At 39.9% G+C, this 287,016-nt stretch overlaps 2 protein-coding genes, 1 long non-coding RNA gene, 1 other non-coding gene and 3 pseudogenes across 13 annotated transcripts; 5 read left to right on the top strand and 2 right to left on the bottom strand.

The window, feature by feature from the left end:
• Positions 1 to 264: 264 nt before the first annotated feature.
• LOC119062566 (uncharacterized) lies at positions 265 to 378 on the top strand (annotated as a pseudogene).
• Positions 379 to 49,134: 48,756 nt separating this feature from the next.
• On the bottom strand, positions 49,135 to 89,660 carry LOC128628364 (uncharacterized). Its single transcript, XR_008392749.1, has 3 exons — positions 89,443 to 89,660; positions 88,983 to 89,031; positions 49,135 to 49,940 (listed from the first exon to the last, which is right to left on the bottom strand). It is a non-coding gene; the product is annotated as an uncharacterized LOC128628364 (long non-coding RNA).
• Positions 56,852 to 56,979, top strand: LOC119062567 (small nucleolar RNA SNORA44). Its single transcript, XR_005085000.2, has one exon. It is a non-coding gene; the product is annotated as a small nucleolar RNA SNORA44 (small nucleolar RNA).
• Positions 89,661 to 89,749: 89 nt separating the features above from the next.
• ATIC (5-aminoimidazole-4-carboxamide ribonucleotide formyltransferase/IMP cyclohydrolase) lies at positions 89,750 to 113,675 on the top strand. The gene is made up of 16 exons (XM_037163571.2): positions 89,750 to 89,834; positions 90,163 to 90,289; positions 92,404 to 92,480; positions 93,274 to 93,340; positions 95,889 to 95,977; positions 96,283 to 96,434; positions 96,764 to 96,920; positions 100,282 to 100,407; positions 101,281 to 101,388; positions 102,424 to 102,509; positions 103,578 to 103,667; positions 105,889 to 106,017; positions 110,295 to 110,387; positions 111,526 to 111,708; positions 112,999 to 113,154; positions 113,450 to 113,675. The coding sequence occupies exons 1-16, from the start codon at positions 89,816 to 89,818 to the stop codon at positions 113,567 to 113,569; spliced, it is 1,779 nt and encodes a 592-aa protein (XP_037019466.2). The 5' UTR covers positions 89,750 to 89,815; the 3' UTR covers positions 113,570 to 113,675.
• Positions 113,676 to 121,613: 7,938 nt separating this feature from the next.
• On the bottom strand, positions 121,614 to 188,286 carry FN1 (fibronectin 1). Of its 10 annotated transcripts, XM_037163563.2 has the most exons (46): positions 187,872 to 188,286; positions 186,765 to 186,893; positions 185,706 to 185,843; positions 184,221 to 184,352; positions 182,890 to 183,027; positions 180,497 to 180,655; positions 178,175 to 178,366; positions 177,247 to 177,426; positions 176,482 to 176,658; positions 175,299 to 175,451; positions 173,644 to 173,772; positions 172,502 to 172,645; positions 167,411 to 167,532; positions 164,673 to 164,850; positions 164,301 to 164,477; positions 162,901 to 163,029; positions 162,698 to 162,787; positions 161,708 to 161,902; positions 160,240 to 160,512; positions 158,650 to 158,916; positions 154,800 to 154,894; positions 153,294 to 153,462; positions 152,697 to 152,783; positions 149,852 to 150,043; positions 148,286 to 148,558; positions 146,665 to 146,847; positions 144,569 to 144,658; positions 143,081 to 143,350; positions 142,214 to 142,330; positions 141,151 to 141,315; positions 140,479 to 140,634; positions 139,599 to 139,712; positions 138,494 to 138,763; positions 137,159 to 137,346; positions 135,997 to 136,084; positions 134,940 to 135,116; positions 134,000 to 134,089; positions 133,587 to 133,766; positions 132,393 to 132,482; positions 131,021 to 131,466; positions 129,888 to 130,026; positions 127,562 to 127,717; positions 125,949 to 126,074; positions 125,333 to 125,439; positions 122,695 to 122,808; positions 121,614 to 122,368 (listed from the first exon to the last, which is right to left on the bottom strand). In XM_037163563.2, exons 1-46 carry the CDS (start codon positions 188,011 to 188,013, stop codon positions 122,297 to 122,299), a joined length of 7,398 nt encoding a protein of 2,465 aa, XP_037019458.2. In that variant the 5' UTR covers positions 188,014 to 188,286; the 3' UTR covers positions 121,614 to 122,296. The 10 variants fall into 10 exon arrangements, with proteins under 10 accessions (XP_037019458.2, XP_037019462.2, XP_037019463.2 ...); XM_037163567.2 differs by lacking the exon at positions 138,494 to 138,763; XM_037163568.2 differs by lacking the exon at positions 138,494 to 138,763 and having other exon boundaries at positions 131,021 to 131,391.
• LOC119062565 (uncharacterized) lies at positions 134,322 to 134,444 on the top strand (annotated as a pseudogene).
• Positions 188,287 to 258,512: 70,226 nt separating the features above from the next.
• LOC119062559 (zinc finger and SCAN domain-containing protein 4-like) lies at positions 258,513 to 259,761 on the top strand (annotated as a pseudogene).
• Positions 259,762 to 287,016: the final 27,255 nt, after the last annotated feature.

The raw sequence follows: 287,016 nt of genomic DNA, 5'->3' as shown, positions 1-287,016 counted from the left end.
AATTTACATTTTTTGTGCAGTTATTTTGCTGCTGTCTGTACCCCTCACTGGATTGTACACACATCAGGATCTTTGACCTGCTGACATCATGTTGTGACCCAGGGCCCACACTGTGCCTGACTCAAAAGGAGGCTGTCAGTATATTTTCATCGAACAAATAACATTTACTTAAATCATTGCTGTTTTCCATTTACCTGAAGGCAGTCATGGGAAGAAGCTCCCTTTTGTATCACCTCCATACACGTCACAGATAACCAAAGCAATGTGCTCACTTCAACGGCACATAGACTAAAATTGGAATGATACAGAGAAGATTAGCAAGGTCCCTTGCTCAAAAATGACATGTGGTAATGATGCCAATAGCTCTTCGAGATTTTTCTTTTAATAAGTTATCTTTTTTAAAAAAAAATCTTCTTTTTGAGCCCGGCCTCTTGATCGAGAACACAAGATGCCCTTGACCCTTGAAGGAATGGAAATGTAGTGAGGATCAGCAGCCACTGTGGAAAAGCACGAGTAGGTCTCAGAGTTCAACCCCCAAGGACAACAGGCCAGCATTGCTGAAAGTTCTATCCTAGTCTCCCATCATTTTATATTACATTCTAATGCTTTCCCCTACCCTCTTGATTCTCCCGTGTGGCAACACTAATCTCTCTAGCTTCCTATTTGCTAAAGTCCTCTGGTTGCCTTGTTTCTCGAAGGACACTTAGGTTGTTCCCTTCATGGCTATTGTGAATAATGCTGCAAAGAACTGGGGATGCAGATATCTCTTTGAAATGGTGATTACATTCTCTTTGGATAAACACCCAGAAATGGGATTGCTGAATCATATGGTTGTTCTATTTTTAATTTTTTTGAGGAACCTCTATACTGTTTTTGAAGGTGGCTGTACCACCAACGAAATACAAGTTCCCATTTCTCCACATCCTCATCAACTCAAGTTATCCTTTATCTTTTTGGTAATAACCATTCTAAATGGTATGAGGTGATAACTCACAGAGGCTTTAATTTGCATTTCCCTGGTGATAAGTGACACTGAGCATCCTTTTATGTATTTATTAGGCATCTGTATATCTTCTTTGGAAAACTGTCTATCCAGTTCTTCGGCCCATTTTTTAAATTGAATGGCTTTTTAAAAAATTTTTTGCCAATTTTTTTGGCAAAAAAAATTTGGGGGGTTCTTAGGGGGGTTTTCCTATTGAGTTTTATGAAGTCCTTATATGTTATGGACATTCGCCCCTTACCAGATAGATAGTTGCAAATATTTTCTCTTTCCTTAGGTTGCCTTTTTATTTTGCTGATTGATTTGTTTGCTATGCGACAGCTTTTTAGCTCTATGGAGTCCTGTTTGTTTAACCTTGGTTTTGTTGCTTACCTTTCTGGTGTCATGCTCCCAAAAATTGCTGCTAAGGCCAATGTCAAAGAGCTTCTTCCTGTATTTTCTTCTAGTAACTTTAGAGTTTCGGATTTTACCTTTTAGTCTTTAATCCATGTTGAGTTAATTTGGGAAATGGGGTAAAACGGGACTCAGTTTTATTTTTCCGCATGTAGATACCCAATTTTCCCAGCACCATTTATTTAAAAGACTGTCCTTTCCCCATTGAGTCTTCCTAGTTTTTTTGTCAAATATTAATTAACTGGATATGTATGTGTTTATTTCCAGGCTCTCAATTCTGTTCCTATTGTCTATGCATCTATTTTTATGCCAACACCAAACAGTTTTGATTACTACAAAGTTTGAATCAGGAAATGTGATACCTCCAACTTTGTTTTTCTTCCTCAAGACTGCTTTGGTTATTCTTTTGTGGTTTTATACACATTTTAGGTTTTTTTCCCCTATTTCTCTTAAAAAATGTCATTGGACTTTTGATAGGAAGTGCATTGAAAGCATAGATAGCTTAGGCTAATATGGTCATTTTAACAATATTAATTCTTCTGGTCCATAAATATAGGATATCTTTTCATTTATTTCATTGATGTCTTATAAATTTCTACCTCCCTAGTTAAATTTATTCCTAAGAATCGTATTATTTTATGTTATTTTAAGTATCACTATTTAACATATCAATTTTTCATGTGTCCCTTCTAGACTACAACCTACTTGAGGATAGGGTATTATTCAAAGTAAAGATCACTTTATCAAAACTGCATGCTTCAATGACACGTTTGTTTAATTAATAAATTTTAAGTCACTCACAATTATGAATCTGATCATAGCTTCTGCACCAGGAACTAGCCCTTCATCCATAGGTTGACTGCTGTATCTTGCACAGCCAGAAGCTCAGTGATGTATGCCCTCTGATCAAATAGGGGCCTTTGATCAGATAAGGCCCTTCATCCTCTTTCGTTTTTTAAACAGATACACATGGAACATTAAGCAAACACTAAATCAATCCTGACAAATAACTGTGTGACAAATGTCCCAGGCAAACTGCTTGCGCTCCCCCCATGTCTCAACATGTAAGGCCTCTAACTCAACGCCACAGGGGTTCCTGCAATGAATAAAATGTGGTCTATTCTCCAGAGCTCTCAGAGTGTAAGGTCTTATAAAATCCCCTACTCCCTTCACTAGCACCTTTTCCTTAATGGATTCGCAAAGTGCTTGCAGCCAATTTTATATTATTAGCTAGAAAATGAAAGACATTCTTTCCAGGGAAACTGATCTACCCAGAAGAAAAACCTTGAGAAATCATTTTGGTAGTTTTCTACTCAGAGAGACAGATCCCACATTCAATCACCCTGTGGCAGGGTCCACAGATTGCCAAATTGGGTCAAAAAACAATTCCCAATAATATTTCTTTTAAAATGAACAGCCAGAAACTGCCAGCTAACCAAGAGGTTAAATTTGAAATGCAGAGACTGAACAAACAGAACAAGGAAACATATAGAAAACAAAGATAAGGGAGTAAACAAATGGAAACGAGAGCATTTAAATCCATCTTGTTAAAAAGGTAAGAGCAGATGCTGCAACAATCGAAAAGATGTTCATACAACAAGCAAAGAATGTTTCGCTACCAAAAAAACAAAAAAAGGAAAAAAGGAAATTAAATATACGATGCAGAAATAAACCTTTCAACATATAGTGGTGGCAAAAACATTTTCTGTACCGTCTTAGGGTCATCCCCTAACCCAGAGAATTAGTGTGACCCAAAACAGATTAACAGGAGAAAAGCATGCAAACTTTATTTTTACATGTACATTGAAGACTTCACAAGAAAATAAAGACTCAACGGAGCAGTTAGGCCTACTGCTAATATACTAGGTTGAATAAAGAGTAGTAATTGTGAAAAAGTAACTGAATATATAAGGAGGTAAAAGAAGATAATAGCTATTTTAACAAGGTTAATTTGTAAAGGTTCTTTTCAGCCTCAATTCCCAGACTCTGGTGATAAGAATGCTCGTTTTCACCAGGTTAGGGAAAGCATCTTTACAGGGGAGTTTTACCTCCTGTTTTTAGGGAGAAATAGGAAGATCAGAGTGCCTTTCTTGTACCTGGTAAGTGCCTCTAGCACAAAAGAGTCACTATGCCAAATTACCATATTTGGGTGTGGCATGTTCTGAAACCTTTCAAAGAGAAGCACTGAAAAATAAAATGGAATGCAGAGATATTGGAATTAGAGGAAATTTTATTTTTGTTTTTTATTTTAATTTTATTGATTATGCCATTACAGTTGCTCTATTCCCCCCTTCATTCCCCTCCACCCCGCATCCGGGTCCACCATTCTCCCCCCTTAGTTTATGACCATGTGTCTCAAGTTCTTTAGATTCTATATTTCCCATACTATTCTTGCCCTCCCCCTATCTATTTTCTACCTACCATCTACCCTACTTATTCTCTGTACCTTCTCCCCCCTTTTCCTCCTCCCACTCCCCTGTTGCTAACCCTCCATGAGATCTTCATTTCTGTTTCCGCTCCTGATCTACCTGTCCTTTTAGTTTCCTTTTGTTTTAGATGTGGTTGTTAATAACTGTGAGTTTGCTGTCCTTTCACTGTTCATCTTTTTTATCTTCTTTTTCTTAGGTAAGTCCCTTTAACATTTCATATAATAAGGGCTTGGTGATGATGAACTCCTTGAATTTGATCTTATCTGAGAAGCACTTTATCTGCCCTTCCATTTTAAATGAAAGCTTTGCTGGATAGAGCAATCTTGGATGTAGGTCTTTGGATTTCATGACTTGGAATACTTCTTTCCAGCCCCTTCTTGCCTGTAAGGTCTCTTTTGAGAAATCCGCTGACAGTGTGATGGGCACTCCTTTGTAGGTGACTGTCCCGTTATTTCTTGCTGCTTCTAGGATTCTCTCCTTCATTTTAATCTTGGCTAATGTAATTATGGTGTGCCTTGGTGTGTTTCTTCTTGGGTCCAACTTCTTTGGTACTCTCTGAGCTTCCTGGATTTCCTGGAAGTCTATTTCCTTTGCCAGATTGGGGAAATTCTCCTTTATTATTTGTTCAAATAAGTTTTCCACTTGTGGCTGTTCCTCTTCCCCTTCTAGTACCCCTATAATTCAGATGTTGGAGCGTTTAAAGATGTCCTGGAGGTTCCTAAGCCTCTCCTCATTTTCTTGAATTCTTGTTTTTTCATATTTCCCTGTTTGGTCATTTTTTCCTTCCTTCTGGTTCACTCCCTTAATTTGAGACCCAGTTTCCTTTTCATCACTATTGGTTTCCTGTGCAATTCCATTCATTTCAATTAGTTTAGCCTTCATATGTTCCTCTAATTTGTGACTAAAATCAACCAGTTCTCTGAGCATCCTGATCACTAGTGTTTTGAACTGTGCATCTGGAAGTTTTGCTATTTCTTTGTCACTTAGAGTTATGGTCTCTGGGGCTTTGAGATTTCTTGAGCCATTTTTGGTCTGTTTGCACCTGTTAATTCTGAGGAGCGGAGCTTTAGGAGCGGGTTGGGGCCACCAGGGCGAGGTTACTGGGTTGTGACGCTGTATGTGGGGGTGGGGTCAGAGCAGGGAAATGGCGGCCCTCTCTGCTGACTCCTCCCACTGGGGCCTGCTCGCTCACTCCCATCTCACGGCCCACTCCCTCGCTGGTCTATCTGCGCAGGAATGCGCCACCACAGTCAACCCGCTGCCCTTCACCCTCACTGGATCTGCCAGTCTCTCACTGGGTCCTCACTAGGTCCGCCCTTTGCAACTCCACGCCTGGGATCCGCACACCTGAGTCCGTCTGACCGAGTTTTCCTGTGCAACCCCACTCTGCCAGCTGCTGGTTTCGCCCCTCTTACTGGTCAGGCTGAAGCATTCATTGTTAGCAGACTTCTGTAAAGTTCAGTTTTCTGTGTTCTGGCTATGTTTTCTGTTGCTAATATTTTGTTATCTCTAAACTTGGTTGTGGGACAAAGCACAGCGTCTCCACCTATGCCTCCATCTTGGCGGAAGTCGGAAATTTTATTTTTTGAATCAATCTGAGAAATTCAACATCTAAATAGTAATAGATGTTGAATCTATTCAACATCTATATAAGTAGAAAATAGAGCATAGGCTATCACTAAAGGACACGAACTTAAAGGTATATATTCCCAACTAGGTCCTACAGTGTGATCACATGACATGGCTGTTCCTCCTTGTTCATTATAGAAAAAAAAGCAAAAGTCGTGCAGGAAAAGATGGGCGATCAGCAGAGTCACAAACAATGTCTCAGCTGTGAAGAATGTTTATGTGCTATTATAATGATTCAATGATTCTAAACAAAACTGTGACTTATCTCTATAGAAGGGGTGTGTGTGTGTGTTAGCAGCAGGGATGAAGATTGGTTGATATTTGTAAGATAGCAAAATCTTCTTCTTCCATGGTATGAAATAAATAGAAAGTGCCTAAAACTCCAAAAATGAAGCAATCAATTCAAGGAACATGTAATTTGGAACTAGGGAGGTGAATACCAGAAGAAACGGTTTGAAGAGCTGAAAGTGGTTGCCTTTGAGTATCAGGAATTGGGAATTTTTTATTATAAGCCAAGTGATACTTTGTATGTTTACATTATGTCTAGTTTTGACTTCCTTAATAATTAAATTTAAATTTTAAAGCACACTCAGAAGTAGTTTGAAAAGAAGTTTATTGCTTCTGCCCATGTCTCCCTGGGTAACATTCCTTATCATGTTGAATATATAAACTTGAACCTACGGTCCTCAGCTTCATAGATTCAAAACCTTAATTTCACCTGCACATAAAATGCTTGTCCATCTCTGGGAGAAGAAATGAAACTCACTTCGTCACCCTCATGAGATGAGGTAGCATGATTTATGATGCAATCTCAATATACTAGCAGCCAACATGCCTATGCCTTGGATATGGGTGCATTCCTTTTCTGTGGTAAAGCAACATGGCCAGTTAGGTCAGTGTGAATTGTTGGTTTATACCAAGAAACCACTGAGAAGTTTCAGAAGCGCATGTGCTCACTACAAAATCTCCCTCTAGAGAGACTTACTTAGGAAACTACACAGTTAGAAGGTTGCTTGGAACCAAAGCTAAACAAATTCAACGAATTGAGTGTTTAATGGCCTCATCCTAAACTATTACAATGATTCTGTGAGGCCGCACTATTGTCTACTGCCTTGAATCTTCAGAATCTTCTCTTATTCTAAGAATAAGAAACTGATGCTCAGAAAATTAAGTAGCTTTCCTAAGGTCACACAGCTAGCTGGGATTTGAATAAGGTTTGTCTGATGCATAATATTTCTATGGTGTCACGCTGTCTTCCCAAAATAACCAGTAAAGTGCGTGATTCAAAGACTAATCCTTCTAACCTCAGCATCCCCCCTCCTTTTTATTTTTTACTTTTGGCCATGAATAGGCCTTTAACAAAACCATCTTTTAAATATAGAGAGTTAAAGATAAAAGAAAACAGGGAAATTAATACTTAATGAATGCCTACTCTGTAAGGCTCTGTGCTAGCAATTTTTCAGTTATCTATTTTTAATTTTATTAAATGCATTTATGAGTTTTATGTATTTTTACATATTATTGTTTATTACACACAAACAGTGGTTAGTGAACAGCATGTAGTAAAAGTTACAGGTTATTTTGTATTATTTAACCAGACATGGAAATTTCCATTGCCGCATTTTGGAAATTTGTTGGCATTTTCACTTTTGTGAAGTGAATTGCATAAAACCACGTCCAAAAAGTCTAATGCATCTCCAATGAATAATGCCACAGTCATTTCAGAATATGAAAATGGAAGTGATAACACATTATATTCTGTTAGTTACCACCATTGCTCTAAAGCCAGATTTTAATGAGCCCAACTCTATAATCTGCTGGAGCATTTATAGACCTCGAGAGGGGAACTCTCTGGCTTCAGGCTAGAAGCAGCGGCAGAATGTCTCTCACTGGTGCAAGAACAATACTGGGCATGGCTGCCCTGTGGGTAAGCTCATCAACTGTGCCACTTGTAGGGGGCACTACCCAGGGCAGGAGTAGGGCTGGCCCAGTGTGCTGCTGGACATTAAGAGGTATATAAAATCCATCAACTTTTCCTCATGTAATTGTGCAGAAATGGGAAAGAATGCCATAGCCAGTTACTACACTACCTGTGTAGATAAGTAGGCTCACAAACATTTATAATATTTTTCTTGTGGAAATCTATTTATATCCCCTGGGAAGGTGGGCAAAGGGAAGCATGGGAGACAAAAAGAAAAAAAAACAATTAAGATGGTGCCAGAAATCCTGCCTGCCATCTCTCTCAATGTGCCAAATGGATGCCCAGGATGAGTAAAAGTGAGAGACATAAATCTGTTCTCTCAGTTTATCTCAGTTCCGCTGAGCTTCTCATAGTGTGAGAATCAGATGCACTAAATAGAATTCTGGTACTCAGACACAGAAGACAGTTTTCTTACAACATGGCCCCTAAGCAGAAGCCAACTGTGTTTGAAGAACAAGTAGCCTGTTCCAACGCTGGAGGAAAAACTAGCTGAGCTGAATTCAGCTGCCAGACAGTGTGGTGGCTTCAAGCTGGCACCATTCTAAAGGAATTTCTATAGTAATTTTAACCATAGGTAGTTTTTGCTTTCTCGTTTGAGAACCTAACTACTATTTAAGACAAAATCCGGCTATACCAGGTTCTAAGCAGACAGGGCAAACCAGACTGGTCAGTAACTGAGGGAGACAGTAAGCACTTGAGATTCTGTAAGGACAAAAGTCATGGTGAACATACCAGCCCGTCTAAGGAGTGCCTTGAACACCGTTTAACTCAGTGGCACACTCACTCCGAAGACCAGGAATTCTATCAGTCAAGAGAGGACGGCAGACAGCTCCAAGAAAGGATTCAGATGTAATTCTTATCAAAAATAGGAGGAAAGGTGTCAGGTATTTCATATTAAACTTGGCAGTCCTATATTTTAGCTTGTGATATAACATAAATGTCTTTCTTATTATTATAAATATTTCCTAATTTAAAATAGTCTTGTAGTAGCATGATCTGAAGAGTATTTGGTTATTTCTGAACCATCGGTATCAGGCTAAAGGGGCAAGAGACCTAGTCTACACAGTGGCTTTCTGTAGCTCAAGACATGTGGTTCGTCACTGTGGAAACCTGCCTTTGTTCCGGGAATGAGTCTCTTGAATACATCCTCTTGGCCAAGCAGATATGAGACGAAAGCCCACTCCTGGTCCTTGGGATTGCTCCAGATAGCAGTGATTTAAAACAAGTGCAAGTACATTAAATGGGAGTAATAAGTATTTTGTTTCATAATGTAAAAGACATTCTTGTGGCTAAAAAAATACATCTTATTATATACCTATTAGGCTGGCAAAAACATTTTTAAAAACCTGGCTACATCAAGTATTATCAGAAGAATTCTGCAACTCTCATATGTCACTAGTGAGCACAGAAAATGGTATGGCCACTCTGTAAAACGGTTTGGCAGTTTCTAGTAAAATCGAACATATTCTTACCATACAACCTAGCAATTCCACTCAGGGACCCACCCAAGAACAATGAAACCCCACATTCACACAAAACCTGTACATAAATTTTATAGCAGCATTTTCATAATTGCCCAAAAGTGGAATCACCTCAATGTCCTTTTGCAGCAGGTGCGCAGACAAACCATGCACCTCCGTGTGGTGCTGTCCTGTGTCCTGCACGGCAATGAGAAGGAATGAAGTGTGTGCCCCCGCACCAATCAAAAAGAATCTCAAATGCATTCTGCGAAGTGAAAGAAACTGGACTCAAAAAATTAATACTATGTAGTTCCGATTATATGACATTTTGGAAAATGCAAAACTTTCAGGTCAGAAAACAAATCGGTCCTTGACAAGGAGTAGACCTGGGGAAGAGTTTGATGAAGAACAGGTGGCTCAAGGAAATTTTTGGTACATGGCTCTGTTCTACATCCTGCTTGTGGTGCCGGTTATATGACTACATATTTGTCAGGACTTACATAATTGTACACCAAAAAAGTGAATTAAAAAATTTTTAATTAAAAATACATATGGTTCCATAGAAAGGTTTGTTTAAAATGAAGAGACTGGTAGATTCACCCAGCAGGTCGACAGTCTAAATGTCGGGGAAAAGGCAGAAGTGGTAACAAGACGAGCATGAGCAGACTTAAGAAATATGGCAGCAGGCAGGGCCCCGGGAAAGGATCCTCAGAAGGGAACTCTCTGTAAGGCAATCTAGGCCTGCGTGCAATCATGAAAAATGGAAGAATTTCACTCCTCGAATATCAGCTCCAATTTATTTTTAAAAAGCATTTCAGAATTGTTCATTGATTTTCATCTCAGGCATGGAAATAATTTTTCATGTAACAAATGTGTAGAGACAGTTAGCAAAACAAAATGTACTCAACATTCATTGTACTTGAACTTTGCATATTCCCCAGCATTCCATATAGCTGTTCCATATGAAAATAAGTTTTAATAAATAATATTTTATAAGTATAATATATTCACAGAAATAGGCCACCTATTTAATTTTTTAAATATGTTCTCCTCCCCCCTCACTGTTTGAGTAGTCCTGTAAGTCACTAGAGGACACGACCAGCACACTTAATGAGAGGTGACTCATAGAAAGTAGATTTCAGACGAGGACTGATTGAGGGAGCCCTGCATAGCTAGACTAATGTTGACTGATTATTCAAGGTGGGTGAAGAATTAAGATGCTTGAAAGGCAGCTTAGAGATCATCTAAAAATTCCTCTCATTTTACAAATGAGAGAAACTGAGGCCCAGAGATATGAAGTGACTTGTCGGAAGTCACAGAATTACTCAATTGTTGAATCTAGATTTCTGCCTCAAAGTACAGTGTTTGGTATTTTTGAGGTTTTTTTTCCCCTACGAAAGTATAATTTGCTGTTCTCTCTAAAGCAGGGGATATAGGCCTAAATGTACAATTTAAATACTCTATGACACAATGGGGGGAATATGTGTATTTGGAAACTTTATTAAATTGGCAAAATGCAATCCTTTCTAAAGTATGTCCTATTACTAATAACTACAATCTTGTAATTTTCTGATCTCAGCCAAATGAAAAAAAAATCCATTATTAGTTCTCAGACAAGCTGAGTCTCTCTCTCCCACCTCTTGCATCTGGAAAGTCGTATCGGCACTGAAACCAGACCAGAGTCATGGGTTCTGTGCCACATTTTGCATACAGAGATATATGTAGCAGGCTCTTCAATTGAGTTCCTGCTGGTTTGCTCTGACCTCAACCTGTTCAATAATTGTACAACCAAATCTCAATTTCTGATATGCATTTATTAATATTACAGAAAAAATTATATTGTCCCTGGAAAAAAGACAGACAAGGTCCCAACAGATGAGATGAGGGGTTAAGGCTAGAGATAGCCCTGCCTAGTAGATGCTGACTTTCTGCCTTCAACTTGGGGATCTTGAGGAACTGTTGAGTTATTGAGGCTAAGAGAGAGAGAGACAGGGCGGGGGAGGGAGACTCAATCAAACTAAGAACTAAAAATGCATTTTTCCAGTTGGTTGAGTATTGAAAACTACAGTTATTAGTTATAGGACATTGTTTAGAAAGACTTACAACATATAATTTTGGTTGATTGACCAAATGAATGAATTGCTGATCAATACAAATCATTTTTGTTTACATTTTATGCTCCTAGGTCCCTGCAAATCTGCAAGAACAGAGCATCATGGAAAGACCAGTCACATAATAGTAAAATAACAGCATATCTTTCTAGAATTATCTGTTAACCATCCTTGAGCAAGCACAGGAAAGTGCAATCTGTTAGGTACTTAAAAATTCAACACCAGAAAAAATTCCACATTCTTCTTTGTTCAAATAAGCAATATTTTTTAAATGATGGATGATGTTGTTTTATGAAATTAATCATCAACAGTAGATTTAGTGGTAGAAGGGGGGAGGCGAAGCTCAAGTTCTGAGATGTGCTTACACATTGGTTTAATTTATATCATCTGTCTCTTCTTCATAAAATTCACACTTCACAGAAACAGCTTCCTTTACTGTCTTGTTCACCCCACATCTCTTGAGTCTAACAATAAGCGATACTGAGTCTATCAGTATTTCTTACTGATATAGAAGAAATAAACTAATCAACTAATACAGCAGATTTCTTTGATCAGGAAAAGCTTTGGGTGTTTATTATCTACACAAAAAAGGTAAGAAATATAAAATATTTTTGAAAAGGTTAATATACAGGTGAAAACTATTTTAATGATTGTTACTTCAGATTGAACATATTCACTTTGGGACACACTGTCTGTACTCCATTTGCTTTAAGACACAAGTGACAGTCGTCTAGACCAATAATTTTTATGTTCATTACCTCACCTCAAGTATTAGTAATTCTAAATATGAAATCTCATGACATTTTGACAGAAGGCCACATATAAATGTGTCTGAATTATACATGCAAACAAACCTGAGTTAATACCAAAGGCAAAGAAGATCTTTTCTCAGAGGGCAAGAGGAGAATTCATACCAGTTCATCATTTAATACTCTGGCAAAGGCTTTTGCTGGAAGATTTTTAATGTTCCTTTCAGTATTCAATCAAACCCCTGTCTGAAGAGCATGTTGTGATTTGGGTAATAATTTCCTCAAACACATTTACATCCTTAATTTCTTTTTGAACCAAGTCAATCAACATGCCATTTGGGACGCACCTGGAGGCAACTTGTTTGAGTTTTGGCTGTTGTTTTTTTCTCTCTCTCTGAAAAGTAAGAACTTCTCAACATCCATTTGCACTTGAACTGCCTATAAATACCTCCCAAAGTCTCATAGCTCTAAGAGAGAGAACAAAAGAAAGCGCCATTTTCAGTTGATACTTCGTGATTCCTGTATTTCACAGGCCGGGGAACAGAATAGAGGACGCACTCATCGGGGTCACTCTCTGGAGTAAAGAGGAGCAGGCTGGGTTTTTTTACATTTTGAAATGTTCCCCTTCCAGTCTGCTGCAACCTCCCCTGACAGCCGTGTCTGCACATGGGGCTGTCTCACAGGGGTTTCTCCTGGTTGTTCTCTCAAGTGACAAGTGAGAAATGGGGTAAAGATCACTCTTTTTAGTAACTTATTAAATGTTTAGGCCCCAAGTCCTTCTTCTCACTGCATTATCTTTCTCTTCCTTATACCCAGTGTTCCTGGACCTTTAGCTTAGCATGCACAACAAGAACCTGGTTGGGGAGGAGGAAATTTTCTTTGGACTTTCTAAGTTCTTCCGGCTGGTCTAATACTTTCATTGTCATGCTCTGTATTAGCAGCAGAATATAACCAAATTTAATTGCATATACATATACAGTGGATCCATAGGAACCTGGGGTCCAAGGACAAGGTGGACAGGTAAGGCTTACTTGCCATCTTGAGCTAAGTAGTTAGTAGGTTTAGGATTTCAAAGGGTTTGAAGAAGCTAATGTACATGGAAATGGAAAAGCAAATGTTTGGTGAACAAATATCTGTTTGGCTATTCAGGGACAAGAGGACACAGAGTGAACTCTGACCACTAGACCCTGCTGAGTCTTCCCTACCATACCTAGTACATATTATACTATAGTAATTTTCATTACTATAGTCCCTGGTGATAGCTCTCTTCCTGAAACAGGCCCTCTATCTAATTTTTCTTTTAGGCAGGAAGGGTGATGGCCATAGGTTCTTCCTGGGTAGTTGTTTCTTAAAAACAAAATAATCCTCATCCTAGAGAGACACAATTGGGGTTGACAAATTTTGCTCTCCAACAGCCTGTATTCAAAGATTTTAATTGAAAGTCAGGCTGGACATACAAGGAGTTAGTTTTAGGTGAAAATGAAAATAAAAACAACAGGCCTAAGTTGCTGTGTTTGTACAATCAACTCCTCATCACTCATTGTTTCATTCAAAAGTCTCTGCCATATGGATCATGCCCACCATCCCGTCTCAGCCTTCCACAGCTCACGAACATGAAATTTAAAGTCCTCAAGCCCAGAACAATTTCTCTTCCCATGATCATACTCTACACTTCTCTCACCCCTGGGTTCTTCACACTTGTCCCTCCTGCTGAATCAAGCCCAGTCTATCTAGCCTCCTCCAATCCTAGTCATCCTTCAAGCACGTTCTCAAATCTACTGTTTACCCTTTATTTCCAGCTCCCCATCTAGATAGAACAAAATGAAAATTGAGTTATCTTTTCCAGCTGTTTGAGAAAATACTTAGTTAAATCCCTTGACATAAAATATGATGCCCTGAAGGTATAATCCCAAGAAGCAAAATGATGATTACCTTTCATATTTCTAAAGAAATGAAAGGTGTCTAGCCATTGGTGGGATAGAAACCCTGCAAGGGAATAGTCAGTGGAGATATTTGATGACCAAATAGTTAAAAGATATTTTAAGAAAGAAGGAACCAACCTCAGATTAAAGTTGTTTCCAGGGTGTGAGGGTTGGTTTTAGCGTCAGCGTCACTAAGCTATAGTTATCCCAGTTATTTAAGCAAACACTAATTTGGTCTTGCTGTGAAAGTATTTTGTAAATGTGGATACCATCTACAATCAACTTACTTTAAGTAAAAGAGATTACCTTCAATAATATGGGTGGACTTTCTTTAATCAGTTGAAGGCCTTAAGAGCAAAAAATCAAAGTTTCTCTGAGAAGAAATTCTGCAAGATTGCAGCATGAACCCCTGCCTGAGATTCCAGTGTGTAAACAAGTGTGTCTGTGTTTGCACTGTGTACAGAAAAAAAGGGGCGGAGGCTCTGCAAAGAGTCTGACAAGTCCAATGACCAAGAATAAACTCACAGGTCAATTTGACCATGATGCCTATTAGAGCAGGTCATGGTGGGTAGGCACATCCCAGGCCTAGAACTTCTGTTCTCGAACCCTGTTCATTGTTCTTGTACCTGTAGGTTAACACACCTCGGAAATGCCAGAAGAATCCTTTTTTCAGACCCCTCAGTGAGTAACTACTCTGAAGGAAGCACATAATCTTGTTAACAACCTTGCAATCCAATCACAGAATTTTCTCTATCTTACTTTCTCCCACCTTTGTGTAATCTTCCTTATGTTCTCCTCTTAATTCCAAATCTATAAAAAGAACTGCAAAATTGTCATTGTCTGGAGGATTTGAGATCCTGCTTCCCAGCACATCATAAGTTTGACTCAAATAAAATAAAAAAAACTCATAAAGTTCTTTATAGGTTTATAATCTTTTTGTTGACAGTATATATGTATCTATAGATAATAGGTGTATATTTATATATGTATGTGTTACACATATGCTTATATAACATATATGCACACATATATAAAACACATGTATACAATTGATCCTTATTACTTGTGGATTCTATATTAGCAATTTGTCTACATGCTAAAATGTATTAGTATCCCCCAGATCAATACTCACAGTGACTTTGTAGTCATCTGGGACACGCACAGTATCGCAGAAAATCTGAGTCACCTAAAGCACCTGTTCCCATCTGAGGTCAAATGGGCAAATCTCAACCTTCTTGCTTCAGATTTCATACTATAAAGACATGTTCTTTTTGTGGTGTATTTGATGCCACATTTTCTGCACTTTTATGCTTTTCTGTTGTTTAAAATGACACCCCATCCCACCCCCAGCATGGTGCTGAAATGCTATCCAGTGTTTCTGGTGCAAAAAGGTTGTGACATGCCTTACAGAGAACATATGTGTGTTAGATAAGCTTTGTTCAGGCATGAGCTGGAGTTCTGTTGGCCATGAGTTCAATGTTAATGAATCAAATACATATATAGTATGTAATGTGTAACATATAATCTATAATATGTAATATATATTGATCAGTTGACAAAAACACTGTGACTGGTGACCCCAGGAAACCCATTCTGTATCTCCCAGAAAAAATGGTTCAGTATTTGTTACTGAAGTCTTTGCAGTAACTTAATAGAACATAACTGCTGTGCATTGTGAATAATAAGAATTGACTATATATACATATACATACGTGTGTGTGTGTGTGTGTGTGTGTGTCCTGTTGGCTCTGATTCTCTAGAGAACCCTGCCTGATACACGTGGCTGGTGTCTTAGCTTGGAAATCACCCCCGTGCTCTGAGGGGACTGGTGGTGAGTAGAAGAAGCCAGAGAGAAAATGGGGAGCCAGGCACATAAGAAATTTCAGATGAAGTCACATCCCTGTGTCACTGGCTATCGCCTCCCTGAGAGAACGTAAATTCCCATGTATTTCCTGTTCTGGCTTGGTGCTGGCAATGAATTCCAGTGGTCCAAGCACTGTCTTCTGAGGAAGGTGGTGGGGCCACGCCCACAAGAGTGATGTAGCCTCAAGCTAGGAGGACAGAAGAGGAAGTAACTAATAGACACCACCATGGCACCAGAAAGCAGGGGATCGCCCTCTATCTTTGTAAACGAGCACCTAGTCAAGTAAACTCCTTGTGCATAGTAATGCTATATAAATGACAAATAAATAAATGATCTGTACTTCATTAAAATTCACGTGCACAAAGCAGAAAACCAACCATTCTCAGGACTATATTTTTATGCTTCTCTTCAGCACAGCTGTTGAAAAATATTTGTAAAAGGGAAAAGTTATGAAAATATCTTGGTGGCCACTTTATGGTTTCTCTTATAGAACTATATGATAAAATTAAAGCTGTTAGTCTCTTTCCAGAAAAATATGAGAGCTTATCCTAACAGTAAGTCAGAGAAGAAACTATATATGTTCAAAACAACCTTGAGAAATACAAACGTACATTGCCATGTCAGGACTCATTCTCTCTCTCTCTCTCTCCCTCCCTCCTTCTATCTCTCACTTCCCCTCTCTCTCTTTTCCAGGCACATGCACAGTATTCATGCATGCATGCACAAATACACAAACCAAAATTTACTCTCCATAAAAAATTTCTATAATCAACATAAAATTCAAATATAAGTAAATAAAAATCAGAATATCATAATAACCTGATATGGAGGGATAATTAAGTATAATTTTCTGTAAGGTATCCACAAAGTAAGAGAATATATTTTAATGTAAAATGTGAGAAAAGATATCTGTAAGGATAGTGTTTAGAATGGTATCTGCCTTTTGGAAGAATCATGCCAATATTATGTAACTTCTAGAATACAGAAGTCATACTGATTCCTTCAGATGCTGTGAATACATTTTTTGGCAGGCAAGAAGGACTGGATTACTCCATAAGGTAGTTGAGGAATTGCTCAACTGTCAGGGATAGGTCCCTGCCACCAATAGAATTAGGTCCCAACTCCTTAGCATAGCATGGAAGATCTTTCCCCATCGGTTCCCAACCTGTCTCTCCAGCCGTATTTCCTGCTCCTTCCCCCTCAACAGAGCTTACAATGGGGCCACCCAAATTATTCATGCTTCTTTCCGTGGAATGGGCCATGTTCTGGCATGCCTGGGTATCTTTCTACTTCCTATTTCTTCAGCCAGGAATATCTTGCCCTCAATGGCAAAGTCTTACTCATCCTTCAGGGACCAACTCAAGCTGTGAGACCACCTTGATCCTCTTACTCCAAGGCAGGTAAGTCAAGCCTTCTCTGCTCCCAGAGTTCCTTGCATATTCCATCTAGTGAACCTTCAATTACATCGTATTGTAATTGTGAGGTATGTGAGCTCCTTAAGGACAAACAACATATTTTATTTACCTTTGTGTTTCATGTGGGCTGGTACATAACAAGTTTTCAATACATTAATCAGGGATGACCTTCCTATTTTAGGAACAATGATGATATGAAATCTTTGAACAAATGTAGATAGTAGGCAGATTATTTGTTATTTTAAGAATAAATAAGAGCATTGTAGAACAAACAACAAATCAAAAATAATCTCTCCCAAAAGGGAATAAACATTAATGTGTAATCCCCCCCCAAAAAGTGAAGAATAATACATGGAAGTGCTAATCTAAGTACTTAAATATGTTAAGTGTTTTGTCAAAGTGGGAATTTGGAATGAAAGTTCAACCCAAGACTTGGACAAGAAATTATGTCCTAGTATGGAGCAGATGCTAGAGAGTAGAGGTGTTGTTAAAAATGGAAAGAACTATAATCTGGCATAAATCCTATCTGGAGAGGAGTCTAGTCACGTGATCAAAGCCTGGGAGGTTCAACATGAGGTAAAGGGTAGGCATTTCATTAAACAAGAGTTAGCCTGGAGATGGGTCATCTGGAGTAGGTAATATTCAGAGGTCTGGCCAGGAAGGTGGCTGATAAACATCAGAAAGCCCTGGAAATAGGAAGCAGGGTCCCAGACCTGAGGCTAGAGTTCAAGGGTTGGGGTCCAGGCCTTAAAGAGGCTGACAACACAGCTTTAATGTACCAAGCAGGCCATCAAAAGCAGAAACTTGGGCAAAAAGTAAGAAGACAGAGTCTGGAATCAGGATACCTGATTGAAAATTTATCACAGCACAAGCCTAAGTATGACTACCAAGTCACGGCACAGTGCCAACCGGGAAGTGGCGGCAGGATTGGTGGGATGTTTCATTGTGGGAGGTCCTCAGCAAGGGCTTCTGCAGTTCACCCAGCCAAGCAGAGGACTGGCCCAGCCAGAGCTAGGACACATGTGCCTTGGAGAATCCAGAGCTCAGGTTAGAGGACAGATTGGAGACAGGGAGCCAGACGGTCAGGATAAGTTTCTTTAAAAGGTGGCAAGGGCACTGGCGTGGAAGGCTGGCTCCTCTTATCCACATGCTAATGAATATTTGAAATATGCAAATGTCAGCAAAGATGATATCTGACTCATGATGGTGATGGGAAGAAGGAAACGAGAGACGAACCTGCCTGATAAAGTCAAGGGCTCGAAAAGCAAGAAGGCTTTAAGTTGTGTTAGACAATGGAAGGAGAGAAAAAAAAGAGCTTCAAAGAGAAAATCAGTTGATTCATAGTTAAGCACCTCTGAAATAATACATCAAAGACCTTAGAACAGCAGTCCCCAACCCTTTTGGCACCAGGGATCCATTTCATGGAAGACAGTTTTTCCATGGAGTGGGGTTGAGGGGTACAGTGCAGATAGCTTTATAGCCTGCCACCAGATGCACCCTAGCTGTCACTTACCACTCACTGATAGGGCTTTGATATGAGTCTGTAAGCAACTGATTTATTATGGTCTCTGTGCAGACCATCAGGCATTAGATTCTCTTAAGAAGTGCGCAACCTAGATCCCTTGCATGTGCAGTTCAGAGTAGGGTTCGCGCTGAGCTCAGGTGGCAATGCAAGCTATGGGGAGTGGCTGTAAATACAGACAAAGCTTCATTCACTCGCCCACCACTCACTTCCTGCTTTGCGGCCAGTTCCTGGTAGGCCATGGACTGGTACCAGTCCGTGGCCCCAGGGTTAGGAACCCTTGCTCCCGAAGACAGGAAAGAGAAGAGGAGATGAAAAATAGTGAAGAACTTATAGAAAAGGAGCCCAGGATATGCTAGGACAGTTTTGGGTGGTTTTTTTTTTTCTGATACCATTCATATCCCAGCAGATAATTTGATCCTGTATAAAGTATTTTAAGTAGAATTATATAAACATAATCCATTTCATCAAGAAAATATTTTCTGAAGCTTATTCCATTAAGCCAATTTGATTCTTTGATCAATTTTCTATACAGTGTAGTTATTTTTTTCACTTTTATCTTTTAAAAAAAAGTAACTGAAATTACTTTTTATTGAGATCGATTTTTTCAACTTAAATACTACTCTGAAGCTATGATTGTTCTATTGAATTTCTTGAGAACATTGCATTTTTCCAATTATAGCTTCTCTATTGTGTTTTTTTTCTCTAGTAGCTCCTCTAGCAAACTCAGTTTTCACAGGTCAAACTTGATACATCTAAATTTTGCCAAAAAATTTTGATGCTGGTATCAGATTTTAGTGATTGATAAATCTTATATGGAGTTTTCTAGTTTTCTTAGCTTTCTAGTTTTATTTTATGAATACTATATACACTAACTCTTTCCCAATATACTTCCATAGACTTTCGATCTTTAACACATTTTATAATGGGACGTTCTCATCATTGTAAGTCTATTTTGAGATTTTTATCAAAGATATTTATTATAATATTTACATAATGAAGTATTGTGTAGACACTGACAAAAAGAACAAGAAAGATCTCTATGAACTGCTTCTTATTGTTAAAAAGCAAACATATGTGTATGCAGTGCTGTCTTTTCCATAAGAAAAAGTGAAAATAATATACAAACATACATGTACCTATTTGTTAATTTTTGCAAAGAGAGACACAGAAGAAATAAATCAGTACTAATTACGAAGGTTATCTGTATGTGTAAACATAAGAGCATAAATGGGAAAGCATACACTTCTTTGTGTATACACTTTTAAAATACTTTTCTATTTTGAATCACATATATATGTTGCCTATTCAAATACTAAAGTGAAAAGAGAATGAAAAAAATACACCCCCCAATGAATCTAAACAGAAACAAATAAATCTAACAAATAACCACTCAGAAAAATGCTCATGATTTTGTATCTACTTCCAAGCTTATTTATTAGAAAATTGGGAGCAATTCCCTTCAGATGGTCTACTGATAACTGGTGAGTTCAATTTTTCTACCCATGCTGCTGGTGGAAAAGCAGGTGAGAGAGTCTAAAAGTGCTTCAGTGGTGGACAGAGAGTTCAGCTCAATGAATTTGTGGGGAAAAGGACCCCCCAGGATTTCCCCAAAACAAAATAGCAGAGTGCTCCAGTGAATGGAATGAATATTTGTCTGGGATCCAGAAGGAATCTTAGAAGGTGGGAGAATATATCAGCTTTGATCTTAGAGCCAACAAAGGCTATAGCAACAAAAAGAAGCAATGTTATGAAAATTCATAATAAAAGCAAAAATGTTATTCTTATTTCAGAAAAAAAAGAGAGACAACACAACTAATCTGAGGAGCAAAGGCCTTATGAGGGGGCCTCCCGAGGTTTCAGGGAAAGAGACGTCTCAGTGGCTGGAAGGGACTTTCTGAGACTGTGTCTAGTCCAAGCTGAATAACCCTCACGTGGAAAAAAAAGTGCACTTGATGTAATGAAGTGGGGAGGGAAACCACAGTGAGGAATAAGGCAGGGCTGTTCACCTCTGCATGGTCCATCTCTAAGAGATGTCTCTAACATTCCCACTGTCACCCGGTGGTCTGTGGGGAAGACTAACCTTGGTGCACAGCAAAGAGGAACCTGGTTTTTGTAACAGGAAAGATACTATTTTTTTTTGGCAAGAGGAAGCCAAAATTTTGTTCAAGAGTTAGGTTTTAAGAGTTCTCGATATAGACCCATTTTTATATATTAGTCTCATATCTAGATGTAAATGCAAAGTTCAGTGTAAATTTTCATGATCTAGGCATTTATTGTGGGATTTTTTACTACCAACATTTCATGCAAGGACCGTCTCTTGAACTTTACATGTATTGATTTTAAATTTATTCTATAACAAAGTTCCTAAACGTAAAGGATCAACTACAATATTATTTCAACTTTAATTATGTAAATAGTACCAAGCTTGCACTGAAACATGAATTGCTTTCTTCTAGTTTTAAACTACAAAGTATCTACATGTTCTTGATCCTTTCTGATGGTCTCAATCTATCCTGGTCATTTCTTCTGACAGCCTGTTTCATTCACAAGCTGTTACTTTGTTTTTGTTTTTTAACACAACACTGGCTTTTGGTTGCCTTGCAGGCAAAATTATTCATACTCTAAAAGCTAATTTGGAAGTTCAGATAAGGCCAGTATATACCAAATTGCCAGAATGAAAAAATTGCCAGATAGTCTAAAATATTTCAGCATCTTCAATTAGCCTGCAGAGCATACCTCAATGTACAAGATATTATGTACATAACTGGATGCTCCGTTTTTGTTGACTATTGTCTTTCTACACACTTTTAGAATGATTATCAAATTCCATAATGAAAAAAGTTATCTTGTGTGCAAATCATTGAACTTTCTATTTCTTTGAGTAAAAAATTAAAGCAAACATATTCAACTCTTGGGGAAACAATGAAGTGCATGAACTGGTTTTATTTTGCATATAATCAGTAAGTCATTTCAAAGAATAACCACGAGCCAAAATGTAGCCAAAAATCAGAGAGAGAAAGAAATGGAGAAAGTTTGATTCTAGAAGACTGTACAATCTTTTGGTTGATCAAAAATTGAATATTCTTTATAGGCTAACTTCTAAAATTGTACCCCTAACATCTTTCAAAAAGTGACAAACAACTGTTTATGGATTATGGAGACTGGTCTTTCTTTTTTCAGCCTGCTGCCTGTCTTTTACTGATGTGTGACTCTTTACCAACTTCCACTGAAAGTCACTTAAAAGCCGTATGATGGAGAAGAGCCAGAAAGAACATGATTGACGTGAGCTGGGGCCTTGCCCATGCAGACCCCCTCTGCCTCCATGGAAGTCAAGAGGTCGGAAAGTGTGTGGTGAGCTGGAGCCAGCAAGGAGGTCCAGGAAAGCACTCGAGTGGAGAAAGCAGCACAGCCGGCCACCCAGCAATGAGCGAGAAATGTTGCACGGTGGGAACACGTGTGAGTCAAGTCCCATCATGAGCGAAGAGGCATTCATATGGTGTTTGAAGGAAGAGGGCTCAGAAGTTGTCACTGTGAAAAATCACGGTGATGTCAACCCTAAGGTTTGGTTGGTATATTAGTTGTCGCATACACACACACACACGCACACAAAGATATTTTTAATGAAGTATTTTATCCCTGGCTGGTATAGCTCAGTGGATTGAGTGCTGACCTGTGAACCGAAGGACTACAGGTTTGATTCCCAGTCAGGGCACCTGCCTGGGTTGCAGGCCAGGTCCCCAGTTGGGGGAGTGCAAGATACAACCACACATTCATGTTTCTCTCCCTCTCTGCCTCCCTCCCTTTCCCTCTCTGTAAAATAAATAAGTATAATCTTTTTTAAAGAAATATTTCATACAAAGAACTTACACAACTCCACTCTAAGAAGACATCTAACCCAATTAAAAAATGGGAAAAGGACTTGAACAGACACTTCTCCAAGGAGGACATACAGAATATCCAGAGGCACATGAAGAGATGCTCAATATCGTTAGCTATCAGAGAGATGCAAATTAAAATCACAATGAGGTACCACTTTACACCAGTCAGGATGGCTATCATAAACAAAGCAACAAATGACAAATGTTGGAGAGGTTGTGGGGAAAAGGGGTCCTTAGTTCACTGCTGGTGGGATTGCAGACTGGTACAACCATTATGGAAAACAGTATGGAATTTTCTCAGAAAAATAAAAATTGACCTGCCTTTTGACGCAGCAATTCCACTGCTAGGATTATATCCTAAGAATCCTAAAACATCAATTTCAAAGAACCTATGCACCACAATGTTCATAGCAGCACAATTTACAATAGCCAAGAGTTGGAAGCAACCTAGGTACCCATCAGTAAATGAATGGATCAAAAAATTGTGGTACATATACTCAATGGAATTCTATGCAGCAGAGAGAAAGAAGGAGCTACTACCCTTTGCAACAGCTTGGATGGAACTGGAAAGGATTATGTTGAGTGAAATAGGCCAGGTGTTGAAAGACAAATACTGTATGATCTCACCTTTAACAGGAAGCTAAACAACAAAACAGACAAGCAAGCAGAATAAAAACAAAGACACTGAAATGGAGAACAAGGGGACAGTGACCAGAGGGGAGAGAGAAGGGAATTTAAGGGGGAAAAAGGGGAGGGATTTGGAGGAACAAATATGAAGGACACAGGGATGAGAACTAAGGGGGGTGGAAATGGGAGGGAGGTGGGGAGCACGGGGCGGGGCCTGGGATGGGAGAAATAGACAAAAAACTGTACTTGAAAAATAACTAAATAAAATTATTTTTTTAAAAAGAAATATTTCATATTCTCTTCAACCCTCTAAGCCCTGGAATTTTATTTTGATGGCAGGTGTCAGCTAACCGAAGTGGTCCGAACAAATTCTCTGATGCTCTCTTGCCCTCAGCAGCACTTCATACACCATCATTATTACTCTTTTGCCCTAAATGTTAAAAATATATAAACATCCTACCACAGCTCTATGACAATGTCCTCTCGTCCACTGGGCAGATGAGTGTGTAAAAAAATTTTGAAATGAAACCAATAACTAGCGTGGGCATAAGGGACCGGGGACCGTGTTTGTGAGTGTTTGGTTTTGCTTGGAGAATCCGTTTTAAAGAAAGCCAACCAGCAGCCACCACTGGGCGTAGATGGCCGGTCTGCTCCTGGCTGTTTCACTCCTCTGAGCGGGCTTCTGCCCTGTGACCTTTATTCCACGTACCACACACAGAAAGTGTCTGTGCCCCTGGGAAAGGGGACAGCCAGTGTGTCGGCAAACCTGCCAACCTCCCCTGTAAGTCACAGAGCACTGGCAGCAGGAACCTGATAAAGCCCAGCCAGAACCGAGCTTTCGTTTTACTCCAAGTTGCGCTGATCTCTTCTGTGGCCGAAACAACAAACAGCCTTGTGTAGAGGTGCGGGTCACCCTGTCTAAGTTTGCCCGCAATTTTCCTTTGGGCAGTTTTTTAAGATAAGTCATTCCTCCCTGCTCCATCCTAATTATAATCCCCTAGTTAGTGTTTCAGCTGACTTGTTTCCTGTAACATATTTTTGATTCTTCTGTTCTCGCCCTATCTCGACCACGTGTTGGCCTGAGCAGAGGCTGGGGGATGAAAGCTCTCAGACAAATCAATAGCCAGATCTTCAAAGCTCTCCTCAGCTTTGCAGTTGAGCTAGCAAATGAAAAACATGAGACGATAATTGCCTCCTCTATTATTCCTGCTTACCTGAACACGGAAATATTTGGAAGGGAAGAGGAAAAGCTGCGATGAAAGGGAGGCCAAAAGCCAAAGTGCCCAAAGTAACTAATAAATTCTGGGGTCCTTGATTCAAGCCCTAGATCAGCCATTAGCTTAGTTATCTAATCTTTGGTTAACTCTGTGAACATAGTAACTTTTTTTTTTAAAACATCACTAAGGGTTTGGGGTGGTTTGCTATACAATAATAGCAACTGTAATACCTTCCAAATCACTAGGGGTATTATTTTTTTTCAAGATATTTTCAAGTTCATGGGGAAGTCAGAATAGCACCACTGAGAGCCGTGGAGGGCTGCTGGGATGCACACTGGTGGAGAAATAGTCCGGCTAGTCACACCTTCTTTCTAACTCTCATTATTCTGATATTTTTTTATCATCATCTCATTGCTTTGTCTAAAAAATAGTTCTACCACCCTTAATAATACAGTTGAGTTTTGCATGTTTAACTTTATATAAATGAATCATGTTGTATGCCATCTCGTGATCTCATGTGCCTTACTTCTCTTGCTCTATATTAGGTTTGTGATATTCATCCATTTTCAAGCAGTTTACTTCCTAAAAGATCAAGTAAGCTTCCCTGAAGAGGGAACCTCAGCCTCTTAGCTGTGCCTCAAACTTTTATAGCTTTCTTACATGTATATAGGGCTGATAAAGTTACGTTTACTATTCTGCAGGGTCAAATGTGTCAGAAGCAAAGTGTGAACTGGCTGAAACACAGAAGTAAGTGCTTCATTAGGAGAGAGATCAGGTTATCATGATCCACAGCTATTCATCAGAATAGAAGCAAACCCTCTGTTTGACCAAACCATGGGCAGATGCCGTCACTCAACATGGTCTCAACTAGGCAAGTATTTGCTGAAGGTTGAAACTATTTCTGGTTTGGTACTTATAAACTGGTCATTCTTTGATAGACCTAAAACTCATTTCTTAAAAAGAGTTTGAACACCAGGACAAGCTTAGTCTCAGGAAGACTGTATGTGTTACAGCAAAGTCTCTGAAATGTACTCTACATGAATTTCTTTTTTCCTTTTCTTAAAATTTATTGATGTGTGTATGTGAGAGAGAGAGAGATTGATTGATTTGTTGCTGCAATTATTCATGCATTCTTTGGCTGGTTCTCACATGTACCATGACCAGAGAACAAACCTGCAAACTTGGCCTATGTGGACAATGCTCTAACCAACCGGGTTACCCAGCCACACCTCTGACTGAATTTCTTAATTTGTAAAATTTGGGATTAACCTTAGATCACCGTGAAGAGGGCTGTGCACTTCTCCATGAGGTTGGAGACACTGGAAGGCAGGGACATTGTACGTGTCTCTCATGCGCTATAGTACTTCACATACGCAATAATAGTAGCAGCAGTTTCCATTTATTAAATGTTGATTTCATGGTCAGAAATTACCCTAATTTAGATTTCTGGTCAAGGTGGTGGCATAGGTAAACACAGCTCTCCTCTTCACACAACCATATCAAAATTACAACTAAAATATAGAACAGCCATCACTCAGAACCACCAGAAATTGAGTCGAATGGAAGTCTGGCAACTACAAAATTAAAGAAACCACCACGTCCGTCCAGACTGGTAGAAGAGGTGGAGACACAGAATGGGCTGGTCCCACATCCACCTGTGGTGCATAAAAATCCAGGAGGAATATCTCAGGAGTGAGGAGTTCCAGACCCACACCAGGCTCCCAGCCCAGGTTTCCAGGGCCAGGAAGATAACTGCCCATAACTCCTAGCTATAAAAAATCAGCAGGGACTGAGTCAGTAGAAAAAACTCCTGGAGTCCCAAGTGGTTCCCCTTAAAAAAATCCACACATGGACTTACTCAGACTCACTCCCTCTGAGCTCCAGCACTGTGGTAGCACCTTAAAAGGCACCAGCTGCATACAGGGAGAATCTGAAGTGTCTGGCATCAAGGTGGGAGCTGGGGGAGAGCATTCTACCAGACAGAAAGGCATGCAGAGGTCATTGTTCTTTTTCTGAGCCCTCCCCCTACAGAGCCACAGAGCTGGCAGGCAGGTGCCATATCTGAGACTCCATCAAGTTGGCTAACACTGTTTGCTCAACTCTGGAGATGCCCTGAAATTCTGTCCCAATCAACTTACAGGCCCACCCAGGCTGTTAACAATGACTTTTGTTATTGGTTGTGAATGGTTGGTCTTGGCTCATTCTTCACAACTTCCTAAATCCCATCAAACTAGAAACAGCTGGTCTCAGTGAACACTCAACCCCCATACCTCTTGCTAAGTCGCCCCCCGCCTGGCTCTAGCAGCAACCAGCCTATATTCACAGCTTGGCTTTACCTGGAAATCTCCAAACCCAACACAAGTAGCAACCATCTCAGATTGCTTTACAGCTCAGGCATGGTGGCCCCAGGCAGAATACACTTGGGGGCTGACTTTGGCCTATTCCACCTGGGAAACCACAGAGCCCTCACAGCCAGTGGAAAGTTACAGACCACACTGGAGCACCACCACCCAGCCTCCTCCGCACAGCTGATCCTCCAGGGGGGGTGGAGGTTGGTGGTCAGTGGTCATAGCCAGTCACTGTCACTGGCTGGTCTAGGTAAATCTCACCTGTTGACCTGTCAACAGCAATCAAGGGTCAACTACAACAGGAAGGTGTACTCAGCCCACATAAAGGACACAACTCAAACACCCAGCATGAGTGATAGGGGAGGTTGTGCCACTGGACCCTATAGGACACCTACTACATTAGGCCATGATATCCAGACAGGAAGTCATAACAGCTCTACCTAATACATATAAATAAACACAGGGATGCTGCCAAAACAAGGAGACAAAGGAACACGGCCCAAGTGAAAGAATAGATCAAAACTCCAGAAAAAGAACTAAATAAAATGGAGATAAACAATCTATCAGGTGCAGTGTTCAAAACACTGTTTAAAAGGATGCTCGAGGAACTTAGTGAGGACCTCAGGAGCATAAATAAGATCTACTCATAAATGAAAGATACACTAATTGAAATAAAGAATAATTTTCAGGGAAACAACAGCAGAAGCCAAGAATCAAATCAATGATTTGGAACATAAGGAGGCAAAAAACAACCCAACAAAACAACAGGAAGAAAAAAGGATCCAAAAAAAAATGAGGATAATGTAAGCAGCCTCTGAACAATGTCAAGCAATCCAAGATTCACATCATAAGAATACAGAAGGAGAAGAGAAAGAGCAAGAAATTGGAAATCCATTTGAAAAAATAGTGAAAGAAAACTTCCCTAATTTGGTGAAGGAAATAGACATGAAACATCAGGAAGCACAGGGAGTCCCAAACAAGATGGATACAGAGGCCCACTTTAAGACACGTCATAATTAAAATGCCAAAGGTTAAAGCTAAAGAAAGCATCTTAAAAGCAGCAAGTGAAAAGCACTTACCTACAGGGGATTTCCTATAAGATTTTCAGCTGATTTCTGAAAAGAAACTTTATGGGCAAGAAGGGATTGGCAAGAAATATTCAAAGTTATGAAAAGTGGGATCCTACAGCCAAGATTGCTCTACCCAGCAAAGATACCATTTAGAATCAAAGGGCAAATAGAGAGCTTTCCAGACAAGAAAGAACTGAAGGAGTTCATCATCACCAAACCATTATTATATGAAATGTTAAAGGGACTTATTTATAAAAAAAGATCAAAACTATAAACAGTAAAGTGGCAATAAATACATATCTATCAACAATTGAATCTAACAAAGAAACTAAGCAAACAAAGAAGAACAGAGACAGAATCGTGGATTTGGAGAGGGTTTTAATGGTTACCAGATGTGGCAGGGCTAGGGCTGGGGTGTGAAAGAATGGAAGAAGAGTGAGAGAATTAAGAAGTACAAATGGGTAGTTACAGAATAACCAGGGGGATGTAAAGTACAGTATAGAAAATAGAGCAGCCAAAGAATTTATACACATGACCCATGGACATGAACAATGGTGTGAGAACTGCCTGAGGAACTGGGGTTGCTGGGTAGAGGGGGACAAATGGGAAAAACTGGGACAACTATAAAAGCATAATCAATAAAATATAATGTAAAACATCAAAATTATATTAATTTAATAATATCAACATTCAAATTAATCAAGCCTATTTATTTAATATAAGCACAGCTCTAGTCACTTGAAGACATGACTGTACTTAATGACAGCATCAACTTTGCAAGGTGGGTTTGTTATTTCTATTTTAAAGGGAGAAGAACTAGACTCAGGGGTGTACAGAAATCTAAAGAAAGGCAGAGATAAATTTCAAGGTGAGATCTGTCAGATTTCACTAGGTCTGCTTCCTCTCTTCCATGGGGCCTGCCCTCAGATGTTGAATAAATGGAGGGCCTTCTTTAAAATATTTATCAACTGTATAACAATTGCCTAGTCTGCACTTAATTTTAAGGAGCTAACGAGCATTTAAACTTGAAGGAATTACAGCCAAGTCCTAAAGCAGACATTTGGTTTCTAATAGCGCAAGAGCACACATCTGGGTATTACATTTATTCATAAGCTGTGAGGGCATTCAGATGGGTCTGATATACCTTGTTTGTTCATACCCCCCACACACACAACACTGATTTGCTATTGTGCACCCATCAGGGAGGGGATCCGTTCTGTACAAGACACCTTCCTTTTAGATCAACCCTTTGATAAACACATGTTCTACTGAAAACTCCTTGATTAAGATTTGGCACATAATTCTCGTCATGAATACCAACTAAAAAGTGTACAAAACTTTTCTGATCTCTTTAGGCAGAGAGTTTTGCCAAATACTCTGTCAGCATCTCATCAATATAAAAAATGTCTCATCAATATAACAAACTCAGTTATTGACCACCCAGCTTGAATCAAACTTGTAACCAAAGAGGAGGTGATCCTATGTTATATGTGGATAATTTAGGATTTTTGTGAGTTTTTATTTTAAGGTTAAATAAAACAGTGAATAAGGAGTAAGGTTTATGACTTATATATACCATTAACTATATTCCAAGAATTACACAGAAGTAGTCTACTTTCCTTCTGAAAGAAGGAACTACTTAACTCCCTGTTACAGATGAAGACTCTGAACAGAGAGAGTAACTTGCCAGAGACACATAAAGCAGCAACGAGTGGAGGCAAGATTCAAACTAACATTGAACTCCAGGGCCCACAAAACTGCTTCTGAGAAGTTTCCTTATGAACAGCATACACTGTCTGTGAACATTTAAAACTTCACAGTCCCCACCCCCCATGTCCTGACTCTAATCATCCCTTCGCTTCTTTTTTTGTCCCTTCTTTCTTTTTACATGGTTTCCAAACTTGAAACCTTGGTATCTCTCCATTGCTGCTCAGATTTCATTTGTTGCCAGCTCTGTGACTTCCTTCTGCAATGTGCCTTGAAGCTTTCTCTGACTTTTCCCACGACGTTAGTACAGACATCAGTGCTTCCCATCTAAGAGCCTATAGTCCTTTTCTGACTACTTGTTGCTTCTGCTGTTGTTGCTCTTATAGTTTTTATCAGTACATCCTATCACTAGTCTAAGTTTCATCCTAAAGCTCAGCCGGTTCCTGTCCTTTGATTTTTAAAAACAATTCTTTCATCTCTTTGGCCTATAGAATTAACATCCACATTTTACACCGGAGTCTGTGGGGAGATGAACCGAGATGACCTGGAGATGTTCCCCACCATCTCCAAGTAGGGCTCTGGCCCTCAAACCCAAACCGCCACAGGAAGCAGTCACAGGCTGCTTATCATGATCAGCCCCAGGCTGCTGTTTCACAACCAGGGCAGCCACAACCACATTACAGAGAGAGAGGTGAGTTCCTCATAGGAGACTAAAGTGTGTTGTTTTAAGAGAAAATGAATGTTTGCTCTAGCAAGAGGAGTTGGCCTGGGGTAACTGGGGTGGAGCCTCGTTGTAGCCTTTGGTGGTTCAGCTTCTCCCCCCACCTTGAGGGAGCAGAACCCACTGACCCAAAGGGAAGTACACCATTGTATCTGGTTGAAGATCTAGACTCTCACACTGTCAAAATCAAGAAGGGAAGACAGGTGAAGCTTCCAGAAGACAGGGATTGGGACCCCACACCGGAGAAGTGGCGTTGGAAAGGGATCGTGATGTGATTGTCAGAGGGACTTAAAGGTCAACCATCACTGAGAATGGGAGGGACAACCTCCCTCTCAATCACTCTCAATTAGCATAAACTTTTATTCTGACTTTTTCCTTCTCTTTCCTTTTCTCCTTTTCCTCCTCTTGCTTTTTTTTATCATTTATCACCCTGTAATTTATGAATCAATTTGTCTGATTACTGTTTGTATCCCTTACTAAAATGTAAGCCCCAGGGGATCAAGGAATTTCATGTTACTCACTGCTCTCTCCCTAAAGTCTAGAACAGAGACAGGCCCAAGTTAGGTGTTCAATTAATAGATGTCGAATGAATAAGGAGCCCTGGCTGGTGTGGCTCAGTGGATTGAGTGCCGGCCTGCAAACCAAAGGGTCACCAGTTTGATTCCCAGTCAGGGCACGTGCCTAGGTTGTGGGCCAGGTCCCCAGTGGAGGGTGTTTGAGAGGCAACCACACATTGATGTTTCTCTCCCTCTCTCCCCCCTTCCCATCCCTCTAAAAATGAATAAACAAAATCTTTTTTAAAAAGTTTAAAAAATGACAGAAAGAGAGAATTCATGAAAGAACTTCAAAAGGCACAAACTATTTGTTTCATCTCAAAAGAACTAGGAAGTATTTTGCCATCATCAGTCACCTATGCTAAGGCAAGGAGAAGACATTAATTCTAGGAGTGCACTTAATTCATCTCATATATTTATTACCAGATAAGCGTCAAGAATATTCTAGGCAGTTGAGGTGAAAAAAGATGAATGACACTTGATGATCAAAAGGCTTCTGTGTGCCCATGTAAGGAGATGGACATGCTCATGGCCAATTCTAACACCAGCCTGGCCGCATCTTCTATGTCCACACAGGTGAGTGTTCACTTGAAAGAATCCTGCTGGATTCTGGATGACAGATTTTGTAACTGTTAGTGGTCGCTACACCAGTAAATCAATGCTGTTTGTCCACTTTCACACAGGTTGAGATATTTGAAAAATAAATGTCTAGGTTTTTAGTGGTTCGAACTGAAGTTCTCTCTTCAGATTTTCTCATGCTTACCAGTGGCATTATATTATCAATATTGTACCATTCACCCCACTGCTGTTAGAAGTAAAATGAAAATAATGAAATTATAGCTGCCTTCACTTAACATTAACTGTGCTGAAAAAAACCTGAAGATGCTTTATAGCATCATTGGATTTAATGCTAACCCTTTTGTCACTATCCTTTGAAACAGCTGAGAAAAATGGATAGGTCGAAAATAGGAGAGTGGAAAAGATTAGAAGAGATTAAAGACCCATCAGGAGTTAGAAAACCTGGTTGTGGACCTATTTCAGACACTGACTCCCTGTGTGATGTTGGATCCTTTGGGCATCTCAGAAGTAGAAGAGCAAGGCCCATCCCCAAGTCCACGGCTCTCTGCAGTGTCGGTGAGGAAACTTGTGCCCCCAAGTGGATTATGAGGTGACAAATCCTGTGCCAAGAACAACTGACTTCTTGATTTTCTTAAAGTGCTATCGAGTGGGAAAAATAGCTTCTGGATATTGTAGCTAAATATAGCTAACAAATTACTGCTTTATTGTCTCTCTCAGAATCAAAAATAAATGGTGCCTGTGAAGTAGCACCAGGATGAATGTCTTTCTCTTACTCCTGCATTAAAGCGAAGTAAGCCAGATGGTGGAAGACAAATGCCGTATGATCTCACCTATAAGTGGAACCTAACCAACAAAACAAACAAGCAAGCTAAACATAACCAGAGACATGGAAATAAAGAGCACCCTGACAGTAACCAGAGGGGAATGTGGAGGGGGATAATGGGAGAAAGAAGAGAAAAGTTCATCAAGGAACAGGTATAAAGGACCCATGGACAAAGCCAAAGGGGGAAAGAATTGAAGGCGGGAGGGGAGGAAAAGTGGGGGTGGGAAAATGAAGACAACTGTACATGAACAACAATTAGGAAAAAAAAAGCCTAGACAGCAGGAAGTGCAGTCTAGAATGGAAAGCCTCTCCTGATGGTTAGTTGTGTGTGTCCCCTTAACTAGGCCACAGCAACCACCATTCCACCAAGCACTAATCCAGAGCTGCTGTGAAGGTATTTTGCAGATGTGATGAACATCTGTAATCAGCTGACTTGAAGGAATTTCTTCCTGACAACATGGGTGGGCTTCATCTTGAAAGACTTTAAGAGCCAAATTGAGGTTTCCCTGAGGAAGAAGAAATCTCACCTGTGGGCTGGGGTGTTAGCTGCTGCCCAAGAGTTTCCAGCTTGCTGTCCTACTCTCTGGATATTGGGCTTGTCTAGCCAGACCCCACAATTGCATAAGGCAATTCCTTCACATTGATGAGCCTCCTTATCTCTCTCTCTATATATATGTATATGTAATATACACATATATGTACATATAACACCTATATGTGTATACAACATGTATATATGTGTATAATGTACGTTACATACATATTATGTATGTGTGTGTGTATCCTGCTGGTTCTATCTCTCTGATAGAATTCTGATTCGCATACCAAACACCTTTGCTAAATTACATATATGTATGTATATATCTGGAAGTCTATTACTCATGAAAACATTTGATCAACTTTGACCTTGTGAGTTAAAACTGTCAATTAAGAACAAAAGTTAACACATATATATAGTACTCAGTATGTGTCAGGCTTATTTTACACAAATTGATTTATTCAATGCTCACTTTGGTTCTGTGAGAAGGGTGCACCCATCATCCTGAGAAGTTAGGTGATTTGCTGAGAGCTATGTGACTGGTGAGGGGGAGCATCATAATTCAAAACCAAGGAGTGTGGCTCTACAACCAGAATTTTTAACCACTTTGCTTTATTGTGACTTGGAACCAGCCCTTGAATGTTTCCCAAAGATTGCAAAATGACTGTGTAGTATTAAGAAGCTAGAATAGCCAGCTCCAAATTTTGATGTGGTTGTTGGAACTCGACTCCAGTTGGAATCTGATCTCCTCCACTGATGCCAAACTCAAACTCATCAAACGCCATCCACAGCCCCTGCTGGGCATAGAGATGAGCGAAATAGACAAGCATAATCCCCAGCCACTATGACCAGGTTCACTTCAGAAGCCATTGCTGATAAAAGCATACCTGTTCATCTTCAGACATACCAAAGGGCTAACCGACTTTTGGAAAATGAATGAAACCACTGCTGTGTTTGAAGATGTTACCATTACTGAATAGGTTTGAAATTATTTATTTTCCAAGACTTCCCCCACGGAATTTGAAAGAAGTAGGACTCTCACCTCTCACAACTGAATGCCACTGTATGACAAATGCAGCCGAGATATCAGGGGTGGTTGTGCTCACCTGGTCAGTTAAAATGCAGAGGAGTTTGACTGGGCCCCTGTTCACCTCCCATAAGTAATCCAACATCCTCTCCCAAAACCTCCCAGTTTTTACTCTTAGGGTCCTCTAAGTGTTGGGCTCCAGTTGCCGGTAGGTCTCATCACTGCACGAACTGTCTGTCACATGATTCTGTCCATGCTATTTTATTTTTCCCTCAACACATCAGGGCAAACAGGTAAGCCAATCTTCCTCCTTAATTTTCATACAACTTAATGTATCTACTCGTCTTTTCTGCCAAGAAAAAAATTTTCAGTGACTTGGAAATGAGCAAAAAAGATTACTGGGATTACTGTGTGTCCTTTCAGTGAAGGCCTAGATATGGTCCAGAGGACCCTTTGGGATTACCTGATTTTATACAGGTATGTACCTCTGATTATCCTTCTATTTACCAGGCTGTTTTACAACTCTCTCAGGATTGTCAAACACTGATAAGAATGCAAATGATTCCTATCCAGAGCAAAGGAAATAAAGTTTGTCCAGGAAAGAGACTATTCAATTCTGCCTCACAGAAAAGACTGACTGCAAACCCAAAAATGTTACTGGTCTATAAGAAGTGAACCAGCTTGGCATCCACTAGCAAATTCACTTAAGCATTCTTGATTTCATGCTTATTCTCATTTGAACTAACCTGATATCATAGCTTCCTGTATTAACTAATGAATTGCATACATTTTATATTTGCATGATAATCATCCTATTAAATTTGAAAATTATACTGTAAGATTCTGACCATTTTGGAAATAGAGGATATTTACTTTTAAGAAACAGAAAAGATTTTAAATTGAGTAGTAACCATACACTTAAAAACCCCTTTACCGATTTTTATTGACTTAAGCGCCAACCCCTACCCATGCTGTTGGGCCCAGATGTCCTTGTTTTTTTCTGCTCCCCACCCCTCCCCTGCGAGGCACTTCCCCGTGTGTGCACTGCTCCCCACTAACAAAGAGACTTAAAGGATTATTCTCCAAACCAAATATCATTCCTCCCTAAGAAGAATTCTAGTGCCAACTTTATTTTGGAAGATATCTTGGTAAGGAAGACTGGTGAAGAATGAAGAAGAAAATAAACCAGCATACCAAGTAGATTTTTTTCTTTCTTTTTTGTTGTTTTGTTTTTTAAATGTTTTAAAATTTAATTATTATTCAAGTACAGTTTTCTGTCTTTTACTCCCATCCCAGCCCACTCCCCCAGTGCTCCCCACCTCCCTCCCATTCCAACTGGATTTCTTATAGATAAAGAATATGAGGCTCTGAATAGATTTGCTCACATATATCCAACTATTTAATTAATTCATTGTTAGAGAAATATACTTTTTTCTGCAATATATAGTATTATTTTAGACTGAGTTAGAAAATTCAAATTAAGTATTAAAATGGAGTGATTTCAGTCTCATTAAAACTTTTTTGTAATAGGATGGGAAGTGTTTTAATCAAGTGAAGCATAAATTAAATTTGATCCAATTGTAAATTGGTTCTTCAGAACTAAAAATCTTCCTAGGGAGGAAAATGTCATAAATGTTCATATTAATAAGATGTATAATTTACTGGGGAGGGCTGAGGGTGGGCTTGGGTGGAGGTAAAAAGCAGAAAGCTATACTTGAACAACAGTTAAATTTTTTTAAAGATGTATAATTTAAATATTGTGAATTCACTATAAACAATTATATCAAATGCCATTGTCACAATATTATTTTGAGAGGAAATATCTAAGTTGGAAGAAACATTCAAAATTTGTCTTGTAGTTTCTTTGGGAAAAAAGAATAGGGTTATTTTCAGATTGATGGAGAAAATAGAAACAGTCATAGTGATTTTGAAACTTCTAGAAGTTCTCAAGGTTTTACGAAAAAATTAAATAAATATTTATGATATATACCTCACAAAAATAATGAAGGCAAAATACAAATATAACAGCTCATTTATTCACTCACTGTCACAAATAGATGTACGGCTTGCTTGCTTTCTTCAGAAATAGAACCCCAAATAAAAAACATAGAACGGATGGTACATGTAAATATGATAAATGCTAATGGGGAAAATAAGGCAGGAGAAGGGTAAGAAGCACTAGAGGCAAGTTTTCACAGTGTTGGTCTGAGGTGGCTTCGCTACAACCAAACCGGAGTGAGCACACGTAGTACTCGGTGGCCAATGCGGTAAAGGTTCCCTCTAAGGTCAGAAACGAAACAAGATGCCTGCTGCTCCCACCTCTAACCAAAATCATTCTTGAGTTCTCCGGGACATTACAATAAAAAAATGAAAAAAAATAAAGACATAAAAATCAGAAAGGAAGAAAAACAATGTCATTATTAATCAATGATATGATAGTATCAGTATAAACCTCAAATGATTTATAGACAGAATATTATACTGGAAAGAGTTGTAGATGTAAAATATTTAAAAATATATCACATTTTTACACAACAAAAATGTAACAGCAATAATACATATGACATAGACCTAAATAAATTCAACAGGTGGAAAATCTTTATAGATAAAATTATAAAAACATACTGAGAGTCATTAAGTAAACCTAAATAAAGTGAGGGGTTGAACCCTTTCAACTCTTGGGTAGGAAAACTTTCTATCCTAAGGAAGTCACTTCTTCCCAAATTGATCTAGGGACTCAGTGCAGTTCTGCTCAAAATCTCCAAAGGTTATTTAAGGATAATTATCAAAGGCATTCTTCAGCAATGTGTACAGAAGAGCTTAGGACCAAGGTCAAGACGTAACAGAAGAAGAAAAGCAAGTTGAAGCAGCTTTACCTACCAGATATTAAGCTTCACTATAAAGCTGCCATTAAGACAGTGAAGTATTGGTACCGAGAGTCCAGGAAGAGACCCGCGCAGATACTATAACACAGTTGGCACTGCAGAAGTGAAGGAGAGGTACTGCAGGAAACAGTGCTGAAATAACTTAGTCTATCCATATGGAAGAAGTGAAATCTGGCTCCTACTTCATACCATATAAAAATTCAATTTCAGATTGATTAAAGATTTATAAGACATAATACATAACTTTCAAAAGATTATATAAAAGAATATCCTGATGACCTCTGGGTAAAAAAGTGATTTCTTAAGCAAGGCCAAAAAAATCAATAACCTTAAGAAAGATTTAAAAATCAAGAGCTTTTGTTCATCACATGGCACCATTAAAAGAGTGAGAAAATAAGCTACAAATTGACCAAACTATTTGCAATATATTTAACTGATGATGGATTAGCATCCAGAATATGTACCATATGGATCAGTAAGGAAAAGACAAGCAGACCAACTGAAAAACAGTCGAAGGAATGAATGACTGAATGAAGAAAGAGGCACAAAAGGCCATTGACGGAATGTGGCATTTTCCAATAAGTTTGGACATGTGTATATACAGTGACATAATACTTCTACTTCTAGGTATATTTATATACATCCTCTTAAGTCAGGACAAGCTAAAATGTGGGTTGTGACCTCCTCATTTAAAATTAAAAAAGAATTGGATAGAATTATCAGAACATGCTGCAATTAGTAAGAGTATTGTTTTACAAAATTGCTTTTTTCATACATTATGTACATGTATTAACTGAATCGTGAAGAAAAATATTTTTTTACTGTGCAACTTGAGCAAAATGTTTGAATACCACTGTCTACAGAAAACCTTACATATGTGCACCAGGAGTCTAGTACAAAAAATGTTTATTACAGCACTACTATGTTAGGTTATGATAACAAATACTTAAGAGCAACAGAAATATTCATTACCAGTGAAACAGATAAATAAAATGTGGTATGTTTATGTAATGTAACATAATACATTAGTGGAAATGAATAATCTACAAATATCAACATGGATGAACTCAAAAACAGAATGACTAAAAAAAGCAAGCCCCAGAAACATACATACTACATGGTGCCACCTACTGTATATGTGACTCAAAAATAAAGAAAAGTAAATGTTTGCGAGCGTACACCTGGATGCATCTGTAGCAAAATTAGGTGGTGAGACTATAAAGAAAACCAGGGGGATTATTCACACAACATCAGGACGGTGGTAACCTGGAGCTGGGGTGGGGATGGAGGAGATGCTGTCAAAGTGGAGCATTGTAGGTTTTCTAAGGTGCTAATCAAGTTTTATGTCTTAACTTGAGTGGTGAGTACATAAGTATTCATTTTATTATGATTCTTAACTTTGTACATATGTACTATATACAACTATACATGCCAACAATGATGCATATACCATATGTGTATATGTGATGTATCATATATATCCCAATTAAATTTGAAAATTAGAATAAATGTTAGTTATTGTTACATTATGTGATCTTTACCTCACTCAATAAATGTTTATATGAGAACAAAACCTAGCAGTATGGCCAATGTGTGCAAGGTTTAAATGAATATAATTTATTTTCAAAATATTTCAAAACTTAACAAAAAGTTGGAGATATTCAGTACTGCTAAAACTACTAAGCCTCTGCCAGATCAACCAATGTCTCCAAGAATTCAGTATCAAGATCATGCCAGGTTTACTTCAGTATTTAATTAAGGCCAACCCACTGGTATCCAGGCTTACCGTCACTCAAAAATCTGCTCTCATCCTGGGACACTGAAAAGATGCTCAATATCGCTAGCTATCAGAGAGATGCAAATTAAAACCACAGTGAGATACCACTTTACACCAGTCAGAATGGTTATCATTTGACAAACAACAAATGTTGGAGAGGTTGTGGGGAAAAGGGGTCCCTAGTTCACTGTTGGTGGGAATGCAGATTGGTATAACTATTATGGAAAACAGTATGGAATTTTCTCAGAAAAATAAAAATGGACCTGCCTTATGACCCAGCAATTCCATTGCTGGGATTATATGCTAAGAACCCTAAAACTCCAATCCAAAAGAACCTATGCACCCCAATGTTCATAGCAGCACAATTTACAATAGCCAAGAGCTGGAAGCAACCTAGGTGCTCATCAGTAAATGAATGGATCGAAAAATTATGGTACATATACACAATGGAATTCTATGCAGCAGAAAGAAAGAAGAAGCTCCTACCCTTTGCAACAGCTTGGATGGAACTTGAAAGCATTATGCTGAGTGAAATAAGGCAGGCGGTGAAAGACAAATACTATATGATCTCACCTTTAACAGGAAGCTAAACAACAAAACAAGCAAGCAAACAAAACAAAACAAAAAAGACACTGAAATAGAGAACAGGGGACAGTGACCGGAGGGGAGAGAGGAGGGAATTTCAGGGGAAAAAGGGGAAGGATTTACAGGAACTAGTATAAAGGACACATGGACAACAACTAAGGGGGGTGGAAATGGGAGGGAGGTGGGCTGGGATGGGAGTAAAAGACAGAATACTGTAGTTGAAAAATAATTAAATTAAAAAAAATCCTTTACAGGTAAAAAAAAAAAAAATCTGCTCTCTGGAGATACACTTGGGAACTTAAAAAAATTTAATTGAATGAATAATTTAAAAAATTGGAAAAAATGGAGGTGGGAAACAACTTCAATCACAGAATTGCCTGTTTAAATAATTATACTCAGACTATGGAATACTCTTCAAGCACCAATAAGAACAATGTAATGTGGGCTGACATGAGAACATGCTCTTGATAGTTTGTTAAAAATATGGTAAGTTGCATAACAGTCTATATGTTATAATACCATTTGTGTACATATATCATGTGTGTGTGTGTGTGTTGTCTGTCTGAAAAAAGTTCAACCATTATTAATGTAACAAGAATGGTTTGCATGACATCGATGAAACCTGGCAGCTAAGAAGAGTCACCTGGTATGCGCATGCATGAACAATGATGACTTCACTGTACTAGTTAGTGTACAGTGTACTAGGCAGTAGATACCATTGACTGAGCAAACGTACTGTGTGGCTATTGCATTTGAAATGACTGAGTGATTAAAGCAATGAATCCACATCAAATTTTGTGTTACGCTTGAACATTCCTCCACAGAAGCTATTAGGATGATTCAGAAGGCCGCAGCTATGGGCAACTGGTGATTGGCCGCTTCATTAAGACAATGTGCCTGCTTGTGCATCATGTCTCCTGCAGTTTTTTGGCAAAACATCAAACCACCCAGGTGACTAAGACCCTCCCCTACGGCCCATATTTGGCACCTTGTGACTTCTGGCTTTTCCCAAAACTAAAACCACCTTTGAAAGGGGAGAGATTTCAGACCATTGATGACATTCAGGAAAATACAATGGAGCAGCTGATGGTGATTGGGAGAACTGTGTGAGGTCCCACAGTGCCTGCTTTGAGGGGGACTCAGGCATCGTCATCCTATGTACAATGTTGCTTATATCTTCCTCAATAAATGTCTTTATTTTTCATATTGCATGGCTGGATATTTCTGGACAGACCATAATATGTGTGTGTAGATATATATAGTGTAATACATATATGTTATATATGCATGGTTCTTATATAATATATATTATATATAATATAGTGTAATAGCAACTATTAAATTAGGACGGTGATATGGAGTAATCCATTTTCTAGTATGAAATGAAGGAAAATCGGATGGTGGCAGAAACTTCGGTTTAGTACTAGTCATGATGGACTAGCAAAGTACGTTCTGATCATTATACACCTGGTTCTAGTCTGTGAAGAAATAGTTGTTTGTTTTGCCAGGCTGGTAAATGCTGACCCACATACTTTTCAAAAATAGCAATAGGGACTCTGCTGGCCATCCTGGCCTTCATTATTGGTAGGTAATGAATTGTCCCTCCCTCCTGCCCTCACACAGAATGGATGCTGTTGCTCTTCTTACATGATTATGTTGACACTTGAATGAACTCTGATTTGATCTGTTTGCCCTAAAGTACCCCCGGGTGAGTTTATAATCCTGAAGATATCAATGAAAGAAGTTTTAGCTGCTACTCACTCCATTTGTACTTTCGATTTAGCTCACATCTGTTATTATAATTTACTCGAATATAAAATATAGCAAAGTAAAATTGTTAAGACCTTCTTCTCTCCTTCCTTTATGCATTCAGCTTTAGGAATCAGAGCTAACATTTCAAATAGAGTCAGTTCTATGGATTTGCCATAAAATTGCAGCATTAAAAAATAAAATAATAAAATAAAATTCCTGTAAATAAAACAGTTAATGACTAGTCCCCAAAAAACTATACATAAACCAGGATTACATTTGGGATTAAATGGTTGTCTCTGTGTCAAATTGTCCCCCAAATTTATAGGTTTATGCTTTTTACATTGAGATTATCACCAGGATTTCCTCCACCTTCTTGCACCTGAGGACACAAAGTTAAACATTAGCTAAGTCTAGTGGCTTGCTTCTAAATCTAAAAAGGTCACATTCCAAGGACTGTTTTTGAAAAAAACTCCCCCTGACAGGCACTGTGTTCAAACTCGAGGCGGACATGGGGACGAACTGCAATTGCCATAAATAGCACCGCTGAGCTCTCTCCTACTTCTTTTGTGCTTTACTCTCCATTCTCTAATAGCATTTCTTCTCACCTCCTTCTGTAAGGTGGGCAAATAAGCGGCGCTCAGGAAATATCTTTGTAATGAATCTACTCTATCCCAATCCATTTCCTGTGCTATTGGTCTTTCTACCAGAGCTTTGAGTAAGAGCTTTACCTGCACTCTACCAGTGTCTCTGTACCTCAGATGTACCTGCATTCTATTCAAGCTTTGCAATCCACATGAGTTATTTCTCTAGATTAGACATACCATTAGGGAAGGTACTAATTTGGTGTGCATAATGGCCAGGGTTCAATTAGCTCACACCGTGTGTGTGTGTGTGTGTGTGTGTGTGTGTGTGTGTGTGTGTTGGTGAGGAGGGAGAGCCCCTGGGAAAAGATCCCAATGGAGATGAAGGAACTGAGGCAGAGTAGACGATCGATGATTTGTCAAGATTGTAAAGTGAGATAACAACATGGAGGCATCCCTCTTTCATGGTGCCTTTTCCTTTGCCAAGAGTTTTAGCATAGATAATACACAGGCCTTGGTAACTGTGGATAGAAACTGCAGTCATACCTTCATTAAAGACAGTATATAAGATCAGTAAACAAGTCTCTTACTCAATCCCATAGGCTGAACTAGACAAGTGGTACAAGTTAAATGCTTTGAGAACATTAAGTAACATTTATTTCTGTCTACAAATGCAATACTAAGATGCATTTCTAATTTCAATGACATCATGATAGAACCTCATTTTGATGATCTGTGACAAGGATATACTAAGGAGATCTCAAATTATTCCACTTTTCCATTCCTGTTTATCTTGTCCATTGCATTCATTTTTATCAGCATTTTTTATAGTAAGGAGAGCAGGGAGCTGGATTGATTGACAGTTATTCTCAGTGCAGATTTGCTCTGTCTGTAAAATATGCACCTCACTCTTTACAATGCATCTCCAGGACAAGGCAGTCACAAAGCAAGAAGACAACTTTGATCATTAGGGAACTTACTAGAAGATTTAGCAGGACGTTACAGAGTGAAGGAGCCAATAACATTGAGCCTAACATTTTAACTGGGAAAGTTTGCATTGTAATGTAATTTGCTACACAGGTTACCTTAAAGTAATTGGCAGAAAGTAAATTAAGAATACAATGCAAGCTTCCAGTCAATAGGGCAATGTAGGTACACATGGCTCACCTCTTCACACAACCACATCAAAATTACAACTAAAATATAGAACTGTCACTCAGGAAGGTCAGAAATTGAGGTGAATGGAAGTCTGACAACTACAGAATTGAAGAAACCACATCCGTCCAGTCTTGTAGGAGAGGCATGGATGTAGAATGGGCTGGAGCCACACCCACATGGATAAAAATTCGGGAGGGATATCTTAGGAGCAAACAGTCCCAGTCCTACACCAGGCCCCTGGCCCAGGATTCCAGTGCCAGAAACATAAGTCCCGACAACTTCTGCTGTGAAAACCAGTGGGGATTGAGTCAGTGGAAGAGGCTGCTGGAGCCTTAAGCAGTTCCTCCTGAGGAACCTACACATGAACTCACCTACTCACAATTTCTCCCTCTGAGCTCCAGCACCAGGGTGGCAGCTTGAAGGGCACCAGTGGTATATGGTACTTTCTCACCAGTGGAAAGACTGAAGTGTCTGGCATTGAGGCGAGCAGAGGCCATTGTCCCTCTGCTGAGCCCTCCTCCCACGGAGCCAGTAGCCTGGTAACGTATCTCGGTCTCCATCAACATGGCTAACATGGTGTGACTCACCTTGGAGATCCATGGAGGCTCTACCCCACCCAACTTATGGACCACCCAAGTTGCTTTTCCATAAGAATGGCTGATCTTGGCTTCTAAACCCTATCAAAGGAGCAACTGCTGGCTTCAGTGAGCCCTAGCAGCAGCTAGATTAGATTCACAGCTTGGCTTTGCCTGGGAATCTCCAAGCCCAGCACAAGTAGCAGCCATCTCAGATTGCTTTACAGTTCAGGCAGGGTGCCCTGGGCAAAATACAGATGGAGGCTGACCTTGCAACACCCAGTAAATCCCAGGGCCAACACACCCAGTGGACAGCTCCAGAATATATTGGAGCACCACCATCCTGCCCCTGCACAACTGATCCTCTGTGGAAGGTGGAGGTTTGTGGTCAGTGGTCACAGCTAGCCCTTGCAGCTGACTGGCCTGAGTAGATCCCTCCCATTGACCTGCCAAGAGCGACCAAGGCTCAACTACAAGAGGAGGGTGTACTCAGCCCACACAAAGGGCACACCTCAAGTACTAGCTTGGGAGAGAGGGGAAGCTATGCCACTGAACCCTATAGAACACCTACTACATTTGGCCACACTGCCAAGACACAGAGTCAAAGCAGCTCTACCCAACACATGGGAACAGATACAGGGAGGCTGCCAAAACAAGGGAACAAAAAAGTATGCCCCAAATGAAAGAACAGATAAAATTCCAGAAAAAAGAGCTAAACGAAGTGGAAATAAGCAATCTATCAAATGCAGAGTTCAAAACACTGTTTTTAAGAATGCTCAAGAAACTTAGTGAGGACCTCAGCAGCATAGAAGAGACCCAGTCATAGATGAAGTATACATGAATTAAAATAAAGGACAATTTACAGGGAAACAATGGTAGAATGGAGGAAGCCAAGAATTAAGTCAATGAGTTGGAACATAAAGAAGCAAAAAACAACCATGCAGAAAAATAAGAAGAAAAAAGAATCCCAGAATGAGGACAGTGTAAGCAGCCTCTGGCACAATTTCAATTGATCCAAGATTCACATCACAGGGGTGCCAAGACGAGAAGAGAAAGAGCAAAAATTGGAAATCTGTTTGAAAAAAAAGATGAAAGAAAACTTTCCTAATTTGGTGAAGGAAATAGACAGGCAGTCCAGAAAGTGCAGAGAGTCCCAATTATGATGGATGCAAAGAGGCCCACTCCAAGACACATCACAATTAAAATGACAAAGGTTGAAGACAGAGACTCTTAAAAGTAAAAGAAAAGAAGTTAGTTACTGGAAGGTTGCCAGATGGGAGGGGGAAAGGGGGAAAATGGGTGGAGAGGTGAGGGGATTATGAAGTACTAATAGGCCCTGGCTGGTGTGGCTCAGTGGACTGAGTGCTGACCTGTGAACCTAATGGTCACTAGTTTAATTCCCAGTCAAGGCATATATCTGGGTTGTGGGCCACGTCCCCAGTAGGGGGCACATGAGAGGTAACCACACACTGATAGTTCTCTCCCTCTCTTTCTCCCTCCCTTTCCCTCTCTCTAAAATTAAATAAAATCTTTAAAAAAAAAGAAGTATAAATATGTAGTTACAGAATAGCTGTGGGGGTGTAAAGTACCGTACATGAAATGGAGTAGCCAAAGAACTTACAAGCATGACTCATGGACACGAATAATGGTGGGAGAATTGCCTGAGTGGTGGGAGTAGGGGGCACTGGGTGGTGGGAGGGAAAAGGGGAAAATTCAGGACAACAGTAATAGCATAATCACTAAAATACAGTTTAAAAATATACAATGCAAAAGGCATACAAATCCAATATCTGCAAGTTTGTTTTAACCATGTGTAAACTAATTGTTTTCAAACATGATATTAATGGAAACAAGGCACAAAAAGCCCACTTTTTTTGTTTTTCAACAAAGTTGTTTTACTATTATGTAACTGCTTTTTTTTAAAATTAAATTATGATGAGTTCACTAAACTCTTCAAATGGTCTAGTTCTATTGCTGTATTGAGTAGAAAGCCTGATTTTAAATATGCCCACTAGAAACATTTACTAATAATCCAAAATGTTGTTTTTGGTATTCATACAGAAAGTGATATCATGCCCTGGCTGGTGTGGCTCAGTGGATTGAGTGCCAGACTGCAAATGAGAAGACCAATTCCATTCCCAGTCAGGGCACATGCCTGGGTTGTGGGCCAGGTCCCCAGTTGGGGGCGTGTGAGAGGCGGCTGATTGAATGTATCTCTTGCACATTGATGTTTCCCTCCCTCTCTTTTTCCCTCTCTTCTACTCTAAAAATAAATAAATAAAATCTTTTTTTAAAAGTAATATCGTCCATCATATTGAACAACTATTATATTTACTTCTTTAGTTAAAACTAGGAACACCTATAGACATAAAGTCAACAGTAGTATTCATAAAGTTACTCGATATTGCTATTAATTAAAAGCAATATTAAAAAAAAATTTTAGGGTAAGTATATTACATATAAATATACACACACATTTATACACTTTTTCTTTTTAAGTAAACAACTTAAGCAACTTAAGCTTCAAATATGCAATTAAATGCTTTTGAAGTTAGGTTCAAGCTTTATTATTTAATTGCTTAATTTAATATTTACTGTATTTACACAAATTGTAATCTATAGCTTACTGAATGCCCATGGTGTGCCATAGAAAATAATACAGGACTTGTTCCTCTGTTTGGGTCACCCACATGTGAATTTCCCAAAGCTTATTTCTACTAACCGTAATAAGCATAGCTGCTAAAAGACTCAGGTAAGTCCTATTTTCTTTTAAAATTAAAAAACTGTTTTGACATTCACAGAACTCCAACTGACATTACTCATTAAACTTTTAATATTGTCTCTTTTTTTCTCAATAAAATGAAATTCATTTTATTTTAAAGAACTTTTGTTAATTTTGATATTCTCCTTCATAGTTTTTTTGTAATCTATTTATTTTTAGAGAGAGGAGAGGGGGGGGTAAAGAGAGGGAGAGAGACATCAATGCGATTGAGAAACACTGATTTGTTGCCTTTCCTATGTGACCCCAACCAGGAGCTAATCCCTCCTCCCTGACCAAGAATCGAACCTGCAACTTTTTGCTTTGGGGGAAGATGTCCAGCCAACTGAGCCACACCACTCAGGGCCTTTCTCATTTTTTGGGGGGTGGGGTATTAACATCTGTCCTTTCTTTATAAAATGATAGTGGAAATTGATGGTGGTGGTAGTTTTCTCATATCTTTCTTGCATGTAAATTTCCCCAACATTTTTCTTGGTGGTGACATTTTCCCACTGTGGCCAGTGGGAAAGGTTACTCTGTAGCCTCCCTTGCCCTGTGCAGTTCAATGATGTGCTTTCACAAGTTTCTGTGATAGGTGATCTTATCTGAGCCTCTACACTTGACCACATGCTTCCTGAGAGCCCTGAAGCTCATGTCCATTCCCACGTTGCACCGAGAATCCAGCATCACAGTTAGAGGGGTCTTCATGGTTGTCAGTGGACTCTAGTTAAGCTCTCATTCCCCATTCTCCAAACAGGGCCCAAAGTTCTCTTTACAAATAGTCTCTCCCCTCTTACACACATGCAGATACACACACTCACACAGACATAATCTGTCCTTAAAACCTCTGATGTCCTCCACTGATCAGGGTGAAGATCTATATCCTTATATTAGTACGGTTTGATAGGTTTGTAAAAATAATGCCTACCTACCTTCTTTAGCTTCACTGTATGCCCATTTAGACCTCATTCTCTTTATAAATCAAATAAACCTCCTTCTATTTTCAGAAAAGTGCCATTTTATTCTTTGCCCAGAGAATGAACACACGCTCTGTCCTTGACCCAGTCCATTCCTGTCCTTGGCACAGAATTCAGCTTAAATCTTACCTCTTCTCCGAAGCTTCTTTGACTTATGTGCACTAAGTATGCTTTATTCCCCATTTATAATTAACTCTATCTTTAGTTATGTGATTATTTGCATGTCTAACTTTTAAACCCTGAGTTAGATGAAGATAAGGATCTCTTCTTTTTGGCTCACCATTTAACCCAGCACTTTGCTCAGTGCCTGCTATCCGGTAGATGTCAACAATAAATAAATATATGCATTTTATTGAATTTCTTTTTTATGAAATACTTATATAGTGTTTAGTAATGGTGGCAGGTGCCATTCTAAGTATTTTTAGAATGTTAGATTCTATAATCTATGAGCCCTGTTAACCCCATTTCAAGCACTTTCAGCTGTGTGTTTTGGATGGCATTTTAACCAACACTGTATCAAACCTGTGACATAGAGCACACATTTTAAATAGACAGGGTATGTTTCTGGGCCATTGTAAAGGTGAACCTTTAGAAAACTTTCTTGCGAACTCTACCCACGATCCTAAAACATGTCACCTAACACCCAAATTGCAATGTAGAGAGAGGTGGCAGAACTGCAAAGTTAACAGCAACACACTCACCTTGATATGGACCCATTTTTGAAATGACCCTTTTTAAACAATCTGGTAATGCCTAGGAGAAGTATGTCTTCAAGTACATCATATATTCACTAAATGAATAGTTGTTAGGTAATTGAGAAGTAGACAAAAACACTTTTAGTAACTGTTATGAGCACAGAGACCCATGTGGAAAATCTTCTAGTATTGAGTTCAACAAAACATAATCAAGCCACCAAAAGCCACCAAGCCACCAAAAGGAACTTGGAAAATGTTCTAAAATCATTCATTAATTTGAGTTTCTTAAAGAACGGTAAAGTGAATTCAATGTCCTTATTTCTCCCTTCTCCCTTGAATAAAAATCTTAAGACTGAGACAATCTCCTGAAGATTTTCACCGCTTAAGCCCGATTACATACTCATCCTTTCCTATCCTCAACTCTCTGATCACGTCATCTAGCTTCCTGGAACATGCACCAGGCTGGGCACTCGAATTTGTCTCAACTCTCAATGTCTGTTGTTGTTTTTTTTCCAAAACATTCAGAAGTCTTTTCTTTTCCATACTTCTCCTACTCTCCAATTACTTTCATGGTGAAATAAGGAGAAATTTTAATTTTTCTTCACACTTGCTATGGTGCATGTCAAACTGTAGTGTGCAAAGAGTCACCTGTTAGAACAGGCTCCTGAGCTCCACCAATAGGAGGTTACAGCTCAGTAGGTAAGGAGTCAGGTCTGTGAAATTGCATGACCTTCATGGTTTGTGTTTCCTGTCCTTTTTAAAAACTCTTTGCCTGACTCAATGTTTGTTTATCCTCTGTTTGCTTCTTGAAGTTTGATAGTTTTAGCTCTCACTTTTAGGTCCATTTCAGAGATTAGCTTTAGGTATGGTATCAAGTATGAAGAGAGGTTTATTTTTTCCCATACACATATCCAATTGATTCAGCATCATTAAATCACGCTAACCTATCTGTGACAATCAGTTAGGCCATGTATGTGTGGATATATGTCTAGTGTCTCTGTGTTCAAAGCTGTGTTGAATATTGTACTTTTACACTAATCCTTGAAACTGGTACTATTAGTCCTCCAAACTTTTTTTTTTTCAAAATTGTTTTAGCTCTTCTGGGTTCTTTGAATTTCCACGTAGATTTTAGAATAAGCTTGTCAATTCCTTTAAAATTAGCCCACCAGGATTTTGGTTGGTATTGCATTGGTTCAATATGGAGAAAACTGAATGAGCATTGCTAACTTAATCTTGAGACTTCCGAGTTATGCCGGGCAAACATCTCCCTTTGTTTAAGTTTTCTTTGATTTCCTTCAGCAAAGTTTTGTAGCTTTTAGTATATAGTTTTTACACATCTAATCTCTAGAGTTATAGGGCTATTTAAGTGTTCTATTTCTTAAGATTTATTTGGCAATCGCTGTCTTTTTTTAAAGATTTTATTTATTTATTTTTAGAGGGGAAGGGAAGGAGATAGGGAGAGAAATATCAATGTGTGGTTGCCTCTCATGCACCCCCTGCTGGGAACTGGCCTGCAACCCAGGCGTGTGCCCTGATGGGAATCGAACTGTGATACTCTGGTTCGCAGGCCCGCACTCAATACACTGAGCTACACCAGCCAGGGCTTTCTGTCTTTTTTTTAAGTTGCCCATACCAAAGAGAATTTGCCTTTATAAAAAAGCATCTCAAAACTGAGACGCTGCCAGACAAAGACCATGTGGTGATATCACTGCGCAACAGCCCTGCAAACTGCCAGGAGTCTAACAAACTTCTGCTCAGTACTCACTATTTTATTTGCTCTAATTTACCGAGATACCTTTCAGCAAGTAACTCTCAGGAAACAGACTGACATCAAGTTTTTAAATTTTACTCCAACTACTGTACCTTTTAAGTCACAATTTGTTCAAATTTTGGAATGGAAGGCATATTCAACTGTCAGTATAACTGTGAGTGACTTTTAACATCTATTCTTGTCCAGCTTAATAAACAGAATCATCTCCTTATACTCAGAAAATCTTGTCTCAGGGTAGAAAGAAAATGACAGGCTGTAACTGAAATTATTTTTATAGCAAATTGGGTAAATGCTGCCCTGTTTTTACCTATCCCGGAATACTACAACAGCAGTGATGTCTAAGAAATACCCATTACCCCAGACTGACATACATACAACTAAAGAACATAAGGAATTTAGTCAAATGTTAATAGGTAATTAATGGCTAGTTATCAGCCCAGTAGGGATCATTAATACTTTCCTTGCAGGGAAAAATCTGCTCTGGGCTTTGTTAATTTATACTCCACAAAAGTCTGATTCTACTACTAATTTAGTTATTTTCTGAGTGAAAATAAGTGGATTTCTAGTATCCCAGCATAAAGGTGTTGGGTTTGTGGTTCAGACTAAGGCTTTGGATTGGAAACTCTTTAAGAACTGTGGCTGACACGATATGAACTTGAATTCTAAAGGAATACATTTCTTAATCAATGACCATTTCTCAGGTATGGGCAGCTCCCCAGCTCAGCTGATCACAGGCTGGGAACAGATGGTTTCTCGTGTTTCCCTGCACTCCTCTTTCTCGTGACTCTCCCAGACTCTGTGTCAAAGAGGACTGGGTCCAGGAGGAAACACGCAGAGCAGTGTCCAAGCCAGGTTTACACTGCAGAAAGGAAAGGACAATCGTTGAGGGAGAGAATGTTGACCTTTGAAATGTAAAGTAGATAAGAAATTCCTAGAGTTTAGGGATTGGCAGGGAGGTACTATGTCAGGTCCTAGGCATCCTGACAGACACAAACAGCTGTGTGAACTGGAATAAACCAGTTTTGCTTTATTCTGGTCCATTAGCAGCCTGAGGAAATTCAACTCAATTGCAATAGCCAATGAATAATAAAGGTAAGTATAAGTAGCTGGAAAGGAAGACTTGTAAACTATCTCTGATGAAATAAGGTTACAAGTGACCATCAGTATATTCAAAAGCAAATACTAAAATGAAAGTATCAGAGATAACAAGGTGAGACAAATGACCAGAAAGCACTTTGTACATACTTTCGTCACTTTTCTCAGGGTATTTCATACTTTGTTTCTCAGTCATTTGCTGACAGATTAGTTTCCTAAGTAAACTATGAATTTCTTAAGGTCTAGAAACTTCTTCATTTATCTTTGCTTCTCTAGCACTCTGCACACAAACTGGGACTTAAATGAGTGACCAAAGATGATATACATATGACCAATGAATACATGAAAAGATGTTCAGCATCACAGATCACTGGGAAGTGCCAATGCAAATCACAGAAAGACACTGTCTTATACCCACTAGAATGGCTACTGTCACAAAACGGAAAACAAGGACTGGCCAGGATGTAGAGAAATTCCTTGTGCATTGTTGGCTGGAATATAAAATGGTGCAGCTACTGTGAAAAACAGGATGGAGGTTCCTCAAAAAATTAAAAATACAATCCAGCAATTATACTTTTACATACATAACCAAAAGAACAGAAAGCAGAATCCTGACAAGGTATTTGCATAACCATGTTCGTAACAGCATTATCCATGATAGCCAAGAGTAGAAGCAACCCAAGTAGCCACTGATGAACAAATAAACATGTGGCGTATTCACATAATGAAGTACCATTCAGCCTTAAATATTCTAGCACATGTTAAGACATGGGTGAAACTTGAAGACATCATGCTAAGTACAATAAGCCAGTACCCAAAAGGCAAATATTGTATAATTCCACCAATATGAATTGCCTAGAATAATCAAACCCATAGAATCAGAAAATAGAATTGCAGTCACCAGAACAAGTTTGGGGAAATGGGGAGTCATTCTGTAATGAGTATAGTCTCAGTGTTGTAGGATAAAAAAGTTTTGGAGATGGTTGCTCAAGAATGGGAGCAGTTTAAGTCTAGTACAGTTGAGTACTGTACACTTAGAACAGGTTAAGATAGTCAATTTAATGTATGCACTTTTTACAACAATAAATATATTTTTAATGAATAAATGAATGTGTAAAGAGTAAGCAACATAAACATATTTATAAAAATAAGTAGGAAATCTGGCAATTTATGATATCTTATGTTTTAATTTATGGGTCAAAAAAATAATAAGTCTAGAGTGCTACCCCATACAGCATTTTCAGCTGTGGGTATGTTGAAAAAACACAGATACCACACGTGCTTGGTATTTGTGGGACCCAGAGGAATACAGTATCCTGTTTAGGATTCTGCAGTTTGAAGAGCTGTGGAAAAAACTTGAATGTCCAGAAAAAAAAAAACATTCAAAGATTTTTAAAAAACCCAGAAAACATGTAAACAATTAATTATTTTAAAGAGGAAAAGGCCAAGAGTCCACTGAGTCTTCCCATTCCGGTTGGATTGTTGCAGCGGACAAGTTCTAACTTCCCAGGTAAAATGGGCTTACACTGCAGTAAGAGAGATTTAAGAAGGTCCACAAAAGACGCCAATGGCAATTTTAGACTTTCTATTAAAGTAGAAGAGTAGAATGCAATGTTCATATGTGCCTGGTATCTGTGAAATTAGATGTTAATTTGCAGATTTCTGTTCATAGAAAAGATAGCACAACACGATTTTATTGCTATGCATCATTATTAACCAGTTTCATATCTAACTGTTCAATCTTATTTCAGCATTCCATGTTTTATTGTCTGTAAGTACTCAGGCTCTCAAATTCCCCTTTTAATTAGATTTATCATCCTATTGGTCCCTTCACTAAAGAGTAAAATAATTAACACTCACTATGGCTGTGTAGGAGTCATGTTTTTAACTTTCTGAAAGTTATACTTTTACCAAACGTTATTATCTGATGATTTCATTAAGATGAAACTTTTGTGATTCAGATAGTAAATGAATATAAGCAAATAAAACTCTTATGGACCGACGTATGTAGCAAAAGAAAATGAGAGTATTAAAAACAAAGTCCCAAAGGACCCCCCACTGACCAAATCGGAGACAATTTATGCTTCCATTTAATAAGGATAATAACATATAACTGAAATAATTAAAATAAGAATCTACTCTGGCTGGTGTAGCTCAGTGGATCAAGCATGGCCTGTGAACCAAGGGGCTGCCTGTTCATTTCCAGTCAGGACACATGCCTGGGTTGCAGGCCAGGTCCCCAGTAGGGACACATGAGAGGCAACCACACGTTGCTGTTTCTCTCCCTCTGTTTCTCCCTCCCTTCCCCTCCCTCTAAAAATAAAGAAAATCTTAAAAAAAAAGAATCCAAGAATACATGCTGATATAAGTAAATGAATGAATAGATGAATGAGGGAGGAAGGAGAGCTCTTCTTCACATTTTAATGTAGAAGCAATAAAGGATATAGAAAATCATGGTTCAAACAATTGATTAATAATTAATTAATCATTAAATAATTAATTTAGGCAAGAATCATTCATGGATGCTTAGATGATGAAAGTTTCATGAGGAACAGGATATTTATATAATCTCAAATATCTCCCCATGAATTAGTCATATATCACAAAGTAGTACAAATTACAAAGGCATATCTTGATATGAGAAGTTATATGTCCCTAGAAAGACATAATTTCTCTTCAACAATATTCCTACTCTAAAATGCAAAACCTAAATCAAAGCAGAAGAAAATCTCAAACTAATCCAAACTGAGGGACATTCTATGGAAGTAACTCACCACTACTCTTTGAGAATATTCATGTCATTTTACGTAGAGAAAAGGGAACTCTTACGCACTGTTGGCGAGAACATAAACTGGCGCAGCCACCATGGAAAACAGTATGAAGGTTCCTCAAAAATTAAAAATAGAAGTACCACAGGACCCAGCAATCCCATATCCATGTATAAATCCAAAAATATTAAAACACAATATCAAAGAGATATCTGCACTCATATGTTCATTGCAGCATCACTGGCAATAGCCAAGGTTGAAAAACGACCAAAGTGTCCATCAATGGTTGAGTGGATAAAGTATGTGCAATGGAGTTTATGCAGCCTAAGAAAATCCATGTTGTTACTATTTGTAACAACATGGATGAACCTTGAGGGCATTATGCTAAGTAAAATAATCCAGACAGAAAAAGAAATACTGTGCAGTCTCATTCACATGTGAAATCCGGAGGAAAAAAAACGGAACACTTAGAGACAGAACAGATTCGTGTTTGCCGGGGCTGGGAGGCGGGGAAAATAAAGAGACGGGTTTGTAAAAGGCTACAAACATTTAGTTTTTAAGATGATTCAGGTCTGAGTACCTAATGCATAACATGGTAACTATAATCGTAACACTGTATTACATACTTGAAATTTCCTGGGCGAGTAGAACTGAAATCTTTTCAATCAAAAAAAACATTTAGGACTTCCGCCAAGATGGAGGCATAAGTGGAAATGCTGTGCCTTCTCTCACAACCAAGTTTAGAGACAACTAAATATTAGCAACAGAAAACACAGCCAGAACACAGAAAATTGAACTTTTCGGAAGTCCAATAACAACAAATTCTTCAACCTGACCGGTAAGAGGGGCGAAACCAGCAGCTGGTGGAGCAGGGTTGCACAGGAAAACTCGGTCAGATGGACTCAGGCGCATGGAACCCAGGCGCAGGGTTGGACCTAGTGAGTGACCGAGCGAGCAACCACGGGGAAACAGTGAGGGAGCAGGGCTGCGGGTTGACTGTGGTCGCGCATTCATGCGCGGATAGACAAGCTATGGAGTGGACAGTGAGACTACAGGACTGAGTGGCAGCACAGGGCGCCGCCATTTCCCAGCTCTGACCACGCCCCCACATACAGCATCACAACCCAGCGACCTGGGAGTCCAAGCCTCTGCTACTCATACTTAACGGGCGAGAACAGACCAAAAATGGCTCAAGAAGATCTCAAAGCCCCAGAGCCTATAAATCTAAGCGATGAAGAAATAGCAAAACTCTCAGATGCACAGTTTAAAACAGTGGTGATCAGGATCCTCACAGAACTGGTTGATTATACCGACAAATTAGACAAACATATGAAGGCGAAACTAATGGAAATGAATGGAATTGCACAGGAAACCAATAGCGATGAAAAGGAAACTGGGACTCAAATCAATGGAGTGGACCAGAAGAAAGCAAATAATGACCAAACAGAAAAGAGTCAAGAAGCAAGAATTCAAAAAAATGAGGAGAGTCTTAGGAACCTCCAGGACATCTTTAAACACTCCAACATCCGAATTATAGGGGTACCAGAAGGGGAAGAGGAACAGCCATGAGTGGAAAACTTATTTGAACAAATAATAAAGGAGAATTTCCCCAATCTGGCAAAGGAAATAGACTTCCAGGAAATCCAGGAAGCTCAGAGAGTCCCAAAGAAGTTGGACCCAAGAAGGAACACACCAAGGCACATCATCATTACATTAGCCAAGATTAAAATGAAGGAGGGAATCCTAGAAGCACCAAGAGATAAGGGGACAGTCACCTATAAAGGAGTTCCTATCAGACTGTCAGAGGATTTCTCAAAAGAGACCTTACAGGCAAGAAGGGGATGGAAAGAGGTATTCCAAGTCATGAAATCCAAAGACCTACAACCAAGATTGCTCTATCCAGCAAAACTTTCATTTAGAATGGAAGGACAGATAAAGCACTTCTCAGATAAGATCAAATTCAAGGAGTTCATCATCACCAAGCCCTTATTATATGAAATGTTAAAGGGACTTATCTAAGAAAAAGAAGTTAAAAAAACATGAACAGTGAAAGGACAGCAAACTCACAGTTATTAACAACCACACCTAAAACAAAAGCAAACTAAAAGGACAGCTAGATCAGGAGCAGAAACATAGAAATGAAGATCTCAAGGAGGGTTAGCAATAGGGGAGTGGGAGGAGGAGAAGGGGAGAGAAGGTACAGAAAATAAGTAGCATAGACAGTAGATAGAAAATAGATGGGGGGCAAGAATAGTATGGGAAATATAGAATCTAAAGAACTTGAGACACATGGTCATAAACTAAAGGGGGGGTAATGGTGGGGATGGGGGTGTAGGGTGGAGGGGAATGAAGGGGGGAATAGAACAACTGTAATGGCATAATCAATAAAAAAATTTAAAAAAACATTTAAAAAGTAATGTCATTGTAGACAAACAGAGGCTAAGGAAGGTACTGTTCCAATGAAGGAGCGGCAACTGAAGGTCTCGTGGTTCCTGGCCTGGGTCCTGGACTTGGAGAAAAATAGAGAGAGAACATTATTAAGACAGCGAGTGAAGTTGGAACACGTGACAATGTTTTCTAGATTAGATCACGATGTAGGATCCACGTTGAATTTAAGTTTGGTCGTCGCCCTGTGGATCTGTAAGGGAAAGTCCTCAGTCCGGCAAAACTAACGCACACTGCGGATTTCAGAGGCAAAGGCACACGACGCTTGCAACCCACTCTCAGCTCATGAAAACACATCTATAGTTAAGTACCTCTGTCACCAAGATACATACATGCATACATTTATGTGTGTACATACACACACACAGGGAGAGAGAGAGCATGCACACTAGGAAATAATAAAATAAATGTGGCAAAATGGTAACAAATAGGGAATCTAGGTAAAAAGAATAGAAAGCCCATTGTAATGTTCTTGTAAATTTTTAGTGAGATTGAAATGATTTCAAAATCAAATAAAAACACAAAATTGGATATCAGTGAATGAGACGTCTAAAGAAATAGAAAGTGAAAAACAGTTCCCATGACATAACATAAAAGGTAGAAATGTTTTAAAATATAGTAGACTAGAACCGACCACTTATATGCATGGGTAGAAAAGGTTTCAAGATTGAAATGATTACTATTTTTGTGTGTCCTGAAAATAAAAGCACATATAATGAGCAACAAGCAATCTTGGGCAAGGGGTCTAATTTCTGGAGGAGCAGGAAGCCAGGACGACCTCAGTAGGATTTCTGAGTACAAATTACTCTCACGCAGTAAAACCACCACAAACGATTAGAAAACTAAGGTCAGTTCAATGAATTTAGGAAAATATTATCAGCAGTACATTTCCCTTAAAACACTGCAAGCCTTTGATAGATGAAAATTCTCAAACAATTATGGTCTAAGACAAATAAGAAAAAAATGGTCTCATTTAAAAGAAAATAACAATGAACAATTTCAAGGTAAATGACATGAAAAGAATAGGAGTCTCCCATTTGTTTTGTTTTGTAAGCAGGTGAAGGGGATGCTCATTTTGATTCCGCTCTGCACACATTGGCAGGTCTGACAAGAATCCTAAACTATGAAGGGAATTTGTTAATGAATTCACAGGAGCCGAAATTATTTTTGTAAGGTCTTGAAGAACTGAAAAGTTGCTTGGGGACTGAAAGAAAACGAACGTAATTGTATCTTTTAAAGAGTTGATTGAAGCAATTACCATCGAATAAGTCACAAAAAAAAAGTTTCCAGTGTAGCAGAAAACAATGAAAGAAAACTGCACACAAATGGACCATAGGTAACATGTCTCTACTAAGGAAAGTTCAGGAGTCATAAAATAGATTAGAGTTTCAGGGGGAAGATCAGCAGCTGCCTCACTCAACTGTGAGCGCCCCGGGGCTAAGGGGATGTCTACTCAACTCCGAATGAAATATTGTAGGTGTGTGGCTGGTTGTAGCCACGGGATCTCCAGCTGCAGGGAGACCAACATGGAGAGACTGAGAGCTCAGGTCTGTGAAATACCTGCCGCTGCCACTTGCCTTTCCTAATACAGACACACGAAAACAAGGGAGGGAGAATAGATTCCTGGGGGAAATATAATACCCTGACTGAACATTAATGCACCACAGCTCGACTTATACAAAACACTCAATTTAATGCCTAATGGTTGTCTACAAACTTTATTTAAACTGAAAATATAAGTCAAGCATAATGGAGTCTAACAATGACTGAAGTGTAATACAGAATAGACTCCCTCTGCCATTCAATGTTCAACAAACAACCAGGGAAGTGAAGAGAAAAAAGAAAATGCTATTGTCACCCTGCCTGGTGTGGCTCAGTGGACTAAACTACGGCCTGTGAACCAAAAGTTCGCCAGTTGAATTCCAAGTCTGGGCACATGCCTGGATTGCAGGCCAGGTCCCCCATGGCAATGTGTGAAGCCAAATGATCGATGTTTCTCTCACACATTGATGTTTCTCTCCCTCCCTTCCCCTCTCTCAAAAAATAAATAAACAACGTCTTTTGAAAATGCTATTGTTTTGTTGTTCTCTTTCAAACAGAAAATGCAAACTACTTAGAAAACAGTTCAATTGGTGGGAAGGCAACAGCTTTGAAGGGGATGACAGAATGGGTTGTTGACTCTGTCTGATCAATATGAGGAGTATATATTTTTATTTGGTATAAGAATTGGTTCCGAGTCAGGAAATAATAATAAGCTGTAGCGAATTATCTCAATGATGTCTTGAGGAATGAGGAATTGAGACGTGTGACTTAGTACAAAAAGTGCAAGTTGTGAGAGTTTAACACTCAGACTTCCTGAAACAAGCTCCTTATGAAAAGAAAAGCAAGGATGCAAATAAGTTGCCTTATCCTTTCTGAGTAGTCAGAGAAGTACATCAAGTCTAAGAGGATAAATGGCAGCATTCTGAATTTAGGAGGCCATTTCTGGCATCATCCTCAAATTATTTTTATGAAGTCACCACATTAGAAGATGTGGTATATTCTAACCCCTCTCTCGTACAGATTCACCTAAGATGCTGATGGCATACTGCACACTTCCAGGACAAATAGCTTCCAAAAAAAGGTGTCGAGTTGTCTGTAAGTACCAGTCATACTCTAGAAAAAATAGTAAAGCAAAAAGCCGTCCTAAATCTCAGGAGTAAATAATCCAGGTGTCAAGAGTGTGCCACCGCTGATAGTAAAACAGCCGACAAATCTATTCATAAACGGCCTGACCAGAGGAGATTAGTGGAGTAATCAGACCAACTCATTTCACGGCCTGAGCAGAGTTATTTTGAATATACAGACATAAAAGAAGTATCCTCGAAACTCACAAAAACATTTACCCTGTTGCCCACTATCCTTCCATAGCAAAACATTTTTCAAAAATGTATTTATTTTTAAAATCACAAAACTAAGCATCTTTCAACAACTACTTAAAGAACAAAAGATTGTGATCAAAGCTCCATTTCCATCTAGAGAAGATCCCCAATATATCCTTCCAACTGAAAAAAGATTACACTTTACAGTAACTCTTTCTTACACTCCACTTCCCTACCTAGATTTCTTAAATATATTGGCAAGGTCATGCTTCGTGAATGGTTTCTGTGATGGGAAACTTTGGCCAGTGAATGGAGGACAGTCGAGGGAAAGTCGTGAGAATAAGAAGTGAGAGACAGGAAGTGAGCACAGGACTTGTATAATCTTCCTTGCTCCACCGCAGCAGAAGCTCCCGCCCTAGACCTGAAGCATCTCTCCCTCACTGACAAGGATGAAGGACCTCAACAGGCAGAGGACTGGCTGTGACTTACACCGGCATTCTCAAGTGGTTTGAAATCCCTGAATAATTCAGCAATGGCTGGCCAGGGGGCTTGACACTCTTTGCTCTTCAACCTAAATGACAATGGAATGACTTTAAACCTATGGGCAGTCTGTCCTTACAAGAAAAGAGAGGTGTTGATGGGAAGCAAAAGGAAATGCTTTGCTGAAATTACTAAAAAAAAAAAAAAAGACACCTTTCTTAACAGCTTACTGATCAAATGTGAAGGAACTCTCTCCTACTTGGAATTTTGAGTCTTTTCGCATGGGCTTCTTGCTTCGAATTTGAAAAGACAGTGTTCATTTCATTTTAAAGCATAATCACTGTTTACATTAATTCTAAGAAAGGAATTGGCTGCCTAATTATAATATTGATGTTTTCTTTGTGTAATTGGGTAGGTCAAGGCACTAATTTGATTCACAGCTGTGGCATGTTTTTATAGACTTTGGTGAACTTTAATTGCTTATAAATATTGGATTACACAACCACGAGCCTTCAGGAGAATCCTGTTCAGCCCCATATGCTTTCAGACTTGACAATATGTTATCCATTTCCTGAGAATCCTTCATTCCAAATGGCCCTGAGGGTGAGAAGGAAAGAAATAACACATATGGCTCACATAGCTAGAGTCCATTAAGATTTTTGCTGTTGACAGCATCTAATGAATTATTGTCAGGAAAAGATATTGCCAATAAGCCCATTCTTCCATAATAATAAAATTGAAATACAAAGACACCACAGCTCAATGCCCTGTAGTCTTATTGTGAAAGTTAGATTATATTTAAATGACGCCCGTGATTCCGTAGCCAGCCCTACAGGAAGTGCGAATGGATACTTCAGACAGGGAGGCAGCTTGGAGAGGAGCAGGCTGCAGCTGATTAAGTTTCCTGAGCTATATGACAAACGGCCAAATTGGCCTCGTGCTGATGCTGGTAACAGCCTGTGACTGGATAACCCCTCCCAGAGTCTGCCCTGTAGTCCCAGTGCCAGCAGGGGACTGTCACTCTCCTCTTCACTCCTCCAGCACCATCCCCACCGAGGCCCGCTGGATAGTCAAACACAGCCTCTCTGGTCACAAAGGCCTGGACTCAAACCCTGCCTCAGCCACTTGAGATTGGTGGTTACACACCGAAGTTATTTTATTAAACCAAGGGACACATATCCATTGAAAAGCTTTCTTCTATTGCGAGGTACTTTGATACCTGTTTTGTAACTGAATGCTGACTTACGAACAACTTGATAGAAAAAGATTTTTGTTTGCTCTTATGTTGAAGTAATTCCTCTTTTTGGTTCTTGGCACAAGGAAACATTATGTTTCGACTTTTTTTTAATGACTCTAGTTGCTGGGTGGGGAGGAGCAGACCAGGTATGAGGCTACTCCAGGAAAGAGACGCCGGCGCCTTGGATGAGTCGGGTGGAGGGAGATGAACGGAGTAGCGTTATCTGTGATGTAGAATCTATGTTCAAGGAGGAGTCGGGAAGCCTTGTGGATGGAATGGAAGTGAGGATGAGAGAAAGTTACCTACAACAGCCCGGCTAGGGAAGGAGAAGCGCCGCGGCCACGCAGCAGCCCCAGCAGCCACGCGAGGCCGCGGAGGACAGAGCAGCTCTGGAAATGCAAGCACCTGGGGCTTCCCAGGAAGATCTGGCGGAGCGTTGGGGTTGGCAAAGTGGGACCTGGAGTTCTTAGAGTAAATGGGATGGGGGCTCAGTTCATTTTCATTCTGAAGCCGCTCTCACAAGTGTTTGTTAAACATTCAAGAGTTTGATGCGTCTCATTAGCACATAAAACTGTGCAAAGCTGGGAATGCTTACACCACAGAAGATAGCGAATATGACGGGTGAGGGTTCTTCCCCACCAGTGCTGCCCCTTAAACCCTGACCCGCACACCGCTGACGGGACGCCACCTGCTGGAAGGCCCAGGGCACTGGCGATATTTGACTCCCACAATCAACCCTTGTCGTTCTCTTTGCCAGCAAAGCAAAGAATGTGGCCGATTCTCCAAAATTTAGGTGCTTCTGAAAAATTCCTTGAGATGCAGTGTCTATATGTCCTTCCAACTAAACTTCCTAGTGATGTTTTCCTGAAGATGATATTAAGAGCATCTTTGGTTCACATAGGAAATATTTAGGATCACAGGAACAGCTGGTCCAGAATTTAAAACACCCGCCGGAACGAGGCTATAAAAAATGTGCTTTGTATCCAAGTAATCAGGAGTTGCCTGCCTTTAATGTATTCTTCTGATAAATATTTTATGATATTTATGCGACCAAACCCTATTCTGATCCAATTACTAACAATAGCAGTATATCACCGATAACATAAAAATGGAGTATAATTAAATGCTTTAATTATAAAAATTGCCAAGGGGGCTAAGAGAGACATCCTGATGGCTAGAGTTAAGAAGTTGAGGACCGAAGAGCTTACATGAACAAACTGTGTTACCCTTTGACTAACTAAACTAACTTACTTGTCTTGCTTTTACTCTTACCTCTCTCCTCCAGTCTCGCACACAACTATTCTCAGCATGGCCGCCAGAATGATCCTGTTAAAATACTTGCTGTGGTCATGTCCTTAGACTCTACACCATCCCTTTCACTCAGAGTCAAGGCCAAAGACCTTAGGGCAGTGCAGGAGGTCTTAGCCTGGGCTGCCCCACAAAGCAAGTCTCTGGTCGCTTCCCCTCCCCAAAGTTTCCCCCCACCCCACTAACTCCTTTGTGACTTTCGGTAAGTCAGGTACTCTCTAGCAGGTGGGCCTGTTTGGGGTTTTATTTTGCTTTTTGTTTTTCAGCTTTTCTGTCTGTCTCCTGTCAGGTATTTATGGTATCAGCCCCCTCACCTCTTTCTCAAAAAGACCTACCTGCTTAAAACTGCAACTCCCAATCCTAAATCCACCTTCCTTTATCTTCTCTTTGCCATTTTTCTATAGCACTTATAGCCTTCTAACAAATGATATAGTGTTCTTACTTATTATGTCACTGTTTCTCATGTGCCCCCCCCCAGTGGACCATAAGATTCATTTGAATGGGGATCTTCGTTTTTGTTCAGTAGATTAAATGCATTAATAAGTAGCTACATACTCACTAGATAATTCTGAGACTGTATCAACATAATAGTTAAGATAAAATTAAAGATTTCTGGGAAAAATAGAGAGTAAAATAAAGAAATGAGTTAAATGACATTTTTAAAAGATTCCATGCTACAGCTTAATTAAATCCCCAAAATAAATTTATTCTAAACAAGGAAGGAATGGAATGAATAAATAAGTAAAACAGTCTCAGCTGACTAGAAATCAGAAAACCTTGGAATGTTCCCAAACGCTGAATGTACACAAAGGTTGCATAAATGATGACAAAGCATTTTTAGTAGTCTTAAGAGGCAGTTTTTGTCTATGCAAACTCCTACGTCATGTTATTTACTTTTATTAATAAAGATATCAATTATTTGGCCCGCAATCGGCTTCATAAAAATGCAGCAGGGACTGGGTGAGTAGCCAGAATCCAGCTGGCTAGATTTAAGGCCTCCCCTTCGTCAGGCCTGCTTTAAGTTTGTTTATGAGACTGATATCATTCGCATAATTTGAACATGAAAGTTTTAGAACATATTAGGAGCTCGATGTAGAAATCTGTAAACAGAGATAAATAAATACGTGAAGATCTTGGAAGCAACTCCTCTGGCATTTGCGTTTCTTTCCTCTTCGGACACCATCTCTATTTTAGTTGTGTTAGTGCCCTCTAGTGGTTAGAGTGGTATAGGCAGTTTTGTTAAATCCTTCCCTGCCTTCAAAATGGACATCTGTGACATTCCCCCACACCCAAAAATACGCCTATCAATGGAATTATCCAGTTTTTAAAATGCTGCACTCAGAATAGAACATACAAAAATAAAAAACAATTGTACATTGCTATTATTTTTTAAAAGGCTTTGTACATTAACGGAATCTCAACGTTTTGAAGAAAGATTTCTGAGGTCAAAGATGGAGTTGAGAATGTTGTAAAAGCTATGGACCTGCTTCTCAGAAAAATACACATGCACCTATAATTTCAGAAGTTCGTGTAGCACCTGAAATGTGCATCCCAATTTAAAGGCTTGGAGTTTCTATAGTTCTATCCATGCCCCAGTTTCCTCAGGACAAAAATCCTATCTTAAATGTGGAATTTAAATTTCAGGTTGGAGAAAGATATGAACAGTAAGACAGTATGCAAAATAAGACCATATAGTCGCTATGTATACATAGTAAAACATACAAACTACAGAAATGATGAGCATTAATTTCATAGTAGTGGTTACTACTCAGAGCAAGGGATGGTGATAAGATGGGAGAAATATAAAGACAGCATAGTTATATCTGTAGTGTAATACTTCTTCAGAAACTACTCAAGTATAAATGGCATAATATTATTTTAATAGAGCTTTAGATAGTTAGTAGATATTTAGGTAATGAATTTACAGAATTTTATCCTTTATTCTTTTCTATGTATTTGGTGTATTTCCTAATTTTAAGAAGTTAAATTTAAAAAGTAAAATTATTATATTTTAGTAATAAATGATCTAATTTCACTGTCATGTGAAAATGGTTAATTTTCAAAAACATGCAAATGTAAGTCTATGTTCTGAGAAACGAAGTTAATTCTACATTGTATAAATACCCAAGCTTATTTTAAAATATGAGCTAGATATTAATATGAGAAAGGAGACCACTGTTCTCTTCACAGAGCCCATAAGTAGAAAAGCCTTCATTTTTATGGTTATAATTTTATTTCTTGATAGAGAAAGAAAAAGGGGAAATTCTTCTGAAACTAATGTTATATTGGAACAAAACTTATTATCGATCCATTCATTCTACTACAAAATATAATGAGAGTTTAGATAAGGTATCGTTCTCTTTGGGGGATTTCATATACAACAAAGCCAGCGTGAAGCCAGCTCTGCCATTGCCTGAGAGTCTGAACCTAATAGCCGGTTAATTGATTCATGCTTGCAGCTGCACTGCGGCATAGCCTCCCAGAGCATTCAGATGCTGTGATCAGATACCTCTCATCACAAGGCAACCAGCAGTCTTAGGCGTCACTGGATTTCAGTGGAACGCTGGAGGACTGAGGCAGCACCACCGGTGAAGTGCAAGGCTGGTGGGGAAGAGCACCACCAGCTCTGGCTCGCCTCTCCACTGACAGAGCTGACGGACCCCAGACATGCCGGGGAAGGTCAGTCGTGACCACAGCATGAACCTTCTGTTGGACAAATACATCGCTGGCCTCTGGGGTCGGATCTGGGTCCCAGTCCTCCCTGCCCTGCATTCTTTTTTAAAAGAGCAATGCTAATTTAAGAGGATCTTTGTTGGGCCATGGTATTGAAGGGGTAGAGGAGAATTTCCAGTGTTCGAATAAGGAAAGGGCACAAAGTTATTTTTGCTTCTCTGGCAATGTTTTCTAGCTGCACTTGGTTTCTTAGAGGTCCTGTCCTTTCTGACTTACCATATCTCATTAAAACAACTTCTCCACCAGCTGCTGCTCTAGAAAGAGAGCGAGGCCCTGCTTTCCACCTGCTAATTAACTCCTTCAACCTCCTCTTCTTGCCACCCACCCAAACTCCCCTTCCTGTCTTGGAAGAAGAAAACCTGATCTAAGGTAGAGGATTAGACCACTTCAACTTGGCTCTTAGTGGGGAGAATCATCCAACTCATCCTTGTTTCTTTGGGTTTATGCCCAGCCCCCAGCCCCAATAATAGAATGAGAAGATTTGGAGGGACTTCTTTTAGTGAGGCCTTTGACAGAAGACACGTGGGGTGTTTTCAGCCCTGGGTAGTCCAGCACAATGGAGCCAAACCCAATATTCCACAGTAATCACCCGTGGGCCTGGGCTCCTCCTCCTCAGTGCAGGTATCCACCGTGGGGAATCCAGTACAGATGGCTGTGATCATACTGAGAGGCTATTTAGAGACTTGGCGATCTCGGGACTGACCTAACAGCCACTCAGAAATGACTGACATACAGACTTGGAACAGCTTGAAACAGCGGGAGGGAAAAGTAGAATTAAGACGAAATGAAGATGGAGATACCCCGTATGCCATTACTGTCTTTAGCTGTGGACCCGTCAATGTGGCTTCCCCAAATCAGTGATATTTCTGAAACACCTAAATTATATCCCTGAATATTTGCATATTTTGATCTATTCTTTACTTTGTTTACATTAAGCTACCTCCCAAAGCAAGTGTCATCCATCTTAAATGACTTGCTTTTAAATAAATCTTGCCTTTAAAACATTGGTGGTGAATGTTAATAGGTAAATATACAGCTTTAGTCCAGAAGAATCAGCATATTTCACCATCAAATTTTTTTCTAAAAAAAGCAAATAGCCCTGGCTGGTGTAGCTCAGTGGATTGAGCACCAGCCTGTGAACCAAAGAGGTGCTAATTCAATTCTCAGTCAGGGTACATGCCTGGGTAGCTGGCCAGATCCCCAGTAGGGGGCGCACAAGAGGCAACCACACACTGATGTTTCTCTCCCTCTTTTTCTCTCTCCCTTCCCCTCTCTCTAAAAATAAATAAATAAAATCTTTAAAAAATAAAAAATATAAAAAGCAAATAATCTTGTCGTACTCATGTTGAATGAGATTCACTCTAGAACTTCTCATGAGGCAAAGCTTGACATTCAACAACTGACACATTTCGTTTCAGAAGTAAATGAACATGCTGCAGTTAAATTTGAGAGTTAATTCCTAGTCAGGAATAAATGGAGTCATCCGGGGAAAAATAACTCCTAATTGGAATACGCCGAATGGCTATACAGTTATCCATTATGAAATAGATCTTCAGTAGCCAAGGACTTCTAGAATTATCCTTTGAGAAATCCATATGTTTTCAGTGCATAGCATTTTATTTTGGTGGATAAAGCTAGGTTAGTGAGAATAAGTCGGTCTCTGAAGGCAGGCAACCCTAAATTTTAATCCCAGTTTTTCTAATCACTGACTGTTGTCTCGCCTCAGGCCTGGCACATAGCACACAGTCGACAAACTGTTTTTGTTTCAGAGGAAACAAGTCTATATTGGCTTCCTATTGTGGCCGTAATGAGTTACCACGAACACAGTGATGTAAAAGAACAAAAACGAGCCAGGGTTCTGGAGGTCCGAAGTTCTGAAACCAAGGTGTGGGTGTTAGTTTTAGCAATTTGTGCTTCTCCTGGAAGCTCTAAAGGTAAATCTGTTTCCCTACCAGGTCGTTAACCAATTACTAGGGCATTTAGACACCAGGTAACAAAGAGAAAAGTTTCCCATGGGTCTCATGGCGAAATTGTCTCGGCATTTCCCTGGAAACACAAATAACCACATTATTCTTCTAATGTGCCCATTTTCAAAGTCTTTGGTCTCGTAACCCTTCTACACTTTTCATAATTATCGAAGGCATGAACAACTGCAGTCTATGGGGGATATATCTATCAGTATTTGCCACGTTCAAAATTAAGGCTGGGATTACAAAAAATACACAAGAGAAAATAGAAGCGCTCACTCCTTCCATTGACAGTCAGGATAATGATGTCACCACATGTCATGGAGCCACTGGAGACTCCGCTCTTGAGAGAGAGAGTCCCAAAAAAGGTAATTATCTTGGCATTATTATGAAAAGAATTTTGGCCTTCTAAACTTCAGGAGGCATAAGCGGATATAGCCACAAGTTTGTCTCTGTCACAGATGGAGAGGTACAGTGTATTAAATTCAAAAACGGTGGGCAAAAATAGCTGACAAAGTGAAAAGATTTCCAGATTGAGTTCAAGAACATTAAAGTAAGTAAATACTCTAAAACCAAAGACAACTTTTACGTAGTTACAGCTTTCTGTGTCTGTGGGACCTTCAGGCCAGTGGGTGATGGGAGAGAAGCAGCAATGCCATGGATAGCACGGCTGCTAACGATGCCTACTTGTGGTAGAAAAGATTGAACAAGTGGACCACACCAATCGCCTGCAGACTTAAGCTGTAGGGTATTAGAACCAACCCGTGAGGAAGCAAGAAGCAGCTTTGAATGGTGCATAGATTCTAAATCCTGAGCTGACCTTCAGAATCAGTTTTGAACTGGGAAAAAAATCCAACAACTTAGATGAAGCTGGTTGCACAAGCCATAGCAAGAGACTCGGTGTCAGCAATTGCATTGGGTTCTAACAAACGTTTTAAACTTCACTGTCATACCATGATTGTCATAGAGGATGCAAGAACTGTTAACGGTTTCATCCGTACAGGAATAATACACTCAGGAATATTTTCTCCTGGTTGAGCAGCGTATGTTGCTCCTGGGATCCTCTGGCATTGGTTGGAGGGGTCACATGAAACCACACCCAACTGAGCCTCAGGAACACATGCCTCAGTGTTTATAATACAGGAGTGACACCACGACACTACAGGTGATAGGTCTTGGTGCCACCCAGATGTAAGTGTAGCCTGCAGCCCTGCTCAAGGGGAGCTGCAGGTGAGGATAATGAAATCAGCCTCATTCTACCCCTTAATCAGATTCCCAGCCCAAGCCAAACAGAGAAAGGAGCTTGGGGACGAGCAGAGGAGCCCACAACAGGGTCTGCACACCCCTGCAGGTCCAAGAATCGTCTGCTACTGCTTCGTGACAAGAAAAGTACAGAAATGGACAGCAAGGATTTAAAACTTTTATAAAAATGAGACCAAATTGCATGTCACTTGAAACTATTTAAACTTTGTGGTTCCACTTTGTGTTTTTATTTTCTCTTTTCCATTATTCTGGTACTTCCATTTTATTGTATTGTATAAGAGTATTTGTACTTCCACCAAAATAGAGGCATAGGTGGAAGCACTGTACCTTCTTGCACAACTAAGTTTAAAAACAACAAAGTTTTAGCAACAAAAATGCAGCCAAACCACAGAAAATTGAACTACACAGAAGTCTGACAACAATGAACCCTTCAGCCAAACTGGTAAGAGGGGCAGAGCCAACAGCAGAGCGGGGTTGGGCAGGAAAGATCCACTGGACCACCCGGGCGCAGCTGTGGGTGGATCCCAGGTGTGAAGAAGCGGGCAGACCCACTGAGGGCTGATGGCAGTCACACATTCCCGCGCAGATAAACCAGTGAAGAAGCTAGCAGTGAGATGGACCACGCAGGCCCAGTGGCACGAAGAGGCACAGGGCACCGCCATTGTCCCTCTCTGACCCCGCCCCCACATACGGCATCACAAACCAGTGACCTGGGTAGCCTCGCCCTGGTGAATACCTAAGGCTCTGCTCCTCATACGTAACCGGCATGAACAGATCAAAACACGGCTCAAGAACAACTCAGAGCCCCAGAGCCGATAAATCTAAGTGACCAAGAAATAGCCAAACTTTCAGATGCACAGTTCAAAACACTGGTGATCAGGATGCTCACAGAACTGGTTGATTTTAGTCACAAATTAGAGGAACAAATGAAGGCTAAACTAATTGAAATGAATGGAAATGCACAGGAAACCAATAGTAATGGAAAGGAAACTGGGACTCAGATCAAAGGAGTGAACCAGAAGGAGGAAAAAAATGACCAAACAGAGAAGGATGAAGAAACAAGAATTCAAAAAAATGAGGAGAGGCTTAGGAACCTCCAGGACATATTTAAACGCTCCAACATCCGAATTATCAGGGTACCAGAAGGGGAAGAGGAACAGCCACAAGTGGAAAACTTATTTGAATAAATAATAAAGGAGAACTTCCCCAATCTGGCAAAGGAAATAGACTTCCAGGAAATCCAGGAAGCTCAGAGAGTCCCAAAGAAGTTGGACCCAAGAAGAAACACACCAAGGCACACCATAATTATATTAGCCAAGATTAAAATGAAGGCGAGAATCCTAGAAGCAGCAAGAGGTAAGTGGACAGTCACCTACAAAGGAGTTCCCATCAGACTGTCAGAGGATTTCTCAAAAGAGACCTTACAGGCAAGAAGGGGCTGGAAAGAAGTATTCCAAGTCATGAAATCCAAAGACCTACACCCAAGATTGATCTATCCAGCAAAGCTTTCATTTAGAATGGAAGGGCAGATAAAGTGCTTCTCAGATAAGATCAAATTCAAGGAGTTCATCATCACCAAGCCCTTATTATATGAAATGTTAAAGGGACTTATCTAAGAAAAAGAAGATAAAAAAGATGAACAGTGAAAGGGCAGCAAACTCACAGTTATTAAGAACCACACCTAAAACAAAAGCAAACTAAGAGGACAGCTAAATCGGGAGCAGAACCATAGAAATAAAGATCACATGGAGGGTTAACAACAGGGGAATGGGAGAAGGAGAAGGGGGGAGAAGGTATAGAAAATAAGTAGTATAGATGGTAGGTAGAAAATAGATGGGGGGGAGGGCAAGAATAGTTGGAGAAATATAGAATCTAAAGAACTTGAGACACATGGTCATAAACTAAAGGGGGGGAATGATCAGGGAGGGGGTGTGCAGGGTGGAGGGGAATGAAGGGGGGAATAGAACAACTGTAATGGCATAATTAATAAAATATATTTAAAAATTAAAAAAAGAGTATTTGTTACAGCAAATTGATGGAATGGTGGAGGCCTGGTTTATCATCAATATAGATTGTGAAGCATTGATCTAGATGTTAAAGTCTGTTGACTGAAATCCAACAAGTAATCTTTTTATGCAAAAGTACTAATTCTACATAGATATGGTCATTTAAAAATTTTTCCTTCAGTTTGCTTAATCTCAGTAAAACAATGTCACATTTACTATCAAGATTTAGATTTGACAATGTCAGTACTAAATAGTAAACTAATTAGAAATCATTATGCTCATCAGATATGTAGATCTAATATAATTTCTTTTGCCTAGCTCAGTGGTTTACAGGCTTTCACGAAACAACACTATTTAATTAAATACCAACAATATACCTGTTTCATGTGATGCTAAAGTCAAAAACAATGACACATCTAGATAAGTGAGATACAACTTAATTAAGAATATGGATCACAAGACTTAATTCTTTTAAAAGCACTTTTTTCTTTGGGTTTGTCCTTTTTTAAAAATAAAAGATTTATTTATTTTTAGAGGGGAAGGGAGGGAGAAAGAGAGGAGGGAAACATCAGTGTGTGGTTGCCTCCCACACACCCCCTACTGGGGACCTGGCCCACAACCCAGGCATGTGCCCTGAACTGGCAATCCTTTGGTTCAAAGGCTGGCACTCATTCCACTAGCCACACCAGCCAGGGCTAGGGTTTGTCCTATCTTTATGGTTCTATGCAAATTTTTAACATCTAATACAGATCTCAGAGTATTATTTTTGAAGCTCACAGTTGAAAATGCTATTTACAAGCATTTATCTTGCCAAACAGATAAATATTAAGTTGTTCTGTAATGGGCTTTTGTTTTGAGTTTTTCCACTGATTTGTAAAATTCAGAGTGAGCTGATCCCCTGTGTTAGGTTTTAAAATTTGCAAGCACTGGAGTTCAATAAATCCCAATTGTTGGAGGTGGGCCAACATCCCGAGATGAAAGAAAACATTACTTGATAACTCCTTTTATCTTTTTTAAGCAGAAAAAAGAAGCCATCTCATTCAAATGCTGATTTCCCAATGAGAAGCACACTTTCTGCTTTATCGCCACCATAAGGCAGAAAGAAGATGAGACTGCCATGAGCGGGAGAACATTACACGGCATCTCAACATCTGACAGCCACGCGCATCAGACGCAGACCACAGACAGAGGGGTCCGCAACTTTGCATGGATACAGCAGTCACTGGATGGACTTGCTCCTTCAATCACAGAAACTAAGTCTTCATTTCTTCTCCCACATTGTAAATATTAAAGTTTTTATTGTGTTTCTCCTGATTATAAGAGTAATATAGGTTCATATATGTAAGAGTAATATATGTTTTGTATAACAAGAAAGCAAAAATCATTCAAAGTATTACCACATGTAGAGACAAACATTATTAATATTTGTTTATACTTCTTTCCTTTTTTCCCTATGGATATTCATATTTTTTTCTATAGAGATGAGATCATTATGTGTATATCATATCAGGGCATATTTATTCTTTTGTTTACTATTAAAATACAAACACTTTCCAAAGTCAATACAGATTATTTGGGTATATAATTTCTTGTGATGGCATAACATTATATTGTATTGAATTTATGATGCATATGAGCACTCTCCTGTTGTTGAACGCTTAATTTTTTATGGGGGTAAGAAGATGGTTTCAAACTTGGTTAAATCCTGGCTGGCTCTGCCATTTACTAGCTATGTGGCCTTAATCAAGTTACTTATTCTCTCTAAACAGCAACTTTCTCATCTATAAAAATTAAGATAATAATGCAAGCTACTTTATAGGGTTGCAATAGTAAGCAAGATGATGCCTATCAGAGATCCAGCCAGGATGCCTGGACTTCCTCAGTAATTGGTAATTATGTTGATATTGTGATGAATATCTTATTTTATACAGCTTTCATCTAGTATTTTTAATTAAATTTAGACATGCCAGCAACACTAAACAGAAGAGAAGACTATATTTTAAAAGAGTACTTCCCAGCTTTGAGTATAACCAAGAGAAACTGTTGAGCTGTGACAAGGCTTTATGATAATATGGTAGATAACTGTAAGCAACCTGATAAGACAGTGTGGTGAAGTTAATGAATTTAAATGCTGTAAGAGCAAGACTGTTTTGTGAAAACCTACTTCGCTTGTTATTATTCACATATTCCTCAGGTAAGTGTTAAAATGGAAAGATGACTATTGGATCACTCAGTAGAAAACATTCACAATATATAGATGCTAGATAGATAGATAGATAGATAGATAGGTAGGTAGATAGATAGAGCAGGCATAGAACACTTTGACCTTATCTTCCAAGGAATATAACTTTCACCATGCAGTAGCTCTGCCCTGCCCAGGCTTACTGTCTGTCCTAACCTTCCCTCTTCTCCTTTGTTCATTCCTTCCCACCACAACTAACTTAGAGAAGTAGCTGCTGATCGCTGGGCTGCTGCACAGATGTGGACTCCACGGCAAAATACTTTTATACATACAGAATCTGTTTACTCCATAGGTCATCAAATATTTTTAAGAGGAAAACAAAAGAAGACCCCAAGATATGTTTACATAGGCTAGGGACTGAATTGTATCTTCATGAGAATTCATATGTTGAAGCTCTAACCTCCAAATATGACTGTATTTGGAGATGGGGCTTTTAGGAGGTAATTAAGGTTAAGTGAGGTCAAAAGAGTGGGATCCTAATCTGATAGGATTGGTGGCATTGTAAGAAAAGAGAGAGAGGGGGATCCTGCCCTCCACTTGCATGACCAAGGAAAGGGGAAAGCGTGGCTGCTGGCAAGCCAGGAAGATGGCCCTCCTTAGAACCCAATCCTGCTGGCCCCTGACTCAAATGCCCAACCCCTGGAACAGTGAGAAAATAAATTTCTGCCATTCAAGGCCTCCCAGTCTCTGGTATTTTGTTGCAGTAATCCAAGCAGACTAATCCAACATACACAAACACTTCTTTGAATACATGAATTCTGATGCTTTGATAGATATTCTTACAAGAATATACAAGAAAGGCACCCCTTACAAAGAAAAAGGTAAACTATCAAAAATAACCAAACCCATTTACTCCCACAAATCTCTAAAATATTTATAAGAAATAAATCATTTTTACCCTAAACAAAATTTTTTGTATTTATCATGCTAATATACATGTATTAAGTGCATTTTCCCCTCTATTAACATTTTTAAATACTTTATTTATTTTTTAAACAGAGTGGAAGGGAGGGAGAAAGAGAGGGAGAGAAACATCAACATATGGTTGCCTTTTATGTGGCCCCCACTGGGGACCTGGCCCACTACCCAGGCATGTGCCCTGACTGGGAATTGAACTGGAAACTCTTTGGTTCACAACCCAAGCTCAATCTACTGAACTACACCAGCCAGGGCCCCTCTTTTAACACTTTTAAAAGAGCTTGGGAAATTGAGTTTATAAGAACAACTGGGGCAGCCAACCCCCAGGATAGCTTTGTGTAGTCACATCTAATAGGCTAACCTGTGTAGTCAATAGGATACGGTGCAAATGATGGAGCATGACTTCTGAAGCCAGATCATAAAATACATTGCAGTTTCTGCCTTGCTCTCCCTTGAATCGCTCTCTGGTGGAAGCCAACCATAATGTGGTGAGGAAAACCAAGCAGCCCCGTGGAGAAGCCATGCTGTGCAGAGCTGAGGCCTCCTGCCACCAGCCATGGGGGTCAGCCTCTTTGAAGCAAGACCCCCGCCCTGTCAAGATGCCCTAGCTGACGTGCTGACTCTGACATCCTTAGGGACCCTGAGCCAGAACCACCTAACTAACCTATTTCCGGTACACCCACCTTTTTGACCTATAGGAAATTTATAATATCATAAACATGTATTGCTGATTTAAAGCACTAAGCTTTTGTGTGTGCAGTGATAGACAATACAAGAATTGAAGTCAGTGTACGTACAATATTATTGTTATTAGAGTGCTCGCTTAGTTCATATTGACCAAGTGGAACTTATGTCATAATGTGGAAGAAGAATGTACAATAATAACTAAAAAATCTACTTTGGGGTCAGGTGGGGCATTTAAAATCTAGGACTTCACAGGCACATCTCAAAAGAGGATATTCAAATGGTCTGTAACTATATGAAAAGTTACCGAATTTCAATAAGTCACTGGGGTAATTCAAATGAAAACCACAGTGAAATACAACTACACGCCCACCAGAGGGCTAGAATTACATGAAACACGAAACTCTCAGATACTGATTAAAAGTGGACAATCAGCCCTGGCTGGTGTAGCTCAGTGGATTGAGTGTGAGCTGCGAACCAAAGGGTCGCCAGTTCGATTCCCAGTCAGGGCACATGCCTGGGTTGCGGGCCAGGTCCCTGGCAGGGGCCACATGAGAGGCAACCATACATTGATGTTTCTCTCTCTCTTTCTCCCTCCCTTCCCCTCTCTCTAAAAATAAGTAAGTAAAAATTTAAAATAAATAAATGAATAAATAAAAGTGGACAATCACTTTAGTAAACTATTTGGCAGTACAGTATGGGCTAAAACTGAACATATGCCTTCTCTATGACCTAACTGTTCCACTCCCAATAAAGAACCTAATGAAATGTGTATATATATATATATACCAAAAAATACAGACATGTATATGTATAAATATATGTATGTATCAACATATCTATATCTATCAATCTAAAGAGAAAGCCAACGGTGAAGCAAATACAGTAAAAAAAAAGTAACAGTTGAGGAATCTGGGTGAAGGATATGTGAGAATTATTTGTATTATTTTTGTAATTTTTTGCATATAAAATTATTTCAAAATCAAAAATTTAAAAATGTCTTTAAAATCTATTCAACAGTTCCATTTACTAAATGCATTTCCATGGATAAATGGTGAATTTCTCTATGCTGCAGAAGGCTCTACTTTACATAGAAATATTAATATCTGCTTTTTGAGGCTATGAAAATGATTTGAGGAAATAATAGGTAACAGTTACTCTATAACTTGCTCTAGGTAACAAACCCAGTAAGTGTGGGCTAAAACTTGACTCCAGAACTCACACTCTCAACGAGCACACAAATCAATCAAGCAAATGATACAGTGCATGTCACACACCACATGTCATTAATGGTACCTATGACAATAATGACTGTATCAGTTTGCTGGAGCTGCTATAACAAAGCACCACAAACCGAGAGACTTTACACAACAGAAATGTATTCTCCCATAGTTCTGGAGGCTAGACGCCCAAAATGAAGGTGTTGGCAGGGCTGTGCTCCCTCAGATTCAGGGGAGCGTCCTTTCTTGCTTCCTCCACCTTATGGTTGTCCTGGGCATTGCCTGGCTCGTGACAGCAAACTCCATTCTCTGTGCCTCATGTGGCCTCCTTCCCTCTGTGTATGTGTCTGTCTCTTCTCGTCTTATTATAAGGACACTAGTCACATTGGATTAAGGCCCTCCCTAATTCAGTATCATCTCATCTTAACTTGATTACATCAGGAAAGACCTGATTTCAAAATAAATTTACATTCACAGGTACTGCGGTTAGGACCTCCACAGGTTTTGGGGGGGGCACAATTTGGCCCATAACAATGCTTAGGAACTTTCTGCCCCATTTTTGCCAAACAGAGTAAGTTTAAGTGGATGAAGTCTCCTGCTGAGTACTGAGGAGTGAGAAGATGACACTTGGTATGAAGAAAATAAACCCTTTTTATGGCTCTTCCTTCTGCTTAAAAATAAGTGAAATGGAGCATCTCCAATTTGCTCTCAGAAATGTGATCATTTCAAAGTTTATCCAAAGGGTAGGGAACAAGGGTTAATAGTTCGAGAGTACCTGACAAAGGCAGTTTCAAAGAAGTGATGCTGCCCTGGGTGGTGTGGCTCAGTGAATTGAGTGCCGGCCTGTGAACCAAAAGGCTGCTGGTTCAATTCCCAGTCAGGACACATGCCTGGGTTGCAGGCCAGGTCCCTGGTTGGGGGCTTGTAAGAAGCAGCAACTGATGTTTCTCTCCCTCTCTTTCTCCCTCCCTTCCCTCTTTCTGAAAATAAGTAAATAAAATCTTTATTAAAAAGATGTTAAATAACACTGATTACCACTCAGGGCAATAAAGTCTTATACATACATCAGCAGGAACCCTGGCAAATTGTTATATTTTGCTAAAGGTTTTTCTTTCTCTCTTAAAAGCACCTTAGTCCTTGGGAAATGTGTATGTGTGTGTATTAAATTTGATAACTGGTGTCTTCTATAAAGAGAGTATATCTTTATCTAACATTGGAGGAGGGGTGAAAAAAAGGAAATGGAGGAAGTTTGACCTGGAGTCTAATGCCCACCTTCCGCTTCCTGGTGCCGTCTCCAGGGGTAATATCACAGCTTGAATAGCAGAAAGATCAGAAATATAAAGCCATGGGTTACTATGTCTAGAGATCACGTGGCAGAGGAGGTTCAAACACACCCCTGTGAACAGAGCAGTGGATTTTCCAGAAGAGAATTAAAGGTTCATACAGTGTAGGTATGGATAAGAAAGCAAGGGCAGGAGAGTTGGGATGGAATCTGAGTTGTGTCCACACAGGGAATCCTCAACAAGGGTCTAGCCTTTGGGAGCTCTTCTCTTGGGCAACAGGAATAACAAGGTGTAACATAGAGTTTAAGATTTTTCTCTATGTCATTACTCCCTTTACTTCCAACATAACAGGTGAGTCAGATGTATCTCTACAGTCTAGCATAGCAGCAAGGTAAGGAATTAGAGGATAAGTAATAAAGGGGAGTATAGCAAGCTGCTCACCTATCCCTCTGCATCCAGTCGTGGGAGGTCTATGTCCCGGAATATGTAAGCACTGACAGCATCAAAAGTTAGTGGTCAGGCCCAAAGCTGAACAACATGAGATACGCAAGAATAGAAAGTCAACAAGAGGCAGGAGTCAAGAGGATTGCTCAAGAGTTGGAATGAGATAACCAATGTATCCCCAATATTCTAGGGGAAAAAATCTTGGGAGATCCATGGATTGGGAAAGGCAGTGTGAGGCTACGCAGTCATTGTAGAAGCTTGCCCCCAACCTGCCCTCCACCTCCTCACTTCCTATTTGCGTTATATGCCCCCATTTACATAAGTTGTATTAAGAAAAATTACCAGAGCCCTGACTGGTGTGGCTCAGAGCATCGTCCCATAAACCCAAAGGTCACAGGTTCAATTACCCATCGGGGCACATGCATGGGTTGCAGGCCAGGTCCTTGATTGGGGGTGTGCCACAGACAACCGATGGATGTTTTCCTCACATGTCAATGTTTTGTCTCTCTTTCTCCCTCCCTTTCCCTCTCTCCAAAAATAAGTAAATAAAATCTTTTTAAAAAAAGAAAGTGTACCAGAAATTTGGAGAAAAGATGATTCAGGTATCTTTTAGTATCACTACTGTTAGGGTCTAAGGTACATGAAGTTAAGTGTTTCACTTGTAGAAACTGATCACCTGCAAATGATTTCAGTCCTAAAGAGAAGCTAACACAGAAGGTTAGGGTTTGTTAGCATGAAGGACACTGGCCAGATTTACATATAATCTAGCAATCTAATTTCAGAATTCTTTTTCACCATTTTACTTTATAAAAAACATATATATTAGTCTCCTATTCTTGTTTGCCCTGGTGTTGTTGACATATTGACTAAAAATAAAAACTTTAATCCATGCTATTTACTTGTATGCAAATTATCTTTATATTTTGAAGTTATACACTTGCATACATTTGTAGAAAATCATATCAGAGGACATATGCTTTCAATTTTGAGCCTGGTTAGTTAGAGATAGAATGGAGAGAAGGGGAAGAATAAGAAAGAACATTATCGGACATTTCAGGAAGTACATTTGTAGTTTGTAACAGCAAACAACATTATAATATTTTATATTTGACTATACTGAACAAAGCTTCATAATTTTATTTTGGTAGTGAGGATATGTAAACTATAACAATAATTTTCAATTGGAGCATGAGAATTTTATGTCCACTAAAACGGGGGTTATAAATTCAAAAAGATTGCAAAACATTCCTTTAAGAAATTGTTCAGTATTTTAAGCCTCATGCCTGGAAGTATGATGTACTATTCTTTTCATTATTTCTATTACTTTTAAATCGTACAAACAAACCAAATGTTGTGCCTGTCACAAATAGGTTTTAAGAGTTTACGTTTAGTGCACCATAAATAATCATTTTGTAAGTTTACTGTGATTTGTGACCCATTAGCTCAGCTTGTTAGTTACTTCGTTAATGAGGCCAAATGCTCCAGATCTGGTCCCGAAATAATGAGGCTAGTCTTACAAACTAAGGCTGTACCATTAGTCACAAGAAAAATCTAAAGATTAGTAAGAATCCGATGAAGCAGCACAAATCCGTCAGCCCCCAAATAATTGCAATTGTGCCCCCCAAGTTTCTTAGGTTGCTAGCATTCTTTATGATAGTATGAGGGCTATAGAAATGCATCAAACCTGGGCTAATGACAGCCTGTGACTTCTTTTGTAATTAATGAAAGATAGAAAGGATGTTGATCATAACATTTCACAGAATGCTTTAGTTTTAATAAACCATTTACCAAAATGTGAACAGCCAGGGCTTCTCTTGTATAGAAAAATTAGCCTTGCTTTACTAAGGGTTATAAAGTGGAGCTTTATCTGAAGCTGACCTACCAAAGGCTTACATTTAACTCACGCTGAGTTAATTGGCTTATCTAGGGACAGTTGATTCCCTGCCATCAAAACAGTTCTAAGAATGTTAAAAGTGCTGCAGCCCTTCTCTGCCAGTCTTTCTATGGCTTTAAAAAACATACTCCTCTCTCAGAATTTAAGGAGTCAGGCTTCCTGTTTTATCTGACAACAGGTGAGAGAGAAAGAGAGAAATCATTTGAATGTCATAAAATATTCTTATCTTCTATCAGGTATTCTTATTGATTGATTTCCTGTACTAAATCCAACAGGATTCTATATCAAAAGCAGAAGGTTCTATAAAGTCTATTTTGTACTTGGTTTTTGGCAAGTCTATTCCGTCGTAGAGAGATCTTTTAAATTTTTTTTTCAAGCAACACTTTACATGCATTCAAATGAGAAAGGCTTCTCTCAGAGGCCTCAAGGCTCTTTCTTCCATTACTTTATTTGGGGAGGTGAAATAAGTTAATAAAATCATCTCACTTATAAATAAAATTGACAGCACATTAGATGGTGGTAAGGCTACATATAGAGGAAAGTGTGCAGAAAAGGGGATAGACAGCGTGGGAAGATGCGGAGAGGATTTGTAAACACCTCAGTAGCTAACTCCCTCTTCTCCCTCAAGTTCTTCCTTAGATGTCATGCTCTTGGTGAGGCCTGCCCTGGTCACTGAAATGCATCGGTTTGGACTTTTTATCATATGTTCCACTTTTGTCCACAAGACTTAGGGTCAAATTTATGTCTCTATTATAGGAACTGCTTATTATCTGCCTCCCTTTACTCCATGAGGGCAGGAATCTGTGTCTGGATAATGCATGGTTGTCACCCAGAACTCTGCAGTAGTGTGTGGCACGGAGTGAGTGCTCAGTAAACTTACAGAGTTGAATGAAAAGTGTGGTTAGGGATGACCTCTCCGAAAAGCTGACAATGTGGAAAGATGTGAGGTTGGTAAGGGAGTAAAGCTTGAAGGTGGATGCATGCCCGGGATGTTGAAGCAGCAGCCTTAATTTCCACAGGGCTGCAGTAAAACAAGCAAGAGGGGGAATAATGGAGGAGGATGGGAGCAAAGGCCAGATGGCATGGGGTCTGTAGGTGAGTATATGCACTTTGGCTTTGACTCCGGGTGAGTGGGGACGCCATTGGAAGTTGCAGACCAGAGTGAATCATGCTTGCATATGCCTTTAAAAGGATTCTTCTGTCTGGCCACTCTGTTGAGAACAGACTGTAAGGAGCAACAGAAGAAACTAGAAGAACAGTTAGAAGGCTGTTGTAACACCCTGAGAGGGAGGTGACAATCACTCGTCCAGACTGATGGTCGTAAAAAGTGGTTAGATTCTTGGGGGAATGGAAAAAATGTTGATTCCCACTTTGATTTTGATAGTCAAACAAATTTATTGTCTTTACTGACTTTCCTAAATCCTCCAGCCATTTATGCAGCAGACTTACCTTGAGGCTTTATCAGTCTCCCAAAGCTGCCACACATTGCATTGCACACTCTCAGTATTACTACCCTGGGTCCTTTCTAGGAGCCCAGAACCTTTCTGAAAACTACGTGTCCTATTATCCTGGCAGCTTAGGGCTCCATATATATATATGTTATATATACACATTATATGTTTCATATATAGTATATGTTTTATATGTGTGTATACATACATATATATTTTTTTAAGATCAAGTTTGCTTTGCATATGAGAGCTGAATGCGTAGGAGCAGAGCTCATCCAAGTGACTCACCCACGGCCCTCGGTAACCACAACAGGAAGAGTGAACTCTCGGGGTTATGCTGGCACCCTGCCTGCAGGCCTAGCTGTCCCCTCAGCCACTAGCAGTCACTTTCAAATCCCATTCCTTGTCTCCAAAAGCTGCTTATAAATGATTTTAAAAGACAATTTAGGTGACATATACAAACTTTGACACCTCATAAAGTGGACAGTTTCTTTTTTGGTGAAGTGCAAAATGGGATAGAAGGTGGGGAACTTTTATAAGAGATAGAATAAAGAACAAGGGAAAGACAAATAGAAGCTATCCGATTGGCCAAGGCCTCAGAGCCAACCTTGTTTGGGGAGGAGAAGGAAGAACTCCTCATCCAGAGGTTCTTGGAGACGAGGACTTCCACAGAAACGACCAATAAAGAACCAATTTTACCACAGGCTAATGGATACAAACAAGAGTTTTGGTCCCATGGCATATTTCTGATCACAAAAACATCAGCAAACTTCTAATTAAAGACCCTAAGCACTTCTAATATTAAACATTGAAGTAAAGGTGAGCTATCCATACCTTTCAGGAAGACTAGTTCAAGCAAGTCAGATCCTTTTTTTTCCAGCGCACTTATTCCACAACAGGGTTGCCAGGCAGCAGCCCAGGGCCCAGGCATGGCTCCACCTTGGGCCTTGAAAGTTATTTCAACACAGTAGAACACATTATTCTCCCAAATAGCCCCTTAGAACAATAAACGTGTCACCTCACAGTTTCTGCCAGGGGCCTTCTGTCAGAAAGGTGCTTCTGGCTCAGGGTCTCTGGTGAAGTTGTAGCCAGACCATCAGCACGGCTGCCAATGTCCAAAGGCAGGACTGCAGCTGGAGCCTCAGTTCCCCGGCCCTCCAGCCTGCCCTAGGACTGCCCCCGCCACCCACCATGGCTGCCAACCCCTCCCAAGCTAGTGAGAAAGAGGCAAGAAAGATAAGGAAGAATCGGAGGAGGAAGCTGTCCCATCACTTCTGCAGTGGGTTCAGGTCACAGAGACCAATCCTGCCGCAGTGTGAGACGGGGCCACGCAAGTGTGAGAAGATCAGACGGCAGGCATCCTTGGGGATAATTTGGGGGGCTGATCACCACAAACCTTTCGACCGATTTCCATGATTTTCTGCACAGTAACTTCCTGTGTACCATCAACAGAATGGTAATGCGGTTTTTGTTAAACAATACTTTACTCTTATTTTCTTACATGAGGAAGTCCAAAGGAAGGATTGTCTGCCAAGTTACTGACACATTTTGCATTTAATGTTGGCACTGTCTTGATTTTACCATGTGTCATTGAAAAGATTTTTTTTTGGCTTGAAAACTATTTTCTTAATGTTCTTAACGCTAGCTAATCCAGTGCAAGTTACATGTGGGTATTCTATAAATGTTTGTTGAATGAATACATCTTTCAAGTGATCTAATCCAATTCTTTCATTTTGATATTAGCCCACGGTTTCTCAGCCCTACAAAAACCCTGGTGCCAAAGCAATCATATTTTCTACAAGTGGAAAACTGTCTGGTCATCATTGGCAGATGGAAGTATATTAAGACAAGAAGTAGGTAGTACTTCATAACGACGCAATCAATATAACAGTACAGAAGACATCCAACTCCATTCTGTTATTGAGCTGTGTCGCAAAGCCCACCTCCAGCAAAATATCTTTTCTTTTGACACCAACTGCCACTACTACCTAGCCTAAAATTGAGTATTGTCTTTTTTAAAGGAAAAAAATGCTTTTGAGAAAAGAAGAAAACCATAGGATTCTTCCTTAACTTTGCTAATGAATCGCAAGACATCTGGTAAATACCATGTTGAGATATCAAGTGAGAACTGGCCCTACAGTGATGACAAACAAGAGAAATGCACTTGAGTACGAACCATGAAGAGGGAGATTAGGAAGACAAGACCTAGAGTAAGAAGAATACAGACCATCGTACCGCTTTCTTTAAGAGATTATCAACACAGGGGCTTCTAGTCAAGGTGGCAACATAGGCAGACAAGGCTCACTTCTTGGCACAACCACATCAAAATTACAACTACAACATAGAACAACTGTCACTCAGGAATGTCAGAGTTGAACGGAAGTCTGACAGCTACGGAATTGAAGAAACCATTTCCATGCAGAATGGTAGTAGGGGCACTGACTCAGAATGGGCCGGCCCCCCACCCACATGGATAAAAATTCAGTAGGGATACATCGGGAGCGAGGAGTCCCAGTCCCACACCAGGCCCCTGGCCCGGGATTCCAGTGCCAGGAAGGTAAGTCTTCACAATGTCTGACTGCAGAAACCAGCAGGAATTGATCTGGTGGAGGAGACTGCTGGAACCCTAAGCAGTTCCTCTTGGAGAACCCACACATGGACTCACCTACTCAGACTCGCTCCCTCTCGACTCCAACACCAGGGTGGCAGCTTGAAGGGCAGCAGTGCTATACAGGGAGAGACTGAAGTGTCTGGCATTGGGGAGAACAGAGACCATTGTCCCTCTGATGAGCCCTCCAACCACAAAGCTGGTAGGCTAGTGCCATATCTGAGTCTCCATCAACCTGGCTAATACTGTGTGACCCACAGTATTGGAGATCCACAGAGGCTCTACCCCATCCAACTCACAGGCCTACTCAAGCTGCTTTTCCGTAAGAATGGCTGATCTTCGCTCCTAAAGCCTATGAAACATGCAACACCTGGCTTTAATGAGCCCTAGCAGTAGCCAGATTAGAGCCATAGCTTGGCTTCACCTGGGAATCTCCAAGCCCAGCACAAGTAGCAGCCATCTCAGATTGCTTTACAGCTCAGCCAGGGTGCCCCAGGCAAAACACAGGTGGGGGCTGACCTTGGCCTGCACCACCCGGGAAACCCCAGGACCAATGCTCCCAGTGACAGCTACAGACCACATTGGAGCACCAGTAGCCTGCCCCTGCACAGCTCTTTCTCCACAGAGGATGGAGGTTGGTGGTCAGTGGTCACAGCCAGTCCTTGCAGCTGACTGGCCTGGGTAGATTCCCTCCCTTTGACCTGCCAACAGCAACCAAAGCTCATCTACAAAAGGAGAGTGTACTCAGCCCACATGAAGGGTGCACCTCGAGTATCCAGCTTGGATGATAGAGAAGGCTGCTCCACTGACCCTACAGGGCACCTACTATATTTGGCCACACTGCCAAGACATGGAGTCAAAGCAGCTCTACCTAATACATAGAAATAAACACAGGGAGGCTGCCAAAACGAGGAGACAGAGAAACATGCCCCAAATGAAAGAACAGATTAAAACTCCAGAAAAAGAACTAAACAAAGTGGAAATAAGCAAATTATCAGATGCAGAGTTCAAAACACTGTTTATAAGGATACTTAAGAAACAGTGACGACTTCAGCAGCATAAAAAAAACAGTCAGAAACAAAGGATACACAAATTGAAATAAAGAACAATTTACGGGGAAACAACAGTAGAATGGAGGAAGCCAAGAATTAAGTCAACAATTTAGAACATAATGAAGCAAAAAACAACCATGCAGAAAAACAAGAAGAAAAAAAACCCCAAAAATGAGGATAGTGTAAGCAGCCTCTGGCACAACTTCAATTGATCCAAGATTCATGTCATAGGGGTGCCAGAGGAGAAGAGAAAGAGCAAAAATTGGAAATCTATTTGAAAATAAGTGATGAAAGAAAACTTCCCTAATTTGGTGAAGGAAATAGACATGCAAGTCCAGAAAGTGCAGAGTCCCAATTATGATGGATGCAAAAGGCCCACTCCAAAACATGTCATAATTAAAATGCCAAAGGTTAAAGACAGAGACTCTTAAGAGAAAAGAAGTTAGTTACTGGAAGGTTGCCAAATGAAAGGGGGAAAGGGGAGAATGGGTGAAGAGGTGAGGGGATTAAGAAGTACAAATATGTGGTTACAGAATAGCCGTGGGGATGTATAGTATAGGAAATGGAGTAGCCAAAAAATAACTTATATGTACAATCCATAGACATGAACAATGGTGGGGGGATTGCCTGAGGGAGTGGGGGGTGCTGGGCAAAGGGGGCAAAGGGCGAAAAATCAGGACAACTGTAATACCATAAGCAATGAAATATAATTAAAAATAATAAAAGAAAGACTTCCGCCAAGATGGAGGCATAGGTGGAGAAGCCGTGCTTCCTCACACAACCAAGTTTAGAGACAACTAAATAATAGCAACAGAAAACACAGCCAGAACACAGAAAATTGAACTTTTCGGAAGTCTGATAACAACAAATTCTTCAGCCTGACCGGTAAGAGGGGCGAAACCAGCAGTTGGCAGAGCGGGGTAGCACAGGAAAACTTGGTCAGATGGACTCGGGCGCGGAATCCAGGTGCAGGGTTGGACCTGGTGGGCAACTCAGCGAGCGACTGAGGGGAAACAGCGAGGGAGCAGGGCTGAGGGTTGACTGTGGTCTCGCATCTGTGCGTGGACAGACAAGCGAGGGAGTGGGCTATTGGACGGGACCCAGCAGGCCCCAGTGGCAAGCAGCAGCAGAGGGCGCCACCATTTCCCCGCTCTGACCACGCCCCCACATGCAGCGTCACAACCCAGCGACCTGGGAGTCCAAGGCTCCGGTCCTCGTACTTAACAGGCGTGAACAGAACAAAAATGGCTCAAGAAGATCTCAAAGCCCCAAAGCCTATAAATCTAAGCGATGAAGAAATAGCAAAACTCTCAGACGCACAGTTTAAAACACTGGTGATCAGGATTTTCACAGAACTGGTTGATTATAGCCACAAATTAGATATACATATGAAGGCGAAACTAATTGAAATGAATGGAATTACACAGGAAATCAATAGCGATGAAAAGAAAACTGGGTCATGGAGTGGACCAGAAGAAAGCAAATAATGGCTAAACAGAAAAGAGTCAAGAAGCAAGAATTCAAAAAAATGAGGCGAGGCTTAGGAACCTCCAGGACATCTTTAAACGTTCCAACATCTGAATTATAGGGGTACCAGAAGGGGGAAAGGAACAGCCACCAGTGGAAAACTTATTTGAACAAATAATAAAGGAGAATTTCCCCAATCTGGCAAAGGAAATAGACTTCCAGGAAATCCAGGAAGCTCAGAGAGTCCCAAAGAAGTTGGACCCAAGAAGAAACACACCAAGGCACACCATAATTACATTAGCCAAGATTAAAATGAAGGAGAGAATCCTAAAAGCAGCAAGAGGTAAGGGGACAGTCACCTACAAAGGAGTCCCCATCAGACTGTCAGCAGATTTCTCAAAAGAGACCTTACAGGCAAGAAGGGGCTGGAAAGAGGTATTCCAAATCATGAAATCCAAAGACCTACAACCAAGATTGCTCTACCCAGCAAAACTTTCATTTAGAATGGAAGGACAGATAAAAGTGCTTCTCAGATAAGATCAAATTTAAGGAGTTCATCAAACCAAGCCCTTATTATATGAGATGCTAAAGGGACTTATCTAAGAAAAAGAAGTTAAAAAAATATGAACAGTGAAAGGACAGCAAACTCACAGTTATTAACAACCACACCTAAAACAAAAGCAAACTAAAAGGACAGCTAGATCAGGAGTGGAAACATAGAAATGAAGATCTCAAGGAGGGTTAGCAACAGGGGAGTGGGAGGAGGAGAAGGGGGAGAAGGTACAGAAAATAAGAAGCATAGACAGTAGATAGAAAATAGATGGGGGGGGCAAGAATAGTATGGGAAATATAGAATCTAAAGAACTTGAGACACATGGTCATAAACTAAAGGGGGGTAATGATGGGGATGGGGGGTAGGGTGGAGGGGAATGAAGGGGGGAATAGAACAACTGTAATGGCATAATCAATAAAAATAAATAATTAAAAAATAATAAAGATTACCAACACACACAAACATAAATATGGATGCACACCCATGTGTAAACTTGAGTTATTTATATACAATATTTCCTGAAGTTTACAACATACTTTCTTTTTTTATGTTTTCATTTTCTTAAATTGGAATGCAACTTTTAAAAAACCTTTTATTTATTTATTTTTAGAGAGAGGAAAAGGAAGGGAGAAAGAGAGGGAGAGAAACACCAGTGTGTGGTTGCCTCTCACATGGCCCCCACTGGGGACCCAGCCTGAAACCCAGGCATGTGCCCCAACCAGGAATTGAACCAGCAACCGTTTGATTCACAGCCTGTGCTCAATCCACTGAGATACACCAACCAGAACTGGAATGCAACTTTTAATATAGAGTGTTATACCTCTCCTACTCAACAATAAAAATGTTGATATAAAACCAATAGTATAACTTAGAATTGAAAAATTCAGTGATTGCTTTTAGCAGAAATTCGTGCTCCTTGAAGAAGGTCTTTTATTTTTAGCTCTCTTAATACCCATTAAACTGAGCGCAGACTTTAGGGAAAATGCAATTTCCCTAAGGGAATTTCTAAGGGAATATGCAATTTCAACTTTACTACTCCTTAGCACCTGAAGTTTCTCCAGGTCTTCACATTCTGCATCTGGAAAATGGGAATAAGAATGCAATTTCCGTCATTGCATTGTAATGAAAATAAGTGGTAAGAGCAATTCATTACCTGGAAAGCGTAGTAGCTGGATATCTACAAATGAAGTAGGCTATCTTTGCTTGAAATTCTTTTTTTTTTTTTTAAGATTTTATTTATTTATCTTTAGAGGGGAAGGGAAGGAGAGAGGGAGAGAAACATCAATGTATGGTTGCCTTTCATGCGTCCCCTGCTGGGAACTGGTCTGCAAGGAACTGGTCTGCAACCCAGGCATGTGCCCTGACTGGGAATCGAACCGCGATTGTCTGGTTCGCAGGCCCGTGCTCAATCCACTGAGCTACACCAGCCGGGGTGCTTGAAATTCTTAGTTGATGTTCATGACCCAAGGAACAACCTCTGCTGCTCCCTAGTGGTGGCATCTTCTGGGAGCACTGTCCAGAAATTAATCATCTTTGCTTTCCTTACTCTTTGATATGCTTAATGTTTTGTGCAGGACAACAGCATGAACCCATTGCATAAAGAATATTTATAGAGAATAATCGAAGTAGAAAATGGCTTAAGTACTCTGCAATTGCACTTCCTTGAACGTCTCCATTTCCCTGCCTTTATTAAGCTTAAGTGTCCTGAGCGCCCTCCGTTTAATCATTTCTGTCCCTTCTCCTTCATACCTTAGCAAGCATGAATTTTGGATGGGGAGAAACAAGCCTATAAATGATTTGTGCCCTGAGCACTTGGTTCACTCACATTTATGTTCTGGTACACGGAGATCCTCCAACCCCTTTCTAGTTTGTTTTATCGTTAAAAATAAAAGCTAATACTTTTATTTAAACATAGCCTTTTCTAGAGACCTTTTACTTTTAGGCGAGTTAAAAGTTCTTGGGAACAAAAATCATGGTTACTTTTTATTACGTTATTTCAAGGACCTGTCCTTGCCCTGTACTCTCTTGCTATTATATCCATGCTGAATCAATGGTACTTCCAAAACAAAACAACAACAACAAAACAAATAAAGGAGACATTCTTAAATGCCTATTGAAAACCCAGCACCAAAGAACCCAAATAGATTATGATTTGGGTTCCACAAAACTTAAACTTCAAAATTATATTTATCTGTAGTCACCATCCCTTAACATTTAATGACAGAGAAGTGATAATAAATTATACTTATGCCTTTCTGAAATAATTCTGCTGCTTGGAAATTTTTTGTCATGCAAATTCATGCAGCATGTTGTCTCTTGGGTCTGATATTTAATCATAATCCTAAACTAGAATTTGGTGGGGGATTGGGGGGTGGAGGAGACGTATGACAGATGACAATTGTGTCCCATGTGCTAACTGAGCATACGGACTCTTTTCTTCTCTTCTTGGAGAGCTACACATTTTTTGCTCCAAGAAAAACACTGACTTGTTTGATTATGCTCTTATTGTTCCAAGCAATCAAATTTTTTTTTTGCTATTGATTTTTATATGGAACTCTTCCTCGTATCAGAATGAAGGTTTCATTTCAGTCTTGTACATAGGCCTTTTTCTCTCCAAACACAAGCTATTGACTTCAAGTTCTGAAAATACAGTAATATGAAAGATTTGATTTTTTATGAAGAAATCCTGAGAAAGTACACCTGATTTAATGAGCTCATCTTTATGAAGCATAGAGAACAGCATGCAGTATGTAGTGATACATAGTTGTTAGCTACATATTTATAATGCCACAGAGACATTGCCATGGCTATCCATTTGTAATGAGCATTACGCATTGCTAGACGTCGGTACAACATATGCTGTTGAAAGAAGTTATACAAATAAATATAAATCCATATAAATTATTTCCTTTAAAAATTAATTCAGATAAGATTTTTATGGAAACCCTAAAATATGACAATTTCCAGGTATTAGGCCAACATGTATACTTTAAAAGCTATGTGCATATGCAACTGTTTTATTTCTAAATTTAAAAAACGACACACTGGCAAGCAGCCCTGAAACAAAACAACACTTTCCTAAGGCGGTCACTTTTCTGCTGTTGAGCAGGACGGGAAAAGCAGAGTTCACCCACTTCCTCAGAGTCCTCCATAAGAACGTAAGGAGAGTATCGGGCTGTGTTCTATTTCTGTTTTTTGAACATGATAATTATATTTTATTTTTATTTATTTTTTTATCCTCACCCGAGGACATTTTTTCATTGCTTTTTAGAGAGAGGGACAGAGAGAAAAACGTCCGTATGAGAGAGAAGCATGGATAGATCGCCCTCCGTGTGCAGTGGACCTCAGAATGTAAACATCAGGCAGGACCTAGGATCACCTGTGCTGGAAGCAGGGATTGAACCAGCAACCTAGGCAAGCACCCTGACCAGGAGTTGAACCCGCAACCTTTCAATTATGGGGTGGTGCTCCAACCAACTGAGTCACACTAGCCAGGGCAAAAAAATGATCATTATATTTAAAAATCAAGTATTAATTTTACTTTACCTGCTGTTAAAAATGTACCATATCATACAACTCAAAATCAAGGATTTTAGAGTCAGAACTTACATTTCTTGTCTGAGAACTGAGTCTATACAGTATCATTTGTCCTTGTGTATTAGCCAGTATCTTAGAAACAAGAGAAAGATATGAAGACTAGCTCTGCAAGGTCAGGGACCAAAACCATGAATTCATGTAAACCACATTCTGTCAGATCCACCCTAAGCCTCTGGAACTTGTAAGAATTCTGGCAAAATCAAATATACCACATGTCTAATTTTAGATAATTTCTAAAATTTGGAATTTATACTTGAATCTTGCTATATAAACAGCATTCAGAAAGTATCAAGTGTAAAGCATTTTAAGGTATTCTGTACCTTACCTCAGTTGTCAATTGATGTAATTATTCTTGGATTCTGTTGAGATCAGCGCTGTCAAGTAGAAATATAATAAGAACCACATATGTAATTTTAAGTTTTCTAATATTAATATTAAAAAGTTTAAAAGTAAAATTTCGATAATATATTTTTATTTATGTATTGTCACTACAACTTGTAATTCATTAAAATTATTAGAAACATTTTATTTTTTTGTTATTTCAGTTCAGAGTCTTTGCGGTGTTTATTTTACACTTAGAGAACTTTGATGCTGACTTCGTTTTGCGTCTACCATGTAAACTGTGAAGTCAATCACCGAATTTTTAATCTTCAGATCTTCCTTTTATATTTTTAGCTTCATTGTAACGGGAGGATGGTAGGTGACCGCCAAGATGCTGTCTACCTTCGCCGCTCTATGAACTACGAACTTTTCCTTGTGTTTCTCAAAGACTTCGATACTCTCACCTGCACTCCAGCCTTTGGGGACAAGCTGCCCTGGGCAACAGGCGATTCAGTGAGGCTCTGGGGCAGCCACATTCTGGGGCACCGGGATAAGTCAGGCCCGCGGTGTGAGATTGGGGCGGGAGTCCTTTGAGTTTACATTCCGGGCGCAGGAAGGTCGGCTGGGGCCCCACGCCTCTTACCCTTCCAGCCCGGAGGCTCCAAATTCGTGTCCAAAACTGAGCGGGGGCGGGGCTCTGGGGTAAGGCGGGCAGGGTCACGTGATCCACCCGGGCCTGGCTTCCGGATCGCGATCTGCTTTGGACGTTGCGCTTTCTCCTGCACGTGGCGTGTGCACTGCTGTCCCCGCTCGTCCCGGACCCGCCGCACGCACCCCATGGCGCCCGGCCAGCTCGGTGAGCTCCTCGCGCTCCTCGCGGAGCCGCGCCTCTGCCGCTGGTGCCCCTCCTGCCCGCCTCCTCTCCCGGCTGTGGCGGCCGCTGAGCGCGCCAGGGGTGGAGGGGCCGGTGCGTTGCAGGCCTGCAGGCCCCGACCCGCTATAGTGCGGCTGCCTGGGGTCAGTAGTAGCGCCCGGGGTTTGGGACTGGATATAGTGTGGGCGGAAGTGATGGTGGCTTGGGATCCTTGACTGTGCTCCCCAAAACACACCCCCGCACACATCAGGCCTTGAAGAACGTACTGTCATGTACAGCGACTGAGAAGGAAAAATGCCTTCTCTTTCAGCCTTGTTTAGTGTGTCTGACAAAACCGGCCTTGTGGAATTTGCCAGAAACCTAACTTCTGTTGGTTTGAATCTGATCGCTTCTGGAGGGACTGCAAAAGCTCTCAGGGATGCTGGTCTGGCAGTCAGGTAAGGCACAACGTCGTGTTTAAGTGAAACACTCATGGGAAGGTAGTAGGATCACGTTAACCAGAAGGTAACGTGCAGGAACTGGGAGTAAAACACCGTATTTACTGCCGCCGGCGGTGCTGTGAGGTTGCTACTCTGCTTATAAAAGAGGAAAGTCAGGCTCAGAGACATTTAATAACTTCTGCTCAAGTTTACAGAGTTAAAGGAGTGCAGCTAGGGGTTAGGACCCCGGGTATCCTCATTTAAGAGCCCCCCTTCCAAACCACTCCTAACAAATTAATTTAGGTGGGTTAGGGTTTTTTGCAACATAAACTTAGTTTATGACTCACATGGTCTGTTTTGACTGGCTCTTTGATAAAACTTGACATTAAGATTCAGGTCTGCCTCTTTTCCCTTAGCATCCCTGGTCGCCATAGGAAGTCACAGATTTATCATTCATTCTTTCATCTGCATGCTGTTCATTACCTGGCTTAAGTGATGGGGAGAAGGAGTGAGCAAAACATAAATCAGGCTTCAATTCTTGACATCAAAGAGCTGGCATTCTGGTGGGGGACAGAGTAACCACCAAAAATGCAGAGTATGAAAAAGGCCGAAGGATAACTGTAATACACTGAAGTGATAATTCAGAGGAAGGGCGTCTCCATCCCCGAAATATACTTTAGAAAAGGAGTGAAAGACCTCTCTGCTTTTGTTGTCATGTGGCAGATTTTACTACATGCCCTCCAGATCCATGTGGAGATCGAGTGTTACCCTTTTCCTCCGTTAAGCCTGCCCCTCCTGTGAGAGCAGTGCACAGCTTCCCCCAGTTTGATAAGTTCATTGGCGGGAATGCCTTACAGTATAAATAAATGCAAAGTCTTTTTGCAGCACCTGTCTGATGTGCTTTATAACAACGCTGTAGAGATCGTGGAAGGCAGGGCGGACGGACACTGAAGAACTGTGTTCTCCGTTGCCCCGTGGTGGGTTGTTTTATAGTCGGACCCTTCAAATTAAGATCCTCTTCTGTAGCCTCTTCCCCCCCCAAACTTTGTACCATGGAAACATCTCAGACATAACAGGAGAGAGAAAAGTATAATAAGCTCTCATGTTGCATGTCTGTTCATGTCAGTTTAAGTGTTTATCAGCTCTTTGATTTTGTTCCATCTCCCCACCCCTCACTTAGTCTCGTTATGACAATGCCTTTTTTTAAAGTTTGGGAACACAAATGTGTTTTCCATTAAAGGGAGGTTGTTCACACTTTTAAATATAGGTGTATTAACTCATGGAATCTTTACCCCAACTTGTTGTATTGGGGGTGTCAAATTCATTTTCACCAGGGGCCACATCAGCCTCATGGTGGCTTTCAAAGGGCCAAATGTAATTTTAGGACTGTATAAATGTAACTGCTCCTCAACTAGGGCAAGGAGCTCCGCACTACCGCTGGGTGGACACAAGGTGCCGGGATGGATAAAATAAGGTACAGGGTCAGATTCGGCCCATGGGCCTTGTGTTTGCCACCTCTGTTATAGGTAGTATTATCCCATTTAATAAGTAAGGAAATTGAGGCACAAAGAAGCCAGTAGCCCAAGATCACACAACTAACAGCTATAAAACAAGGAGCCAAGATTTTAGGCTGGGAAATTAACCTTGACATTCGAGATAAACTGATGAGATTTTAATTGGTGAGTATGTATCAGTGAGCATTCTGTTGTGAAGAGGGCAGCTGTTACAGGCAAATTTTTAAAGATAAAGGAGCAGTAAGCCTTTTACATACTTCAGTTGGTGGTTAATTCTAAGTATAGATCTGCCATTTCTCTTTTCAGTCATTCTCCTCAGTTGGAGAAACTGGATTTTGTTTTATAAATTCCAGGGAAGAGAATTTGGAACTGGAAACCTTAATGTCACCAGTTTGCCCATTTACATTGCAACTGCAAGCCGTTGGGTCAAATGGAGTTTGCAAAATGTTTGTTATTTTTTTTACAATAAAAGCAATACATGTTTGTTGTAGAAAATTTTAAAAAGGTGAAAAATATTAGGGAAGGTAGTAAAAAGGGTGATTCTGTTCAATGTGTTGAAGTGTTTCCTCTAATGTTTTTATAAGCAGAAAAGTAGCAATGTTCTGTTCCTCTTTTCAGAGATGTCTCTGAGCTGACAGGGTTTCCTGAAATGTTAGGGGGGCGTGTGAAAACCTTACATCCTGCGGTGCATGGCGGTAAGTGGTTGGTACCTTCCATTTCAAATAATTAGTAGTTCTCAGGAATATTGTAGTTGATTACTTTTTAGAATAAACAAGGAAAAAAGCAGCCCATAATCTCAAAAAAGAAAAAACTGAGATTATATAGATTTTTGTCACATTTGCTGCCAAAGTTCATAAAATGTTAGAACTTTGTTTAACTTTAGAACTTGCTTTATATGCAGTGGATTCAGGTTGCTTTTGTCTGCTTGATATTAGCACTGACCTGAGAATTAACTTAGAGTGATGGCTCCTGCTGGAGTTAATAAGAATGTTTAGATTTTATGTTTGAAAAGATTTTATCATGATTCCAACTTGGCATACAGCATGATCATATAATTGACTTTCAAAAGAATTCTTTTTCAAAGTGCTCTACTTTGTTCATTCATCTGAGACAACAAATTGCATAGCAATCAAAAATGGTGGAAAATAAGTATATTGCTAACTTACAAGTTATAATAAAATTTGGCAAAATAAAAGACTGTAAGGCTAAGAATTAGGTAAATTATTCACTTATGGGAGCACATTGCCTAATGGAACTGGCAACAGTTATGGGAAAATTTCTTTCACATTTTATTAGGAAAAAGGGAATCAGAAACTGATTTTAAAAAAAGGTTTGGAATATGCCTGCTAATCTTATTTTTAGCTACGTGTTTGGTATTCCTAATTAGGCTACGTGAAAGACTTCAACTTGACGGATGGGGCTACAGTGGAAAGAAGTACCTTCTTCTGACTTGTTTTTTGAACTGATATTTTAACTTTGTTACATTAGGAATCTTGGCCCGTAACACCCCGGAAGATAATGCTGACATGGCCAGACTTGATTTCAGTCTTATCAGGTAAAAATTCGAAGTTGAATTTTTAAAACAGGAACAAAGTGAAGACTGTTGCCCATTTTGATCAAGGGGAACAGTCCGTAAAGTATCATTAGGTTTAATTTTATGATTGTTGACTACAAACATTTGAGTGCCTTCTGTGTGTCGTGGTACATGTGTTAGCATTTTGGTTTTGCCCAATGTGTTACCAAAATGCATACTTAAACTAAAAACAACCTTTGCTTTTTTAGGAAGTTATGATCTAAAGGTTCATATATACAAGCAACTTAGTTATTTGCATAAAGTTATTCACTGTTTCACATAGAACAGCTTTATTTGGATACAATTCACATACTATACGATTCCCCGATCTAAAGTATACATCTCAGTAGTTTTTAGTATATTCAGAGTTGTGCAGCCATCACCATGGTCAGTGTTAGAATATATTTCTCACCCCCCAAAATACCCATTAGCATTCATGCTTCATTTCCCCAACGCCCTTTAGCCCTGGGCAACCATGGGTATATTTCTGTCTGTATGTTTACCTTACTACACATGTCATGTCAGTGGAATCCAACAGCACGTGGTCCTTTATGACTCCCCTTCTCAGCGTGTTTTTCTATTTCATCTTGTTGCAACATCAGTAACAAGAATGGGTTGCTTCAGGTTTTGAAGTTGTTTTTTTTTAATTTGGGTTTTTTGGGGAGGGGGGTTTGCGAGGCAGTAAGCATTTATTTGTGATCAAAACAGATTAGCTATCGAGAAAACACTGATTCAGGCAGAAACGTAAAAACTGCTTTGATTAGGAGACAAAGCTAAAGGGTATTTACAAGAAAGGGAAAGGGACAATTACATCAGTAGAAGGAAGCCAGTTCTATCGGTGCAGACAAGCTGACGTAGTGACACTGATCTAAACGATGTTCCTGATTTTCACTCCCAAAGCCGTCGGTCTAGGAGTCATAGTGTCTGCTTTCCTGTCGTCTTTGCAAACAGTTCTTAGGGACACAGTGTTGTTTGAATACTGTTTTATGAGGTTAAGCAAGTTCTCTTAATTTATGTTTTTAAATATACTAATCACTTAAAGACATTTTTTAAAATTTATTTTCAGAGAGAAGGGAAGGGGGGAGAAAGAGGAAGAGAAACGTCATTATGTGAGAGATAAATCCTTTCACATGCTCCCAACTGGGGACCTGGCCCACGGAGCCAGTCATGTGTCCAAGCGGGAAACGAACTGGCGAGCGATCATTTGGTTCCCAGGCCAGCACTCAGTCCACTGAGCCACACCAGCCAGGGATATTGAGTGATTTTTATCATGAATGGATGTTCAGTTTTGACAAACGCCTTTTGTGCATCGATATAAATGATCAGTGGTTTTTATCCTTTATGTTATAACATGGTTTGTTACATTAGCTGATTTTTAGATGTTAAGCCAACCATACATCACTGGGATAAACCATGCTTGGCTATGGTATGTACCTCTTTTTATATTTTGCTGGATTCAGTTTGCTAGTATTTTGTTGAGGATTTTCGAGTCACTATTTGTGAGAGATACCGTCCTGTCCTTTTTCTTTTTTCTTTAATTGTTGTTCAAGTACAGTTTTCTGCCTTTTACTCCCATCCCAGCCCACCCACCCAGCTTGTCTGTCCTTTTCTTGTGACATTTTGTCTCGTGTTGGTGTTAAAGTCATAGGCATTCGGAAGGGTTCTGCATCTCTCCTCTTCTCTGTTGGTTTTCCCAGTTGAGCTGACTTCCCTGGGGAACCCGCCCACAGAGCTTCTCACGTTGCAGTCCTCAGAGTGGAATTCTGCCTCACTGGTTGTTCATTTTAGATTAGTTCTGTATTTTAGATGACTCTTTTGGCCTTCTGTTTTTTAAAATCTAAGTTTAATACAAGATTGTATTAGTTTCGGGTATACATCCCAGTGATTAGACATTGTATAATTTACTAGTGATCATTGTGATAAAGCTCGTACCCATCTGACACCATACATAGTATCAGAGTGTTATTGACTATATATATACTTTCTATGCTGGACTTTTACATCCCGTGACTATTTTGTAACTACCAGTTTGTACTTATTAATCTTTTCATCTTTTATTATCATTGTATATGTATGACTTCTCTGAAGACAAAATAAATATCATGCTTAGAATGATCCATCACTTTTCATCATTACACATAGTCCATTGGAAATAGAATCTAAAACGGTTACATTCCAAAATGAGGACACTCTCAGCAGCCTTGTACTTATGTTAATTCTTTTGTTAAAGTTCTGTGTCAAAATTTTGAAAACTTTTTTGGTGGCTTGATAATAAAACGGGCAACTGGGTTTAGCCATGCAACAACAATGTGTATTGAAAGCTGTCCCCGTAAGCCACTTCTATTTACGATATTGCAACGTGCGATGTTGTGACTTTTCAGCGTAACTTTTTAGAATCTCAACTGTCAGGCTCACTGTTTACATTTTAGATCTTGATGGGGTTTGATCATGTATTAATAGAGACTACTCTTCCTGCATAGCTATAAACCATGTAAGGTGACTTTTAATGACAGGCACCTTCTTCTTTTAGAGTTGTTGTTTGTAACCTGTATCCTTTTGTGAAGACGGTGGCTTCTCCAGATGTAACCGTTGAAGAGGCTGTCGAACAAATTGATATTGGTAAGTTGAAAACACTGTTTTTTGAAGACTGACAGAAAAGAGGGTTAGCGAAATTTCAATGAGATTTGACTTTGAAATCCACTGTGGAGAGAGTAGGAAATAGTTACTGTTCTCAGATTGTACTCTGGGATGACTGTAATTCAGCTATATTTTCTCAGCTGTTCCTTGGTGTAGGGATTCTTCTGGGTTATTTTTTTCCCTTACTGTTTAAAGTCAAGAATTACAGTAGAAGTATGTGTGCAATGACTGTGTTTGAAAGAGATTAAATAGATATGAAAATACAAATTACCGTTTGGTTTTCAAAGGCGGAGTAACCCTGCTGAGAGCAGCAGCCAAAAACCATGCCCGAGTGACCGTGGTGTGCGAGCCGCGGGACTACGCCGCCGTGTCCACGGAGATGCAGAGCTCCGGCAGTAAAGACACCTCCCTGGAGACCAGGCGGCAGCTGGCCTTGAAGGTCGGGTGCAATTTTATCTAGTGCAGGTTTGCAAAGCCACCCGGTGCTCCGTTCTCACCAGGGGGTAGCGTCCACCGAGGCTCTGCGTGGAGCTGTTATCTGTTGTAGTGAGGAGCCCAAGCGCTAGGGAGGGATTCCCTTAAAAAGATGGAAAGATGATTGGGCCACGGACACGTCACCTGGCTACTTCATGGTGTTTGGTGTCTTTCCCGCACAGGCGTGTGGGGGAGGGGATGGGGGGGTGCAATCAGCTGGCTACAGAGCAAAACCATTTCGTTCCCACTTTGGGAAACGCTGCCTGTGTTTCACGCAACTTCCACTTTTTGCAGGCTTTTACTCACACGGCACAATATGATGAAGCCATCTCAGATTACTTCAGGAGACAGTACGGTAAAGGAATCTCTCAGATGCCCTTGAGGTACGGAATGAACCCTCACCAAGCTCCAGCCCAGTTGTACACACTCCAGCCCAAGCTCCCCATCACAGGTAGAGGCTGACTGTTCTGTGGCACAGTTTGCTGTATGTGGGTGTGCGTGTGTCTTCCTCCGTATTACTATGTGGCTCACGTTTAGAAGATAAATTACATTTTACCTCTTAACGTGGCCACCTGAAGTGTGAGATGTCAAGTGGACTTGTGAGCAAAAAAATACTGAGATTATCGGGCTTCTGGAGACAGGTCAAGTTGGAGACAGAGACGAGATGTGTTGGGCATGTAGGTGATTTTGAGGACACAGGGCAGGGTGGTGTGGCCTGGGTCTCATGGAAGAGGGTCAGGACCGAGCTTTGGGGTAGCGGTGGAGGAAGCAGCAGAGGAAAACCGGGTTGGAAAAGGTGTAGTTACAAATGGTTGGACTGCTGCCGAGAACAGAAAAGTGACTATTTGATTTGGGAGTTTTAAGAGAAGCAGTTTCCTTGGAATGATGGGTCTGGAAGGCCAGTTGACCTGGGCTGAAATAGGAGTGTGAGGTTAACAGTGATCGAGATAATCCTTTGAACAGAGAAATTAGGCAGGACCTGCATGGATTTGCAGACTTCCAAAAGGATTGTTCATTTTTTGTTCTGTTTTGATCTTGAGATGAGCTGTGAGAGCTTGCCCTGCTCACTGGTAGAAGGGAGAGCGGGTGCAGGCCTCGGAGGAGAAAACCGTGGGTGCGAGGGGTGGGCAGGCCTTGGAGCCCTGGCGTTGGGGAGAGGGTTGGTGCTGGGTGAGAGCAAGGGCAGCTCCCTTCATAGCCTGCGAAGGCAAGCCCAGAGCGCCCGGGTGGTGTGTGGTGGGAGGACGCAGACACTCCAGGTGCCTCTTAACAGCCGAGGCAGAGGAGTGTGCGGCAGGGCCGGAGGTTTGAGAGCTTGACGTACTCTTTCGTTTACCCTTCACATTCAGTGGCTCCACTACTATTCCTTCTCAACCTCAACACGATTTTCTTTTTACGCCCTGGCTGGTGTGGCTCAGTGGATTGAGCACCCACCCGCAAACTGAAAGGTCAGGGCACGTGCCTGGGTTGCGGGCCAGGTCCCCAGTTGGGGGTGTTTAAGAGACAACCTATCAATGTTTGACTTGCAAATCATGTTTCTCTCCCTCTCTCTCCCTGCCTCCCTTCTTCTCTCTAAAAATAAATAAAATCTTTCAAAATATAATACAAAAAAACAAATTTTCTTTTCTAACACTCCCCAGCCCCTCCATGTTCACCCTGAAAGTCTCCCAGACTGCAGTAATCTAACTGATCTCGCTTTACTTTCTGTGTCCTTTTTTCACAATAGTCATCTTTTTAAAACCTAAATCACCCAGAATGCTTCTCTCTGGTCTTCATTGTCCCAGTTTTTGACATTCAGATCTCACCTTAAGTGTCACCACCTCAGAGAAGCCCTCCCTGAACAGCCAGGCCACAGTAGCTGCCCAGTCCCACTTGGCCCCATCGCTCCACTCTGCTGCGCAGTTGTGTTCTCGTCTTCCTGTAGGTTGTCGGCTCCGGAGAACGGAAACCTCGTCTGTCTTTGTCCATTGCCGTGTCCGTGTTCCCTAAGAATTTATGGAATGGATCAGTAGAAACCTGATACTCGGCATGAATTTTACCTCTAGAATTTCTTTTTTTTCTTTTTTACATGCCTTGAGAGATGAAAGAGGAAGGAGAGGTTCGGGTGTACACTGGAAAGACAGAGAGAGCATGAGCACCCCGGGGAGAAGCGGGGTGTGGAAAGGCACCCTAGAATTTCTTAAAACAGACTTATCTGCTGTTGCATCTCAGATATCTCCTTGAACTCACAGATTCCCCATTTAGATTCTTTGGCAAAAAAAAAATACTTCATGTACTTGCAGTCCCCCAATATTTTATTTTCTAAAGATTTTTAATTTTCACTTGTTTGTATTTTGAAGTACTATTTTTTTCCAGTAGTTCTAGATTCAGAGAAAAATATCAGAGAGTAGAGTTCCCAGACCCCAGACTTCCCCTCCCCCCATTTCCCTCAGTTAACTGCTTGCATTTATATGGTGCATTTGTTACATTTAATGAAGCAGTATTGATTCATTATTATTGACTGAGGTCCACAGTTTGCGTTAGGGTTTACTCTTTATTGCATATTCTGTGGGTTTTGACAAATGTGTAATGTCGTGTGGTCACCTCAATAATATTGCCACCTAAAAATGTCCTGCGCTCCATTGCTCTAACCCCTGCAACTGCTGATCTTTTTACTTTCTCCATAGTTTTGTTGTTTCCAGAATGTTACAAGGTTGGAAACAACCATTTCCCACTGGCTTCTTTCACTTAGCAGTATGCATTTAAGGTTTCTCCATATCTTTTGGTGGCCTGAGAGCTCATTTCTTATCACTCAGTAGTTTTCTGTTGTGTATGGACGTACCGTACCTAGTTGGGATCTTTGTTGACCTATTGGAGGACGTAAAAAATCGGAGGACAGTTTTTGGCAGTCACGAATATAAGCTGCTAAAAACATTCCTGTATAGGTTTTTGCGTGCAAGTGTTTTCAATTCATTTGTATAAATACCTAACATTTCTTCTTCTCGTTTACTTTTTATTGCCTGTTTCTCTTCTGCTTCTCCCATGAACTCCATGAAGACTGATTTGGGGGAGGGGGTGGCAAGGGGCAGCTATTTTATTCATAGGAAATATCCCAAATACCTAGAACTATGCCTGACATTTGAGCAGGTCCTCAGTAAATATTTGGCAGTTTTACATTTAAACTTACCTAGTACATAAGATAACACAAAGGAAAGGCAGTTATTTATAAGTTTGTTTTTGGTTAATGACCCACTATTATTTTTATAAGTGCTAAACTTAACAAACGTGTATTCATGAGAGGTATTGACTTCTAAAACATCCTGCCGTTGTTGAGAAAATGGGCACTGCATGCAGAACTCTGAACTGGAGTCTTTCTAACCGCATTCCAACTTGATGCAGAACCTCCTGCATCTGGTGCAGAAGTAGAAAAATTCAGTGCGTTTTTCCCTCCTCTCCTACTCACAGCTCTTGGCACTTTAGTGTAATATTATTTCTTAAATCAACAAAGTTTATGATTTAAATTTTATACTGTCACTGTATTTGCCATAATTGATTATAATCTTCGCTCCGTACTGTACTGGATCCCTGATCATCACTGGCCTTGTTCTTTCTCCCTTCCCGGTTGAGCAGGGGGCTCTCGCTTCATTTCCAGGGCGGCTGCGTTGGGTCCAGCAGCAGCGTGGGTGTGCCTTTAACTTTTCCCAGTTCCGTGTGTTGGCTTGGATCTCCTTGCTTCTTCATTTAAAACATTTGTGCACTTTTGATGCCTGTTTTAAGAAACGTACATATATCTGACCTTATTGACCCGACTTGTGTATTTTCTTTATATGTAGTTCTAAATGGAGCCCCTGGGTTTATTAACTTGTGTGATGCTTTGAATGCCTGGCAACTGGTGAAGGAACTCAAAGAAGCCTTAGGTATTCCCGCCGCTGCCTCCTTCAAGCACGTCAGCCCAGCAGGCAAGTATTGGTCCCTGGACTGCTCTGGGATTATTCCAGATCCACTTCCTTTTAATTTTAAAATGAATTTGTGAGTTCTTGTGCGAATATAGCCATTCCGTGAAGTCTGAAACTGCTATTTCTCAAGTCTTTTAACACTTTCAATATAGTAACATGACAAAATCTGATAAAATAACACGTAGGTATTATTTACATATATATCATTGTGTAACATTTTAAGATAAAAAGATTGGGAAATAGTTTTTTGTAGTGGAAAGATGAAGTTTTAGAAAATAAAAAAGTACAATAGCTTAATGCAGTGTGACTGAACAGTTTCCCACATGTTTGAGAGTGGAACCGATAGACCTAAAGAAGTTGTTCTCAGGACCCTTTATCTGCACCTTTTTATAGCCATCGTATTAGGGTGGTTTTTTTTAATGGGGGGGGGGGAGGTTTTAGAGGGGGGTTATGTTTAAGTCGACTGCACAACTTATTTATATCACCAGGTCTGTTGAACAGTCCCACATATTAGTTCTCAAATATTTATTCAATATTAAAACAGTATGAGCAGGGAAGAAATAAGCATTGTGTAGTAAGAAGCAGGATCCAGAGTCTGAAATGAAGTAAACTAGCTTCATGCACATGCCTGGTGCTGGCCAAGGTCAGACACGAGGCCTTGTTTTCAAAGGCCAGAGCAGGGAGGTGCTGTCCCCCACACCCTCCCCTGCACCTGTAATTTTGACATTCAGTTATCTGGCCAGATTTTTGTTTAATTTGACACAGGCACTAGAAATTATGCTGTGTAGACAATGTCAGGAAAAACGTTGCCTTAATTTAGGAATTGACAAGAAATAACTTGAGGTTTTTGGTTTATTTTGCGGTTTTCGCTATCAGGTGCTGCGGTTGGAATTCCACTCAGTGAAGATGAGGCCAAAGTCTGCATGGTCTACGACATGTGCGAGACCCTCACGCCCATTTCAACTGCGTATGCTCGAGCAAGAGGTCAGAAGAGTGATGGGTTTTTTTAAATAAGGCAATATTTTATCCTAAGCAGAATAAAATAGTAATAACTTTATTCGTTATAAGATTTCAAATGATCTTTAATGTGTATTTTCACTAATACTTTTTTTTAAAGATTTTATTTATTTTAGACAGAGGGGAAGGGAGGGAGAAACATCAATGCGTGGCTGCCTCTTGTGCAACCCCCCACCAGGGACCTGGCCCGCAACCCAGATATGTGCCCTGACTAGGAATCAAACTGGCGACCCTTTGGTTCACAGGCCAGCATTTAATCCACTGAGCCACACCAGCCAGGGCCTGTTTTCATATTGATACTTTTGAATGATTGTATGAGTGCCTTGGAATAAGTTTGTTTATAAAAGTGTGTTGGTATTTTAATGTAATAAATGGAAGCACAGTTGGCATCTGGTACATGTAATTTCTGACTAGTCTGTGAAATGCATTTGATTGCTTAATATATGACTAAAATCATATGGTCATTCTGGCTATACCGAATTTTCTTAGAATTATATTTTCACAAATACCTAATTTGTCAGTTTAATAACTTGTGAATGTTGTTACAACATTTGTGGAAGATTATTGAGAAACCTGATGTTACGATTCACCTTCTGTAATGGCTTAGCGAACCGTGGCTCACAGGCAGGATCCAGCCTGCTGCCTGTGTTTTACAAATGGTGAGATTGGAACAGGCTCATGTCCTTTGTCCATGTGGTGTCAGTGGCTGGTTCAGAACCACAACTAGAGTTCAGTGGCCACACCATAGACTGTGTGGCCACAAAGCTTAAAAGTAGGTACTTCTGACCAGTCACAGAAAACGTTTTCCAAGTGCTGCTCTAGAAGGTAAAGTTAAAGGATGCTTTCTCCCTGAGCATTTCAATTAAATGACTAATTAATCTGTTATTTACATCTTGTATAAACAATAACAGATTTAGAGAAATAGATCATGATAATATTGGAGTTTTTAAACACCATCTTTTTCTAATTTGTGATAAATACTTCTTTAATTTTAATTCTCAGGAGCTGATAGGATGTCTTCATTTGGTGACTTTATTGCATTGTCTGATATATGTGATGTCCCAACTGCCAAAATTATCTCCAGAGAGGTTAGTGGTTATTAATTATCTTGATCCATGTGTAACTGAGTAAAGCTTTACCTCTTCAGTGTTTACTGAAACTATAGCCTATAATATTTATATTTATACCACGTATGAATTAGTTACTTTACTGTAAACTACTTCATGAGTCTGTAATGAAAGAGATTGTGTAAAGAGAAAATTGATTAACCACTCTGAAAAAGTGATCTCCGTCAGCTGAGTACCAAACAAGCATTCTGGAAAAGTGAGGGTGGTGCTGGGCGTGGGCAGACAGAGGAAAAAGAGAGCTCCGACAGCCGGGAGGGGGGAAAACTGGGCAGAAGTGAAGCCTGAAGCGGCGGGCGGCTTGGCAGTGTTTAGTTGCTTTAGGGATTCTTCTCGTGACCGCTGTCATCTGCAACCAGAACATGTACTTCCTAGTGCAAAACACTACTCCGTGAGCAGAATAGTAAGAAATTGTTTTTCTTCCTCGGGGTATTAGAGCAAATCATTTATATATTAGTTAAAACTGAAATGAACAACAAAAACTTTGAAGGGACAGTACATGAGATGAGTTCAGCTATAGAAAGTTGTATTCTGCCCCGGCTGGTGTGGCTCAGTGGATTGAGTGCTGGCCTGAGAACCAAAAGGTCACTGGTTTGATCCCCAGTAGGTGGTACATGAAAGGCAACCACACATTGATGTTTCTCTCCATCTCTTTCACCCTCCCTTCCCCTCTCTCTAAAAATAAATAAATTCTGTAAGGAAAAAAGTTGTATTCCAACGTAGCCTTATATTTTCCAAGTATAATATAGTAACTTAGTATAACTTACTTAGCGTTGCAGATAGGTTCTGTGGTGTTAAGCAAAATAAGCAAAACTGTGTATAAGGAAACCAATTAATTGACAGAAACAAGAGTTTAAGTTCCTGCGGCATCTTATCAACAAAATGACATTATTTGAGGACCTGCTATGTTAGCATTATGTGTTCGAGGTAAAAACCAGACATTGTGGCTGCATTATTTGAGGTAAGTAATTGTCTCTAGATTCTTAAAGAGGTGTTTTCTAATTTCTTAAAACAGAAAATATTTATTTACAGGTATCTGATGGAATTGTTGCACCAGGATACGAAGAAGAAGCTTTGAAAATACTTTCTAAAAAGAAAAATGGGAACTACTGCGTTCTCCAGGTTAGTGACTTTCATGTCTGAAACAGTAATTTGCTGTCTCATTTTGTCTTTCCCCACATTTAATCTTTCCTTTACGCCGACATTGTTTACTGCAGTTTCTTTATCCTTAATCCTGCAACTTATTATTTTTTATTGTTGGTTTTCGGTTTAAGGAGAAGTTACCTTACTTACTCTTCATAAAGAATTTTTAAGATTTTAAAAGTAATTAGTATATTTCCATGGTTTTCTATTCAAAAGGTATAAGGGGCCATTTGAAGAAAAGGCTTCTCATCCTTACCTTCTGCCACAGTTGCCTTTTTTAGAAGTACCTAATATTTAACTTTTTTGGCTTATCTTTCCTGAAATACATGTTTAGCAAATATGTGCGTTTTTCTCCTTTCCTTTTTTTCCCTCGTTGACACAAATACACAGTGCTTCACCGTCTTGGAACTTTGACCCATGTCTGCGAATCTTATCTACACAGTCACCAGTCTTTAGCTGGTGCACAGTCCCTGCACCGAGCGACCAGGGAAGGAGCCCTGGCTGTGAAATGGGTTGTAATTTGCATAGTCTTAGAAATCGTGTAAGATACTGTATGTTTTCATGGGAATGTGGATAGTTTGCCTATCTTGTGATACCATTGCCAGCCTATGTTCTTAAACTTTTTCATCTTAGCAGTAAAATAGAGGAAAATGGGATCTGATTGTAATTTTTTTTTGTAATTTTATTTTTTTCCTTATACTGGGGTGAACATCTTTTCACATTTAAGAGTATTTTTTTTACTTGCTTTTTATAAACTGTCCATAGTCTGCTTATTTTTCTAGTAGGTTGTTACGATTATTTTTTTTTTACTAATTTTTGCAAGCTTTTAGCACAGGGAAACTAGCCTTTGGTCTAGGATTTTACAATGATAAAGAGTTAATTGAGTTGAAAGTAAAGATTCATAATGCTGTTTTTCAGAAAGTACTGACGTCAGAAAATGTGTAGAATTCCAGCCCCTTTAACGGAAGTTATTCAGTATTTATCCTTCACTGTAAGATACCAGTAATTGTGTGGTTCCCCATAGGTTCCACGTCAGCCTTTTTGAGGAAAGAAGAAAAAATACCACTTTAAATAAACATACTTTTTTTTTCTGAGCTACTTGACAAGTTAAGTCATTCAGTTAGCTGCCACTGTGTTTTTCGGTTTCTTAATTGTGTCTTCTGATGGCAAGTGTGTTAAGCGCATGTGGCCACCAGCAGTAACAGGCAGCAGCGCAGAGAACGCCTTCCAAACCCTGAGCTCCTCCCCGTGGCCCCTTCAGCCCCTGACAGTCTCATGTTCAAAAGTGTGAAAAGGCGACTGGCGCCCCCCCACCGACACTGTGCTTGGAGAATTTGGCTGGGTTTGCGTTGGACACAGTGACAGCGTGGAGCAACTTAATTCCTCCTGGCTGGTGACAAGTTTCTTTTGACATCAGCTAATAGGAGGGCACATCCCAGGACTGGAAACTGTCATTCAGAGGAGAGAGGGAGATGTTAGAATTCGGGCAAATGCAATATAAGCAGAATTAACTTGAGGATCTGCTTGTAAGTTACAGACATCAGTGCTTTTAAGTCAAAGATCATCCAAAGGGTAAATGAAGAAATGCTGGCAGATTTAGACACATACCTCGGGAGAAGCTGGTCTTCACACAGGTTGTTTCCAAGTCTTAGTATCTTTTCAGTTCAACAGTTAGGAGAGAAAGGTAGCCGTGAATGACATACTCCCTTTCAAGTAGCGAAAACAACAAAACCAGTCATGTTTCCCCCCTTTTAACTTCCCCTTAACTTGTATTTTAAGTGTTAGCTAGATATTTTACAGATTTTTCAGGAAAGGGGGGAAATTAGAATTTAATTTTTGAGCCCCTGCCCATGTATTAGCGAATTTTGTTCTATCTGCTTGGTCTTTCAGAAGGATTACATAGATAGTACTTTTAGTTAATGCCGCCAAAAGTGCACTCACTGGAATCATTGGTTTTAATGTGTTCTATAAAAATTGTGAAACCTGTAGTACCCTAGAGAGTTGTAAAACTAAAATTTTTTGGCTCAAAATATTGGTACCTAGCCTTTCATACCCGTACTGAATTGATCGTATGTATGCTTAAGTTGGAAAAATAGTCCATAGACCCTTGATTACAAAGAAACCCTTTGTGTATAAGTTAAATTAAAATCTTTGAAGGATGTAGATACATTACTTTTAACTCTCTGTATCTGTATTGTAGATGGACCAGTCTTACAATCCAGACGAAAACGAAGTTCGAACCCTCTTTGGTCTCCGTTTAAGCCAGAAGAGAAATAACGGTGTCATCGGCAGGTCATTATTTAGCAACATTGTTACCAAGAATAAAGACGTAAGTTTGAAAACATCCAAACTGAATGTTAGGAATTCCGTAGGTGTGTTTTTAATATTTATAAGGTTGTGCATTTATTAAGGCCCGTATTTAAAACTGGATGATACGCAAGTGGCAACTGCATCTTTGAGTCATTATGTAAGCTTGAGAACTTGAAAAGTGAATAAAAGACTGTCTTAGAAGCTTCTGTGAATATGTGTAGACATAGATTTATCTTCATTTACTCGTAAATGGGATCATGATAACTCTGTCCTGTTACTTGCCTTTTTTCATGCACTGAGCTACAAGTGTGTCTGTTTATCAATAAACATATCTCCACATCTGCATCTGAAAGGCCACACAGCAAGTCATGTGTCGATGTACTATGGCGGATAATTTGGTGCTTTTATTTTTAGCGCTGTGATCAGTGTCGTTTTGAGACAAGATTTGCTCATGTGTTCTTTGTCATCTTTTAGGAAGGATATATTCCTAGGATAATGTGATGATTTTTTTTGGTAGTTATGTGTTGTATCATTTAATACAATAGCACTCCATGGCCCAGAGAGGGGACTACTGGCATCTCCATTGTAGAGGTCACAGAACTGTGACATGGTGGACGGTCCAGGTCATGCAGTATGGAAATGGATGAGCTGGTGAACATTTTCTGAAATCTCGTCATTGAGCCTCCAGTTTTGAAGGCTGTTTTTGTTGAGTCTAATGTTGGCTCTGCTTTTTCCCACTACTTCAGATTTCTCTCTCCATATTCTCTGGTCTTGTCTGCCCCATCCTGGTATTTTTGATCAACTGCTGGTCATTGCTTGTGATAAAACTATAGAAATATTTTGAGGCTCTGGATGGCATTTTTTTCCCCCCGCGGAGAGTTCACTTAAGCTTCTAGCAGGCATATCATGTGGGGGCAGATCATCTTCATTTAGGCAGGAATTGAGCTGCTTTAAATTGGGGCTTCAGCCTTTATAAGGTCTGGTCTGTTAGGGTTCTCCCCAGTTCTGCCGGAAGCCACCAGGGTCCACGAGTATCACCCTGCTCCGGTGTGCACTGAAACGTTTTTGCCTTTTGTGAGAGTGTGTGGCCTGCATCTTGGAGAACGCCCCGAGGGGGAAAGCCTAGCTGGGCACGCCCACTTCTCCCTCTCTGAGACCGTGCCTCTCGGCACTCGCCCTTTTACTAGCACTGCGTCTAGCTTTTCTCTTGTTCTTAGAAGAGGGTTATTCTATCATTAAGTTATTCACTGTAACAGAAATGAGTGGCTACAATCTCTTCCCCAGTCTGATTTTGAGGATTTAAGTAGAATTGCTAAAAATGAGTTTTATAATCTGTATCAGGATAGTTCTGTTAGTAAGCATCTGGTGATTAATCCATCATCTTTATAGATTTATTGGACATCCTTCCATTTTTAACTTTGAAAATTTTTGGTGCCCTGGAGCAGTGGAACATGTAGGCATTATACACAGGAATAGCTTCCTGACCTTGAATGTATTCCTTGGCCAGGGCTGGGAGGGACTGGGACTTCCACACGGAAACAGTATTTTGCGACAGCGTAACTTTAAGCAGCTTACAGGAAACAGAGGCTCTGTTATTACTTTATTAATTGGTTTGGTTAGTGTATCTTTAGAAACACAGAAAGGGTATTCAAGTAGCTTCCATGGTACCCAAGTTGCCTAACTATTGAGACATTGACTTTGTAAAGTTTTTATTGTTGGTTTATAGGTATTGGGCTGATTAATAATTGAGCAGTTTTTTGATAGGTTTTGTGCCTCTGGTTGTGGTGGCTTGGATGTTTTGTTTTGTTTTGTTTTGTTTTGTTTTGTTTTGTTTTGAAGAAGGATTGAGGATATAATTTTAATTGCTTTTTTATCTAAATTCTTCTCTACTTGCTTCAAACCTATTTTTAATAGAAATTTGCAGACTTAAGGGTAAGAGTGATGGTTTTATCCTCCTTTGTGTTTCTCTTCTTTTAAAGCAGGTTTTTGTTAACATCGCAGCCTCAACATCATCGGATTGAACTGTTAGGTCTAGAACAGTCCCATCCTGAGAGAGTGGGGGAGGTGTCAGGAGCAGGAGCTAAGGTGAAGGAACATGCCTGAATTATTTCCTCCTCCATTGTTGCAATGTTGCCTGCATTCGCCTTGACTATTCGTGCCGTGCACACGGAAGGCCCTCAGTGCCAGGTTCCTTCTGCTGACTCACAGTGGCAGGTTGTAGAAGGTAGACGTCTAGGAGCCTGGCCCTGGTTGTTAGTCTTTCTTAGAAAAAAAGGAATAAATGTACAGTTGGTGATTCAAACGTGTAATGTGTTACTCATGTATTACATTAGTAGCACCTTAGAATGATTCTAACAGTAATTTTAAATTAAGCTTATAATAGATTCTCATGCAGTTTTCGGGGGCCCATTTCCCCCGACGGCGAAGCCCTGTGCAGCGACCTCGCTGTCACCGCTGTGCTGCTGACTTGGGTGAGGTCGGGACCCAGGATTCCCTCCGGCACAAGGGCCCCCCTTGTTGCCCTTACTCATCCCTTCCTGCCCCCCCTTAACCTTGGGCTACTGCTAAACTGTTCTCCCTTGCTATAATTATTGTTCACGCTACATTCACAAACAGGTTTTTGTGTGAGCATAAGGTTTTATTTATGTTGTAAATGCCCTGGAGTAAATGCTAGATGCTGGGTGGTGTTACAGTTGCATATTTAGTTTTCTAAGAAACTGCCAGACTGTTTTCCTGGGAATATATACCATTTTACACCTGCAGTGTATGAGTCGTCCAGTTTCTCTGCATTCTTACCATTTTTAAAAAAATAGGTGTGTGGCAGTGTCTCTGGTTTTTTTTTTAATTCTCACTCAAGGATATGTTTATTGGTTTTGGGGAGAGAGGTAGGGGTGACGGGGTAGTGTGGAGAGAGAGAGAAAGATCAATGTGAGAGAAATATCGATCCTTTGCCTCCTGTACACTCCTCACCTGGGGATCGAACGGCAACCCAGGGTGCGTGCCCTGACCAGGAATCGAACCAGTAACCTTTTTGTGTGTGGAGCAATGTTCCACCCACCTGAGTCACCTGGGCAAGGCAGAATGTCTAATTTTATTTTTTTATTTAAAGATTTTATTTATTTATTTTTTTAGAGAGGGGGAGGGAGATATAAAAAGTGGCAGAAAAACATCAATGTGTGCTTGCCTCTTGCACGCCTCTCACTGGGGATCTTGGCCTGCAACCCAGGCGTGTGCCCTGACTGGGAATCGAACCTGCAACCCTCTGATTCTCAGGCTGGCACTCAACCACTGAGCCACACCAGCCAGGGCAGAATGTCTCATTTTAATAGTATTTCCTAATAACTAATAATGGGCATTTTCCCTGTGTTTATTGCCATCTGTATATCGTTTTTGGTGAAATATCTCTTCATGTCTTTCGTCAACATTTTCTAATTAGATTTTTTTTTTGTGGGTAAGTTTCACGAGGTCTTTATATATTTTAGATACTAGTTTTTGTTGGTATGTGGTTTGCAGCTATTGCCTCCTAGTCTGCGGCTTGTCTTTTATCGTCAGTACAGGGTCTGTGGCAGAGCAGGAGGCGTTAACTCGGATGAAGTCTGAGTCAGCCGGTGTGTCCATTAGCTGCTGCTCTTGCCCGGTGTCACACAGCAGAGCAGCGTAGATCTCCATCCTTTTCAGCGTATTTCCACTTCGTATCAAAGAGAGTGACCTGGGGGCTGTAACATTTGTTGTTTTATGTTGGAACTGTAAGTTCACAGTGCGTTTTTTAATAGTTTCTGCTTAGAATATTCCAGAGAAAGCAGAAAGTGGTCCTGATTTGACTTTCCCTGAACAGCTTTGTCTGCGTGTGGACGTCACAGTTGTTGGCAATCTCTGTGAAAATTATCCTCAGTGTTCTTTCTGAACATAAGTATTATCGCATGTCCAGGTGTCTGTCACTAGGGTCCTCGTCTACCAGGTACCATGGTAGCGAAGATATTATTTAGTAGTGTTGGAGTGGATACAGTGTTTCTTATCTTGTGTGATATGTGAATAGGCTTAAGCCAGAGTTGTCGCAAAGAGGCATCAGTTTGGGTCTGTGATGAGGGCGGTGCTGTGCTCAATTCCACGACTGATAGTTTAGTGCTGATCTTTGCAGTAAATGTGCTAGTGCTCAGTGTGAGTAGCCAGTTTCACTCTGTCATTTGAGAGAGAGAACTACATCCTAAGTCTGCTTCCATATCTGCCATATAAGATACTGAAAGTTAAGTGAAGTTTTAAAAGCTGGGCACCGTTACCCATTCTGTGTTTTCTCAGTTGCCGGAACCTGCGCTCAGAGACCTCATCGTGGCCACCATTGCCGTGAAGTACACGCAGTCCAACTCCGTGTGCTACGCCAAGAATGGCCAGGTAACCGAGCCGTGAGGCTCACCCGAGGGGCTGCTGCTTCACAGAACGGTGTTCAAAACTCCATCTGCACTGGAAGGGGGAAATTTGGCAATTTTTTCTCTCCACGGCTTGTCAGTATTACCTGGGTATATGCTGATGGACTCTTCAAACTAATGATGATTACAGAGTATCTTTGGAACTAAGTATTAAAATCAGTCATATTGCTTCTTGCCTGGAATGTGCTGGCACAGTCTGGATCTGTGGGACTTGAACAGCTGCTACAAAACGGGTTTATTTACCACCCCCCCCACCACCACCACCTCTTGGTACAAGAGGGAGTGAAATGTGCCACCCACCGGCCCATATTTTAAACAGCCCAGAGGGTATCTTTACATATATCTTCTGGTTATTTTACCAAGAACTCATAGCCTAGGAGTTAACATATTTTAAAGTCAGGTTTACTGAGGCACAATTTGTATTCAGTAAAATCCAGCCTTGTTAGGTAGAGAGTGTGACCAGTTTTTACTTATCATGTAGTCATGTAACCGCTGCTGCCGCCAGGTCAGCGAGCCCACCTTGCTCTCTGGCGTCACCAGCAAGCTGACTTCTCCCTCGTGCTCCGAGCCATAGACCGCAGGGCCAGGCTCGCTCCTCACTCAGGCTTCTCCTGCCCCGGGGGCGAGCCTGGCGCTGCCTGGGAGCCCTCTTCTCACGGCGTCTTCTGCTCTTGGCATTTGTTTGGCCCTTAAGTGGGAAGGGAGGGTGGGTATGAACGAGCGGGGGCCCTGGAAGACCCTCTTGCATTGAGAATTTTGCTGGTTGCTGTTGAAAGATTGCCACTGTCTGGTACAGAAACCTGGGAGATGGTGGCTCCTGTTCTGCTCAGGTTCTGATAAGTTCCAGTGAGACCAGGCTTCCCTACCAATGTCCAGGAGTTCTAGAAACTTCCAGAACATGAAGGGGTAAAATGTAGAGCTATTAGTCATAAACCACTTACCTACCCTCACCTTTTAATGACTTAAAAAGTATTTTCATTTATTTTGGCCTGCTCTTTTCTTCCACAACATTAGTAGGTAGATTTTGGGAGTCTACACAAAAGACGCTTTGAGGCAGGTGTGTAGTTGGAAGAAATATTCATTTTAATGTCCGTATTCTTCAGGTTATTGGCATTGGAGCAGGACAGCAGTCTCGGATCCACTGCACACGCCTCGCAGGAGATAAGGCAAACTCTTGGTGGCTCAGACATCACCCGCGAGTGCTCTCGATGAAGTTCAAAGCCGGAGTGAAGAGAGCGGAAGTCTCCAATGCCATCGATCAGTATGTTACTGGAACCATCGGCGAGGTAGAAGGCCTGTCATTGGGTTATGAGTAGAGTATAGTAGTATGTTCACCCCTACTTTCATCACTACAGAGAGAAGATGCTGTTTTTTTTAAATTCTTAATTGTCTAAAAGTGTTCATCTAAACTTGTTGCCAATTTCTCATTGCCTTGTACCTCACTTAACTTCATCCCTTTCTTACACCATGAATTTCCTTTTCGTAAGTTATAACCATTGGTTTGGTTTGTTGGTTTGTGCCTCGCCTGTTGACTCTAAGCTTTCAGTGGCAGGGACTGACTGTCACCCATCTCGAAGTGTCTGTCACAGCGCCACACACGGCACAGTGACGGTTGTGCACTCAACATTACGTACAAATTACCTGATGGCAGGTAACCAGTGTCTCTTTCTTGCCACCTACATGTTTTCTCAAACACCATTAATAGCTCAATATACTTTTGTTTAAGTTTCATGTTCTTTACTGTCTTTTGGTTTGAAGAAGGTGTGTGGGAACATTAAAATTGGGAGTACCAGGCAGCCGGCCCAAAGAATGGGGCTTGGCCCAGTTTCTGGATGTTAGCAAGTACTTAAGAAATAGTGGGTGGAAAACAAGAGAAAGGTCCCGTAATCAGCATCTCTGGGACTTTCTAACGGGCCAGTCTGCTGCACTGAGGTGTTCATTCGGGGGCAGGAAAATCCATGACACAGTGAGGGTCACCTGAGGGTGAAGCCGCAGAGGTTGCCTTGTGGTGGCAGGGCTTGAGCCTTGTATTTTTTCTGTTTGATATTACCAAGCAAAACCCTGCTGATTTTCCTGGAGGAGTCTTATAAAAGGATGTTGTTTAAGCCCCCCTCCCCCACCAGAAATCACTTTGAATGGAAGCACTTTCTTAAAATATGAATATGATTATGAGTTGTGTTTTGATTTGTCTCTGATACTGTCCGTATATCTGAGACGCATTATATAAATGTAGTTTCAGAATATCCCTCATCATCTGCTCCTCTTCTTGCTTTGATACAGGGATATAAGCTAGTATATTAACTTGGGCAGAGATTAAAGTACAAAATGTATTTGGAATAAACTGATGTAGAAAATAAATGGTGTAGTCTCTGTCTGGTACACTTAGAATCACTTTTCTTCCTAATGAAATGTTAAAAGCATTAAGAGAGAGAGATTCTAGAAACACAACTTGTATGTAATTGCCCTTCTTTTTCATTAAGAAGTCCTAGGAAGAGTGCCCAAGTGCTTTCCAGCCTTCTTGCATCAGATTGTACTAAAGACGGTGTCAGAACCTTTTCCCTTTCCCCCACTCACAGGGTGAAGATTTAGTCAAGTGGATTGCGCTGTTTGAGGAGGTCCCTGACTTACTAACGGAGGCAGAGAAGAAAGAATGGGTGGAAAAGCTTAGTGAAGTCGCTCTCAGCTCTGATGCCTTCTTCCCTTTCCGGGATAATGTAGACAGAGCCAAAAGGGTGAGTGTGGAATGAGCATACACTTGCAGGGCATCGATCATCACCCAGAGACTTGGAGCAGTCCTGCCTCTGACTTTCAAGTTCTGGGAGTTCGAACATTTACGCTGTGGCAGTGCGCTATGTCCCCGACATTAAGACGATTGTTTGGGCTGCTCAGTTTGATGTATGGATAACTCAAGTCATTCTATTGTGCCTATTTGACCGAGACTAATTCTGCGGTGCGAATCATTCATGCTTTTGGGGTGTGGGTTTTGATTTTTGTGCGATTTAACATAAAATTGTGTTTCTCACTCAGAGTGGCGTGGCGTATGTTGCTGCTCCGTCCGGGTCCGCTGCTGACCAAGTCGTGATTGAGGCCTGCGATGAGCTGGGAATCGTCCTGGCGCACACGAGCCTTCGCCTCTTTCATCACTGATCTCATCACGCACTGCTCTCAAGTTCGCTTATATGCGCGTGGGAAATTTTGAAATAATCAATACATTAAAAAATAAATAAAACATTAAATCTGAGTTATTATCTTAGATCCATGGTGTCTGGTACTTGTTTTTAATTTGTCCTAAAGCAATGTATGAGGCATGCAAGCGTATCCTGGCCTCCTGGGGCTCAGCCCGTTGCAGAACATCACCCTCGAAAACCTTCGGAAAACCATCGCATGAGCGGGAGAGACTCAGTTGTGCGGCCTGCCGGCACGGCATCTTAAAGCCCCGCTGGCGTGCTCAGGGACACCCTACCCACGCAGAGTTTCTTTTCATTGCAGTTCCGGAGAGCGCGGTTTTCTGCCTTCTAAACAAGCACAGATTGCATGCTGTGAGCCAAAGCCTTAGAGGGAATAAGCCTTCTGCTGACCTCATGAGTGGATAATACTAAGACGTACTTCTCTCTCCAAGAGAAGTGAAATGTTTCCCATAATTTCAGCAAGCCCTTGACGTTCCCTCTGGAGCTGCCTAAAAAAGGAATTACTATTTGTTGCCCAGAAACAGACCAGTACTCGCTGCACTTAGGGTCTCACGCAGCAAAGTGGCACACAGTGGGAGGGCAGCCCCCTGCGTCAGGACATAAGCGTGCATTCGCGTCCCTGCACATGTGGTCCTCCTGGCTGTTCGCCTCGGTTACATCTGATACCAATGCAAACCTCTGGTCGTCCTTCCCCTTAGTAAGTGGGTCCCATTCTCATCCCATCTTTTAAACCTAACTCCTCCCTAAATTAAAGTTTCTGCAATTTTAAGGTCACTTGCCAGTCATTAATATGTTGACTAACGATGTCCTTGTATTTTTGCCCTACTACATTGAACCAAGACTGAGTTGTGTGCTGTGACCAATGACATCATGTAAAGGAATGTGTGACCCCATCGGGTGGGTCATAACAGGCATTCAGTTCATTTATATTCATGTCTGTTACTGATATATTTGGATTTGAAACTTTAATCAAAATCTGTATTTTGCTCCTAAGAGTTAAGAACCTGTGCCCATTTTGACAAGTTTTTCCCTCCCTCATTTTCCAAAACTCCCATAAGAAATCCTAGACTTTAATTCTGAGTTAGGGAGATAAATTGTCTTTCATCTTTTTTTTTTAAGACAAGTTCCCCACGGTTTCTATTAACCTTTACTTCACGTACCTCTTGCAGTGTCCCCTACGTTTATCTCCTCCTGTAGAAACTGCAGTGTGCCTGCTAGGCACAATAAATTATAATAAGTCATGCCTGTGGGAGCTGCATAAAACATCTACGGTTTAAGGAGTAATTTTTAAACAATCACCTATGTCACCACCAAGTAGGTAAAGAAAGACAACTTTGCCAGCACCCCCTACCCCCCATACCCGTTCTAGATTGTGGTCCTATTGTACCCTCCAGGAAACTGCCTGAAGCCTTTTATGAAAATTATGACCTTGTTTTGTGACCCACCCATTGAGTGGTCTTGGGTTTATGCCTTAACCTCTTGAAATTTGTTTCTCATCTACAAAATGAGGGCGGATTTGCTTAAACATTTTTCAGGTTCTAGGCCCAGCTCTGCCAATAACCTGCCTAATTCACGTAGCCCTCCCCTCACTTCCTGTTTGTGAAGCTGTGGTGCTCACCCCTTAAGGTGGCTCTGAGGAGGAACCGAGACCCAACACGTAAGAGCACTTAGAACACAACCTGGGACATGATAAATACCTTTTACAAAAGTGCTGGTTGTTGTCATACTTTTGTGTATATGAGGTCATGGAAGGTAGTGGGGTAATCGTGTTTGAAAACTACCAAAAAAGTATTAAGTGTGTATGGAAAATTTTATTTCAGTTTCCAAATAGGTACTCCTAAAGTTTCTGAGTTCCTTCAACCTTTCACCGACTGTGTTTTCTCACACTCCAATTCTTATGAATATTGAAGGATATATTGACTTTCTGACTTCCCACCAAGATGGAGGCATAGGTAGACACACTTTGCCTCCTCACACAAACAAAAAAAGGATGACAACAACAAAGTTAATAACAAAAGTTAACCAGAACTGCCAGAAAATCAAACTGTATGGAAGTCTGACAACAAAGGAGTTAAAGAAGAAACATTCATCCAGATCTGTAGGGGCAGAGAGGACTCACCACAAAGCCGCAGCTGGAGGACTGGGGCGGGCAAGGTGGAGGCTGGCACAGTCGGGGGGTCCCACATTCACATGCAGATAAACCAGGAGGAAGAACTGGGGAGTGAGACAGACTGCGCAACCCAGAGCTCCGGTGTGGAGAAATAAAAAAGCTTCAAAACCTCTTACTGGAAAAACCTGTGAGGGTTGTGTTGTTGGGAGAAACTCCCAGCCTCACATGAGAGTTTGTTGGAGAGAACTGCAGGGTTCTAGAAAGTACACAAAACCACCCACGCGGGAATCAACACCAGAAGGGCCCAATTTGGTTGAGGGTAGTGGGGAAAGTGGCTGAAAACCAGCAGAGAGTGGAGGAAGTGGCACTGTTCCCTCTCGGACTCCTCCCCAACATACAGCGTCATGACACAGTGACGTGGGTTGCCCCGCCCTGGCATATACCTAAGGCTCTGCGCCTTATCTGTAACAGGTGTGGTGAGACAAATATAAATGGCCCAAATGAAAGAACAGATCAAAGTTCCAGAAAAAAATACAACTAAGCAACGAAGAGATATCCAGTCTATCAGATGCACAGTTCAAAACACTGGCAAATCAGGAGGCTCACAGAACTGGTTGAATATGATGGCAAAATAGAGGGAAAAAATGAAAGCTATGAAAAGTGAAATACAGGAAAATGTACAGGGAACCAACAGTGATGGGAAGGAAACCAGGACTCAAATCAACAGTTTGGAGCAGAAGGAAGAAATAAACGTTCAACCAGAACAGAGTACAGAAACCAGAATTCAAAAAAATGAGGAGAGGCTTAGGAACCTCCAGGACAACTGTAAATGTTCCAACATCTGAATCATAGGGGTGGCCAGCAGGAGAAGAGGAAGAGCAGAAAATTGCAACTTATTTGAACAAATGCTGAAGAAGAACTCCCCAATCTGGCAAAGGAAATAGACTTCCAGGAAGTCTGAGAGAGTCCCCCAAAAGTTCAACCCAGGGAAGCACACACCAAGGCACAGCATAATTACATTACCCAAGATTAAAGATAAGGAAAGAATCTTAAAAGCGGCAAATGAAAAGGAGACAGTTACCTACGAAGAAGTCTCTTATTCGATTATCAGCTGATTTCTCAAAAGAAACCTTGCAAGCAAGAAGGGGCTGCAAAGAATTATTCAAAGTTATAAAAGACAAGGACCTACATCCAAGATTACTCTATCCAGCAAAACTACTATTTAGAATGGAAGGGCGGATAAAGTGCTGCCCAGATAAGGTCACGTTAAAGGAGTTCATCATCACCAAGCCCTTAGTATATGAAATGTTAAAGAGACATCTAAGAAAAAGAAGATAAAAAATATGAATAGTAAAATGACAAAAAACACAACCATCAACAACTGAACCTAAAAAAACAAAAACAAAAACACAGTAAACAAACAACTGGAACAGGAATAGATTCACAGAAATAGAGATCACATGGAGAGTTATTATCAGCAGGGAGGGGTGGGGAGAATAGGGGAAAAGGTACAGGGAATAAGGAGCATAATTAGTAGGTACTAAATAGACAGGGGGAGTTTAAGAATAGAAATGGAGAAGCCAAAGAACTTATATGCGTGACCCATGAACATGAACTGGGGTTGGGGGGAATGCAGGTGGGTTGGGGGTGCAAGGCAGAGGGGAAGAAAGAGGAGAAAAAAATGGGATAACTGTAATAGCATAATCAATTAAATATATGTTTTTTAAAAAGACCTGGAACTACAGTTTTTATCTTTTCATTAAAAAACATTCATGAAACCTAGCATTTGACATTTCAGCCATTTTAAAGTGTACAAGTCAGTGATTTTAAGTATATTCAGAGTTGTTCTGCCACCACTGGTCTCTAGTTCCAGAACATTTTCATCACCCCAGAAAGAACTGCATCTCCAGCAACAGTTACTCCCTCTTCCTCCTGTCCCCGCAGCCCCTCATCACTATTCATCTACTTTCTGTTGTATCGGTTTGCTATTGTGGACCTTTCATATAAACCATGTGACTTCCGGCCTTTTGTGCCTGACGTACTTCAGTCAGCATAATGTTTTCTTTTTTTTTAAATTTTTTTATTGATTATGCTGTTACAGTTGTTCTATTCCCCCTTTCATTCCCCTCCACCCTACCCCCCCGTCCCCACCATTACCCCCCCTTTAGTTTATGTTTTCAAGGCTCACGTTGTACAATGCGTGAGTGCTTCCTTTCTGTTCGTGGTCAAGTGATGTCCCGTTGTATGGATAGACCGCATTCTGTTTCCTCACTGATCAGTTGATGGACATTTGGCTTGTTTTGCCTTTCAGGCTATCATGGACAACAGCACTATGAACATTTTTGTGCAACCTTTTGTATGAACACATTTTCAGTTCTGGGTGTTGGGGGGCTCTACGGTAATTCTGTGTTTAATTATTTGAAATACCACCGAACGGTTTTCCTCAGCGGCTGCGCCATTTTACACTCCCACCAGCAATGTATGAGGAGTCCAGTTTCTTCACCAAAGTGGCATGTTTTTGAGTCAAATACGGGAGAGCTTTTCAGTGGTTCAGTCAGCATCTTACAGCGAATGCTGAATTATACATATGAGCAGGTTTTATAGAAAGTCCTGTCCAGTGGTCTCCTGACAGAAGCATTGTTTCCTTCTTGGAATGAAATGGCTGTTTCCAGAGTACCGTGAAGCAACAAGAGAAGGCCAAGAGGGAGTCCTTAGCCCCTGATGCATTTTATGAAGGGGGGTCTGCCGTGGTGGGCAGCCTGCCGGACAGGCGATTGCAGCCCAGCCAGTGCAGGATCTGACCATCGCCCACGCCAGCAGCCTTCCGCAGCCTCCACATAGTGCTAACTGCAAGGTCTCCGGGGGGTCCAAAAAAAGCTATTTTAGAGATAAATGTGCCTCCTAAGACTGTTAAAACCTGTACGCCTCTAAAGACTAAGCAAGGATGCAAGGAAATGTATTACATGTTTTAATATCTCCTAACTCTCCTGACAGACGTTAAAAAGGAGTTTCCCAGTTTCAGTTTTCAACTGGAGCATCTATGCCCTTGCTCTTTTATTACTTACAACATTCTCTTCCTTTGTAATTTATATAGATTCTTACTTGCAATCCAAATGGAATCTTTTAATAAGGGTATGGTGAGGGACCACGTGGCAATGATAATGACTGACACGTCAAATAGTTGCACCACATACTCTTTAAAAGTAACCATTTTAGTCTGAAAAGCCCGTAACAGCGCAGGACATCTTTGTGCTGCTTCTGCTTTATTAGCCTTTATGATCATCCTTAAATGTTCCCAAACATGAGACATCCCAAGAGTGTTGTTTTTTTTAATGGTTGAAATGTATCTCCTGAAAATGGGACTTTTTAATTGTAGCCTGCCACTTTCCCTACCACAGTAATGGGAATTTACTGAGTAGGGAGCAATTTTGGCACTTAAATGTGCTGATGTGATGTTTCTTAATCACTTTAATGAGTTACGTAAAACTAGAAATGGAATAGAATTTTCAATGGAAATATAATTAAATAAAAGTCATTTCCTGTACTTCTAATTTCTACCTGATTATTTCTTTATTCACCTCCATAGAAAGTGTGCTTTACAGGCTAACAGTGATATTATTATAGAGGCTAATTTGCATAATTCAGTTAGGTCAGGAGAACTGAAAACAATAGAAATATACCACGATAAATTTCACTACAAATCAAGTGCAGCAAAGCACAATAAAGCTTCCCAACTTTGGTTTTCCATTTTAAACTCTGATATACTCACTAGTTTTATATGATTTTCCTTGAATTGGCAATTTCTTGCCTAAATCCCAATCCGTCTTTTAATTATATTTTTTCAGCCTTGCCTGCTTAAGATAATTCTCAGAGGAAGCAGTAACATGAGTCAGTAAAAACTAAAAGATGTTTGGAAATCCTCTCTATTCTCATGTTGGAATGATTTTGCTGAGAAATAGTAAAAAGGAAAGTTACACCACTCTTACACTGTGAGGCTAAAACATAAGAGGTCATTTAAATGTGTTGATTTGGAGTCAAGACATGAAGTTAGCCATTGCTTTTGAATACTAATACCCATAAAACTGGGCCGGGCAGTAGGCAATGGTCACAAGGCCCCATGATATGGTGGAGCTGTCATCAGTGAGGGAATGGGTGGGACGATGTACCCAACCGTCTTGGCTGGAGAATGACCCAGGGGTTCCAGGAATCATCAGTGAGTCAGGTCTAAAGTCATGAGATGCCAGTGAAGACTCCCCAACGGTGTTTTCCTGGCTGTCTTATCCTAAGTGAGTTATGTAATCTTGACCCTCAGTTTACCAAAATTTAAGATGACAATGATAATTTCTGTTCTACCTTCATCGTAGCTTTGAAAAAAATAAATGAACACATGTAAATCTTTTATAAATAAAAAATAAATTTGTTTACTCTGTACTGATTATTTAAATGTAGTTACTATTCAAATAGTTTAATTTGTAAATTGAATATATTGCTTTTGAGGATCTAGCAGGCAGAAAAAGTAGTACTTTTATACATGGAGCCTTCGGTTTTGACAGTTCACTGCTAGAAGCTGTCAAGAGGGCTTGCTATCCCTTCATTACTGTCCAAAAGGATTGATTTAAACTCACTTTGTGGGAAATATTTTTAGGTCTGTAGTTAGGGAAGTGGTTTGAAGCACAGTCAGTCTCAACCCAAAGCTGCTCTTTCCTTATCCTTTAAAATATAAAAACCTTCCAACAGGATGGACCTGAGGAGCAGGTATGAACGAGGGAGGAAGTGGCCCGTGTCCTGTGTTCTCCCAAGCAGCTGTGTTCCGTGGGACACCCATTGCATAGTGTGGATTTGCACTGAATCATTCTCCATTGAGCTCTGAGGACCCACGTGTGGGAGACAGTCATCACTGGGATCTGTACTTTCTGTGATTCCCCCACCTCCACACAGGGCAGCCATCTTGGTGTAGAGCCTGATAAAACAGAAAGACGAGGAAGTCCTGGGCCTGGGCCCGGCCCCTGCCGCTGCCAACTCGTCTGAGCTGCCGTCTCTGCGAAATGCACACTGTAAAAACCAATCCAAATGAGCTGCTTGGTCCTGGAAGCATTTATAAACTGCAAACTGAAATGCAAATTTGTTTTGTTTTTTAAAAACAAATAAACCTGAGGAAATCTCTCTCTGTATTTAATCTTAATATTCATTGCCAAGTATTTATTGGAGTGTTTTTCCGCATTGCACAATAGCATATTAAATGTGTTTTCCATGTCTTATACTTTATGAGTTAGTATTTTACTCGTTAATAACCAACTATTCTCAGTGCCATTGTTATTCTGAGTGCTCTGCTTAGTGTCAAAGTTTCGATGTAGCCCCAAAGTTAAACTGAAAAGGAAGTGGCCTTTGCAGACCAAGAGTCAGCGAACCCTGTTCAGCTGGGGGACCCTAAATTGTCAACTGATGGAAATGTAGACACGTTAGGTTGAGGTAGTTACAGGGGTGGGGCTAGGACAGAACTGCCCTCTGTCTGCTGTTCCAGTTTTAACACCTGCCGCCTTTTTGTTCTCCTTGCAGGTAATCTCAGGGGAGGGAAGAATCAGGATTAGAAAAGAGCAACTAAAGGTGGTTTTGACTTGATTGCCGAAGAACTAGCGAGCAAGTCATCCAAACATTTGCATCCACTTAAATCTGGTTAAAGCAGGAAGTACAAAACAGTCTCCATTACTGAAGAGATGAAATGGCAAGAACGAATCTGTGTTTGTGGCGATTTAGCAACTCTTGTACTGAAACCACCAAGAAGTAGACAGCTGAACACAAAGGTTTTCAAATGTCTGCTGAATCAAAAAGAAAATGCACAAGGATTATTTCCCCCCAAATGTCTTTATATGAAAAAGGAGCCAAGATACTCAAGTTGTGGAATGTAAATCTTTTATTAAACGGTTGTCTTTCCACAGTAGTAAAGCTTTGGCATGTACAGTATAAAAAATAGTCACCAACCATAACCCAAATTCCTCTTATCAACTGCATACTAAGTGTCTTCAATGCAAATTTTTTTCCATATAAAAATACTGGGAAAAATTGATAAATAACAGGTAAGAGAAAGATGTTTCTAGGCAATTACTAGAATCATTTGGAAAAAGTGAGCACCGTGGATATTTTCAATACCACGGTAACAAGGACATGCCGTTCCTACAGCATTGCGGGCCAGACAGTTACATGGAAGCAGAAGTGTTTGGGTAACTTTCCTACTTAGAGTTTTGGTAATATCATTTCAGTACATTTTGCATCTGGGTTGTTGCACGTGCTTCCCTACTGATCCCAAATCACAAGTTAGAATCATTTAAAATACTGAGCGGTATCGAATACTTTGGAACAGAACAAACAATGTACTGCCCCCTTTTGTGAGAAAAGTCTCAAAACACTCCCAGGGTGATGCTTGGAGAAGCTGTGAGTCGAGCTGAAGCTGGAGAAGTTACTCTCCAGAGCGAAGGGCTTAAGAAAGAAACAAACACTCTAGGGCGGGGCCTGCTCCTGTCACTCCAGTTTGGATGGGCCTTGGCAGAGACCCACGCTCGGTGCTCTGGATTGGAAGGATTACTCTCGAGAATCGTCTATGTCAGCCTGTATATCTAAGGGCATGAAGCACTCAATCGGGCAGTTGACATTCTGTTAAAAGAGAAGACAAAGAATTAGCAGCAAATACTGCAGAGTGTACAGAAAAAAAGGGAGGTGGGGTTTCTATGACAATTATCTCTAAATTAGGGGACTAGTTCTAGCTTTAAGAACCTACCGATACACTCAAACTGGGCAATAGGTGATGTTCAAGATGTTAGTACATTATTAGCATCTGAATTATGCTACAGGATACAGTACTCTTAAGTCACATAGAGGGTTTTTTTTTTCTAAATAGGTTTGGTTCATCCAAAAAAAAGTACCTACTATATGACGGATTGCATTTAGGGGAGAAATACTCGTGGTGCGGATGCACTTACAGTGTTTGAGTTCTGGTGGTACCTCTCAGAGTACGGGTTGTTGTAGGAGTGACCGGGAGTGCCCTCAGGACCAGGCTCAGCCCCCGGTCTGCGGCAGTTGTCACAGCGCCAGCCCTAGAGCAGAGGCATGAAGTCAGATGGGGTTTACGATAACTCCAGAACAGCACAGTTTAGTGCTTGTGTTAAAGAAGGATTTCAGCTCCTCGTTGGCAAACTATAAGCAATTAATCACAAAGGACACTTGGATGATGATTTCATGAATGTATAACTCACAGAAGATATCTTTGCTGATTACTCATATGTTAGAGCTTCTGGTTCTATTTCTGTGTTTCCTTTCTCCTGAAATGTTCTCTCCTCTTCCTATTCCAACCCCACCTACCTGCCAAGGCTCTTTCCGGCTCCAACTACCTTAATGAGTTTCCACATCAGATAATAGGTTTTCCAAGAACCCTAAAGCTTATAGAAGGGCCTTGAAGTCACTTGGACAAATACCTTAAGTTTATAGGTAAGGAAAATGACACCCAGGGGGATGACTCGCTCAGAGGGAGGAGAGTCACACAGTGACCTGTTGGTGACATTGGGGCTGCCATCCCGCTGGGCAACTCCTGGCCATGCTCTTTCTATTCACCACATGGCCACTCCTTCCCAAATGTCTGTAGCCAGTGACATAGCCCTTCTCCCAGCTAGTGATGCCATGAAAGTGGGGACGGGACCCAGCTGGGCCAGGGAGGCTTCGTCCGAGGTGTTTGCTGGAAATGGGAGGAAATGTGTTCTAATTGTCGCTCCTAAGCTGGTAGGAGATAAACCCAGAGCTGAGGGAGGTCACCTTTTGTCACCGTCCCTCCTGGAGAATGAAGCCAATACAAAGAAACAAAGCATAGGAGACCCCAATGCCATTCAGGAAGGGGCTCTGACTAGTGGATCCTGGAACTTTTCAGTAATGTGAGCCTTCTTTTGCATAAATTAACTTGAATCGGGCTTTTCCCTTACAACCAAAAGAACCCTGTCATGCAGTCACTCTTTCAGTGTCATTTGAATATTTCAGGCATATTTCTCCATTTAAAAGCATATTCCCTGTAATACTGAATACAATTACCAGTAAATGCCTACTTAGACAATCAATGAATCTTGCTTTCCTCTAAAAATGTAATGGCTCCCACTCCCGTCTTAAGTGTTTCATTTAGCACCTTGCTTTTGAACAGAATAGGTGGCACATGTGAAAGGTTTCACGTGCGCAAATAATGAGGAGATGCTGAAGTGAGACCAAAACCCACTTCCCCACAAATTCACTTCCACCACATTTCCTTCTGTAGCAGCCGCAGGACCAGAGATGAGTGAGTCCTGGGATCACAGCCTGTAAGTGTTAGTGAGAAATACAGAAAGAGGGAGACTCTGAAGCTTCTACCTATCAGAATGGGCAGCCTCCGTCCCCACCCACCCACTACAGGCAGAGTGAGATGGTAGTAGCTGCCTGCCTGCCCCAGGTCCTCAGGTGGGGGCAGAAGCAGACCCCGAAACCCTTCCCTGCTGCCAGACCAGTCTTCCTAAAGGCCATTTCCCATCATGCTCTTTTTCTTCTTGGGCCCCTGCAATTGGCTAATGCCAAAGGCATCGACCAGTGAGCCGGACCCTGGAGTAGGGAGCATGTCCTCATGCACCAGAACTTGAGGGCTGTGGGGAGGGCCTATTCTCACTGAAAACAAGGGACTATTATGTCCCTTCATTTTTAAAGAGCTACAAGAGTCATTTGATTTTGAAATTTCAAATATTAGAGGGAGGCACAGCCTTTTTTTTATACAAATAGAGCAGATTAGAAATGGTTGAGAAGTACTAGCTAAACTAATGGACTTCCAAGGCCCATCTAATTTCTCCCAAGACGCCAGACAGAGGGGTGGCTCGCTGGAGCCCGCACCTGCCAGCCCCTTCCCAGCCCAGAGGGTATGATTACTCCGCTCTCTGCTTCCTCCCCTCCCTCAGCCCAAATCGAACCACCCTAAATCCCAGCCAGGTTACACTTCTCTTGTTCATGAAAATTTTCTTGCTGATTCCAGGCTACCTGGGTACTGTATTAATTGGCAGACCCATTCAGAATCTTACTTAATGAGCTTGGCTTTGAATCTATGCTAATTTCATGTCTCCAACTACTGTACCATTAAGAGCCGGGACCTTTCTCATTCTACCCCATAGTCCCCTGCACAGCACCAGACCTATAGCAGGAATCTATTGTTTTGGGGGGAGGGTACAAAGAAAGGGCACTGCCGTACATCTGGGCAGCCACAAACAATGCTATTGTTTCCACACATTTAACAACAATGCTACAGGGGCACCCGTCCTTTAGATTGGAGCTAGAGGCCCAGCACTACCCCACTTTTAACACTTTAGTTGCCAGAGAAGAGAGAGGGCATGAGAATACTGGTTGGGATGGATGGGAAGGGTTGGTTCTGAGGCTGTCACAAGAGGAGACAACTAGAAAGGGTATTCAGGAGCTCTATCTGGGCAGCTATGTGCCAAGAGGAAATAAGGAGTTTCAACATTTCACAAGGGGCACTGCCATATTGTATGCAGAGCATACACACAAGAAGTTTAACCCTGAACCACCAGCTTATCTTGATCATATGGAAATCGAAGTCAGCCTTACCCGCTGGCCTCCAAAGCAGGTGCAGGAGCAAATAGCACCGAGGTATTCCTTCTGCCACTGTTCTCCTACGTGGTACGTCTTCCCGTCATCGTAGCATGTGGTTTCATCTACGTGGAGACACAGGTCAGAAGTGCATGTGAGACCAAGAACAATCAGACAGACTCGACCCCTGAACAGGGCAGCTTCTGTTTCTTCCCTGAATTTGTATCATTATCATCAAAACACCACACGGTTATGGGAATTATTCATTACTGAGAAACTAGTATAGACATCAGAGGGCCGCATTTCCAAAAACTAGATCTAATAAACTGAGAAGATGGAGACCATATTTTCAAAGTTGAATCTGAAGACCCATAAAGCTTTCTGATAGCATTTCAATGCAGTTAATGATCAAAATACTCGGGTAGGAAAAGTGCTCCAGCGCCGTCATTGCATTAAATCACGGCTCGTTTCTGAAGCTTGTCTCCACTTTCCCAAATCAGAAGATTAACAAACCCACTGTTCACTCCTCAAGGAGACCTAAAATCTCCACTCGTTTCTGTGAATGAGAGTTACGGCTCAGTAATGAGCACGGGAGCACTCGACAAGGCACTAAAAGTGATCTGTGGCCACGTACGGGGATCGCATTTGAACTCTCCTTTTCCATTTCCAAGGCACGTGCAGCTCATCATCTGGCCATTTTCTCCCTTGCGATCCCACTTCTCTCCAATCTTGAAATTCACACCATTGTCATGGCACCATTCTGCGGGGTGGGGGGAATCAGAGGTGGTTATTTGGTGTGTTCTGGCTCACAGGACAGTGAATGCACTGGGGTACCTCACAGGAGGGATCTGGAAGGAATGGTAAGGAAGGTTAAAGGTCATCATCCCATAGACAAACCAATTTTTTGCTTGGATTTTAAGTTGCCATTTAATATTTTCTAAAATGCTATTTTTAAGATTCAATGTATTCCCCCACAATCACATCACAAAATAGTCAGTGACCTTCATTTGAATTCTCACTGTTAATGTAAAACTAAAGTAGACTTTGAGTATTTTAGGAATAGAACATCACTTTGGATTTGCAGAGATCCTGGATACAAAGTAGTTCAATTAACAAAAAAAAAAAGAAAGAAAATAAAACACAAAGATCAGCAGGTTTCTATATTCCACACCCTGATTCTTGTAAATGAGAGAACAAGAGTAACCTGTGTATCAAAACAACAAAAACAAGCAAAATGATAAATCAGTGGTTACTATCCCTAAAAACCAGGTTGGTTTTAAGGACAGTCAACAGTCACGGTTACATATCTTCACTACTACACATAAAACATGACTTCTTAATCTCCATGGTTTATACCAAAACACACTTCAATAGTTTGTAAAACAATACATTACTTTCATTTTATCAAAGTCACTCATTCCTTAAACTTTAAGTTAATTGATAGTTATGACATCTAAGCAAAGAATATATAATTTGTGCCAAAGAATCACATAAATCAACTTACAGCTCTACTCCCAAAAGTGCACCTAATGACTTATATAGATAATATATACAAACTTAAAAATAAAAATGAACCAGTTGCCAATAACACACCCGCTAAAAATGAAGCATAGTTTATAAATTCTACTACTAAATCTCAAAAAATAATAATGCCCAAATCACCTTGACTAAAAAATAATTACAATTTTACAATCTTTTTATAATTCGAAGATCAAACCTATTTTGATGGGAGATTCTTAATTATCTCCAGATTATCTGTATCCCCTCGTGCCTGCTGTGTGTCTGTGTACCATATATGGTACAGGTATGTTCAGTCTGTGTTGAAAGAGGCAGAGTGTTTATGAGTATAAATGTTTGCCTCTGAGTTCATTCAACAGTAAAGATTAAAAGAAACTTTGGGTTGCCCGTGTCTCTCTGTTGACCAGGCTCCAAAGAGTTTGACTTTGTTAATTTTGCCGACCAGAAAATTTTTACAAATCCTACTACCGTCGCAAATTTCTTTTTAATTGTCGCATTGACAAACCACTCTTGAAACGAAGCACTATTTGCACTATTCCACAAGTAAAATTTCCCATCATTTTCCTATGATGCAAAATGTTACTGTGAGTGAAGCAGTCTCCCCTCGTGTGCTTCATGTTTGGAAGAGCCCATGTCTGCCAAACATGACTCCTTGGCACACTGTGCAAATGAATGCATGGGACTGGAGGAGATGGACAGATGAGCGGGTGGACAGAGCGAGCTACTCACTAGATGAATCGCATCTGAAATGACCACTGCCAAAGCCTAAGCACTGGCAGGAGAGTTTAAAGCCAGATTCGGACAAGCGCTCCCACTCCTCTCCAACGGCGTAATGCGAAACCGTGTAGGGGTCGAAGCACGAGTCATCCGTTGGCGGGTTTGGGCCTGGGTAGCATACATGAAGAAAAGAAGGGAAAAGCAATAAAAAAGACATCTTACTGGTGGTTTTGGAATACAAGAAGAAAACAGATTATTCTACGTAGTGACTTCATCTAACACAAAAATCCTAGTAGCATTAAGAGGCATTCATCTGTTCTATCAGTGTGACAAGCTGCTCTAGTAGGCAACGCTTAAATGCTGCCGGTGGACACTTGAAAAGGCATCATCAAAAAAACCCATCTTTCATGTTTGTTATCAGTTCTAGAAAAAAGTCATTTCTGGTAAATCTAGCCTATAGAAGGAGGAACAGACCTAGAAGCAATGTAAGCTAGTTCAGAATATCGGTGAGATGCAGAGACTGCAGATGCCTCTCCGTCGGTACCTGAGTGACCTGAAGCTATTACATTAGAGTCATCTGTAGTAAAGAATAACACTAAAAACACCTCTACCTGCTTGGGATCTTGTGAAGATTACATGAGATCCTGAATTCAAAGTACTGATCCATTACCAACACTTACAAAGTGCTCACCAAATAAAGCATAATTATTAGAGGGCATTTTTGCTTTTATTGCAAAAGTTTTTAACATTTTCATGTGCCATTATCATGTGATCTTCACTTTTAGTTTTGTGTGTTTTCCTTAAGAGTTCAAAATGTTAAGGTTTTGTACATTATTAGCATAATATAGGACTGCTTTGCTTAATAAAATCAATTGCTCCAAACAAGAGGAAGCAATGGGACATGAATGACTTAGAAATGCATGATAGTGGCTCTTCACTTTGCCCAAGCTCTCAGCCCTTGCGTCTTGGGAAAGCTTACTGTACAATAACTCACACAAAGAATGTTTTAAGTTACTCTAAAAGTTAAGTAAACTAACTTCTGTGTCTTTGAATCTCACTGTGTTATGTTTCTGCTGACAGGGCAAAAATCAAAAGCTCAAAAGCCACAAACATTTGAAGTGCCTAGTATTTTAAAAGGCAGCACTCAAGGGTCGGGAGAATAGAGTTTTACAGAAACTCAGAAGTCTGAGATGCTTCAGAGCCAGGAGAACCTGGCTAGAATGAAGAAGCTCACTGCTGAGAATGTGGAGGTGAAAAGAAAAATGGAAGGAACTTAAACTGCTACAAGGGCTTTCAGTAAGTCTCCTGAAAACAGCCAGGAGTTGAAATTCCACCTTACTACAGTTATGGAGATAGAAATTTTTTTTAAAAATGGGGTGGAGAAGCACAAAGATCTTTGTGCTCTTGCAAATTCCTTTCACATGGCATCTTACTAATAAAACCACTGAAGGCAAAAGGTATGTGTTACCGTGGCCATATTACAACCAGCACAAAATGATCCCCACCCTGCTACCCTCCCTCCCAGATACTCAGCTGCTTAATTCACCGGCATTTATGTCTGTAAAACAACACAGTCAATGAGGAAGGAGGCTGAAATGAAGGAAACTGGCCCTGGAAATAAAGCCAGTCACTTGGTCAAGAAAAAAATTAGCACTCCTGCTGATAGACAACCCTCTGTTTGGAAGACATGGGGTTCGGGGTTCAGATTATTTCCTATCTTATGTTCCTCTATGAGTCTTCGGCTGTCACAGGTTGACAAGCCAAGGGACATACTGGCTTGTCACAAAGTTCAGGAGAACTTTTAATAGGACTTCCCAGGTGCTCTGAAGACTCAATGACCACTCAACCTTTCATAGAGGCTTTGAATCTATGTCATAGAAAGAAAATTGAAATCACATTGGACTAAGGGAGCCCTGGGGATAGAAATAGGCTATGTTGGTGGCACTTTCCATTAGGAAGGACACCAGCTGTCCCTAAGGTCTGCAGGTGGGGAAGTTCCTTTGCAGGTCATCCGTTTCGGGACTTAAAATCACTCAAGAGGACAGAAATATGGGGAGATGGAGACAGTCTGGGCAAAGAGGTCAGGAAGCCTGTGCCCAAGTCTATCATCCTGTTACTGTGTGGGACTCTGAAATGTGTGTGCATTTTACAAAGACATGAGGGTACTATGAGGGGGAGATAATTCAGTATAAAGTTGCTCATCTGCCTCACGATGCAACGTAATTCCCCAAAGTTAAAGGAGGACAGCAACAATGGGACAGTTGGTAGAAAAGTAGGAAGAGCAGCCCCCAACCCCGCAAGGGGAGCCCGGGCCTCAGTCGCCCAGGCAATCACATACCCGCATTGCCCACGGTGACAACCTTCTCCTGCACTTTGTGCCGCTGGTGGTCCTTCAACGCTTCCACAATGATGTTATAGGTGGTCCCTCTGGTGAGACCCGTCAGCGTGGCACTAGCAGAAGTTCCGGGGACTCGGAACTACCGTTACCGGCACATCCAAAGCAAGAGAGAAAGCATGACAGTGAGGAATCCCTACAACTTGCCCTGTGCCCTTATCCACAACCCTCACTGTGTAAACAGAATAAAGAGGGATAAATAAAGATGGTTGTCTGGGACCTTTACCCCCCTCCAAGGAGAGAAGTGGAACCTGGGTGAGTGGCCATCACTTCCACCTGCCAGATTTTCCTGCCAGAAATCTGCCCCATGTGCTCCAGTTGCCAGGAGCCCCCAGGAACTCTAGGGGCAGCCTCCGTTCCACCCTGGGGCACCTGCGAGTCTGTACAAGTGACGCCCCCTTTGCATGGAATGTGGGCCCAGCAGGGAGACTGATGTGTCCCACTTGAGGTGGCACCTGACCCCACTGGGGTCTTTAAAATGCTTTCGTAAAGCCTCCAAGTCAATTTTCTAAGCTCATATATCTTCCACAGTTTTAGAAATTCTGCCACTTTCTGAAAATGACAACACAGTAAAATTGATACCAGCAAGACAAGTTAAAGAATCAGTTTTAGTTAGAGAATCAATCACTTACTACAGCTGACAGCACAGCTTCACCTAAGTTCTTTTTCCTTAGAACTGTTGTAGATAATGGGATTCCTCAAGGACTAAGTATAGGGTGGGTCTTTAGTCCTTTGGGCACAAATATAAATTCGGGCAGAATATTCCTCTCTCTTTTCTAGGATCATTTCTTTGTCTGTACTACCAAGGAGCCTCAAATAGGTGAGAATAATAGAAAGGATTTCATTCTTTCTGCTAAATAAAAGCTAATGACACTCTAGTAATCTGCTCCCCCCACGCCCTCCTGCTGCAGAGTAGAACCATATTGAGATTAAAAAAAAAATGAAGGGCTTAAGCAAGCCACCTTTCTAAGAGGTCCCAGAAATGTAGCCACTCTGCATCAGCTTCGGTCCCTTCAATTATCTAGCTTACTCCTTTCCAAGCCACCCAGTCAGAAGTAAAGAGAAAAATCAATTACCTGTAAGGGCTCTTCGTCAGTGCCAACAGGATGACATGAAATGATATACTCAGAGCTTTCCTGGAACGGGGTCCAAGAGATGGTTGTCTGAGAGAGAGCTTCTTGTCCTGTAGAAGCATTTGGATTGAGTCCCGGACCGTGAGGGTAGAAGTGATGGTCTACGTCTCCCCTGGGGACATGACCGATTTGGATCTCCTCATTTACATTCGGTGGATATGGTCCTGGCCTATGCCTTACAGGGGTGGCCGTGGTGGGAGGTGTGGTCCGCCTAAAACCATGCTCCTCAAAGATCATTTGTTGCCCAACACTGGGCTGCTGACCGGAAGTGCCAGGAAGCTGAATACCGGTGGTGATGGAAGGGGTCTTTTGAGCTGTGGAGGGAACATCCAAGATCTCTGGTCCTTGCAGGTTGGGGTGTGGAAGGGTTACCAGTTGGGGAAGCTCATCTAGCCAAGAGAGGTTAGAGCCAAAAAAGCAAAGCGAGTTAAGCTCCCAGAAGTACCAGCAGTAATCATCATCAACTCAGGCGACACAGATTGTCTATCAATTAGATCAAAGCCCCTGGAAAATTAGCAGCTCTTAGATCGCAAAACACTTTTTTTCAGAAAGAAATCTTTATGGCTTTTTTTTCCTCAAAGATTTCTTTAGAGTTTAGAATGAAAAAAGTGTTTGTATGAATTTATCATACATACAAAGCTTTATACCACTGAGCCCCATTGAAGCTGCTGCTGCTCAAATGAAGCCTAATGGAAATGAAATGCTTTTTTTCTTTCATTTGAGAATCATGTTCTAAGGACTAGAATCCACACTAATTATATAAGCAGCTGGAGGATGAGAATTCCAGAGGTTTGGTTCAATGGTTTTTTTATGATTTGAAATGGTATGAATAGATAAAAATATATACATGTTCATTTTTTGAATTCTAATAGCACAAATATAGCATTTTCTTCCAATTAAACTAAGTGGATGAAAAAGTAAGACATTCTTTAGCCCCAAGATTCAGAAGTCAAATAATATTAAGCATTTTTAACTTCAACAAACGGTAGAGGTGAATAGCGATGATAGTCATTTCACTTTCACACTTTTATCTGTTTTGAAAATTTTAAAGGTGAATAAAAGGCTTTATATTGACTGGCTAAGAGAAAAATAAAACTGAATTCAAGGAAAAAGAAAACTGAAGTAACAGATTATGTTAGGTTTTCCCTACTATCAAAGAAGACAACGTATACCATGCTGTTGGGGGAAAAAAAAACAAACTTCCATGAAAAATGCATCGGAATCTGGAGAACCTTTTCGCTGCAAAATAAATTTGTCATGTCATTAGTTTTGCCTTGACTGTCTCCCTGTTACCCGGAAGGTGGTCTTTCTTTACCTGTCTTTTTCCTCCCGATCAGAGGCTCACTCTTCTGGTTGTTCTTAAGGGCAATGACTTGGATTGTGTACTCGGTTCCTGGTTCCAGACCTGGTGGAAAGACAGGTCATCATGTTCAGTTTGTGGGCTCAGCTGGCCAACTGCAACCTGATCTCATCGGGAGGCACTCCTGGGGAGCAAGCGATCTCTCTCCCTCAGGCTGTTGGACTCTTGAAAGGTAACACTGACTTCACTTTTCTTCCATAAACATTCTCATCCTCTGCATGTGATGGCCACTTAGCAAATCAATGATCTTACTATCAAATCAGACACCTGGAGAAGCTTGCATGCTCAATTCTCCTGGGCACTCTTTTAGCATGTGATCTCATTGGCCTTTTTGAATTCCAAAAAAGTCAGTGGAATTCCACCAGTGGAATATACATTCAGGAGGGATCACTGCAGATGATCTCCTTAAGTCTGCTTAGGCCCGGTCATAAGGTGACCCTCAGTGACAGGGTCAGTGAAAAGTGTGACAACAGGTTAAGTGCACTGAAGGGGTCAAGGAACGATCTTTGCAGGGTCCCCAGTAGAATTATTCAGTTCAACTCCTCCCATAGCTGATTCCATTATCCTGTCCCCAAAGTTTCTTAAAAAAAACAAAAAAACAAACCAACAAAAAAACTGTCTCCTTCTGGTACCTGTGTGTTGCCCAGACGATACTCTCACAAAAAATTTGAAAATGTAATCTCTTGGAGAAAAATAATACCAGGGGCCCATGACCTACTGAAATGGACAACTCTTAATTCTCATGCTAGGCATTCTCTTCATTATGGGTGGCTGGGAATCACTTTGCCTCATGAAGGGCCATGACAGAACTCTGGCACGTCCTGCAAAACCATCAGATCTTTAGGGAGTTAAGCATAAATTAGGTAGTTTGCTTTGAACGATGTCTTTTTCTAGGACCGGACTGACAAGTGTCTGGCAAACGTACAGCAAATACAAAGATTTTAGTCATGCCATTAGGACAGTATGGGAATTACTTTATTTCCATGAACTCGTGCCACTTGAGATGCACTGAGCTCTCCAGCTCCTACACAGAGAATGCTTCCTGGGGCTTCCAGAGACGGGCTCCTTGTTCTACACAGCGGGGGTCTCCTAAGCACTTGGTATCCCAGGGGGTAAGGAGGAAAAATAGCAGCATAGAAGCAGCAATACCAGTAATAGAAGCCTCAGTGACACCAGGGCGGGGCCGAGGAACCACTTCTCTGGGAGGGGACCCAGGCTTCTCATACTTGATGATATAACCAGTGATCTTGGCCCTCGGCGGTTGCCATGACACCAGCAAGGAGTTGGGTGTGGTGGCCAGGAAACGCAGGTTGGATGGGGCATCGATGGCTAAGAGAAACCAAAATTAAGTCTCTAAGAAAATGAATAACCAAGAAAATTACTCCCACACCCTTTCCCCAGTCCTTAGTAACTAACAAGAGAATCTGAGAGTTCTGTAAGCTGTAAAAATGATTCACTATGATCTATAATACAAAAATATCAGCCTCATGTTTGTTCCTTAAGTGCGCATGACTGATCACATAGAAATCAGTGGCATCTCTTCAGCGGAAAGTTATAGTTACCAGTGGAGGCGTCGATGACGACAGGGGAGCTCCGGGCATTGTCATTCAGGGTGTACAAGTAGATCTTGTAGTCAGTGCCGGGTTGTAAACCTGGGATTTGCAAAGAAACAGCTTTCATCTGATCTTGATTAGGAAGTTGCAAACTCATTTGCAATTTTCATGCTTCCTCCACTATCCCATATTTATATGGACCACATAAGTGGTGCACATTTGAACAGTAAATTAGAGCATCGCGCGGGTGTTAACTGTTAATGAGAAACACACCTCAAAAGAAAATCGCTGAGGTACACAAAGACACTGGCTAAAATAAATTTGAGAATACATCGCTTCTCGGCCTTTTGGCTAAGATCAAGTGTAGTATCTGTTCTTATCAGTTAAAATTTGAGAATACAAAAATGCTATCTAAGAAGTGGCCCTCTTGGACCATGAGGGGCAAGTACCTATTGAGTGTTTTCTCTTCATCATCATCAGATGGTCTTTGATTGGTAACTGGAATCAGAACTTTAAACCTCAAAGAGACCTGGATTAACCCAGACATTGAACATTCTCTGCTACAAATTTGACCTTCATGAATTTAGTGTTTGATTTTTTTGAAGTTAATTATGCTTTATAATCTATGGTAATGTCAAACCATTTTAAGTGGCTTTTTGTTTTAAGCATTATGTTACCATTTTTTATGTAAGAAAGAGGACATTGATTAAAAATCAAAAGGCTGAATGAAACATGCGATTTCTCTAGCAAACATGAAATAAAATCAGGCACTCATAGGACAAAACTATTTCTGATCACGGTTTAAAAATATGCTTTTAGAGATTAGAGCTGGGTTATCTATCATAAAACACTGAAAATAAAGCTAATCAGTTTAAGTGCTAGAATAATACGCTCATCTACGCAGTGAGCAGCAGTGAACAAAGGTGGTCAGTCCTGTGAGGTCCCTGACCTGTGATGGTGTAGCTTCTGACATCTGGACTGATGGTTCTCTGAACAGGAATCTGGCCATTTCCTGGCACAGCTTCTACTTGGAAGCCGGTGATTGTCTCAGTCTTGGTTCTCCAGCTAATGGTGATGGTGGTCTCAGTGGCATCTGTCACACGGGCCCTTCTGGGAGGGCTGACATCTGCATGGAAACGTAGCCGGAGATTAGTGCCTGGCTGGCTCACAGAGGTAGGGGGTGGTACTTTAAAATGTTTCTTTATTATACACCGGATACATCCGTTTCTACACACGACGATGTATAGATTTTTCTCTTGTGGCATCCAGAAGGTTGCCAGTAATTCGAAATATGAAAATATTCACCTTTTGTTTTGAAGAACTAAAAAACCCTTCTTACAGATAATACCAGTGGTTCCCAAGGCGGGTTTTAGACTACCTACAAATCCCTCAATAAATGTGAAAATTTTTAATTCATTCAAATGGAACATAAGCGTAGTAGGAGTTAGAATCCCTTGGTCAGCTAGCAATAATATATACATGCACGGCTAGCATGTTGTTGTCTTTATAGGACTTCATGTTTTTTCTCTGAACAGATGGAACACCATCCCTTATTCTACAGACGAGGAAACTTTGACACTTTTTTATATGGTTTACGAAAGAGCATACTGTGAGTTACCAATATGGCAGAAAGCTAGAGTCTGGGCCCCATTTTGTTCACCCCAACTGTGCTATTCAGATACGGTAGAAGGCGGCAGAAACTCCCCAAATGGAACTCTGTAGAAACAAATTCCCACAAGTAGAGCATAAACTAGGTGCCCGTCCTTGTCCATAACACCAGTGCTTCCGCCCTACGAAAGGATCCTGCTTATGTGCCCACAGATCACTTTCAAGGGCAGGGGCAGACAAAAGATGACAGGAGCTAAGTCACAATGGTGGGTGAGCAGATCAATTTCCAGACTGGGAGCCATTCCATTGTTACTTTAGTGATCCAGAAAGTCATTTGCCATTCTTGACTTTTTGCCTATACAGAATGTTTTTTGATACTAAAAAGTTTCACGACTTACTCTCCAGAGTATTGACAACTCCGGAAGCTGGCATGCTTGTCAATGTGTCCTTGAGGGCATAGACGCTCACTTCGTATTTGGTGGCCACCTAGAAAGAGGGGCACAGTGAGCTTTAGCAACGGGAAGCCCAGGCATTTTCACCACAGCATTAGAAAAACAACATGGTTGTAAAAGAAAAAAAAATAAACTAACAAAACCTGCAGCACTATAAATTCCTAGATTAATTTCATTCCTACACGACAGGTGATCAATAACAAATTTTAATTACATGAGTTTTAAAATGCCTTCAGACATTAAGCTCAGGTAAGCCATAACTTATATACTTACGCTAAACTGATATGCAATGAGGAAAATGGGTGTTAGCCTGTTTTTGTCCTTCATGCAATGACGTAAAAACTGAATTTTTCTGATCACGGGGAGGCAAAGAGAATTCTCTATTCTATCTCTGAACGCTCTTTCTGTAGTTTCTTCTGGAACCTGGGCTTATGTTAAAATGAATATCAGTCCCCTAAGTTCCTGGCTAGTTTTTTACATGCAGGTCCAGAAGGACTAAAGCTGTTTTAATGAAGGGAGGGTCAGGCTGGGTAGGTACAAACTGGAGAATATCCCTTGCCAAGGTAACAGAGCTCAGAAAATGCGTAGTAACTAAAAGTAGATGTATGCATTTAGCCTGTAGACATAGAATTTGCCCCCACCCATGCATAACCCATAAAAATAAACAGAATACAAAACAAATAATAAAACAAACAAACAGAATACATTTAAAGAGCTGCAGAACAGCCCTGGCTGGTGTGGCTCAGTGGCTTGAGTGCTGGTCTGTGAAATGAAAGTTCACCAGTTCGATACCCAGTCAGGGCACATTCCCAGGTTGTGGGCCAGGTTCCCAGATTGGGGCACGCGAGAGGCAACTGATCAATTCATCTCTCCCTTTCCTTCTTCCCCCCTTCCCTCCTCTCTAAAAATAAATAAACAGAATCTTTTTTTTAAGCTGCAGAACATCTAAAACTGTTTTTTATAAAATTGGTACAAAATTACCACAAAATGATTTGATGGCAGGGGCAAAGAATACAATGAGATATATTATTATATTGTATTTCCACCACCTTAAAGTGTGTACAGGATGGCCTGCCTCTTTATTCAAATAAAAAAGGGCACTGCTTACCATGAGTCCTGATACAACCACAGACGAGCTATCAGGAGAAAGGTTGATCTCTTTCATTGGTCCTGTCTTCTCTTTGGGGGTCACCCGCACCCGGTAGCCAGTGAGCTGAATGTTGGGTGCCGTCCACTGGGCAGTCAGGCTTGTTGGTGTAACCTGAATGAACTTCAGGTTGGTTGGTGCAGGAATGGCTGTCAAGATGGTCATTGGTTAGAGGTTATCTTATAGGAAATGGGGAAATGGAAAGTAAAGTGAGTTCCAAGAACTAGACTAGACTGTGATTGCTTTTGGTTAGGTGGGTTCCCTGATCAAAGATTCAGTACAAGGAAGTACAAGAAGGGATGCAAAACTAAGAAAACATTTGCTGAAAAAAAATGTTTCCTATCCACCAATGCTCAGATTCACTGGAAACACAAATAAATGTCAGAATTCTAGAAGAATTTAGGGTTTAGAAGATGTGTTTGCTTTCCCTTAAATTTTTTTAAAAAAGTCAGAATGACTTATTGGCCATTGAGATTGATTTTCCATTTATATGGAAAGATGAGCAATAGCTCTTTTCCTATTGAAATTTTCTTTGCGTGAAAATCCATTTCACAGAGTATTCCATACCCCAAAAGTTAGAATTATGTTTTTATTCCCTTTATTTGGACCCTGTGGCCAATATCTCTGCTAAATTTGAAGTATTCTCTGTGGTGCAGCATAAGAAAATTGAATCATAACAGAAGCAGAAAAGAGAAGCAAAGAGCAATAACACAGACTGTCACCTCCATGGTCTATGCTGTCGCAAGGACACGTCTTTAGCATTCCCCGGTGCTTCAGAAACAAAGCACATGAAGGTAAAATCTTGTGGAAAGCATCTGCCCTATGTGTCTGACTTGCAATCCTTTAAGCACATTATACACCGAGCACAGGATACCTAATTAGAGAAGGAAGGTCTTACCCATGTGTTCTCAGACTCATGCTGCTATGAATGGCCCATTCAGGGTTCCTTTTTTAGAGAAAGTGCTAGGATGCCAAACTTCTTTCCTTTATACACAGTGAGTAGAGCCACAGGGAGGCATGGCTTAGGAAATAAGCCACAGTTTAAGACTTCTCTTCAAATGTCTCTCTTTATGGCCTTGTTTAGAAGCCAAGCTACTCCAAAATGTCTGTTTATTAGATTTCACCGAAGTATCACCTAAACTTCATTGTTTACTACTACTCCTCTTAAAGAGGGCCTTTCCTTCTTTTTTTTAACCCCCTTATGTGGGAATCAATAGCCTGATAAAGTATAATTCATTCAGCAGGGCATAAAGCCACTGCTCCCATGAGCACCCAGTGGTGCGATTAACGATATACCTGTGTACTGGGTTCCAATCAGGGGCTGGCTCTCCATATCATCGTGCAAGGCAACCACACTGACTGTGTACTCAGAACCAGGCCTGAGGCCTTTCAGCTCTGCAGTGTCTTCTTCACCATCAGGTGCAGGGAATAGCTCATGGATTCCATCCTCAGGGCTCGAGTAGGTCACCCTGTACCTGGAAACTTGCCCCTGTGGGCTTTCCCAAGCAATTTTGATGGAATCGACATCCACATCAGTGAATGCCAGTCCTTTAGGGCGATCAATGTCTGTTAGGCAAATTAATGGTAAGAGGTTATGTGAAAAGCAAGTTGTGAAATAAGCATTTTTATAACGTGCAAAGCAGTTCTGCAGATACCATTCTCTGATAAATTAAATTCCAATTAACCCACTATTACACAGAAAATTACCTGACACTTGTGGAAGTATTTTTGATTCAGAAAATATTTAGTGTCACATCTCTTAATTAAAACAGGTGCGCGCAAGAAGCATAAGCACCCTGAAAAAATGTCTTCTAAAAGAGGATTTACTTGCGTTGATTTTATAAGATAGTCTACCCAAATTTGCTTTGGCAATGTGATGTTAGTCTCACAGACCTGGATTTTCTATACCTTGGAAGTGGTAAAGTTGATTTTCAATGTTAGATTTATATTGCTATAAATCTCAAACTCTTCTTCCCCACCCCCTTTAAGTATTTACATTAAACACTGGTGCAGCCACAGTCCTGCCAATGCTGCAAACCTAACAGCTTCATAGGAAACGCTTCAAATCAACTTCACCATCCAGCTGTAGAAAAGACAGTCCTGGGAAAATACTCTGTAGATTGTGATATTGGCAAATAAGATTTTGCTAAGGCCATTTGAGCAAAAGAAATTTAAAGCACAGCAACTAACTACAGTGGTTCCACAGCTTCTTTCCCTACGTGTTCATGACTTGGCACTGAGAGGAAAAACAAAGTGTCTGTATATAGGGCTCAACTCGATCTGCAAACTAACCAACAAGTTGGCTTCCCCCATGTATAATCACAAATGACACGCAGAGGGCATTCAGATGCCTAAGAACAAAGCCTGGCTTTGGAAGGGAAACTGAGCATGGGTTACGTACTGGTTACTGCAGTCTGGACCAGAGGCTGACTCTCTCCATTTTGATTCTGAGCATAGACACTGACCACATACTCCATTGTGGGCTGCAAGCCTTCGATAGTCATTTCTGTTTGATCTGCAAAGAAAATGAAGAGCGAGTGCAGCAGCTATATCATCTGCTGGAAGGTCATCCAAGTGATGTCCAGACTCTACGAGGAAATATGTGTGGGACTAGATTGTCACTGGCAGATTTATCAGGAAAATACAGACGAGTCAGACATGGATTTCCTCTTGGACAAACATGTTCATTGCTGATACAAACTGTCATATGGGCATAAACTCACACTGAAGGATAAGTACTCCACGGAGTACTTATCTCTCTCTCTCTGCCCTCCCCCAAACTCCAAGGGCCCTTCTTTTGCCTCTGTAATTTGTTTCCTTAGCCCACACAGCCCAGCTGGCTCACTTTTCCCACCTCTGTGACTTACTAAAGAAATGTCCACTTGCATTTGAGGAAAAAAAAAAGATATTGCTTTAGAATCCTAATTGCACAAATATTTTACATAAAAACAAAAACGAGAGCTAAAAAGATCCTTCAAAATCCATTAGGCCAACAAAAACCATAAAGATGGTTTTGTTGGCCTCTCTCTCAATGTACATGGCAAACAAAAGCATAAAGATGGATCTCATCATTAAGATGTCTGCACCATTCAATAGGACCGTGCAGGTGAAAACAGAACTGCACTTACCCTGAAAATTCTGTGGAGGGAGTGACAACCTTGAGCCCTGGATTCACAAACGGGGGAACTTTGACATAATGATATAAAAACACATGGCACCAGAGGTAGGTGGCTGTTTATTTAAAAAGCATACTGTGCATGTGAGATGCTGGCGATTCCTACCTGGACCCGCAGTTTTAGTTTTTGTTGGTCCCAAGCCATTTTTGGGAGTGGTGGTCACTCTGTAACCAGTCACAGGGGAACTGGAAGGCAGCCACCTGACACTGATGCTGTTGTCCTGAACATCGGTCACCTGCATCTGGGATGGTTTGTCAATTTCTACAAATAAAAACAAGGGAAAACCAATGCAGCCACAGTCCATGGAAACAAGACTGAATGTGTCCTTGTCTCCAGTTCTGGTAAATATTGGATGATCTCTGACTATCATTAATGACCCCCAAGTGTTTGCAGAAACAGAGATAGCTTTTGGGAAGCATCTCAAAACCATGACCTACTTTCAAGATGGCTACTTCACTCACAAAGAAACTACATTCTGACCAGGCGTTCATCTTCTTACTTTATCAGCTCACTCATTCATTTATTAGCAAATATTTATAAAACACCTTCTCTGTCTGTCTCTACTGTAGGCAGGTGGACTAAATTAATTGATGAAACAGACAAAGATCCCTGCCCTAGCGGGTATTTCTTTGTACATCTGGATCAGAACAAGTTGCTATAGGTGTTCTTCATCTTCTTAAAAGAGAAAGTCAGTTTCACAGTGAAGAAAATTCCTTGGAAGGACCCTGTGCAGACCATCTGAGTAAATATGCCTGTGTCATCCCAAGGAGTCACTACCTGTTCGGTAATCAATGGAAATGGGCTTGCTGCTCGCTGGGCTGTCCCCTCGGCCAGTGACGGCATAAACGGTGATGGTGTAGTCCACTCCAGGCTTAAGGCCACTGATTGTGGCTGTAGACTTGCTCCCGGGCACAGTGAACTCCTGCACGGGGCTGTTCCCTCCTGTGCGGAAAGAGGTTAGTCAAAATCGGAGGGACAGACAGATGCTTGGGAATCACTGCGCAAATAAATTAAGATGTTGAGAATAGCATGTAACTTATATGTTTACTTTATTCCCTTTATAAAAATGCTATTAATGTGGCTTGAACAGAAATAAATATATTTATTTATGCATGAGATAAACCTCAATAAGTTTGCAAAAACAGGGAGAAAATTACAGTTAGTGACATTTTATTTTATTTTTTTTAAAGATTTTATTTATTTATTTTTAGAGGGGAAGGGAAGGAGAGAGGGAGAGAAACATCAATGTATGGTTGCCTCTCAGGCATCCCCTGCTGGGAACTGGCCTGCAGGGAACTGGCCTGCAACCTGGGTATGTGCCCTGACTGGGAATCGAACCGCGATTGTCTGGTTCGCAGGCCCGCGCTCAATCCGTTAGTGACATTTTAATATTCCAGTTTTAAAAAGTCAGAGTTGTAGATTAACATGAAAAGGGAGAAGAAGGTAAGTCCTCGACTCAGGATTGCATAAACTCTGTGCCTTTTTAAAATTTTTAATAGCATATTTTCATGTTAAGTAAAATTTTGAAAATGCGAAAAAGTAAAAAGAAAAATACAAATAAATCACTCATTATTTCACCACTGATAATATACAAGTGTATTTACAATCCTTTCTTCCTCAAATCTTCCCTTCTCCCTCTAGGATGATACGAACAACTTTTTACCTCGATTTTGCTACCAATTACCTCGTGCCTATTTTCCACGTTTTTTCAGAAAAGGCAAGGCTCCATTGAATGGATCTGCCAAGCTTTCTTTAATTGTGCGCTCGCTGTTGGGCTTTCAGATTACCCCCAGCACAATCTGACTTGATTAGAGCGTGAAAGAGCATTTTGCGAACGCACCTGTTTCTCCATAGGTGATCCTGTAATATCTCACTGTGACAGCAGGGGCTTCCCAGCTGATCAGCATGCTGGTGGGGGTCGTGGCAACAACTTCCAGGTCCCTCGGAACATCGGAAACTAGAAGAGGCAAAGGAAAGTTCTTGTGTCTGTAACTTCCAAACAATGCACAGCTTCGCACTTTGTTCGTTTTCCAGGTCATTGTCTTTGTGACTTTTTAAAATGTAATAATGTAAATACTATACAAAAATAGCAGAACTAAAAATTATGAACAATTCAAGGTAGAGTTAAGGAGTCAATTCAAGATCTGGTAACATTATTATGTCAATGGAACGGTGTTTTTCCCTGAACTTTTTATTTTGAAAAGTTTTAGAACAATAGGAAAGCTACACAAACGATATAATGAATACCCATATCCCTTTCCTATAGGTATTTCCTAATTGGTAACATTGGCCTCTCTCTATTTTTATTAATGCATTTGAGACAAGGTACAGATACCGTGATAATACATACTTCTCCCCTGAGTACTTCAGCATCTATCTCCGAAGAACTTTGACACTTTTATATTAAAATAATTATGCTGTTAAGGAAACTTTGAAAGAGTGTTTTCTGTATTTTGAATCAAACTGTTGTTAAAAATGCATAAATACCTAAACCAGGTGAGAAATTTCTGGGGATAAAAATTATTTTCTTTAACATAATCTAAGAAGGAGATTTTTCTCTACATATGCTCTCACTTCCCTTTCCACGTCTCATAAGCACGATGGATGTTTTAAGAGATCGTAACTCAGACAACACAAACCTACTTCACAGAAGAAGCCCACCTGGGAAAGTCCTCTGAGTTTCTTTAAAAACCAGAAAACAAGTTACCTGTTGACTGCTGGCCAACCAATGGGGGACTCTCCTCTCTGCCATTAAGTGCAACGATGCTGACCACATATTCTGTGCCCGGGTTGAGGTTGCTGAGGGTGATGGAATTCCGAGTGGGGGGCACTCGATCTTCTCGAGGTCGCCCGCCGGCGTGTTCAGGGTGATGGCGAATCCTGTAGCCAGTGATGGTGGCACGAGGAGCAATCCAGTGGACAGTGAAAGAGTTGGCGGTGATGTCAGAAAAGTCAATGCCGGATGGAGAGTCAAGACCTGTTTTTCCAATCCAGGGAAGAAAGAGAGGGAGAAGGAAATAAAAAAGACACCACCAGGTAAGGCAGTGAGAACATAGGGGAAAGTAACATATATTCAATGGTTCTGTTTTTTCATCAACACAATGAATTTGCCATAAGCCTCGGCATATGATGCACTGATTCTAAGCCACATATAAATTTTAAATCTTTTAATCAATTCTAAATAAAATGGACAACTCAAGCATTCTTTTCTTTTTTCTTTTGCTAAGCAATCCAAGTATCATTACAGTAAGTTTCTGGATCATGTTTAGAGAATAGGTGTTTAAGATATCCTGGGAAATGATATTTTTAAATGCCTCAGTGTTCAGTATTCTATGTCCCTGTCCTATAAGTTCATTTCTGAAAGTGAGAAGACCTTCCACTCTCAGGCTAAGTGGTTGGCTCTCCAAGAAGCTTTCTACACTCATAAGGGAATTGATACGTCAACAGGGTGATAATGGTGTCAAACGCAAAACTTTTTAAAACTAAGACATTATTCTGGACAAATTATAATGCAAGTAATTCCTCATGAATGGAGAATTTAGTGGATCGTAGAAAACTCAGCAAGAATTTGGAGTTTATCTCAAATTCACATCGTGGAATCTCTCTGGGATTTCCAACACTATTCAATAATATAGTCAAACCAAACTGAGATTTCACAACCCCTTTTTGGAAGTATGTGGACTGTAATAGATTAATGAATATATTAAACTGCACTTTTTTAAAGGGAAAAATTAAAAATACTCATTTTTAAGAAAGAACATATTATGGGCTTTATTCAACTTCCTTTTTATAGTAAATGAAGATTCCATCAAGCAGAAAAAAGAGATAAACTTCTTGGCTTAGTAAAAGAGGGGAAATACTTATGACAATGACAGTCTTGGGTTAGCCATTAGCCAGAACCCCCTAATGAGAAGGAATGTTTACCATCCTTGAATAATAGACAACAAAGTTTCTGGACTAATTTCAGTCCTCTCTGGAAAGAGAAGACTCTTAGAGACCAAAAGTGAGGGTGATAGTTGAATACGGTGTCTTTTAATTTTCAAGACCAGTGATCAGAAAGTAATGACAAGGCCACAAGGACCCCCATCCCCACCACAACAGATGGAGATGCATTTTTAGAAGTAGCATTCCATTTTTGTTACCTAAAATTGGTAGGTGGATGCTCCTTGATAAGCATACTGCCAAAGTGACTCACCTGTTTTCTGTCTTCCTCTGAGAGGCGTGCTCTCGTGCTGTTCATAAACACTAGAGACGCTGACTACGTATTCTGTGCCGGGCAGGAGATCTGAAGAGGCAAGTGGGACTTATTTTAAAATTGTGCTTAAAAGCAGGAAACACAAAAATGCCCCTGGGACTATTTCCACTTATAAAATATCCAAGAGTCTGCTCCTTTAGCTTACTTACACCTCAGTGAATGCGGCTACCTGGAGATGGGCTAAGAAAGGGTCACCTTGCCCTGAAGCATCTCCAAGCCTTGCCCTCAGACTCCCGTGTGAGTGTTACTCAGCCTGATCTGCAGTTCGATGGAGTTGCTGTAGCACAGTAATATTCCTATCATCCACTTAATAGTCTGTGAGGTTACGTGATAATAATGACCCTGGCTGTGGATTATCATTTACTTCTCAGAACACCCTAGTGAGGTAGTTGGCTACTTTTTTAAAGCAGCTGTATTGCCCTATAACAAACTGCGTGTATTTCAAGTGCACGTTTAGACAGGTTTTGATACATGCATACACTTGTGAAACTGCCACCACATTCAAGACAGTGAGGAAATCTATTACCGGCAAAAGTTTGGTTTACGATTGTTCCCATTTTACAAATGAGAAAACAGGCACAAAGCACTTGTCTTCTTTGATCTGCTTGCTCAAGACCATACAGGAGTTGACCCAGGCCATGGCCAGTGGTCTTAACAATTAACCTTTACTGGAAGAGTTATACACCAAAGGGAAAGGGATTGGTTCTGCCACATTAAGATAAGGGCAGAACACTTAAAAAACTTAAATATACATTCCTGGATGCTCCCTCTTGTCGAGAAACCAGCAAAGGTGCAGAGTAAGGTATCTGACTATTGAACACCTACTCATTCAACCCCACTCCCCTCCGTATCATCTCCCCTTCAGCCTTCCTGCAGAGGGCCGTGCTGGGTGCTTGGACTCCATTTTCCTCCTTTTCTACGTGGCCAGGAGCAATTTACTTAACCACTGGGCACCTCAGCTGCTTCATCTGTAAAACAGGGTAATGATGGCTACTCTAGGGGGAAATGGCTACCTTGAGATCTAGAATAGGATCTAAAATAAGATCTTAGAACATACGATGGGCATGTGCCAGGTCTGGGGCTTAATGTGGGGCAGATGGTGGTCCTGAAGCAGGGGCTTGTGTATTGGGTGGTGTGACTACTGATTCCAGAGTACTCCAGAACAACCAGACTGCTGACAGATAGGTATGAGGAGGCTTTTGCCCTCAGCCACAGAATGAGAAAGCAAAACTGGTCGTATGCAGAGCTGTCTTTCACTCTCTGAAATACGTCTGAATGACAGAGAGGGTTTGCAGACCGTCACGTGGCAATGGACCTAAATGTGAGCTATCTATCCCTGGTGAAAGCGCTAAAAAGCCACGCTAACGGGAAGCACAGTGCCATGTTGCAGCCCACTCACATTTTCTTTAATAAAGGATATCTATTTCAAAAGAGTAGGAACTAGAAAGGGACAATTTCCATAATTGTTGTGCTGTTTATTTTACTGTCAGTTGTTTTCTAAGTCCTCAGCCTTCAGAGAAATCCTGCTAACAGATTCTTTTTGAAGTACGAATGAAACTGGCTCCCTCTTCAAAGGGGCATCCTGATCTATCCTGAGGACCAGTCACTGTTTCTGTGTTTTCAGATGCTGAAGAGATTCCCTGCTGACACTGGGGGGCGGGAGGGAATAAAACAGATATGGTGACATTATTTTTCATCTTCATTTTCTCTCTGAACATTCAAATGTACTCATGTAATTTCTCTTAACATACATTATTTTTACGTGCTTATTTGGAAGCAGAACTGGCTTGAAGTCTTCCAACTTCATTGCTGGTGTTTTTCCACCATGATTTTTAAAAAGTTGGAGATATCAAAAATGTATAAAGATAACAAACACGACATCTTTTGGGATTTACAGCGCCGCAGGTCATATTTGGAGTTTAGTTTGTAGTTCGGTTGTACTTGCCTTGAGCTTATTTCCTCCTACCTGAGGACTCAGAATTCTTTCCTGATGTGCCAGCTTAGCATTTATTGAACAGATACATTGGACCTCTTACTTGTTAAGACCACTGCATTGTCTGATGGGGAAATCGACAACTCCGCAACATCCTCCTCATTTTTCACAGGTGAGTAGCGCACCAGGATGCTGGTCAACTCGATGGACGGAGGCGGGGCCCAGGTGACACGGATGGTGTCTGGACCAACGTTGGTGAATCGCAGGTCAGTGGGGGCAGGCACAGCTGGTTTCAAACAGGAGGAAAGACTAAGTTATTGTCATTTCACAATAAAAGCTAACAAAAACAGCTGGAAATGTAAAAATAGTATTTCATGCATAAAGGAAATGAGTACTAATCATGCAAATAGTCTAGTCTAACTCTAGTCTAAATGAGAGTAAACTATAGTTGACCCTTGAACAAAACAGGGTTGAACTGTGTGTGTCTAGGTGGACTTTTAAAAATAAATTCTGTAGATGTATTTTCTGTTCTTCGTGATTTTCTTATTTTCTTTCTCTAGCTTACTTTACTGTAAGCATATAGTACACAATTTGTATAACATACAAAACGAGTGTTAATTGGCTGTTTATGTTATCAGTAAGGCTTCCAGAGAACAATAGGCTCTTAGTAATTAAGTTTTGGGGGAGTCAAAACTTATACATGGATTTTTTTCCTGTGTGGGCCATCAGCGCCCCAACCCATCTGTTGTTTAAGGGTCAATTGTACTGTTAAAAATAAAACACTACACCTAGCACTGTTAGGCCCCTTTAACCTTTCTGCCTTCAATTTATCTTTATAATTTTCACATCCTTCCAATATGTTCACCTTAAGTACATTGTTAATACCACTGAAGGTTATTTTATCCCAGGCTGAAGAGGCTCAAGTTGCCACATAGCAGAGAAACATAGCAGTACTTTCCAAAGAAACACATGCACACAGACAAAAGGACGAGAGGGTCCTAAAGTGCCCCTGACGTGAGGTGACTAGAGCTACAATTCCATTCAGTAAACACTACTTACAAGTGAAGAGGGTTCATGCAAATCGGTTCTCAGCATGTTTCTTACCATGCAGGGCAGAGAACATTTATAATGTTGCATGCTGGTCCCCGGACTGAGGTTAAAGAGGAGTTTCTCTACCTCACCCTAACAATGGAACTTAGAGCGCCCCAGAATTGTCAGTTTGTTTCTCTACCTCCAAACAACCCTCCCGCTACTACACTGTACACCGGACATTTCCATGGGTTTTTTGTCAGCTACAAAGAAGGAGCATGGTAGAGTTTATCAAAGAGTAGAAGGAAACGCACAATGGTACGTTTCGGACAGACACTTCTAACTGACTGGTGCTGATTATAAAATTTAGCATTAATGTTAGATCATTTTTAAGAATTATGGGTCTGCAAGTGCAATTAATCTTTCCCCATTTGTATGCAATAGGTCAGCTATCTATATTTCTTTAGCTTTATGCATATTTGTGCTTTAAACAAAAGCACACTTAAGAGTATTTGAATATGTCTTCATCCAATTGGTTTAGCCTCTGCCTCTGTTTCCTGACTCCTTAACCTACTCCCTCTTCATCTTTGGCCAGTTGCTGGCTTTCCTGTTGAAACATCCACGTTTAACCAGAGTGACTGGTGGCAGCATGCAACACCATCCGTGTCTCAAACACAGAAGTTTTCAAAATTCACCCGTTTGCTGTGTCAGTGTGGTAGGGGCACTCTCTCCGCCATTAATGAGAGTGATAACGCTGACGTCATAGTCAATGCCCGGCTCCAGCCCTGTCACTGTGTAGTATCCTACTGAGGAGTCCACAAAATCTTCAAAAATGGGGATACCTTCTCCTGCCGCAACTACTGTGATGCGGTACCCAATAATGGTGGAGGAGTTTAGCGGGGTCCACCTCAGGCCGATGCTTGAATCGGTTATGTCAACAAAGCTTAGGTCAGTGAGTTGGGGCACCTCTATTGAGTTACAAAGCAAAGGGGGGGGCAAAAGAAAAACAGAGGCAAAAAAGAGGAAAAAATAAAGCAGTGTACATCAGGTTACGAGTAGTAAAACTGATGGAATGTGAAGCAATGATGGCAATATGCAATCTGTCCCAAATTATCTAAAAGACTGTCTGAGCATCGGGAACAGTTTACTTCCCTGGGAGAATCAAACAGGTTACAATATTTTTAGGGATTTTCTTATATTTTGAAAATGTCTCTAAAACAGTATAGTTGAACCTCTCATGTTCCTAAAAATTATGGGCCTGTTTAGGATGTCAAACCATTCCTAGCATCCTGACACAGTATCTGGAGCAAGTATCAGCAATGTTTTAAAAAAATCTATTTTTTTAGTAGAAAAATAAAGCTTGCACGAAGAAGACTTTTAAAAAATTGGTTGATGACTTTTTTTTTCTTTCCCCATACAAAAACTCATGAAGACATATGGTCATAATGCTAACACATTATGAATATATGGTGTGAAACGTACCATCTAAAAGCATATTCAGGTGGAAGACAGGCCTGAGTCCAAGGCCATTGCCAATAATTTGTTTAACTCATAATCAAAGTTATTTAATCAGCAACACTAAAGCATTCCACCAAAAAGTGTGAAGGGGAACATAATCCGCCTGCTTTCATTCTGCTACAATCCAATTTGGGACAAAGCAACAGACCTATCCCTGGATAGGTCTTTTCAGTGCTGTGTTTCAGTCCATAAGAAAGAAGCCCCTGAAAGTGTGGTCTTCCTGTTTCTTTCTTTTCAATTTTAAAAAAGAAGGATTTGAAACAGCCAGAAGAAGAATTGGATGTATGAGTCAAGTGCTATTTCAGTGCTCACATACAGAAACAGGTGCTCCTCCACAGAAAGCAGCTGTCAATCGGACGGTGAAACCAGGCACGAGTGTACTGGTGGGACGCATTCACTACATTACTTTGAGTCTATTGGTACTAACTACAGACACGTGACATTGCTTTAGTACCATTTCCACATGAGCAGACATTCAGAGTTAGCAGACATTCTTGGTTGCCACTCCGTTACATACTCATCACAACAGACAGCACCCCAGTGAAGCAGAGACAGTAAGCAGTGTTAAAGCAAGCATTTGTCCAAATAGTTGCTTTGACTTCATGGTTTTGAAGAGTGTGCTTGGGAGGTCAGAATTAAATCCCAACTATATCTGACACTCTCAACCATCCAGGGATTAAGATGTTAATCCCCGCTCTTACTGAAAGGGCCATTCTGAGGATAACAGCTTATTTTTCCATTACCTGGGATGATGGTATCAGAGATAGGGACACTTTCCTTGTTATCTTTGACAGTATAAACACTGACATTGTACTCCAGGCCAGGATTCAGGTTTTCAAAAGTGCAGGAACTCTGATCTGCACGGACCATTTCTTCCAAAGAATATCCCTCCTGGTCATTTGTCGGGGTGGTGGTAATTCTATACCCAGTGATGTCTGCAGAAAACAGAAAGGCAGAAGTTACTGAGTGGAGGATTTGCAACCCAGAGCGTTCTAAACTAGACCCCAACAATGAACTCACGAAGGCAAATGGAGAAAGGGCATTTATCAAGGAACACTACTGTCACTAGTGCTCACAACAACCCTTTGAGGCAGGAATTAATAACCTTGGTTTAAAGAAAATCTTGTTAACAGGGAAGTGATTACTGAAGGCTTTCCTGTCTCGCAATTCCATGACCCTTGTGCCACTGTACCCTGATTTTCCACAATGGGTCATCTGCATGATACCTGAGAAACATGCCATTTCATCTGCTTAGTGGGAAATGGCTTCCAATGTTACGATCATTCGAAGTGGGCTGTCCTAACGAAGTCTGAACCTCGTATGGGATTTACAGGAAGGGAAGAGAAAAGGAAAACTGTGTGTGTTGGGGGGGGGGGGAGTGGCTCTATGTATCCTAAAGAAAGGATATTAATTGATAAATATATCAATTAATCAATTAAGAGCGTTGAGGAGGAGGACATGAGTAGAGACAGTGATGACCAGGGGGCTGCAGGGACAGACTAAAGTAAATGAGAACGTGTATCTAAGTTAAACTTACTAAAGGGCAAGATAGTATATTCTGTCACTAGACACAGGGGAAAAACTAGAGTGGTACAGACAAGGAAGTCCAAATGGATGGGAAATAAATGCTGAGGTCGTTCCATTCACTAGCGACCACCCAGATGGGCAGGCTAGGCTATCCATTCAGACGAAACAGTAATGATCTAGCTTTTGGCAAGCATGAAATTTGCCAACTTAGTTTTAAATTCACTCATTTGGAAATAGTGTAACTTTGGCTTAAGCAATGTTTCCATAGACCATGAAAACTTCACCAAAATCACTCTACTTTATGGGGGGATTAAAAAGGATATTTTTGCCCTGGCTGGTGTGGTTCAGTGGACTGAGTGCTGGCCTCCAGACCAAAAGGTTGTCGGTTCGATTCCTAGTCAGGGAACATGCCTGGGTTGTGGGCCAGGTCCCCAGTTGGGGGTGTGAGAAAGGACACCAATTAATGTTTCTCTCCCTCACTTTCTCCCTCTTTTCCCTTCTTTCTAAAAATAAATATATAAAATCTATAATTAAAAAAATATTTGAGCTAGTTTTAGTCTATGCAATTATACACATTGATCAGATAATTAGAGATAATTTTCTTAGATGTGTGCCTGAGCAAAGGTAAGAACTGTTTTTAAAATTACAGTGAAATTAGTCCTGGCTGGTGTGGCTCAGTGGATTGAGCATCTATAAACCAAAGAGTTGCCGGTTCCATTCCCAGTCAGGGTACATGTCTGGGTTGTGGGCCAGGTCCCTAGTGGGGGACACACAAGAGGCAACCACACATTGATGTTTCTCTCTCTGTCTCTCTCTCCTTCTTTCTCCCTTCCCATAAATAAATAAATTTTAAATATTTTACTTATTTTTAGAGAGAGGGGATGGGAAGGAGAAAGAGAGGGAGAGAAATATCAATGTGTGGTTGCCTCTCATGTGTCCCCCACTGGGGACCTGGCCGGCAACCCAGGCATGTGCCCTGACTGGGAATCGAACTGGCGACCCTTTGCTTTACAGGCCCGCGCTCAATCCACTGAGCTACACCAGCCAAGTACATGTGGACCTTAAAGTAAGAAGTATAACAGTTATGGATGAAATCATGAGTTGGAACTTCTGTTTTTGTTTAATTTAGAATTTCTCAATTACGTGTATTCTGTTATCTCAATAGTGATTCTTCCAATATAACCAATATTAAATAAAATAATTACATTTTAGGTAGCCATTTCTGATTTAAAGAGACTCATATGGGCTTGGCAAAGGTGAGGAATATCAAAAATTTCTCCAGTCACGGTCACAGTACATCGCATTACTTGAATGCTGCTATAGCTAACTTCAATCACTGTTGAATTCTAGAAATAAGTTTCAATGTGTGTGGACATGGAGTTTACACAAAAGCTCCATTTAAAGTTTTAAAAATGGTCATGGAACTTCACTTAAGCAAATTTCTCAGTGTTGAGTATAAAGTAAAAAACACATAATTAAGTTCCAAATACAGTCCCTGATGCTTCGTGTGAGGAGGGGTATGAAACACTTTAGCTACAACCCCAGTGGTGTGGCATTTAAAATCTGTGACTGAGGAGAGGTTGTTTTTTTTTCTGAGTCTGTTTTTTCATTCTGTAAAACGGACCATTTATACCTCCCATCACCCTGAGATTCTGTGTGGTGCAACTCATGACAAAATACCTGAAACTTCACTGAATTATAAACATAGAATCTGCAATAAGCCATAAAAGGAACATTATATAGTATGGTTTCATCCAGTTGTTCAGCAATTTTCAATGCTACTGAGCAAAAACCACCTTCTAGAACCTTCTCCTGAGCCCTCACAACGCCCTACAGCTCCATAAGATTCTGCCTTACTCTGTTTCCTGTGATTTAAACAAACAGGCAGTATAACACCCTACCTGTCCGTCCATGATGATCACTCATGTCCTCCCGTATTTCTTACAGAAGGGTAGGTACTTATCATTTTAAACCTGTATTTCTCTGAGAGCAACAGTTTCTGAGACGTTTGTCTCAGAAAGGTGGAGCGCCCATGTGCCCTAGGATCCAGCGCAGGCTCACCTGGAGTGGTGCTCCTTTCCCAGGAGACCGTGAGCACCCCCGTGTCAGGGTTTGCCTCCAGGTGCAGGTTGGTTGGTGGAGACAAGGCTGTGTGGAAAAAAATTGTAAATTAAAAGTTAAAGCTAACACAAGTTGTTTGACCTGTGGAATGTTTCCCTCCTTCCCTGTGATTCCTTCTTCCCTCCCTCCCTCCCTCCCTCCCTCCCTCCCTCCCTCCCTCCCTCCCTCCCTCCCTTCCTTCCTCTCTCTCTCTTTTTAAAAGAATTAGTAAAAACATAGATGTTGTATTATAAAACCATGGTGGACAGTAATCCCCTGACAGAATTTTTTTTTATGATCAACCGTTTTATAACGCTAGCGGAATCCTTTTCATCTTGCCAGTTCATAAATATTCTTGAAACAAAAAGGACACTTCCAGTGACGTAGAATGTATGACATGAATGGAACTTGCTACTTAAAATTTAGAAATAGCTAATAATAGCAGGGTGGCTCTTTCTCCCCTGGGCCACTGTCGTAAGTAAGAATGACACAATCTTAGCCATTCTTTGAAAGTGGAACAGTTTTAAAGAAGAAAGCACAGCAAAGAGCTCCTCTTACGTGTCACCACTTTGTTGACAATGGGCGTCCCTCTCTCCTGCCCATCTCTGAGGACGGAGATGGTGTACACGTATTCCACGCCCGGAGTCAGGCCGGACACAACAATGCTCCCGGAGTCTGAAGTCACTTCTCGTGGGGCTTCCCCTCCCTGGCTCGGTCGCACACCCAGCTAGAGGGAGGAAAGCAAAATAAACATGAAGGACAGATAATTCCAGAGCTGGGTTACTGCCGAGGGGCTGTGGTTATGTTCTGTAGACCGTGGAAACCGCCTGGGGAAGTGCACCATGGGCTTTTCCTGGGGAATGGGTTGGGGCCCTACTTTCGCTCTGTTAGATACTTTAGCTGGAGATTCTCCATCCTGAGGGGTTGGGGTCATGGAGGTGTCTTCCCAAACCACACAAAAGTGGTGGTAATGAAAGCTTCCAGGGAAATGTCATTAGCTACTGTTTTGCTCAATAAATCATCTCCCGGTACAAACCATAACTACACAGGGGCCTTCGGCCACATGGAAGCCCGCTGCTATTTTCTTTTCACTGGAAGAAATCCCCCAGCTCTCTCTTTAATGAGTTATCGATATTCAGTTCACTTCTTAGTTGCCATTTGGGGTTCTAGCCCCTGACACTTTGTACTGCAAAAATACTCCTTTTGAAGATGTGTGTTTGTAGGTTCAACTGCGGGATAATACATGAATGTGCCCATAATTTTAAATCTGTTTAAGAGTTTCTTTCAAAAGCCTAAGTAACACTGTGTCATTGATGTTCAACTCTGTAGACATCCTTTGTACATTACGAGGCTTCTGGAGGTCAGAATGACACTACTAAGAAAAATTTAAAAGGCACGCTAGCATGATCGTCAATATGGCCATTTGCATGCCTCAAAGACATGAACTTCAGTGTATTTTTCTAAACAAATAATCATGGGGATTTCCAAAAATATTTCTCTATATATGTTCTAAATGCTAAAAGTTTTCTTTTAAACATTCATTTGTGTTCACTGCTTCCCTAACATCATCACTTTGAAGGACATGATGTATGTATCTATGGGGAAGACCTTAATCTTAACTTCTATTAAGGGGTGGACCCACGGGGGCTTTGAATGAAACCAAAGGGATAAAAATGTGACCGAGTTTAATCTGTCTCCCCAAATGGGCTTTCATGAACTTGTTGACACTCATTTAGAACAACACATCAAATGGAGTTCCATTTATATTTTTAAATGTAGTTCCCCCAGGGAAAGGCTAGAGAAATTAAGATAATAACAGCTAACAGTTCCATGCTTAATGTTTTAGCCTTTGCAAAGCACTTGCGTCCCCTGAGTCCATCCCTCCAGCCATCCAGAGAAGCAGAAGTATTGTTCTGCCCCGACACTGTGGTCAGAGAGGTAGGAACAGGAGAAGGCAACACAGTCTAGATCCCAGACTTCTGGAAGTCTTGTTCCTGCCTCGTCCAGAAAGGCGAGGGCACCTCGGGGCTGTATCACAAGACGTTAGGAACATCTGCGATTTACCTTAAATCCGATCCTCGGAGCAGGTGTCCACGTAATCACAATGGTGGTCTCCGTCACCTCCGTGTTGTAAGGTGGGATGGACCCCCTAGGCTGCTCTGTGAGACAGGATCAATACACACGTCAAAACCTTGGCCTCACAGACGGCTGCAGAGAACGCAGATGATGAGTGTTTCCATCAAGAACCTCAGTTTCTGCACAGCTAGTGGACCCAGAATTCCACATATATTCCTTCACTGGATGAGGACCAGAGCAGGTCAGGGCTTCTCAGTCTTTATGGGCTGCCAAATCCTGTGACCCAGCTAAGGTGCAAGTTAACATCTTTTCATCACAGTTGAGGTTGAAGTTTATAGTGTTAGTATGTGAACGTGGTCACTGCCAACTAATTATCATTCTGTCTCTAAATCATTAGCTTGAGAACCATGGTTAAATTTTGGACAATGACCTAAAAATAGCTTTATGCTGAATTACTTGATGATGATGGTCAATTATTTTTTGTTGCAATAAAGGATGCCATATGAAAGTTAAACAAAATTGGCCATCGTGGATATACTTATAAATTCTAAAAAGTCTTTCCTGAAATATGAGAGCATTCACTCAGAACGACAACACTACAGAAATTTAATGTTCCGCCACTGGAATCAGGTATTGTAACAAAAGTTTACTCTCATATTCTAGCATCCTGAACAGCACTGTTATTTCTCTTAGTGAAAATATTACTTTAAAAAATAATTTTTAAAAAAAGTAGGTATACAGAAAGTTAGGACAGACATTTTCAACAATCCTACAAATCTTGTTATAAATTTAGAATTCTTAAATGTAATTGGCTGAGGGACTGAATCTTGCAATAGGGAGAATAAGCATTTCAATCACTGGCTGCTATGGAAAAGGTGAGGTCTCAGAAGCCAGATATTTGAGAAGGGTCATCAGATTTAAGGGTTCCAAGTGTGTTGATGGTGCTGGTCACATATTTGGGGCCTTCGCAATTGCTTCCTCTTTACATCCCAACCAAATTCTGTGCCCTCTAGGAGCAGGGGAGAGTAACTATTAAATATATTTAGTGTGAATCATGAATGGCTGGTGAGACAAAGAATTGCCCTCCAGAGTTGTACAAATGGGGATTGAAGTCTGAAGACTCAGGTTCTACTCAGTCCAGTCAATTGTTTTGATTTTGTCATGTGGGAATTCAGACCCAGTAGTGTAATTCTTTCCTTCTCTTCTTTTTTTCAAAAAATTTTTTGTCTGGCTTTCATGTGCAATTAAAATAAAATTTTTTTACTACTGTATGGGGAAAAATAAAATGTGTGTGGGGGCCACTTTGAAATGACTGTTCTAATTGCTCACTACTGGTTTAGTGAGCGGTTTCCTAAGTATGTTATTCTTTTAATGGCATTTGAGGGGAGGAGCACTGGAAGGGGAGACCCGTGATGCCTTTCCAGTGTCCCTGAAATCTTACACCTCTGGCTACTGCGGGAACTTGCCAAGGTGCCACGGCCAGCCCTGTGTGACTGTGTCAATGGTCACAAGAGGCAATCCAGTCCGCAGTCAGCTTCTTCCACTGAACACATCTGTGAAAGCCCCAACTTTTCCAAACTATTTTGTCCTCAACTGTCTTGGGCTTGAAGATTGGGTATTTTCTATTGCTTGAGCCAGCCAGCCAGGCCCTTCTCGAGTTTGAGATGAAACTCCCTGCCTGGGAAGACCATTAGAGGAAAATCTCCAAACCACAAACCCACAGACTGATGTCAAACAAAGGATGTGACTGTCAGTGTGAGCCACGGGTTCTGGCAGATCTTGTCAGGGGAAGAGCAGCCTAACCTGGCTGTTAAAAGAAACAAAATTTACCCGATTTACAAAGGAGTAAACTGAATTTCGCCCAGAAACACCCCCCACCCCCATCGTATTGCTCTTAAGAATTTAGTACAAGTTACAAAATCCAAGCAAAGTTATTCCCAGAACTCAGCTTAGTAAGACAGTGTAAAGCTACAGAAACTTAAAAGTAATTTCCAAAATATGCGAGCCCTGCTGATGTTTGTAGCCTCAGACAGTACTGCATGTCCAACAAAAGTTATAGAATTCCCTGCTGACATAGCTTTACTTAAATCTAAGCTTGTTGGGGCTGTTTTTATTATCATTCTTTCCTCAGTCAATCATCTATAAAGTATTGTTTTAAATATACTATATGCAAGGCACTATGGTAACCTCTAGCTAATGAAATCAGTTTTGATTATTAGCACTTTAATTCAAATATAGTTACATTTTGTATAACTGTATTGTGCAGAGAATAAAAGAACATGCTCCATATATTGAAGTCTCCCAGTACTTAAAATAGCCCCTATTAGCCCACTTTGCTCCACTTAATTATTGTTAGTATTATCCTTAAAAATTATTTTTCTGCCCTGGCAGGTGTGGCTCAGTGGATTGAATACTAGCCTGAGAACCAAAGGGTCATTGGTTCAATTCCCAGTCAAGACACATGCCTGGGTTGTAGGCCAGGTCCCTAGGTGGGGGTGCTGAAGAGGCAACCACACATTGATATTTCTCTCCCTCTCTTTCTTTCCCCCTTCCCCTCTGTCTAGAAAAAAAATAAATAAAATCTTTAAAATTAAAAAAAAATTTCTTTTATAAGCACTCTATCCAACAGAAGAGCCTGTATAAAATATACCTTACATGTAGGAATAAAAAAGATAACTCCACACACCAAGTTTAAATGAAAGTAAATTTTGGGTAAATTATAAATTCTTATAGGAAAAAATTTATAGACAATTTCTTTGGGAAATAAATTCCATAGCTGTTTTTGAACTTATATTCACTTTTTGAATACTTTTTAACATTTATATTTTTAGTCAAAGAGTAAGATTTGTTAAAGCTTTCAGAAAATTGTAAACTAGTTCATAGTTGCATGTGTGTGTGGGTGTGTATACATATACATCTATATATTTATATATATATAAGCTTTAAAAGTGTTATGTTAGATGCTTCTCTAATCCAAAATGTCAGATTAAAAACAAATAATACCCAGCTAGGAATAAGGGGTCTCATCATTCTTTATAATGTGAATGAGAATGTATCTTAGTAGAAGTCAGTTAATGAAGACAGGCTTTTACTGTGGTGTAGATATGTAAGAGATTTAAGGCCGCTTCCTGTAAAATGTTGAGCAGAAAAAGGACAGACATGACCAAAAAATTACTGTCAGTATTTTCCTTCTGTGGAATTTCAAGAGAAATTTAAGAAAGGTTAAATTTTTTTACAAACTTATTCTGTTCTGCTGCAGAATAACACTCATAAAAAGAACCCATTCCTCAGCTTCATGTTCCATTGGTGTCTGTTCAATCAGTAAACATTTTTATTCTGAACTTACTGCCATCATTTGGCACTCAAAGTATTAGACTGTAGTCAGAGGTCCTAATGTTTTCGTGTCTTAACCAGTATTTGGTGAATTCATTTAATACGACAGGGTTCAATTTTTATATAACTGGGTGCTTCAAACCATGTTACTCAGAGAGTTAGTCCTGGAGCAAATAAAGAGCTTGGCAACATATGTAATTTAACGCACTGCTTCTTTCATCAAGAAAATTTTGCTTTAAAAAATCATTAACTGGATGAAACAGCATGCTTCCTGATTTACATTCTGGCACAAGCTCCTTATTGTCCAGTAACAAACAGCTCACGGACCACACTATGAGATGCATAATTTTCAATCCTTAAAAATGTTTTTTTAAATTTATTTCTTATTTAAATCTTGTACTAAGTTTTTTAAGTTAACTTTTTAAAAAATGGATGAAGACCAGAGAACATAATTACAGGTGAGAACCAATGGAATCACTAAGAAAAGACATTGAACTTAGCTTACGAGTGGTGAAGACTCCGGTGGCTCTGGGGCTTTGCTGGTTGCCTTTCACGGCCACGAGGGTGGCGGTGTACTCGGACCCCGGCTGCAGATTCCTCAGCGGGTACTGCGAGGCGGAGGGCCCCACGTTGTACTGCTTGGGCTGGCCTCCCCGGGTCAGGCCCACAGTCAGCCGGTACCCAGCTATCCGGGCTCGAGGGGGTGTCCAGGTCACTATCACGCTCGAGTCCGTTTCATTCATAAACTGGAGGTTAGTGGGAGCATCCAATTCTAGAGAACAGGATAAGACACAGCAAGAAATTGTGAACCTCAGTAATTATCATACTGACATTCTAAAGTCTGACTGAGTTTGCTCAAGTTTTCTGAAGGCTGAAATAAATAGTCTGTGTCAAAACCTTGGCGACAGTGAAGCCATGAAGAGATTGAGCGCTACAGAGGACTTTGCAAAACTCCGCGTCAGTCATGAGAAATTGCTGCCCTTCTCTGCTTGGTTATGATTCTGTGGAAAATCTAATTGTCCAGCATGCCTTTCTCATTACCCTCTCGGATGATACTAACATTAAAGAGGTGGCATTTAAAAAAAAAAACTTGTAAATACCACAATTCACTCCGCTGAGCCAAGCAAGTTAAGAAAAGAGAAATAAGCCCGCTAAAACGAGGGCAAAAAGAAATCTCCACATGGAGCAAAAACAGTACATTCCACATTTATTGAATACTCTTTTGATGGAGAAATAAAAGTAATTTTCACATGATTCTGATTAGACAATAATTATGAAATTAGACGATAATTATAACCATTATACTCAGAACGTTAGAATCACGGTAGGACACTGATGAAAAAAACTCACAAAAATTGTGAGTTCCCTTCTTGAGTTTGATAACTAGCAGTTACTCTGCAGTAATTTAAAACACTTGTGAGGGACAGAAAATGTTTACGAAGTAGTTAAGTGCAGTAACTGAGAGCATGAACTTGGGAGTCAAGGAGACTCCCCATGTGTCCAGTTCCATCTCTTCCTAGACGTGCGAATTCACAAGCTGCAGAATTTTTTTAGGAGCCTTCGTTTCTTCATGTACCCAGTCGGGACAACAGTGAGACTTTCCTCATTAGGTCAACACAGGGACTAAATACGAGGATACTGCTTACAGGCACTGGCCAGAGGGCCTAGAGCTTGGCAGTTGTTATTTGTACTACAATAACTATTTGTTACTATAACTAGGAACTCTTTTATTTCTACTATAAAAGAGTTAGGAACTTATACCTGAAGTTTGATCTAGATACATTTATTTACACAAAAAAATGCCCTCAAACTGTCAATCCATGCCTCCGTTAGCAAGGAAAATTAGGTTCTCTTAAATTCCCTTCTGCCATTTCACTGACACACGTATTCGGGGAAAGGGTTAGCATTTAGCACCCACATCCGAGTTTTGTTTCCAAGTTTCATGTGCTTTATGTCCACTGTTCTCTGTCCCCTACCGGCCAAATATTTTCCTCTACCTGTGGACCCAAGAGTATATGGTGAATTGCACAGGTATCCCCGCTTGGCAGTGAGGGTGGAGAAATGGGGCGGAGGTGTGGTCGGGAGCAGGACTTACTGGTGGTCTGTTCTCCTACTAGAGGCTTGCTCTCCCTCCCGTGGTTCACGGCAAAGACCTTGAAGTGGTAAGTGACCCCCGGGGACAGCCCTACGACTTCCGCAAAGTTGTTCCTGCTGACGGGCAGCCGCTGCCCGTGCTCTCCGGGCAGGTTGACGGGGATCACGTCCACTCGGTAACCGGTCACGGCACTCTCCGGGGGTGTCCACATGATGGTGATCTTCACGTCTGTCACTTCCACAAACTGCAGGTCCCGGGGAGAGGGAACTTTATCTAATAGACAAGAGCCAACTGGTCATTCACCGTGCCTGCTGCAGACTGTTCTTAAAAAGCCAGTCTCCTGAGTTGTGTAAGGCAATTCAAAGAGCCTCCCGATCCAGAGCAAGACTAGGTTTCATCTCTTCCCTAGACAGTATGCTTCTCTGCTAATTTCCATGGCTCAGTCATACAGCTTATGACATATGACATCCGAAGGTGTTATTTAAAATATGTAGGTAAGTAGATGATGTTCCAACATATGAGATGTCCTACTGAAAATATTGAGACCACAGAAAAATCTGTGGTCATTTTCATTTTACTGAAATCATTTTGTAATACTTAAGAGCAGTAGATGAACTGACCCTTAAGTGTCTAGGGAAAAATATGAAGATTTTATGGTGTCAGTTTTTGATCAGGAAAGCCAGCAATCAGCTTTGATGTTATTTTATAATGAGGCCATTTCAGCCAAATTTCATAAATTCAAGGATAAACTAATCTATTCAATTATCGGCATACAGGAACTATTGACAGATAAAACAACTCCCCCACAGAGACAATTATTCTTTCTTCCTACACTGCTGGTCCTTGGCAGGCTGAAGAATGAACACAGTTCGAGGATTGTCTTGTTTCTCTAACACAGTGATTTTCAATCAATGTGCCACAAGTTTTTAGTGTGCAACACCTGACTATTTAGTCAGGGCAACCGACCTGTTTTCCCTTCCCGGGGGTATCAAACTCATTTTCACATCAGCCTCATGATGGCCTTCAAAGGACAGAATGTAATTCAGGACTGTGTAAATGTAACTGCTCCTTAACTAGGGGCCAGGAGCTCGGCACCGCCCCAGGTAGAAACAAGGTGCTGGACCGGATAAAACCAGGTGGAGGGCCGGATTCGGCCCGCGGGCCTTGTGTTTGCCTCCTATGACTTAATGTGACTATGACTATGTCAAATTTTTAAAAAATGACAACAGCCAACACAACAATAACTATCCAGTGTGAATAAACCAAAATGATACCTATTTTTTGGTTAGAATGGCAAAAACAATTTTTTTTGGTGTGCTGCAGAATGTTAGTAATTAGTTTATGTGTGCAGTGAGATGAAAAAGGTTGAGATTCACCACTCGAACCCAACGAAGGTTAAAGCTGTTACCTGACTAAGCCCTGAGGGATAGATAAGAAAGCAAGGCAAGAGTCCTTGAAGTCCAGTTACCTGGACGGGGGACACCGGTGGTCTCCTGCTGGATGAAAACGGGGGTGCTTTCTTGGTTCTCTTCCACAGCGTAGATGGTGATGTTGTACTGCACGCCGGGCTGCAAGTCACTGAGGGTGACAGAGTTGGCGCTCTCGGGAAGGTTGAGCTCTGTGCTGCTCCCTTCGACGGACGGCGAATACACGATTCTGTAGCCTGCAGATCCACGGAGAACAGAGTGAGGGCTGCCGTTTTACGACACAGAGGTGTACAGAAGCGTCCGCAGACCTCAGCGTCTTGCTTGAGTAGTTAAGAAACAGTGATTCTTGAAAAGCTGACTTACTTGATGCTGCCACTTCTTTTAAAGAGTATTCAGCACAGAGATGAGCTCAGAACAGCCATGCAAACTGTTTTAATAGAAAATATTATTCTTAAAGACCCGAGATCCTTACTACATGCCTGGTAGAGAAGGCACGAGGTGAAAATAAATATGCATGTGAAACTGGGCTTGTCTCTTACAGCTCTGCGTGCGGGAAGCAATCCATGGGCCCCCCGGGGCATGGGCTGCTGAGCACTGTCTGCATTTCAGGAATTCCAGAGACAGTGGAAGCACCTATGAGCCACGCGCGGAAGCAACTCAGCTTCCTTTTTTAGTATAAATCTCAGTGTGAGATTTTTCAGAAAAATTATCCCCTTTCTACTACAGGAATACCTGATTCAATAAATCAATGAACAGCTTTAGAGAGTGTGTGTGTGTAAGGGTTGATAAAATGGATTTGAGGGGGGGAATGATCCATATGAAAGCAGAGATGTAAGACATGAAAATAATAACATTCTTAATTACTATATCATGCACACACACACACACACACACACACACCCTTCTCTACCCTAGACTAGCATCTATGTAGGACAGCTAAGCGATACGCCAGTCCTCAGATCAGAATCTGCTCCCTCACCTCCTAGGCCATCAAGACTAACAGGCAGCCAAGAAGAGGAAGCCAAGCTGACCTGTGATGGGGGCCTGGGGTCGGCTCCAGTGAACAACGATTGAGGTGTCGTCAACTTGGCCCACAGTAGGATTAGGAGGGGCATCGGGCGCTAACGAAGAAAAAAATGGACAAGGAAAAACAGTCAGAAAATACTGCTGTAGGTGTGTTTTACAGCAACAGCAACAATGTAAGATTATTTGACACCAGGCAGTACACACATACCTGTTGTCTGAGACGTAGACAGGATCAGACTCTGCTCTCCTTCTTCAGATATCTGGTAGACATTTACGATGTATTTTCGGCCAGGCAGCAGGTCGGGGATATTCACAGAAGTGGCTGTGCTTGGAAGATCTTTGAAATAAAAAGGAAAGTTTACCAATCTGGAATACCAGCCCCTCAGATGATTTCAAAGCCTCGGATAAGATTTTTTTAAAAACTATATATTCATGTGGGGTGGGGAGAAGACTGAAGGAAATGTACGAATGGATACTCAATAATTATTATCAATGTGCAATGGGATCGTTTTGTTTCTATTTTTCATTTTGCAAATTTGTTCTCTAAAGATGCATAATTTTTGAAATACACCTCTAACTTTGTAACCATAGTCCTCTCGTAAACATTGTTCTTATATAGTCCATTGTAAACAAAGTAACTGGGAGCCAGGGTCATGGTCATGGGTAGGGGATGATGGGGAGTGTATTAGGAAGGATGTTCTTTTTCTTGATCTGGGTGCCAGTCACGTGGGTGTATTCACTTTATAAAAATCCACTGAGTGCTTGGCTGGTGTGGCTCAGGGAATTGAGAGCCGGCCCACAAACCAAAGGGTCGCCGGTTTGATTCCCAGTCAGGGCACATGCCTGGGTTACAGGCCAGGTCCCCAGTAGGGGGCATGCAAAAGGCAACCACACAGTGATGTTTCTCTCCCTTCCCCTCTGTAAAAATAAATAAATAAAGTCGTTTTTAAAAAGTCACTGCGCCCTGGCTGGTGTAGCTCAGTGGACTGAGCACGGGCTATGGACCAAAGGGTCGCCAGTTTGATGCCCAGTCAGGGCACATGCCCGGGTTGTGGGCCAGGTCCCTGGTGGGGGGTGTGAGAGAGGCAACCACACACTGATGTTTCTCTTCCTCTCTTTCTCCTTCCTTTCCCCTCTCTCTAAAAATAAATACATAAAATCTTTAAAAATTAAAACACAAAAATAAATGCACTGAGCTCTATATTCACGATCTGTGTACTCTTCAGTATGTAGATTGTTCAACAATCAAGCTTTTAAAAGACCCCTAAACATGAGAATTTGCAAAGCACAAAAGCGGCTGCTCTGCACCCCCCCCCCCCAATATTAATATTTTCTATGGCAGTGTTCATCCTGGCAATTACCACCATAAAGAAAATGCTTCTGCTGTGTGGGCCTGTGCCCAGGCAGACATATCAGGGCCCAGGAAACCGTGAACATGGCTCGGGAAAAACCCAGTTTGGTTCTAGAGATGCTCAGCCACTTCCCTTTCTCACACTGGAAAGTACTGTGTTCCCGCTGAGCTCCAGCTACCTCCACAGCTCACGGACCACCCGCCTGAACGCCAGGACCTCCCGGCCCCCCCCACAACGACACACGGAGCTCACTCACCGAGGTACTGAGGCTCATCCCCCTCTTCACTCAGCTCATATTCCACACGGAATCCTGACACCGTGTCCGAAGCTGAGACCCACGAGACCACAAAGCTGCTGGCCGTGATCTCAGTCACAGATTCCGAAGTGGCCACCACAGGAGAGAAGGGTGTTGTCTCTCCTGTCACTGTGTTGCCTAGAGAGTCACAGAAAGGGGAAAGAGAGCCTTCAGCCATCGAGAAAATGGACTACCGTCGGTAGAATATAAGTTTTTTAGAACAGTAAATGTGGGTGTCGCCCATGGGAGACTAGGAATCAAGAAGTGAAGCTCTTCCCGAGGAGAGCCCAGCTCTGAGAAACTGGGGTGCAGATGGGGTGGCGGGGTACATACTGCTCACTGCTGGGTTCGTGCTGGTGGTGGTGAAGTCAAAGCGGGTCACCTCTTTGTGGCCGTACTGCTGGATACTTATGAGCTGCCCCTCATACACCACATTTGGCCTCAGCCCTTTAATAGTGTATGAGTTTAAGTGGCCTGGAATGGTGACTTCCTTCCAATTGGGTGAGTTTTTCTAGAAATGTAAAGGAAAAGACAAATCACACAAGTGTTTACAACAGAGACCATTCGGAGGAAAAGTGGCATAATCTTCAAAGGATGAGGGAGCTTTGCATTTTTGTTGTGGAGGGAAATCATGGAAAATTAGAATCAGGATGCGGACCTGTGGCAGGGTCTGTGAATATTAAGGATAATTATTTTTATACCTAATATTTGCTGATAGTTTACAATGTACTAAATTCTGTGCTATTTCACTTGCACTCTCCCATTTCATCTGCAACTCCGTTCCTTCAAGTTAATGATAGTATTGACCTTGCTTTTGCAGGTGCAGAAACAGAGTTCTGTGGCATGCTCAAGGTTACAGTCGCAGGTGCTAAGCACCTCCCTTCTTGCCAGATGAATTATTGAGTATCACTGCCGCAAGATGATGAACCTGTTTTGCCTCTCCCAACTTTTTCATTTCTACAATTAACAGACATATATAGATACATCTATATATATCCCTCTCTGAAGTGGGGAAAGCCATACATTCTGTTGTTCCCTTGATGGGTCACAATGCAAGTTGCTGTCCTTGCAGAAACAGTCAAAGACATAGCATCGCTTCATGAGTCAGTTCCTAGTTCCTGAGAAGGCTCATTCTTGGATGCAAACTAGCCCATCAGAAGTGGTGACCAACTGTGGGCAAGACCGCAAAAGTATGTGATTTCGGTTTATTTACTTTTTGCCCGCACCCTGCATTTCACATCCCATCCAACTTCACTCATATGTCATAGATCACACAACTCCTTGCAATAAAGTGTGTGGAAAAGAAATGCCCTTACTTTAGACCGGATGAGATCCTCTTAAGTGGTAAATATTCTAGACTAATATAAGTCAAAACACATTTTTAAGACCATTGATTCTCTTAAAATATCCAGTCCACCAGTTTCAATAATTCAAATATTTTGGTGTCCATTTATATTTTTGGAGTAAATAAAAGTGATGCTGTCACTTTTTTTAAATTTAAATTTTAAATACACTGTGCAAAAAATTAAAATTAATCACTACAATTAGCTCAGATTTCTTTTATTCAATGTGAACTTTTTTTAGTTAGCTATCAGAATAAAATACTAGACAGTAAACTCTTGGGGGACACACCTTCAAGAAGAACCTGAAAAACGATTTTGAGAGTGGATGAGTATTTAACACTTACTAACATTATAAATGGGAGAAATAAGCTGTAAACAACAGCATGTCCTCGGGGCTGGACGAAGAGACCCAGCTCAGAGGTGTCAATAAGCCTGGAATTTTTTAGTTGTTAAAAATCTAGCCCTGGCTGGTGTGGCTCAGTGGATTGAGCTCAGGCCTGCAAACCATGCGATCGTGGTTCGGTTCCCAGTCAGGGCACATGCCTGGGTTGCAGGCCAGTTCCCAGTGGGGGACACATGAGAGGCAACCACACATTGATGTTTCTCTCTCCCTCTCTTTCTCCTTCCCTTCCCCTCTCTCTGAAAAGAAATAAATAAAATATTTTTTAAAAATCTAAAACAAATTCATTATTTCTACCCTTTGAAAACATTATAATTTAATGTACATTTTATATTTACCTGTAAATGTCTCTTATTACAGAGATTTCACACAATACTGCAAGGTTAAGATTATAGCAAATAAAATTAGTGATGAGATGAGAAGATGAGACAAAACGGTATCATAGAACGAAGAAAACATTGATACAGTCGACTGACATCATTAGACACAAAGTTCTACGAATGGCTCTTTTCAAGTGAGAGGAAAGAAGAAAAAGAATGATTACAACAGTTTGAACTTTTTCCTGGAGAGCTTAAAATACAACTGCATGAGATGGTCAAATGGTTTGTTTTATTTCATATTTTTTAATTGCTAGAATTCAGTAGTTGTGATTAAAAACAGACATTTTTCTCCAGTGTTTAAAATAATGTTTCTCAAACTCTGAGTCAAGAATTTTGGAGATTTAGCAGGGCACGTGTGAGAGGGCAGGAGAAACTAGAGCTTGGAGGGTCAACATCCTCCTAGTTGTGATTCTTCAACTTTGAGACATTTCTTACGAGGAAATTACCATTCATTCTTTAAATAAACAATCATCCCTCATCTATACTCCCTCTCAGCATTTTCCCCTTCTATCTAAATAACTGCACAGAGGGTCAAAAGTCAGTTTTTAAGAAATGACCACTTATAAAGTAAGCAAAAAGAAAAAAATATTAATTTGGCTATTTTTTCCCAAATGATGAAAATGATGCCAACAATTTTTCTTTCCTTTTGATGGAGTGGTAAAACATATGAAAACTTTAGCTTCTCTTCCTATGTGGGGGGAGAATAATTTTAAGCATCATCATTTCTAAGTCCTTGCTGAGATCTTTCTAACATAAAGAACTAAATTTTTCTAAACACCATAAAAAGCTAAATCTGTATGTCAATTGATTGCTCACATTGTCTTGTCATCAAATAAATATTAATGTGATGTGGATAATGAAAATCTATTGGCTCAAAAACTGAAAAAAAAAATTGAGAATTTGTTCATTTCGGGAGACTCAGTGTCCGGTCTCTGGATGGATACTCACAGGCTTCCACCTGAGGATGTAGTTGGTAATGTGGGAGGGTTCTGGGGCATTCCACTGGATGGGGTGCGAGTTGGGGTGCCCGGGGGTCTCCGTGATGATGACTTGGACGGGACCGGAGGTGCCTGTCAATGAAAGTGGGAGATATGCTTATCTTGAGTATTCGCTCACTACAACTCGAGATTTACTGCACGTGGAAGGCCATCATTAAAGAAAGTGTTGCTTACCACGAAGTGTGAATATAGTAAGAATTTTCTGGAATCAGGCTTTTACACATTGACATTGGAAATCAGTACAACAAATTCCTTTTTTAGCAGATAAATTATTGTTTATCCTGAGAACTGCCAATAGAACTTTCACATTTTTTAAAAAATAAAATAAGTGCATTTAAAAAAAATGCCTTAGCTTACTTTCTTCTCCATTTTCCAAGTAAGAATTATAAGAAAATGTGAGACTATCATAACACAAATAATGTAATATTGACTATACATTTCATTTATTTATTATATTTAGCTTCTTTGAAGCAAACTGTGGTTTGGGGAAGCTTGCATCAGGAATGAATCTACCACCTAAGAAGAAAACAACATTCCAAAGCCCACACGACATGATGTAAAACAAATATATTTCTAAATAGGGTAGACTCTTAGACAAATAGACATGAGTGTTAGTTAAAGACAGTTTTACTTCTCATCAGTTTAATCATCATTTGGGGGGGAAAAGTTACTTTATTTTTATGTGGTAAGTTTATTCTAAAAATCATACTATATTTGGTCAAATTATTATTTTTTATTGATTTTGAGAGAAAGAGAGATTAAGAATGAGGTTGTGAGAGAGAGAGAGAGAGAGAGAGACTGATTTGTTGTTCCGCTTATTTACATATTCATTGGTTGATTCTTGCATGTGTTCTGACCCTGACTGAGGATTGAACCTGCAACCTTGATTTATCAGGATGACGGTCCAACCAACTGAGCTACCTGACCAGGGCCTGGTCAAATTATTAAGAGAAATTTTTCTTTCTAAAGCAGTTATCAACTAAAATGACATTTTGCTGGATACATTAAATTTATTTAGTATTTCCACATATTGATATAAAGTATGGTTTTAGTTCTTTTTAAAATGAAAATAAGGGAAGTAGAATTAATTTCTTAATGGTGTAGATTCAATTCAAAATAAAGAATAACTGAATAATTTATGCTAGCAAAACATAACACTATTTTTTCCCTAAACTCTGTCTTTTTATGTCAATCAACATTCAACTTACTAGAAATAACAATAAAATTTCTTATAATAACCTTTTCAAGAATTTCTAACAGGCAACTCTGTCAAACAGAGCAAAATTCTATGTTTAAAAAAACACTTCGTGATATTAACAGATTAAGATTTTCTGACAGCTCTTAGAAAACACTACATTGATTTTCAAACTCATTATCTTTGCTGTTAAATTCTCTTTGAAAATAAAGTTTTCTCTAGCAGAAAAAGTACATAATTTGCAAAGCTGTATAGACACAAAAGTTCTAGAATAATATATTCACTTTCACACTGGGAATAATTCAAGTTGACTGAAGACTAACAAATACTTTTTGAATCTTGCATTCATTTAATGTAACTATTTCTAAGCCACATGATTTCCAAAATTCATGTACAAAATTCTCATTTGTCCTTCTAAAGTAGTACATATTTCCCAGAACACGAAAGGATCTTTGTTTTAATCAGTTGACAGAAGTCAATGCCATGACCCTCTTTCAGTTACCCTTGCTGTTCATGAAGCTTCTCTCCAATGTAGATACGTTTTTAAAGATATACATTGAGCCCTGGCTGGTGTGGCTCAGCTGGCTGGAGCATCATCCTACAAACCAAGAGGTCACAGGTTTGATTCCCTGTCAGGGCACATGCCCAGGTTTCAGGTTAGGTCCCAGGTGGGGTGGGTATAAGAGGCAACTAGTCAATGTTCTCTCCCCCTTTCTTTCTCCCTCCCTTTCCCTCTCTCTAAAATCAATAAGCAAATGCTTAGGTGAAGATAAAAATAAAATTTAAATTTAAAAAACTGAAGCAAAATATCAAAGATGTAATGATTTAAAGTACTACTTCCATGTAAATCAGTCAACACAGGAATCGTGTTCTTAAATTATTTACAATAATTGGCATACAGTTGTTTGAATACTGATCCTTTAAAGAAATCCTACTATAATTTCCGCAGATAAAGAGATGCTTAATTTATTTAGTTTTACTTAGTTTGGTGATCATAATGTTGAGGGCAAACAGTGTATGATGCCATAGAATACACAACACCAAGGACCATCCCTAATGTTAACCGCAGACTGCAGGTGACAATGGTGTTTCCACGTAAGTCCACCTACTGGCAAATGCACCCTTCTGGTGAAGGTATTGATAGGCTACCCATGTGTGGAGATAGGAAGTTTAAGAAAAACCTTCCTTTCAGTTTTGCTGGGAACCTAACACTTCCCTGAGAAAAACAGTCTTTAATTTTAAAAAGTTTATGATGGTTAAATGTCTATTAAAACAAACTTTTAGAAAGGCAACACAAATGACCTTCACTGCCCACCCTGATGTCCAATCACGCTTCCACAGCTACCAAGAGGGCAATAAAGTGATGGAGCAAACCTACAGAAGTTTCTTTTCTTTCTAAAACTTCGAGCCCTGGTTTGAAGGTCTGTGCTCTCAATGTTAGGCTTGTGCCAGAGCTCACCTGTACGAGAACTGCACTGCACTCCAAAGGGAGGTCATGCATTTGTCCAGGAAGTAGAGACTTTACCTGTACATTATTTCTAAGGTCAATTAAATTCTGCTTATCGCTATGCTCTACCTTACTCCACGTATGATGGGAAAACCAAAAATCTGAAAATTCTGGCATCATTTGCATTATTTGGATTTAAAATTTTGATCATCCTTTCAAAATTGGTGAGTAGGCAAAACTTTTTAGATTAACCTACATGAACAATTACTCACTGTTTCGAAAACTTTACTCCCTCTCTTACCCAGTATGATCAGGCTAACGGTAAAATAGTTAAATAAAGATATGATACAAGTCTGTCCTTTAAAATCCAGTTAAAAATAAAGTCAAAATGAGTAATTTCCAGTAAAGCTGACCCTGGAGAAGTTAAACATTTATGGGTTTGCGACTCAGTCCTTTTTTTTTCTCTATTTAGTTTGCTGAGCTCTGGGCCTTCCTAGTTGTTTATTGACAAACCGAATGCCTCTTATCTTCTGTTGGTTTGAACAACTCAACAAATCCTCTGCTGGAGGGAGAGACAGGCCAAGGCTCAGAGACAATCTATCTGTAACCTGTTTACCCTTTCTTCTCCGCCCCCCCCCAGCCCCCACTACTCTTAGAACCCTCGTGTGAAGCACAAATTACTGAGAAAATAGGCCACTCAGACAAGCTGTGTGCTGAGGAGACCCACCAATCCCCTCTCCCCTAAATCTCTCTACATTCAATGGGCTGGACTGTTAATCTTTCCAAAGACTAGGAACAAGATCACACGTAAAGAGTCCAGCACAGAAGGATTCCTTCCCATCTAAGCTCCTCCTCTGACATGTCCATGGAAATGCTTCCAGCCAGCAGCTACGTGAACCAGCTTCTTTCCAAAGACAAAATGTTCTCTCAAAATCAGTGAGAAGAAAATCACTTTCAGTAGATTGTCACACCACTCCAATAGCAATCGCATACATAGAAACTGGAAAGTATGATCAACTTAGAAGTTTCTGTCCTCTGACTGCATAATTAAGAAAAAAAGCACAATTATATTTTCTGAACATATGGTAATTCTGCAACCACAGTTTTAAAAATTACGAAATAAAAAAAATTTTCAAATGATTCTTATACCCAAATTCACCATGAAATTCAGTTTAGAGCCAGGTCGATCTGTGCTGGGAACCTGCGTAAAGCAAAGTCACCCTGATAAGCCCGACCATGGCTAATAAGGCTTGAGGAGTGCAGGACCTCTTCCAAGGTCGTGGGAAGAGTGTACCTGGGCAGTACTCAGGATCATATTGTCAGTCTGTTAGGGCTGGAAAGAATGTGAAGAGTAAAGTAAGCAGCTACGATCTCTCCACTTTATAGATGGAGAAACTTCATCTGTAGAGTGAGTGAAGCTTCACATGCATCTCTCTAGAAGCAGAGACAGAACTTGAGCCCATGCCTCGCTGAATTCTGCCTTCGACCAAACTGTCTCATATCTTGTTATCTAGGATAGCAAATTTCTTATCACATTATGGAGGGACTTAGTGAACTTAATCTTCATTTCTGTCACACGCAGATTCTGAGGCCCTGACAAATCTTTCCTTTTTATTTCTGAACGTAGGCCGTGTTTTAAGTCTAAAGTTAACGGAAGCCTCGGAAGCTTTGTACTCCAGTATTTGCTCAAATAATTGATGCCTAAAAATTAGACTTTTATCATTCAACCCTTTTTTTAATAATTAATCACTCAGTGGAACTTAAATTCAATTAAAAAAAATAAATCAGTAAGGCCATTACTAATTCATTTTAATTATGCCCTGTGACCTGAAAAAGCCCCAGCAACAAACATTTCAGAGTATTTGAACTGCGTGGGTGGAGAACTGACCAGTTACTCAATTCTTGACCCAGAGTACTTTGTTTCACACACCAACTGATCAAACAAATGAAAACTTTGACGAAAAAGCAGCCTGGAGGGAAAACCAAAGGAACCCGTACCCTGTACTGCATTTCATGTCATTTCTCTATATGGCTTCTCTGCTAAGAACCATAACACAAAACTCTAACCCTTCACTCTTAGCATAGCTCACTAGATGGTTTCTATTCCCAGGTGTGAGATGAAATCAGCCAGTGTTTTAATTTAATGGAATGTTCTAAGAAACAAATTACATTCAAGCACATTTTCACAGCCTTCTGCACCTTTTACTTGATTGAGGAGAAAGGCAAATGCTTTTAGTCAAAAATCCTATTGATTATTAGATGGCGATAAAAGAAAAAGATGGTCATGAAGGACATTCCAACTTAGGCATCCGAGTATTAGGAATCAGACACTGATGCTGCCCTTCCTGTTTTTCTAAGCTTGTCTATAATTCTCACTGGGCAAGCATAGAGTTACTTACCCGGGTAGGTCTGTAAGGGCTGGCAATGCCACTCCCCAATGCCACGGCCATAGCAGTAGCACTGGTACCTGACACCATGCACGTACTTCTCCCACGAGTCTCCAATTTGATAAAATGTTCGCGTTTCTGAATCTTGACACTGGTCTAAAATATATACAAGTAAAGGTTAAGCAGCCTCAAACACTTAAAGCTACAAATGTAATTTCAGGGTGCTAGAGAATTCATTCTTAGTTTTAACAGAAACTTACAACTGTCTTTACAAATATAGGAGGTTAAAAAACCATTCTTTTACTGTATAGAACAATGAGCAGTAAAAAATGCATTGGGAGAAATACTTAGTTTTCCAAAAGAACAATATTTCTAAATAAAAGTTTTAAGATTTAGATTCAGTATATATCAATATGCTGAATATGAATTTGAGAAAATAAAGTGCTATAGGTTACCCATATTATAACTGTTTTACCATTTGAATAACAAGGACAAAATATCACTTTATATGCTTTCTCAAAATTGGGCAGATTTAATTTTACATGTAAATGAATGAGCTAGATTGTCATTGTGAATACATGCTGAGCAGTTTCTAAGAAACCTGCCAGGCTTCTCTCTCGGCTTTGGCAATCCCGGGTCAAACAAACTCGAGTACCTGATGGGTTTGTTTTCCTAGTGAGCACCCTGTCTCTTTTAGTAAAGGAGCATCAATGGGTTACCTTGAAGCTGGTAACACAGCTCTTTGGAGGCTCAACCTTCACTATTTGCTTAGATCTATTGTAAAGGGCAATCCAAAAAAATAAAGTATTTGGAGAGAGGTATTTACTGGCATCATCATTTGCTCAAGTTACTGCAAAGTCAGCAAAGGAAAGTTCTCTTGCATAACATGAACTATCTGTATGCTTCAGAACCAAAGAACAAATTACATTTAATTGAAAGAAAACTGTATTTGTCACCAAATTTAGTGAAAATAGATGACTGCCAATATCAAGATTATATATGGGTCCATGGTTAGAGGAAAGATTTTGCAAAGCTCTTTGATGAAAGTCTCAATCCAGCTTCAATCATGTAATAATATCAAACAGCTCTCCTTATCTGAAACTTGCTAACTATTCTCAGGGACCAGATCCATCTGGACAGGCCTGACTACTCACCGATGGGGTCACACTTCCATCGACCCCGGCCCTGGCCGAAGCAGGTACAATTCAGCATGTGTCCCTCTTCATGGCGCTTATGAAATGTGTCATTCACGTTGTAAGTAATGTCGTCGACAATGCATTGATCTATTTAGGAAAGAGTGGGACGGGGGGAGAACTTTTGAAACAAACCAAACCAAAAAAAAAATCCCTATGCTTTTCAAAACACACAGTTCTTTCCATTAAATTATCAAGACCTCCCATTAAAATTACTTTTCTAGCCCTGACTGGCATTTCTCAGTGGATTGAGTGCTGGACTGTGAACCAAAGGGTCGTAGGTTCAATTCCCAGTCAGGGCACATGCCTGGGTTGTGGGCCAGGTCCACAGTAAGGGGTGTGTGAGAGTGTGAGAGGCAACCACACGTTGCTGTTTCTCTCTCTCTCTTTCTCCTTCCCCTCTCTCTAACAATAAATAAAATATTTAAAAATAAAATAACTTTTCTACTGGCATAGAATAAACACCTTTCAAAGCTCAGTTAGTAATACAACTTCTGCACTCACAAAAAGTCTCTCTGTTATAAAATTATAAATGATGGTCAAAGTAGATACCACTGAAGAATGTGGTAAAATATACCTTTTTGTAGAAGGCAATTTTTGAACAAATATGTGTTTTACTTTTGGAAAAGTTCTGGCTTAGTTGATAATGTCCTTTAAATCTCTGCTTGCTACAATAAATGGGAGGAAGATTAAACCTACTCATATACAGCAGCCAGCATGGTGTGATGGTCTGATATCTAGAATGGTGGGGGTGGGGAGATAATGGGCTTTGGGAAATAAAAATCATATCTATAGCATTCATAAAGTTAAAAAAACATATGCAAACTCTGTTCCCTGAGAGGTCCTGAGAAAATCCCTGCCTCTCTTTGGATCTCAGTTCCTTCCCACAGTTCCTTCCTGTACATGCGGAGTCGGTTTGCTTTCCTTCCTACTTGGGTCTCTTTCACAGCAGCAGAGTATGTAATTCTCACTGCTCCTGGATCGTGTTACCCGCTGAACACACAAAAATGTTTCCTACCAAAAGTGAACAAATTCAGGCCAGTGACAGCACACCAGGCTCCACAAACTATTTATTAGCTCAGAGTTCTACCTATATTTTAATTTCCAAATGAAACAAAGAGAAAAACTAAAACAGATGTAATAAATCAATATCCCCATATTCTATACCTGGGTCTAAAGGGGAAACACTGATCTGGACAAAATAAACTGGTGCCTCTATGTATTTGTCTCCTTAAATCTGGATCTGCAAGGATCTGATTTTAGAAGAGCAAAGTCTCTTTTCTGCACAGAAATTACTCAGACTTTTCTAGACAAGAATCTGACGGTACAACCAAACACTAAAGGATCAAATGATGGTGTTCTAGCCTTTGAAGTCATCGTTTTGGCTCAGCCCACGTTTCACATCCTGGAAATGTTTCACAACACAGTTTAAGAACTGCTGGGCCAGCTTTTCCTAACTGGCTGTCTGACATGTGAAACTTATCCAGCACAGTAGACTCCATGGAATGGTATTGCGTGTTTTCTCCTACTTCTGGCTAAGTACAAGTTTTCACATCAAAGTCTCCCTCTCTGTGCCCTTTGTCCTCTCAAATGTTTTCAGGCGTTGGCAAGCATACCTCGGAGCCGGGAGTAGGCGACACAAGTCCATTCCCCACGGCCATTCCCCACGCATGTGCACCTCATCATGTGCCCCATGTCATGCTGCTTATCCCACTGGTCTCCAATGCGATACATGACCCCTTCTTTGGTTGTACAGATTTCTTCATGGGCTGTTTAGAAATGGATGGGAAATGCATGCTTGATAAGAAATGGTCATGAGGTCATAAAGCATAGGCAGAATTCTCAGTCCGATTTGGTATCCGAAGAACTTTCACTCGGAAAGAACCTCATGTGCCTCAAAGAAATCTCAGGGCTGCTCTGTAGATGAATGGTCTTGAGTGCCAGAGAGGAAAGCATAGTTCAGAGATGAGGTATGTTGTAGGAAGTAGTTATAGGAAAGGTTAGGGGATGTCAAACCATGATGATAGCTACACATTCACACGAAGGGTTTGCATTATTCTAGAAGTTGAGTTGGACTACCGTTCCAGTTTATTCTAACTTAAAGGGAACCTATGGGCATGAGGATAGAACTGTAAGCTCCAGTGTGTCTTTCTTCGAAATCCAACATTCTCTTGGGTTGAAATGAGAAAAACAAAAGTGAGCCTAAGTTGTTTTTTCCTTATATTTTGTTGTTTCATAATCCCACTTGACAGTATAGTGTACAGGTTCTTGATTCTACAACTGGAAAATCAAATGTAGTTATGAGGTTCTTGAGATTTGAAAGCAAATAAAAGGTATTGGTTCCCCTTTCTCCATTCATAGAAACTAGGGCCCTCACCCCTCCTTCAGAGAAAAGATCCCTTACTGGTCAGGAAACATGGTTTTTGTCATGTTGGTATTGAGTAAGTGATAGACCTCACGCCCGTGAATCCAAAATCACATGTAGATACTGTAGGTCTGTGGCTGTCACAGGCAGTTACATTTGAAATATTTCAAGCTACTCAGTTGTGTGCTCTTTACAAAAGACATATTTGTGCCCAATTTAAATGTCCAGACATTTTAAAGAGTCTTTTTACTTCATTTATATTTTTAGATTCTAAATTATACCTATGGTTTTTTAAATTATATAAATAACTATATAATTCATATGTATGTGTTATATCACAAAATTGTTTTGCAATCTCAAAATTAAGTCTTCATGGGTAAAGTAGGAGTAAGGTGGACACCGTTCTGTCTCACTCCATAAGGGCTTCATCTTACCAGCCATGGGGCAGAATCCAAACTTCTGGTCGGCGTCATAGTTCTGCGTGGTTCCGCACCATTTCATGTTGTCTCTCCTGCCCTCAGAAGTACAGTCAGTGTAGTTGTGGTTGTTGAATAGGAAGGGGAAGTGGCACAAGGCGCCGTTGGAATTTCCACCTCGAGTTTGAATCAACACTGCCCAGAACAATACACAAATAGGAAGAAAAACATTATCCCAGAGCTTTCCAATGTACAGCAGGGAATGACTACGGAAAGGTTCTGAGACAGCCCAGCTTCTGCAGCTCATCTCCAGTCTGTGTACGAATAAAAGATGTCTGATAATATAGTTCTAAGCTTCCTTAGTGTAGTTCACCTTCATTTTCACTCTGACTTTTCCCATAAAAAAAAAAGCAAATGGTCACTTTGAAAAAACAGTTGCAACCAGAAGAGAAGCAGAAACAGTCATCCATCCTCTTTATTCTTCAGCCCTGTGGGATTACCTGCTGGTTTTAACATTCAAGTATCTTTAATCCCATCATAATCCCAATGTGTCAGGAATAAATGAACTGGCAGCCTTTGCCCTTGGTGTCATTTTTCAAGAGGACTGGGGACCACGGAAGGATCTTCAGCTGTTAAATCAGCACCATGTTTCTTGGGTCTGGACTACAGAAAAGTGATACTTCCTGTGCAGCCTCAAGATTAATGGCTGGATTGCTGACTGATAAAAACAGGGCATGAGAAATGGGTCTTTCTCACTGCGGGTTTCCCCCTGGGGACACTCACCAGTATGGTCTGTACAGAAAGAATATTTCTGGTCTTGTTCATAATTGGAAGTCGTGCTGCACCAGAGATGGCCATCCTGTCGCCCTTCACTGGTGCAGGAGTAGAAAGTCCTGCCGTTGTAGGTGAATGGCAAGACACATGGCTCCCCGTTTGAATTGCCACCATAAGTTTGCATTACAGCTACAAGCAAAACAAAATGGTCTTGGTAAATAGAGCTGCATTTATGCCCCTGGTAGCTGCTATACCTTAAATGGGAGACTGAGCTTGTACAACAGAGAGATGACCATCTGGCCAAGTTCAACCAAAAATGAATTACTCAGCAAGTCGACAAAGCAACACTTACGTTTCTCTGCTGACATCCTTTGCTACCACCTCTATTACCATGCCTCAGTTTCCCCACTTGTACAGCTATATTAACACAGGTTAATTAAAAATGCTGCTCAAAGGATACTGGAGGAATATGCATGATTCTGTTGGTGGCATAAGTATTAACACATGAGACTATTCCAGGGGAAAAGTCAAGTGCACCAATTATTATTGCTATAATTACTAACTACCACTTTCGTAGGCCGGAAGAGAGGCATTGGGCTGTTAAAAGAAGTTTACAAAGCCCCAGCAATTTGAGATTTGGAGTATAAAATATGGATGGTCAGTTATTCAGAGAGCAACCCTTTTGTGACAACACTTTAAGCAAATAAAGATAATACAGAGCAGTCTAATCTTCACTACAGAAAAGAAAATACATGGATTTAAAAGAGTGGAAGAAAATATCAAGTGTCAATCCTGATTGTTATCACTAAGGATAAACTATAACCTTTTCATGTTTGTTTTATTGTCTTACACTTTTTGGAAAATGAATGTATTGCCTTTCAAAAACTAAATACTAAAAAAGGTATCAATGCCACTTTTTGGAAAAGATAATGCATACCTGTCTCTTGGCAGCTGACTCCATTGCCCAGGCAAGTGCACAGCATCTGCTTATTTCCTTGTGTCTTCAGCCACTGCATCCCCACCGAGTAGACCACACCACTGTCTGTGATGCAGTGACCATATGGAACAGGCTGGGGGTTCGTCTGAGGCTGGAAAATGGCCATTTGGACATCTGTGACAGTGCCTGATCCTGAGGACATGAGAGAAAAATCACAAAGCTGGACCAGAGAAAATAACTATTTCCTGAAGTTGGGATCTTTGGGGTCCGGTACAGCTCAGTCTGCAATCCATGTGGTTACTGACCTGAAACTACGAAGAAATGCTCCTCCCATTCTCCATTATTTTTGCACTCAGCCTAGGAAATAATCCACAAAGTCTACCAAATCGTCTCTACCTACCAGCTCATTGGGAGCTACAGGGATTATTATTTCCAAATCACAGGCATTATTTCCCCACTCGACAGAGCAGGTACCTTCAACAGCTCCCCCCCTCCTCCAGGCAGCTCATAGTCCATGATTTCACAGCTCTTCACATGAACTTCCAGCTCACTTCTGACCACTTCCTCGCTCTGTGCCTTGTCTCACTTAACTACTTACTCATCATTCCCTGATGTGCCCTGTGCTGTCCTCATCCTCTTCTCTTCACCTGGAACGATCTACTTCGCTCCTCCTCTCGGCAGCTTCTGTAAGCCCAATATACCTGGGCACTTCTCTTTCTCACCTTGTTTTGAGAAGTTCCTGCCACTCTGCAGCAGACCCCTTGTCCTCTGCGTGACTACGGGCTCTTCAGGGCATGCCCTGTGTTGCCATGTGGATTCTCTAGAGGTCGCCCTAACTTCCACATTTTCTTAGGATTATCTGTGAATGGGTTGTGTTTTTTTCTCAAACCAATCAATTCTCTTAAAATACCTTCCTTTTCAAGATGACACAATAGAGTGTGTAGATCTTTTCTTTAAATTTTTGGAAATCTATTCTCCTGAAGGCCAGGCCCCCAGTGGGGCAGAGCCCGAACTGATGCTAGAACAACTAACTGGTAGACTGACGTCAGCATCTCCCTGCCAAAGACAGTCCACAGACCATGGTTTCCAAGATCACACATACTGGGGACATAAGGCATCTGCACTCATACACCCGACCTGTGAGGGTCACAGTGCAAGTGGACATAAAGATCCTGTCAGAGTAGGTTCCATTTAATACTAATAATATTAATAATATAGGTAACATTTATCAAATGCTTCCCCTATGTAACCTTGACTACCTATTTAAATTAAACCCTTTAGTACATTGATATTTGTAATTATTTCTTTTTTGGGTTAGCCATTTTACTGATAATAATCAAATAACTCAAAGGTAATATCAAATCTAATCTTGTTCACCTTCATAAGTGCTCAGAGTAACATGAAAACTCATCAAAAGGAAAAACACCCAAGCAAATAATTAAGATGTTTAGGTAAATGACTGATTGCTAAGAGGCTAAGCAATAAGGCTAGCACATTACATAGTGAAAACTTAATCCAACATATTAAGAATAATAACAGAAGTACACACCACTGATTGTTTGCTCTCTTCTGATTCTTACAAAAGAAGCTACAATGCAAGGATCTCGTTCTTATACCAGAAATAATTAAAAGTTCTTTGTAAAAAAATACTTAGATACTGTGTCATTAATTCCCATCTCTGGGCCTCTGTAAATCCCTCAAATCATTAATACCAATACATGAAGAAAATGACTGCACATTATTTTAGGGAATACAACAAGGTTTCCTGGAGCATGGAAACACATGTAAAAAATTGTTCCACTAAAAAAGAGCCAAATGTCAGACAAAGAAAATGTATTCCATTTTCAAAATAGAACACATGTACTTTTTTCCCCTTACCAAACACAAGAATCAACTAATCATATAACTCATCATAACTTTCATTTCCATTAAAATGCACTTTAGGTACTCAAAATGCACATACATGTCTACGTATGTGTGTACTATATGTGTACACATATAAATATATGTATCTATACCTATATATGTAGATAAATTGTGTAGATTTTATGATTCTAGCCTTTTTCTAAACATCAATTTAATCTCTTGGGGCTAAAACTCTTCCCCCCCAAGATCCATTTTTACTTCATTTTCATGTAATTTAAAAGTTAACATTGAATAAAGGTTCAAAGACAATCTATAAATGAACTCAGCTTACTAGCTGAGACACTGCAAGCCACCCTTAAGTGGCATGTCAAGAGAAAGGGGGACTCACAGACATATCTTTGGCACTGCTGCCCCGCTCCCCACCCTGCTCCCCACCCTGGTCGCCCTGAGCCTCACGGGTGGCGGTGGTCTGCACGGACGCATGCCGTTCGCACTTCCACTCCCCTCTGCCATTGCCCGTGCAGAGGCACTGCAGCAGGTTCCCCCGGTTGTCCTTCTTGCTCCAGGTGTCTCCGATTCTGTAGGAGGTCCTAGTGTCCTGGTCGTTGCATCTGTCTGTGTCAGAGAGGAGGCGTGTAAATAGGCGTAAGTGAGGGCAAGCTGGGCTCGTGCTCAACTGAAACTTCAAATATACATGCGTATTTTAACACACACACACAGTAATTTAAAGCACGGTAAGTGATTTTTTATGAGATATTTCCACCCAGCTGTGGTTCCACACATGTTAAACCTCCAAAAGATGGGATTGCATTGGTCCCACCAGAAAGAGAGCTGGTTTAATCTAGTTCCCCTTCTCTGTTTGCCAAAATCCTGTTTCATCATCTTTCATTCATTAATGTTTTTTTAGAGTTTCCCCAATGTTCTTTTGACCAAATTCATTCTCTGGTTTCCTACCGGCCTTGTCTTTCCTTCCCAGGCCCTCCCAGTAATTGCTCTCTATGGCTTGCCCTTCCATAGGGGACTTTGTTTAGAAAACTAGGAACAGTAAGGAGGCAAGTAGGATTGAAAAGGTCTTGGGGAGATGCCCCAAAGGAGCTAGAAAGACAGCAGCATCTCTTTCTTCATCTGCTTGATAAAAAATTCAGGGGACACCAGCTTCTCGGACTAATATGTTCTCTTTTCCCCTAAACACCCATTTAAAATGACTAACAAAACGGCTTCCTGAATTGCTCAGTGCTAACTCTCCATGTGGAAAAGTGGGACTGTTACTGTCAAATGACATTCTATAACCAAATTACCATCAGGATATGTGTTCAATTGTCTGGCAAATAGATTGTTTCCGTTACAATCTGGCTTTGCCCATATGCTACCATGTGAATACAGAGGCTTTGATTTGTTCGTGACTCAGAAAATGAGTGCACTGGGTAGGAGAAAAATAATGGGACAGCTGATGCAAACTCACACACACACACACACACTAATCTCCCACCAGAACAGAGGTCTAAAGGAAAGTATTATGGCTGGCTACAGCTTTTTCCCAAGTCCTCAGCTGAAAAGACTGTCTTCCCTGGAACCTCCTATTTTCAGTAGTCACCTTGAAGGCCTTAATATAGTACTTTGTAAAGATGGCTACACAAGCCTGTCTCACCTCCCTGACATACTCCCGAAGTGCTCTTTGGAAGCTGAGCTAACACCCAATTTATTTTTGCATCCCTATACCATTTTGTACAAAGGAGACTTAAAAAATTTCATAAAAGAAGTGACTTTTCTTTGAGTAGCTGTTCCCAACTTGCTATTACAAGAGTTTTAAGTAATAGGTAAGCATTTGAGTCAGACATTTCATTTGTCTTAAGCTAAAAACATTACCACAAAGAAAAAAAAATTACCACCAAGGTCTCGGAAGTCTGATGTTCGTAATAACATTGCAAATGCAAAAAAAAATCTAATGAACCATCAAGTTCCTGGGAAAGATTTGGTCAGAACTGTTATTACTTTCTGTGAGAGATTTATTTTTTTTGTTAGCAAAGAATTCAAATCTGGATGATGCACATTTTAAGATGGTTAAACACTTTAAGCTACATAAATAAAATAGGTTCAAAATATTTAGATTTGATTTTAAATGTATTTATAACATGCATAGTTAGTGGCTATTTTGCTTCTATAAACTCTGCAGTTGCTATTAGTTTGAACTTACAAAAAAAAGAAGTCTGGAACCCCTATGGCAGCAAGTAAGGCCTTGAGGCCACCTTACAAGGAGCAGGGGGCTGGCAGAAGCCTGTGTCTTCTCAGCACTGCTGAGCTTAGTCAGGACTTTGGGTGAGAGACACTGTCCTTAACCTCATAGCAGGCACATCATGTCAACCAGTGGGATAAACACTTTCCAATCCCATCGTTCCTGCTTATGATTTCGATGTAGAACATAAAAGGAAACCTCACGCTTTCGAACTGTGATCCATTTCATGCCAACAACACCCACGCACCCAAAGGTGCCTTTGCATGTTATTTTAATGATTTCTTTGCTCTTAATACTTTGAAACTATCCCAGGAATAATGTAGATCAAACATCTGCAACTCATCTTCAGGTCCACAACCCATTGGGCCCTTAAATGAATATTAAGTTTCTTTCTTAGCAGATAGTCTCAACCTTCATTGAACTGAGATTTTTTTTTTAATTTAGTCTTCTTTGAAGAAGCAGAATAAGTTTGTTGTAGAATTTTTCCTGGCACCCAAAAGCTACCAAAGCACGTTGGTGTATTGGGCATATTCTAACTGACATTGCATCCCAATTCTCTCTGGGAATCCAGAAAAGAATACCTGGACTCATCTTAACGCAAACATCTGACACGTACTTCTAGAGGTGCAGGTGATGCGCCCACTTCCTTCCCCCAGACAGGTGCAGTCCACCATCATCCAGCCTTGATAGGGCTTTTCCCAGGTTTCCCCGACAACGTAGGAAGTCCCAGCAGCGTGGTCAAAACACTTCTCAGCTGCAGGAAAATGTGGACGCAAAAGAGGGAGGGAAAAAGTTATTTCAAACTGTGCAGTCTCCCTGTAATTTAAAGTGTGTGTGTGTAAGCAAAAATCCAGCCACATTTTTTTAAAGTGGTACTCTGTTCAAAGAAAGGCATGCCCTGTAACTAAGCACATAGTAACCAAAGCGAAAGACAGCTCAAGTTGAGTTGGCAGGCAGAAACTCTGTTCCCTTAGTCAGTGCATAAGTGCATGGACTATATATTTTCAGCCAGTACCATTCTTTTTCACATCGGCATTTTTAACAGAAAAGAATCCATGTAGGTATCCAGTCTGGAGGAAACTAAATGTGTGAAATTCCAATTTAATTATGAATGACCAATTATGAATGCCTAAAACAATGACAAGAAAGCCCTCAAAAGTTGGATTTCTATTCAAAACAACCCAACACAAAGGAAAATAAAAGTCTCTGAATTACAGAATAACTAGATTAAAATAGATAGAAAATTTCAAATGTGTATCTAGAAAATCAACTAAGGCTTGAGATCAAAAGAAACTCAACAATTTTGGTTAAAAAAAAAAACCCTAAGGTTTGACAGCACACACACAATTTTATGCTTCAGTCTACAGTGTTCTAATAAAATTGTCAAAAATATCACTTTTTCCTTTAAAATAACTTATATCTTGGCCAAGGAAAACCTGACATTAGGTGTTAGACAAAATAAATTACTTTCTAAATCTTTCAATTCTATCTTGTGCTTTTGAAACAAAAGTAAGACTTACATATAGGTGAGTACTTTTTGATCTGATTCTTTAAAACTAAGGATTATAAAACATTTCATCATTTTTAAAACTATTTTATTTATTTTTAAAAACAGGGGAACAGAGGGATGAAGAGAGGGAGAGAAACATTGATGTGTGAGAGATACATCTGTCTATTGCCTCACACACGCCCCCAACTGGGGACCTGGCCCACAACCCAGGCATGTGCCCTGACTGAGAATCAAACCAGTGACCTTTTGGTTCACAGGCCAGCATTCCATCCACTGAGCCACACCAGCCAGGGCTAAAATATTTCATTATTTAAAATAAGATTCCAAGTTCACCATTTTTTTAAATTGCAACTCCGACCACTTGTCCAAGAAGAGTCTGGTTCCACCCAACACTTGGTACACTCTCACCACCCCCCCCATCAGTAAGAGCCACACACCTATGGGCTTGCAGGTCCATTCTCCTTTCCCGTTACCAAGACACACACACTCTAGCATGTAACCACCAGTCTCATGTGGCCTTCTCCAGGTGTCACCGATCTTGTAGGACTGACCCCCTTCGTGGCAGCGGTCTGTTCAAGATTAAAAAAAAATGTTAAAGAGAGTGGGAGAGAAAACATTTAAGACAAGAAAGAATAGGTGTCCTGTTCTACCCAGAGTAGGTATTTAGATTAGCCAAAGTAAAGATACAGAGAACAGCTTTCCCATCAGAGACAGGGGAAAAGGGGAACAGGTCTGGTCGCTTGGGGTCATTCAATTAAATGTTTTGTTTAAACACAATGGGAAACCACAGAGAAAATTGAATGGCAAAGAAAGAGGTCATAAATCCTGGCTCCCCAGAGGGACCGCAGGAAATTGGGTCCTGAAGCAGAACAGAAAGGCTGGCAGGCATGGCCCCGTCACAGACACAGCAGGTTGAGCCTGAGACTAACTCAATGAAAAAGCCATGTTGGGTATAGTGTTTCAGCTTTCGGGAGTGGGGAGAGTTTGTATTTTAGCCTAGGTTGGAAATGTCATCTTGGCAGAAAGCAAAGAGAGGTGTACTTATCAAATGTGAAAATCCAGTTACTTTTCTAGGCTGTTAAACATGATAACACATCCAAAGGCTGAACTATCCACTAGAGTGTAAACACTGTGGCCCATTGACTCTTAGCATTTGACAATAAATTTGGATAAACTCTAACATTAATAATGGGGAAAGCAGTTGGGCCTATTCACAGGGGACTGACTGACTTGTTCTTTTGGACAGATGTCTTTGAAGTGATTTATACTTAAAGGATGGATCAAAAAAACTAAATGCTATGTTAATAGAATCTATTTGTAACACAATGAATCATACTGGAAAGAGCACCTCAGCTAAATGAACTAAAATTGATGAGAGTCCACTCAGTCCCCAAAGTATCTTGGAAACACTGATAGGCTACCACATTATCCTTGGGAATAGGAAGATCCACTTCCTGGATATAAACTATTGGTCACAAAGAAACCAGACTCTTTGTGTCGGGTGTAAGAGCAGTTCACACAATGGGAGGTTCACTCTTCACAGCCATCTTCCCAATCACTTTAGAGTAATCACATGATCGTCTGGCTTGAAGATGTCCAGGTAATATAAAACGGGCAACTCCCTTAAACACACCTTACCCAGGAGAACCACTTGGTTAGACTATGTACACACACACACACACACACACACACACACACTTAATCAAACACAGACTAAACACTGGTTCTACCTGTGCTCAGAGACATCTTTCAGAAACACAGAAACCAGTTGGGTGACCACATAAGAGTACCTGGTCCCCTAGGGTGAGTAAATCCCCAAATTAAAACTATCCAGTCATTGATAACAGAATATGACAGTGACAGTAATGGAGAAATTCTTATTTATGATACTTGAGCATCATTGTACAGAATGTCTTTCTTACTTGCAATGGTACAGCTTATTCTTCTTCGCCCAGCCCCGATGCAGGTACAGTCCCAGATCATGGAGTCTTTAGGGCGCTCATAAGTGTCCCCCACCCGGTAAGTGTTCCCAGTGTACTTGTCAAAGCAAGTCTCTTCAGCTGAGGGGAGAAGGAGAGTCCATGTGAGCCTCACATACGTAAAAGCTTGCCTATTGCACTAATCACATCCAAAGGAGAACTCACTTCTCAATTTTATGAGCAACACAATACAACAAAAAGTTTTTTAAAAGTTAAGTGGGAGACCTAGATTGTAGCTTAGGCTCTAATAAAGCTTTGACTTTTGACCTTTGACAAAAGCCCTAAGTTTCTGTAAATGAATTCGTTGTGAAAGAGTCTCAGGCCCCAGGAGAAAGCCATATGAAGCACTCACTACCCTCAGGACTGGCTAGACGGGGAAGGAAGGACTTCAGATTCAGATCTCTGACTCAGAAAGTCAAACTAAGGTCCACATAAAAAGCAAACAATTTGAAGAGCTCCACCCCCACCGGGCACAGTCACTTGTTAATCCTACTATTTCCACTTTAGCGTCGTCCCTGCTTCTTCTCTGTGCAAGCTGCCATAATTTAAAGGAAATATATCAATGGTCTTAGAGAATGAGAACTTTGAAGCGATGAATGGTTTTGTGTAAAAAAAAATCACTTTACAGTATAATACCCAAAATGTTTTCTAGCCCATAATCTTATAATTTTAGATTTAAAAATACTTTCTAATAAATTAAAACCTTATAAGTAAGTGTTTTGAAAGGAGAATATGCACAATCTTTGATTTCCTTGTCAAAACCTTAGGAGAGTTACACAAAAAGAAGACTCTAGGACAACTTCGAAATACATTTGTTCTTTTGCATAAAAAGGTAAAGGTAACATGTGAAAAGCAAAATTAGCAGTTATGAAATGTTTTTAAGAGAAAATGATGGGTCCATTGAAAAAATGGTATATGTACTTTTGCTAAGTTTAATTAACAAGCATCGCTTCTCCATTTACTTACTACAAGACACTAACGACCAGGCTTCCCACCACTTACGTTCAGGTTTACTCTCGCAGTTAAAGCCTCGGCTCCCTCCATAACAGGTACAAACCAAGGTATTGCCCAGGTATGTGCGTTCCCACTGTTGGTTTATCTGATAGTGATTCCCATTGTCAAAACAACCAGCTGTAAATAATTGAACAAAAAGTTATTACATTTGCACCCGCCGCTCTTTTTCCAGATTATGGAATTTCCTTGCACAACTAAATTGACAAGCCTAGCAACAGACATAGAAAAAATAAGTTAATTTCCAGAACATGAGGCGAATTAAAAGCAATGTTCCATTAAAATGTAAAACTAGTTATTTAAAGAGTTAACCACAATTTGTACACGTAGATATTTAGGTATCCCTTCCCCTCCCCTTTTTTTTTAACTTAGCTAAATGTTATACAATGATGTCATTTCCATCTGGCCAGGGGTCTACATCAAAGAAGTGGAAACATTTTGAAAAGCAGATAACTACAATTGCATTTTAAAATATGCAAGAAACTTCTATGCTTTTTCTTGGGTAGCAAGCAAGAGGGCAACTTTAAGCACTTCCCTTTAGCCAAGGCAAAGGGAGGGTGTGTCTTTGGAAAACTGGAATAGGAATTCCAATCTGATCTCCGTTCTTCCAGAAGGGTCCGGAGGGGCCCTGAGGCAATGTAAATGAACTAAATTACCTCTCTTCCAAAGTTAGGAGCAACACAGCTCTGTAGCTGCCTTCTTCCCACCCCATTTTGAAAATATTTAACAAGCTATTTGGTAACAGGGAAAATAAGAAAGACCACAGTAAACTCAAATGAAAAATTTAAAGGCGTGAATTATTTTCCTCTTTAAAGGAAAGCTTTGATGAATTCACAGGAAGACGACCTGAACGCGTGGAGTTGATAAGAGCACAGCAGAACAGCGCAGAGCCCCTGTCCTCCCGAGTATTATCTTATCCTAGGCCCTCAGAACCAGCCTGCTTAAACCAATGTCTTTTGTGTCCACAGCCGGTTTCTCTCATTAAGGCGTGCACAGCCTCCACGCGCGCGCGCGCAAAACTTCAGCCACAACTTTAGTTGGCTTTACAGTCCCATCCCTGCGACAGCCAGCCAGTTTCAGCCCGCAGTCAATACTCACGCTTGCTTTGGCTGACAGGCACCGGGGACTGGGGCTGAATGATTTGCTGCGCCTGTCTCTTGCCCCTCCAGGCGGACACCGTTGTCCCCAGGGACAAGCCAACCAGCAGCAGCTGGAGCCCGAGACCCGGACCCCTGAGCATCTTGAGACGGTGCGGGGAGGGACGCCCTCACCAGGAGGCAAGTTGCCACCTGGTTCTCTTCGAAACCTGCGGAAGGACTCCTTCACTCCTGGGGGGCCGACGCCTTACAGAAGGTAGGGGCCAGAGGATGGGGAAGGGGACGGGGAAGGGGACAGTGGGGAAGGAGAGGACGGGCGAAAAGTTGTGGCTGCAGGTCCCGGCTCGCGCCTGGGACTCCCTTCCCTCCCCTGGACAGCGCAGTCGGCGCGGGCGGCCGAGCCCGGACAGCCGGGGTTTATATGGGACTGTCCCCTCCCGCCCCCCGCGAGGCCCAGGGAGCCCGGGAGGACCGCCCCGCCCCGCCGCCCCCTCCCCTCCGCGGCCGCCCGCAACCGCGCGCCGATTGGCCGGGGCTCCCAGTGACGTCAGGGGGCCTGTGGGTTCGCCGCGAACAAAAGAGATGCTGATCCCCCCGCCAGGACTGGGGCTGGAGAACTTTTTTCGGTTTCCTTTGCGGTCGTCCAACTTTTTGGGGAATGGGTGGGGGGAGGGATGGGAAGCGAGTGGAAAAGGGTAGATGGGGAAGAAAGGGAGGGGCTGGAGGTACGTGGAGCGAAGGGGTTGCGAGTCCTCCTCCAACCCCCTCCCCGCCGCTTCCTTTTCTTTTTCTTTTTTGGGTGGGGGTAGGACATTTCGTCATCTCCGTAAAAAAAAAAAATCTCTGCTCACTGGAGTATATTTTGGGGGAAGGACAAAACCAGAAAGCAGCCACCACCTTGCAGCTGCAGGAATGCAGACTTCGCAGTCCCAGGGCGGGGCTGGCTTCCCTCCTGCTCCCTTCCCCTGGTCTAACGCACATCGACTGGGGACTCACTTTCCTGCGCCTTCGCAGCTCCCCGTGCAAGGCTTCTCCCGCCCGCTGACACTGTACCTGCCGGGTGCTGAGGGGGGCTGGCTTGGGAGCGGGGGGAAAAGCCGTCCTTTAATGAGCTTCGGCTAAGTATCAGGAGTTCTGCGGGGCGCTCAGCGGACCTGGGGGAAATTCAGAGAACGAGGTTTCTTTTGAAAGGACAAAGCAGTTTGTTTTAAAGAATATATATATATTTCCTTTCCTGGGGATGGGATATCTCCTTCCACTGAAAGTGGAACTAGTGAGAACGGGGAAGCTGGACCGACTGTGGAAAGACCTTCTTGCCTTTGCTCGTGTTCTCCGTCCCCGTTACACACAAAGCGGAGACCTTGTTTGAATCACTGAAAGCTAAGAAAAGACCATTTCCAGTCTTGCCTTCTTCCTACAGTCCCTTCCTTGCTATTATTTGACATCTTCTTTTTGTAGACATCAGTTTAGTCACAGAGTTCCCCTCCCCCAACCCGGCTGCCAGATTTTTTACATTTCAATTATCTACTCCAAGAATGTGGCAAGTTCCCATATAAGATTTCCCCTGCTTTCTCTCAACTCAGAGGCTGGACACGGACGGAATCTGAGAAGCTTCTGGCGTTTAGCAACTCTTCCAGTTAGTCTTTTTTTCAGACAGACACAAGTCACTCTTGCTTTGCAAGTTCTTCAACAGGAGGAGTCCACGACCTTCTGCAGTAAATCGAGACCCAAACTTAAAGCTTTGCCTTCTAGTGATCCTGGTAGTGCAGACTTCCCGTTTGCTTCAAAAACCTATGAAAGTTACTAGCAATATGTTTATTTCTGAAGGTACTTGTTTGCTCCGAAAGTTCCACCTTCAGTAACTGCCATGGGGTAATTCCAACTGTATGGTCTATGAAATGCCTAACACATAAAAGACACAAAGCTAAGATTTGTTTTAATTAATGCAGGGAATTTTCTTAAAAACAGCAAATATCGGTTTCCTACCAGTAGAGTAAAATACCTTCTTGAGTTTTTGTGACCAACATTTCAAGTTGACAGATTTCCCCAAATTTAGAGTCCTAAGTTAGACGATTTTTTAAAAAATATTTCATCATCACTTGACTGAACAGTTTTCTCTTTCAAATATGAAAGAGATTCTTGTGAATTCTTAATACATTTCTGGGAAGATGGTGTTCTTTCCAGACTTGAGGATACCTGGAAATCAGGGTGTAAGCGAGACAGACCTGAAGCTAAAGCATTCTTAACACAGATTCTGAAGGAAGGAAATAAGTGGTTAGAAGAGTATGTTGTCAACCAAAAATATGAAAATATGATATTTTCATATTTGACTTTCATATTTGACTATACTCAAAATATATTAGAATAATATACACATGAGAACTTTGAAGAAAACAGCCCACCTTAAATCTGAGAAGAAATTTTTATATTTCAATCCTATATTGAAATATAATTTGTTTAAGGAAATGGTATCTCTAAAGTCTCCTCAGCCAAAAGGTAGTGATTTTAACTGAATTTTATAGGAATACTTGGGAGTTTACTCTTTTACTTGAAAGTTCGTTTTTTTTTAAGTTTGGACATAGAGATATTTTCTTAATTAAGATAACAAGGCTTGAGACAGTATTCTTTCATTATCAAAATCCCTTGTAACTGTGTAAGTCTCTTATCTCTAACTGGAGAGATAATTAAATCTTAAAGATCACACTGACTTTGTTCTAACTCAGCAGACATGCCTGGTGTCCAAGATTCCCTTGCATTCCCTTGAAAATCTTTAAGACTATTGACACAGTAGGTTTTTCAGTGAATAGTATGCTTCTGCGTGTATGAAACAGCCTTAGATTTCTTTTTCTTATCTCAAATGGATAGGGGAAGGTAAGCGAGCTGACAATAGATTCCTACATGCCCTGGGCTGGGGCTGAGAACAGGAATCAGTCATTGTAAATGGGCACCAGGAACCTGACAGGGGTGACGGGCATAAACATTCTAAAACCAGATTGTGCAGGTGGCTGCACAACTTCCTAGAGTTACGAAAAATCGTTAAGTTGTACAGCTAAAGTGGGTGAATTTTATGATAATTATACCTCAATAAAGTTGTTTTTAAATAATTGGTTAAAAGTAGTATTTTTTGCAATTCTTTTCTACTTCCACTGCGTTCTGAATCTGTTGTGAAGGACCCACTCCCAGGTGGCGGCAGCACACACAAGGTGTCCTACTGTCTTCATTTTTCTAAGAGGAGTTTGCCTTTCCCACAGTAGTGGATTGTTTCTTCTACACCAGTAACTCCTTACGAAACCTAGTATTTGTGCGATGATGGCCGGTATGTGGTAGAGACAGAGCAAATGTTCATTGAGGGCTGTGTGTTGTTTTTTCTTCACATTGCCATGGCGATAGAATTTTCCCAGAACTTAAGTCAACTTCAATTTTCAGTAACGAAAAAAGAGCACATATATCTGTGGAGGGTGGGGGAGTGTTATTTGGATGTTTTGTTATTGGAGGAAGTTAGTGGGGAGCATGAGCAATTACGGAACTCCGAATTGCACTGACTCCATGTGAGTTGAAGATTGTAGTGAAGCACAAAAAGGATTGATCAGACCTAGCCATTTTAAAAGGATTGGAATGAAAACAATTTAAGGGATAAGTTTCAAAAGGCAATTATTTCCATGTAAAAAAGTGGGTTTTCTTTTAGAAGAAACACATTACAGACAATACTCCCAGCCAAATGTCTTGCCTAGTGCTAGTGAAGAAAAAAAATTTTTTTTTATCCCTGATAAGAAATAACTTCTTGACAAGTTAGGTTATATTTAGCAGGTAGACTGTCCCCCCTCCCCCAAAAAACCTTTGGTTTTTTATCTTGTTTTTAATCTCTTATAGTCCTATTAGAGAGGCGACTAAGTGACCTTTGGAATTTTCCGACTTTAGAAACTGGAGTATTTGTGTGTGTGTGTGTGTGTGATTCCTGGTCTTCTACAGGTAAGTTGAATGGAGATAAATTACAGTAGTTTTGTTTCTCCTAAACTCCTTCCCATCTTCCTCCCCTGAAAACGGCCAAGTTTGCAAAACTGATGTTCATAAAGTGCAGGTGTGAGAAGAAATGGTCAAATCCTCGTGGGCAGCCCTCTTGGGTAGAACACCCAGTACTTTGGACCACACAGGGCACCTGCCACCGAGAGAAAATGTTTGAGAAGGGCTTTAAACTATGCCTTGAAAGGCAGCCAGTTTTCACTTATTAAGCATTTTGTTTACATTTTAAGTCACTTTATTATTTACATTTTAAGTTACTTTATTATTTAGTCAGCACTTTAAAAAGCCTGAATCTATGTTCTTTGTTTCTTAGCAGGGGGTCTCTTTTCTCATTAAAAGGATAGTAAATCCCAAAAGGTTTTGCAAAAGAGTCTAATTCATCCAGTGAAAAGGAACTAACTACTGTGTAACTGGAACGCTTAACCAAAACTGAGTTATAGAACATTTTAGCTTTCCAAGATAGGTAGTGGTTTGAGGGGGGAGGAGAGGAATTTAATTTTTGAGTGTTGTTGCTTCTTTTTCCAGTTTTGCTTTTATTTTATGTTAATGGTTTAAAGGTTTGTTTTGATAGGCTAAATTTGTTTAAACTTAAAAGATTTCCTTCTATATTTAAATTATTTTCTATACTTTTAACATAATTTCAGTATTTTCCTGTGCAGCTAATGATGAAGGTTATGTTAGATGCTTTAAAATAGCCATAACTGCAATCTCTTAAGTAAACTTTATGCCTTTTCGTAAGTAATTTTTATGCTGACAATAGACTATTGTGATACAGGTGGTCAGTGGACACTTCTCTCTGCTCTTTCTATTGATTAATTAGTTATAATAAATCAAAGACAAATTTGCCTGAGTTATAAGATTAAAGTATAAATTTAACTATCATTAAACTAATGCTAAATCATTTTCTCAGTAAAATTGACATGTTCTCTCATTAACTATGAAAATTTTACTGAGATGGAATGGGTGTTTGAAATCATTTCATCTTAAACATCAAATACTAAGGTGGGCTGAAGTGTTAGCACAAGGTCATAAAGATTTCAGTAACTAAGAAAAATATATTTCAATAGCTAGATTTTGTTAAGCACTTACTCTGAGCCAGACCTGGTGTCATGTGCCTGATGTGCTTTTTTTAAATTCAACCATCAACAGCCCTCTGAGGTAAGTGCTATCATTTCCTCACTCTTATAGATGAGGGTACAAAGCTTACAAAACTAACTGGAATGAAGTTTCCTGCGCTACCAACTTTATAGAAATTGCAATATCACTGAATGATCTCCCTCTGGAACAAGAGTGCAGGCAAACCAGTCGGCTAAAGGATCCTGTGGATGACTTCTGGGACATTGGCTTATTTATTCCTGTGTCACACAGAATCTTGCTAACTGATACGCTACTGTTTTCACCTGTTATATCCAGAATGATTGTTTTGTAGACCAATATCCTTCAAACAGTCTGACTGTGTTTTGGCATTTTGAATCAGATGTGGAAGATGGTTACCTGTGACTCTCTGCTAGACTGCATGCGTGGTGGGCAGAGAGAGCCTCTGTTTTGTTCACTCTATAAGCTCGACACTGGGTGCAATCGATGCACCTTTAGGCAAGTACTTGGCACTCATGAATGAAAGGATACAAGGGCAGAAGAAAAATGCCCTAACATTTATGAGGTGCAATTATTTATCCAGTCAGGAACATTACTAAGTGCTCAGCAAATGTTTTAGTTTGTTTTCAAAGCAACAGCCAGAAATAGATATTAATAGCCCCATTTACTCACTGAGGGTCAGAATTTAAAGATAGTTCTTCAGCCTATGCAGTGAGAGAGGGTCAAAGCTAGAATTTAGATCAAGGTCTTCCTGACATAAAATCCATGTTCTTCACCAACACATGCAAGACTACCCCCAAAGAGATAGTGCCTCATAAAAGGCTCATGAAATTTGGGGGAAAAAAAAGCTGGTAGTTACCTTCTTTGTTTCCCTGATGTTCACACTCTGCCCAGGGAGGAACCTTTGAACTCTCCAGCAGGCTCCTCTGTTTGCTGGAGGCTGAAGCACCAAGAGGTCAGGGTGACTCTGCGGAAGCCTGCCTCCTGCCTCAGGGCCACAGTTCTGGTGGCAGCCGCCTCCCTCTAGAACGTGCATTCTCAAAGGGGGCACTATTGACCCCGGAAAAGTAAAAATTGGTTCTTGTGGGAAAGATGGTGAAAAACACAAACGACCAACAAAACACCTTAACCCTACCTGATAAAAGCTTATTCCTTAGTTGTTCATTTATTTCAGTGGGTAGAATTTAAATTAGATTTTATTTTTGGGGGGTGTGGGGTGTGGTTATTCTTTTAAAAACTAACAAGAAAAGGGGAGGAACGCTGCTCTGGAACATCAGCTCCGGGCCAGGCTGTTCTCTGTTCTCTGAGGCTCCCGCTGTCTCACTGGCTCCCTTCTGGTGGACTTGAAGGTGACGGTGACCACAGCCCGGGGGAGAGGAAACATCCTCCCTGTTGGTCTCTGGAGCTCAGTATTCCTTCTTTATCCCGCGGCCGTGCCCACGCCTCTTTAACGGTTTCTTCACCAAAGCCTTTCCATGGAAATCGCTTAAATTCTACTTTCAGCCGTAACCCTGACAAGCCAGGTTCTGACAGTCTAACCATGACATGAACAGTTCACATAAAGCTGTGGTTTAAGTTGTAAATTGTAGCAAGATTGATTTAGGGTATTCGAATTCTTTTCCAAGCTAAGAACTGATGTTACTTGATGATTTCTCCTTGTATTGCATATGTTCCGAATAGCCTTTCTCTTTGTTCTCATGCCTCCCACCCATCCTGAATGTGTGCCCCTCAAATACAGAATCTTTCTCAGAGTAGAATGCTGTGAGGATAGGAGCAATGACCTAGAGGTCATAAAATACTAAAGAACAGAAACCAGGATTTTATTTTTAAGTATATACTATTTGCCTTAACTTTTTAGCTACCTTGGAAATAATTGGATTTGTCCACTAATTAATTTGGTTCCTGCCAAAAAGTTGTAATCAGGAACTCAGAGTATGGATTTCCACATCAGCAACATAAATTTATCTTCAAAGGTCCCCGATAAATCTACAAATGTCTCATATATAAAGGTTTTAAATTTTTGCATTTTTTACATGTATAAAATGCAAGTTTTGCTTTTGATTTCATTTTAGATACAGTTTAGATGAGAGCTTGTAAATTCAAGGAGAGCTTACTCAGACTGACTTGCTGTGAATTCCCAAACATGGTTGCCAATGTTTATAGTGCAGATATGTTCCTGATGTGGAAATAACTTCTTGGACAGGCCTGATGCATTACTAATTATTTATATCTTGGAGACTTTCCATCAAAAACAAGCAAAAATCTGTTATATTTTTTCATCTTAGAATACATTGTGATATTGGGGACACACTATTTTTGAAATGCTTTGAAACTCTTAATATTCTGTTGATCTTTCAATTTACTCATTGTTTGAAAACTGTTGAGTCCATTTATTATGGGGCTACTTTAGACACTAAAAGTAATTACTAGCTATGTGTGAGCAGTAATTTGTTACATCTTAAAGATGCTTGATACTTTGTTCTCTATTTTTTATAGCAAAATGGTCACATTTTTTTCAGTTCACATAAAATTCTTGAAAGATTCGTGATACTTTACCATAAGTTGGTACATTCAATTAATTTTTCAATTTCTTTTGCCCAATTAAATTTTGAAGCAAACTAATATAAATCTTTATAGACCCAAATTATAAACCCATTTCAGTTTAGAAGAACAACAGTGAGTAAATATAATAGGGAATTATAATTAGAACCTCAACTTGTCCTGATATTTTTCTGACATCTCTGAAGAACTAAGATGTTCGATGCAGGCACACAGTATAACCATTAGAAGATATTTTTCTTTACCCATGAAATCTTTGTCTTTTAATCATTCTTTTCTAAGTTTGGGTTTTAATTATGGACTAACTTTGCTTAAAGTTAGTTTATGGACTAAAATTGCTTAAAGTTACTATAGACAGTGGATTGCAATACTTCTGCAAGTTTTCATTCTGTTTGTTCCCAAATCATAATAGATAATTTAGAGGGAGCTATGATTAGAGACTTTTTTAAATGAGCATATTGTTTTCTCGAAAATGTTTTCTTCAAGTTTTTAAGAGCTTTATTGAGCTACAATCACTATGTAATAAGCTGCATGCACTTAAAGTGTTGAATTTGATAAATGTTAACATGTATATACTCCAGAAATAAGACAGTGAACATCTCCATCACCCCCAAAAGTTTTCTTGTGCCCTTGCCCTTGGCTATGCCACCCTACTGCCTTGCCTATCCTCAAGCAACCATTAGTCTATTAGTCCTCTCACTGTGGATTAGTTTGCATTTTCTAGAGTTTTGTATAAATGGAATCATACAGTCAGTATATAGGACCTTAAACAGAAGTAGAAACTTTACAGAGGTAACGAAGTTAAAATGAGGTTGTTCGGGTGGGCCCTAATCCAATGAGACTGGTGTCTTTGTAAAAAGGGGACATTGAAGAAAGACCTGCCAGAGAGAAGGCACAGGAACAAAAGGACAGAGATCAGGGTGGTGCTTCTACAAGCCAGGGAAAGCCAAAGATCGCCAGCAAACCTCTGGCAGCTAGCAGTGAGGCATGGAGTAGAGCTTTTTATCACAGCCCTCAGGAGGAACAGACCCTGCTGAAACATTTGTCTCAGAATTTTAGCCTCCAGAACTGTGAGATAATAAACACCTGTGTTTAAGCGACCCAGTTTGTTGTGCTGTGTTCCTGCAGCCCCGACAATCTAATACAAGCACCTATGGTATTAATGCTAAGAAGAGTGTTAGGGACAAAGTCAGAATAATATACAGGGCTTCAGAGGCACCACAAAGCAAACTACTAGTCATTTGAAGGGCTGAAATGCTTGTCTTTGGGGCCCATGATTTTTCCTGCAATTGTTTTTGTGCCAAACATTGTATGCAGAAAACAAAGACAGGCAAGACATTGGTCTTATTCTTAAGAAATATAATATGTAGTAGCAAACTGGTAGGGATGCAAAAGTTTGATTTATACACCATTGTCAAGTGTGTCATTTGAAAAAAGGTATATATGGGCATAGATTTTTGGGTTATAAATCGGTGCCTTTTTCAAAGGGCATTTAGGCAACATTGACGATACATGTTACTAAAACGTGGTGGACAGAACAAGCACACGCATTTCCTCTACACCCTCCAGGAACCGCTGAACTATTATGATGGGTCAGAGATAGAACCAAACATAACAATAAAACCACGGGAATAAAGAGAATGAGGAGAAATAAAGACAGCAGATAAGGGATATCGACAAAAATTTGGAAGTAGGAAAGCAGACCAAGAAGGGATTACTGAGGTCATAGAATAAGCCAATAAGGAGCAAGTTGCTTTACACTCAAGAAACCTTGAAATAACCAGAGGCACAAGCTACCCCTGAAGTTGGGGAGGAAAAGTAGGACTGAGAAGAGTCAGAAAGTCTCTGTATGAGGAGCAAGTACACACCCTCCTTAATCCCTCTCCTGTTCCACCAAGCCAGGGACTGACCCACCTGTCCCTCATCTCATCCAGGCAGGAACCAGGAAAAACCCAATGTGGTGGTGGGAAGGATGAAGAACAGCGTCGAAAATAGGGCGGAGTGAAAGTCTCCGTGCTTACTGTCCACGTGGACAGACTGGACAGTTTCTCTCTGGAATTAGTTTCTTTGGAGATAATGATCTATAGGTAAAATAAAATAGTTGGATCCCAATCCATCTCCTACAGTGATGCCAATCAGCCCGTGAGCCCTACTGTGTGCACAGTTTCCCATCAGATATTTAGTGCCTTGATTCTAAACATGAAGAGGAAGCCCAGAGGTCACCAAATATTTGAGGAAAGTTTCTAACATGAACAAAGATCAAAATGGACTTACAGAAGACAAAGCAAAAGATCCGAATAAGAGACAAGGCAAAAAAAAAAAGAAGAAGAAGAAGAAGAAGAAAATGAGAAACAAAAACAAATTAAACCTCCGAATCAGTGACCAAAGAAAGAGAAGATATATGAATTAAAAAGTAGTAACCTATATATGTGCAAGCATTTGGAGGGCAAGAAAGAACTCACAGAAATTATAAAATAGGGCTGCATAAATTCTGAATATTTGATTTTATCAACAGTTATGATGGAACTGAGAAGATGAGAGAAAAAGAAATGTTTAGGGTGTAGGTAAGGTGATGGTAGAAAGAAAAATGTGGAGGAACAGAATGAGAATAGCTGTCATTATAAATCTTGTAGTACTCTTTATCTTTAGGTAAAGAAACTAAAAATGTTTAAAAACAATAAAATTATAAAAAAGCAAAATAATAAGAAAAAAACTACCAAGACACTTGATTTAAACTGAATATTCCTTATTATTTTAATCCTGGAGACAGATTGTGTAGTTTCCCGTATTTCAATAATTTTCTAAGTTGGAAAGATAATGAGAGGCCAGGACAAGTGAGAGAATTCCACTATCCAAATCCCATAAATAGTCTTTGGCAAACAAGAATTATTTCAGCTCTTATAAGAAAAAAAAAATCGTGTTCCTAGACCCCGGCTTTTCAACATGTTCAGAGCAAGGGGACACTATCCAGGCTGTGCTCGTGATCTAATGTGGACCTATTAAAATTATTCAAAATTATACCATAGTGTATTGCATTGAATGAAATTAAATAAACAGTAAAAAACAAAATGCAACTTTTAATGCAGCAATCCCAAAATTTTTAAGGCACCTAACTTAACCCAGAGGTCAGCAAACCTGGCGGCCCAAACTAGCCCACCTTTTGTTTTTGTACAGGCTATGAGCTAAGAAAGGTTTTTACATTTTAAAATGCTTGAAAAAATCAAAAGAATGATGCTTTATGCTTCTAACATGAGAAAATTATATGACATTCAAACTTCAGTGCTTATCAATGAAGTTTTATTGGAATTCCCCATGTGCTTTCTTCCAGGTTGTCTGCGGCTACCTCTGAGCTACAGTAGACCTCACACCCGCAAATACTCACCATTTGTGTCTTTAGGAAGAAGTTTGCTGACCGCTGGTGTGAACCATCTGAGTGAAGCATCCTTTCAGATTATTATAATACTTCCCCTAGTCTTTTTAATTGTTTTTCTCAAAACCAATTAAAAAGCATTATTTTAAACGTCTCAACTTTATCATTTCTTTCAACAGTAATTAAAACTAGTTTTCACTGAAAATGTCCTCTTTTCATAGTTCTACTTCAGAAGTTCAAAAAACATACTTCAATTTCATGATCAGAAAAACAAGTACAACTGGAATAAACACTTAGGTACCTGGTAACTGACCCCTATAAACATATAACTCAACCGATAGGAGCAGAACAGCACTGGCCTGTTGGGAGAAACCGTGGGTTTTGAACCTTAGCTCAGGCCTCACTAGCATGTTTATGGAGAGAAAGCAGAGCGTTGGGTTAATGTGGTGAGCGGGCTGAGGGGAAGCTGTTTAATAGATTTCCCACTAAAATTGCAGTCTGATTATTTCAGCTATTTGGTTTTCTCTCTCCAACTAGAGTATAAACCCCCTAAGGGCAGAGATCAGCCTTACATTTTTTTTTGAATTGTTCTTCCAAGCATGGACTACTGAGTTGAGCACATGACAAATATTCAGTCAATACCTGCTGGGAGGTCAGAGGAGGAGCTTCTACCAGCAAGAGGTAACAGTTCCTGGTGTATGTCAGTTCTCAGAGCCACATGGAAAGGTTTCCTCAAACACTGACTTCAGCCTCAATTTGTTTTGATTTATGATGCTGTGTTCTTTTTTGCTGTTCTCCCAAATGACACGTCAGATTTCATGATTTATTTTTATGTTTTCCCATCTATTATTTCAATGTTGGACTTTTGCTTAAGCAGCAAAATTCAAAGAAACCTCTCCCGTCAGAATTGCTAATGTGAAAGATCGCAAGTTTAAAGTGACCTCACAGCACATAAAACATGAGTGAATATGGGCACATTATTTATTGTTCACGACAAAGATGAGGATGCTGTTGCATGCTTGCTCTGTTCTGAACCACTGAGACATCACTAATATTGACAAGAACAAAAAAATGTCTTAAGAAAGCCCATTATTACTGCATTTTGCCATGTACAATGCACACTTTTTTTCTCAAATTTTTGAGGGAAAAATAAGGATGCACATTATATATGGGTATAATGAAATATAACATAGGTATAATAATCCCATGTATAATGGGTAAAAAAATGTGGCTGAGCATTATATATGGCAAAACACAATATATATAATTTATATAATTCTTACTTTAGCTGTTTTCACTTTTAACTACCCAGGAACATGATTAAGACTGTGTTGTGCCTGGCTGGTGTAGCTCAGTGGATTGAGCGCGGGCCTGTGAACCAGACAATCGCGGTTCGATTCCCAGTCAGGGCACATGCCTAGGTTGCAGGCCGGTTCCCTGCAGGCCAGTTCCCAGCAGGGGATGCACGAAAGGCAACCATACATTGATGTTTCTCCTCCTCTCTCTTTCCCTTCCCCTCTAAGGATAAATAAATTAAAATCTTTAAAAAAAAGACTGTGTTGTAATATAGTCTAGTCTAAAATAGGTTCCTTGTTATTATAAGAGGAAATGCTTTTGTGTTGAAAATTAACCCAACATTTTGTAACATCTCAGTGCATAATTACTATCAAATGCCAAATATGTGTAATCTGGTATAGGAAGCACTCATAGAAATTAGGTTATTAATTTTAGTCTTCCTTTGCCTTATGATGGCAAGAAAAGTACTTCTTTTTATAACTTAATCACCCTCTTTTATATAATAAAAGTATGCATAAAAAGATATCTGCCTACCTCATCGATGTATCATGAACGTGCACGCAAGTGGTGCGCAGGGTGGCGTTTACGGCTTTCGGCTTTATGATATTTATTATAAGATTTTTTCATATAATTGGCACTCAGGTCCCTCCTTTGCCGGTATGCGTCTGTGTGACCTTGACTATGCTTCCATCTCTCTGTGCCTCGGTTTCCTTCTTTGTAAAACGAGTGTGTTGAATTAGCTTGTTTATTATTCCTTGGCCTAAAAGACTACATGATTAATAAGAACTCTTGTCAATTACAATTTTATAACTCTGGCTTCAGAAATGTCTGAATTTAAATGACACATTTACAATTGCTAAATATTTATGTACATAATTAACATATACTCAGAATATCAGAATATATATCTTAGCGAAGAATATGGATTTGTATCCTAAACTTGCCTCTGTTCCTGAGAGAAAAGGTAAAGAGCTAAGGGTTTACTTCTAGCAAGAACATAAACTTTGTTTTTCCCCTCTGTAATCAAAAGGTTTTTGTTTCCCTACTTCATCATGTCTCACTTTTAGGGTCCCTAGAGGTGGGAAGTATAGATGATAAAAGGGCCACCTGCTCCCTGCTTGAGTACTAAAGAGATGGCCGATGGGGGCCAAGGGGAAGGTAGTGATTTCGCAGAGAGCAAGGTGGGCCTGCTCACTGTACTCAGTGAGTGAGGCTTGTCTGCTGGTCGTAGGCCTGAACTGAGTGACCCACACAGGGCATAGGACTGACCCAGTGAAGCCAATCATATGGAGGAGCAGAGAAGCAATAACGGACTTCTCTGGAAGAGAAGACTTCACAACGGACAGACTTCACACCTAGGGGAGAAAAAAGAATGCAGTATTAAGCCAGCTTGTCTGGTAATTCTCCCCAAATTCCCAAATTCAGTAAATCAGAGGAGAGACAAAATGAGAAAAAGTCAAGGAGTTATCAGGACTATACTTAGGGAAAATCAGCACGAACAAGGTAAAGATGTCTGCTTTCAAAATCTATGATCCCAATCATTACTAGCTATGTCCTCTGAAAATAAATGTGTGTGACTTTTCTTAAATCTTAAAAAATGCCAACATATGACATATAAAGCAATTTAGTATAACTTTGCAAGTCGCTTTTTGTCTTTAATGAAAGCACTCGTGGTTGTACGTTTGCAGATGCTCTTTGCAATGAAATGTTTGCTTGTGTTTAACATGTATCTTCACATTTAACTGTGTTAGCATTACTATTGCTCAATTTGACACTTTAGTTTTTACGTTTCTATTTGGAGGAATTAAAAAAAAACACTTGACTTCGAAGGAGATATAACTCATTTTCACAATCTGAGTTCACGTAAGTGTTTTAAAAGAAACTTCGGAAATGGCTCTAAATGGATTTGAAGAATGAAATGGTTTCTGAGATAACATTTAAGACTATGCCATTTGGAAATTAAAATCCTGCTTGTGGGAATTGCTTCTATGGAAATATATATCAACGTACAGTGGAGAATGTATTTGACAGAATGCGCATGTTAGCAGAATTTTCATAGTGCCTAGATAAAGACCTATAGTTCAGTAATAACTATCAAGATAAGGGCAAAATAGCTGCAAGTATAAGTACAGTTTAACTTCCACAACAATAGAAAGTATAGGGCGGTGGATTTGTTTTAACATAAAGATGAAGTTCCTGATGGGAAGAGCTATCCAAGACTCAGACGGGCTGCCACAGTCCAAGGCTGTGCAATCACTTTGTGATGGTTCTTGAAGGAGACTCATTCATGCTTGTATTATATTGGGCTTGTATTATATTATATTATATTTCAAGCTCTCTTTCAATTCTAATATTCTATAAGAGCTGCTAAAGCATGTAATGATGTCAACCCTTTCAAAGTTTTTTTTCTTTTGTATTCATTAATAGAATATACTAAAACTACCCAGCATGCCTCCGCTTACAATCATAAAAAAGAATCAGGAATATTTAAAATCAGTTAGAGAAGAGCAGAACCATTTGAAATTAATTTTTACAAATTAATGTGTTAAGAAACCATCTCTATTTTCTAAAGAGATTTTTAAAAGTTCCTTACAAGTATGAAGTGGCATATGCTATTAGTATTCCATTGCCAGTTTTGAAAAGTTTCTGTATTACTTCTTCATCAATATTGTAAATGATCAAAATTCTGTTGGTAAAATTACTAGGCATATTCTAAAATTTATAAGAAGGCTCTTGAAATAAAGACTGCCCAAAGAATAGACAGTAATAATTTGGAAATATGTTTTTGAGGATTTGCTAAGTAGACAGATTTGAGTGATATATTCATAACATAAACTAACTGAAGATTCTTGTTGTCCAAATGGATGGAGCAACAATGACTTATGGTCCTTAAAACAACAATGGTCTGGACACATGACTAATTTCTTTATTTCATCTTAGTTCGGCTTTCCCGGGAACACACTTCCTGATTTGATAATAAATGCCACACCCTCAGCGACAACTAGGAGGAGCTGTTTGGTCTTTGACTCATCACCCTCTTCCTGAAGTCATAATATTGCACTACTTGAAATGAGTTCACATTTTGTATGTTTTGGTCCATGCATAAAAAGGGTAAAGTGCATAAAAATGCATGCACTTTAAAGAATTTGAAGAAAACATGATTGCTGGATTCTTTAAGCCATTGAAGATTCATTTCTCTGCCCTTTTTTGTTCTCAAATTCCATCATAAGAGCTGTTTTGAAAGGACGGCTTATTGAATTGTCAGCTCAATCATGAGCTCTCAGAGTCTTGTTTCTGTACATGGGAACTTACTATCCTCAACTGTTCTTTTACTTGGCAGATAAAAAGTTGAAAAGTCTCAACCTGTCATCCAAACTGTAAAACATATTTTCTCCCCAGTGGCCATGCCAAAACAAAATCTCCTACATCACTCTGCATAGCTGAGTCATTAATTGTTTGCATTTCAAAGGGTCATCAGTATAGACCTGAGCATTGCAGTGTTTATTTATTGAGTTTTAATACAAAAAAAAATTGTGCTGGGAATAGAGATATGGTTTCTGACCTCAAGCACCTTAAGATCCCATTTGAGGACAGACACAAGCTATAATATGGCTCATAATTGTCAATAACAGCAGTTAATGACAACATGACTACTGGTGAGAGACATTTTCTGTGGTGTAGGATGGATAAAAAAGTCAACATATACACATTTTTTTGTCATATGCATTTTGGAGAATAAAGATAGCTAGTGATGGGAACTTCAGGAGTTACGGATTTTAGCTGTAGTTATCATTGATAGGCTGAGGTTGTTAATGCTTGTGAAAGCTGTTTCTCTAGGAACTGGAGTGCATGACCTACAAGACTTCAAGAAGTCCACACCCAATTCCTCTTTGTGCCCCAGGGTCTCTGCCAGCAGGGAGATGACATCTGTGAAGTTGTGCTCCAGGAAGGAAACTTCTATGACACAGATAAAAGATGGTTGATCAGCAGATAAAGAAATACTAGGAAAATCACCCATAGGTAGCAACTCTTGTCTGATTAACCTTTTTCTAAACCCCTCACCTACACTTTTCTTCTCCTTACCTAAAGGTCAGCTTGTGATGAGATGTTAAGATGGTTTTTAGGGTACATAGCCCATCTTCTCAGACCTCCAGTATCTGAATAAAGTGCCCACTGAGATTCAATTTTTGTCTCTACTTATTGGTTCTGATAGCGACAGGCCCCATGAACCCTTACTTTTTTGGTTTCAACAGTGAGTAGAGTCTGTGAAGATTTATATTTGATGTCTTCCTAAGACGTCGAGTCAAGAAGAACCCACCAACTAAATAGTGTTCAATGTTAAATGAACATATCCAAAAAATATCCGGTTGAACCAACTGAAATTGTTATTTCTGTTGATCAAACAAGCAAATATTGACAATTTCATAGAGTTCAACCAATACATAAAAACTTCCTTTAGTTTTCTATCGCTGTGTAACAAATCACCACAAGTTATCGCTGTGTAACAAATTACCACAAGTTGAGCAGCTTAAAATAACATTCATATTCTCACAGTTGAGTAGATTCAGAGTCTGGGTGGGCTTCACTGGCTTCTCTGGTTAGGATCTCCCAAACCAGAACTCAGGTTAGGGCAGGATCTTACCTGGAGGCTCTGCAGAAGAATCTGCTTGTCAAGCTCAGTCAGATCATTGGCAGAATTCAGTTCCTTGCAGTTGTTGTCAGGGGCTGGTCTCAGAAACCAGCAGCTGCTCTCCAGCCCTTGTATGTGGTCCCCTCCATCTTCAAGCCAGCAGTGGTGTACTGAATCCTTGTGCCTCGGACCCCTATGGCTTCGGCCCACGCCTGAGAAAGTGCTCTCTTTTAAAGGATTCATAGGATTTATTAGGCCCATCCAGATAAATTTTTTATTCACTCAATTCAATTGATTATTCTTTTTTTGTTGTTTTTTATTTGTTTTTTTCTTTCTTTTTTTAAAAATATATTTTATTTATTTTTAGACAGAGGGGACGGGAAGGAGAAAGAGAGGGAGAGAAACATCAACGTGTGGTTGCCTCTCCTGTGTCCCCTACTGGGGACCTGGCCTGCAACACAGGCATGTGCCCTGACTGGGAATCAAACCAGCAACCCTTTGCTTCACAGGCCTGTGCTCAATCTACTGAGCTCCACCAGCCAGGGCATATTTGTTTTTTTCAAGTCAATTGATTATTAACCTTAATTATACCTGCAAAATCCCTTTGCCAAATGTAATAACTAATCAAGGCTTGAGCTCTTTACGTTAGAGTGGGAAATCAAGGGGGGCCATTTTAAAATTTTGTCTACCACATATATCAAACATGACCCCCAAATGTCTGGGTTGTAAAATCCTCCATTTCCATAATTATGTTATTTGTGGGCTGGAATCCTTCCTCAGGTACAAGATGTCCATGAGAGGATGGGGGGTATTGTCACAACTGACAAACCTGGAAGGGTTTTCCTAATGCATTAAGTATAGTCCGTGTTCTCCTAATACACTTCAGTTTTAATCTTTATTTTATATAAAATAACACTTGTTATTTCATGAGTAAGTACTAACACTAGCTGGAAAATGTTATGATAAAAATAAAATGAATCTCCATACATTCTGCTTGTTGGGAAAATACCAGGTCTGTAGAGTTTTATTTTCTTCATAGATAACAAGTGTCTAGTTTAATTCAGGCTGCTTCAACAAAATACCATAGAGTGGATAGGTTACGAACAAAAGAACTTATTTCTCAATTTCTGGGAACCTGCATGGCTGGATTCTGGTGAAGGCCCTTTTCTGGATTTCAAACTGCTGACCTCTCGCTGTGTCCTCACACGGTGGAAGGGACTAGGGAGGGGTCTCAGGTCTCTTTCATAAGGTTACTAGTCTGATTCATGAGAGCTCTACCCTCATGACCTAATCAGCTGCCAAAGGCCCTACCACCACAATTGGGCATCAGAATTTTAACATATGAATCTGGGGGGTGGGAGGGGTGGGGACACAAACATTCAGACCACAGCAACAAGCAAACAAACCAATAAGGCATACTGGATCAATAGGCTACCATGCTGTATTGAATAAGCAGGCTTGTTTCTGATACATGAGGCTTAGTCCAAGAATTTGGTAAATCAACTTTGAATATATTCAGCGAGACAAAGGAGGAACCCTGTCAATCTTCTTTCATGGCCATTTCTTTGGCCCACATGCCTTAGCCCACAGGTGGCAAACCCAAGGCCCTCGGGCTGAATTCAGCCCGCTACCTTGTTTTATCCAGCCTGGCACCTTGTTTCTACCTGGCAACAGCGCTGAGCTCTCACTTAACTGTTAAGGAGTAGTTACATTTATGCAGTCCTAAAATTACACTTGGCCCTTTGAAGGCAACCACAAGGCTGATGTGCGGCCCAGTAAAAATGAGTTTGATACCCTTGCCTTAGCCATTCCCTTCCAACATAATTCAAGCTGAAATGAACAACAACTAATGATTAATTCCCAAACTTCGGTCATAGAATGAAAAAGCAACACAGCCATTTAGAACACAAAGGCCGGCTTTATTGACACCCAGTGAATCTATTCTGCAAACAACTTTCTGTTTATATATTTTCTATATATAAACTGACTAATCTAAGACTGTCCCTAGATGGTAAATTCAAAGATCAATTACCTAAATGCCAATTATCCAATTAATGATCACATCTTTTTCTAATACGTGACCCTGTAATGAGATAAAGTACCTTGATTTTTCCTCTGAATAACCATTTCTTTTCCATTTTCAGTCCATGATTTTCAGACACGCCTGACCTCATGGTGGGACTTGGACTTCGGTCTGGGTAATCACAGCATTGAAATGCCCTACTTCACCTTTGCTATTGGTTCATGGACCCACAATCCAAACTACGACCAATGGAAATCTTTCCTGGTAATTTTCATAAAATCAATTAACAATTTTGCTTCCTTTGGGGGTTGCAAAAATGGTAGACTATAAATGTGAAGCTACTGCTGTGTAGGTACCTCTATAGGAAAAGAGGCTGTGGGGAATGAACATGACCGAAAGAACATGAACTCAGAAATGGATACACTCAGCTCTGAAGCTGTCTTCACAGCACCTGTGCCTGGCCATGCAGTAAGACAGCATCCCTCAGGACTTCACCAGTGAACTATTTATATTTTGTTTAAGCACAGTTATACTTTTGTTTCTCTCCTATCAACTAAAAGAATTCTAATACAGATTTAATACTGCCACATTAACCATCCAAATGAATTAACTGATTTCAGTCCCAATTATAGAATTATTCTGGTAGAGAAAAATCTCTGCCTCCTGCTTCCCTCAACTGTGTTTAGCATTAGGCAGACTCCCAGAGCCCAAACATGCTTGTTGGTCGGAGCATGTTTTCTCCACCCTGGTGGGTGGGTAAGAAAAGGTAGTTCTTATCAAAAAGAGACAGAAACACATGCCCAGAGTCATTTGGCTCAACCTCTAGAAACATTTTGGAAAGGAGTAATTATAAAAGAGAACTTGTCTAATTATTACAAAACTACAACAATCAACATGTGTGTGTTTTATCATTTGGAGACCATTTATTTTTAAAATCTTGCTCTTTTCTTAAATTCAGTGGCTGCTAGAAGTTTTTATTCCTGAAATAACTTTGGTTAACATTTAGTAACGGAAATCATGCAGCAAAAAAAAAAAAAAAGTTTCCTCTAAGTCATTTGAACTGAGGGAAATCGCGCTCACATGGTTCGTGGAGAGCCAAAGGCTGTTTAGTCACTCCGCCTTTCCATGCTTCACCGTCTCGCACTGCAGCCAAATTCCTACCGCCAGGCCTACGCTCTGCTCTCCCTTTCCAACCACCTTTTCCCCTAAGGCACACTCACTCCATGAAATCATCCCGTATATTGCTAAGTAGACCTTACAGATTATTTAGAACAGCTTTCTTCAGAGCGGATATGTTTCCAAGAAGTCAATAATAGTGAAATATTAACGTGGGGGAAAACCTAATTTATCAATATTTCCCAAACAAGTTGATATTGCAGGTACTTACCAGTCCTAGCTCGGACTATGGCATGTTGGGTCCTCTGTGTATAGACTTTATTCTTAAGTAGTAGATCCTCTTTTTTTTTTTTTTAGAAGCGAGTGGTCAACTGAGCTCAGTAATCATAGGGTGTCAGAACTCTTAGAAGTTATCTAGCCCAACCTCATCATTTTACAGACCAGAGAACTCGGGCTCAGAATATAGAGTCCAACAAGTGAAGCTAAGAGGAAAGACCTTTATTGGAAGGAAAAACAACTTGCACAAAGGCACTGATTTGAGGAAGGATATGCTCAGGGACAACATCGTGACCATGATTTGGACATGGCTTTGGATGCTTGAAGAGTTGACAGTAAAACTTGAAAAGTAAATTACTAAGTCCGAATTGTAGGAGTTTTTGAATGTCAATAAAAGAGGTTCTTTTTTTTCAAACTGATAAAACACAGAAGTAGAGAACATTTGATAATGAATCCCATGTAGCTATCACCCTTCTCCTGCGATGATTAACTAGCTCACTGCCAATCCTATGCCACAGATGCCTCCATTTCCTCCTTCCCTCCAGACCCCCAGATTATTTTAAAGCAAAGCTCAGTCATAATATCAATTTCTCCATAAATAGTTCAGCATATACCTCCAAAGAAAGTTTTTAACTCCTATAAATAAGAGGAAGCCTTTGAATATTTTTTTTACCTGGGGAGCAACATGTTTAGAACTGTGTTTATTTAAGAAGGTTCTTCGGCAGTTGATACATTGTTCCAGCCAGGACCGCACAGGGCAACGTAAGCACGTAATGTTCCCCATTGTCGTGGTCACATATGCCACGTCAAATTTATTTCCCAGTTTCCACATTTGAAATATGTAGTATGGTTTCCTATGTTGGTATTTAGGCTAGAAGTAATTTAAATGTTCTTGGCCAACAGAGCTATTTCCCTTTTGGAGGCTTTGTCATCTTGATATTTTATTCTCATGCTTCGTAATTCTTTTATTCATTGAGGTACATGGCAATAATGTTAGTGTGAATTTTTCTACCTCCACTTATATATTAAATATTCATTTTTTATTTTATTATATTGCTCATAAAGACATTCTGAATACTAGCTTGATGTTTAGGGGGGATAACAGCTTTCTTAGCTCTAAAATATTGCCTTTGAGTTCCTCTTCTCTATATGTAGCAAAAAATGTCACATAAATTATTCAAGCAATATGAAAATAAAATACCTTTCAAGTTGCCATCTAAGAGATCATTATTCTGAGTACAGAGTCCTCTTTCATATAGACATTGAAAAACCATGAAAGATTGAAATATTTTCTGAATTTAAAAAAAGTGTTCAACATCATGTACCATATAGGGCATTGTGAACAGAACTGAAATGAACTGTTAGGGTTTGTGTGGAATACTTAGGATGGAAAATACTCATTTTATGCTGCATTCTTCTTTAATCCCATCATCACAAATTGGAACAATAACACTAGAGAAGAGATAAGAGTGTGCATCTGGCCAGTTGAATGTGCTAAAAGATTTAGAGGGAATGGCAGAGGTTTTGACATCCCGAATCCATACAATACATCTTCTGTTTTTAATTTATACTTTAAAGATTTACACAAAATAAAAAGACCAAATAACTCACTTTCCAGTTAAAGTGCTCGTATTTCCATCTGGCAGCTTGTTATGAAAAACATGTCTGCATTACATAATAGTAAATTTTTCATACTGAGGCTTGTCTGCCATCAATTTATAATCAGAAACGTCACATGATGTATTATAAGATATCAGAATTACACATGGTTGATCTGTTTGCCTCTTTATATTTCGTACTAGAAGCTTTTCCCTTCTGCTAGTTATCCCTGTAAAGTGTGAGAAACTGTTAGGTAAAACCCAAGTAGAGAGAGCTAGCTATTTCATAAGATTGTAAAAAAAATTCTTTGTATGATCATTGCAATAGTAAATCTTTTTAAACTCTTCCTTATCTTTTTGGATTTTTTCTTTCTGGAAATTTTGCCTATCACATACATACATACATACATATTTATCTTAAATTTCGGCTTTATTGAGGTGTAATTGACAAAATTATAAGATATTTAAAGTGCACATCATGGTGATTTATTTACAACTATATTGCAAAAGGATTCCCCGTATGTAGTTAATTAACACATTTTGGGATGTATTCTTCAAATCAAAACATAAAGTTGATATGTGATGGATAATCTAGAATTTTCATGACTGGATTTCTCCTAGTACTTGATTTTGACAGACCAGCAGGAAGTGATATGAATATGTAGCAATTGCTATAATTGATCAGGCCAATATATCATGCCACCAAAAAGTTTGGCTTTTACTGTGGCAGTCTTGCGTGTTTACTAAAAGAAAAAAATCTAGTTGCTCTAAAGAACTTCAGCCTTAAAAAAATCAGATATACCCCAACCTTTCCCCAATTTTTCTAATTAACACAGAGGAAAGGCAGGAAACCTGAGTCCTTGCTACTGGTGCCTCACTGGTGCATTGTGCTGCCTCAGGCATGTTGCTAATTTTTTTGTTTGTTTTCAATGATTCACTTTCTTTATTTTCAAATAGGAAAGGACTTTAATTACAAAAAAAAATTAAAAGAGCACTCACATATGAGAGTAATTGCCATGATTTGCCATTGTTTTTATTTACCTAAATCTGGGAAATCAAGCTGATAACAATTTAGCTATAAAACTTTATTGACTATCCATTCAATAAATTGTTATTGCTGGCTAGGGATTTAGCAGTGAACCAGAGTGAGTTTTTGCTCTCCTGGGTATGGTGTGGGAGAGTCATTCATCAATGAGTGTAATTTTTAGTGCCACAAATATTTCATAAGGTGGAGAAGAGGGCTCTGTGGGACTGAGTGAGAAGCTATGCTAACCAAATGTGGGCAGTCAGGCAAGTCCCCCAGGGAGAACTGCACGGAAGGTGAGTCTCAGAGGATGAACTGAGTGAACAGCTGGGGAATAGTATTCTGAGCAGTAGGATCATCATGGACGAAGGGGAGGCAGATGCATTCGTGGAACTGAAAGGTGATCAGCATGACTGGAGTAAAGCAGTGCTTCCTGGTATTTTTCACACAAGACTCAATGGGCCAGTCTGTCCCAAGGGGCCCCAAATCTCAGCCTATTTGCAATCAATCCTCAGAAGAGCTTTCACATTTGGCAAACCAGTTAGGAAGCTCTAGCTTGGCCTTCAAGAGAGGACTTGACATTAAAGAATGCTGACTAAGTAGACAGGGGCTGGACTGCAGAGGTTGGTGGTAAGAAGTTAGTGTGGGAAACACCTTTAAGATTATCTAAGGTTGTAGAGGCTTCGTTGAGGATACTTGACTAAACTAACAGCGATGGAGACAAAGGGCAGAAATTTGTCTGGAAAGGAGAGGAAGTCACCTGAGATGCCTTTAAGAAATCCACTTGCAGGTATTATAGGTCTGAGCTCAGAAAAAACGCCCCCTCCTCACACCCAGTTCTCCAGATTCCTGAGACTCTAGGAAATCCTGGCATTCTTCCAATGCTTTCTTTTTGTTTACAATAGCTAGAGGCCATTTCTGTTGTTTGCAATGAAAGAACTCTAAGTAGAGTGATAGTGTAAAAGTAACAATGGAAACGGCACTGATTTAGGCAAGACAGACATTTGATTTAATTTACTGAACAAAACAACAGAACCAAATGGGCACGGTTTGCCAATTGGGCATCCCTGTGTGGAAACAGGCTGCTCGGCCTGGCCTGCAAGCCCTTTGTGACCAGCATGAAAGATCACACATGCATTCTCTTCAGAAGGAAAAGAAAGGTAAAACGTTCTCTTTCCAATGGATCAAGTTCATTGTAATTAAAAATGAAAGTTGTAAAGACTACAGATTGTGTAGAAAAAATTCCAGTGTTAACATTAACATCAGGCATCACTCGTAAGAAATATCTACCGTGATATATCAAGTGACATGTCCTAGCCATAAATAAAATCAAAAAGCTTAAAAGTGATCAAATATTCTATCTCATTTTGAAGTCATTGAAAGCTTTTTCTGAAAGTGTTGGGAAGCTTCTTTTTGAAATTAATATTTAAGGTTTTATAGTGGTTAACGTTTCATAGGTATGGATGAAGTACAAATAAGTTATACTTTCTCCCAAGGGTAGATGATGTTATTTTTTTTGGCTCCTTTTCTCTATTCTCTGAGTTTTTTTCTAGTTCCTTTGATAAGAAATAAAAGATGAATTTACCCTCAACTTGTGTTGCTCCAGGAGACTACGTTTGCATTTTGTCTACATCAGGATTGAGATGATAGCATCCCTATGAAAAATCTCTTATCAGACATATTTATGAAAAAGTTTTGCCAAAATTAATTAAGTGAAGCCATTTGCTTTTGACAGTGGCTTTAGAGGTAGTTTCAACAATGTGTAAATAATAGTCCAAAAAATCCACTGGACTTGAAAGAAAAAAATCTGCAAAAGCACATTAAAAATTATGAACTCGAAGAGTTATCTAATTTGTACATGGTTTCTTTTCATAAACTCAGGCATAAGTATAAACTGTTTTTCATCCCCATTCTTTTGGTAAATTCCCCCTGTTCCTATGCATAATTATGTGTGGATTCAGTCTAGACACACCAACCATTAAGCAACCAATTTCACAGTTGAGTTGTCTGTGTTTAGATTTCCTGTTGGTCTCTTAAACCCTATTGTCTTCTTCTCTTGCGATGGCCAATTACATACCACAGTGGGTATCTCATTTCAGAGATGTGACCCAGTGCTCTGATCCTAGTGGAGAACATTTCCAGTAGAATTCCCACCCTCTGCGGTTCCACATGATTTTCTTTCACCCTAAAGCGATTGTCTCAGTGTTACAATTGAGTCTTGATAAGCAAGTTTTTAGGAAATTCTTCTACGATGACAGGCCTATTTGCTGTAAGATGTTAATGAGATAAACATGAAATTCCGTTTTAAACTGTTACTACTGCTAATTTCTAATCAACGTGTCTTTTCTTCTGATGCCTTCTGTAAAGAAGCATCTTTAACTTTTTTTTTATCACATTTGTTTCAGTTCCCATTAACATTCCCCAAATAAGAAATGCCACTCTTTCTACAACTCCACATATGAGCTACTAAAATTACTGTTGAGATTTTAAAAGCAAATATATATTCAAGTGTGAATAAAATTAATGTGCTATTCAAGCTAAAAAGCAGAGTATCGCACATGCAAAAAAAATAACCCAAACTATAACATAATGTATTCACCCACCATGCAGCCCTTTTTCCTTTTGGGAAAATAACATTGTATTTCTCGGTGCCCCTCCAACCCCTCCCCCCCATTCACCTACCTCCTCCAGGTATCTGACAAGAACATGTCTGAAGAGAGTAGAACCAGGAGTAGCTAGCTATTCCTTAAGCTTAATGCCATGGTTTGCAACTTTGAAATCTAGATTCTATCCCATCCATAAGCACATTAAAAAGCAGGTGTGTTTGTGGCTGAGACCCAGGAGAAACAGATGACCCCTGAACAATACTGGTCAGGTCTATTTCAAAGCAGGGGTCTAAAATCTAACTCTCACTGGCCTGAGCAAAAGAGGGAATGTATTGGCTTCTGTAACTGGAAAGCTCACAGGCATCAGACACAGCTAGATACAGATGCTTAATGTCTGTCATCACGACTCAGTCTCTTTCCAATAGTCCTGGCTCTGCCTTCTTTTCGTTGGCTCGTTTTCAGGGAGAACACTCCCCACCACCCAAATACAGTGATAAGATGTCTACCAGCAGCTCCGGTTTCTATTCTACTAATTTAGTAATTCCAGCAACAAAAAAACAGGTCTTGCCCCATTGATGGGATCTCTGAGGGGTTCATTTAGTAAATAACATCATTCGTTCATGCCTTGTTTCTGAACCAATGGAGAAATAAGACAAATAATAAGGAGCCCAAATATCACCTTTATTACTGATAAAGGCTAGATGTCATCTAATGTTGGCATTAGATGTCAGTTGGCATGAGAGCCACATGGATTTCCTAATATGAACCACAGAATTAAGCAGCCTTTTCTACCCAGTCCCGGGTTCAGGCAGCACTGCATTGGGCTGGACCTCCCAAAGGGGCCTCTGTGAGCAGGCTGGCCCAGTGAATGGACACACAAGTTATCCTTTCCAAATTTATCAGTGAGGTAAGCCACTCTACCTCTGAGGACTGGGAGAAGAAGAAAGGCCGAAACTGTTACAGCTAGTGGAGTAACTTGCATATAGAAGGAAATGTCATGGCTGTGGGTAAAGCTCCTACTAGTGTTTCCTGGCTCTTAGTTTTGTCAACCCACTGAATCAACCATTAACCCTATGGGCAGCCAGAAGAGTGGCTGCCTCTTTCTAGGGACAATCTGTTTCCTCATCTATGGGGCCATTCCCAATATTAACCACCCTTCTGTGGAGGCTTCCCTTGGGACCTCCAGTGGGCAGCATACATTTGGAACCCAGAAGACTCTGAAGTGGGTCAGAGCAATCCATTAATTCAACTAACTCCAAAGCCAGTTTGTATCCACGGCTGAATGTTCATGTCCTATTCTATTTCCCAACCCACGTGAGGTCCAGGAACATCCTTTTTAGTCTTTCAGAGATCAAATGATACCATGAAGACACTCCACTAATAAAATGAAGAGAAATTCCACTGGTACAATTCTACCAATTTAGGGATTTTGCAAATGTCCATTTAACATTCTTTCAATGTACACATTCCAAGGAAAAAGTTATAAAGTCAATAAACAAAGCTTGCTCTTAAATGGAAATGTATAGATATTAAACTCAAGAGAAATTAAGTTCTTTAAATAAACGTCATTATCTTTGTGAGCTAAAAGGACAAAGTTCAACATTCTTATGTTAGAATTAAAGCTCAAGAGCTTTTCTGCCCAATTTACTACTGAGCTTGTTGATCTTGGTGTGGAGTGCTCCGGATACCTTGGGAGAGGTGAGGTTCTTCAAACACAGGCAGTCTGGGCTGTTTCTTCAGAAAAGGATTTTGTTCTTTTAGGACCTTGAAACGATTAAGTTAATGTTTCTAAAGAACCCAAATTACTAATAGGACATACAAGATATCCATCGCACTGGCCTCACATTCATCATTTTTAGGAAACAAGATTATACCCAAGCCCCTAAAGCAGTCATTTCCAGCAAAATTGTGTACCCAGAACTGAGTGTTTAATGTTGTCAAAGAACATTACAGAGCCATGGCCATGCCTGAAAATTTTGGTTTTATCTTTGCCAAATGCAGGTCAGTCGATGCTGGTTACCTGGAATCCATGGTGCGTACGAATCTTATAATGGGGACATTCTCCTACCGTCAGATGGGTACCAGCCTTATGGAGGTGATAGCTGCATGAGTTAGATACATGCTTAATTACTGTGTTGTACACCTTAAACTAATATTGTATGACAACTATAATTGAAAAAAATTGTTTAAATTATCTTTGAATAAGAACATTATAATGAGGAGGTTCTCCTAGACTGTCAGGGTGGGCCCAATGCAATCACAAGGGCTTTTTAAATGGGAGGCAGGAGGGTGGGAATCCGAGAGCAGCAAATGATGGGAGTAGGGGCGGGAGTGATGTGATGACTGGAGCGAGGCCATGAACCAAGGAATGTGGGTGACCGCTAGATGCCAGAAAAAGCAAGGAAACAGATTCTCCCCAGGAGCTGTTAGAAAGAGCAAAATCCTGCCAACACCTTGATGTCAGCCTGGTGAAGCCTATAGCGGACTTCTGACCTCCACACTGTGTAAGATAATACATTGGTGTCACTTTAAACCACTTGATCATTTCTAGCAGCAGCAGGAAATTGATACGACCCCCCACCTCTGTACTCTCCACCCTCTCACCTGTTTAATTTTCTCTGTGGTACTTATCAACACATGCATTCTACATATTTTACTCATTTATCATGTTTACTCTCTGTCTCCACCCACCAAAACGTTCCTCCATCAGGGAAGGGAGTTTTTTGTTTGTTACTGATCGCTGACACCTAGAACACTACTTGCTACATGCTAGACCCTCAACAGTTATTTGCCAAATGAAAGGATTGTCTTTAAAAACTATATAACATTCTACTATCCTTGGTTGTTTTTTTCTAAACAGCTTTTAAAAGCCAAAGATTTTATTTATTTTATTTTTAGAGAGAGGGGAAAGGAAGGAGAAAGAGAGGAAGAGAAATATCAGTGTGAGAGACAAACATCACCACACATCCCAACCTCGGACCCAGCCTGAAACCCAGGCATGTGCCCTGATCGGGAATTGAAACTTTTGCTTCAGGAAATGATGCCCAAACAACTGATCCACACCAACTAGGGCTCTAAACAGAGTTTTCAAAAACTGTTTTAATACGAGTGACATTTTCGTCCTTATAACAAAGAATTCCTTTCTATATTTTCAGCTCTTTCAAATGCAAAACAATAGGCAGTACTCTAGTATTGAATTTCTTACAGTTAATTTGGATGAATATTAGCAGTTTCATTTACAAAGTACCCCTACATTTGAAATGTTTTGAAACAGAAAAATATTTTTCACATTTTAGATTTTTTTAAAAAAAGACTCTTGTTCCAAAAGCATTAGTAAACTCAGAAATTATGTTCTTACTTAATAAAGAAAACAATTTTTAAATTCCTGGCCAAATACCAATTTCCTGAACTCATACAGCTTCAAATCTAAGGACCTCGAGTGTGCTAGTGAGAATTCCAAAATATGTTTCTCATAGATTTAAGGAAAGTAAATCATCTTAGAATAGTTTCCTTCCTCCCTCCCTCCCTTCCCTACTGTTACATAGTCTTCTCTACATTTCTAGTAGAGAGAAATGACAAATTGTGCGATGACCTGGTTTTTATGAGACCCGCCGTGATGTATTTTGTCATCATGACCCTGAGTCCCATGTCGGGTTTATGGTCTTCCACTTCCTGCCTGTGCAGTGGAAGAATATTGCTTTTCCTCTTACCTTTGGTAAAGACATACGCCGCACTGTGTGTGGTCCTCCTGCCCCAAGATCCCTTGGCCTCGTCATCAAGCCTGTATGTTACCCAGTGATAAGGAAGCAGTTGTCTGCAGAGCTATTCCTTCCATTAATTTAAGAATATTTATTAAGCGCCTATTTTAGGAGAGGTGCTAGAGGTACAAAGACCACAGGCTCTGATCACCTTGGGCTTTCTGTCTGATGAGTATCGTCCAGCCAGTGTTCAGGGAACCAAGTGTCAGAGCTGGTTGGTATATAATGAATTTCCAACAGGTAAGGAGGAAAATGTAGAAGAAAACTAAAGGAAACAGGCCTTTGGCAAGAACTCTTTATTTTTTTAAGAAAGATTTTATTTATTTGGAGACCAAAGAGAAGAATAGAAGGAGAAAGACAAGGGGGGAAACATTAAATGGTTACCTGTCATAGGCCCTCAGCTAGAGACCCAGCCCACAGCCCAGGAATGTGCCTTGACCTAAAACTGAACCTGTGACCTTTCAGTTCACAGACCAGTGCTCAGTCCACTGAGCCACACCAGCTCAGGTGAAATCTTTATCTTGCAGAGAATAAATTTTTATTGCACAAAGCATATTGTTTAAGCCTTTTTCACACACACAAAATACAATGCTTCTGCTTCAAGATGGCAATTTGAGCACATGTGTTTGAATCCTCCCTTTTCCCAAATTCCCATAAAAATGCAGAAGAAACTCTGGATCATTGCTGTGGCCAGGAAAGGATACCATTCATATGTTCAAAATGAATGAAATAAAATTCTTGATTGATATTATGCAAATAGATTGGCATGACTGATGGGCCAAATAACCAATGGTTGGTTTTGTGTATAAGAAGAAGACGGAGGTGTAAGTAGATGGAAATACTCCACCAGGACTGTATTTTGCCTTGTATAATGTGCACCTTTTGCCCAAACTTTTCAGGAAAAAATAAGGATGCACATTAGCCATGGGTATAATGGTTACATGCCATGGGTACAATACCCCGTGTATAATGTGCATAAAACAGTGGATGCACCTTATGCATGCAAGGCGCAGTATTTCCTAGCTCAGCAAGACAAGAGCTGGAGGAAAGAGGTGGCTTTTGGAGATCTTTGAGCTACACCTATCTATGACAATGGCCACAGCTCACACTGAGCACTACTTCTGCCATAGTTCTTAAATTCTCTGAGCTCATGCTGGATAGAGATGGCCATTCCTTGGCAAGAAGCCGAGACTCCCTTAGCTGGCTCCTAATGAGGGCAGTTGTGCCAGGGAGAAAAGGCAAATGCTGCTTCAGCCCGTTGGCTGCCTCAACAGAGAAGAAAAGGAACCCTCCCAAACTGAAGGGAACTGGCTCGGGTACAACAGCTCTTGGCTTGGAGTTCCCTCCATAAGCTATGGGGCCTCTACTTGCTTTCGTAAGGAGGGGTAGACAGAGGTAAGTCACAGAATAGGTACATGGGAAAATGGTCTCGTATCAAGAAGAGGAGATTATTCTGAGAAAAGATGTTCTTATAAGGCAGTTATATTATAAAAGATTAAGGTCAAAGGTGTAAAACTTCATCCTCCACAACTGATTAAATCAATAACAGTGTCCCATCAACATAAAAAATTATAGCCATTACAAAAGATATTATTAGAAACTTCTATTGGCATGGATACGATATACTGCTAAGATTAAAAAAGGAAAAGTGTGAGAAATCAGGTAGCAGAGCAGTGAAATAAATGCATTGTGTTTATGAGTGTGGATGGGGGATGACAGTGAGAATTGTTCATGAAAAGATGATGACTTTTGGAAAATTACACACCCAAATAATTACTAGGCAAACAGTTAATATGTACTCTGGAATGTGATATTTGGATGATTTTATTGTCTTCTTTTCGATGATCTGTATTTTTAAACTTTGACAAGCTGAACATAATGGACATGCTTTTCCTGTACAATAATAAAAAGTAAATACTATTTCTCAGAACAGTGACTTCCTTAAAAATAAGTCTATGGCTGAGATAATGATATGGATGTGTTCTTAACATTTAACAAAGAGATGGGTATTTCCATTTATTTAAAATATTCTATAATGCTGGAAAAGATGAAAAGTGTACTGATTCATTTTATGAAACTATTATATCCCTGAGGATCAAAGTCAAAAAAAGAGCCAAAGCCCTGGCTGGTGTAGTTGGGGGGGTGCACTGGGTTCAGGTTCCTGCAAGTCCAAGGGGATGCACAAAAGGCAACCATACATTGATGTTTCTCTCCCTCTCTCCTTTCCCCCTTCCCCTCTAAAGATAAATAAATAAAACCTTTTAAAAAAAAAGAGCCAAAAACAGCAACCATGAGCAAACCTCACTTGTGAGTCTGATACAAAATTTAAAAAATGATAGCAATTCGTTTTTAGTATAATGCTAAAAAAAACTCATAGCCAAGTAGGATTTATTTTAAAAACACAAACATTATTTCAATACCAGCGAGTTAGTTAATAACATTTTTCATCAGCCGATCAAAAAAGATAATCTCATTGACATTGAGGCATCAGTAGAGTTTGAAAATGCATTTGATGACCCAATGTCAAACTCATGAAAAACAAATAAAAGCCAAATAACTAAGCTCCTAACTAGAGACTGTAAGGAAAGTTTCTAAATGTGATAGAGAATGTTTATGTGAGGCCAACACCCAGCGTTACATAAACCAGTGGAACAGTAAAGACATTTCTGTTAACACAAAATTATCATTATTTGTAGAGATGAGCTGTAAAGCCCTAAAGGTAGAATATGCAGGCTACAACTAAAGGATTTGGAACAGTAGGTTGGACTTGAATTAGGTTGGACTTGAATTAATAGAGTGACTCACCAGCACTTAAGACATTTTAAATACTTACATCTTTATGGGAGTTGGAGTTGTTAGTCCTCTTAGACAAGGAACTTTCCTGTTATCCTGTTTATTTTGTTAAATTGCACTCAGGTAAGTGGTCTTCCCATGTCTGCAGGGGCTGGAGCTGGAGGCAAAGGTGCTTAAAGAAATGCATTAAACTGAGCTAAGAGCATCCCCCAGTCTCCCCCTCCCCAAGATAGCACTTGTCACACACAGAATAATAAAAAATGCCTTTCATTTCAATCTTGCACTTTTGTGGGATGGTATGTTACTGTTTTGTTTTGTTTTGATGACATCAAGTAATTCTGACTGGTTAGCTATCCAGAGTCAGCATCAGATTCCACCAGTTGCAGGGCTCAATCCCACAAGCCTGCCCTCACTCCAAATGTCAGTCACAAGTACTGGGTCCCCAAGTGGCCCACACCTCCGTCTGATCTGGCTACAAAATTGGAGGTTCCCACCCCACCCCTACCTTAGATTCAACAATTTGCTAGAATAGCTCACGAAACTCAGGGAAATAATTGACATTTGCGGCACTAGTTTATTAGAAAGGCTGTAAAGTGAACGGCCCGAGGAAAAGGTGTATAGACTAGGTATGAAGGGGTCGTGAATGCAGAAGTGTCTGATCCCGTGAAGTGCACTGTACCACCCTCCTAGCACCCGATGGGTCTGATAGCTTGGAAGCTCCTGAAACCCACTGTTCAGGGTTTTTTTTATGTAGGTGTTGTTACAGGGGCAGGATTAATTAAATCATTGGCCACTAGTGATTTCATTCAACCTACAGCTCCTCTCAGAGGTCAGAGGGTGGGACTGCAAGTTCCAACACTAATGAAAGGCCTTTCTGGTGACTTGAAGGTCTAGAGACTCCACCAACCACGTCATTCATTAGCATATAAAAGACGCTTTTGTCATTGGAGATTCCAAGGGTTTTAGAAGCTATGTATCAGGAACTAGGGACAACCCAAATGCTTCTTTATTATACCACAGACATTCAAGGAAGGAGCTAAACTTTATGTTGCCAAAATTACCGAGGAAAAGAAACTTCAGCTCAAGGGTGATGCCCTCAAATGCTATGTACACTCTATTTTCCTCAGATGCTTGGTCCTCTAATACAGCTAAATAAAGCAACAACAACACAAATCTAAGTTTACCCTGCTATTCTCTCATTGCAGGGATTTATGTGCTCTCTGACAGAAATCCCCTATAAAATGGACAATGCAAGAAGTAAAGAAAACTTTAAAAAATATGTAATTTATTTTATTACTGAAAGTTGTGAGGACATTTGGGTTGTACCAAGGTGTGAAGGCAGGGAGCATTTCCTAGAGGTGAGATGTGATGGTAATGGAAACAGTGAGTAGCAGATTTAAACGGCAGGAATCAAATCTAGGGAAATGGAAGACAGCTCAGGAATTCTCCCAGCCAGAGACTTGACCAGGCCCCCAGGACCTGGATCCCTTCTCTGCGTACTACCCAGGTAAGCTTCATGTATTTCTCCATCTAACCAAGAAATGAATCTCAGTACACACCACAGCGATTACTGTCAATGGCACTGTATTGTAAACTTTGAAACTTTGAAACTTTGAAGCAGACTGATCTTAATATCAAAGAGAAATGAGATAAGGGTGTTTGCCAATGCCATTGCAGTAAACATATTGCAATTTATAAATGTATTATATTAATCACTTTGTATGACTCAGACTTACCCAATGTTATATGTCAATTATATCTCAATAAAAAATAAATTAAAATAAGAAATAAAATTTTACTGGGGGGAAGATTAAAAATTAAGAAGATTTTGGATAATATCAAAACGAGGAAACACGTTTAGTGCCCAGATAATTGTTAATATATTTACGAAACCTAGTGGAAATATATAAAGAATAATTGTGAAAGAGAGAAATAATATAACAGTTGTCATGGATCGTAATTATTGGTCAGCTTCATAAAATGTGGTATGGAGTGGGGAGAGACATGAAAAGGGCTATATTTCTCCTTTTCCATAAACACTGTATTTAGATTCTGTTTACGATGGCGTGTGATTTTGTTGTTTGATATAAAGTGGACACAATATTCTAAACATGTAATCACTAATGTATCATGAGCATTTACCGGTGAGAATGCACACCAGCCGTAATGACTCATACTTATTCTAGTGCACATACAAGGAATACAATTGTGGAAAAACATGATAATCAGTGTAATTTGCAATTCTTAAGTCATTAGATTTTTTAAAAAAAGATTTACTTATTTTCAGAGAAGGGGGGAAGGAAGGGAGAAAGAGGAGAGAAACATCAATGTGAGGTTGCTTCTCGTGCACCGTCATCTGGGGACCCAGCCTGTAACCCAGGCACGCGCCCTGACCAGGAATGGAACCAATGACCCTTTGGTTAGCAGATTGGCACTCAGTTCACTGAGCCACACTGGCCAGGGCTAAGTCATTAGTTTTTCTAAAGTAAATTTTAATTTCAATTATTTAGTGAAAATATTGGCTTTGTAGAAACTATCACTATTCAGTGGATTACAAAGTTCTTATTTTTGCTTTGCTATCAAGTGAAGGCAAACAGAGATTATCTCATTATCTTTTATACTAGATTATTAGAATGCCTGTGCTGAAAACAGATTCTCAATTGTTAGAGCAGCAGTGTTCAAATCATAACAGCTACAAAGGCTTCAAAGAGAGCGGTTGCAATGAATTTCTGCAGACTGTTGAAGGGATCATTTCAATGTACAGTTACTTTTCTTTTCTTTACCCCAGAAAGAAAAACAAAGTCTTTTTGAAAAAAAAAAATTCTTATCATCAATCACTGCCTTGATTTTGTTCTTTTTTTTCACATTTATTAGTTAAGAAAGAAAAGTATTTGCTAGAATAGGCAAAGATCAAACAATAAATAAATGAAAGGACCAAATCCAAAACAAAACTATTTCTTGGATACTGCTAACTAATTTATACATGTTTTGTGGTTGATGTTGGCATTGTAACGGGGAAAATAGTGAACCTCAGGCTTGGAACTTTGAAACAGTGGTTCTTTCCTGTGCAAGGTACAGATTATAATATTTAGGACCTCTACGTTCTCTATTCTATTCCTTTGTTAGTGGTTGTAGAAACCATAATTATAGAAAAAGATCCTGTCTTCTACTTAACTTGGAACTACATTTTGGCGCTTTATCATTTGTTGGTTGTTGGCACAAGGTTGGCATTCTGATTGTTCATCCGTCAGAGCCTGACAATGGTATTTTCCACCTTTTCTGCACTTACTTGTGAACTGTGTAGTAGTAACAATTAGCTTTCTGTCTACAGGAGTGTGTGCAGTGTGTGTATTCTCCAATGCACACAATTTTCAAGTAACTTAAGAGTGTGATACCATGGCAAATGTTTCCAGCATCCAAAATAATTTTTTCATAAGCCTGTCATATTTTTGGCTTTTGCTTAGGAATAGTTTAGTTCAGTTGCTTGGGTACAGCTGATTGAATACAGTTGCAACAACTAATAAAAATCTGTTATAAGTTAGGGATACTTCACATTTGTACTCCATTGTCTCTAATACAATGCCTTATTTTCCACCTAAAATTTAGAGCCTGTACAAATCCTCTTTTGGTCTGAAGCCTTGTCCAATGATAGAGAAGAAGTGGAGAGCATTAACTCACTTTTGAGTTGAAGCATAGTTTATTAGTAATATAATATTCTATAAAAAGTCAACAGAGACAGATTCCTTCTCTTGCAGAAAATAGGTCAGGCTCCCTTGTGGTTAACAGGACTTCCTATTGCAAGTCGGTTCTGGCCAACAGAGGCCCCACTGTAAGTTGGAGGCCCGAGTAGCCAGAGGGAGGCTGGGAGAGTGTGAGATCAAGGTATTTGTTCTCCCACCTTCCTGTCTGTCAAGTTGCTGAAGGTTAACTTGGTTCCTCTACCAAAGACTACAGCTCCTGTCGAAAACCACTCCAGGCAGTTTTGCACTCCGTTCTAACACTCTCTCCTTCCCTTTGTGTTTGCTGAGCTAGAGCTGGCAACAGCCCCCTCCATTGCTAGTCTCAGACTTCTGCACCATGCCTTCTTGCTTTTCTCAAACCCTGGACACGCCTTTGTAAAAAGTGACCAACTGAACTCTCCTCAAGTGTTTGAAGGTAACTAGACCTGCTGCTTTTTGCCAAGTCCTTGGGTAAGGCAGTAATTTTAAATAAAAGGAGACATTCTGACCAAGTCTAATGAGGAGTGAGGAACAATAAAGGGTCCACGGAGCACTGAGTGAAATTTCTACAGAGCCCCTTCCTACCACGCATCTCCATTTGACCAACCTGATCCCGCCTCCTTCTTCTGGCTCCCAGTTTTCTCAGATTGGACCAAAATCTTTCATTTCCATTCTCCGAGGAATCCTCCCTACTGGGGATTAAGTTCCATATTCTAAACATAGCCCTCTCTCCTATCTCCTGACCTTCTCATCAATTTTCCTCTCCTATGCCTCACTCTCTCAAATTAAGTGGGAAAACAATTTGATATAGTATTCTATGCTAAGGTACCAATGTCTCATGTTGCCTTGCATAACACTCCATGGTAGATTGACTCTAAACAGAGTTTTATGAAGATAAAAATGTCTTATCTCAGATTATTTAACATAAACAAAGAAATAGCTCTGTACTGGCGAGAATGTCACCCACAAAGGCCACAGGTTCCACTGGGGAAATCTTGGGAAGAAGCCACAGGCGCACCTCTTAGGTCACGTGACAAGAGTGGGCGGCGGCTGTCCTAGGAGGTAAGGTTTGCACTGAGAAGTTGAATGGTAGGTTTAACGTAAGAACTATGCCAAAATGAGACCGTTCCTATTCCTAGAAAAATGTAAAAAAAAAAAAATAAAGTACAATGGATGTGAGCAACTTTGTTGAGAGAAATGAGTAGGTACTACAATAATTCTTTCTGGACATTGGCCATTGCCATTTAGATAGCGTTTGGACACAATTTAATACATCGAAACATAAGCAGAAATCTGAAAACAGTGTGGAATTTGATGTACTTGTGATAAAACCAAGAACTTCTGGATATTTGGACTTTTTTTAAGTCCTATTTGTTTTTGTTCCTCTGATAGGAAGTTTGGAGTGTCATTCACACCTAAAGCCCAGCTTCTAATGGTTGGCACTGGTATGTGTTTCCTGCTATTAAATCAGCACCTAGATTATGTTTTACACGTTTACTATTTGCATGTGTTTTACCATTCCTTAGAAGTCTCTGCTGGTAATGCCTTCCAATCCAAACCCGGAACAGATCTCACCTCGTCATAGTCACTGTAATCCGGTTAGATGAGGGCATGTATGTAAGTTGCATTTGTATGGAGGAGGCTCAGTAATATCACACTGTGTCAATGCCTGATCTCCAGTATCCAGCCCAAACCCTAAATCTCTCAGCTGGCCTAAAAGCAGGGCTTAGAGAGCAGCTAGGTCTCACCCTGAGGGTGGAGGCGGGGTGGGGTCTGATGGAGGGGATAGAGCGGAGTAGGAGTTGGAGGAAGGTTTGTGAGAAAGAAGCTTACGAGAAGCACTGCCCTTTGACAACCTTATCTCAAGTCCTCAAATACATTGATATTTCAATAGAATCTTTTGTAATGTTTCTTTTAACATTTATCATTCATTTATTCAGATTTTTCAAACATTGCCTACTAGGCATTGTACTATGCTCTGTACAGATACAATAGTTCTGCTTTACGAAGGGTGGAGGCGTGTAGAAAGACCCTACATACTAAATATGGTAAGTAAATAAGCTGACTAGAGAGCTTATTAACTGAAAAGACATAGAACTGGGTAAGGAGGTTAGAAATTTGGGGAGTGGCAAATTATGTCACTGACCTTGTTGAGTGGGTAATATTTGAGCAAAGACTTGTAGCAAGTTAGGGAATGAACCAGGCAGCTCCCTGTTTAACAGACCCAACAACTATTACATCAACATGTTAAAGCAAAGCCCTGGCTGGTGTAGCTCAGTGGATTGAGCATGGGCCTGTGAACCAAAAGATCATGGTTCGATTCTCAGTCAGGGCACATGCCTGGGTTGCAGGCTAGTTCTCAGCAGGGGCCAGTTCCCAGCAGGGGTCAGTTTCCAGCAGGGCACGCATGAGAAGCAACCATACATTGATATTTCTCTCCCTCTCTCCTTCCCTTATAAAGATAAATAAATAAAATTAAAACAAAAACATGTTAAAGCAGCACTGTCCAGCTGAAATGCAAGTGGGGCAAAGTAGGTTTACAGTTCTTCATATGAAAAAATAATACAATAATTAATAAACAATAACACAAGAACAAGTTGTGTTTTGCGTATTCATAGCTGTAAACCTACTTAGGCCCCATCCCGTAAAACCATGTAAATAATTTAAAATTTTGTAGTATTTATACTTAAAAAGTAAAAAGAAACAGATAAAATTAATTTTAATAAAATATTGTATCTAACCAAATATATCCAAAATGCCATTTTACCATATAATCAAGATCTAGGAGAAATACTAATTAGATATTCTGCATTCCTTATTTCATAGCATGACTTTGACACGGGATGGGGGATGTGTATTTTATAACCACAGCACATCTCAGTTTGTTCCAGCCCCATTCAAGTGCTCAGCAACCACACTTGGTTAGTGACCACCCTGCTAGGCAGGGTGGCCTTAAAGAGTGTTGAAAATTGCTGCTTTTAAAGAAAACACTCAAGGGGAGAGCGTGGTCCCGCCCTCTACATTTCTGTCCCTCCAGGCCAGGCTGAGTGCTCATGGGCAATGGGAAGCAGGCAAGCTTCATGCGGGGTGAGGGGCAAATTTATTGCAAAGCAATAGGAAATTTTATTTTTATTTAAACCCAGTAAGGATAACCCTTTTGAATCAGCAACCTGACATGAAGGGGCACATGTAATCCTCAGACATTCCTATGCCTCTTCTACCAGAGACTTCCGTTTTAGGAATTATCTCACCGACAGACTGGTTTGCTGGATTATCCATTCAAGGTTAAGCTTTTGTGGTATTTTGGATGTTTATTGGAAATGTGGATGATAACCTTAAAGTATAGGTTAAGGATAGAAATAGGACTTTTAAGGATATGTGATCGTACCCTAATGACCAAATTCTAACATGGTGACTGCTTACAGTGTATCAAGTCCAGCAAAAACAAGGAAGATCTAAGGCCTGAGGATGTCCGACCTGAGGCCACAGGCAGCCCGGGATGGCTAGGAATGCAGCCCAACACAGAATCATAAATTTACTTAAAACATGATGAGATTTCTTTGTGATCACGTGTCACAATGTATTTAATATGTGGCCCAAGGCAACCCTTCTTTCAGTGTGGCCCAGAGACACCAAAAGGTTGGACACCCTTCTGTGCCATACAATGATGGGATCTTCTTAGTTCTTAACAATCAACAATGGAAAACAGCTATCATTAGTCTTCCCCTCCCCAGCTAGACTGTGTGTCCCCAAGGATTGGAACCACATCTTCATTATTTTCTCTATCCTGCTGAATCTTCTACAGAGGGGAGTGCCAAGCACATAGTTAACATTTAATAAATATTCGTAGATTACTGCAGGATTTGGTAAACCTTTTCTCTAAGGGGCAGATAATAAATATTTTAGTCTTTGAGATTCAAACAATCTCTGTGACAACTCCTCTGTTGTAGCACGAAAGCAGCCATAGACATGTAACAAATGAACATAGATGTGCTCAATAAAACTTTTTATGAGCACAGATTTTATGTGAAGAATAAAACTTTGCTCATGGATATACACTTTTTACATGTCACAGAATACTGTTCTTTAAACTTTTTCAACCTAATTTAAAAGCTATTCTTAGCTGGGGTTGTACAAAAACAGGTGATGGGCTGGATTTGGTCAATGAGCCATGTATACCAATGCCTGGCTTTTGGTTTCCTCAGGGTTTGCTTTTTTTTCCTTTCCTCTGTTTCCTTCCCTCCTAATTCATTCTCTTCTCTTTCTTTTGACCTTCTTTCATCTCACTGCTCCTTCTCCTACATTCTTTCTTCTTCTTTATCTTACTTTTTTCTTTCTTCAAGCCTCATAGTCATTTTCTCTTAGTTTTACCTAAGCACTGTTGTTATAGGTGGAAGGATTTTCTAAAACACTGACTCAGTCTTCATGGGGAAAAGATATATGGGATTAAAATAATATTTGAAACACGACATGGAGTCTTAAAATTATTCTATTGTGACCTCCAATTCTCCTTCTTCTTTTCCTCCTCATCGATATCCTTATCATTATAACCAGTACAAGTGCAAAAGAATAAAAATGACTTATATGTATATGTATTGACAGAAGTGTCATTACTAATGTGTGCAAATATGTGGGTGGGGGATGGTTATTCCAGTTGTGTTATTTATTTTGCATTAACTTGTAATATTTGGCCCCTCAGTTGTTTATTCTTTTACCCCTTATTGCAAATTCCAGACACCTATTTGAGAAAATCATCTTGACTCACTAGACAATTTTAGCATTGCTGAAAGTAATTTAAAAAACTTTCCAAGCATTCCAATTCATAGCTTCTAATTTTAAAGATGGTCTTATTCAAGTTTTGTTTGTTTGCCTTCCTTTTTTTTTTACCACACTTTCATAAATAATTTGCCTCAAATCTACCAGCTTTGACCAATAGCCTTTAAAATTCAGTTACGACAGGAATTTCTTACAAGTGCAGGCACTACAAAGGCAAAAAACAAGCAAAATAACCTTCACAGAAAACTCCTTTGGTTCTTGTTAGCAAATGTTCAGAACGTGTCTCCTTTTGAACGACAGTGTTCCAGCATATTTTCCCTAAACAAATGCAGCACGTTTTCCCTTTTTGCTATTTTTTTCTTTACAAAATTATCCACTTAAAAATATGATAGAATTTTACTATTATCAGCAGTTATGCAGAATTTTGCCCATAAATCCAAAAGCTTTCTAAGTTTTTAAGATGCTGTTTTTAAGACACTGCTTTTTTTCTTGTTTTTAAGGCACTGATTAGATGTGAAAATCAGCAATTCTCCTTCTTTGATCAAAAATTTTTCTCCCACTAGGCAATATTTAAGGTATGGCCATCAGTTTCTTCTGTTGTATTTGCCATTGTGTTGGTCACAGAGATCTGGTCTTTTAAAGATATTTCATGTTTTTTTCTCCCTAATTCAGTATATTAGATAGAACGTGACACAACCCAATTAGCAAAATCAAGACCAAAGCGAAATGTTCACAAAGTGCATGAGGGCTTCATGATCATCTTATCCTCAAATGAACACACAGCATTGATTCGAAATATTGTTATACACCCTCGTTCTCTTTGGCAATATGTTAATTCACTGAATTTCACCAAATCATCTTAGCCACATGGATTGCTGACAAATGTTGGCTGTGAATCTGTGATTTGGTACCTACAAATTCAAAGATAAAATTATTATACTCTGGTTGCGTGTTTATTTATTTATTTCAGTACTGCAAACACAGATTTTATGCAATGAGTGTAATCACTCATTAACTTGACTTTATGACAGCCCAAGGGTTTGAGAAAAATATTAATACTAGAAACAAAAAAGCAATAGGTCCTTAGCAACAGTGTTTTGTAATATAATTTACTCAATATTGCAAAGCTATTCATAAATATTAAAATTTCATCTATATGTGTTTTGTATTTTCCCCTTAGTTTATTACAAAAATTATTTTAAAGACCACAGGCAAAAAAAGATACTGTCTACAGTACAGTCTTTCATATACTTTACACGTAATTTTGTCAATCTTAGAGTAAGAGAAAAAGATGTAATGTCTTTACATCCATAAAGGAAACAAACAAACAACACTTTAATGGGCCTTCTCAGACCAGAAGGGGCATGTTAGGTGGGTATGGCCATAGACGAACAGGCATTCTCAAAGAAACAGAGGTTGTAAGACACGCCTCCCTGAAAGTGGCATTGCCTTGTTTGGGCTGAGTGTGAAATACGCACAGAAATAGTAGGCCTTAGTGCCAGATTGCGTTTTCCAGAGGTTGCTGCACCAACATATACCACATCCCACATGCTCATATACTGTGGTGTCAACACACGTCCATCTAGAGGTGCGATCTCTTTCCTTTCCCAGAACCTGGGTAGATCTTTCTAACTTTCTCAACCACTAGAATGTGATGGATGCCACATTGCATGGCTTTTAAGGCTAGGACAAAGAAGAACATCCAACTTCTGCCTGGCATTCTCTTCCTTGCTCAAGACACACCCCTCTTGAATGAGCAACCATATTTTGAGGAAGTCAGATCACATAAAAAGGCCAAATACAGGCGTTCTGACTAGAAGCTCCTTCTAATAGTCAGGCTGACAGTTGACATCAACCATCATTTGTATTAATGAGTGAATGTTGAGAGGATTCCAGCCCCTTGCCTTTGAGCTACTCTGGCTGAGGTCAAGTGGGCCAGAGATGGCTGTCCTCGTTGAGGTGTGCCTAAATTATAGATTTGTGATCAAAAATAAACATTGGCATTATTTTAAACCTCTGCATTTTGGAATAATTTAATATGCAGCCATAGTTACCTGGAACAACCTTCAACAAGATAGTTTTTGGACACTGGAAATTATTTGGTTCAAATGATTTGAGTTCCATTGCATTTCAGAAACTCATGCTAAACCATAGCAGTGTCTGGCTTACTTAGTAGGTCTCCCCTTTTACTGACTATAGAATTCCCTTTTGTGATTGCTTTGAGAAGAGAAAAAGAGTGAGGCCATTTCAGAATAGGAAGTGACCAGACTTAGTTGCTTTATGGTTTTCATGAATCTTTAGAACTAGAAAAAAAAATTAATTGGCTTGCAGTAAAATGCTTCCATTAATTGTGCTCTTAGAGAAGCTCCTCCATAGCTAGCAACGTGATGATGCCACTCTGTATCCCTAGTCTAAAGCGAAAATGATCCAGATCTTACCTAGATCTCTCCCTGTAAGTCTAACAAAATAATTGTTAGGGTGCAAATGAGTAAGCAGTAAGTACAGACAGAGTAAATAAGTTATATTCTTACTTATCATGCTATTCCCTGGGTAGTCTGGAAACATGGTTATAGAAAGCTTAAGGTTATTTCCCCATTTATAACCCAAGAGGATGGCTCCTGTGGTTGACCTAAGTGTCACAGAATGAGCTGGAGAAATCTGTCAAGATGTGTTGGCCAGCTTCTCAGATAAACACTTCTGTTAACTTAGAGTTTAACACCACCATTTCAAACTGACTTTCTCCAGTGTTGGCAGCTGGGATACAATTCTAGTTCACAAAATCCTTAAACTTGATTAAGGTAAATTGTTTACAGCAAGCCACAACAACTAGCTGGCGTGGCTGAAAGCTTATTTCCAGGTGTTTTAAGGATTCTATGTCAATAATATAGTTTTCACATTGATGTGGTCCTGAGAAATCCATATGGACTATTGAACAACATAATCCTTATAGACCAGAAGGGGCTAGATTATATGCAGCAATGTAATCTACCATTGTGACATTTAAATCAATTGCAGTTCACCAGGCAAAGCTTCAAGCCAAAACTTCCATTCAAATACTCTCTGAAAGAGCCACGATAAAGTGGCCAAGGCAATGTAATATTTAGAAGAAAAATGCAGAGAGTAAAATATTTAATAGTATGGACTCTGGAGCCCATTGTCTCTGAAACTGGTTGTGTGATCTTAGGGAAACTTCTGACTTTCTAGCACTTAAAAATTAGTCTTTGCCTCTGTTCCCTCATTTCTAAAATATAAATAATAGAGTTGTTTTCATGTTTAAAGGAGTTAACAGATGTGCAGTGTGTACAACAGTGCTCAGTAAATGTTAACTATTACTATTTCTTTGTGAGTGAACCACTGAGTATCTCAGATTACTCAAAATTTCCACTTCTTTCATCATCAGAAAGTGTTTGAGGGTTCTGGGCAGTTAATCAAGCAACTTGTTCAGGCAGAAGATATGCTTCAAGCACATTGTTTTACATCAACACTCTGTGGCAGCGCCGCAATCTCCCCAGAAGTCTCCTATGAGAGTTAGCTCTGGACACAAGATTACACATCATTGTTTTCATTACACACTAAGCAAGAAGAGAAAATGTCATGACCTCTGAGTACGTAGCCACATAGATTGTGCATAGATTGTGATAATGACAATTAATGATAAAAGCCTGCAGTAAGAGTTTCAAGTGAGGTTCTTATTCTATTGGTGGAAACTGAGCAGTGGAAGGTTGTTAACTTTTTAAAAGAACTCATGATGTAGACAGCATTCACTGATGCACATCTCAGAGCCAGCCACCACTGTTTTTTTTCCTCTATGTGTACCTCTGTCATCATAAACTGAAGGATCATTGGTAGGAAATTGTGGTGTATTCTCAACGTAAGAAACTGATTCTGACTGGGAAGTGAATCTAATGTTCTAGAAAGTCACATTTTGCTGAGACCAGCTCAGTAGAATATTTCCAGTAAGTTATGAAGTGATCCTGCATTGGCAGATTTCTGGAGAAGAAACATGATAAAAGTGTGGAGCCCCATGAAAGTGTAGCCTTGCTTGGCTTTAGATCATATATCTGGCATTGTGCATACTTCTATCTCCGTTGGCTAAATGCTAAGAGCATGAATAGAGTAATCCAAGAAGGCGCCAGTGGAAGTTCTCATTCCAGAACTCTCCTCATTATTTGGATGCCCACTATGTCCTGTTTTTATGAGATTATCAGCATTTTTGTTCTTCTTGAAAATTATGGGAAACTGTGAAGCTAAAATTATTCTTCCTTTTATATTTTTAAAAGAATTCAGCCTTTCTTATTGAGCCCATGATTAACAGTGTTTAAGTATTAGCAACTTTTGCTAGTCATTTGTCTGTTTTGACTTCAGATACATTCCCTGCTCTTTTCTATATTAGAGGGAACTCCATTTCTCAGGTTTCCTTGCACTCTGGCATTTGAACAGGTTTGGTCAATAAGATGAGAGACTGGATGTTGCTTTGAAGAACATCTCCATCAACAAGGTGTGTGTCTTTTGTGTGCTCCAACTGAGTTGTCCACCGTGGTTCTGCTTGACATTGTGCCTTGCTTTGGAAACTTCCATAATACTGACTTCTCCCTCCCTCCTTCTAGTAGTAGTGGCTTCTACTTTTGCTGATCTCTGGTTTTCTCATCATCCTCTGCTTGCCTCCTCAAATCTTCCATTACCAGTGTAAAAAATTTACTGTATTAAACTCCTCTGTTGAAAACATCTAGAATAATTTCTGTGTTCTGCCAGGACACTGACTGATACACATCTGAAGAGACTTTGTAAAATGTCTGAAAGAAAACTTGAGAATGCTAGAAAATTAAAAGATTTAAGGGGTAATAACAATTCTAAATAATATTACAGAAATTATGTCTGTATTATTGATTGTTTGGCATCTATTGTCATGCCATTAATGATCAGCTACTACTGGGCAAAGAAACAGCCAATTTTTGCAAAGATCCTTAGTAAGGGTAGTGAGAAGTTTATTGAGTACAAATACTACACATGGGGACATCTTAGAGTCTTCCTTCAGAGTTCTTTTATAGTCTCTATAGAGTTTAATATACAGTATTAGTAACTGTATAATTAGTTAAGTCCATAGTAAGCACAAGGTACTCAGTGGTAGCTTAGTTGACTAAAACCCCTAATAACCTCTCTATATTCTTCCTTAAAACAAAAGATTTATTTCTAATTTGGAGTAAATTAGCTCAGTGTCTGGCTTTAAATAGAATGACAGAGGCATACTTTTTGGTGCAATTTCCCCAAGATGTCATGAGAAATTTGTTACTGTCTTGTTGAAGCCAAGATGTTATATGATTTTGAAGATCTTGGAAATTGATGATTATTGTCATGAAACAGTTGTTCCCCTCAAGTATATTTTTGATGACAAATGAAAATGTGTCTGTAACCACAACATAGCTTCTGGTAATATCAATTATTTGACTTTTACAATCTTCTTGAAGAACTATGAAGAGTGTTCATAGTAGTGAGGTAAAAAGGCTTGGAGAAAGTATTTACAGGAGGGTCTCAGTCATACTTTTAGACCATTCTGTGACATCACCTCTTATTTACTCTGTAAGCCACTGCCATCTGGTTGCCATGACTCAACCCTGACTTTATCTGCTACCTCTCTATTGGAAGTGTCTTGAGAAGGCCATCAATGATGTGCTGTGTTAAATCTAGTCTTTTCTTCAAAATCTCTCTCCTTTAGTCTTGGTTTTATTGAACCCTACTTTATTGTAGAGGTAGTTAATTAAGAACCTCATTTTCTCTTCCCCAAACAATGTAATAGCTTCCTTCTGTCTCATTACCTCTTCTGTGTTTCCTTCCTAATTTATCCCTCACTTTGTCATAGCATATAAGACAACAGAGTACATTGAAAAGTTCATGGGCTTGAAGCCATAAAGACCTGAGTTTGAATCCTAGCTCTTCCATGTAAGTGATTTGGTGCTGATCTCAGTTTTGACACATCTTGTAAATGTGAATAATAGAACTGACCTTGTGAAGTTGTTTGCAGAATGAAAAATAATAATGTGTAGAAAGTGGCTTGTGCATGATTCAAAGTCATTTTTATTTTCTAAAAATCAACTCAAATGGTAATAGAAAAAAAATATTTATATAAAAATATGTTATATATATTAGATATATATGTATTATATATTATATTATATAAATATATACAGTATTTATATAAAATATTATATTGTTACAGCGGGCACTCATTCACCAGTATTGCAGCAACCTAATCTCCTTCCCCTTATATATACCTCGAAAATAAATTTTGTCGGGCCGTTCTCGGCCGGAGCATTATATATTCAAAATAAATTTTAATGATCTAGAAAAAAATCAACTCAATTGTGAACCTGTCTCTTTTCTGTTAGTAACAAGTGGAACTTTAGCCTCCTTATCCTGGCACACATAGCCCTTCACAAGCTACAGCTTCTTTTCAATCTTAGCTTCTCTGCAAACACATATTCTGAGAGAATCCCATGTTCTGAGAACACACATGGGTTTTTTCAACACTTGGCCTCTGATTTATGCCTCCATGTGTTTGCATATATAGTTCTCCATCTGTCCTGTCTTTGCCCTTCTACCTGAGTGGCAGGCTCCCAATTTACTTTTTAGTATCCTTTTCAAATATTGCCTCCCAGTCTGTTGGCCTCATTCTAGTAGATTTTGAACAGCTTAATACTGTTAAAGTAGTCTCATATTCTTGAATGTTCTGCTCTTTATATGTAAGAATTTGTATTATATAGTTATAGTAAAAAATTAGACAGAATTTAATTGTCCCAAATAGGTTTTAGTTGCATAAATTATAATATATACATATAATAGAATACTGTATAGTCATGAAAAGTTACATTTATAAAGCATTTATAATAATACAGAAAATTCTTATGACATAGCATTAAATAAAAAATCAGAATACAAATGTATACTTTTAGTATGACCAAAACTATATAGAATATCCTGTATACCTAGAAAAAAACACAAAAAAGAAATATGCTGAAATGTGCTGATTATTTATATTAGTCAAGGTTGGCTATCTGCTATAATAAACTCCAGTCTCTGTGGCTTAACAATAAAAGTTTATTTCTTGTTGTGTCACAGACCAAAGTACAGGGTTGGAGAGTGACTCTTCTCCATGTAATTATTTGAGAAACTAGGTTTTTCCCATCCTCTAGAGACTGAGTTCTTTTATGCACTCAGTAGGCAAGTGAAGGAAGAAGGTTTCATAGATATGGCCTAGCATTAAGACACATCACTTCCATCTATGCACCACTTGCAAAAACTCAGTCACCTGACCCCACTTACTCTCCCAAAATTTTGGGAACTGTATTCCAGAAGGAAAAAAAGGAAATTGAATATTGGCAGCATTAGCATGGCCTTTCTCAACTCTGAGAAGAAATCTAATAAATAATTTTTGTTTCTTTCTTAACACTTCCATGTACAGGGACCAGCAAGAACTAAGGCCTGCTTGAGTGTGGTTGGTAAGGTAATAATATGAGTGTAATAATTTATAGTTTTTATTTGAACATTTCACTTAAAATATCATATGGTGTGCTTGAGTGTGATATTACTGTTACAGAATTATATGCTTATGACTTTGTAAATAAAAATTTTGTAATAAAAAAGGAATGTTATCTGTGCTGGGCCTTTTATTTTCCAGTTTTCCCCCAGTAACTGTATGAAAAGAGAAAACTGTATAATTAGAAGCTCTCAAAGTTTTAAAAGAAGCTACTCATCTAATTTGTGTAACATTAATTTACACTGTCAAAAGTATTTCCTTGGATGTTCAAAACATAAAATTTGGTTCAGGCAAGAGTTGTTGCAAGATTTCATTATTAACACCATAAGAAATTGATGCAATATGAGCATACCTTTGATTCAACTGCTGATACTAAAATATTTAAGTGGTATTGAGAAGTACATTGATTATTTCACAGATTCATCAAATATTATTTAAGAAAATAAGGTGTTGAGAAATCAAACTCAAAATCATGTTTTGGGTAGAAAGAGAAGGATGGGCAGAAATATCTGAGACTCAAATTCCTAAACCTCAAGCCCTTTCCTGTTAACACTCTATAATTTTGTTGGCCCTAAATTATTTTCTACCCATCCACTCAGCCCTCTTCTTATCTGAGAGTAAAGAAGAAACAGAGAGAGGATGATAGAAACTACAGCAGCCCCTTCCTCCAACTTCTCCCTTCAGTGACTAGAGTCCAACATTTATTCTGGATCATATTGTAAATGTTAACTCACAGAGAGTTAGAGTGATGGCAACCTTTTATTTCTTCCTTTCTTCCATCCTTCATTCTATCTACCCATTCACTGGACCACCTCTCTAAGAAACACTGATTGAGAAACAGGAAGTATGCAGTGTAACACTTGTTGGTCTTCCATTTTTATTTGCTACTTGACCATGAAAGTCTGCCTCCATGTACATACTGGAGAGCTGGTGCACTGACAGGAAGTCTTTTTATTTGCTCTACAACAGCCATTTTAAACACAGGATCTACTCAGATCCTGGTCTGCGGTCTTGTCTTGACCACCAGATGAGTCTTCCTGCATCTAGGAGAGCACCTCTCCACCCCCACCTGCTTGAATATCCTATAATATTTGTGCTCTCATTGTAGTTCTTTGGGTTACATATTTTCCTTATTCCCTTCCAGCTTTAGTGGGATTGCAGAGTTGTTTATGATAAAACAAAATAAAAACGAAATAACAACAAAATCTACCTTTCCTGCTGGTCACCTTCCTTTTTTTCCCCCACACACACCACCCTCAATCTGACCATTCCTGAAAGTGTGGCATAGCAGTTAAAAAAAAAAATCAAGCAAAGCCCAGCAGGTCTACTATAGGAAATTACTAGTAAAAGCAGTGCAGCTTGCCACCAGGAATTCTCAGAAAGGCTATCAGCCATAGAGGCAAAAGACAATAGCCAGCCCACTATCCACAACATATACAGAGCTATATATTGAGTCTCAGTGAATGTAAGTGTAGGAACCATTGAATTGGCCATCACGTATAAGTCAGGCTGGCTCATTTTCACCCAAAGTAGTTGCATCGGTGAGGTTGCTACAGCAGAAGACGTTGGTGGTCTCTTCTTCGGGCTAACCCGAGCATGGGCTTTCCACACTCATTAGAATCTGCTTTCACATTAGTTCACCGGCGTCCTTTGGTCCCACATTATTAAAACAAACAAAACAAAACAAAACAAAACAAAAAACATGTCTAGAACCAAAGCCCTAAAGAAGAAATTGCACTCACAACTTGTCTATAATACTCTATTTACAATTAGAAAAGTCATATTTATTGTCCTCAGTTCATCAGAGAGAACAACGCAGCTTTTACTACATAAAACCCCTTGGGTTATTAGCATTTGACAATTATCCTTTTTTTTCAGAGCACAGAATATCACTAGAAACATAGGTGATATATTTAGAGGTCTTATAGAAAATGTACAAAAACATGAAAAATACTAGTTTTATATTTTAGAGAGAACATTTTAAATGTCTTATTAGTTTTTAACGAGAATTTTAAACTCTTGGTTAAACGCCTAAGTCAATCTTTCCTAGTTGAGTGGAATTTGCCGTCTCTCTACGTACGGTCTTCTTTGTCTCTGATCTGTGTTCTTGTATCTACGTCGCTGGTTGTGCCTGCAGAGCCTGGAGAACCAGGATATTGGACTTTATTATGTGAGTTTGGAATTATTTTATCAGCCACTTCATATATTAAGGCAGAGAACACTGGATTTTCTACATTGTCGGCTAAAATAGGCCAAATTCTCCAGGTATTTTTGTTTCCACACCCTCTGTTTTCCAGGAGACGGAGTCGGGGATTGATTCACTCCACAGGTATTCTGATGGCTTTACTGAGTACACACAGTAAGTTATGCGCTATGCAAAAAACTCACTTTATATTCAGCCCATGACCAGTGAGTTCCTAGTCTTTATTTAGTTCTGCTACTTAAAAGGAAAAAATAAGAAACCCTGCGTTTTTACTGAAATGTACTTGCTTTAGTATACTGGCAAAAGTTTAAGATTTTAAAGTTTTAGTTAGCATTTCCTGGTGGTGATAATTCTGACTGTACAATAAGATAAATAAAAGATTCCTCATTTCACAACAGTATTTTTCTAATACAGATATTTTCATTTTGAATGAATATACTTTGAGACTATTTTAACCAGATACTTGAGGGAACTATCAGTGCTTACTATTTGGGGTGTTTCTTATTGAGACTCAGTTACACAAGAGACCAATGTCCAGTAATTTACTCCCAAAGAAAGGGTTTAATTTGCTTTACAATCTCATTTTCTAATGACAGTGAATGAGATATATTTATAAACTGTTCAGGAAACCTAACACAAATCTCTGTTGGAACCGAGAGACTGGAATAAAAATAATTGGTGCTTTCTGGCAATGGTTTGGATTAAAGGGCAATGTTACTTCTGTTTTTAAATCTTATACATTTTCAGATTATCTCCTTGTTCCTCTGAGATGGGAAGAAAGTTCTAGTCATGAGAGGACCCAGATTCATCTTTTCTTTTTTCTTTTGATGGATTAGAAAAAGAAAGTGTTAGCAGTGTTCCTCAGAACCAAGCTGGCTTACTTTGGCTTATGTTTCTATTTGCTCTCTTCTCCCCAGCTTTGCCTTCTTTGTGCCTGTTTTTGCCTTTCTGACTCTTGTGAGTCATATGTTGACATAAGTCAGTGCAAAGACTGGGGTTTGAAGACACTTGGACACGAAGTCCAGGTACACAGATTTTTGCCTGATAACACCGCACTCAGCCGGAGACTTCCTTACTCAAGACATAATATTTTCAAACACCTATTTACCAGGCAGGTTGGCCATGATTGTGCCAGCCTGCTGGTGGTTGGTCAGCGCAAGGAAGTGTCTCTCTGTCCTTCTAATTCTTGGGCTTCCCTCTCAGTTTAGCCACACGAATAAACACAGCTCCCTTTTGAAGTGCAGAGTCTAGACACCTTCTCTCCAAGGCTGTGGAGAGGATGTCAAAGAATGAACTGCTTTATTCTAAACTTCACTTTGGATGCAGTACAACTCACGACTCATGTTAGAATTAAAAGCCTCTCAAATTCTGAACCACTGAACGTTTGAGTGTGAGGTGCTGGGGTGACTTCTTGGTTACTTGATAAATTTACTTCCTGTCTTCTCTGGTCACAACTGGGAAGTCGGGTGTGCCTGACACTCATCATTTCTGTTTGGTATTTTCAAATGTGAACAGTGGAGACTCTTTGTCCTTAGTTAAATGTCTTCTCTACTCCATCCTCGCATTTTTACTAATTCTTTTCTGCTCCATCCCCAGATGACACAAGTAGATATTTGATATAATGAATGAGAGGGAAGGGAATGGAACAGGAAAAACAAAGGGCCAGAAGGGAGAAACAAAGTGAATGAGTGGAAAAGACAATAAGAAATGTCCTACTTTAAAACATGGGGAATTTCACTAGGTATAGACAATCTGGGTTCTGTCATGAAACAAAACAAATAAAACTGGTAAGTTTTTTTTTAATAAAGAAACTACATTTAATAGTGGCAACAGATGTAAATAAGTAACATGAGTCTCTCTCACATGCACACATACAGGTGGGATTTGGTAATCAACATTTAACCATGTAAGAACAAGCAATTTCAAAGATAATGATTCTGAGTCAGCAGAATGTCTCTCTCTCTGATTTAGACCAGACACTGTCTGTTATTTGGCTTTAGACGAGTGTTAAGGTCCCTTTTAGGTGTGGTCTCACCGAAGCCAAAAGCTTAAGGCAAAAACAGACATGCTTCCTCCCTTTTGATGTTCGTGTTCCTCTAGCACCAAAATACACCCAGCATCTATGGTCTATGGTGGTAGACCTTCCGTGATCACTTAACTTTAAATAGACAGATGGATAAATAGATGGTACTTTCTCTTACTCAGCACTGGTCAGATTTTTATAAGAAAGTGCCTTCCCCTTTGGGGCTCCACACCTTAAGAGAACTCTGAAGTTTGGAGAGGATTCAGAAGAACTCTGAATGTTGATGAGAGGGTTGGAAAGTGGAACTTACAAGAAAGAGTTAAAGACATTGGAATTGCTTATCTTGGAGAAGAAAGGTAACCTAATAACAGTCTTGCAGGGTTTGAAGGTATATAATATACGTAATGGTTACCAGCTGTTTCCCCCCTCCATCAAAAAGAACAAGAGGCCAAGTTCTCACACTGCATAGATCAAGTATAAGGAAATGCCTCTTGCTGGTGGTGTTAACAGTGTTAAAAAGATAAACTGGTCACTGTTGAATTTGTAAACATTTTTTGGAGTTATTTAAATATAGAATGGTTTTTTTTTTAGTCTCCTATTTTCTGGGAATTGGAAGAAAAAAATTATGTTGCGGTTCTTCATGTTGCATTGTGATTTATAAGTCTATAAGAACAGAAACTAATTTTAAGAGAATAAGTGTATGTAATGCCCAAGAATTATAGAATCTATATGATCTACCTTCCACCAGATGAATGAAATCAAGACAAGGAGACATGATTTCCATAAGGGCTTTAGATGTAAACTTTTTAGAACAGTGCTCTGCTTTCTCAGGAAAGTACTGCTGCTAATTGACATACAGAAAGGGAAAATCAAGAGACAGCAGAGATTAAAAAATATACAATAGATACTAAAATTATATAGGCACTAAAAATCTTAGAATTATGCTGGCACACACACACAAAATCTCTGACTTTTATCTTTTCTATTTTTCTTTTTTTATTATGACTGGCCAAGTTAATTCTTCCAAGTAGATCCACAAGCAAGTCTGCGTCTGCGAAAAAAAATATCTGTGTGAACCAATATGATTTAAATAGTCCTCCTATTCCCTATAATGTACACTGATCAATTCAATAATAAAAAAATTAAAATGCCTATCTAGCCTATAGTGGCCAGTCATATTGGTTATTTAATTAACCTTAACAAAGAACTAAAACATCCGATTTTTTTGTCAAATTTCTGTTTTGTGTTATACTCATATCATAGGAACTTAGTCTCACTGTTCATCAGTTTCTTAAACTCTGATAGAATGTATCACATGATTTGGATGGAGTGTCATATTCACATAATGCTAGCAAAAGTAGAATGAATCACTATACTTATATAAAATATAGTATTGTGTTTTTCATGGTGAATTTCATATTTTATGTTCTTTTAGTTTTTTATCACACAAATACATTGTGTTCTGGTTTCACCAGTTCTACTCTCATCGCTAGGAGCATTTCTTTTCTTCCCCTTCCCCCAGTTTTATTGAGAAATGATTGACATATGTCATGGTATGAGTTGAAGGCATACGGCATGGTGGTGTGATTCATATTGTGAAATGAGTACCACAGTAGGTTCAGCTAACATTTATCCCCTTACATAGATACAAAAAAATGAGAGAGAGAAAAACATTTTCTCTTTGTGATGAGAAGTCTTAGGATTTACTCTCAGTAACTTTCCTGTATATAACATAGCCGTGCTGGCGACAATCACCACGCTGTACATGACGTACTTTACCCAGTACTTGTAACTGGAAGTTCACACCTTTTGACTGCCTGCCTCCAATTCCTTCTCCCCTTCCCCTTCATCAGTGGTAACCACGAGTCAGGTTTCTTTTTTCCTTTTTCTCAATTCCACATTTAAGTGAGATCACGCAGTATTTGTCTTTCTCCATCTAAATTATTTCATGTAGTATAAAGCGTTTAAGATTCATCCATGCTTTTATAAGTGGTAGGATTGTCTCACTTTATATAGCTGAATAACATTTCATTGGGTATACATATGTGGATTTTATACATACTTTTTAAATTCTTGCAGCTATCAATGATCACTTAGGTTGTTTCCATGTCTTGGCTATTGAAAATGTTGCTAATAATGTAGGGTTGCAAACATCTTTTCGAGTTGGTGTTTTCATTTCCTTTTCATGTTTCTGGCAGTGAAACTGGAATCATTCCATTTTTAATTTTTTGAGGATCCTCCATACTGTTTTCCATAGTGGCTGCACCAATTTACAATTCTACCAAAGTGCACAGTTCTCTTTTCTTCACATACATACCAGCATTTAACTCCTGCTATTTGGTGGTGGCCATCGTAACCAGCATGAGGTTATATCTCATTGTGGTTTTAATCTTCATTCCCTAATGACTAGTAACAATGAGCAACTTCTTACCTCCTCTTGGCCTTTCAGATAGCTCATCTGGAAAAATGTCTGCTTAAATCTTTTGCCCATTTTTCAATTGGGTTATTTATTTATTTATTGTTGACTTGTATGAGTTTTTTATATACTTTGGATATTAACCCCTAATCAGATATATGGCTTGTAAGTATTTTTCCATTCTCTTGGTTGTCTTTCCGCTTTGTTGATGGTTTCTTGTGTTGAGCAGATACTTTTTAGTTTGATGTAATCCTACTTTTTTATTTTTGAATTTGTTTCTTGTACTTTAGGTATCTGATCCAAAAGATCATTACCAAAACCCATGCCCATGAGCTTTATTTTTTATTTTTATTTTTAAAGATCTTATTTATTTATCTTTAGAGGGGAAGGGAAGAAGAGTGGGAGAGAAACATCAATGTGTGGTTGCCTCTCCTGGGTCCCCTGTTGGGAACTGGCCTGAAACCCAGGCATGTGCCCTGACTGGGAATCAGACCGTGATCCTCTGGTTCACAGGCCTGCGCTCAATCCACTGAGCTATACCAGTCAAGGCTTCCATGAGCTTTATTTTTATTTTTCCTTCTAGGAGTTTCATGGCTTTTGGTCTTATGTTTAAATCTTTTATCTATTTCAAGTTAATTTTTGTAAATGATGTAAGATAGGAGTTTAGTTTTATTCTTTACATGTGAATATCCAATTATCCCAGAATCATTTATTAAAGAGACTGTCTTTGTTTAATCTACTTGTTGAATTATTAGTTGACTATATATGCTTCAGTTTATTTCTGGGCTCTCACTTTTCTCTTCCTGTGGTGTATGTGTCTGTTTTTATGCCAGTATCACACTATGTTAATTATTGTAGCTTTATAGTATCACTTAAGGCAAAAAACAGATAAGGTCTGTTGATTAGCAAGCCTGATTCTATTTGCAACCTTATTCCCCATGTAACCTCATATGTTCACCGGTTCTCGACATTAGGACATGGGCATCTTTGGAGACCATTATTCTGCTTTTCAGACTGGGCGTATTTTACATTGATCCACAAATACATATTTAAGTTTTTCATGTTGAATAAATAATATAGATCTCATAGTCACAGAGAAGTAGAAAAGAGGCATTTTGCCAATCCAATTGGTTGGGCTTATCTTTAATTCTGTAGACTGACTATTTAACTCACTGTTTAATTTGAATGAACGTAGTAGTTGAACCACAACAATCAAAACAGCCATTTGGTTGGCAACAGATCAATTACAAATAGAACTGCTTATGGACAGATTGGGCCTTCTCATAAATTGATAGATTACAATCTATCAATTTATCTATCCCAGAGTATCTCTACAGCTCTGCTGTCTAGCATACCTTAACCATCTGAAATGTTACCTATTTTCTCCCTGCATTATCAAATTTTCTTCTATAGATTGCCCCGGACCCCCATGCCATATGCCCAAACATGCATTTTCCTTCTGTTTTGTTCAGCATTACGCTTAGTTGGGAAGCCTCCTTGATTTGTCTTTCAGTGGTGAGAGAGGATGTGACTTTAACGTTGCCCCCAGCAGTAAAGCTGTAGACAGAAAGACTACAGATGTGAAACAGATGTGTATAATGACCATTCAAAAAATTCCATGTAGAGCTCTAATAAAAAAGTGACTGTGATAAATGTTTATATGTTTGGTACTCATACCATTTAAACAAAATCATCGACTTACTGTGTTTTGCAATTGACCTTATATATTTCACTGAAAGCAATTTATGACTGCATTTTTTCCCTCAAGCTTGGGAAGATGGTAGCTTTGTCCTCCTTCAAAATTCAAGATGAATTGGTTTACCTCTTTTTTTTTTTCTGTTCTAGGTAGATAGAGTTTTTCCAAAAGGAACGGGAAATACCTTCGATGAAAGGGGCATGTTTCATGGAGGGAGAAAATATGACCATTAGAATTACATGAAATCCCAGCTCAGCCACTTGAGCTAGTTAATATCTCTAAGCCTTCATTTCTCATATGCAAAATGGGACTAACAGTGGAATTCATTAGATTGCTCTGAGGAAGCAACCATACATTGATATTTCTCTCCTTCCCTTCCCTTCTAAAGATAAATGTATTAGCGAGCAGTTAATGCTGTATTGGTGGGTGAAAGGTCTGTTCTCTTCCCCTGCCTATGGAGAAGGAATCCAGGCCACCAGAAAAATGCTTTAAGACCACACAAATTTCTTTTTATTTCTTCTTTTATTTTATAATTTCTATGATGTATGATCTGTATATTGCATTATGTGCTCCCCAACTGAGGGCAAATCATCTTCCATCACCATATATTTGCCCCCCTTTATCCTTTACTACCCCTCCACCCTGTTCCCTCTGGTCGCCACCTTACTGTTGTCTGGGTCTGTGAGTTTCAATACAAGTGAAATCATATGGTTCTTAACTTTTGCTGACTGACCTATTTCGCTTATCATAATATTGTCAAGGTCCATCTATGTTGCTGCAAATGGCAGTATTTAATCATTTTTTAAGGCTGGGTAGTATTCCACTGTATATATGTACCACATCTTCTTTATCTAATTGTCTATTGAGAGACACTTGGTTGTTTCCATATCTTGGACACCATGGATAGTGCTGCAATGAACATAGGGCTGCATATATCTTTGTAAGACATATTTCAAGTTTTTTTAGGTAGGTACCCAGAAGAGGGATTACTGGGTAATATGGTAACTTTGTTCTTAATTTTCTAAGGAACTGCCATACTGTTTCCCATAGTGACTCTACCAATTTCCATTCCCACCAGCAGTGAATGAGAGTTCCTTTGTCTCTACAACCTTTCCAGCACTTGTTATTTATTACTTGTCTCTTTGAAAATAGCCATTCTAATAGGTGTTAGGTGTTATTTTGTCGTAGTTTTTTATTAATTTTTTAAAAGATTTTATTGCCCTGGCTGGTGTAGCTCAGTGGATTGAGCACAGGCCTGCAAACCAAAACATCGCAGTTTGATTCCCCATCAGGGCACATGCCTGGGTTGCAGGCCAGTTCCCAGCAGAAGCCAGTTCCCAATAGGGGATGCACCAGAAGCAACCATACATTGATATTTCTCTCCTTCCCTTCCCTTCTAAAGATAAATAAATAATTTAAAAAAGATTTTATTTATTTATTCTTAGAGAGAGGAGAGGGGAGGGAGAAAGAGAGGGAGAGAAACATCAATGTGTAGTTACCTCCCCCACACCCCCAACAGGGGACCTGGCCTACAATGCAGGCATGTGTCCTAATTGAGAATCAAACCAGCAACCCTTTGGTTCTCAGGCTGGCACTCAGTCCACTGAGCCGCACTAGCCAAGGCACTTGTAGTTTTGATTTGCATTTCCCTAATAGCTACTGAAGTTGTGTATCTTTTCATATGTCTGTTGGTCATTTGTATGTTTTCTTAGGAGAAGTACCTGTTCGGGTCCTCTGCCCATTTTTTAATTGTATTATTTGGTGGTAAGTTGGTTGAGTTCTTCATATATCTTGCAATTATCTCCCATTTGACTGGTTTCCTTTTTGTTTTTGTTGGTGGTTTCTTTTGCTGTGCAGTAGCTTTTTAGTTTGACACAGTCTCATTCATTTATTTTTGCCTTTACTTCCCTTGCCTTTGGGGTCAAATTCACAAAATATTCCCTAACATTAAAGTTCATGATTTTGGTATCTATATTTTTCTTCTCTGTTATTTTTTGTTTCAGATCTTATATTTAGGTCTTTGATCCACTTTGAATTAAGCTTTGTACATGGGGACAAAATGTAGTCTAGTTTCATTCTTTTGCATGTGGCTTTCCAATTTTCCAAGCACCATTTATTGAAGAACCTTTCTTTTTTCCATTGTGTGTTTTTGGCTCCTTTGTCAAAAATTATTTGTCCATATACATCTGGTTTTATTTCTGGGCTTTCAGTTCTGTTCCATTGGTCTGTGTGTGTTTTTATGCTAATACCATGCTGTTTTGATTATCATTGGCCTGTATTATAATTTGAAGTCAAGTCGTGTGATACCTCTGGCTTGTTCTTTTTTTCAGGATTGCTTTGGCTATTCAGAGTCTTTCGTGGTTTCACGCAAATCTGATGAATTTTTGTTCTATTTTTTTAAATTGCTTTGGGGTTTGCATTATAGCTCTGTATTGTTTTGAGTAATATGGACATTTTAACTATGTTGATTCTTCCAATCCATGAACACTGAGTACCTTTTCACTTCATTGTCTTTTTCAATCTCTTTTTATAATGCTTTATAGTTTTTGGTATACAGGTTCTTCACATATTTTATTAAATTCATTCCTAGGTACTTTATTCATTTTGTTGCAATTGCAAAAGAAATTGTTTCTTTTTTTTCATCTTGATTTTTGAAATTTCATTGAGTATATAGGAATGCAGTGAATTTTTTTACATTGATTTTGTATCCTCAGCTTCCAGCAGTTCATTAAAATTGCCATTTAAGTGTTTCTATTAGTTTATGGCTCCAGTGGCTCCTCCTCCAAGTATTCCCAGAACCTTAAGTATACCCATGTATTGTGACATGCACAAGGAGGGTTTACGGCGTTCAAGTTTTCCAAACTTACAGTGATGAAATATCATGGTGTATCACTGGCTAAGAGCATGGGACCTGATATCAGGCTGCCTGTGGTTGAAACTCAGTTTCTCAATTCCTAGCAAAGAGACCTAGGAAAAGGTATGGGACATGTGGCATTTGAAAGAAGAATTCATTGCATCATTATCTGACTCCCAAAGACCCTTTGAAGTATTTGTGTGGTGGCTTTCAATGTGAGCCCATTGATTAAAATGTAAGTTTAATGGAAAGCAATGAAATTTTGATATTTTATTAACTATTTAACACTCTCAAGAAAAAAATGTTTTTATTCATCACTAGTTATTTATATTTAGTATATTAATGCTTTGCATTTGTAATTATTAGAGTGTAATAAACAGTAGTCAATTATGCACAACAAGGGTGTAAGGTCTCTTTTGAGAAATCTGCTGACAGTCTGATGGGAACTCCTTTGTAGGTGTCTGTCCCCTTAGCTCTTGCTGCTTCTAGGATTCTTGCCTTCATTTTAATCTTGGCTAATATAATGATGATGTGCCCTGGTGTGTTCCTTCTTGGGTCCAACTTCTTTGGGACTCTCTGAGCTTCCTGGATTTCCTGGAAGTATATTTCCTTTGCCAAATTGGGGAAGTTCTCCTTTATTATTCATTCAAATACGTTTTCCACTTGTGGCTGTTCCTCTTCCCCTTCTGGTGCCCCTATAATTCAGATGTTGGAATGTTTAAAGATATCCTGAAGGTTCCTAAGCCTCTCCTCATTTTTTTGAATTCTTGTTTCTTCATTCTTTTCTGTTTGGTCATTTTTTCCTTCCTTCTGGTCCACTCCTTTGATTTGAGTCCCAGTTTCCATTACTATTGGTTTCCTGTGCATTTCCATTCATTTCAATTAGTTTAGCCTTCATATGTTCCTCTAATTTGTGACTAAAATCAACCAGTTCTGTGAGCATCCTGATCACTGGTGTTTTGAACTGTGCATCTGAAAGTTTGGCTATTTCTTCATTGCTTAGATTTATTGGCTCTGGGGCTCTGAGTTGTTCTTGAGCCATGTTTTGATCTGTTCGTGCCTGTTACATACGAGGAGTGGAGCCCTTAGATGTTCACCAGGGTGGGGCTACCCAGGTCACTGGTTTGGGACACTGTATGTGGGGGCAGGGTCAGAAAGGGACAATGGTGGTCCTCTCTGCTGCTTCCCACCACTGGGGCCTGCACGGTCTGTCTCAGTCTCACTGCTCGCTCTTTCACTGGTTTATCTGCACATGAATGTGTGACCGTGGTCAGCCCTCAGTGGGTCCTCCTGCTACTCCACAGCTGGGATCCACCCATGGCTGCCGGCATGCCTGGGTTGTGCACCTGGGCCAGTCTGGTGGATCTTTCCTGCCCAACCCCACTTTGCTGCTGGCTCTGCCCGTCTTACCAGTTTGGCTGAAGGGTTCATTGTTGTCAGATTTCTGTATAGTTCAATTTTCTGTGGTTTGGCTGCGTTTTTGTTGTTAAAACTTTGTTATTTTTAAACTTGGTTGTGTGAGAAGGTACAGTGCTTCCACCTATGCCTCCATCTTGGCAGAAGTCTTAAAATTCGTTTTCTGTTTGTAGGTATCATGTGAAAATGCCTGGATAAACTTTCATAAATTTTGTAGGATATTGTTTAGAAAAGTCTGATTTGAAACCTAGGTTATATGGCAGATGAAACAAAGCATTTTGCAGGGTCCTAGGGCACCTCAGAAAAATAGGCAGTCATCAACCAAGAGTTGAAAGTAGGGGTCAATGAGGCATATGAATAAGTATCATTTGAAAGAGATGTCATATTTAGTAATATGCCATCAACACAAAATAATAAAACACTGATTTCCAATATGTGCCCCAAACGGCAAGTCATGAGGGTAGGTGCTCTGCAAAGCAGGTGTGATTTGTTACGAAACTGTTTTTTGGGTGTGCAGCATTCTTTGTGAATTTCTCACAACAGAAGCACAGCATGAACCTGTTTTTGCTTCTTTCCTAATGAAGTGATGGTTAGCTTTTCAAACAACCAAGAGAGCCAACAGGAGATGTAGGCTCTTTCTCAATTTCTCCGCCATCCATAAGTCGTAACATCTGTGTTTCTTCTGCATGAATCACATGGCCTTTCTTCTGTACGTGGGAAGAAATGTTGTTTTCTGGGGGGAAAAGAGACTCAGAAAAAGAAATTATCCCCCAAAATGTGCTGACTAAACAAGAATACTGAGCAGAAAACATTTTCCGAAATGGTGAAGGATAATAACTCGGTAAGAATTACCCCAGCAGTTAAACAGTTGTTTTCAAGGCTAGGAAAAAAACAGAGATTTCTATGTGTAGGAGGGAATGGGCTTTCTGAAATTTATTAACATGGATCGAAGGGGTTTAGGGTTATTTGTATCTGTGGTAAAGAACTCAGACATAAACTCTTTGTTTAGTGTCTCAAGATTTAGTAAGTAATTTGTTCCTTGTGTTTTATCTCATTCACAGATAAAATCTTTTAAAATAGAATACTAGGTTGCATGCATGAAGTTGAGCAAATGTGGAGTAGGAAAATTACCACATTGAAATAGACCTTAGGATGCTCTTAATTTATAGGAACATTAGACAATTTTCAGAGTGTCTCACCAACCAAGGAGATGACTATTTAAGGCAACATTTAATGCTATGCAAACCTCTGTAGTTGGAATAAATATTTTGTACTAATGGTAAGTTTATTTTAAGACTACCTACTAAATCAGATCTGTATTGAGTGACAGAGAAAAAGTGATTGAATGAACCAAATAAATAGCTAAGATTACAAAGACATCCTCATGTATAATAATAATTTAGAAATAAAGTGTAGTTCTGGATTTAACATGGTTTTAGATAAAATACAAAATGAGGAAGAGTGGGAGGCCTCTGTTTTAGAAACGAAGGCTGGCCACGGTTTGAGAGATAAAATACTTTCATAAGCAAAGATTTTGGAAAAAAAATACTCAAGAGGAAATTGCAATAGTAGAAGAAGAAGTGATTTAAGCATTTAACAAGAATTTCAGAAAAACTGGGGTCAAAATGTCATCACAATCTGATGGGTTTCAACAGGAGGTAGGAGGCAGACACAGGAAAAAGTGGTGGAGAGAGAGAGAGAGGTCCAGGTCCAAGGTCATCTACTGAGTCAGGAAACCTTCCTTCTGGCCCGAGGAAGAGCTCCCCTCCAGCTAGGAGCCTAAAAATGGTTGCATATGAGTGAAAATGTTTTAGATTTCTGATGTCTAAACCTGGAATTTTGATGTAATTCAAGCCCAAGAGAATTCAGTTAGAAAACAAAAAGACCAATTTACCTCTTATTTTATTTATTTATTTATTTATTTATTTATTTATTTATTTTACCTTTTTTTTTTACCTCTTATTTTAATGCTGCTTTGAAAATAAAGCCTTATATTTGTTAGTACTTTGACCTTATCAAGACCTTTCATGCTCAGTATATCCTTAATTTCTGTGTGACCCTGACACACTGCAATAGCTTGTGAATATGACAGAAAGTGAGATGAGGAAAAGAGAATATTCTTAGGCCATAGTTAAGTGGAAATCAATGATTAATGCTGTTCTCCTTAACCAAGGAGTAGGAGTATTCAGAGGCTGAGCCTGGGGGGCAGGGTCAAAAGGGACGTTGAGTCTGAGGCAACACTTTCTGGAGAGTAGTGACCATTTTTTGCCATCACAGACCATCTACTAAACAAACATAACATTATCTCTTTCATCCTAGAATGAGGCTGAGCTAACTAAGGCTGGGAGATATTCAGTAACTTGCCACACAGCCAGTATTGATTGGTAAAGCTAGAATTATGTTTAGTTCCGCCTGACCCCAAATCCAGGTTTTCCAAATATGTACCCTACCCACAGTGAAGTTTCATCACTTTTGAGTTGTCATGCATTAGTGAATGTTTACCTCACCCCAAGCAGGTGTAAGACAAAAATATATTTTATTTTAGTTTACTTATCCTTTCATGTTATTTATATGACTTCTCCCTTCTACTCACTGCAAAAGTTATCAAGGTACGTATAAATCAGCTCACTAAATTTTGGTATCTTGGATCAGATCTGCAATTTTATTTGCATATCAGTATAGATACACTTCTACAGAGTTTGAAGGAGGTGAGCAATATTGGAGAAAAATCCAGCTGTTGATAACCTCCCTCCAGCCACTTTTATAGTCACTCCTTTATTCATGTCTTATAGTAAATGAAGTACTCCTTTTGTGCTGATTCCTGGATATAATTTAATAAATTGGAAAAATTCTGTAATAGAGCAAGCTTTGAAAAATCAGAACTACTGAGCAAAACAAGTGCTTTACAAAACAAACACTGCAACCTGTAGAGGCTGGGGCGGGCTCAGTCACTGCATGCGCTCCAACCACCCTTGTTTCCAGCTGAGACGCAGCTTTAGCTCTTTGAACGGGGACAGCTTTTCTGGAACACTTTCTTGGCTTCAATCACTTTGTGGTTAGGGTCCATGTGAATAAAATTCAGTCAGTGGTCATCTCTCAGCCTTTTCATAAGATTAGCCAGTTTTTCAAATCCATTGGGTGGCAAGGCACAGAGTTAGGGTGTTAGGCAATTACACATTTTACTCAAAAGACCTTGGGGACTGATAGAAGGGGGAAAATCCTAGTTACATATTTTTACCCTTGTTGATGAATTTTTCATTAGCACTTAAACGATATTTTGCTATGTCATTAGAAATTGCTCTACTGAAGTATGCATGACCAGTCGTAGGATAAAGAAAGGCTTGTCCTCCGCACTTTCCTCTGTCCTTTCCACTGTCCCACCCACCCAGCTGCATCGCCTCCTTGCTGTTAAGAGCCCCACCTTTTGGCTCTGCCACCAGAACCATTTCTTCTGAATAAACGCCCCATGCTTCAGAATTTGATCTTTTCCCTTTGCTTACCCAATTCTTAACTGTCCTGTTTTTTCAAAAACTAGCAAAATCACTAATTGGTTAAACTAAATGTGTGTGACCATTAATGAGTAAGTGATAGGGGTTATCAAAAGATCCTTGTTCCAGATACAACAGATGAAAGAACAACTCTCCAGCTAGAAGCAGCTAGAAGATTTTTGCTCAGTGTATTTTTTTGGCACCATTTAAATCACAAATTCCTTATGCCTACTATTCTGCTTGAGTAGAGATTAGAGGAACCAGTCATAGCCTACACAAAAGTAAATAAGAAACAATGAAATTATGAATAGAGCTAGAAGATAAAGGACACAACAGAGCCAATTAACCCCAAATCCAGTCAGCACAGGAGGGTGGCTGCTGGCACACCTGGAAAAAGGCCGACGCTCATAGTTCCCTCAGCCTTCGGGAGTGTAATGAGATGATCTGACTTTCAGGGTCAGTTTATCCATTTGTTCATTCTTTTATTTCATCATTTCCATTTCCTGTGCAACATGTGGTTAAATACATTAATAGCTCTGTCATTTTCAGAGTTGAGAGGAGCCAATTTGCAACAGAGAAAAATAAAATGAGGAAATGTGAAATACAGACATTCTAAGATGTTTTATCCATTTTATGCATGCAGATACACATAATCTTATACCTTTATTTTCCTAAAATTGATAAAGAAACCAAAAATTTTAAATATATTTTTATAAATATACAATTTTTCATGAAAACATAAACTAAAAAATCAATATGTACCATTGAATTACCAGCTAAATTATAGTTTTATTCTGTGAAGAGCTATCATAGGTTTGGGGGTGATAAAATAATCAGTATTAATATTTACTGAGTGATTATTACGTGTCAAGTAACTATGCTGCATGCTTATCATGAAATTTTACATTTAATCAACACAAAAAATTTGATGAAGCAGGTATATTTTTAAATTATGTTTTATTGATTATGCTATTACAGTTCTAATTTTTTATCCTTTGCCCCCTTCCACCCAGCACCCCTCACTCCCCCAGGCATTGCCCACACCATTGTTTATGTCCATGGGTCATGTGTATACGTTCTTTGGCTAGTACATTTCTTATGCTATACTTTGCATCCCTGTGGCTAATCTGTAACTACCTATTTGTTCTTCTTAATCCCCTCACTCCTTCTCCCATTCCCCTACATGCCCCTCCCATCTGGCAACCATAAAAATGCTCTCTGTATCCATGATACTGTCTCTGTTTTTCTTGTTTGCTTAATGTCTTTTTTAGATTTTAATGTTGATAGATATGGGTTTTTTTTTGCCATTTTATGGTTCATAGTTTTGATTTTTTTCTTAAATAAGTCCCTTTAGCATTTCATGTAATAATGGTTTGGTGATGATGAACTCCTTTAATTCTTTTTTTTTCTTGTCTGGAAAGCTCTTTATCTGCCCTTCAATTCTAAATGATAGCTTGGTTGGGTAGAGCAACCTTGTAGGTTCCTGCTTTTCATGACTTTGAATATTTCTTGCCAATCCCTTCTAGCCTGCAAAATTTCTTTTAATAAATCATCAGACAGTCTTATGGGAACTCCCTTCTAGTAAAGTAGGTAACTAACTTCTTTTCTCTTGCTGCTTTTAAGATTCTCTCTTTATCCTTAATGTTTGGCATTTTGATTATGATGTGTCTTGGAGTGGGCCTCTTTGCATCCATCTTGTTTGGGACTTTCTGTGCTTGCTGGACTTACATGTCTATTTCCTTCACCAAATTAGGGAAGTTTTCTTTCATCATTTTTTCAAATAGATTTCCAATTTTCTGCCTTTTCTCTTCTTCTTCTGGTACCCACGTGATGCAAATGATGGACTTCTTGAAGCTGCCCCAGAGGTTGCTTAGACTATCCTCATTTTTTTGGACTCTTTCTTCCTCTTCTTGTTCTTCATGGTTGTTTTTTTACTTTCTTATGTTCCAAGTCATTGGTTTGATTCTCAGCTTCATCCACTCTACTGTGTTTCCCTGTAAATTGTTTTTTTATTTCAATTAGCATATCCTTCATTTCTGACTGGACCTTTTTTATGCTGCCGAGGTCTTCATTAAGTTCCTTGAACATCCTTATGAGCAGTGTTTTGAACTCTGCATCTGATAGTTTGCTTATCTCCATTTCATTTAGCTCTTTTCTGGAGTTTTGATCTGTTCGTTCATTTGGGGCATGTTTCTTTGTCTCCTCACTTTGGTCCTCATTTTGGCAGCCTCCCTGTGTTTGTTTCTAAGCATTAGGAAGAGCTGATTTGACTCTGTGTGTCTTGGTAATGTGGCCTATGTGGTAGGTGTCCTGTAGGGTCCAGTGGCAGAGCCTTCCCTATCGCCCAAACTGGGTACTTGAGGGGCCCATTGTGGCTGCCCCCTCCCCCAGAACATATGACTATCTTGTTCGGTCTCATCTAACAATGTTCGGATAGAGTTCCGGAGGGAAAGAAAGGAGAGGGAAGAGAAGAGGAAGAAGAAGATAGAGAGGGCTTTGGGAAAAATATTCTGAAATTGGGTAATATTACACAGAAAAAAGACAATTAAAAATCACATTATACAACAATCAAATTGAGTTCACAATCCTTGAAGGCTAATATTATAAAATAAAACTTATGAAATTAAAGAATACCATGACTTAACTGAGAAAAACCTCTAAAATTTAAGAAAGAATTGGAGAAAGCATGCTTAACGTTTTCAATTAAACTTTAAGGAGATTTTGTGGCATTTTAAAAATACAATTTACCAACTTTTTCAAAAGAGTGAATATTAAACATGAATATCTTTATTTTCCAAGTAATGTGTTATGATTTTAAGAAAAAGTAGAAACCCTTTTGGAAGGGTTGAATTTTTCCCAGAGGGAATCTTAGAGGAAAATAAATGTCAGTCTGATATAAAAACTAAGCAGTTTGGATAACTATTATGGAAAAAAACACCAACACCTATTACTTTTATTACCAATAAAGTGAAATTTTATTTTTCTCCCTCTCCATCATTGTAAATACCACTGTTTGCAGTGTGCTTTGTAAAAGCTGGAAGTGTCATTTTCTCATGTCTTAATAGTTCCAGGCACAAGCATAAAGAGATATTTAAGATAAGAATTTCTTTCTGCATTCCAGTTTCCTCTCACTCAATGAAATAATTAAGATTTGGGCAATAACTATAGAGTGAAAGTGAAGAAAAGAAAAAAATATCACAATTTGGAAGTTATTTGTAAGTTGGCACAGAAAAGACTTATATGGCCTAGGCTGGCATTGCTCAGCTGGTTGGGCATCATTCCACAGAGTGAAGGGTCTCTGGTTCAGTCCCCAGTCAGGGAACATGCCTGGGTTTCGGGCCCAGTGCCTGGTTGGGGCTCATGCAAATGACAACCAATTGGTGTTTCTCTCTCACATTGATGTTTCTCTCCCTCTCTTTCTTCCTATCTTTCCTTCTCTCTAACTAAACAAATAATATCTTTTTAAAAAGGCTTATAATGATAGTTATTACTTGGAAATTACTGCTTAGAAATTAAACTCATATTCTTCATGTCTGTCTGTCTCTGAAATTAAAAACAAAACAAAACAAAATGCAGTATATAAAGTGTTAGCACAATTTCAAAAGATTCTAATTTCAGAACTATATAAACGATATTAAGTTGAAAACTTAAGTGATCTGAATAATTAAATTTTAAAACATGTCTACCTCAGATCTTTGGTACTTCTTTAGAATATATTCAGGCTCTGGATAATCAGCGTAATCACCTTCATTTTGCTTGCATAAGGAGTAACTTTGTTCCTACAGCCTTATAGGCCTTCAGGGGTCTTGAAAAGATGCAGTTGCCTCAGGGCTCATGGGCAAAATACTCAATGACCTAAAGTAGGCCATTCTTTCCTCTAGATGCCTGTAAGATTATTTTCTCCTCAAATTGGCATAGTACCCCTCAAGGTGTTAGCTGAAAGATGGGGTATTTTGATATAGTGACAGGGAGAGGCACATTACTTTAGGTTGGTTGTCAGGATAACCTAGAGCCAGAGATGAAGATCCTTGTGGAGGAGAAATCCATAAAAGACCCAGACCCTCATTCCTGAGCTTGAGTACCATGCCCTTATTATGTCATGGTCATGGTGACTGACCACAACAAACCTGGGCCTGAGAATACTAAGAAATGGCCCAATGAATCCCTTAAGTTCCCCAGTATGGGAACTCCTGTGTGACCAGGTGGCAGCCAAGGACTTAGGAGTGACTCCCAATGGAAGAATTGTCCCTTCAGCAACCAGAGACTAAAATTTCTCAAGTTGAGAGTGATGGTGAATGAAGTCATTTCTATTTGCACCCTGTGGGGACTGGACCTATATTTTATAGTTATTGGGAATACAGAACCAATACAATAGCCATTGGCTAAAATTCTACATTGCATCTTAAAAGATAGTGCTCCATCCTCACCAAATGTCATCTTCAAGCTGATGTGCCTCAGCTATGTCTTTAAGAGGGCATTCTGTTTGATCATACTGGTAACTTCTGGATGATGGGGTGACATGATATGAGGCATGCCTTGTAGATTCCATGATCATATGCTCACCATTGCACCTTATTGGCCAAAAAGTGTGCCCCTTGATCCAAAGTAATGCTCAATAGGATATTAAGTCAATGAACCTGGCAATGGGGCTAGCTGAGTCACTGTGGATAGTAAAGGCAAGCCCAACTCTGGAAGATATATCAATCCTGGTCAGGGTAAATGATTGTTCCATCCAGGATGGAGATGTCCATCTTGGAATGTATTGCTAGTTTTGTCTTGGAGAGGAGGCAAATTCTAGGCACTCACAAGTTAAGGGGCTTTGATCACCCAAACACAATATTCCAGAACAGATTGCAATTATGAGCTGTTACCAGCAACACCTACAGTAGCCAGTCAAGGAGATTTTCAAGCATCTGTGCTTTCAGCCCTTCATATAATCTCCTGAGGAATAGGGATAGTAATTCTCAGATGGCCACAGAGGCCAGCCTGGTAAAGAAATTGAATGAGGCATGCCAAGTGGGAGCTGTGGCCAACTCGAGAACTAACACCTACTCTACAAGGGAAGTGCCAGTTTGTTATTGCCAACACTGTTGCCAGATTTTCTAATTTCTCATAAGTATGTGACAATCCAGATTTATTTTCATTCAAAAATCTCTCCATTTAAAAATGGTGACAACCATGTCATCAGTTTTTCTGAAAGAAAACAGATGAAACACCCAAATCAGTGTAAATGGAGGAGGGAGAATGGAGAATAGATCTACAGGAGCATGTGGAAGCTACCCAGCACAATGACCAGTTCAGATTTTTAAAAAACACTCTGGATCTATATCATGCAAGTATTATATTAGTCTGCTTAAGCTGCCATAACAAAATACCACAGCCGGAGTGGCTGAAACAACAGAAATTTATTTTCTTATGGTTCTAGAGGCTGAGAGTCTGAGAGCAGGGTACCAGCATAACTGATTTCTAGTGAGGGCTGTATTTCTGGTTTGTGGTCAGCCACTTTCTCATCGTTGTCTTTATAGGATCTTTCTTTGGTGCATGCATGTGGGAGGAGAGGGAGAGAGAGAGAGAGAGAGAGAGAGAAAGGAGAAGGGAGCTTTCTCTTTTCTCTTTATATAAGGACATTAATCCTACAGGATTAGGGCTTCACTCTTATAGTCATATAAGACCTTAATTACTTCCGGAGAGGCCCCATTTCTGCACTGGGGCATTGGGGCTTCAACTTATGAATTGGGGGGCACAATTATTCATTCCATAACAGATACAAAATAAAACAGAGAAAACAAAACCAATGAAACATGTCTCTTAAGCTAGCACTGGAACATTAGGGTTGTTTGACCTCTAATACAAATAGCAGCTGCCTACAATAAAAGGTTGGACTTAAGTCTGATGTATTTGTGTATCCCAAGCTGTGAGTCAGTAAGACAGTATTTGAATCACAATATTTGATTTACTGTTTAACTGATTACCCCAAGTTTTCACCTGTAAAAAGAAATAATAAGAAATCTGAGAAAATTATAGAACTGAAAAATATATTCCTGCATTTTTAATATGAGATGAATTATCTGGTTCAACAAGTATTGACCTAGTAATTTTCTTGTTTGTTTTGACTTCAAACTTAGCTCTGCACTCAAAAGCATTATGCACAGGAACAGAGAATTAAAAACATTAAAAAAATGGAGATGAACCCAGAGCAGGCAGCCAGTTAGCACCTCAGCCTTTGGTTCAAGATCACCCTGTTTGAAGCTCAGTCTTCTCAAGGAGCTCATGGTCTTTTAAGCATCCACCACTATCAACGCAGGAGTTTAAGAAATGAACCCTGGAAGTTGAGTCTCTGAGAAACATTGCTAAGAATGGATTTAGACCTCAGAACCTCATTTTTATCTGAACCATGCAGGGATGACTGTGGGTCAAAAAATATGGACTTTAAACCCAGTCAAAAACCTGCTCTCCAAAATGCAGGAGGTTCTCTGGGTTCCAGAACACTCAGCTTAGCTCATTTCAAAATAGCAATAACTCATGTGCAAGGCAGGAACTGTAAAGACTCCATAAGTCATTTTAGTTATGGCTACAGCCAGAGAAACACAGCTAGGATGAAATTATTTTTCAAGTGGTCCTGGAAGAATTTATGATCAATAGGCACTGCAGTGACAACTCTCAGTTGAAGGAGGACTGGGAATCAAGTGGCAGAAAGGTGGAGACATTCATGGAAGACCAGAGCGATGATTGCATAAAGCCCTCTGACTCGGTCCACATCCACATGCAAGGACAGGAAGCCCTCTTTTCAGAGAATATGCCTTAAAAGAAGTCATTGTTCATGTAATAAAACAGTTGTCAATAGGATCCCCAACAGAGGCAAATGTGGGGATGCCTTCATGGACTCCCCAAGTACTTCTCTGCAAAAGGACAAGGAGATGAAGGTAAAGAAAATGGTGGCAGCCGTTCTTTGAAAACTGCTGGAGTAAATGACAGTATTACTAGTCAAGGCCATCAAACACTATTACTACTCATTACCCAGGGAGAGAACCATCCTGTGTCGAAAGGAGGTTGTTCTTGGGAGAATCCATTCCATTTTAGAAGAGCAAGTCTAAGCACTTCCAGGCCCCAGGAAGGGTCCCTGAGAGCACCCTCTTATCAAGATGTCCTTATGGAGGTGAGAGCAGCATTTGTCTCCAGGCAGGACCAGGTCACCCTGGAGCCTGTTGCTACCTACCAGAGCAATGCAGGAAACTCCACATGTGGGGGACACCAAGAAAGATTCCACAGAACCCCAAAGTCATACCAGTGTGAGAAGTGTCCCAAGACATTTAGGTATTTCTCTCAGTTAAAAGTCCACCAGAGAACACACAATAATGAGAGGACATCTATTTGTGCTGCATGTGCCAAAGGCTCCTTCCAGAGCTCAGACCTCCACAGGCATCAGAAGATTCATGCAGGAGAGAAGCCTTCGGGTGCAGCACATGTGCTGAGTCCTTCAGCCACAGAACCAGCTTTCTGGTCCGAGAGAAAACCTACATGGGAGAGAAGCCCTATGTGTGTTCTGTCTGCCAGGGATGCTACCGCCAGTCACCCACCTACCACTGACACCTGAGGATGCGCTAGAAAACTGCATTTATGTTTTTTTATTATTTTAAAAAGATTTTATTTATTTATCTTTAGAGAGGAAAGGAAGAAGAAAGGGAGAGAAACATCAATGTGTGGTTGCCTCTCATGTGTCCCCTGCTGGGAATTGGCCTGCAACCCAGGCATGTGCCCTGACTGGGAATCGAACCATGATTCTTTGGTTTGCAGGCCTGTGCTCAATCCACTGAGCTATACCAGCCAGGGCCAGAGAATTGCCTTTAGACGTGTTTCCTCTGCACCAGAAGCTTCCCCAACATAGGTATGTAAATGTCTGCGAGTATGCATATGTCCATATTACTTCTCTATTTAGAATTTGCTTTATAACTTCCCAATTATGTTTTCTATTCATTGTCTCCCCCACTAAAATGTAACTTTAAGGAGGGAAGGGAATTTCCATGTTGTTCACCAAAGTGTCTCAGGTGCCTAGAAAGTGGCTGACATATTTCAAATGGTCAGTAAATACTTGTTGAAATAAATAGATAAATAAATAAACTCAAGCATGTTGTCACCATTAGTATCACAGTAAGTTGCCTCACTGACATATTTAAATACTGCTTTCAGTCAAAAACCAACAGCTGAGATTTGTCCTCCAGGACCCAAAAGTAAATTGCTCTATATCCACATCAATGTCACAATAAAGTTTGCAGACAAACAACTAATCTGGGAAGTTGTTAGAAACGAAACTGGGCCCTAGTGCAGCCTTGCTGAACCAAAAACTGTGGGCATGGCTATCAGGTAACGGTTTGACTAAGCCCCTCAGGGGATGCTGGTACACAGAGCAGCCTGAGGGTCATCGCTCTATATTAACAAGTCCATGGACAGAGGTAAATCCAGAGGGAAGACACTGACATTTCCCTGAGCTTCTACAGTGTCCCAGGCACCTTATCATGTGACTCAGTGATGGCCCTGGGACATTGGCTCGAGCCTATCCCACTCTGAAGACCAGGTGCTCATCCCATTTTATCAAATTTCCTCCTTAAAGTATGCATGGAGTATTTCTACTGGGCCAAGTGCTTCACATGTTAGCTTCTTTAATTTTTACAGGGGTTCTGAGAGGTAGTGTTATTCCCACTTTATGGACCAAGAAAATCAGCCTTGCAGAAATAAAGTCATTTTTTCCCTGTGGCATAGCTTGTAAGTGGCATAGATGGGCTTTACACTCAATACGACGGTCACAAAGACCATGTTCTCACCTTACCTTCCCACACCAAGCTGTTTTCCTTCGTTTGTTAAATCTTCTGCCTCTGGTTGCCACTGCCTACCTACTGCTCATCCCCCTCCTGTATTAGAGGATCTAATCTTTCCCAACTGTCATCCCTCATCTGAACTACAGAACACAGAAAATGATTTCAATGACTATTCTCTCTCTCCTTCAAGATGGTCCTTAATTGGTGCCAGGCTGGATGCATGGGTGAGAGGGGGAGGAGCCAATTTATTACGCACAATGGAAGCCTTGGGCATTAGAGCTCAATTCTCTCACAGAACACAATGGAAGCCTTGGGCATTAGAGCTCAATTCTCTCACAGAACCCCGTGGAGGAAGCCTAGAAGACATATGGATAACCATTCTCATTAACCCATCTGGCAGTTCACTTTACTCTCCTCTTTCCAAGTTCCTCTTTCCTTCAGAAAATCTGCCAAGAGGAAGCCAAGGTATAATTGACAAAACACTGGGCTGGAGGTCAGGAGTTCCAAACACAACACCTTTGCTGGGTAGATGGGCCTCACTTGATAGGTCACTTCTACTCCCTGGCCTCTGTTTCTTCACAGAAAATGCCTGGATTAATGAATATTGAGGATTCTGTCCAGCTCTAGCACTCTGTTTATGAGAAGAAATTAAGCATTACTGTCAAATCATCCATCTTGATTCCAGTGAGAAAAAACAGAAGGGAAAATACATGTCCTTATTGTTGTGTCTGTGTGTATCTTTACATGTAATCACCTGACACCCTTTCAATATTACTGCACATGATTTTCTTCTTGATAGTGATGGGGTTCAAATAAATACTACCCCCCAAATACAGCACCTCGGTATATTTAAGCTGAAGGATTTTAAGAAAATGGTAGAAGCAGCAAGGTCACTCTGACCTCCTTCCCTCTTCATCTATCTTTCCTGAAACAGGCTCTAAAACCCTCATTTGAGAGGTGACTGCCTGGCCCCCAGAGGAAAGGAGCGTCTTTATTTCTGGAAAAAAAAAAGGGGGACATCAAGAAGAATTCTAACAAATAGGGCCTTGCTAAGAGTGCCCAGTTTACCATACAGCCTCCTACCCCTTAACCTATCATATTTCTCCACAACTGTCCACTCTCCACCAAACTCACACTAAAAATACACAAGTGTAACTTTCTTTGTGTCTTCATCTCCTTAGGAAGGCTCACATGTCACATGAACACATTCGAGAAATTTGTGTGCTTTTCTCAGTGAATCTATCTTCATCAGTTTAATTTTCACACCTGGCCAGCAAGCCTAGGAGGGTTTTTCCTCTCCTACAATAGCCACAATTACATCTTTGGAAATGTTTTTGAAAATATCTTTGTTCATGAAATATCCTCATTTAGAATTCAAGTTAAAATTAAATGTGAGTGTATAGTTACCCCAATGGTTCTGAAGAAGTCGCTATGATGTCCCGAATCTAATGTATTTATGGTACCTTATTTAAGTTAAATTCCATTTCACCAGTTGTACTCTGTAGCATTTTTCTATGTGTATCCCCTATAAACATATTAACTCATAAAAAGCCAGCTAAAAAGTCTCTTCCAGTGGAAAAGTTAGTGCCACAATGACTAGGCCTGCAAATGAATCATTTTAGAGGTTATTGTGAAATGTAGGAAATTCCATTTTGGAAGAGTAGAGTTCATTTTTATTTTTGCCTTGAACAATATACATGAAATTAAGCATCTCATAATGCTAAAGCCTTAAATTGGCTATTTTTGGTTGACTTTTAAAAAGCATTTCTCCCAGAAAGAGAACAGTAAGAAATATTCACTGTTACAATTATCCACTTACTACCAGTCCTGTATCCATGAAATAAAGAGAAAATTTTATGAAGAAAATCCAAACTACGCTAATTAAGCAAACTTAGACTAGTGTTGCATATTTTTGTAGAACATTTAATTAGTCAAAATAAAACTTAGAGAATATTTCAAATCTCTATCAACTGGGTCGTTTGCACTTTCATCAGAAGAGGCTTTAAATGACCAGTGGGAGGGGGCAGGGGAGAATCTCTCGATGCTTAACTGCTTGCAGCTGCTGTCTTAGCGTTCTGCCTGTAAGGATTTACAAACAGCCCATCCTTTGTTTCATGCTGAGGCCCCGCAGTCCACAAAAAAGGGGATGCAATTCTGCATGGTTCCTTTCAGCCTAGGACAAGTGGGACCAAGCTAATAATTTACAGAAAACACAGGATGAGGAAGTGGCACTCTATGAAAGAAGGGGTATCAAGAATTAAATGAAAAGATCTCTTATACCCACCCCCAAGTTAATTAGCTCTAATATTTACATGCCAATAAATACTTCTGATAAAGCATTTCATCCACACAGATATAAAAGTATACTCCTTTTGCTAAAGTTGCAAATATAAAAATTTGCCAAAATTGTTGAAAGCTCTCCCAAATAAAATCAGCAGTGTTCCTTCTCTTGTTAAGAATTGGGAGCCAACAGCTTTCAGACATGATTAACTATTTTGAGAGTTAGACTATACAGACAAGCATACTAAGCATATGTATGTCATTGGTATACAGAATGTTCTACTGTGGTTAAGTAAAATTAACAAGGTTTATCTAGCAAATTGAAAATTGAGCTAAATAATAGATGTAAACAATTGGACTTTAATTGCAATTTTTAGATTTTAATATTCTCTATATAATTGATTGTATAATTATAACACCCATTCTTTTATTCACTCATTCATTAGTTATTGATTTCTTACCATGTGCTATGCTAGGCATTGAGAATACAAGTAATGGAACAGACAAGACCCTGACCTTTGCATTTAGGGTAAAGCCATATAATAAACAAACACACAATAAAGTAGAAGTGGTGACTTTTAAATAAGAACTCAGAGGATGAGATGAGTCAGCCATGTGATGAATTAAGTAAAAAGCCTTCCGGGTAACCAGAAGTGACAGAGGCTGATTTGACTAGAATTAGGTAAGGCAGGGGAGTGCTGTAAAGAGGGTAGTTGGGGCAGCACCAGAAGGGATTTTTGTTAAGATGTGGGGGAAAGTTTGGGCTTTACTCTCATATAATATGAAGCTATTGAACAGTTTTTAATCAAGAGAGTAACATGAGATAATCTCTCATTAACAGTGGTGGGCTGGCAGCTATGTGGAGAATGGATTTGAGGGGTACTTCAATTGAAGAAGAAAGGATACAGATTAAGTGAATAGTTCAGTAATCCAGGTGGGAAATGTTGAATAAAAATATTTTTTATAGGTAGGGCTATCCTGTTCAAAATGACCCTTGGATTTCTGACCTTAGGAACTGGATAGAAAATGATTGTGCTGTCCCCTAAGGAAAGAACTACCAGGTGCAGGTCAGGTGGGTGGGAATGGCAGTGGGAATGGGAAAGTATGAGGAATTCCATTTGGGATGAGTTATCCAACTGCAGATGATAGCAGGCAGTTGGCTATTAAATTTAGAAATTATGAGTTTAGAGATTGATTCAAACTTATGGGAATAGAAAATATCAGCTGGGGTGAAAAATATAACAAGCGGGAAAGAGGTACCAGAAAGGAATCCTAATAAATGCCAACATTTTTAAGCTAAGAAAAGGGTAAGGAAGCTGTGAATTAGACCAAGCGGAAGAGGCCAGAAAGAACTAAAACAGTAGGAGTTGTGAAGAAGTAGGATTCAAGAAGGAGAATGTTCCCTGAATTAATATTAAACATTCTAGAAATTCTACTGTAGCATATTCACTCTGTACTGACAAGGCCAGATTGAAATACTAAGTTTTTTTCTCTCCACTTATCCATTATTTATAATCACTGTTGGTGTTATGGCTTTCCCTACTTACAGTCTAATAAATTCCTGTGTTGCCATCCCACTTACCCACATTCAGCCATATTCAGAGATTCAGAAGCTTCTCTGAAATTCAAGTTCTCTGATTTGTTCATGCGCTCCACCCAGCCAATTTGTTCCTTGTTTCAAAGGACCCCAAGTTCCCAGAACTAGGGGCTCTACTGATAAGGGACCTGAATAGTTAAAGATTTTAGCCTTAGTTGATAAGCTTAAGTGATTCATGCAGGTGGAAAACTGTTTTTCCAGGAACTGGAATGTATGACTTAAGTGACTTCAGGAGGGCCACCAGCAAGTCAACCTTTGTGCCCCAAGGGGTCTGCACACAATGGGGATGGTATCTGGGTTGTAGATCACAGATAAAGAAGTACTAGGAAAACTGCCTCCTACAGCAACTCTTATCCTATTAACTTTTTTTCCAAACTCCTTATCTACCCTTTCTCCATGTAAAAAGGTCAGCTCAAGATGAGATGTTAAGGCAGTTTTTGAGAGTGCATAACCCACTAACTTCTCATATTGCCAGCATCTGAAGGAAGTGCCTCTAAAGATTGGTTCTGGTAGTGACTGGCAGCACAAATGCCAGCTTTTCCAGTTCAGTATGGCAAGGGATTGCTTAGGGATGATGATGGTGTGGCCACTTTTGTGGGTTGAAGAGACTTGGGGAGGCGAGGAGCAGATTCAGGTTGGTGGCACAAAAGGTGAATCAGGGGCACAAAATTCAAATGGCCCTTATGTTCCAGGTCTCTTAAGACAGAGGAATGAGAGGTAAAAGGTGTGAGTACAGACAAGAGGCTGGCTCAATTCCCTCCAGCTATTTAAAGTTGGTTTTGTCTTTGGGGGCCAATTTAATCTAAATATTAGTAAGAGAGCATATACACAGTGAGCAAAAATCAGGTTAACAGCATGTCCCCTAGACAAACAGCAAATACAAATGTTGTTAGGGACTATTTCAGCCTGGAAGTTGTTTTGTCCCCACTGTGGATTGGAGAAGTCTGCACAACTCTACTCAGCACAGCAGAAAATAAAAAGAAGGCCTGTGCACAGATTAGAGGAATGGAAAACCTTCAGCTTTTGCAAAGATATATGAAGTAGCACATGGGTGAGGAGGGGCCTCTATAGAAAAGAGCTGATACATGTTTACGTCTGAATTTTGAACAATTGGTTTCTGACTGAGAATTCATGTCTGTAACACATCCACTGTTCAGCAAAAAAGTGATTACTTTTCCATGGATTAGGCCGGGATATGGAAGAAACTGACAGATGACTCAGAACTAGAGTGACCTTGGAAGTCGTTGACCCGAGTAGGAGCCAGCACAGTCAAATTGCCTTGACCACACCCTGCCCAGGGTTATATCAATACCCCAGTGAGAAGCAACAGCCACTGAACTTCAAAAACAGCAGGAAAGAGTTAGAAAATGGTAAGCCACTTATTGTTATAACAGTGAGTTATAAAACAGTGAGGGAACCTAGAGAGTGGCGGCAGAGGAAGGAGAAGCCAAGAGGGGCGGCTGATGACGCAAATGACAAACTTAAGAACCAGCTTTGTCATTTCACTTCTTACAATCACACTTACATGCTTGTGTACCTACTGTCTTTGTTCTAGTTCCAAAGAGATACGTGGGTATTTTCAAATTTTGGGTAACATTCCTTGCTTCTTTCCTTGCCCCTCATATAATTTATAATTTATCCCTGAACTTTTCCAAGGTCAAGAAGACATACAGAAAAGATGTGACTGAATATTCAACCCAGGGAAAAATATAATTAGCACTATAGTTAGAAGTTTATAATTAGGCAGCCATGTTAATTATGTAACTTGTTGATACTGGTGACCTGGCTGAAGCCTCTTCTCTCCAAGGTTCTGTGATCACCTTGGAGGCTGGCAGTGGACAGGGAACCCGTGCCCCAGATGGTGGGGGTGTTCTGTTGGAGGGATTTGTGATTGGGCTTTTGCCCTACCTCATCAGAGAATAAGACCCTGGAGGTATGAGGTCACCCGCAGGATTCTTTCTCAATGTTGTTCCCAGAAATAGGAATCAAAGACCCACAGGCAAGAGAGTGAGGAGACCTTGGAATCCAAGGCTAAAATGTGGTAATCTGAGTGAATGACCCGAAGCACCAGTCCTCTCACTGTGTCCCCACTTCCATATAAAGTAAGTGGCTATAATGTCTACATGGAAACAAGATGAGTGCAGGACTGAAAAAAATGTATTTTTGGCATAATATGCTGTAGTAGACAAAAGAAAGCTTCTCTTGAATAAAAAGTGGAGAATGACATCAGCTATTTGGATTCTCTTACTATATTGCTTCAAGTTGAGTTTTTCCCCCTGAAATCTTTTCCAAATCCTTTTGAGTTAATTTGTATAATATTAATAAACATTCTAACAATAAGACAGTTTAGTAAAAGCAATTAAAGTGGGTTGTTAGGACACACAAACAAAAAACATGTGGACCTTTTCATTAGCTACATAAATTTGTTGACATCTCTTTTGGCTTTAGAAGACTGTTAGTAATTGTTAACTAACAGAAGACTGTTAAATGAAATCTACACTGAACAAGGGGGAAAATGTCTTATGAAGGAAAGTGGTGCTGATAGTTTAGATTTCAAAGCAGGTTTCTAGGTTAATTGTGTGTCTATACTACCTATGCATAGATTATCAACAAGTTTTATGATATGATGTGTTTTATGATATGATGTGTTTGTGTTTGCTTGTTTCTCTCTCTCTCTTCTGAATTGAATTACTTTGTTCCTTTTATATTTGCTAAAAGTATAAAAAGGCACAAGCCCTACAAGTATGTATATATTATTTTCTGCAATAGTTAAAAATGTTTGTAGGTGGAGGATTTGTCTTTATCTTGAATGAATCATATCTTTAGAATCAATTGGTTCAAGGTAAAAATGATTCTCATTTTGGTATGTTGAGCCTACTGTTTTTATTCCAGAAGCTCTGGGTTGGTTTCCAGCTTAGACACTGAGTCATTCAGCCGATTTTACCCCTACAGGATGTGAGAAAGTGCTATGTCTTGGGCCATGAGTATCCCTAAGGCATCACCCCACCTAACCCTGGGGCATAGACTGAGTTTTCTCACACACTGGGAAGGGATTGGCCCTTGTATTTCTTCCATTCTCTCTAAAAGCTGAAACAATAAACCACTGCAAGGATGGGTGTAATGTCTTACTCTTCTACATAATCTGCTGCTAAATATTCTATCCTCCTGCCTGTAAATCAGTCTATTTATTCACTCTTTCAATAATGAGTGTATTTCTAAATTTTCATATGTAGTGGAAAGAATGTTGGAATAATACATACATGTGCACTGAGAAGCTTACAGTCCATGAAACAGGTGAAAACCTGAACTAAAGAGAGTCTACGAAGTAGTTGTTGTGAGCATCCATCCTCCAGTTCTCCCACAGTCATATGTTCAAGGCCTAACCCCCAGTACTTCAGTGATTACAACAATGACTGAAATAAAAATAATATGCTAATTCGGTGGTAATTAAAGAACAGGCTGCACTTACAAACTCATAGAAGATTTATGTATTGAAAGTTTCCTTATAAGTATTTTATAGGCATCAGCAGCTGCAGCTCCTGCTTAAACAAGGAATAACTGTGACCACAGGAAATTGGGCAAGCATCAGCAACTCATATCAGAACCAGCAGAAGCGCTGCTGGCACATCCTATTCCCACATACCAGACGTGAAACTGCAGATGGAGCAATGACACTACATGATGATGATGGACGCTGGAAAGAGCACGGAAACCACCCAAGAGCAGAGCTGAGCAACTGCATGTCGCCAGAAGTTCCTTAGTTCCCCTTTTCCTATGGTTCCCCGATGTCGATTATCCAAGATGCCCAAGACGTGGAGCTGGGCTTTGAGATGAGAGTCCCTCATCTTCCATTCTGCCAGCACCTGAATAAAACTACTCTCCTTGACATCAGTGCCTGCCCCTTGACTGTTGGCTTTGCAAAGCTGTGGACAGCCAGACCTGCATTCAGTTAAAATATTACTGTATTTGAAAATAGAGTCTTTAAAAAGAGGTAATTAAGTTCAGATGAGTGGGCACTTATGTAATCTGTCTGGTGTCATTCTAAGGGAAATAGGAGTATCCAGAGAGATCTGCTCATGAAGACACAGCTATGTGACAGCCATTTGTAAGCTAATGAGAGGGACCTCAGAGAAAGCCAAACTTGCCAACACCTTGACCTTGGACTTCCAGCTTCCAAAATTGTAAGAAGGTTAATTACTGTTCTTTAAGCCACCCAGTCTGTGGGATTTATTATGGCAGCCCTGGCAAACTAATACAGTGGTGTAGGAGGAAAACTCAACTTTGAACTCCTAAAAGCTGAGTAGACCTTGAAGTACTAGTATAACCTCGGGGAATTTGTTAAAGTCTCTTACCACCAGCTTCCTCATTTGTAAATTGAGGATAACAATAACTACCTATCAAGCTTATTTTGAGGATCAAATGAATGTATGTAAAGTGTTTGGCAGGAAGTGAGTATTCAACAAATATTTTAGGGAAGTTGCCACTTACTGGAGAAAAGATAAGGAATTTTCAGTAATTGGCTTCCAGAGTTTGAAGCCAAGCTGTGTCACTTAGCTAGGCAACCTTGTGCACCTTACTTAAAAGCTCTAATCCATAGATCCTGCATATAAAATATTTGGAATATATTATAATATACAATATATATTACAATATATCACAATAGTTAGTTAGTATACATGTCAATACATGTTAATTCTCCTTGGGAATTCTCTTGGAGATTCTTGCAGGTCCAATTCTTTCTGATTATCAGAGTCACAATGGACAGTGTGTTTGGCAGGGAGTGGTGGAGGGTGGAGAGTCTAACTGGAGAAATAAGACTGTGATTACATTATTTATATTGTGATCCTTTATCCTTACTTAGCACATGATAAGTAAAGAAGGAACCTTTCCAAAAAAAGAAATATTCAGAGTAGGGAGTCAGAGAAGGCTTTACCACTAGGTTTATGCAATGCCCAACAATTTCATAAAAGTGGTCATGTGAAAATCTTGTTACCAAATTTATAATTTTTAGAAGAGAAAATGAATGAAAGTAGGACTGAAATAAGTAAAAAAAATCTACTTCTGTAAATCACATGTACTCTTTCCAAAAATATACAAATTACAATTATTTTTTCACTGAGAACTAATCATCATTAATTTGATACAACTTTCCTGGTATATGCCAATTAATGGTGACATGATATCTATATATATATATATATATGTATGTATATGTATGTATATATATGTATATATATATGTATATGTGTATATGTGTATATATGTATATATGGATGTATTTCTATTTAAAATTGTATAAATATTTTTTAATGCATAGTGTTTGGCAACTACTTTTTACCCACCCACTACTAGATCATAACCTATTTTCATGTTACTAAATAGTGCACTCAATATTTTAAGTGACTGAATGATATTTTTATTGTTGAATGTAACAGAATCTTAAGACAAATCTCCCCCCACCACCTTTTGTGTGTGTGTGTGGCCATTTAAGTCTTACAGATCTTGTTTTTAAACATCAAGATGTCTCTTCTTTGGATGCCCATATGAATGAGGACTCAGAAGTGCACAGAGTAAGTTAAAATAGCCTGAGTGTGCAAATGTAAGTTTGTGGGAGAAGACATGTCTCCTATGGCTCTGGGTATTGGAGGAGAAAACAATGAAAGGAAAACATTGTGAGAAATGTATCTACCTTAAAATTATTAGGAAAAATCATTCTTTCAGGGCCTAATAAAGCATCACTTCCCTCCACGAAGGTCTACATCTCATTTGAAATCTTTGTGTTTTTTGGCATCACCTGAAGACTACAGCCTTGAACTGTGGTTCAGTGCAAGTGGAGCAGCATTTCAAGAGCATTCAGCCTTAGCAACTGGAAAGAAAGAGGTGACTTCATATTTATGATCCTTCATTGATAACTGTAAGAAAAATGATTACAGTTCTAAATAAGCATTTTATTTCCAATTAAGATTATAGATATCTTTTTAAAGATAATTTATATTCTGAGGTGTTGCCATTATCTATTCATTAGTGATAAGATATCTCCCCCCCCAACCCCTTTTCTTACACATCATTTCTTATGCTCATAAAACAAAAGTATCTTTCATGGAATTAAATATCCAGCCAGGAAAATGTGTCATGCCTACCAGTTCAGCTCAGAAACATGTAAAAGGTGAAGTCTGTTTAGCTTCCCAGAACTCCCAGATCTGTGAGTCACTATTTTGTGTAAAAAGTATTTAGAGCGAGAATTATTTCTTGACAAGTCATGTTGTTAGACGAGGTCCCCTATTATCAAAGAGATGGCCCTTCTCTCTTCCTTTGCTGGAAGAATGTCTCATGGTGACATTTAATCTAGCCCAGAATAATTTCCATGCTTCTCAGGGATTGACTATACTGTAGCCAGTGACTGTGTCCACACCCCTATGCATTTTAAAGAAATGAGCTCCTGTTTATTTTCTTGGTTAGTCAATGTTAGTAAATCTTGTCAGTTTGGTTTCATAAAGAGAGGCTCTAAGAAACACTTTTATTGAGAGAAGTTAGTTAATATAATAATTAGTAAGGAAAAATGCCTAGGTTAAAACATTTTTAAAAAATTAAGTGACTAGATAATATGCCATTCACCAGAAAAGTGTAAGTACAGACTATCATAATAACACCTTTGAATCCACTAAGACCGCTAAAACCATCAGTCTGAGAACTTAATAGATTTTCTGACTATATGAAATATGTTTTAAAAAAGTATATTTATTATAAGTACACCCTGTGCCCACTTACTTTTTCCTACCCACATTCCCCTCTAATAAGCAATCATGTTTTAGCCAATGTCAGACCTCAAGAGATATTTGCATTGACAATTTGACTTTAAAGTGAGAACAGAAATTTTTAGTATCCATAAAACTAAAGTCACTCTCACTCTTGCTCCAGGATTTAATGCTTCTATTGTCACTATTAACTAGCATAAAACTGAGAGAATTTTATTCCCTTTTAAGCACCATTTTTATTCCATTTCTTCCCAATTCCTCCTAAGGTTGATGGTAGGTTTTATTTTCATATGGCCTGAGTTGTTCTGTAGATGTGTTTCCTAGTTGTTTCTCATTGTGCAGCATGGCAACAGCAAATCTCTAAAGAAACAATTTTGTCTTCATGATGCTTCCAGATGATAGGTTGATAATAAAATTATCATAGGTGTCCACACCTGTTAACAATGCATTTCATTGGCTTGCTTGGGCAATATAGACCTGGATTTGTGTAATTAACTATGATGACTAGTTGACAAGTAACAAGCAGACAAGGGGGAGTGAATAGTTTTGTGTCCACATGCTTGCATGATGAAGTGGCTGGAGGGTGGAGTGTGTGTTTTGGTCAAGAGAATGTTTTAGTGATATTTTCTTTTCCATGTTGATCATAATTGAGCTATCCCAGAAATCTAAATATATTCAAGTTCTCAGGTATCATTGCCTTGCAAAGACTGATATGTTGTATGAATATCTAATAAATAGTAAATGGATCTTCCACCCTATGAAAGAAAAAAAAAAAGAAGCAAGATTTATGTCCTAAGAAGCCCTACAAGGGATGATTTATATGTACTTAATATCAGGAACAAAGAAAGCTAGCCCTGGCTGGGGTGGCTCAGTGGATTGAGTTCTAGCCTGGGAACTCAAAGAATTAATTTGTTTAGGTAGAAATAATTTTGTATTTTGAAGAATTATTATTTTTTTAATATTTAATTTCCCAAGCACATTGCTAAAAAATTCCAGGAGTAGAGTACTGAGATGTCACTACTTATGACTATGTCTTCCTAATTTTTCTAAATGAAAACAAAATTAATACATAGAAACATATGGTAGTGCTTAAGTGTTTAAAGCCAATTGCTGCAGTTTAAAAGGCTTTGATCTGAGCCACGGCACTAAGAATACCTCTGTCTCAGCTCTGAAAGTCTGCAAGCTAAGTTCCATAGAATGTCCTGTGGGAGTTGACCCATACCCTTCTGCAGGTGATCATTTCCTCCAGGTCCGCACTGATTTTCAGATAACAGTGAGATGTGCAGATGCCCTTATGTTCCATAGAACAGTTTGAAAATTCCTTAGGTGTATAACCAAAGGCAAAATACACTCATTTTAGATGACACACAGGAAAGCATTGCCAATCCTGACATCATATGCTCTTGTTGAAAACAAAAAGGAGACACTAACAGACTGCTTTGCTAAAAATATAAAGATAATAGCCAGCTTCTACCTCCATCACCAGCGTCGACTTGTCCATTCCCTCCATCACTCACTATTCCTCATGCCCATGGCCTTCTTTTAATCTCCAGAAAGCTCCAGCTCATTTGTGACTCAGACCTTTGAACATGCTCTATCTGATACACTCTTCCCTTCTTTGGTTATCACCAAGCTTCAGCTTAAATTTAATTTCTTTCCTGGTGTTCTAAACCAAAGTATATTCCCCTATTACACACTAATAGTATTTTATTCCTCCTCCCTTCTTTATGACCGTTATTGTAATTTAAATGTATATTTATGTAATTCTTTGTTTAATGTTATCTCTGACACTAGGCTATGAGCTCCATGAGGGTAAGGAAAATATGTATCTTGATTTCCACTGTATCCCGAACACACAATTCAGTGATGACACATTGAAGGGAATCAATACATATTTGCTGAGTAAATGACTAAAAGAATATTCGTATTGGAATTCTATTAGAGAAGGTCCCAGAGAGTATATTCCTATGTTAAGGATATTCAAGGATCCTTAGTCTCTGTGTTCCCTCTGTCTCCCAGAAAAGCCAACTCCAATTTGAGCCTGTACATCTGCCCTAAGAATCAGGACTCATATATGAAAAGGGTATCCAACATAGGGATAAAATTGTTTCCACCATTAACTTGATATAAACAAGGATACACCCATCTTCATCTACGGTCCAGTGAAGATCTTGAGGTATTTAACCAAGAGCATCAATGAGGCATAGTCAGGAGAGAAAGTGATATACAGATTCTAACACCATCATTTTTTAAAAGTCCTTTAGCTCTAACAAATGATTTCATTCCAATGAACTTGTTTATTTTATGTTTACCATCCATAACATGGTGATTTAATATTGCACAGAGAAAAAAACCTTTTGCTTCAACTTTTTCCTGTGTGGACCCAGCCTAGAAGCTCCTAACAGAACCACTGCAGTCCTTGCCCAAATATGGCAACATAGCACTTTAGGTTGAGAAAATTGGCTTCAATTTATAGTTTGAAAGCCAGACTGAATATAACAAGACCCAAGTGAGTCAACACGTGTGATTGTTCCAAACATCAGGTTAGAGGTCAACCGTTCACACCTTGCTATGTTCAGTGAGATTTCAAAGCATGAGTAATTTTAGACTCACCATTAAATAACAACAATAAAAAATCTAAAACGACAGTGACAAACTCTAGTTAAAGATGTAAGCTATACATTCAGGTTGCTTAAAACACTCATTGTGGTATCATTTATGTTCACTGAGATTTTCTGAATAGCAAAGTCCCCATATTATTAAAATATAAAATCTGACAAGTCAGGAATTTAAGACAAAGTATTGACTGTTCAAAATAGGATATAGAGTCACAGAAACTTGTCAACACACTTAAAATTAGAATTTAATGGCATAAATTACCATTTATTTTTAAACCTTTTTCTCGAATGCCGGGCCAATGTTTATAGAACCTGGGCTGAGCTGAGTGGCAGCCAGAACGGTGTGGCATGTGGCGGTCCCAGATGAGGTTTCCAGGAGGACCTCCACCCCAGCCCTTCCCTCCCAGCCAAAAGTGCCTTTCATACCTGCACAGGCTCTGGAATTTTACCATTTAGACACCAATATTTTTTAATGTCACAGGGTGAGAGTCTCCTGCCTTCTGTGAAAATTCAGACGTGGCTGGGAAAGGCAGTAAACACATCAGCTTGTTATCAATCATTGCCCATTTACCTGGAAATAAAAGACCAGAGGGCCCATTATCAATAATTCATTCTTACATACTCAAATTAAATTTTCTATTTGTTTAAAATAAATAGAACTTGTTGTAGCCTACTTAATATTGATCACTGTTGGAAATGCAAAAAGCATATATGATTTACAGTTTGTCAATCACTTTCACACACAGTCTCTTGAGACACAGTACAGGAACATTCTGAATAATAGAAAGAAAGAGGGAATGTTGGAACAGCAGGCAGATGTGAAGAACAGCTTGAGGACCCTGTGGGATAGTGGAGTGGCGTGAGACGAGGAGAAGAGAGTGGGATACAGAGGCCTTGCAATGGCCTTTGTCTACATTACAATTTTTCCTAAGAATGGCTCTACTGTTGAGTTTGCATATACTTATTGTTTTGAGAGAAAGAGATTTAACATGATTTTGAAGGGCCAGGGTAAGAATCTACATGTAGGTCTGACTTTCTCTGTGATGCCACAGTAACCAATGGACAGTTGAAAAGTAAAGAGTTAAAAGGTCTATCCAATATTTCTAAAATAAAATAAAAACATTTTGCTGCTTTTTCACGCCTGAATTGATCAAAGCTATAGCTTGTTCTTGCGTCCATTATATTCAGTTTTAATCAGAAAACCCTAGTATCTATCTAACTAGTTTTCAAGAATTTGTATAACTTAACAGAACATACAAGTTTCACTAAGGTATATATTAGAGACTGGCCAGCTTAGTCATCTTTCAGTTGGCTTATGCTTCCTCTAGCAGTAACTGGTGGCATTTTCAGTCTGAATTATTCTTGTACAAAGTAAAAGGTAATATATCTATATTTTGATCAAGTATTAATTTTCTAAATCAAAGCTGACAACTTAACCCTCTCAAATTTCATCTTATAAATTTTTATGCAATATATCTAAAGAAGCTTTATGCAATGATGTCATGTATAGGTCTGGTTGAATAAAATATTGTTTGTTGTACTGTGTGTTTTGATATATATGTCACAACATGTCTGGACATCTCATTATAGAAGTAGCTTTAAAGAAATTCACATCACGAAGCAGGCTGAAACAGGCTTCTTTAGTAAATACAAGAAAATCCCATTCATGGCAAAATAATTTAATTATTAATGAGGTGAACTAAAACTTGTGCTATAGAACTGAAAGTTATCAAGCTTTGAATAGTTAAAAATTTTATTACTATATAGCTTCAATATGGTTGAAACTTTTTAACATTGGCAATGCAGTCAGTCACTTTACCTATTTCAATGGGATGTGTGATTTGCAGCCTTTTCATTACATCTTTTTGTTTTAAAAAGACTTTAAATGCAGAGAGTTGAGTTAATCATGATAGTTTATTGTCATCATTTGTCTGGCAAATTTCTTCCCTTATTTTATTGATATTATTTTTTTTTGTTCCCCAATCCCTACTCCGTCTTCACTTTAGTGTGTTTGGTTTATGAACCAGGATTCATATATGTCTTTGAAAAGAATACATTGTTTTTTAAATTATTGAATGAGTTTTAAGTTATATAAATGGTATTACATCACAGAACGAGCTTGGTTTCTTATCGGTGGCATTTAATACTGTGATTTTGAGACCTAACCTTGTTGATATATGTAACTGTAGTTCATGGCTTCTGATGTTGCACAGCCCAGAAAAACAGTGATAGCACCCATCTGCCACATTTACCTAGCCTTGGGCATGTGGATTGCCTCCAATTCCCAGGTCTTCAGTTTGGATAACAGAGATGGTGGTGTCATTCTTGACACGGAAAGTCCAAAATGAGGAGTAGGTTTAACGGGGAAGGCAGTGTTTTTAGTGTTGAATATGAGCAGCCAATGGAACATTTCAATGGACAAATAAAAGAGGTATTTGGTTCTATGAGCGAGCCTTCAGGCCCCAGGAGCCTGGATCTCAAGAGACTGGGTTAGGTTAGGGATCCTGACTTTAGAGTCATGAGTATAAAAGGTGAAACAGATGAGATTATCTTTGGAGTATGTATATTATGAAAAGCCTTGAGGGCTTTTGATAGGACTCAAGGTCACACCAATATGTAAGGGTAGATATAGACAGGGACTTGTATGGCAAATGAGTTGTAGTGGTCCCAAATAGAAATGACCCACTACATCAGGGTCAGCAGACCACTCCCTTTGAGCCAAATATAGCCAGCTTCCTGTTTTGTAAAACAGGTTTTACTGGGACTCAGCCACAAGCACCTATTTTCATATCACCCGTGACTACTTCTGTGCTGCAGCAGCAGAGTTGTGTAATGTCAGCACAGACAGTATGATCAGCAAAGCAGAAAATGTTTACTATCTGCCTTTTTACAGAGAATCCTTGCTGGCCCCTGAACTAGACAGTAAAAGTCAGGGGAAAGGTGAATGGCCCGGGGGTTCTTAACATCTCTCCTTTGTACTACAAACAGGTTACACAATTATGATAGTATCTGGATGCTCAATAAGCAAAAATTTTGTAATTTTGTAGAAATGCTTTGTGATCCTTCATTTCTTTTGAATGCATCAATTTCTTAATGTCAATCCCCTGGACTCAGATTTGCTCTTTTTAGGACATGACTTTGCTTCTGTTTGTTTATTCTTTCCTGTGTTGTATGATTAAGGTTGAAGTTTCCACATCTTGTATATTGGAATTCCTCTGGGTATGATTACCCATGAGTTTATGCCTTGGTAAGAACGAAAGTTCTTTTCTATTATATATTTTTAAAATACATCTTAAAACTGACTGAAGCCTTAGTAGAAGCGTTGGGAAGTAGGTATCTATCAACTCTTAGACAAGCAGCAGCTGTTTTCTACCTCAATTTGAGATTCTGTCCTCATGTAGTTTACTTCTCCCTATTTTCCTTGGGAGGAATGAATTCACATGGCAGCACTCAGCTTTGTGAGATTTCCTTTGAAGCTAGTCTGCATCAGAAAAAGAGGATCCACAACTTTGTTTCTATTAATGAGTTTTTATTCCTCCTCTTTCAATATAGACCTTTATTTTTTTAATAATATTTTTAGTAGGCTGCCATTATTGAGATAAAGTATCATCAACTTTTGTCAATATTAAATTCTAAGTAAAAACATTTTGCTTAGCCATTTTGTTTCCTGGACATATTTATGATATTTTCATGTGTTTGGTGGGTTAAAAACAATATTTGATACACAGGCATTTGTGTAACCAGATTTTGAATTCAATTTCCAAGATTTATAAAAATAAATGTTAAAATAGGATATACAAATATCCTATAATATGGTATTTCTGAAACATGGCTGCACATTGGAATTACTTAAGAGCTCTACATTTAAAATAATAATAATAATAATAATAATAATAATAATAATAATAATACTGATGCCTGAATCCCACCCCAAAGTATTTTGATTTAATTAGTCTGGAATATTAGGGTTTTGTAAAAAATCTTCCCTGGGTAATTTAAACATGATACTAAAATTGAGAGCTGGGACATCCAGCCAATGTGGAGGCATAAGTAGAGACACTGTGCCTCCTTGCACAACCAAAAGAAGGACAACAACAAATTTAAGAACAAAAGCCAGAACTGACAGAAAATCAAACTGTATGGAAGCCCAACAACCAAGGAGTTAAAAAAGAAACGCTCACCCAGACCAGGAGGGGCAGAGATGGAGACTACTCTCAGCAAGGCAGTGGCTGGAGGACCGGGGCAGAAGAGGTGGTGGCTGGCAGACCAGGCAGTCCCACATTCTTGTACAGATAAACCAGGAGGAATAACTGGGGAGCAAGACAGACTGCATAACCCAGGCATCTAGTGCAGGAAAATAAACTCTCAAAGCCTCTGATTGAAACCACCTGTGGGGGTTGAGGCAGCGGGAGAAACTCCCAGCCTTACAGGAGAGTTCATTGGAGAGACCCACAGGGTCTTAGAATGTACACAACCCTACCCACCCAGGAATCAGCACCAGAAGGGCCCAATTTGATTGTGGGTAGCAGGGTAAGTGGCTGAAAGCTGGCAGAGAGCTGAGGAACCAGCGCTGTTTCCTCTCGGACTCCACCCCCACATACAGTGGCTTGCCCTACCCGAGAGAATACCTAAGGCTGTGCCCCTTATACATAACAGGTGCTGAGACCAAAAAAAAAAAAAGGCCCAAATGAAAGAAGAGATCAAAGCTCAGAAAAAAAATACAACTAAGCAATGAAGAGATAGCCAACCTATCAGATGCAAAGTTCAAAACACTGGAAATTAGGATGCTCACAGAACTGGTTGAATATCGTTGCAAATTAGAGGAAAAAATGAAGGCTATGAAAAGTGAAACAAAGGAAAATGTACAGGGAACCAATAGAGATGTGAAGGAAACCAAGACTCAGATCAATGGTGTGGACCAGAAGGAAGAAAGAAACAACATTCAACCAGAACAGAAGGAAGAAACAAGAATTCAGAAAAATGAGGAGAGGCTTAGAAATCTCCAAGACAACTTTAAACATTCCAACGTTCAAATCATAGGGGTGCCAGAAGGGGAAGAGGAAGAGCAAGAAATTGAAAACTTATTTAAATAAATGAGAAAGGAACTTCCACCAAGATGGACGCGTAGGTAGAAGCACTGCACCTTCTTGCACAACTAAGTTTAAAAACAACAAAGTTTTAGCAACAAAAACGCAGCCAAACCACAGAAAATTGAACTACATGGAAGTCTGACAATAACAAACCCTTCAGCCAAACTGGTAAGAGGGGCAGAGCCAGCAGCAGAGTGGGGTCGGGCAGGAAAGACCTACCAGACCGACCTGGACACACGACCCAGGTGCGCCAGCAGCCGTGGGCGGATCCCAGGTGTGGAGAAGTGGGCAGACCCACTGAGGGTGCAAGGCGGTGGACCCACTGAGGGCTGATCACGGTCATACATTTGCGCGCAGATAAACCGGTGAAGGAGCTAGCAGTGAGACGGACCGCGCAGGCCCCAGCGGCAGGAAGCGGCAGAGGGAACTACCATTGTCCCTCTCTGACCCTGTCCCCACGTAAGCGTCACAAACCCATGACCTGGGTGGCCCCACCTTGGTGAACATCTAAGGCACCTCTCCTCATACGTAACAGGCATGAACAGATCAAAACATGGCTCAAGAACAACTTAGAGTCCCAGAGCCCATAACTCTAAGTGACCAAGAAATAGCCATACTTTCAGATGCACAGTTCAAAACACTGGTGATCAGGATGCTCACAGAACTGGTTGATTTTAGTCACAAATTAGAGGAACATATGAAGGCTAAACTAATTGAAATGAATGGAAATGCACAGGAAACCAATAGTAATGGAAAGGAAACTGGGACTCAAATCAAAGGAGTGGACCAGAAGGAGGAAAAAAAAAATGACCAAACAGAAAAGAATGAAGAAACAAGAATTCAAAAAAAGAGGCTTAGGAACCTTCAGGGCATCTTTAAACATTCCAACATCTGAATTATAGGGGTACCAGAAGGGGAATAGGAATAGCCACGAGTGTAAAACTTATTTGAACAAATAATAAAGGAGAACTTCCCCAATCTGGCAAAGGACATAGACTTCCAGGAAGTCCAGGAAGCTCAGAGAGTCCCAAAGAAGTTGGACCCAAGAAGGAACACATCAAGGAACATCATCATTACATTAGCCAAAATTAAAATGAAGGAGAGAATCCTAGAAGCAGCAAGAGCTAAGGGGACAGTCACCTACAAAGGAGTTCCCATCAGACTGTCAGCTGATTTCTCAGAAGAGACCTTACAGGCAAGAAGGGGCTGAAAAGAAGTATTCAAAGTCATGAAAGCCAAAGACCTACATCCAAGATTGATCTATTCAGCAAAGCTTTCATTTAGAATGGAAGGGCAGATAAAGTGTTTCTCAGATAAGATCAAATTCAAAAAGTTCATCATCACCAAGCCCTTATTATATGAAATGTTAAAGGGACTTACCTAAGAAAAAGAAGATAAAAAAGATGAACAGTGAAAGGACAGCAAACTCACAGTTATTAACAACCACACCTAAAACAAAAGCAAATTAAGAGGACAGCTAGATCAGGAGCAGAACCATAGAAATGAAGATCACATGGAGGGTTAGCAACAGGGGAGTGGGAGAAGGAGAAGGGGGGAGAAGGTACATAAGTAGCATAGATGGTAGGTAGAAAATAGATAGGGGGAGGGCAAGAATAGTATGGGAAATATAGAATCTAAAGACCTTGAGACGCGTGGTCATAAACTAAAGGGGGGAATGGTGGGGGAGGGGGTGTGCAGGGTGGAGGGGAATGAAGGGGAATAGAACAACTGTAATGGCATAATTAATAAAATATATTTTTTAAAAAAGAATAAACCTGAGAAAAAAATGAGAAAGGAGAACTTCCCCAATCTCACCAAGGAAACAGACTTTCAGGAAATCCAGGAAACTCAGAGAGTCCCAAATAAGTTGGACCCAAGGAAGCACAAACCAAGGCACATCATAATTACATTACCCAAATTAAAGATAATGACAGAATCTTAAAAACAGCAAGAGAAAAGGAGACAGTTACCTACAAAGGAGTTCTGATGACACTATCAGCTGATTTCTCAAAAGAAACCTTGGAGGCAAGAAGGGGCTGGAAAGAAGTTTTCAAAGTCATGAAAGGCAAAGATCTACATCCAAGATCACTTTATCCAGCAAAGCTATCATTTAAAATGGGAGGGCTGATAAAGTGCTTCCCAGATAAGGTCAAAGGAGTTCATCATTGCCAAGCCCTTATTATATGAAATGTTAAAAGGACTTATCTAAAAAAAAAGAAGATTGAAAATATGAACAGTAAAATGACAGCAAACTCACAGTAAGCAAACAATTAGAACAGGAACAGAATCACAGAAATGGTGATTACGTGGAGGGTTATCAGTGGGAGAGTGGGTGGGGAGAGGGGGGAAAGGTACGTAGCATAAATGGGAGATAGAAAATAGACAGGGGGAGGTTAAGAATAGTATAGGAAATGTAGAAGCCAAAGAACTTATATGTATGACCCATGGACATGAACTAAAGGGCGAGAATGCAGGTGGGAGGGGGTATGCAGGAAAGGTGAATAAGGGGGGAACAGGACAACTGTAATAGCATAATTAATAAAATATATTTTTTTAAATCTTCAAAAAAACAAAATTGAGAGCTGTTGCTATAAATACGTATTTAATGAAATGAATGTGTGGAGTGATGGGAGAAAAGTTTAGAGACTGTAATAGAAATATCGGTCTAAGAATTTGTTCTTGGGGGACCCCTGGAAAGAACTAGATGGAATTTTATTGAATCAGAGGAGAGGAAATTACCAGGACTGGTTATAACACATGGGATATGTGGAGTCTGTGACTTCAGGAAAGCAGCTACATGGCATCAAAATCTTGTGAAGAAATTTAGAAAACAAGGAGGGAAAAGAGCAGAATGTTTACACTTTGTAACCCTTAAGATCCAGAAGTGGCTGGATTGTGAACCCCCCTCTTGATCACCTAGCTAGTGACCTCCCTCCCTCTATGCTACTTATGAAATAAGAAATCCTAAATGCAAATAAAGCAAATTACAAGTAAGGTGAGAGCAACACATGTCCTGGCACCATAGTTCTTACATTTTAGTGAACATCAGAATCACCTGGAGGGGGTCCTTTAAACATGTGGCTGAGCCTTACCCCAGAGTTTCTGGTTTAGTAGGTGGTATGGAACTTGAATTTTATATTCCTAACAAATTCTCAGGAGCTCCTATTGCTGTGAACCTCTGGTCTATCAAGTTGCCACTAGGGATGAAGGTCTGGGCAGGAAACACAGAAAGTGGTTTTTGGAAGTAAAGGTATTAGTAAGTACTTTGCATTAGCTGCAAGTGACAATACAAGGAAACATTATTGGTTCACTTTGAGTTTATATACAGCTGTAAATTGCTATCTTGGATCTACTGTCATCTCAACATTTTAATGTTGTGTCCTTACTTTTGAATCTAAAGCCATGGAATAAAGTACTAAATCATTTATATGTTTATATGGGCTTTTCTTATTCCATATTGGTAGCACAAATTCTAGGTGCTTTTTCTCTCTTATTCTATTAGAAAAGAAGTGGACATTTGACCCAATCATTTCATTCTTTCTAAGGGAGATCAATTAGACAACGACTATAATCTGTACTTGGTAATTAAGCTGTGACAGCTGCTTTCCTTTAGCCTTGTCATTCTGGACAAGGCCTTCATCCTAGTGAAGTTCCTTTTGCCAGGTTTGACACCTGATTGGGAGGCAGAGGTATATTAACTTAGTTACATTAACTAAGGCTCTGTCCACTTTCAGAGAAGTGTCAGTCTATGTCTGGCACCCCTACTATGCACAGTTCCTCCAGAAGAAAGGAGATTCCTCATTCCAAGTATTTGTGGGAATGGAAAAGCAGGCATCCAAGAAGGCTGTGTCTCCTACGAGAAAGGATCTTGCTAGACTCTAAAGAATAATTACCTCAAGGGAGACTTACAAAATTCCGATAGGCCTGACAGATAATGGTGAGACATAGTTCAGAGCTATACATTTCACGGAGAGCTAGACTTTTTTAATGCTGAAATACATGGCAACATTTAAGCCTACCCTACGTACAATACAACAGAAATTTAGATGAATTTACCTTTGAGCTTTATTTTTGCCACCTCTTTTGAAATATAAAATATAACATGGTACTCTAAGATAAAGAATTCATTAAAGTGTAAAGAGTTCTCCCATGCAATACTAACTGATTGCTTTGTTTAACAGCTGAGAAGAAAGGACAAAAATTGTTTTAGTCTTTAAATAAGGGAGAACATGATGGATGAACACAACCTTTTCAAAAAACACAGATGTGCTTTTGCAATAGAGCAAAATCGGTGAATGGGACTTGAAGAGGGCATCACATCTACCTTGTAAGGGTGTCTCTGCTGGCAGTTCACTACTAGCAGGTGGGAACAGGGTGTTATTTACTTGGTCTGGCTATTAACCAGCTTTCTCGGGAGCACAGATTATAAGCAGTATCATTCTTTTTCTTTTTTTTAAACACCCCCACCTTTCATAATTCAAATTCAATGAACAAAACCCTTTCCCCTCCTCTCCAGATGTCTAACAAAATGAGTCAACACTTTGCTCACTACAGCTACCTAATTGTGAAGTATCTATTTCATGGTCTGACAAAAATAAACAAATGAACCATATTAGGAAAAGAAGCTCAGAGACAAAACTGGTAGGTCATTTATATGAATCCTATGTGCCTGGAAAACAGGTGAGAGTGGGCCTTCAGTCATTTACAGCAATTCCGGGAAAAGCGTTTCCAGCCAGGGAAAAGATGATTAATTAGAGGTGTGTTTTTCACATCAAATGTACACACTTGGCTCAGAACAATCTGTCTCAGGTGCTTCTTGAATGATGGGAAGAATTGCATATCTGTCCCCAAAGACTGAGAATTCCAGAATCTCAAGCACAGCTTTTTGTTAAAACTCATGCTATTTTATAGTAAAATAGATGCATGGAAGTAACACGTGGTGAAAACAAGTCCACAGGGCAATTAGTGCTGAGTGACGTCTTGTCTCTCTCTGGTGCCATTTGTCTTCTGTATGTAGGCGCTGAATAACACTTGGGGCTCTAAATTGCAGATTTAACACAAAAATCTTGCCTTTGAAATATGCTATGCTATCAAATCAAAGAACTGGGTGGCAGCGGGTTTTTTAATTTCAGTGTGCCTAAGATCCCCCAGAGCATACATTACAGGGCAGATTGCTGGCTTTAGCTCCTAGAGGTTCTGATTCAGAACCCAGGACTCTGTTCTCCAGCCAGCATCCTCTGACTCTGATTCTGCTGGTTCTGAGCTATGTGTGGAGCAAAGCTAAGAGTTACCACTTTCATGTTTCATTTAGAAAAAAGACCTGTCCACTTATAAACCTAGAGTTTTTCATTTTATCCACTCAACAATATTTACCGGGCCCTGAAGCCCTGCTCTAGGCTGTGGGGGTGCAGTAGTGAACAAAATAACCAACCAACCGTGGCAGCTCAGAGTCAGGGTGCTGATCGTCTGGTGGGGAGAGGGAGACATTGATCACAGCACCATACAAATGATTGCGAAATTACACCTTTGGTAAGCTGAATTGGAAGTGGGACATGGTGCTGTGAGAGCAGAAAAATCAATAGAGGATGGTTTCACCATAATTCCTCAAGGGCAAACAAAGCTAGCTCTTAAGTTTAAGTTCAGAAAGATTTTGTGTCTTGCTTCTAGGAAAGCTACTTTGTCAGCAAGCTCCTGTGGCCGAGCCGTGTTACACAATGCTGGAAGTGGCATCGATGTTCCACATGTCCATCCTGGACATAGCATCAAAGGGCTCTAAGACACAAGCTGAAACCAGACATTTTTTCTTTGAAATGAATCATGCAATCAGAGAAAGAGCCCAGCGCTGGAATCCATGAAGCATCCAGCAAAAACTCACACATCTCGGTCTAGAAATATAATCTTCATGAAAAAAATTGTACACTTTTGAAAGAACTGGATTGCAAAAACTTCCAAATCTATTGCTGAGCCTGTCTTGCTCAGAATGCCCGAAGTTGTGTGATGTGCTGATGGGGGTTGATGGCCATTAAATTCAGCCATGGACATTCATTAGATCTGTCACGAGATGCAAAGTGTCGAAACAGAAGGGTGGATTGTAGGTGAAAATGTTTTCAACCTAAGTATAGTTGCAACACTATAAAAAATCTGAAAAGTCACCATGCTAGATTATTCCATTAGAAAGTTATCACCTTGAGAAAGGACTACCAGAAAAAAATGGTTAAGAATTGAAAGATCCTGTGGGTGAGACACTGGTAATCCAAGAACTCATTTTTCACACATTCTCTCGACACCTCTTCTGGGTCAGGCCCCTGCCTAAGTGCTGTGAATGTAGCGGACCACAGAAGAGCTGGACCACGCAGCACTAAGGGAGCTTTCAGTCTAGTGGCGCCATACATTACTTGCACCTATAATCAGTGACGAGTGCTTTACTCAACATTTACCTTGTGCCAGGTGCTGTTAGGTTTTGAGGAGAAGATGAATTTAAAAAATGCTCAGTCTAGTGCACAGTGTCCCTCGATGGGTAGGAAATAATCAGCAGAAAGAGTGCAGACCTTGAAGCTGGACAGAGTTGGATTCAAACTCCTATTTGGCTGACCATCACATGGCCTTTCTGAGCCCCAGGTTGTTCTGTGGAGTCAGGTCAATACTCAGCGTCACAGGTGTTACAGGATAGTCCATATGCAGTGGTCCTGTGCGCCACCTGTTAGTGCTTAGGTGCCAACCCAACCGTTTCTCACAATCACAGTGAAGACTCCACTCCCAACCATATCACTTCAGCAGGGTGATTTTACTCAAAATTTGTATGGGGAATGAGAGGAGGGGCTTACATTGTACTTCCCACTGTACTTTATCCCTATATTTTCCAAAATCATCTTTCTCCTCTCTTGTTGCCAACGAGATAAGGTCAGTCTATCTTCTCAGCTCTTTAGCATAACTCTCAACCTCTCTCCTTTTTTTTCTTTATTTTTTACTGTTCACGTGGTTACAGATGTCCCCATCTTCCCCCTCTTTGCCCACCTCCGTCCAGCCCCCATGCTCCCTTCCCTCTAGCCGTCACCACATTGTTGTCTGTGTCTATGGGTTATGCAGATTTATTCAACTCGGTCTGAGCTCCTCCAAATTTGCCTATCCGCATTCTCCTGGTACCATATCCTAGCACCTTTAGGGAAAAAAAGGAGGATACAAATATATAAATATTTATTTACATAAAAGCCAGACATTCCTGTCCCAGAATGATTAGAAAGAATAAAGCAGACGAAATACCAGCGTACACAGACTATGCTGGATAAATGGCCCAGAAACAATATCAGGAGCTCTACTGTCCCTCCTTGTTTTAATATTCTATGATAACAATATGTATTTAGGACATCGTTTCATTTGAACAGTTCAAAGCAGGTTGTAAGCTTTATTATTTGTTACGTGAAATAGGTTACAGAAATAATTGTTCCAGGGAAGAAAAATTTGTAGCAGCGAATTATTCAAATGCCAATGTCTAGTGATCAGCTCTGAGGGGAAGCGTGAAGCACTAGTTTGGCATCTGAGGCAGGTCATGCATCAGGGATGGCATATTTTTAAATAAAAAATAAAATTTGTGTTTTTCGTGATGTTTATTCTGAATGATGTTAAATAGGAAGCTATTTGGCTTTGTGAATTTGCAAATGAGATTTTTTATTTAAACAGTTATTAAAATGATTTATTTTGAAGAAGCCG

The sequence above is a fragment of the Artibeus jamaicensis genome, unplaced genomic scaffold, assembly GCF_021234435.1.
Source record: "Artibeus jamaicensis isolate MK-2021 breed Jamaican fruit bat unplaced genomic scaffold, CSHL_Jam_final contig_1015, whole genome shotgun sequence".
NCBI classification, from domain to species: domain Eukaryota; kingdom Metazoa; phylum Chordata; class Mammalia; order Chiroptera; family Phyllostomidae; genus Artibeus; species Artibeus jamaicensis.
The sequence above is the reverse complement of the archived record's forward strand: the minus strand, read 5'-3'. Positions and strand labels throughout refer to the sequence as shown.

Bases quoted from the DNA above. Each gene is read 5' to 3' on its own strand.
- ATIC (XM_037163571.2), top strand. The intron at 90,290-92,403 runs GTAAGGCACAAC...TCCTCTTTTCAG, and splicing joins GATGCTGGTCTGGCAGTCAG to AGATGTCTCTGAGCTGACAG. The intron at 93,341-95,888 runs GTAAAAATTCGA...TTCTTCTTTTAG, and splicing joins CTTGATTTCAGTCTTATCAG to AGTTGTTGTTTGTAACCTGT.
- FN1 (XM_037163563.2), bottom strand. From the start codon at position 188,013: ATGCTCAGGGGTCCGGGTCTCGGGCTCCAGCTGCTGCTGGTTGGCTTG. The intron at 180,656-182,889 runs GTACGTGTCAGA...TCTCTGACACAG, and splicing joins CATCACCTGCACCTCTAGAA to ACAGATGCAACGACCAGGAC. The intron at 154,895-158,649 runs GTAAGCTAAGTT...CCTGTCTCACAG, and splicing joins CACCGGAGTCTTCACCACTC to AGCAGCCTAGGGGGTCCATC.